We start from the raw sequence: 288,358 nt of genomic DNA on the forward strand, positions 1-288,358 counted from the left end.
GCTGGGTTTAGTTGACAGCTCCCTTGTGCATTCACTCAGACACACCCCAAGCACAGGATACTCAGCCTCACTTGCATACATCTGCATTTTGAATGGGTCTTCCTGGGCTGGGAGGGTGGAGGGCCTGACACTTGCATGTCAAATGACAGTAGCCTGCCCTCACACAAAGGACTGCCACACCCCCTACTTGGACCCTGGCAGATAGGATTGAACTGAAAGGGGACTGTGTTTACTTCTAAGCCACTCTTTGAAGTCTCCTCCACGTCAAGGCATATTTTGGTATTTAAACAGGGCCTCTGCCCCTACCAACTCAGACCCTTCCTGAGAAGAAACTTGAACCAGAACCTGCATCCTGCCAAGAAGAACTGCCTGGCTGCCCAAAAGACTCACTTGTCTGCTTTCTGTGAAGGACTGCTGCCTTGCTGTTGCCCTGCTGCCTTGCTGCTCTCTGGCTGAGGTGGAGAAGTGCTCTCCAAGGGCTTGGATAGAGCTTGCCCCCTGTTCCCTGAAGTCTCAGGACCAAAAAGACTTCCTCTCTACAAGAAGGACTCCTTGTGCGGCAAAATTCGGTGCACAGCCTGCCAGAAACGACGCACAGCCTGCACCCTGGTGAAAAATCCACTGCACGCCGAACCGGAACGACGCAGCCTGACTTCGCATCGAGAAGATCGACGCAGTGCCAGCGTAGCAACCGGAAATTTGACGCACGGCCCACCAGATCGACACACAGTTGAGCCGGAATGATGCAGCTCGACTTCCAGAGAGGAATCGACGCAGCGCCTGCTGTGCGGTAGAAAATTCAACACAACGCCCACCAAAATGACGTAGCACCTGTGACTTCATCCTGCCAGTGCAGGAAATCCATGCATCATCCCCCTGGTGCCCGAAAACCCCACAACCTGAAGAGGATCCATGACCGAGTGCTGAAAATTGACACACAGCCATCCCTGCGTGAAAACTAAACGACGCATCGCCATGTGTGGCCTGAGAAATTGACGCCCACCACTTTGTTTCAACGCATCTCCTCCTCTGCAGTTCTTTGCAGAGATTTTGCACGTGAACCAGGTACTTTGTGCTTGAAAGAGACTTTGATTGCTTTTAAAAGACTGAAGACACTATCACTTTCACAGTGATATCTCAACATCTACTTATTGCATTTTCATCGTTTTGACCTGCATCTTATCAGATAAATATTATATATTTTTCTAAACAGTGTGTGGTGTATTTCTGTGGTGCTATATGGTGTTATTGTATGATTTATTGCACAAATACTCTACACATTGCCTTCTAAGTTAAGCCTGAATGCTCAATGCCAAGCTACTAGAGGGTGGGCACAGGATAATTTGGATTGTGTGTGACTTACCCTGACTAGATTGAGGGTCCTTGCTTGGACAGGGGGTAACCTGACTGCCAACCAAAGACCCCATTTCTAACAGGAATTAACATCAAAATGTTTTACACTAGTTTGGAGCTTTGCAGAATTAGCGGTAAAAAATGTTGACGCTAATCCAAAGCTCACCGAGGCCCAATGTAAACAATGGTATGCCTCCTTTTAACAGCTGCTCTGAGCAGGCGTTAAAAGTACAGAAAAAATGACACAAAGAAATATAAGAAATTTCGCCCCCCTAACAGAGGAATCCCCCTTTGCATACATTATGCTTGGTGCAGGCATAATGTAGCGCCAAGGGTTACAAAGTGGCTCAATGAACGCATTGTGCAACTTTGTGAATATGGCGTTGAGATTTGGGCCTCGTTGGGCCACATCAGCATAAAAAAATAATGCTAATGTTGCACAAAGTTTCTTTAAGGAACACCTGATTGCATCAATTTGTTTTCTTTCCGTTGTGGCTGTTAATATTTTGTATCTTATTTTATTACCACATAACTTGCTGGCATATTTATGTCTTCAGACTGCACTGCTGTATGTTTTAAATTTGTTCCTGCTTTGCATATATGCTGGTTGGAATAATATTCCAAAATAAACCTTTAGGGTTGAATTTGCGGATTCTTGTTCTTCATTGTGGTGTCACATTGGCTTCACAGAAATGGAAATGTATTTCTAATGTTAACTCCCTTACAATGCTTCAAGTCGAAGGTCCATATGACCAATGGGGAAATCTGTTTGATGATTTCACTAAGAGGTTGAGGTTCAGATATCCTCTCTCCATTAGGATCTACTATTTAACAAACTGTTTGATCCTAGGCAAATCATAATCTTCCTGTGACTCGGCTCACTGCCTGTACAATATGTCAACATTTCATTTCGAAAGGGGCTTAATACAAGAAGTGAACATCATGGGCATATTACCAGGCAAGTCACTAGCAAGGAATTCATTAACTCATTCTAGACTGTCCGTGTGAAGGTTACTGGATGTGCATATCAATAGCTGAACTTGCTCCTAAAGCTGCACTGTGCAGGACCCCTCCTGTGGTGCAGCTTCTCCCTCCCATCCACCGACATGCACCTCTTTCCCTGCAAATGAAGGGCTGAAAGATTGAGAGTTCCCTATCCTTTGAGAGGGTTAAAAGTGCCAGGAACCAAAATACAGCACAATGGCTGCTCGACAATGCCTCTATGTGGGCAGTGGAACTGAAGCCATGACTGTTGAACAAAACCTGCAAAACGTGGGACAGTTGGCCACGTTTTCACAGTGTCAGACATTGTTCATTGTAGAACCATAGTTTTATGTATACTCCCAAACATCTGTCATTTGAGATTGATCTAGTCCTGACTACACACGTTAGTGTTTCACAGTAGACACTGACAGGATATGGATGGAGGGTATGAACAACAGGACACTGAGGCCTGTATTTATACTTTTTGACGCTAAACTGCGCTAACGCAGTTTAGCGTCAAAAAGTTTTGCGCCGGCTAACACCATTCTGAAGCGCCATGCGGGTGCCGTATTTATTGAATGGCGTTAGCCGGCGCTAGCAGACCGGCGCTGCCTGGTGTGCGTGGAAAAAAACCACGTACACCAGGCAGCGCCGGCGTAGGGAAAAATGCCGTTAGGGCGTCTTAAAAATGGTGCAAGTCAGGTTGACGCAAAAAAATCGCCTCCACCCGATTTGCGCCATTTTTAACGACGCCCAGACGCCATTTACATGACTCCTGTCTTAGTAAAGACAGGAGTCATGCCCCCTTGCCCAATGGCCATGCCCAGGGGACTTATGTCCCCTGGGCATGGTCATTGGGCATTGAGGCATGTAGGGGGGCACAAATCAGGCCCCCCTATGCCAAAAAAAATATATAATTTTTTTTTTTTATACTTACCTGAACTTACCTGAATGTCCCTGGGGTGGGTCCCTCCATCCTTGGGTGTCCTCCTGGGGTGGGCAAGGGTGGCAGGGGGGGTCCCTGGGGGCATGGGAGGGCAGCTGTGGGCTCATTTTGAGCCCACAGGTCCCTTAACGCCTGCCCTGACCCAGGCGTTAAAAAGAGGTGCAAATGCGGGGTTTTTTGGCCCGCCCACTCCCGGGCGTGATTTTTGCCCGGGAGTATAAATACGACGCATTTGCGTCGCAGTCATTTTTTTGGACGGGAACGCCTACCTTGCATCTCATTAACGCAAGGAAGGCGTTCACGCAAAAAAATGACGCTCTTTACTCATACTTTGGCGCTAGACGCGTCTAACGCCAAAGTATAAATATGGCGTTAGTTTTGCGTAAAAAAAAACGATGCAAATTTGGCGCAAACGGAGTATAAATATGCCCCTGAATAGGTTAAACTTCCTGTCCGTGGAATGTTCACAGTTCCTTGAATTGTCTGTGACGCACCTACGGTCTCCTTTGTTACAATTTAATATTTAAAAACACTGAAGAACACATAGCACAGAACATCTTCGAGTCTTATTGTTACACCCGTGCAAAGACACATTCTGGTTTTTATTTAAATTGCGAATTTATTCCGGTTAACCAAGTCCATCAAACGTTTGTACATACAATAAACATACTAAAAAAAGGAGACAATTGTGCAGGTTTATTTTATCATCCTTAAACCGCCCTAAAGAAAAAGGTCAACAAAATCTCAAGAAATAAATGGCAAACACAAACGTAGGGGTGAAGAGAAGAAGAGGGCAACACTTTGGAGCCCACACATGCCACAACCTTTGACCACCAGGCACCTCTTCCCCCTTGCACCTTTCTACACCTTTGCAACTGAATACAAGACCGAGTGGAGTCATAAAAGTGCACCAGTACACAAAGAAATGAAGTTAGGGTAAATATGTTTCTTAGGACGTAGACACATCAAGCATAAGTCACCATCACAAGCAAACAGTTGTCCCTGATTGTGGTGTCAGGAGGGTTCTCCAGGAGCATGCTCAGTTTCGTTGCTCATAAACTAATGCTGGAAGTTCAGTTTACACCCAGTGCTTAAAATGGAAATATATAAGTTCAGGTACTCCTTTTCCCAGAGTACCAGTTTGCTGCTGAGAAGTGCTGGTCCTCTAACATTAAAACCACTGGAGCGGTGATGAGAAGTGTCGGTACTGTCCCTTCAAAATTAAAGACTACAGATAGTGAGTGCCTGATACTCTCTGCCCAGTTAAAGCACTGTTTACGCCTTAGGTCAGATTAACTATTGACAAGAGTTTTTGGTAAGTGGTTTGCAACGTCTGATTGGTATACCACAAATGAAGTGGTATGTAATTGTGCAGAATACATTTGTGTAGGTAACCTTACTTTCCCCTTCATAGATCAGAGCAAATAATGTTGAGCAAAAGGCTCGAAGCAAACAAAAAATATACCACCATTGAGTTGTGATATAAAAGCACTGCCTGCCTTCATCTTATTTTGCATGTTTTTTATTTATTGATTGAGTCCTTTTGTATAGGGCGTAATCCACCAATTGGCACCTTGAGAGCACTACAGTGGTCAAGAAGTTCAAAGGGATGATGAAACAGAGGAGTCCTGAAACACCACAGGGGAAGCAAAAAACTACAGAAAATGCTGTGTTTTAGGGTCCTATGTAGAGCAGGGCAGATTTGTCTTCAGTGCGCTTCTGAATGTGAAATAGTCTGGTTCGAGATGAAGGTACAATGAGAGAATTCCCAAGGCAGAATTATAGTTGCACAGGTAACAACATCCAAAATAGGCAGCTAGTAGTATGAGAGCGCAAACATATTGTGTTGCCTAACCAGGTTAAGATTTTTGAGTTAGGCACATGATCTTTACTTCAAAGAATTGTTGACAGCCTAGGTTTAGGTAATACAGCCTAACTTCTTTAACCACAAAAGGAGGTATTGTACATAGTCTAGGGCCCGCTGCAAATAGTTGACCTTTTTGGCAGGCAGCCAAGTTTACGCACCAAACAGTTCTGGAGCAAGAATTTGAAAAAAACTGCTCCTACTGGTATAATTCTATGTTTTTATTAACTATTGATGGATAAAGTGCTGGAGTCTATGATGATAAAAGGCTATCTTGGTGTTAACATTTCCTTGTCACATGTAGGAGATTTCAACCTAAAAGGAGGCATCTATATTTTAGCCATGCTGTTTAGAAACTGGGGCCACACTCAAGGACGGCAGCTCTTTAAATAGTAATGGTTCTGGGCCCATCAGCCCCAGGAGCAAGATCCTTCTATTAGATTAATTTAAATAGTATTGATGTTCATCCATGAAACACTAAGGGCCATATTTATACTTTTTGACGCACAACTGCGCCAAAGCAGTTGTGCGCCAAAAATTTTAACGCCGGCTAACGCCATTCCAAAGCGCCATGCGGGCGCCTTATTTATTGAATGACGGTAGCCGGCGCAGCTGACTGGTGTGCGTAAAAAAAAATCGCCCACACCAGGCAGCGCCGGCGTAGGGGAAAATGGAGCTTGGGTGTGAAAAAATGGGGCAAGTCAGGTCTGAGGCAAAATATTGGCCTCAACCCGATTTGCGCTATTTTTTTTGACTCCCAACCCCCATTGAAATGACTCCTATCTTAGCACAGACAGGAGTCATTCCCCCTTGCCCAATGGCCATGCCCAGGGGACTTATGTCCCCTGGGCATGGTCATTGGGCATAGTGGCATGTAGGGGGGCACAAATCAGGCCCCCCTATGCCACTAAAATTTTTTAAAAAAAACACTTACCTGAACTTACCTTTATGTCCCTGGGATGGGTCCCTCCAGCCTTGTGTGTCCTCCTGGGGTGGGCAAGGGTGACAAGGGGTGTCCCTGGGGGCATGGGAGGGCACCTCTGGGCTCCTTCAGAGCCCACAGGTCCCTTAACGCCTGCCTTTTGCGTAATTTTTGCACGGGGGTTTAAATAAGGCGCACATGCCTTAGAGTCATTTTTTAGAAGGGAACGCCTACCTTGCATATCATTAACGCAAGGTAGGTGTCCACGCAAAAAAATGACGCAAACTCCAAGATCTTTGGCGCTAGACGGGTCTAACGCCAAAGTATAAATATGGAGTTAGCTTTGCGTTGGATTTGCGTAAAAAAAAAAAAACCAAATGCGGCGCTAACAGAGTATAAATATGCCCCTAAGTGGTCTATTCACCAAGGTAAATCTACACAACTAAATGCACTACTAGTACATTTACTCTTACACATTTGAGTAACTTTACTTCTTTGGGCTATTCACAAAATTTGAGTACAAAGTGTAGACTTTCATGTTTCCACCTCATGAAACAGTGGGAAGAGCCACATTTACAGGTGTAATATTCAATTCAATTCAAAGAAGCTTTATTGCGGCTACAAGAGCCAAAAAAGCGCGAGCAGTAATAAATACAAGTAAATGCACGTAATAAAATAAAATTGCAGGTAAATATGGTGATAAAAGGGAGTAAAACATAAATAAAAATTAAAATGGAATAAAAATGAGATAGAATAAAATGGAATAAAATTAGATGAAATGAAATGAAATGAAATGCACTGTGCAGGATGTTGGGACAGTCTTATTTGGAGTCTTTGTCCAGGAGAGTTTTCCCTCTAATAAGCCAACTAGCTCCGAGGAATTTGGCGATAGCGATCACTAGCGTTGGCCTGGTGTCTGATCTAAGGATTCGCAGAGCTAGCGCACAGCAGCGTGCTCCCAGTAGTCTGCATGCCGGGGCCAGCCATTTCCTACGCTGGGCAGTATACGCGGGGCATGCAAAAAGGAGGTGAGGGAGATTCTCGACGGGGGCTTTGCAAGCAGGGCATGCGGTGGATTCGTTGTGTGACCAGCTGCTGGTGAAAAGTCTTAATGGGAGTGTTCCAATGCGGAGCTGGAAGTACAGTTTCCTTTCCCTTGGGACCGTGATTAGGTCCCAAAAAGATTCGTACTTGCATGACTCTTTTAGGTTGGCAAAGTCACAAGATAATGTAGTGTGGAGTGCAGCCCGAGTGTCTTCGTTGTTGGCCATTTGCCAGTAAAGTTTCTTTAGTTCGCTTTTCGAGGGAAAGACTGACGTGGCTGGTGAGTTCCAGAGATCATCGAGCCCGATAGAGTGAAGTAAATCCTTGATGGATCGTAGCCAGGGGATTCTGTGCAGGTGGTCGGCTTTTAGGATGACCTGTAGAGCTTCGGTGAAGATGTCAAGTTCCGGAGTGGTCCAGAGACGCCGCCAGTACAGCAGAGGTCGCAGGCGGGCTTTGTGACCAATGCGTTTGATGCCGAGTTCCTTGAAAAGAGGGAACAGTGGGGTGCTTAGCGGAAGGGACACAAGGTTTCTTAAGAAGTTGTTTTCAGCGATGGTTAGGTCTTGGGTTTTGGTATAACCCCAAAGTTCAGCCCCGTAGAGCGCTGAGGAAACTGCCTGGGCTTCGTATAACTGTAATGCTGGGTGAATTGGTTTTGTGTGTGAGAGGTGGAAATTTTTTAGTAGAGCCCCAGTTGTTTGTCTTAATTTAAGGGCTTGTTTTCCTATGTGTGGCTTCCAGGACATGTTGTCAGTGAGTGTTATGCCCAGGTAGCTGAAAATGCCCACCTTCTCGATTGAGGAGCCCTCTAAAGTAAATTTCCCTTTGAAGGATCTGTGGGGATTAAGGGTCATTAGTTTGGTTTTCGTTGCGTTGATTTCGAGTCCCTGGGATGAACAGAAATGCTCGAAGCACGCAAGGAGTTTCCTTAGACCACTAGGGGTCTTAGATATCAAAAGAGTGTCATCGGCAAAGAGTAAGACTGGGATTTTTTGTGTGCCAAGTGAAGGTGCGTCAGCCTGCAGTCTGAGGAGGGAGGGGACAATTTCGTTGATGTACAGGGAAAAGAGGGTCGGGGCAAGTACGCAACCTTGCCGCACACCCCTAGAGACGTGGATTCTATCGGTAAGTTGGCCCTTGTTGCCCCACCTGACTTGTGCGTAGTTGTCCTCGTGGAGTCGTATCAAAATGGCAAGGATGTGTTCCGGGATTCCCATCCGAGAGAGAGTGACCCACAGTTTGTTGCGAGGTACTAGGTCAAAGGCAGATTTGAGGTCCACGAAAGCTACATAAAGGCTGCCTTTATCAATGAACACTGTTTTCCAATATAATAATAGGAATCTGAGGGCTTGATCAGTGGTGGAAATCTTCTTTCGGAAACCGGCTTGGAGGGGGCTAAGGATATCGTGGTCAATTATCCATTCTTCTATCTTCCCTAGGAGGCAGTGGCAGAAGACTTTTTGGACACAGTCAATTAGACTAATGGGTCTATAGTTACAGGGAAGAGATCTGTCGCCCTTTTTAAAGATTGGAATAACAATGGCCGCTTTCCAAGAGTCGGGACTTGGCGCCCCAGATGCTATTGCGTTAGCTAGAATGGTGAGATATCTTGACCAGGATGCTAGGTCTGTTGAGAATAGGTCTGCTGGGACGCAGTCTGAACCAGGGGCCCTGCCGCGTTTTAGAGTGCTTAGAGAATAAGTTATATCACTTTGGGAGAACAACAGGGGTGCTGCGGTGGTTGGTGCTAATGAGTGAAGTAGGAGGGGACCCGTACAAACAGAGGTGGGGCTATCATGATCAGGGGAGTACAGACTACTAAAGTGGGCTATCCAGTCTCTTGGGGCAATATTGGTTGTGATGTCCAAACCACTGGTTTCTGGGCCTCGCGCTGCCAGGGACCAGAACAGACTATAATTTCTCTCGCGCACAGCGTCGCTGAGTGCTGTCCACCATTTGCTATCTTGATCACGCTTGGCTATGCATATTGCAGATTTATAGGACTTCCTAGCTACGCGGATGGCGATGGGGTCCTTGGATTTAATGGCTTGAACTAGGCGCTTGTTTAGGGACCGGCACGTTTTGTTGAACCAGCGGTGCCTGGCTTTGGGTCGTTTGTCGTCGTGGGCTGGGGAAGCTGAGAAGTGGTCCGCGATATCCCTAAAGCAGGAGGTGTGGATTGAGCTAATTTCCTGATGGGGTGTTGCAGAAACCGCCTCTAGGTCCCTTAGTGTGGATTTTAGGGTGCTGTTGGCAGCATTGATGAGTGCGGGCCGGGCCACAATATTGACCCATTTTAGGTGTCTTTTGTTGTTGGCCAGGTTAATACCCTCGGGTGCTACTGCTGCAGGGTTAGACATGGCTGGAGGTTACCTAGGGCTAATGTGTGGACAGAGAGAGGGTTGTGATCACTTTCGGTCCTTTCGATGATTGTCATATCGATGACTAGAGGCCATAATCTTATATCGAATAGGCAATAATCGATTCTGCTGGTGTGGTTCGTTTTGTTGTATGTGTGACTACCGTTGGTGTCTGAATTAGTTCGCCCATTTAGCGCCCTGAGTCCAAACTCCATGGTCAATGATTTAACCTGAATGGCAACCGACGTCCACCTTTTGATGGGTGGAATTGACAGGGCGGGGATAGACCAGGCTTGATCTTCCTCGCGGGTGGACGTGAGATCGTCCCAGTCAAGGGGTTCGAATGTGACGTTGAAGTCCCCAGCCACAATGGTTTTATGATGGCGGGGATAATTTTGTAAGAGGGCTACGAGGGCGCTGAGGGTTTTGGAGACTTTACCCCCCCTGACCCCTCGAGCGTAGATATTAAAGATGTTCACCACAGAGTCAGGCCCAAAGGATAGACGAAGGCCTAACAGGTCAGGAGAGGCGGTAGGTAGCTGTGATGTATGGCAGCTAAGCGATGTTTTGATCCAGATGGTCAGACCCCCTGAGGGCCTGCCTCTCGTGCTGGCCACAGCGGGGATGTGGAAATTTGAGTAGCCTGTTCGGAAGAGTGGGTCGAGTGACCATGTTTCCTGCAGGAGACATATGTCATGTTCGTCAATAAATGAGGAGAAGGATGGAAGGGGAAGAATAGATTTCAGACCTGCCACGTTCCATGAGACAAGTTGTACCCCAGATTGTGACTGAGTTGTCCTGCCTAAATGCCCGGGGTTTGTGAAGTTGGCTGTCGGGGGTTGGTTTGGCAGATGTGGCTGAGGGAGCAGAGATGGGTTGATACCAATGTTTGCCCGTGAGGCTTGTGGTGGTTGGTGATGTTCCTCTGTTGGAACAGGCCTGGTCCTGATCAAGGAGATGCTTGCCGGCCTAGACAGCAGCTCTAAGTTTGGTGGGCAATGTGCCTGCAAGATGGGTGGAGCATTGTTGTCATGATTGCTCGGTGAGCCGGAAATGGTCGCCGTGTCATGGGTAGGGGGGTGAATACATGGACAGACAGTGGTGGGGTAAAAGGAGGATCTGGGGGTGATAGATGTTGGAAGGTTGCAAGGTTTGCCTGCATAGATTTTAGGTGGGGCTGTGAGTCAATCATGTTTGCCAAGAGGGGATAGGTTTTCTGCCGAGTGATAACTCGGGCATTCCTCGTGGAGCGTAGGTGACCTGGGCTGTTTAAACTGGATGCGTGAGTGTGCAGGTGGGCTTGTTCTTGCGTCTAGGGCCACCAGATTGTTCGCCATGGTCCTGTTCTTGAGTGTCAGTTTTAGGATATCAAAGTGAGTTCCCGGGTCTGGCCGTCGTACTACGGTAATTAGGTCCTCACGTATTATGGATCGGCAGCCTCTAACATGGCGAATCCAGTGGATTGCCTTGTTTTTGATAGAGTCTACCCCTTCCTTGCGCGCCAATGTGGTTAACTTGGGAACGTTAACCATTAGAACTATATTACCTAAATGGGACTGGTCAGTGGCTGGTTGCGTAGAGTATTTTGAGGCGGTGTTGCTCATGGGTTTGAGGGTATTATGATAGATGTCTAGTGAATTTCCTGTGCCTAAATTGTGGAAGAGGGGAGTCTGGTGGGAGTTCATGGTCTTTTCTTTGGTAGGGTGAGGGCCAGGTGTAATATTACAACCACCAAAAAGGAGCGGTAACAAGCCCAGCACCACATATTGCCAACCACTGATACTTCTACACCCTCCCATAGACAATAAAGGTGGCAGGGACTTTCAATAGAACTCCAGAGGAAATAAAGTTAAACTAAGTAAAATATTTTTGATTTTTTAAATACCTATTGCGAACTAATTTGTTGTTAAAGTATTTACATAGAATTACAAGATATTATTTTATTGTGCAATATTTTGATAATCCTTTTTAATTGAAAAATAAATGAAACTTTACTTTATGAACATAATTACATTGAGTTCAAATAATTCTTGCATACCTTTTTGTAATTTTTACTACATACTTAATACATATAAACATTTTACTTGAGATGGTATTTGTTTTCTCAAGTGTTCCACAAAAATACGTTAATTTCATTTAATATATTTAAATTAAACCATTACGTAATTTGTAATTAAATTAATAGTGACATAACATTTGTATTTTGTGCTATATTTAAATTAAATATATACAATTCATTTACAGTAATATTTACCTTAACATGTTTCATACTTTTTCAAATGTAATAAATGTTTTACATTTTTCCTGTACTATACCTTCGGGGTATCTCTGACCTGGTGGCGGGGATCTCTGTATGGTAAAGTATTGGAGAAAGGTAGGTGTTTAGGAAACTTTAAAAAAGTACTAAAATACTTTATGTTAAATAATAATTTAAATGACTTTTATTAAATATAAAACGAAATGCAAGAAATGCTACAGCATTAAAAGATAATTAAAGCTTCTAATTTAATTGTTTTGAATGCATTACATTTTTTGCATTCAAAATGAAAAATCCACCTAAAGTAAAACAATTATATTTTTGGTTATGTATGAATAATTATTGAAAGTGATATATACAAATAATTAAAGTAAATTAATGAAAAGTAATGTTACGTTAATTTTTCAAATCATAAAAGGTTATTAAAATATGCCAAAATATTAAAAAACTGTTTTTAGATAATTTGTTAATGCAAAAAAAAATTTAAAATATTTTTAACTGTTTGAATTTATTTTAACAGTATATCATATATGGGATTTTATTTTAAGTCCCTACCTCCATTATCTTCTGCCCTGACTCCCATTACTTTCAATAGGAGGGTACTGCAGTACCTGTGGCTGGCTATTTGAGGTCCTGGTCTTACTCTGGTTAATAGCTGGAGTACATTTGCTACTATTCTGTGTCCTTTTTGGTTGTAGTAACTTTAGAAGTGCAGTTTGTGAATTGTAATGGGCTTACTTTTTTGTGGATAGGGTAAACATCCATCGCTAAACATCTCCCTAACCTTCACTAACCTCTTGTTACTCCTCCCTAAACCCCTACAATAAAGTAGTCTGTGCCCCTTTTTCCAGCCACCTCCAGTCCCTCATAGATTTACTACTAAGTAGCAAATTTAGATGTATGAGGATCTCCTCAGTGAAAAGACTGGAGTGGAGGAGGTGGAGATAAACACTTGTAAGATTGTGAACAGCATTTCGTAGTACCTTAGTAGGATTATTGTTGGCACCACTAAACATACTACAAAATACAGTTTGTGTATAGACTGCTTATGTTTAAGAGGCACTTTACAGCTCTTTGACAACTGCCCCCTCCATCATTCAATTTCAAGTGCAACTAGGTATTGTCAGCGTTTACATGGCAGTCGATTATGAAGCTGCAGAAGGTTTGTGCAAGTGGGTTCATGTAGGCATCTGACAATCTGCTCCCAAGGCTTCCCAACCTACAAAAGATAAGGTATGTTACTATGGGAACATTTTATCAAAAGCAATGGTGAACCATGTGAACTGCTCTTTAACATATTTCTTTCCACTTATAATGGGTGATGACCCCATGACATGATGCCCTTCACAATACTAAACTGAACACTTCAGCATATCTCATTGTACTTTGGATAGAGGGTCCGCTCCATGGAGTCACAACCACATGTTTGATATGAGCCCCAAGAATTCCTTGTTCTTGAATCCCATCCATTGATTTTCTGGGCAGTAGAGTGGAAAATAACTCTGTCTGCAAAGTAGGACAGCAGTCTGCATACAGAGGACATTTGTGAAGATTTCAGATTAAAGGGTACTCTTTGGAGGCTGCGCTCCTGGCTGACTACTAGGTGACATTCAATATACCCATCACAAATGGTTTATGGAAGATAAGAGGCACTGTATGTTCATGTAAATCATAAGTGACAATCGACATAGTGGTAAAACGACTTAATTTGTGAACTCAGAGCAGCTGACTTTCTGACTTCAAATTCACAATTCACAATTGGACTTGGGTGAAGTACCTTGTGATTTGTAGTTGCCATTACAAATCCTGGTGCAATCGTTGCAAACTATTGGGATCCACAGTCAAAACGGTACAGCAAAAGGGGTGGTCTGCACCTCTTGCGATTTGCAATGGAATGCACAAATGCCTTGAGAGATCATATAGTGTCCAAAAGCATGACACTGACTGCGAAAGAATAGGTGTGACCATTTGTAAAAGGTGAGCTGTCAATATCTGACAGCTTACACTGCGTATGTGCAGCCTGTGTGCATCAGGCAGAGCAGACAGCAGTACTATAAAGACTGCAATGTTGAAGTTAGGCTGTGCAATTTTTAGAGCAGGTCCAACTACAGAACAGTGGTCGTTATGCTAACACATTGAAAATACTGAGACGCAGGTCTGTTGTCCCAAGTAAGCCTTCATCCCAGATCGGGCTACTGTTTACTGTGAGGTATAAAGTCCAGCCCCATTAATATTAATGAAGTGGGCAGGTAGCATCTCAATGGGAACAATCCTATTACAGTGTAAAGGTTTAAAGAATCCTTCATAATGCAACGGGTGAGAGTGCTCATATCACAAATTGCTCGTACACTTTTGTGCATGTTTACCTTTTTTTGGTATTCACAAACAATGAGTTAATAGTAAGTTTATGATTGTGGAGACTACGCAGTTGGGGTGGAGAAGCTTGCACATAAAAATATAGGCCTGTGCTATCTTTTCAAAGTTGTGTTGATTTACTAGTAACCAGTGTAACATTTTAAATGTGTACTCGGGAAAAATGTCCACCCGTTGATGGGCAGGTATTTCATGTGTTTTTTCATGCAAATCCAGAAAAAATAATGTTGTTGATCTGGCATTAAACCAGGCTCACTTTAGGTTTGAAAATCAATTTAAAAATCAGTGGAGAATTAGCCATATTAACATGTGCCTGAAAACCAAAGTGCTGTTTCTAGGTGATCTCAGATGGTAGTGCATTTTGTTTACTTAATTTTTATCTTACAATCATCAGATAGGTGCCTGTAGAATATTGTGCCCAGAGGATGCCTTGTACCTGTCATGCTGGCAGAAGCTCTGGTGTGGATGTCAACAAGACGTCAGTAGTCTATGATCGTATAGACAGTAATTATAAGCATATGGCATTGTATACAGGCGTGTAAACATGCTATTAACAGACAAACAATCGTTGATTCAGTACTGTGGCTATAGAGATTTTATTTCTGATTATCTTAACATTTCCAACAAATGTCCATGTATATTTGCTCTTCTGAACGCTCCTGCCATCACATAACTGGTGGGGACCCATTTACAGGGTGCAAGGATTTTTCACTTGCTGTCCAAGTTTCTAATTGCTTCCAGATGTCTATCCATGACTGCCCACCAGACTCTTTAGAAAGCGCTGCTTCAATTTTCTCTGTCACTGCTGCCCTTCAAGTGCAACTTGGATCTTTCATTTTTGACATTAGGTTAATTAACAAGCTATCTTGACATGTAGGCACTATTCTGTATGGTTATTGTACTCAATGTTACAGGTCACATTACATTTCTATATTGTGCCTTTTCTGACCTTGATCAACAGTGCATTTTGTTTTGATTGCATGTTAATATCCATACAATGGATCACTCCAAGAAGGGACTCTAGGGGTAGAAAAGTTAATGAATACATTTGAATGAATAAACCACCTTCTTATCTTCCACATGGTCATCCCCATGATCATGGACTATGTTTGGTCTACTTTGAATACATAATCTTTAATACATCTGGTTTATCCTTCAAACAATTACACGTTTAGCTACTGTCACTCTTCTAAATATTTTATTCATGATGGTGGAATTTTTTACTTATATAGTGCTGGTACATTTTAACATATTTTTCTTGAGAGACCTCTGCGACAAGTGGTATGAGAATGGGTTGATTCAGACCTGAAGGGATAGAATGAGCATTAATTCTGTAGTGTATCATTTTCTGAATTGCCCTTTTGAAGGCTGGATATACCTGTATCTGATCACCAGGGTAGTTGAATAAATGTACGTATTTGGTACTGCCAATTACTTGGGGACAGATGTTGGCAAGGACACATTACAGGTATTTTGAGGCTTTGGGCCTCATTAGGAACCTGGCTGTCTCATGACCACCAGGTTCGCAGTCGGACCGATGCCAATGCAGCAGTCCAAGCACCACATTACGACTACGGCAGTTGAGCCACGGTCAGACCGCTAGCAGCACCAGGATAAGTCATCCCAGTGGTCTAATGATCCTGGCGGTCCTAATCTGCCAGGTCAGGGCTGCATGTAGCGCTGCCCTGGGGATTACAACCTCTTTCTCCGCCAACGATTTCATGGTGGTAACACAGCCATGAAAAGGTGGGTGGAGACAGAGTGCACTTGGCATAGGCAGTGGAGGCCCCACCATCCAGCACTGTTGCAATGTTCACTGTCCCATGGGCAGTGCCGGGCCCTCGCCTGGCCAGCACTGTCACAATGTTCACTGTCTGCTTTGCTTTGCAGACAGTGAACATTGCGAAGGGTGCTGGTGCACCCTACGCACTACAGCATTGCCGCTGGCTCTATTATGAGCCAGAGACAATGCTGTAGACAGTTTCCCACTGGGCCAGAGGGCAGAAACTGAGGTTCCACCAGCTGGCCCAGCTGGAAGCTTGTATTGGGCCCAGCGGGGAGGCAGCCACAACGACGTCAACCTCCCCGTCGGAATTTCGGCAGATGGGTTTTTTCATCTGCCAAAATCATAATGAGGCCCTTTGTGTTGTATTTCTGTGTACAGCGAACTGCCCTTTGGAACTTTAACCAGACTGGTTCCCGAAAATGTTATATGGTGGTAAAATAATAGCCTTTGGAACAAGAAGTACTACATTACAATCTCGGGTTTCTAACTTTACAAAACTGTTTGATTTTGGGCAAATCATACTCTCCCTGTTCCTCTGTCCTCTTCTCTGACAACATGTGTGTCCCTTAAAGGAGGCTCAATGAAAGAAATGAACACCAAGGGCATATTCTCAACATATGTTCCCAGCACGGTTTTCATTCATTGTTTAACTGCAAGTCTTCAATTAGCATTTCCAAAGGTGACCATGTCACTGAATCTGAATTGTGCAGGATCCTGCCTGTTTCCTACTAAATTGTGGACACCATGCCAGGTGAGTCAAGGTGACAAGTTAGGCAGATAGCTGAAAAAGTGGAATATTTGGCATTCTAGACTAGCTAAGTGTGGGCAATGGGACAGATCACCCAAATGCAGAACAAACCTGCAAGTCAGGGCAGTTGGCCACCCACCCTGAGACTTTAAGTAATGATCAGAGTTATGAACAAAATTAACGGCATGTCAATTTCTGTTATTTGTATAGTAGGACACAGTAAATTCTTAATTTTTAGAAATTAAATTTGCTGATTTCGACAGACTACAAAATGGCCTTAATGGCTCTTGGAAGACGCCAACACCTACGTCGGATCTAAACATAAAGAATCACAAGAAGGTAGATGTTATAGGACTACTATTCCGGCAGGTGTCACATTAGAGCATCCAACAACCTACTCCCTTCCTGTCTGCTTGTATTCCAATTTCTTGCATCCACACCCCTCTAGTCGATAAACCAAGCAACAACTATACTAACGCCAAGAAATACTCAGTTATAGTTCCTCTGTACTCTTTGCCCATGTACTTTCAAGCTTGAGACTTGTGGTTGCCAATGTACAACATTACATGGCCATTATCCATTATTTTTGGTTCTACATATCATTTTTCTTTGAATGAGCAATGATCAAACTTTGCTTAAAGTGTAAATTATTTTTTGGTGATGACGTCCTAATAACTCTCTTCACAGCACAGAGAACATTTTGACTTTTGTCAGTGAATTCGAGTACACTAGGTAGTAAGATCAATGGTGTATATCAGAGCCCACAATAGTTTGTGCCATCTGCACAAAATGTGGCATAGTAAGCCTGTCATTGGTCCTAGTGAAAGGAAGGAAAATGGTTTCCCTTCCTTTGGCTTGCTAGGAAAAAAAGACAGCTACAGTTAGAGCGCAGTGGGCCTCTACCACTTCTGGTCCCCGGAGTCACTGCACATGTTACCCTATAGGTAGGTAGGCCTCTATTCTCAGATACTACAATTAGAATTGGGTATTTTTCAGATCTACGGCCTAGCACTGTGTCAAGCCAATGCTTTGCCTTCTCTTGTAGAATACTTAAATCCTGTGTCGCAAACAATGTAATGTCCCTTTCTGACATTCATAGCTTGAGACAGTGTGGTTAACATTACGGATGTCTCATATATGGTTGTATTGAGAACAGCTGCACACCAGTTAGCTAAGACAGTGTCAGCCATCGTTTTCAAAGGTAAGGGCCTTCTCTGCTATTGAGGATAGTACCAAGGTCAGTGGAGTGCCTTCATAGCTGGTGTGAGCCATACAGTTCTATCTGACCTAGAAACTTATGTTCTTGCCAAATTACATTTTCTTCTATCATTCGGAACTGCAAAGAGGACAATGTTAAAGCATCAGCTGCAAACACTGGCCGTTGTTATCTCGCTTTGGCACATGCTCAGCAAGATACTTTAGATATTCCGTGATTCATCCTGATAGAAAAGGGCTGAAGTTTTATAAAGCAACTAGATTTTCATCAAAGTTTGAATGGTACAATCACAGATTCTTGTGCTCTGTGACCAGTGATTTACTTGGTCAATGCCCTTTCTTCCATTGACATTGAAATGTCGTGTTCTTATTTTATGTTGGGTGTGAGGATTACTACAACATCCCTGCATGCAATGCAAACATTTTGTAATAATAAAAACTGGATAGCAATTAAAAACTGTCATATTTATGTCGCTTTAATGGCAACATGCACATTTTGTATTTCAGATGGTGTCAAGCTATTAACAGATCAATCTTGTCCTTGCTTTCCCTTTGCTTGAACTATTTCACTATCTCCTCTCACATGTAGTATACAAACAGGCTCAACGGCTGCTTAGTAACCTTTCAAGATGAAGAGGAACTTTTTCCCCACAACCATTTCTCTGGGAGATGCTAAACCAAGGGCATACGAAGACATTTGTTGTGGATCTAAAATTACTGCTTGTATCTCAAAGTATTGAAAAGCTTTCAAGATATTATGACAGAAACCACTCACGTTCTCACTATTAGGAAAATTTGATAAACCTGAAGTTTAATTTGCAAGTCTATTTCTGATGCTGTGTACCATTATTGTGTTGCTAAGCTTAATTCGCCCTCTGCCTTGCTATGAATAACAGCTAAACAGGCATATGGTTAGTGTTGTAGTGTATTTTCATTTAAGAACTTGGGGAATATAGGACAACAAAGATCAGGGACTACTGTATTGTTTAACTGATATGCTCATTTACCTGAATCTTTGGTAGAATAAATATATGTAGGTCCTTCTGTAATAAGGTTTTGCATCACCCTTATGCCACACAAGGGAGCACAATGGCAACGCAAAATCTAAATGAGATTTGTCAAGCTACGCTACAAGGTGTCCCTGCGTGGCTTGATACATCTAGAGAAATGCAAGGCAGCGCAAATTGCAGACTTGCAATCCTCTGCTACAAGGAGGCATGCCATTGGTGAGCAAGGGTGTTCCCATGCATCCACCCATGTATTTCAACACATTCCCAGATTTATCAACACTGGCAGACCTGGGGAATGCATTAGAATTGTGTGTCTCCCGACCAGAGGTGCAAGGAGGGGAAATGTCTTTATTTATACCTCCTAGTTTCTTCTTCAAGTTTGCTACATCCCGCAGCACCCTTAGAGGAAAATTCTTCTAAGGATTGTTTTTGTGCAGGAAGGGGAATCTTCCTACACAAAAACAATCCTGCCTACAACAAAGGCACCCTTGCAACATGACTCAAGTGTGGCTACGTTGGCACTAGGCAGTCAAAAGTGCATCAACGCTAGGAAAGGACAGGAATGTGCTGTATAATAGCAAGGTACTTTCCTGTCCTTTCCCTTTCACACAGCACATCGCAGTGGAGCAAGGTGGTTTGCTGTGTTGCGTGACTTTTTTTATAAATATGGGAGTCAATGTCGTAAGTGCTACTCTATTGCCTGCTGCAATGGCCCTGACCTCTGATAGGAACATCCTTTTACATATCAGTTATTGATGATCTGTCTGCACACATATGTGATCACCAGCACTGTCTTATTCCAGCAGCTTGACCTCTCTCATGACTTGATCCACATTTAGGGGCATGCTTAAAGTGGCTTTTGCCACTGGTGTATCACTTTTCATGATGTAGCGGCCGCGCAGGCTGCAGACCTGTTTCTACAAGGTCACGGAAAGCCACTTTGCTCGGCTTTTCATGGCCTTGTAGATATGAAGTAAGGCAAGGCAGCGCAAATTGCTTTGTTGTCTTACTCTGCATCAGAAGTGTACCATGGGTGCTGAGGTGGGTTTTTCCACACAACACCCATGGGTTTTGGCGCATTCCCAGATTTACAAGGATCAGTAAACCTGGGACTGCATCAAAACCGAACACCTCCCTAGGGGAGGCGCAACAAGGAGAAATATCTTTATTTCTCCTTGTGTTTACTCTTTCTAAAAACCTCCATGGCTTGTTTTTGTGCAGGCAGGAGTTCCTTCCTGCACAAAAACAACCCTATCTGTGACACAAGCATCCTTGCATCACGGTGCAAGGATGCTTGCATTGGTGTTAGGCAGTCCATTGTGTGTCAGCGCAGTGGGAGAGGGCAAGATTGCACTGTGTCTTGTAGATACAGCTCAATCCTGCCCTTTTCATGTGCTCAGGACAGCTCAGCAAGGTGACCTGCTGCGCTGCACTGTGCCATTTCCCTTGTGAATAGGCCCCTTATTGTATACCTGTATGTCTTCAGCAAGTAAGTATAGAAAGAGAAGCCTTTTGAGAAGTTTTCACAAGAGCCAGGCTCTAAAGAATTCTGATTGAGGTGCTTCCAAGCCTCTCTCGTGCCTGTTGATCCTGTTGGCCTACAGCAATTGGCAAAGTGGTTCCATTTGTGATAATAAGAGCATTGTGACTTTCTTCAAGAGCCAGGTTCACCCACGGTAAAAAAAATATAAATCACAAATAATAAATACCATCCCTGCTCTGCTTAAGAAAGCTACTCCGTTCCTGTTGTGTCCTGGTTCATGTCGACCTTTGTGTACTGATAAGTAGCCTGGAATACCTAATCTTCCTAATTGGCATATTGTTGTTGATTGTGCGATTGGCTGTTTGTCCTCCACAAGAAATGTAGTTTTAATGAATTGTTGTGCGTAAACAAGGCTCATGAATGTGCCCACGTCTTGTTCTGGAATGAGATTATCTCAAATAGAGATGTGTGAGGGTGGAAGGAAACGTAATTCCCAGTAATTTTCTGAGATCAGATACTTATTTCATCCCAGAAAGTCATGAAACGTCGAAAACCTATCATTTACTAGTGACATTGTCAAATGTGTAATCTGTGTAGGGAGGTCTGGGGACACCTTGTCCCGAGCTATCAAAAAATGAAGCAAAATTGTGCAATTCCTGTGCTTTGCTTTTGCATTCTTTGCAGATGAAACATGAAAAGTATTTAAAGAATCCAACCATCAACTCCATGGTATCAGCACCCTCTAGTGATCCAAAAAACATAAGTGAAGGGGTTAAACGAGGTGATGCTTCATTTCAGAAAACCTATTAATTCCCATCTGTTGAGTATGTACAATTGCCTAAAGCTGTTCTTACCCAACAGCTAAAATAGCTGCCTTAAAAGTGCAATGCCCACATTCCTTTAAAAAAAATGGCGTACGCACTGTACAACAGAGAGCACTACAACTTTGGTAGATTCAACAGATGAACAGTGAATAATGATTGCACCCTTTAATAACTGACACGAAGGAGGGATGACAAGTGTGAACTCTTTACGTTGTCAGATGAAACTGCCTACGGAGGTAGGTTTCATACTTAAATTTACTCATACGGTACAATTCAAAAGGTATATTTTCTTCTGGAAAGTGGCAAACTGTCTTGGTGGAGTATCTGTAATTTTCAAAAGGTGTTTAAAGGAATCAATATTTGATACGAAATCAGGCGAGTAGAAAACGTTAGATTTCTCAGTCAAGCAAGTGATGTACGTTTTGATGAATGGATTTGCTTTCCAAATAAATAGGCGTCTTGCACATTAGGAGGTCTTCGTCGACCAGTGAAGAGGCCTGGTCTGTATTTACAGTATTTGGGATGTTAAATTTCACAAGACAGTGCTGCTCCTCTTCCAGTTTACCGTTTCTAGCAGCTTCCTGTCTTTGCAGGCCGCTTTCCATCACCTTGGATCTGTTGCTTTGCTTTCCTTTGTCCAGCTGCTCAACCTCATTTATGTAGCAATGGAAAAGAGACCGCGATTCCTCAGTTACTTGATGGGAAAAGATTTTATCCGGCTCCAGGGATCTTCCAAAGTCAGCGGCAAAGCTGTTCATACGAAAGAGCTTTTCAGAGGGTTCCACATTTCTGGAATAGAAGAATAAGAACATTTATTTACAATTAACATGTTATGGTTTGTTGGGAAAGGGAAAGCATACCACAAAACTGAAGTATAGAGCCAGCGTATAACCAGGAATACTGCAAGAGCGTTAATTTTGTACTCATATTTTCCACTTATGTAATCATACTTATATTTCGATATATTAATCATTATATATTAATTTTATATTAACTCGAAAATTGTGACCGACTTAATGGCCACCATCAAACGTAAGGCCTGCATTTTGTTTTCTGAAAACTGAAGCTAAGCTAACATCATAATGAAATGCAAGGTCAATGTGCAATATTATCTGTATAAAATGTTTATAGTGTGTTGTGTTTTCTAGCTGCATTTCCACAGCCTAACAGACGTCATTCATTGTATTTGTTTATTTTGCTTGTAGTTATGTTTCTAACCTATGTTCTTTTCCTTGAGGAGAGAAATGGCGTGAATAGAATTGTTTCCATAATTTGTAATTACTATCCGGTGACAACATAGTCGAAGAGGTTGAACAATGAGTTCACGGATGCAACGGAAGAAAAGAATGTACTAGTTACAAATGTATTTGTTTGAAATTCGTCAATGGAATAACAGCTAACATTTTATATAATTTTGATATTTGTTAGTGTTCTGATTGGACATCAATTTCTCATCTTATATTCTAAATCAATCAGTGTGTTTAACCCCTTCGCTGCTAGGCCTTTTCCCCCTCAGGTGGCAGGCCTTTTTTGGCTATTTGGGGCAGATTTTTTATGCTTAGGCCCTCATAACTTTTTGTCCATTTAAGCTACCCACGCCACATTTACGTCCTTTTTTCCAAAATCCCAGGGATTCTAGATGTACCCATCAATAATGAGTTTGTGGTGCTAAAATCACCATCTACCCAGTTTCCATTAACAGGCAGACTTGAATCAGAAAACCACATTTTTCAACACAATTTTGGCGTTTTACTGGGATATGCCCCATTTTACTATTTTTTTGTGCTTTTAGCCTTCTTCCAGTTAGTAGCAGAAATAGGTATGAAACCAATGCTGGATCTTGGAAAGCTAAACATTTCTGAAAAGTAGACAACATTTTGAATTCACCAAGGGATCATTTCTGTAGATACTACAAGGTTTCCCTACAGAAAACTACAGATGAAATAAAAACATATTGAAATTGAGGCAAAAAAACCAGCCATTTTTCTCCACGTTTTACTCTGTAACTGTTTCCTGCGATGTCAGATTTTTGAAAAAAATATACCGTTACGTCTGCTGGACCCTTATGATTGCAGGGTTATATAGGGTTTGTAGGTTCATCAAGAACCATAGGTACCCAGAGCCAATCCATGAGCTGCATCTTGCAATGGGTTTTCATTCTATACCAGGTATACAGCAATTAATTTGCTGAAATATAAAAAGTGAAAAATAGGTATCAAGAAAACCTTTGTATTTTCAAAATAGGCACAAGATAAGGTATTGAGAAACAGTGGTTATTTGCACATCTCTGAATTCTGGGGTCCCCATATTAGCACGTGAATTACAGTGCATTTCTCAAATAGATGTCTTTTTTACACATTGTCTTACATTTGGAAGGACAAAATGTTGAGAAAGACAAGGGGCAATAACACTTGTTCTTCTATTCTGTTTTTCCCCAAGTCTCCCGATAAAAATGGTACCTCACCTGTGTGGGTAGGCCCAGTGCCTGCAACAGGAAACGCAACATTGACACATCACATTTTTACACTGAAATCTGAAGTGTTTTTTGCAAAGTGCCTCGCTATAGATTTTGGCCTCTAGCTCAGCCGGCATCTAGGGAAACCTACCAAGCCTGTGCATTTTTTTAAAACTAGACACCTAGGGAAATCCAGGATGGGGTGACTTGCGGGGCTTTCCCCAAGTTCTGTTACCCAGAATCCTTTGAAAACCTCAACATTTGGCAAAAAAACACTTTTTCCTCACATTTCGGTGACAGAAAGTTCTGGAATCTGAGAGGAGCCGCAAATGTCCTTCCACCCAGCATTCCCCCAAGTCTCCTGATAAAAATGGTACCTCACTTGTATGGGCAGGCATAGTGCCCGTGACAGGAAATGCCCCAAAACACAACGTGGACACATCACATTTTCCCAAAGAAAACAGAGCTGTCTTTTGCGAAGTGCCTAGCTGTGGATTTTGGCCTCTAGCTCAGCCGACTCCTATAGAAACGTACCAAACCTTTGCATTGTTTTAAACTAGATACCTAGCGAAATCCAACATGGGGTGACTTGTGCGGCTCTCACTAAGTTCTATCACCCAGAAACCTTTGCAAACCTCAAAATTTGGCAAAAAAAACACTTTTTCCTCACATTTCGGTGACAGAAAGTTCTGGAACCTGAGAAGAGCCACAAATTTCCTTCCAGCCAGCGTTCCCCCAAGTCTCCCGATAAAAATGTTACCTCACTTGTGTGGCTAGACCTAGCGCCCGCAACAGGAAATGCCCCAAAACACAACATAGACACATCACATTTTCCCAAAGAAAACAGAGCTGTTTTTAACAAAGTGCCTAGCTGTGGATTTTGACCTTTAGCTCAGCCGGCACCTAGGGAAACCTACCAACCTGTGCATTTTTTAAAACTAGACACCTAGGGAAATCCAAGATGAGGTGACTTGTGGGGCTCTCACCAGGTTATGTAACCTCAAAACTTGCCAAAAAAACACTTTTCCCTCATATTTCGGTGACAGAAAGTTCTGGAATCTGAGAGGAGCCACAAATTTCCTTCCACCATCATTCTCCCAAGTCTCCCGATAAAAATGGTACCTCACTTGTGTGGGTAGGCCTAGTGCCCGTGACAGGAAACGCCCAAAACACAACGTGGACATATCATTATTTCCCAAAGAAAACAGACCTGTTTTTTGCAAAGTGCCTATGTTAATATACAGATGCAGGTAAGATGGGTAAAATAAGCTTTATTCTTTGCCACCGACCCAGGGCAGATACACTCAACGCTAGCCCAGACCAACTGCCACAGAACCTCTCCTCACGTTCTTGACCAACATATGGAACCTCAATGGCGTGGAGGTTCTCAATTGCAAGCTAAACATATTAAAGGTAAACACAACACATCCCCCTTACTTACAATAAAGTGCAGTAAAAGGGTAATTAATAAAACAATAAAATAAAAGTAGCATACAATGCATTATTGTGCAAATTACACTATAATACAATAATATAAAATGCACTGAATTGTGTTAAGTAAGACGTCTCAAGGTATTAGGAGCGCAGCCTGGAGGAAATCTTGGTATAAAGCATTGTCTCAGATTCAGGTAATTTTTTCCTTCCTGGTTCTCTGGGGTAGTGGGATCTTTCACAATTCGAGACATGCTCCACACATCTCCGTTGTCCAAAACCACCACATTCATTTTTACTTCTTTGATGCGGAATGGGCCCTTGAAGCTTGATCTTCCCTTTGTTACAAAGCTAGGATTTTTTACCAGTACCATGTCACCTACCCTCCATTTAACACCGGAGACACCACACTTAGAATCATATTGCAATTTATATCTACGCTGATAGTTCCCCCTACGATCATGTGCCTTGTTGAATTTTCCATAGTCAAGATCTTCCAGCCCCAGTCTGTTTTTTATCCATGCTGGAAACATTTTGGTGCATCCTGACCTGCCTCTCATATGCTCAAAAGGAGTGATGTTAGTGATACTATTGGGAGTATTTCGATGTGCCCACCACATATCCCTGAGTAGTTCAGTCAACAGAACCCGGTTCTCAACAGCCTCCTGAACACAGGATTCAAATTTACCAAGGCCAAGGATTCCAAGAAAAAATTAATCTCCTGAGACGTCAACTGCACACCATTGTCTGTGACTAAGTGACTAGGTACACCTTCCAGAGAGAACTCCTCTTTCAGAAACTCTATTACAGTCCTTGTGTCTATAGAACTCACATACTTCGTTACCACCCATTTCGACGCATAATCCACTATAAGCATAGCACTCATTGGCAGGCAAAAGGTGGAAAGGACCCATAAAATCAAGGCCTAATTTCATCCAAGGCTTCTCAGGAGTTTCTACTGGGGAAAGTGGAGCTCTCATCATAACCTCACTCTTGTCAATGCGTGACAGGATACACAATCCTTCACAACAGCCTCTGCATCGCGGTCCAAACCTGGCCACCAGTATACAGCTCTCAGCCTAGATTTGGTCAAATTCCTGCCCAGGTGCCTTTCATGAGGCAAGTTAATTATTTTACTCCTCACAGCAATAGGAGGTATGGACTTGGTACCTCTGAATAGTTCACCCTCACTTAAGTACAGCTCATCTTCAAAGAATTGGAAATGTCTTTATACTCAACCTCTCACAATAAATTCCTGTCAGAATCCCGTTCGACTGCCAGCTTCCACTCATCCTCAGTTGTAGCCATTTCTCTCACCCAATTGATCACACAATCATCATCAGAGGGGGGCAGAAATGGCCTAAAAATATTTTTCCCCTAAGGTAGCAACCCTTGCCTGAGGGGTCACTCCCCATGGCTGAAAGAAAAAAAGATCCCTGGTGCCTAGAGGTTTTTGCCCCCACTGGAGGCAGATCGGCCTAATTATAATAGGCCGATCTGCCCCCAAGGGGGGCAGAAATGGTCTAAATCAAATTTGCCTACCCCCCCAGGGTAGTGGCCCTTGCCTAAAGGGTCGCTCCCCTTGCGTGAAATTGACAAAAAAAGAATCCCTGGTGTCTAGTGGTTTCTGCCCCCAAGGCCTAAAGACATTTTGCCCCCCCCCAGGGGAGCGACCCTTGCCTAAGGGGTCGCTCCCCACATCTAAAAAATAAAACATCAAAATAAAATAATAATCCCCGGTGTCTAGCAGTTTCTGCCCCCCCCCCCCCCGGGGGCAGAAATGGCCTCAAAAAAGAAATGGAGAGAGCAACATCAAAGGAAAGGAAAGGCCTTTCCTTTCCTTTGATGCCTCTCTTGACACCTTCATGTGATCGGAAGAGAAATACTTTCATTTCTGCTGCCCGATCGCTTCACGCTTGGGCAGCAGAAATGCTGAGAGAAACATCAAAGGAAAGGAAAGGCATTTCTTTTCCTTTGATGCCTCTCTTGCCCCTCCACGTGATCGGGGAAGAAATGCTAAAGCATTTCTCTTCTGATCCGCCCTGGAAGGTTGGGGCTGCCTCTGATGAGGTCAGCGTGCGATTGCGTGCTGACGTCGTCAGATGCCACAGGGGATCCGGGGGGGAGAGGCGGGGTGAAAGGGGAAGTGATTTGCCAGTTAGTCTACTGACATGCTGGTGTTTATTATTTTTTGAGTTTATTATTTCAGTTCGTTATTGAACAATTACTTTGATGGTTTAGTCATCTTATAGTCTAAATTATAAACCATACCCCTCACTTTGTTCCTGTTTCGATCCTGATGTCTGATGTTGCTGTCCCCCTGATGAAGTTGACGTTGTTGCTGAATACCTTAGTGATTGGGTAAATGTATGAAATGTGTATTGTTATTTGTCTTTGTTTTTCAGGTACCAACTGATAATATCATAATACTGCTGCTGTTTATGATAGTGCCTTAGCTAGATGTTTTCTAAATTCATGTTACTAAATTCTTTTACATGAAGTCCAACATGTTAATGCAAATTTGTGGTTAGTGAGGTGTTACTTTCAAATTCTTGAATGGTCTTTGATTCCTTTCTTTGTTATTTCAATGTATTCAATTTCTCTTGCTCAGATTCTGTTGCCGTGGTTCTGTGTAATAACCATTGAGCTATTGTGTTTATTTGCATTGATTAAGCTTAGATTCATGTGTCGACTAAGTCAGCCTTTGTTGTTTCTATACATGTATCATTTGAGTTTGAGAATTATTTTCCTGACACTAGCATTGTTAATATAGGTAAATAAACCTTTAACTTCTTAATAAAGTGGTGTGGTTATTGAAGTACTAATTGATTATTATATGCTTGAATTTAATTGTTTATGGCGTATTTCCTGTGACCTTTTTTTAAAGCATATTTGGTTCGGTTCATCAGCCGAGAGTATGGAATCTGCTATCTAGTCTGTTATTACTAAAATATAGCCAAGATTTCTGCTTTAGCACTACATGAAGACCTTTGTAGGCAGTTTACCAACACCACCGTGAAAAATGCTGACAACAGGCTGTGGGATTGCAAACAAATGAACAAGCATTGCCAAGGTCAATAGTTCTGGCTTTTATGTGTTAATACATGCAACACAGCCATCCGAAGGCAGGCATGCAGAAATGCTGTTTGTCTGCATCAAGGCATTAAAGCCATGCCTACTGTGTTTGTAAATGCTTGTTGGGGTTTACCATGAAAGCTAAGGGAGACATAAAAGATTAATAGGCAATTAAGATTAAAAGTAGGGTCTGTATATAACACAGAGAGGCACCTACACTAATGTACTGTCTCTTTTCTCTGCTATCAGTGAGAACTCATGCTGTGGAAAGTGCTTGATGCCCATAGTGACCCTTTGGACCGAGCCACAAGGATGGTGAGGGAGGGGAATAAGAGCTCTGAACCCTGTGAAGGAAGTGGAATGTGCCATCACATGTGCTCCTGCTACAGATGTACGGGCTGAGGATGTGAGCATCAGTAAGGCCGAAGGAGGAGGTTGGGTAGCGGTGTGAAAGTTGGCATCCTCCAAAAGGCAAGATATGAACTAACAAGAGGAAAGCTCCTCTACTAATGTCTCTCAAATTTGGAGGCTCTGGGCCGGCGGTCAGCTGCAGTCAGTCATTCATTATCATCTAATTAGGTGCAGAACCTTGCGTAGTTTTCCCTCAGCTTTAGAGATGAGCTTTGTGTTCAGAGTGGCATTTTAACCATATTTAGCCTCCGATTACAAACACCGATGATTTTGTCATTCCATCCTAAAGAAAAATTGCTCTAAATGTGCCTAGCTCTGGAAATTTTGAGCAACATTAGAGCCTGCGCCCACAGCAGCGAACGAATTACAGCCCTTAGATTAAGGGGTTACTTAGATTTTTTGTCTACTAATATGTAGTCAGACTTGAGTTTGAAAATGAAGGGCATGTCTTACTAAAAACTAAGCTATTTTCTGAATAATAATTCTTCTTGCATCGTGAAGCGCATGTACTTAACAATAAACATTCATTGTCTTTATTGAAATTATGTTTTTCATGTGACACCCCTTCAGCTCGAACAGAGGATGAAATGGTAACACATGAGAGGTGGCAGGACAGGTTGGGGGAAGAAGAGCAATGTCAATGACCTTGGTCATGGAAACATGCTTCATGATTAAACTAAACAAAAGCTTTGATGAAGACAGACACAGAGGAGACAAGTGTGTACGATTATAATATAAACCAATCTGTACTTAACAGTAAACATTTCATTTTAGCACTGTGCTCTAAACATTTTCCTACCAGAGCATTAAGACAGATTTTGAGCTGACTTGTGACCACCTCAGTTCAGCCATGCCTGGATTATTTACCCAGTCCATGGAGTTAGTGGTGATTTTGTCCAGGGCTGAATGCTATTATATGGACTTTGATCAACTCTGAGCCAGATGAAAGCTGAACAAACCCAACAAAGCACCTTGAACCTATTATAAGTTAACTGCAGGAATTAGGTGATGCAGCAGTGAAGACCTGATGCACCCAGAATGACTTCTAACCCTATTGAGACTGAGGCAACCTCAACAGTGGCCTTAACATAGCATGGGCTCTCAAGTAACATACAAAACCATTAATGGATTACATAAACTGCCTGGGTGGTGTTAATGTGCAGAAATCTACTACTAAGAAGTACTTTTTCGAAGTTGGTTTGCTTTTAGTGGATTCTCCTGACCAGGATTTTATGGGAGTGTAAGAGACAAAGCCCAGTAATTTTCTGAACCCCAATATCTTGTGCGCCCCAAGTTTTTCCTTGGGCAATTCAGCTCCGGGGGTCTCTTGTTGATATAGAGGCAAGAGACTAATCTCTTCACCAGTAACTCAATACTCTAGCAGAGTATGAGTTAAAATAGAAACTGGGACCACTCAAAAACTAAGTTCAAGATCAGAAATAAGTTTCAATTTTTTTATATAGAATTGTCAAGTAAACGATTCAGAATAAATTCATTGCTTGATGTGAAGACTCAGATACGGAATACAGAACCATAAAAATATTCATAAAATCCCTATTTTTTTTAAGTCTAAGAATGCTTTATTGTAAAGATTTAACAAGAAGGTACAATATTGTAACAAGGCTAATCCTTGGAACAGAATTAAAATACAGAGGTACACAATATAATACACATTAGTAACAGATTAATCTTTCTTACTAGTCTATGTAGCAATAAAGAAAAGCAAATAGAAAGGTACCTTAACAATATCATTTTTCATATATATATTTAAATTTTGTTGATGTAAGAAAGAAGAAATATAAAGGTAGAAAAGAATCAGAAGAAGATGAAGAGAAGACTGTGAAAGGAAAAAGAAAAAATTAAAAAGGAGAATAAACATATCGAAAAAACATGAATAAAAACAAAAATAGTTAAGTGAAAACGACCTTACGTGTGTCTATTATTTTCAAGTATCAAACATCAAAAGTATCAAACGTAATACAATAGATCATAATACAACCAGTTGACCATTCAGTGAGTCTTAAAGAACTGATTCATGGTGGGTGAAATACAAAATTGTTGTCTTCAATATGAAAAGATTGACTACACAGACACGTAGTGAGAGGTAACCAGAAAAGGTCTTTTTGAAGAAGTTGTTGTGTAGATTTGGCGCAAGCTCTATACAGTCTATGGTGATAACAAAGTGAATTCTACCATCCATTAATGGTAACTTTGGTAGCATCTTTCCAGTTAGATGTTATGATTTGAAATGCTATAGCTATAAACAAATCAACAAACTTGCCAAGTTTTTGAGTACCAATCCAGGTAGGCTAGGAGCTTCCCAAACAAATATTAGTAATCTCAAAAGGAAACTTCTTATTGCATTTAAGTGTAATGGTGTTGCATATCTTGCGCCAAAAGGAAGCAATATTTGGACAGTGAAAAAGGAATGTAAATAGGTCCCTGGAATATTAGAATATGTCCAGCAGAGGTTTGCTAAATCTGGATTATATTTAGAGAGGGAGGGAGGAGGTAAAAACAGTCTATTATAAAAAATAGTAAAGGATTTGTGTGGTGCTAGCATTGCATGTGGTGTGATGTATTTTTGACCATATAGCGCTCCATGTTTGAACAGAAAAAGACATTTGTAATTCAGATTTCCAGAAGAGTTCTATTTTATGCTTCAAACGATTGGGAGATTGGTAATGGAAATATCTATATATGTAGGAGGCTTTAATAGGTATAAAAGGAGATAGTTGCAAAGGGGGAACAGTTGAATTGGGGGACACATTCTGTGATAGAGAGGCTAATTGTTGTGTTAGAGAAGTACCTAGAGAATTTAGACAGGAATTCGGAAGGAGAGAGGGGCTGCATGTCTTGAAATAGTTGCTTAACTTGAATAATTCCTTTAGCAACCCAATCTTTCCAACAAATAAAACTTTTAGATACCTTGATATTTTTATTTTGCCCAATAGGAGAGTTAATAAAGGCATACAAAGGTGATAATGGTTTAATAATAACTGGATAAACAGTTGATATAGAATGTGCAATGGTGGGAGATGAAAAGGATTTTGGAGAATGGGGGAAATAGGCTAGAGACTTAAAATAAGAATGGAAAATCAGAGATTCTTCCAATTTGCGCCAGGTTGGTGAGGGAATAGATATGGGGTAGAACTTGTTTTTAATAAGAAAGAGGAGTGATATTGTCTGAAATTAGGGAAATTGACTCCCCCCATTTCTTTAGGTTTACACAGGGAGGATAAAGATATGCGTGTTTTCCATCCATTCCATAAAAATTTGCCCAAGGTGCTATTAAGGGAGTTAAAGAATCACAATGGGATTTTGACAGGTAACATAGACAAATAAAAAGTAATAACAGGGAGCATCATCATTTTAATTGTTTCTAACCTACCCCACCAGGATAGGTACAAGAGTGACCTTCTATCTGACATGCGAACAATCTTTTGAAGAAGATCTTCTAGATTGATTTGAATAGAAGTTGTAATTGAAATAGTGTATTTGATCCCTAAGCATTTAATATAGTTAGAGTTCCATTTAAAGCCGGTTCCCACAAACCTTTCCTTTTTACAAAATGCATTCATGGGAAGTACTTCAGATTTATTAACATTTAATTTGTGACCAGATAGATTGGAGAAGATATTTAGGAGGTCTGTAAAGACAGGTAGAGACGACTGTGAGTTTGAAACATATAAGATTATGTCATCCGCATAGGCTGTAAATTTAATTTGGATATTTTTGTTTGTAAAAACTTTAAATGAAGTGGAATGTCGCAAGGAAAGTAAGAAAGGTTCCAAAGATAGATTGAAAAATAGGGGTATAAAATCCCTATTTAAGTAGTTAAATATCTTAACATTGTAAATGTCAAACTCATAAAGAGTACTGACAGCATCCTAAATTAGGAAAAGAAAGTCTCAAAATAATTGGACAGAGTATCAGTAGGGAAATGAAAGGTCTGCCCCAATCCTTCAGAACCGGGATTTTTTATACACCATTTTTGCATAAGACTTAGCAACAACTGCAAACTCAGCATGGTATGATCATGGTTAGATTGCATTGGCAAATCAAAAACAACTTTATATTAAATAAAACATCTTAACACTAACCCATTTCTTAAGCTAAGCAGAATCTTCTGCTTGCTTCCTTTGCAATTGCACTTCAGAGATGTACAACATAATATAAAACATTTCTCAAACAATAGCTCATAGAATTATTTTCTTCTGCACGCATGCATCAGAACTTCCAGCAGAAATCCACGAAAAACAATACATCAAGTACACAATGGAAAGTTTCATTCACAATACATGCTTTCTAATACATTTGCTCTTTTGGGTCATAGTGTTCTGTACTCTGCAGAAACTCTGTGGAAAAAAAACATGCAGCGAACCACTGGTTGGAAGGGGGAATGAGCAGGAGCAAGATAAGCAGAACATCAGAAATTGCATCCATTTTAAATAAATGGTGTCTCACGCCAAAACGTGCATAACTATACTATATTATTAACCTGTTCTGTGCCTTGGACGGGTCACCTCGTCCAAGGCACAGTTCCCGTGTGCCTTGGACGAGGTCACCTCGTCCAAGGCACGGGAACTTGGGGAAACGCTAGCGCGCCCCCGTGTGCACCCTCCCTCCCCCCCCAAGGCGGGGATGGAAGGGGAAGACCTTCCCCTTCCACCCCCGACCCCCCCCCGGCAATCTGATGACGTCAGCGCGCGCACAGCGCGCCGACGTCATCAAGTGTTGCCGGGATGCCGTGGAAGCCATTTGCTTCCAGCACGTCGAGGGGAAAGGAACTCAACAGGTGAGTCCTTTCCTTTTTTGGGGTTTTTTTTGGGGGGAAAACAGACACAGGGGAAAGGAAAGGGTTTTTCCTTTCCCCCTGTGCCTGTTTTCACTAGATTCCTGCTCCACGATCGCGGGAGCAGGAATCACCACTAGCCACCAGGGATTTGTCAAGGTCTGTTTCTTTTGGGGGCGAACCCTTGGCCAAGGGTCGCCCCCCTGGGGGGCAATTTTTTTAGTGTTTTGCCCCCCCCCCCCCGGGGGCATATCGCCGATTTTTCGGTGGATCTGCCCCCAGGGGGGTCGAAATCCACTAGACACCAGGGATTTAGTTTTAGAGAATAGTTTCTTTTGGGGGCGACCCCTTGGGCAAGGGTCGCCCCCCTGGGGGGCTATTTTTTTTAGTATATCGCCCCCCCCCTATGGGCAGATCGCCGATTTTTCAGTGGATCTGCCCCCTGGGGGGGGGGGGGTGGGGGGCGAAATCTACTAGACACCAGGGATTTTGTTTTTATTGTATTTTTTGTTTCCCCCCCCGGGGGCAGATCGCCAATTTTTCTGCCGATCTGCCCCGGGGGGGGGGGGGCGAAATCCACTAGACACCAGGGATTTCTTTATAACTAAATGTTTCTTTTAGGGGCGACCCCTTGGGCAAGGGTCGCCCCCCCCAGGGCTCCATTTTATTTAGTGTTTCGCCCACCCCCCCGGGGGCAGATCGCCGATTTTTTGGGCCGATCTGCCCCCAAGGGGTGGGCGAAATCCACTAGACACCAGGGATTTTGTTTTTATTGTTTATTTTGGGGGCAACCCCTTGGGCAATGGTCGCTCCCTTGGGGGGCTATTTTTTTTTTCTGTTTCGGCCCCCCCCGATGGCAGACCAGGCATTTTTTGGACGATCTGGCCCCCGGGGGGTGGAAGCACACTAGGCGCCAGGGATTGTGTGGTGTGTGTGGTGTGTGTTTGGGGGCACCCCTTGGGCAACGGTCCCCCCCCCAAAGTGGGGAAAGTTCGTATTGGCCATCTCTGCCCCCTTTGGGGGCAGATGGGCCTATTTTTGTAAGCCCATCTGCCCCCAAGGAGGACAGAAACCACCAATACGGCAGGGATTTTTTTTTTGTTCCCTTTTTTTGTTTTGTGCTGGGGGTGCCCCCTTTGGGAAGGGTCGCCCCCTAAAGGGGGCACAGAGGTGTTGTCGAGGTGTGGCAGATTGGCCAATTATTTTACGCCCATCTGCCCCCGAGGGGGGCAGGATCCACTTAGGTACCAGGAACAACTTCTAAGTTCTTGGTGGTGGGGTGTTTATCAACTGGCGAAGTATTTGTATTTGTGATTATAACAATTTATTTCTTCTTTTTCTTCTAGTTCAACGCTTTTGCTTCCTTTGCTGTGGATCCTTGTGGTTTTGGCAGTAGTCGTCCTGCGGTTTGCATAGTTGCATGTTTTAGGTAAGTGAAAGCAATTTACTCCAAAGGAGTATTGTTGACATGCATGAATGACATGTTTGTAGGTGGTGTACTAAATGCAGTATTGTGTGTTTGAAACTGTCCCTAGATTTGAGCACAATGATATTTGTGTTGTTATATGTCTAATTTGCTTTTTTCTTTTTTCTTTTTAGTGGGATATCATTGGTGATTGCTGTGTCTGTGCAGAGTAGTTGCTTGGTGAGTAGCTTTTTCAGGCAAGTGAGTGGTATAGTTTTTTTAGTACATAACTCTTTGTGATAAAGCTACCCTTTGTTTATTACTTATTTTAGTGCTAGTTGTTGTTGGCAATCCATTTGTTGTTAGTGAGGATCATGGCTAGCCGCAGAGTGACCGCTCAGCAGGTTGTTCGCATGCTCTTTGAGTCGTCTTCAGACCATGATTACGACACTGACTCTGCATCTGAGGCAGAGGAGGAAGCAGGAGATTCTGGGAGTGAGTTTTCTGTCCGAGAGTATTCTTCTGACGAGGAAGCTACTCTCAGTGCAGATGAAGGGCCTGTGTTAGAGGAGGACATTGATGTGCCAAGAGTGCAGCAGTCTGGGGCTGAAGGGTTTCCCATTAGAAGACCTGACACCTGGATTGCCCCAAACATGGAGCAGCCACAGTTACCTGCATTTACTGGTCTCCCAGGATGTAGAGTTAATACGGAAAACTTTTTGCCTGTCCATTTCTTTCACTTGTTTATGGACGATGTATTTTTGGAAGAGATTGTGGAGCAGACAAATGTGTATGCAGAGCAATATTTGCGGGACAACGCTGCCAGACTTAAGCCTCAGTCTAGAGCTACTCAGTGGGTTCCCACATATCTGGAAGAGATTAAAAAGTTTTTAGGTTTGTCTTTTTTGATGGGGTTGATCAGGAAGCCGTCTCTGGCTTCTTATTGGTCTACTAGTCCCTTGATGGCAACGGCTATATTTCCTGCAACTATGACACGTAATCGGTATTTGCTTCTTCTTCGTATGCTGCATTTTGTAGACAATGCTTTAGCCTTGCCACGAGATCACCCTGATTGTGACCGTCTTTTTAAGATTAGGCCTGTCCTTGATCATTTTGTGGATCGGTTTTCAGAGGTCTATGTTCCAGGCAAAGAGATAAGTGTGGACGAGTCTTTGGTCCTTTTCAATGGGCGTTTAGTTTTTAAGCAGTACATTCCTAGTAAGAGGGCACGGTATGGGATTAAAATGTATCTTCTGTCAGAAAGCAGTACAGGATATGTGTATAATTTCCGGGTCTACACTGGTAGGGATTCCAGTATTGACCCTCCTGGTTGTCCGGCCACTTTTGGAGTTACCAAAAAAATTGTGTGGGGACTTGCTAGACGGCTGTTTAACAAAGGTTGTACGTAGATAATTTCTACACCGAAGTGCAGTTGTTCAAGGAGTTGTTTAGAGTGGACACTGTTGCTTGTGGCACAATCCGTTCTAACCGGAAAGGCTATCCAAGGGAGCTTGTCTGTAAAAAACTTGAGAGGGGACAGTGCAGTGCCTTGCGGAATAATGAGCTGCTAGCTATGAAATTATCAGACAGGAGGGATGTGTACATGCTATCTACCATCCATGATGAGAGTACTTCCCCTGTGACTGTTTGGGGTCAGGTTGCGGAAGTGCGCAAACCTGCGTGCATTTAGGACTACAATAGGCACATGGGTGGTATTGATAGAGTAGATCAGAGGTTGGAACCTTACACTGCTCTTCGTAAGTCTTACGTGTGGTATAAAAAGTTGACCCTACATTTATTTCATTTGGCAACTTTTAATGCCTTTATTGTACACAAGGATTGTTCACCTGAGTCAAGGATGACATTTGTTAAATATCAGGAGTCGGTGATAGAAAGCCTTAGTGTGGTGGAACCGGCAAGAGTTCCTAGAGTAGAAGTGGTGAAGCATGTGGCTAGATTGAAAGATTGGCACTTTCGAGATCACATTCCTCCCACTCCCAAAAGAGACTTGCCCACAAAGAAATGTAGAGTATGTGCCCGGAGATTAATCCGGAGGGAGAGCCGGATGTACTGCCCCGAATGCCCTTCAAAGCCTGGGCTGTGTGTGCCCAGCTGTTATAGAAGTTACCACACAAAGAAAAACTTCTGGGAAATACCATGAGCGTACATATTTAGTTAGAGCTTTTGTGTCTGTAGTTTTGTGTTTATTTTATAATTAGTTAGTGGTTTCTTTGTTGTTTATAAACAAAAAAAAAGTGATGGCGGTGTGCGTGGGGTGGCGCTTGGCTGGCGGTGTGCTTGGGGTGGCGCTTGGCTGGCAGTGTGCGTGGGGTGGGGCTTGGAAGGCGGTGTGCTTGGGGTGGGGCTTGGCTGGCGGTGTGCTTGGGGTGGCTCTTGGCTGGCGGTGTGCTTGGGGTGGTGCTTGGCTGGCGGTGTGCTTGGGGTGGCACTTGGCTGGCGGTGTGCTTGGGGTGGCGCTTGGTTGGTGGTGTGCTTGGGGTGGCACTTGGCTGGCAGTGTGCGTGGTGTGGCGCTTGGCTGGTGGTGTGCGTGGGGTGGGGCTTGGAAGGCGGTGTGCTTGGGGTGGGGCTTGGCTGGTGGTGTGCTTCGGGTGACGCTTGGCTGGCAGTGCCAGCCAAACTCCAGTCCACACTCCCATCAGCTGGTGTGATTCTTGTAGCAGGCATGTGGGCGTATGTAAGTGAAGGGCCCTTGAGTGGCACGGTCTGTCGATGTGAGTGTTGTAATGTGCTGGGCCTGTGGCTGGCGGTGTGAGTGGTCTTGTGCGTGTCATGTATGAAAGGTGTGTGAATGGACTGTAAAGCAGTTGGTGCCTTGTCGCGGCTTTACAGCTCACGAGCTGTGAGTCATTGGTTCAGTTTTTTGCCTTTCAGTTATTAACAGTACATTTCATTTTTGTGAAATCTCTTGTTAAAAAAATGTGATCCACTGAACCATCACTCACCCTCGTGCCAAATCCAACCAGTATGTGTGGTAAAAATGACAAAACCTGCTCTGCTGTAATGAGGCGTCGCAGCACACCTGTGACACGCTAGGTGCCTCGGGTGGGACCCCGATGATGAAGCATGCCACCAACTTGGTTGGTGGGTGAGGGGTCTTTTTCACATAACCTAAGTGCATTTTTTTTCACAATTTTAGTGTTTGCCACATGACGGACATATGTGGACACATCAAAATGATATATTACAAAACTACCTGTGTTTGGGGGGCAGGAGGCACCTATGTTTTTGGTCCTGGGTGCGGCCTTCATCTAGGGAAACCTACCAAACCCAGACATTTTTTAAAACTAGACACCCCAAGGAGTCCAGGGAGGTGTGGCTTGCGTGGCTCCCCCAACATTTTCTTACCCAGACTCCTCTGTAAACCTCAAAATTTGCTTAAAAAAGCATATTTTCCTGACTTTTCTTAGTAGGATCACCGCTCCAGCACAAATTTCCTACTCCCCAGTTTTCCCCTCTGTCTCCCAAGTAAAATTACACCTCACTTATGTGGGTCCCCAAAGCAGAGTCAGTCTAAATATGTATAAAAGAATATGTCCTTATAAACTCGCTGTGCTATCCCCTCTATCTCTACAAGTTTTGGGCCTTATTCTGCTGCAGGCACATGGCCCACCCACACAAGTGAGGTATCATTTTTATCAGGAGACTTGGGGGAACGCTGGGTGGAAGGAAATTTGTGCCTCCTCTCAGATTCCAGAACTTTCTGCCACAGAAATGTGAAGAACATGTGTTTTTTTAGCCAAATTTTGAGGTTTGCAAAGGATTCTGGGTAACAGAACCTGGTCAGAGCCCCATAAGTCAACCCATCTTGGATTCCCCTAGGTCTCTAGTTTTTAAAAATGCACAGGTTTGGTAAGTTTCCCTAGGTTTCGGCTGAGCTAGAGGCCAAAATCTACAGGTAGGCACTTTGCAAAAAACAGCTCTGTTTTCTTTAAAAAAATGGGATGTGTCCACGTTGCGCTTTGGGGTGTTTCCTGTCGCTGGCGCTAGGCCTACCCACACAAGTGAGGTATAATTTTTATCGGGAGACTTGGGGGAACGCTTGGTGGAAGGAAATTTGTGGCTCCTCTCAGATTCCAGAACTTTCTGTCACCATAATGTGAGGAAAATATGTTTTTTTAGCCAAATTTTGAGGTTTGCAAAGGATTCTGGGTAACAGAACCTGGTCAGAGACCCACAAGTCACCCCATCTTGGATTCCCCTAGGTCTCTAGTTTTCAGAAATGTACAGGTTTGGTAGGTTTCCCTAGGTTTCGGCTGAGCTAGAGGCCAAAATCTACAGGTAGGCACTTTGCAAAAAACACCTCTGTTTTCTTTCAAAAAAATGGGATGTGTCCACGTTGCGTTTTGGGGCATTTTCCTGTCGCGGGCGCTAGGCCTACCTACACAAGTGAGGTATCATTTTTATCGGGAGACTTGGGGGAACATAAATTAGCAAAACAAGTGTTATTGCCCCTTGCCTTTCTCTACATTTTTTCCTTCCAAATATGGGAGAGTGTGTAAAAAAGACATCTATTTGAGAAATGCCCTGTAATTCACATGCTAGTATGGTCACCCTGGAATTCAGAGATGTGCAAATAACCACTGCTCCTCAACACCTTATCTTGTGCCCTTTTTGGGAATACAAGGTATTTCTTGATAGCTATTTTTTACTCTTTATATTTCAGCAAATGAATTGCTGTATACCCGGTATAGAATGAAAACGCACTGCATGGTGCAGCTCATTTATTGGCTCTGGGTACCTAGGGTTCTAGATGAACCTACAAGCCCTATATATCCCCGCAACCAGAGGAGTCCAGCAGACGTAAGGGTATATTGCTTTCGAAAACGTAGAGAAAAATTTATGTTTTTTTCACCTCAATTTCAATATTTTTCTTTTTCAGTTGTTATTTTCTGTAGGAAACCCTTGTAGGATCTACACAAATGACCCCTTGCTGAATTCAGAATTTTGTCTACTTTTCAGAAATGTTTAGGTTTCTGGGATCCAGCATTGGTTTCATGCCCATTTCTGTCACTGACTGGAAGGAGGCTGAAAGCACAAAAAACTGTAAAAATGGGGTATGTCCCAGTAAAATGCCAAAATTGTGTTGAAAAATTGGGTTTTCTGATTCAAGTCTGCCTGTTCCTGAAAGCTGGGAAGCTGGTGAGTTTAGCACCGCAAACCCTCTGTTGATGCCATTTTCAGGGAAAAACCACAAGACTTCTTCTGCAGCCACTTTTTCAATTTTTTAAAAAAAAAAACGAAATCTTCACTGTATTTTGGCTAATTTCTTGGCCTCTTTCAGGGGAACCCACAAAGTCTGGGTACCTCTAGAATCCCTAGGATGTTGGAAAAAAAGGACGCAAATTTGGCTTGGTTAGCTTATGTGGACAAAAAGTTATGAGGGCCTAAGCGCGAACTGCCCCAAATAGGCAAAAAAAGGCCAGGCACAGGAGGGGGAAAAGGCCTGGCAGCGAAGGGGTTAATCACACTTCTAAACAAAGTATAAACATTTTTAAGTGCAATATCATGAGATCATCATTACAACCATATGCATCATTAAAATCACAAAGTCATACAATTCATTTGTCACCCAAACTTGCACATTTAAAAAACTTCTACAGGAACTTAGCTGTAGTGTATAAATATACTCTCCCCTACTTAGCACCAGGGAGATTTCTAACTGCAATGTTGCATATTTGTTGGTGTTCTAAAATCAATGTAAGTCCAGAGACCATAGTCCTTTAGAGTAACTGCCTTTTCCCTTTTCAGAATCTGAAAAAATGCAGAGTATAATTCTGATAAGCACCTGTAGGATAGAAGCATCACAAAAGAGAGCAATTTGGAAGATTTTCTAAGAAGAGGGGCTTTTTGAAGGACTTCCTGGGAATGAGGGCCATGCCCAGAACTGCTCAATTGCTCACAAGAGAGCCTAGCATCACAGAAGATGCTGCCTTCTGTGCAGATCGATAGAAAACAGCTATACTTTGCCAATAAACATGTGAGTAGTGGGCGTTGAAGTCACACTGACCTTTGTTCGAAACAGAAGTATCATTGTTTTTGCATCTGCTTGTGGTTCAAAGAAAGTCAATCTCAGTTAAGGGTCCTGTTAAGGGTTTGCTTTGCATTACAAAATTGTTTATTTACTGTTAAGACATGTCCTGTGGCTCATTCTGGGGTTATATTGGAGGTGGACCTTGCTTTGCTCATGATGGACCTTTAACTTAGAATGCCTCTAAGCTTGACCTTTGGAAATCCAGATTCGGAAAGCCAATTAGGTTACACCAACACTCAAAATCTTCTGTTTCCTTTGTTAATGGTAATGTTAATCTTTGGAAAGTGCACGAATGCCATAAGGCATCTTGGCACTGAGGAGTCATAGAGCTTACAGTGCTGTAATGGAAAAATAAATTAATAGAATTGGTGCTGATATTAAGTTGGAAAAAGCTAAGGCCCAGATTTATGGGCTTTGTGGTGTAGGGCAGCACAACAAATCACCTTGCTGTGCTGAGCCGCGTCACAAGGAAAGGACAGGAATGCACCATAATTATCTGATACAGCGCTTTCCTGTCCTTTCTTCCTATGCTGCTGCCCTTTTGGCTACCTAACGCCAACACATGGAACCCTTGCACCATAGTGCAAGGGTGCCTGTGTTGCATGAAGGATTGTTTGTGTGCAGGAAGGGGCACCTTCCTGCACTAAAACAATCCTGAGAGCTTTTTCCTCTTTCTATGTGTGCTGCAGCAACACACACAGAAAGAGGAAATAACAAGGAGACATAAAGATATTTCTCCCCTCAAGCCTCACTTGGGGAGGCATAAGATTTTGGTGCATTTCCAGGTTTACCAGGGTTGCTTAATCTGGGGATGCATAAAAAACCCTGGGAGTTGCGAGGAAACACATACGCAAAGAACATGGAATGCCTCCCTTGCGCAGAATAAGACAATGCAGCAATTTGCACTGCATTGCCCTACTCCATATTTTTTAAGCCATTGAAAGCCACGCAAAGCGGCTTGGAGTGGCTTCAAAAATATGACTTAGTGGGTTGCACCATGCATGTACCATGTTGCATGGTGCAAGCATGGCACAAACCCCTCATAAATATGCCCCCCAATTTTTAGGTCTTTCCTAAACCTGAACAGGGTGGTCTGAAATTTTCAACATAAGTCTGTTCAATAGCCTAGTGGTACCACCAATGAAACTCCTGTCTCCACAGTTGACCAGTTTAAACCAGGGAATCCAGACATTCTTAGCTGAAGCAGAACAAAGAGTTCTGGCTGGGTTATACCATTGGAGGCTCTTTATCTAATATCCAGGACCTGAAACATGTAGGGCCTTATGGGGAAGGTGTTTATTGAAGTCTTTTTAAAGGGTATGGGTTAGCGCCTGCCATTTACAGAAATGTTGCATTGAAGCAAAAAAGAACCATTTACACGATCAATTTTTTGGGGAGAAAACAGATTGTGAAACAATATGCAATACAATTGCTTTTGCCTATTTATTTTTAAAGAAATGTATATGGCACTGGTCTCACCACTGGAATAACGGAGCACTTCACACAAAACTGCAACATAAGAAGCCAGAAGAGGGCGAGACACGAGACATGGAAAAGCACTTATGCATAAAAGTACATTCTGAACAGCTTTGCCTTTAAATCCTCTGTAAGGAAGTAGGTTGGTGTTGAGCTTCAGATATCCAGATCAGAAACGCAACACGAGTCTCTGCTGTCCTAAAGGCACAGGGGTACCCCTAATTCTGGCCAAGATCAATGGACATAATAGGCTTGGGAGACCCTCATTTTATTATGGAGTGGGGGCCTCATCATTTTGTGTTTCACCACTGAGGCAGATGGTGGATAAATAGGGTGATAATTTAGGTACATTTTGACCAGTTGGATCTTGAAAGCTTTCTGGAGGGACAGCAAGTTGGTGTTGAATATTTGCTTATTTAGAAGATGGTTCCATAGTCACAGTTCTTGGAATGAAAGGGAGTGATCCATTGTCTTGGAATTTGTATTTCTTTAAACAGAAATCTTAACAAAGAGATCAAACTACATAAATAACCCTTTAAAAAAATATAGAACTGCCTCATCAATGTTATACAAGCAATAAATGTGGTGAAAATAGTGTCACTGTTTTTTTCCTTTGCAACAGTATGAAGGTTCAGTGATGTGGCTCAGTGTTTGCTCATAACAGGTTCTGCATTTACAACATGAATTGTAATGAATTTTTCTTACTTTGCAGTCAATGCTTTTCTGCCTCACGAACTGCTAAAAATGTAGGGTCAGATTTGGGGTTTTGTTGCTCTTGCCTATCTGCAATTTCCCAAGCATCTCAGCAGTGGAAAAGGCTTCTCTATCCCAGTGTGTTATGAACAATGCATTTCTGACATTTTGACTATGTAATTCCTATCAAGCCATAGCAAACATGTTCGAACTGGGGTGCTGGTTGTCAGAGTATGCACCCTTTTCTAACAGAAACCACCATTCTAATTAGGGTAAGCCAGATACACATTTAGAGATAACCTGTGCTCACCCTCTGGTAGCTTGGCACAGAGCAGGCAGGCTTATCTAAAGAGGCAGGGGCATATTTATACTCCGTCTGCGCCGAATGTGCGTCAAATATTTTGATGCACATTCAGCGCAAACCTTCCCCATATTTAAACTTTGACGCCTGAGCCCGCGGACGTCAAAATTCTGCTGTGTGCGGAATTTTTTGGATGCGGCAACCCGCCTTGCGTTAATCATATGCAAGGTAGGCGTTCCCGTCCAAAAAATGACTTAAACGCCCATGCGTCATATTTATGCTTTCGGTCAAAAATGGCGCATGACCGGGAGGCGGAGCCGGAAAATGACACACAGCCCGATTTGCATCAAAATTTAACACCTGGGTCAGGGCAGGCGTTAAAATGGGGCAAACACACCTATATTTAATCAGAACACACAGAAGCAACAGCAGAGCAGCAGAGCAGCAAAAGGGAGACATGGAGGTGCTTCTCATCCAGCGTGCACGCAGACGCAGAGCCCAGCAACAACAACAGCAGCTACCACAACACCAGCAGGGACCCCAAAGGCAGCTCAGAAGGCAGGAGAGAATATTCCGCACCAGAACAACCCTTCATGGCCTCAGGGAACATGACATCATCCAGAGGCACAGGTTGAACTGGCAGGCCATTCAGCAGCTGCTGCGAAACATTGAGCCATAGTTGGCGCCCACCTTGCTGACACCCTGCACCATCCCAACAGAAACCAAGCTGCTTGCCGTACTTCACGTGCTGGCAAGTGGCTCTTTTCAAACAACTGGTGCCCTGGTTGCCGGAATATCACAGCCATCATTCTCTGCCGTCTTCCCCAAAGTACTGGATGCCATCATTGGACTCACACCCCGCCACATCTGCATCCCTAACACACTGCAGAAGCAGCAGGAAACAAAACAGGGGTTCTACCTCATTAGTGGCTTCCCACACGTCCTTGGTGCAATCGACTGCACACATGTACGCCTTGTGCCACCTGCTGCAACTAACCAACCTCTACCGCAACAGGAAGCACACACATTCCATCAATGTGCAGGCCTTTGTCGATCACCAAGGATTGATCACCAACATTGTGGCAAAATATCCTGGGAGTGTACATGTCTCATTCATCTTCCGTCACAGCACCATCAATCAACACTTCCAGGATGGACGGAATGGCAATGGACTACTTGTTGGTAAGTACAGAAACCTACTTATATACACACTGCACAGCAACCCTCTAGGACACACAACACATACACCACAACAGCAACATGTCGACAGGAACACACTGAGGTTGTGACATCGCTAGCCATGTTTCATAGGTCACCATTGAACCTGTCACACATTTGAAATTACTGTACAGCCTAATAATAAGACATCAATGATCACAACGTTTGGAGTGTGTTGCCTAAATGTCACCTTGCAAATTGTAAGCGTCTCAATTATGTTTACATGAATCCATTGTATAAGTCTAAAGTTATGGGATGTCCAGGGTACATTGATATGAACGTGTTAACAACACTGTCAAATTGAACCTGTGTATGGAACTATCATCTCACACCCATGAAGACACAGGGACACCAATATCACAAGTCACAATGCTAGGGATGGCGCACTGTACTGCAAATCCCAAAACATACTGCTGACAACCGGTCAGCAGCCAAACACTCATTCAGCCAAGGAAACAACACAATGCAGATGGTACATCCTACAAGCCTAGGATGCAACACAATAACTCAAAAGAGTCACAGACAACACAAGACAACTACTGCCATGCAAGCTGATATAAATGGGGCAAGCTACATCAACATGATCCCATTCATTTTCTCTTTCAGCTGATCAGGGGTATGGGATCCAGCCATGGATTATGACACCTATTGGCAACCCAAGTACTGCAGCAGAGCGTGCCTACAATGACGCACATAGGAGGACATACAGCATAGTCGAGAGGACCTTCGGCATCCTCAAGTCAAGGTTCCGGTGCCTCGACATCACTGGTGGTACCCTCCTATATTCTCCTGAAATGGTCTGTAAGATCATTTTAACATGTGCCATCCTGCACAACATTTGCATAAGAAGGAACATTCCCCTCCTGGAACCAGAGCCACACATGACTGAAGAGGAGGAAGAGGAGGATGGTGGCCTGCAACATGAGGGGGAACAGCAAAACACGGCCGCTGGATTGCATAGGCGCCAACATATCATGAACAATTTCTTTTAAATATAATCACCATCACCACTTTATGAACTAATGTAAATAAACACAGATAATAATCACCATATCATGGTCTGGCTAATCATTTTTGCTCACCTTTATCTCTAACTATCAGAATAAGAGTGTTGCCTCATGGAGCATTGCTGATATACCGATCCTGACATGAAAATCCCAGAGCAATTTTTATGCGTATCATACAACGGTCACATACACACACACTGTAAATGACATAGATCCTGTACATTTCTCCTTTGAAGGGCAATAGCAGAGGACAACACCTATTTCACACAAACATGTTGGAAACATGGTTCATCGCAGCATATGGCACACAACTAAGACACCATCACTCAATAAGGGGAAAACAAGCCTCATACATGAGGCAGTTGATGTGCTTTTGCATCAGTAACAGGGATGTGTGACCAGACCCTTGACAGAAGTAAGTCCAACTGCATCCAATCTTTGCAAGGACTATCTGTGACTAGAGTTCCATATTAGCAGAACATAGACAGCACAAGTGCCACACATATGACAAGCATTGCACATGACATTCCATGTATATGTCAGCCCATTTCCTAACTCCTGATACACCCATGCATCTGGTCACAACCCACCTGTCTGAAGATGTCCCTGGAATAGTAATATGTATACCCCGATATTCCCTCCTCTACACACACAGACTAACAATAGTAATCCAGTGTGCTACACCCTTTCCTATGGTATACCATTGTCATAGTACATCTGACTGCATGGACGTCAGGTCAATTAATACACTAGCTTGTAGTTTCTAAGCCCTGTTATCACCTGTAGAATGCTTCCCGTGTGAAAGGTACTGTTGGCCAATGCAAATCTCACCTACAGGACTTGTGAGAAACTGATGCAGCCCACACCTGTGATCACCTCAATGGACACCACCCATTTCAACATGCACTGCCCCTGCTGATGCCTGGAACAGCATAGAAGTTGCCATTTTGTCAAATACACCGTTATGCATTGCTAGTAATGAAGCCGTGTAACACAGCCCTTGGGTTCATGTGTCACCTTCAAAAACACAGGACATACACAGTTGTACATGTCAACTGTATAGTTCTTCCTCCGACCAGTCTTCGTCAGGCCACTGATTATGTAACTTGTGAAATTGCCGGATCCTGATTGACCCTGCATCCTGTCAGCCTGACTGGCACCTGTCTGTGCTTCACCCTAAATATTCCCTGTGGCTACATATGTACCACACTTGCTTTACCAAACCTCTCATTCCTCAGAGGGTATTTTGTCATGTGCTTCATCAATGCATACCCAAATACATTGTATAGCATCATCTGCCTTTTAATTGTACCATATTTGTTAAATTGTCTTTGAATACCAAAATCATGGCTCATCCCTTGTCTGGGTCTCATTTATGCATGAACGACAAAGTGTGACAGTGTCCCAGGGCCATATGCAGGGATTGGGTACGGTGCCTCCAGCAGAACCAGCAACCTCTGATAATGTCCATGAAAAGTCCACAGATGTTAGGACCCTGACAGTTCACACGCTGAATTACATTGCTCACAACATATTGGTGGACCGTGTGTGGTGAATAGCTGCAAAAATAATCAGCACAGAGAGTATGATGTTCCTAGATGCACTGGGAACTTCAGAGGCCAACCTGTGTACAAATGTTGTAATGATACCTGCCGGAACATGACACCTGACACATAATCTCACTCAGCACACCAAGGTTGCCCTGTTGACAGTCTCATTACACGTCTTCAGTGACAGGGTGGGACCATCCCCATGTAGGTTCTCATGTCCTCATTGACTTTACTCACATTGATCTCCGAAGGATACTCAGTAGATACAGGAATAGCTGCCACTGAGTCATGATGAGACCTGGACGTAACTGTGACAACATACACCCCTAAAAATATACAGGATCAACATTGGACCACACACATGAACAAGACACCTCTGTGCAATTGATCACTGGAAATATGTGGACACGTGCTGCCTCGTATGCTGGTCCACCACAGCCACTGGAGAGTTGTGGCTCAGTTATATGACCTCAACTGTGGCGTCATAATACATTTGTGGTTCACCTTTGGCTGTCTGGGCCAATTACATGGTACCCACTTTGTCAATGCATGTGCCTGACTCACTGTGGGATTCACCAACAAGTGCCTAAGAAGCAGTTACCAAAAATCTAGGACATGGGATGGTGAAATTGTGGACCATTGACATGAACAAGCATCTGCCATCTTTCTGGTGCATGCATTGTCATTTGTGTTGTCTACGTTACCCAAAATCTTGGAAGTGCACACAACGGATGTTGCTACATGTATGACTAACACATGTCCTCTCTTGTTTCCACAATGACTTGCATCTAAGGTTTGGACACATTGACTTCACATTCATACAAGCATATTTTCAATAATGCATCTTGTGATGCACACACACTGGGTCAACAACTACATTAGTTGCCACTGCACACACATTGAGCCATAGGCATTGAGGTATTGTACTTATGTACTTAACCTTGCTATCCTCTCCTGATGCCAAACATGCCCAAATTATGCAATACATACATGTAGGCCACACATATGGCCATCTAGTGCATCAGCCAAGCGTCAAAATCCTGTTAAGGAAGTAGCGGGTCATGGTCCCTTGCAGTATGATGTCTCACATGTGAACATACACCATCAACACCAAAGTGGGTGTAATCAGCCTATTTCAGTTGTGTCCCAAATGTAACATAACATAAAAATTGAAAAAATCCCCCAAACCAGTTCATGCACTGAAATTTTGACGTTTTTAGCGTTATGCATAATTTGTTTCCCACCAATACAGAATATGCGATATATTTTTCGACACACAGGAGTGAAAATGATGCTGCATCCAAATAATTGTAAAGACAATTTACTATTATTTGGATGTGGCCTAATTTTCACTCCTGTGCGTCGAAAAATATGACGCACATTCTGTATGCGTGAAAAAATATGACGCATAACGATAAAAACGGCGGCCATTTTATGCAGCATGTGATGTAATAGGATATCCTGTTTACAGATTATGTACAGTTGGTGTACTTTCACTTTCACTTTGCAGTCTCTGAATCTTCTAGACTTTGTGGCTGTGTTCAGAGTGTTGTCCAGTGATTTTGTGCTTTGGTGTCCTTTGTGCTATCTTACTTGTTACTTTGTGAAATAAATATTGTTGTTGTATACTGTCTGAGTGTGTTTTGTTTACAATTGTCCAGTATTGTAGTGTATTTGTTGTTTGTGTTAGTCTGTTGTGGGTAGTGCTAGTTTGGGGATAGTTGGGCTCCTTTAGTTGTTAAGTTTACTTCTTTTTTCGTACTCCTACTTTCCTCCTTTTCTCCTTTCTTCTTCTTTCTCCCCTATTCCCCTTTTCAGTGTTGAGATGTTGGGTATGCCACGTCTTGGCAGGACGGGTGAGGAGGAGTTGAGGGGGTTTATATGGCTGGTGTGCCATTTCCTCCCACTCATAATCGAGGCAGGGTGAAAAAGGGGTATCACACTGAGGCGCGAAGAATCCGGTGGGGGAAGCAGCACGTGTATGGGAGCCAGAGGAATGACCACCAGCTGAAGCACCGCTGGGCTGACCTCATCACCAGGGAGCAAGATCTGCTGGACCACCTGGAATAGTGATTGGTGGCCCTATTGGTGAGTACAACCCATGTAAATGTGCGCATTTAAAAGCTCTGTAGTGACATCAGATGATTTGTACAATATCTGCCAGCTAAGTTGCTGACTGTGTGTAATGCTGCAGAAACATACAGGGTCATTGATGCACTATGTGAAGGATCACAATTGCTAGCTGTCAGGAAGCACGTGCTCTGCAAACTTACAGGATACTTTTGCTTAATGTAATTTGGTGCCACCTTTGTGTCAGTCAACAAAACAAAATAGGAGCCAATCATGTCTATATAGGTCACATTTGCCAGTGAAGTATAGATGTACTAAAATATTGGCAAACTTTGTTGACGCAATAGCTAGACTGACTTTAGAAACACTACATGATGCAGAAAATGAGTGCTGGCTTCACGTCAATGGATGATAGCAATGTGGCCCAGACATATGTCTCATGTGTGTCTGGTGAGTGTGTAAGGAAAGCGTTCACGGAAGTTCTATGAATGTTAGGGATTATTGTGGTCCTTCATCTTTTTGGATGCATGTCATATCTGGATTTGAAAACATCGGGAAAAGGTGTAAGGTGCCCTCAGCTAACATCTTAGACTGGTATTTGGAGTTTGTTGCGCCACATTCCAATTAGGGATGGCACTCCAAAGGTATGAACATGGGTTCATATCTCTATGTTTGGTGCAAATCACCATTGCTGGACCACATCAAATGAAGAAACTGTAACAACATGAGGGCTCACAAAAGTCCCTGTCCCTCTGTACATTGTACCTATGTGTCATAAATGTGTCATGGCCACATAGGCTGTTTGACTGGTAATGCAGTCCTCAAGTAACCAGGCTTTGGATGTCTCTCTTGGATGCACATGATGAGACAATTACACACCATTATTATTTCTGCTCACTAATGAAGGAGCATGTTTGCCACCACATGATAGTTAGGGCCACTGCATGTATGTAGATATGTGTGTAACTGTCACAGGAGACCCATGCTATGTACATGTTGGCTGTGATATATCAGATGCAGTATCATCATGTCTGAATGGCTTTCATTACTTATGTCAGCTTACACATTGTTTTTGTCTTTGAAATTGTTGGTCAGTGCACAGATTCTGAGCACATTTCTTCCTTCCATGCCTTATAGGTGGACCAGCACCCTACACTGTGGGAGAGGTGGCTACATATGAGGACCCTGACCACTCCAGTAAGTGTTGCTATGTCTGTTATGTGTTGTGTTTGATGGTGATGTGTGATGGACTCCTGTGTGTTTAATACATAGCAAGGTGTGATGCGCTGGCCAATCATTTGTCTTGTTCCATGAGTGGGATTTCAGTTTCTCAAAATGTTTGAGTTGGCCAATGCTTATCCTATTGTATTATCTAGGGATTATAGGTCATTCCTGTAGGCCCTGCAATGAGAACTGGGGGGAGTCATGTGGATAACACTTGTATCAACAAGAGTCGCACTGGAACTCATCTCAGGTTTAGTCTGCCTGTCAGACCCACATTCTCCCAGATTGGTACTGCAAATCGCTTTCTAACAGACTTCTGCTTCCCTATTCACCAAAGTACTTATTAAACTGTAGGTTGAACTTCCTAGCAGCATGTAGTTCCGCATGTAGTGCTACAAGTATGTGGAACTTGAGTGCAATGGCCTAGGTGTGCATGCAAATTATGATCATGGGTGTTCTTGCAACTCTGTGTCTGTTGTAAGTCATGCCTTACTGGAAGTATATGATGTGGACCAAGGTCTGCATTTCCTGACATGTGTGGCGCTAGGATTGGTCAAGGGTTTGCTGACTCCTAATTGTTGATAGACCTTACCTGTGGTGTGTGTGTGTAGAGCCAAACACATGTTGAGCTTTCTATACACTCCTGGGTGTCCATGTTGTTTGGAATTGTTCGTTGTTTCTCCACCCACCCCCCCTCAAACACAGGCATGGGTTTGTGAATAGGGTACATAGGACTGATGCTACCAGTATGTTACACATACATGTGAATAAGTGAATGTTTGGTCGGAACCTAGTATACACACTCAGGTATGGCACATGAGTACTATACTAGCAAGTCCAATTACAACTTGCAGACCATGTGGCTTTAGATTTCCATCCCGTACACTGACATCTGTAGCCCAGGCATTGGCAGAGGATGTGCAGCATGATTGTTAGCTGACAACTGGCAGAACTCAGATGGCAAGTTAATGCCAGTTGTTACCCATCTTGTAGGTTTTGGATGTGCTATGTGTGATATGACCTTTGTAGGCTGGCCTGCCATGTACTTCCTCAGGGACATTCAATGATCTGTATGGTGATATGAGCTGTTACAAGTACAGTAGATGTATTGTCTGATTTACTTCTTGTGCCATTTCACACAATGCAGTTCCTAATGTAAATTGTTTGCCTTTGTCTTTACAGCTGCAAACATGACACACATCCAGGTCTGTGAGTTCCAGAGGCAGGCCATGAGATACCAACATATCCTGCTGGTAGAGTCGGGGTTCAGGAGGATGGCCCGTAGATACCAGAAAGAACGGACCTCTGGAGCATGGAGGGCTTCCCCACAGGGTGGCCCTACTTTGCCCACCACCAGCACGACCACCAGTTCCACCCAGGTGGCACCACCCACAGCTGGGACTGTTGTCCCAACGTCTGCAGTTGTTTCTAGCCCCAGCAGTGCAACACCTTCAGGGCAGCCCACAGGCATTGGCTCTACACGTCCACAAACCTCCTCCGCCGGTACACAGACTGCCCCAGCTGCTACAGTTGACCCTGCAGCTTTCCAGGCAATGGAACGTGAAATGGACCGTGTGCTACGGAAAATTAGTCATCTGAGCCGGGACGTTCGCCATATGAACAGGCGTGTGCGGTCCATAAAGCGGCCCCTCCGGAGGGCCAACCTCTAGACTTTTGTATATGGACATGATTCCCTCCCCACCCTCCTCTTTCCTTGTTCTCATACTTAGTGGGCTTATTGGGCTTAGTGTTAGGTTAGTATAGGCTGTTAGTTTAGTTAGTGTTAGTGGGTGGGGGATGGGGGTCCTGAATCTTTCTATTTTTACTTATTGAGTGTGTGGGTGGGTGGGTGGAGGGCTATGTTGGGGTTCTTGTGTGTATAAAAAATAAAATACAAAAAAATACAAAAAAATATATATTTGTTTAGGATAGTATAGTATGTGTTTAGGTTAGTATCTGTTGTCCTCCATGTGTCCCGTCTCATAACGGGGGTGGGGTGGTGATGTTTAGAACGTTTCGTTACATGTGATAAGTAAGTTTAGGTTAGGTTAGTTAGGACAGTTGTGGGTAATGTGTAGTCAGGGTAAATTAGGGTAGGTAAGACTTTTCCCACAGTTTCCTCTTCTGTGATTACCATTTAATAAATATATAGTGAACCCTTTACAGTATGTGTTAAATGCTTATTGATCATGGCCTTGGCATTAGTGTACATGAATTTTGTACTATTACATTTGTGTCCTATGCTACAAACAAATCCCAACTGAGCTGTAAGATTGGCAGCTACCCCAGAGCTACCTTGCAAAGATTCCACCATTCGTTGCAACCACCAATCACAGTTAATATGGATCCCAATGTGTTTTTGTCAATAAGTATGTTTTCTAAGTCACAAACAGTGCTTTCAGATTTGGAATTGGGGGAACAGTTTTATGTCTGTATGCAGTGTGATGTTCAAGGACACCCTTATAAGATGAGTTGTCGTAAGCACTCTTGTAGTATCGTCTTCATGACTCACATAGATCATTTGTGACACTGTTCAGCATGATTAACTATTTGGATGTAAACTCAGACACCTTCATTCATCTAGTTTTTGGAGTGTTTGCTTAGATTTGTGTGCACTGTTATATGTGTTAGTATTGCATGGTGACAACATTTTGTGGACACTCTTTGATGACTTAGATATCCCTTGAGGAAGCATTATTCTGTCCAACACAGCCTGATGGTGTATGGTTTCTCACTTCATCAGATATTACCCTCAGGAAGGGCAGAGTATTATGCAATCCTGGCCACTGTGCAGATTTATATGACTACATAACTTCAGGACAGTTGTATTGACAAGCTACGTTATTTCACAGGAGGCACATTTCAGTTATCTACTGCACAGTTGATGTGTCACATTACCCAGAGACAGATTTTTGGTGTAAGTGCTATTTATTGAAAAGTGCTGTAGTGGTATATGTACATTGTCCATGATTGTGAGTCCATAATAGTGACATCTTCCATTGTGATCCTACACAAGGGGTAAAGGAAAATGCTTTTGACATGCTGGTGTGATGTTTCAGACAGTGCAGAGGGACAGGATTTGCCAATGAGTAAGAGAGAGACAAGCACTGGGCAGGCTGACAAGATATACAGTGGTTAGCAGAACAGTCATTGAGTACAGTTGTTGTAAGACTGGCATGTTACAAAACACAGGATCTTGGTAATAGTTGGCCATGTGGCAGGGAGTGGTGCTTCCGGGTACTTTTCCGTGTGAATGTGATCTGTTCCATGTCTTCTTCTGATGTGTGTGTTGCCTCCTCTGTCCTTGGTGGTGGTGGTTGTGAAGGGGCAACACACACCTTAGTGTTAGAAGACGTGGAGTCAGACATCCTCGTCACTGCTACCTGTGAAGGTCTTAAGGGCAGTACTGCAGCAAGGAGGATCTGCTGATTCTTAAGAATAGCAGCCACATCATGATGGTAGGCAGCCAGGTCGGCCCTGAGGGGGTGATGATTGCATTCGTGCATGCAGTGGAAGGTTTGGGGTGCGGGGTGTTGTGGCAACTCCCTTACTGCAGTGGTGAATTCCTTGACAGTTTCTTGTAGTCCTTGCAGGATGGATGTTAGGGCTTGCATGGCTGCTGCCTGATCTGCAGATGACATCATGCACAAACGCACCCCCTCCAGGCTGGCTGCCATAGTTTGCATCCCCACCCGCACCTCATTGACCAGCTCCCGCTGTACCCCAACTACAGTTCTCTCAAAGCTGGTGCCTGTGTCGTCTGAGTCCTCAGCTGTATTGGAGCTGTCAGGTCTTACAATTGGGGTGGTGGGTGGATCCTCCGCGATGGTTTCTTGTTCTGTGCTCCTCCTTGTGACTGAAGGTGGGGTCTGGAGGGTTCCAAGGACATCTTGGATGGTCTGCTGGGGAATGTTTGTCAGCTCGTCATCCATGTCATCAGGGTATTCTTGGACAGGCATATCCGCAGGAGATCCATTGTCCTCTGAAATGAAATGGGGTACAATTAGTGTGTGGGTGTTGTGGCTTTTGTCATGTGACATGCCTGCCGTGTGATGATTTCACATTGTGATCTTGTTTCCTGTTCATTGCTCCAGTCTCTCAGATGGCCATTCTCCCAGGCCTATGCCCCACCTGCATGTCACATGTATTGTGGTAAGTTATTAGACTTGTCGGCATCATCTCCTCTAGGTGTTGGTTTTGGCCAAATAGTGATTTGCCACCTTCTTGTCCTATTCAACCCTCCGTCTACATCCATTCTCATGGTGAGGCCTTTCACTGGCTGTGGGTGATCTGATGGCACTAGCAGCACACTTGACAATCTGGACCTGCCCCAGTCTCTGATCTTTCACATCCACTTATATGTAGTTGACATGTAGCATATCCTATGCATAGCACTTTTATGGCACGATATGGATGTTGGAATTGTTAATGTGTACAGCTGATGTTGGGGAATGTGTGGTACATTGGATTGCCCTGATAGCTGAAGCAGTGTCCTATTTCCTCCTCTGAATGTGCATGTGTATTTCAGTGACCAGTTATATGTGTCCTCCCCCTCAATGCTGTTGTCTGAGCAGTATGCCATTAGGGATGTTACATTGTGACCCACGCACACGATGGACCCTGACATATGCAGCATGGGTGTGACCTTAGTGCTGTGTAGCTCCTAATGTTGATGACATTGACTGATGTTTGCGACAACTATGGGCATTGACATTTGACAGGACTGGAGCCTTTGTCTTGTTTCAGGGGATTATTGGAGTTGTCATCCTCAACCCTCTAATTTAGGTGTGTATGATCCATGGGGAAGTTACTGCCATTGGCTACTTGAGCTGCACACAAAGCGTAGGTGGTAGTTGCAAGTGTTGTCACTGTTACATTCCAGTTGTCGGTATGACTAGAGGTTGTTAATTGGGTCCCAGTTAATGTAGGGGGTATAGTTGTTGACGTGTGCCAGGATGTCAGTTTGACGTTGTGCCCTTCCCTCCTGGCGTGGCTTTACCTTTGCTCCATCACTGGCATGGCAGCATGCCCCCATGGGACTGTTGTTGGTGTAGTGTTATGGTGTGCCCCAGCTTTTCTCTGTGCAGGCCATGCCCCCATGCCATTACCTTTACTGATGCCACTCCATGTATATGATGACTTCCATGCATTTTGTGGTCGGTATCCCCCCCTGCTTACAGTTGACATTAGTGCATTATAATGCCCCATGCAACTTACCCTGCATGTGCTTTGTATCCTGGTAGTCTGTGCTGTCCTGTCCTTGAATCCCTGTGACGATCTCCTCAGGGATGACGGCTGCGACCATCTCCTCCATGTGGTCCAGGGTCTCCTGGTGTGCTGGACTCCCACCTCCAGTCTGCAGTGCTGCCTTCCTGTTCCTGGCCATCTTTTCCTTGGTCCTGTGCTTGCAGTCATGCCAGCGTTTCTTGCACTGAATGACTGATCTGCATACTTCTGCCACACTGTTGATCTTGTCAACAATTTGTTGCCATATTGCCTCTCTCCTACTGATTGGCAACTTTAAGGTAACAAACAGTTGGTGCTGGTGTTCCGTCACCTCTTTAACCAGGACTTCCTGTTCCTCTGCACTGAAGAAACATTTTCTTTTCTTCTTTAAAGTGTCCTGGTTCTTGTGTGGGTCACCCTGGCTGGTTCCTGGTCTGTTGTCATCTTCCTGGGGTCTGTCCAGGCATCTGGGATCCATTTTGGCTCTCCTCTGCTGAAATGGCTGTGTTTGCGGGGAATTTTGACGCTATTTCATCAAAAAACACTGCATATCCGGTGTGTCGTGTCGTAAATCGACCCAAGGTAATTTCCGCCGCGTTAACGTCATTTTGCTTTACGACTTGACGCTGCGGTGTGCGCCGCCGGGCATCAAAGTATAAATTTGACACCCGCACGGCGCACCAAAATGGCGTTAGCCGGCAGTAATATTTTTGGTGCAAAACTGCACTGCCGCTGTTTTGCGCCAAAAAGAATAAATATGGGCCGCAATGTGTAAAGTATTTGTGCAACACACGCACACATACAGTAACACAATGAAAGCACCACAGAAAGTACTCCACATAGGGTTAGAAAAATACAAGTCCAAAATGACAAAAATCCAGTCAGTAGAAGTCGAGATATGAATTTGCAAAGAATAAACAAAAAACAGTGCTTAGAAGTTGATAGCGCTAAAAGGTTACTTGAGGTTATGCTAGACCAGGGTAGATCCAAAGTTCAGGCCGACTCGATGGAGGTCAGGCCTACTACATATCTCTTGCAGGGTCCATTGAAAAAGTACCTTGTATGGAAGAAGTGTTGAGGAATTTGTGGGTGGAGAAGAGGAGGACATGTGTCACTGTCATTCGAGGAGATGCAGCTGATGCTTAATTTCTGAGCTGCACAACGTTGAGGCCGCATCAAAGATCAGGCAGTGTTAGATGTTGCAGTGAAGCGTTGATGTCTAACCGATGATATGGAGTGGTGTGTTGGCACCGAGCTGTGCAGGGTCGAAGATGCATTGGAATTTTGGGACAATGCGTCAATCAGTCGTCAATGCGGTGTCCATGATTCAGGCGGCAGCGGCAATGCATTTGCATCGAGAGGAAATGCACTAGTTCCAATTGACACACTGTCATTGGGTCTATATAGGGCCTACCTTAGGGGTAACTTATATGCAATAAAATGGTAGTTTAATGCTTGGCTAGGAGTTTTAAATGCCTAGTCGAAGTGGCAGTGAAACTGCACCCACAGACACAGTGCAAGGCCTGAGTCATGTTTAAAGGGCTGCTTCAGTGGGTAGCACAGTCAGTGCTGCAGTCCACTAGTAGCATTTATTTTACAGACCCTGGGTATATTGTACACCACTTTACAAGGGACTTACAAGTAAATCATATATGCCAGTTGTGTATACAGCAATGTTACCATGTTTTAGGGGCAAAGCACATGCACTTTAGCACTGGTCAGCAGTGGTAATGTGCCCAGAGCCCTAAGACCAACAAAAATATACATCAAAAAAGGGAGGCAAACTGGCAAAACGTTTGTAGGAAAACCACCCTAACTCTAACAAGTCTAACAAAACCCAACATAAATAGGAGTTGCATGGATAACAACCAGCCAGTCGCCTTTGTTATGGCTGAAAATATGACTGTTTGTAATCTGATAGATACATTACACATTCATGTGAAAGGCTTCATTAAGCACTCATGCTTCTGTTGTAGGTAGACAGGGAGGAGAATAAAGCAAGCAATAGTAACTCTGTACAGATTATGGGGTAGAGCATTACTACCCTTGGTTGAGAGCCATTGTATTTTGTTGCTGAGCATGTAACAATTTATCAGTACTTCTACTCTATATTTGCTACTTCTTAGGACAAGTCCCAATTTTCATGCTTGTGAAAATCTTTAAATAAGTTCTACATTCATAAACTTTAACACGGGTGCTGCTGCTTGTGTTTCACCTATAATAACTCCCATGGATTCTGTTCTAGGTGACTTTGCAGAATGTATTTGAGCACAGTAAGTACAGAAGGCCACGGTGGTGTCGAGAGGTGTGTCAGAGTATAGAGCTCTATGGGGCATATTTACACTCCGTTTGCGCCGAATGTGCGTCAAAAATGTTGACGCACAATCAGCGCAAACGTTGCCCCATATTTAAACACTGACGCCCGAGCCGGTGCAAGGGCAAATTCCGCTATGTGCGTCAGTTTCTGGATGCGGCAACCCGCCCTGCGTTAATGACATGCAGGGTAGGCGTTCCCGTCCAAAAAACGACGCACACAGCCGGGCGTCGTATTTATGCTTCCGGGCAAAAATGACTCCCGACCGGGAGGCGGCGCAACAAAATGACGCAAAGCACGAATAGCATCATAATTTAACGCCTGGGTCAGGGCAGGCGTTAAAATGGGGCAAACACACCTGTATGTAATCAGAACACACAGAACAAACAACAGAGCAGCAGAGCAGCAGAGCAGCAACAGAGAGACATGGAGGTGATTTTCATTCAGCGTGCACGTAGACGCAGAGCCCTGCAGCAACAACAGCAGCTACAACAACAACAGCAGGGACCCCAAAGGCAGCGCAGAAGGCAGGAGAGGATATTCCGCCCCAGAACAACCCTGCATGGCCTCAGGGAACAGGACGTCATCCAGAGGTACCGGTTGAACTGGCAGGCCATCCAGCAGCTGCTGAGAAATATTGAACAGCAGTTGGCCCCCACTTTAGTGACACCCCGCACTATCCCAACAGAAACAAAGCTGCTTGCCGTACTTCACCTGCTGGCAAGTGGCTCGTTTCAGACAACTGGTGCCCTGGTTGGTGGAATATCCCAACCATCATTCTCTGCATTCCTGCCAAAAGTACTGGATGCCATCATTCGCCTGACACCCCGCCACATCTGCTTCCCTAACACACTGCAGAAGCAGCAGGAAACTAAACAGGGGTTCTACGCCATCATGGGCTTCCCGCACGTCCTTGGTGCAATCGACTGCACACACATACGCCTTGTGCCACCTGCTGCGAGTGAACACCTCTACCGCAACAGGAAGCACACACATTCAATCAACGTGCAGGCCATAGTCGATCACCAAGGATTGATCAGCAACATTGTGGCTAAATATCCTGGGAGTGTACATGACGCATTCATCTTCCGTCACTCTACCAACACTTCCAGGATGGACTGTATGGCAATGGACTACTTGTTGGTAAGTACAAAAATCCTACTTATATACACACTGCACAGCAACCCTCTAGGACAAACAACACATACACCACAATAGCAACACCTAGCCAGGAACACACTGAGGTACTCACATCACTAGCCATGTTTCAGAAGTCACCATTGAACCTGTCACACATTGGAATTTACTCTTCAGCTTAATGTGAAGACCTTAATGAGTGTGGTAGCCTAAATGTCACCTTGCAAATTGGAAGTGTCACAATAACCTGTACACTAATACATTGCATAAGTTTTAAGGTATGGGATGTCCTGGGTACTTTCACATGAACGTGTTAACTACACTTTCATGTTTCAACTCTGCATGGAACTATCATCTCACCCCCAGTGAAGACACACGGACACCTGTATGACAAGTCACAATGCTAGGGAGGGCACACTGTACTCAAAAAACAAATACATACTGCTGACAAACGGTTAGCCAACAAACACTTGCTCAGCCAAGGAAAAAAACTCCATGCAAAAGTTTACACCAACAACTATAGGTTGTCACATTAGTACACAAAAGAGTCACAGACAACACAAGACAACTACTGCCATCAAAGATCTGTACAACAGTGCCTCCTACATCTAATTGATCCCATTCTGTGTTTTTCTTTCAGCTGATCAGGGGTATGGCATCCAGCCTTGGATGATGACACCATTTGGGAACCCAAATACTGCTGCAGAGTGGGCATACAATGACGCCCACAAGAGGACACGCTGCATTGTTGAGCGGACCTTTGGGATCCTAAAGTCAAGGTTCCGCTGCCTTGACATAACTGGCGGTAGCCTACTCTATTCCCCAGAGATGGTCTGTAAGATCATACTCACTTGTGCCATATTGCACAATATTTGTGTAAAAAGGAACATTCCCCTCCTTGAACCGGACCCAGACATGCCTGAGGATGACGAAGAGGAGGATGCTGGCCTGCAACAGGAGGGGGAACAACCTAACACGGCAGCAGGAGTGCGTAGGTGCCAACAGCTTGTCAATAATTTGTTTTCATAATTTCTTATTACAACACTGATTGCACAATTGTAAATAAACACAGATAAAAAACACCACATCATACTTTGGCCTATGCATTTCTGACCACCTTTAGTTTGAAATTGCTGAAGAAGAATGTCGTCTCATTGAGCAAGAATACTATAACAATCATCACACCAAAAAAAACCATCACAAATGTATGCACAGAGGGTAGGATGTTACATGATACATTACCATCCACAGAGGCCAACACGAGTACAAATGTGGCAATGACACATGCCTGATCCAGACACCTGAGACAGTCTCTCACCCAGCCCAAAAATGTAGATCATTTGAAAGTCTCATCACACGTGTTCAGAGACAGGGTGGGACCATCCATGTGTACGTGACCATGCCCTCAATGGCTTCTCTCAAGTGTTTGATATGAGCAATACCCAATTGGAACAACATTAGCTGCCACTAACTCATGAGGAGACCTAGAAGTTACAGTGACAACATACACCCAGACAGGTGATAGTGGATCCACATTCCCACACACATATACACATATGTCATCCAATCAACCAAATATTTGAAAGCAGCCCATCACAGTAGTGTCCCAGTTTGAACCTAGCAGGAATAATGTAACATGCCACTAAACCAGGTAATGCAGAAAAGGCCACAGACATCAACAAAATATTTGTCATCAGCACATGAGGAACGCTGAGATTTTGCAAACATAGTCATTGGAAAATGGTATGCCAGATTGCTCCAAATCATCAATAGTGCAAACGTCAAATGGGCCAATGAGATAAATGAATGGTTAACAGTGATTCATACCATATGGCCTTACATTAGCCTGCTGCTGCAGGTTTTGCATAACAGAATAAATAAAAGCCATGGGTAAATTAGCAAATCTGGATGGGCAAACCCTAGGGTGCTGGGGGCCGAAGTCCACCTCTACCGCCCCCCAAATATACAAGAATCTTGTACTTGTGAACTAAACACATGCATAAGGCACATGTGTGGGCTACATGTCAAAAGTAAAACAAAAATCAGAAACTCCAATTCATAATAGGACATGGTTAGCCCCATAAAAACTGTAAGTGACTATTGCACTCCCTGTTCGGACTATAGATAAAAGCATCACCATCATAATTGTGGACACATTTTTGAGAATGAATACATCATGGTATCCCATCCATCATTTCAAAATAGCCATCAGCAATTACCCAAAATATGTGTACAAATATGGTTAATACATTATTTAGCGTATCATAAATATTACAGTGTGAATGCCTTCTATACATACAATAATGGACATGTGTCATAGCTAACCACAAATGTGTATCACATAGCACCGTTTGGCCATGACAAATCGCCTTCCCCAAGTTTAATAAATGAAGACATAATTTAAAAATTGCTCAAATTTCCACGCATACAGCATGGGCGTCCTAATTTTTTCACGTACAGAAGTGCACAGAATGCAGAGTCAAATATAAATTTTCATAAATGTTTCTCATATTTAGCCATGAAATTATAATTTACATTTCAAATTTTTGGACTCTGCATTCTGTGCACTCCTGTACGTGGCAAAAATATGACGCCCATGCTGTATGCGTGGTAATTTTGACGCAACATGGACAATATGTTGGACATGTCATGTACCTTATTAATTTATTAATATTCATATCATATTTTTGGACTCTGCATTCTGTGCACTCCTGTACGTGGAAAAAATATGACGCCCATGCTGTATGCGTGGTAATTTTGACGCAACATGGACAATATGTTGGACATGTCATGTACCTTAATAATTTATTAATATTCATATCATATTTTTGGACTCTGCATTCTGTGCACTCCTGTACGTGGAAAAAATATGACGCCCATGCTGTATGCGTGGTAATTCTGACGCAACATGGACAATATGTTGGACATGTCATGTACCTTAATAATTTATTAATATTCATATCATATTTTTTGACTCTGCATTCTGTGCACTCCTGTACGTGGAACAAATATGACGCCCATGCTGTATGCATGGTAATTTTGACGCAACATGGACAATATGTTGGACATGTCATGTACCTTATTAATTTATTAATATTCATATCATATTTTTTGACTCTGCATTCTGTGCACTCCTGTACGTGGAAAAAATATGACGCCCATGCTGTATGCGTGGTAATTTTGACGCAACATGGACAATATGTTGGACATGTCATGTACCTTATTCATTTATTAATATTCATATCATATTTTTTGACTCTGCATTCTGTGCACTCCTGTACGTCGGAAAAATATGACGCCCATGCTGTATGCGTGGTAATTTTGACGCAACATGGACAATATGTTGGACATGTCATGTACCTTATTGTTATTAATATTCATAACATATTTTTTGACTCTGCATTCTGTGCAATGTTATGCGTCAAAAAAAATGACGCACATTGTGTATGCATGAAAATATGACGCATAACGGGAAAATAAAAACGGCGGCCATTTTATGCAGGAAGTGATGTAATAGGATATCCTGTTTACTAAATCTGTACTGGGAGTTAACTTTCACTTTCACTTTGCAGTCTCAGATTTATCTAGACTGTGTGGTTGTGTGAAAGGTGTTATCCTGTGTTTAACTGCTTTTGTGTCCTGTGTACCTTGTATTTTGTCTTTTTGTGATCCTAGTCTTGTTGCCTAATATTGTCTCAGTCTGTTTAGTCTAGTTTTGTCCAATCTTGTTTTTGTTTGTATTGTCTGTGGGAGTCTGTTCTGGGTAGTATAACTTTGGGGTTAGTTGGGCTATTTTTCTTATTTTTATTTTTCCTTCACTACTCTACCTTTCCCCATTTCCCACTTTTACTTGTTTATTTAATTTTGCTCAGTTTATTCTATTAATATGTCAGGTAGGCCTCGCCTTTCCAGGATGGGTGAGGATGAATTGGGGGGATTCATTTGGCTAGTTTGCCATTTCCTCCCACTCATGCTGGAGGCTGGGGGCCGTGTGATACAGGGGTATCACACGGTGGCACGGAAAGTCCGGTGGGGGAAGGTGCGCCATCACCTGGTCCGGGTGTATGGGAGCATGCGGAATGACCATCAATTAAAGCACCGCTGGGCAGATCTGATATCCAGGGAACAGGACCTGCTGGACCACCTGGGAATCAGGATTGGTGGCCATGTTGGTGAGTACAAATCAATTACATGTGAATAATTGAAAGCTGTGTGGGGACATGTGATGATTGTTACCCAATCTGCTAGATAAGTAGCTGACTGTGTGTAATGCTAGGGAAACCTAGGCCCATATTTATACATTTCTATCCCCGATTTTGCACCACATTTTCACGCAAAAACGGCGCCTACTTACAAAATAGAATTGTATTTTGCTAGTTTGCGCCATCTCTGCGTCCAAAAATGATGCAAATGGGGCGCTACAAAAGTATGAATTTGTGCCCTAATTTGTATTTGTTGCACAATGTGTAGGAAGACCAATGCTAGTAGTCAGATGGCTCATGTTTTCAACACATACCAGATACCTGTAGCTGTATGTAATATAGTGTTGCATTTGTGTCAGACAAGCGACACGTTAATGCCTCTATTTGAACTCTACAGGTCATATTGGCCAGTGAGTAAGTCATGTAGAAACAACATACCTACATATGTTGACGCCATAGCTAGACAGAAAATTTGAAAGCCATGATGATGCTACAAATGTGTGTTGCCTTCACGTCACATGAAGTTAGATATGTTGTCCACACATATGTCACATGTGTGTCTGGTTGCTGTGTGTTGAACATGTCCACCTAGCCTGTTTGATTGTGAGGGGTCATGCAGTCCTCAAGTAACCAGCTTTTGGATGTATCTCTGGGATGCACATGCTGAGATGTATGGAAGACATTATTGTTTGGGCATACTAATGGAGGGGTATCTTTGACAACACCTGACTGTCCTGGCCACTGCATGTGTGTAGTAGGGTGTGTAACTGTAGCAGGAGACTCATCCAATGTTAATGTTGGATAAAAATTCATCCATGCAGTATGAGCATGTGGGAAAGTGTATCATTACCATGTCATATTCACACAGTGTCATAGTAACTGCAATTATTTGTCAGTGAACCAAGTCTGAGTATGTTCTTCCTTTCATGCTTTACAGGTGGACCAGCACCGTACACCGTGGGAGAGGTGGCACATTTTGAGGACCCCGATACCTACAGTGAGTGTGGCCTGAGTGCTATTTTAATTGCTTGCTAGTGATGCATGATGGACTACTGTGTGTTCAACAGAATTCATGATTTGATGCGCTGGCCGTTCATTGGCATTGTTGCTTTAGTGGGATATCAAATAGCACTTTTGTTTCTGTAAACCAATACTTAGCCATCTCTAGATTTAGGGGCTGTAGGTGATTCCAGTTGGGCCGCACTGGGGAATGGGATGAGTCATTTGGAATACACTGGTTAATGTAAGACTTGCTCGGGGACTTGGCATGAACTGAGTCTGCATATCAGACTGACATTCTCCCATATAGCTTTGGCAAATGGCTTTGATGAAATGTGCATCTTCCTAGTTGAGGATGGACTGTGTACACTGTAGGTTGGATCTTCCAGGGGCATGTACTTCCACAAGGTGAACTAGAAGTGTGTGTGACTTGAGTGCAATGGCCTAGGTGTTCTGTCGACCCATGATGATGGGTGTTCTTGCTCCTCTGTGTGTGTTGTAAAACATGCCTCACTGATAGTATGTGATGTTGGCCAAAGTCATAGCATTTTGATATGTGTGGACCTTGGATGTGACAATGTTTGGCTGACTCCAACGTGTTGCTAGCCCTTCATAGGTGTTTTGTGTGAAGGCACATACTTGTTGAACTTTCGATACACTCCTGGGTGTGCAATGAACATGGGATTGTTGGTTGTTCTTCCCACACCACCCTCAAAGACTGCCATGTTAATGTGAAACAGGGTACCTAGGACTGTAGCAACCAGTATGTTACACGTACTTGTGACCTTTTGCGACTTGATTTATAACCTAGGGCCAGATGTAGAAAACTGTTTACAAGTTGCAAATGGCATAAATTGCTCTTTGTGAGTTGCAAACGTCTGTTTGCTATGCAGAAATGTATTTTGTGATTCTGAACATACTTGCAAAATGCATTTCCAACTCGCAAATAGGAAGGGGTTTTCCCGTCCTATTTGCGACTCGCAGTGGTATGCAATTCCATTTGCAACCGAGTATGTGGTCGCAAAGGGAGTCGCAGTTACCATCCACTTGAAGTGGATGGTAACCCACTTGCTAACTGGAAGGGGTCCCCATAGGAACCCTTCCCCTTTGTGAGTGGACCTAAATTTTTTTAACAAAACAGCCAGTGGTCCAAGGGACCACTACCTGCCCTGAAATAATCCAAGATTGAAGACTTTTTTTTTTTTTTTCTAAGTGCAGCTCGTTTTCCTTTCAGGTAAACGGCCTACACTTGAGAAAACATAACCAGCTTTATTTATAAGCAGTCACGGCCATGGAGGTCTGCTGTTCCCAGCAGGCCTCCATCCCCGTGAGCGCCCATAGTCGCTAAGGGGGCGCAACTTGGGACCCACCTCATTGATGTTAATGAGGTCGGTCTTAGCGACCCCATAGCGACTCGCAGACAGTGTCGGAGACACCGTTCTGCATAGCAAATTGCAAGTCGCAATTTTCCATCTTCCTACATCTGGCCCCTAGTGTACACATTCGGTTATGGCCCATGGGTTCAATATTAGCACACAACAAATTACAAATGGCATTGAGTAAGGATTGTGATAGTTATCACATAGAGTGACATATGTAGTGAAATCAGTATGCGGAAGAGGTGCAGCCATAATGTCAGATGCCTTAGGTATAATTTAGATGAGTAGTTTAGGGTGATGTCATCCATCATGTAGAGACATGGATTTGCTAGGTGTGATATGCCCTTATGTATGCAGGCTTCACATGTACTTCCTCTGAGCCTTTCAGTGAACTATGTTGTGACAATTGCTGCAACCAATACATTTCTAGTAATGTACAAATAACCCATTGTGCTATTCCACCCAATGCAATTCCAAAGGTAAATATTTGCCTTTTCTCTTCACAGCTGCAAACATGAGTGCCGCAGATCGACACCATTTTGAGAGGCGTGCCATGAGATACAGGCACATCCTGCAGGTGCAGTGTGGGTACCGGAGGATGGCCCGCAAATATCATTCGGATCGGGCCTCCGAGGCGTGGTGGGCCACACCACAGGCTCCGCCTACATTGCCAACAACAGCCACCAACACCACATCCACCAGGTCTCACCAAGTGGCCCCAGCAACGTCAGGAACAATAGACCCTGGCTCTTCCTCCAGACCTGGACCCAGCCGTGTTGTCATACCAGGACAGTCCAGTGGGCAACCAACTCCTGGCACAACCTCAACCTCGGCCGGCCCACAAACAACTTCAGCCCCTCCTGTGGACCCAGCCGCCTTCCTGGCATTAAGTAGGAAATTGGGCAAGCTTGTCAATAAGGTGGACAACCTGAGCCAGGATGTGGCCTACATTAAAAAAAGGGTCAGCTCCATCAGGCGGACCCTACGGAGGGCGAACCTGTAGGACTTTTGCCCAGTTGCACTTTTACCCCTCCCCTCTCTCCTCTTTCCTATTTTCAACTGTTAGTTTGGTTTTGGCGATTAGTATTAGGTAAGTATAGGTAATTAGCTTAGTTAGTGTTAGGGAAGAGGGTGGGGGGTCCTTATTCTTTCTATCTTTTTTTTTGTGTGGGTGGGTGGGTGGGGGGCAATGTTGTGATTCCTGTTAAAAAAAAAAATATATATATATATATATATATATGTTTGTTTAGGATAGTATAGTATGTGTGTAGGTTAGTAAGTGTTGTCCTGCATGTGCCCTGTCTCATAATGGTGGGTGGGGGGTTGATGTTTAGATCGTTTCGTTACATGTGTAGAGTAAGTTTAGCTTAGGTTAGTTAGGGACAGTTGTGGGTTAGTAGTAGTCAGGTTAGATTAGTGTAGGTTTACCTTTCCCTTAGTTGCCTCTTGTGTTACTCAATAGAAATAAATATATAGTTAACCCTTTACATGATGCGTTAGGTGCTACTTTATCATGTCCTTGACATCAGTGTAGCTGAATGTTTTAGTATGACATTTGTGTCCTATGCTCGCCATCCCCAGGAAATTGAGGTTTCACATGCCAGCTACCCGTGTGCTAACTTGGTAAGTATCCACCATTTGAGAGAACCACCATTGGTAGTTTGCATTGATCCCCAAGGTTCTGTGTTGGTATGTATCCTACTTCACAAAGAGTGCTTCCAGACTTGTTATTGTGGGTAAATTGATAGGTCGGACTGCAGTGTGAAGTTCAGGGAGATCTTTGTAGATGAGGAGTTGTTCACACTCTTGTCTTGTTGCTTTCATTGCTGACCTACATCATGTGTGTACTAATTCTGCATGACTTTTCTTCATGGAAGTATACTCCGAAAGGGTGATTGATGCAGTGTAATTTGTTAATGTTTCATTACATTTTGCAGCATAATTTCTTATTTTAGTATTGCATGGTGCCTACATTTCTCAGCCACCATTAGTTGTTTAGAATAGCTATAGATGGTGCAACATTCTGTCCAACACAGCATGATTGTGTGTGCTTAGTCCCTTCATCAGTTATTTTCCTCAGTATGGTACGGCTATGATGCAATCCTGGCCACTGCACAGATGTTTCAGTATACATGAAATCAGGACAGTACTATAGAGACACAGCCACTTTGGAGTTAGGTACTGCACAGTTGAAGTGTGAAATAACACAGAGACATAATAGGTGTGCAAGTGCTATTTATTTATAGGTGCTGTAGTGCAAAATGTCCATTCACCATGTTTGCTGGGTCCGTTCTGGTGCATTCTTACATGGTGATCCTACAGAAGGGGTGTGGATGATGCTCCTGACATGCTGGGGTGATGTCACAGACAGTGCAGAGGGACAGGAACTGGCAAATAGTAGGAGAGAGACATTCACTGGCAATGGGGACAAGTCATACAGTGGATTGCAGAACAGTCATTGAGTGTAGTTGTAGTGAGACTGGCATTTGACAAAACGTAGGACCTTGGTCAAAGTAGGCCATGGTGCACGGACTAGTGCTTCCGGGTACTCTTCCGTGAGAATGTTATCTGTTCCATGTCTTCTTCTTCTGATGTGTGTGTTGCCTGGTTTGTCCTTGTTGTTGTTGGCTGTGAAGGGGCAACACACACCTCAGTGTTAGAAGACATGGAGGCAGACATCCCGGGGGCTGCTCCCTGTGGAGTTATGAAGGGCAGTACTGCAGCAAGGAGGGCCTGCTGGTTTTTGAGAATGGTAGCCACATCACAATGGTAGGCAGCCAGGTCGGCCCTGAGGGGTTCTATGTTGCATTCGTGCACACGTTGACTGGATTGCAGTTGTAGGTGTTGTGTCAACTGGATGACAGCTGTGCAGATTTCCTTCTGTGTTTTGGCAAGTTCCTGCAAGATAGATGTTCGGGCTTGCATAGCAGCTGCCTGATCAGCAGAAGACATCATGCACGAACGCACCCCCTCAAGGCTGGTTGCCATAGTTTGCATCCCCACCCGCACCTCCTTGGCCAGCTCCCGCTGTACCCCAACGACGGTTCTTTCTAAGCTGGTGCCAGTGTCGTCAGAGTCCTCAGCTGTGTTGGAGCTGGCAGGTCTTACAATTGGGGTGGCGGGTGGTTCTACTGTGGTGGCTGCTTCTTCTGTGCTCCTCCTTGTGACTGAAGGTGGGGTTTGGAGGCTTTCAAGGACCATTTGGATGGTCTCCTGTGGAATGTTAATGGGCTCATCATCCATGTCATCAGGGAAATCAGGTACAGGCATATCGGCAGGAGATCCATGTTCCTCTGCAATGAAACAGGGTACAATTAGTGTGTCTGTGTTGTGACAATTTTGCACTAAGATACAAGCCTTTGGATGCCTTAACTTTGTGCTCTGTTTTTGTCTTGGTATCTGCTGTCCTTCATATGGGCATTGTTGTAGGCCTATGGCCCACCTGCGTGTCACATGTATGATATAGAGCTATCAGACTTGTCTGCCTATTCGCCTCTAGGTGTTGCTTTGTCAAAAATTAGGCATAGGCATGTTTTTGTCCTACTCCTCCCTCCGTGTTTAACTATTCTTATGGAGGGACATTTTGTTGGGTGGGCTCTCATTATCCTACATGAGATTACTGGCTTTCTAGGCAGCAGGATAGCTAATGGTGTGGGGGACTAAGTCTGACACACTTGTAATTAACTCTGTCACCCTGATTCTTTCTTTTTGCTATGGCTAACTAGCAGTTCCTCTGGTCTCCCACAGCAAAGGAATGATTAGACATCCGAGCGCATGACATCTTTGGAACTTCTCAGGGATGTCGTGGTCACTCAGATCCTACACAATTCTCTCTTTTCCAGTATGTTCTCGTACACAAATGACAAAGACAGTATTTGTTTTATATGTTGATTTCATTGTACAACTGACTTGTAGATATTTAGGTGTGAGCAACAATAACCCAAACAATACAAACTGTTAGAATTGAAATAGTCAGCAGGAGAGTGAAACATTAGTACAAAGCTATCATGGTGCCTAACTGCTTCTACTATCCCTCTGCTGGTTCTATTTATAGCACAGCATGTTAAGCTTCGAGCTTGCCTGTCTGAATCACTGGGGAGACATCATCCCTCATATAAGAGCAATGGCCTGTGATCTGGTTCTGCATCTGCAGCAAGGCAGGCAGCGTCTAGTTGTGGTTCTCTGTTTGGAAACTCCCTCTTGCGTGTCTTGGGACAAGGAAGTGATTTTATAAGTAATATGTCATCGTGATGACAAAGTGTCCCTACGCAGGAATGCCAAATCTTAACCCCTACCACGTCTATCAGCAATGTACCAGACTGTATCCTTGACTGGGGCACAGAGTGAATATGTTCTGGCAAACTCCAGTGCTGAAGTAGGCAAAACAGTGTGATTTGACGAATAAACAACACCGTAGGACTGGCTATTTGCTAAATTAACTGATAGGAAGGCTAATAAAAAGAATTTAGTGCAAAGTGCTCTGAGGCTCTTAGATGTGAGCAGATGCATTTAAGTACATTCAGGGCAAGGTGCACAAAGGCCTAAAGCCTGAAGCTAATGCGCAAAGTATACGTTACACTTACGACACTACACTTTGACTGACTGTGGGTGTTGTGAATGCCCTGGCAGCACACTTGCCTCTCAGGACCTGCCCCAAACACTAGATTTTGCAAGACAAGTGCCTGGATGTGAGTTTGACGTAGTGGCCTTCCCACCTGTCGCTGCTTTCCCTTGGCTCTATTGTTGTACTTACAGGATGGCCCCATGGGACTGTTGTTGGTGCTGTATTTTGTCGTGCCCCAGATTCAGTCTGTGCTGGGCATGCCCCCTTACCCATGCCACTTCATATATGTGCTGACTTACATGCATTGTGTAGTAGGTATCCCCCCCGCTTACAGTCCCCATTATTGCAATTTAATTCCCCATGCGACTTACCCTGCATGTGCGTTGTGTCGTGGTAGTCTGCGCTGTCCTGTCCTTGAATCCCTGTGACGATCTCCTCAGGGATGACGGCTGCGACCATCTCCTCCATGTGGTCCAGGGCCTCCTGGTGTGCTGGACTCCCCCCTCCAGTCTGCAGTGCTGCCTTCCTGTTCCTGGCCATTTTTTCTTTTGTCCTATGTTTGCAGTCATGCCAGCGTTTCTTACACTCAGTGACTGTCCGGCGTTCTTCAGCCACACTGTTGATCTTGTCCACAATTTGTTTCCATATGGCCTCTCTCCTACTGAGTGGCAATTTAGAGGTAATGAACAATTGGTGCTGGTGTTCCGTCACCTCTTTCACCAGGATTTCCTGCTCCTCTGCACTGAAGCGACACTTTCTTTTTTTTCTGAAAATGTCCTGGTTCCGGTATGGGTCCCCCTGGCTGGTTCCTGGTCTGCTGTCATCCTCCTGGGGTCTGTAGTGGCATCTGGGATCCATTTTGGCTCTGTTGGTTGCACCGCCGTGCGTCAAAGTATAAATTTGACGGCCGCACGGCGCTTCGAAATGGCGTTAGCAGGCGCAAATTTTTTGGACGCAAAACTGCGTTAGCGCAGTTTTGCGTCAAAAAGTATAAATATGGCCCGATATGTGCATGAACCAAACTACCTGTTATAAAGTGGGTCACTTGAGATGTTATTGCATGCTCGGATCATTTAGGAAAATTCAATTTTTGAAGAGGTCTCAGATGATACCATAAAATCCTAATTTTTGATCACTTTTCATTAAACGAACTGACGATTGTTCAGCAAAGGTGAACTCCTTCCAGCGGGAGCTGCAATGTTGGTAGATCTAGCGCTTTATTAGAATCAGAGAACTGGATGCTCAAAAGAGAAATCTCGGTGCACTAGGAACAAATATCAGGGAAGTACACTTCAATAACATTAGTTCATCCGTGTATGAGGATTTTTTTCTGGTAATGGAAAAGAATAAAATAGAAAAGGAAGATATTGCACAATATGTGGAGGATCCTGATATTTTGTTAAAAAAAGAAAGAAAAAAATAGAACGCAGGTAAAAAAGAACATTCACCAATGAAAATCTGGATACAGGCTTCTAAGGCAATTGAGAAATGTCTGTTTTGACTACATATACAGCTCACCTTTTTCCTTTATTTCTGTTCAAGTCATTTACTTTATATCATCTTCCAAGCGCATTTTGGCATTCACATTTTAACACTCCTGTACATGAGAAATTAATATATATCATGTAAGAAAAAGTTATGGAAAATTGGAAAGAAGCTTGCACAGGGAAAGCTCATTGTGAAAATGTGAAGGATGGTGAAAAAGGAGGTTCATCCATAATTGGGTGATAAAAACACTATTGATATAGACACACTATTTTTAAGATCTCAGATGGGTGAAGAAGCTGCAGGCACTCTATACTCTATAGTACAAAGTTCAGATTTCAATATACCCGACCGGCGTACTGGGATACATTCACATTTTATGAGTGTGCTTCTCCTCTTGCAGGCTGCATGTGCATCGTTTTGTGCAGTTCTTAATTTGTGAATAAAAACGTGCCGGTGCCCAAAGCTCTCCTTTGAAACACGCGGCTGCTGCATTTAAATGTGCAACCACTGAATGCTGAGGTAGTGTAATCCTAAAGCCATCGCTGGCCTCTGTAATCCATTTACAGCCACTCCCTGCCCCTCCAACTCACTCTAGCAGCCTTCTTCCTTTGTGATGCTTTTCCATTTTTCTCTTCTTCCGCCTTTCCCATATGTGTCATTTGCTTGCAGTAAATGCCTGAAGCAGAAAACTAAGGCCCAGATTTTTTCAAAAGTGGCGCAGCGCTGCGTGAAAAATAGCAGCTCTGTGACACTTTTCAAACACAGGGATGTGCTGTCATAGGGGAACACAGCGCATCCCTGCGTTTCCCCTGCGCCGGCGCTGAATTAAACTGCCTGCACCAATGCAGGCACCCTTGCACAACAGTGCAAGGGTGTCTTCGTTGAGGGGATACATTGTTTATGTGGAGGAAGGTGTCCCTTCCTGCATATAAACACCATATAATGGCGATTTGGCACTTCTATGTGTGCTGCAAAATGCAGCACACTTAGAAGTACTAAAGCACCATTTTGAAAGGATTGTTTTGGTGCAGGAAGGGACACCTTCTTGCACATAAACAATCACCCATGGCATGTTGCTTTTTCTATGTGTGCTGCAGAAGGAAAAAGCAAATAGCAATAAATAAAGAATTCCTCCTTGTTTTGCCATACAAACACCACCTCTGGAGTGGCATTATTTTTGGGCGTTGCCACAGATTTACGATTTCTCGTACATCTTGGGCAGCGTCAAAAGCAATGGGTGTTGTGGGGAATGCCCACAGCAACACCCATTGCACGCCCCTCTGACGCAGAAAACTGTGTTGGAGGGGCCCATATTTATAAGGAGGCATAACGCCACAAAAAGTGGTGTTACACTTCCTTGTAAATATGGAGCAGTGGTTAGCGCCACCAGAGTGTCGTGAAAAGTGATGCACAGGTGGCGGTAGGGGCTCTTAAATATGCCCCCAAGTGCCAGCACTCAAAAACAAGTGCCTGTGTCCAGCACCGGAAACCACTGACTCAAATTAAACACTGATTTGTGGCCCACCTCTCAACTTCTTGTGCAATAGAAGTCTCAATTCTCACATGATTTTGAGGCCGTTCCATCAGATACTTTACTGATCAGCCACATTTAATCCTTCCTCATGGTTTCCAGGTGAACTTTAGAGACACTGAGGGTGTTTATGTGTGAACTGTTCCAACTTTAGTCCTCAATGGGGCTGTAAATGTTTGAGGACGGGTGTCATCCCATACCTTTACATCTTTACTTTAACCTCACTTCAGCCCTCTCTATTCTTGTTCTCTAACTTAAATGTATTCCTTCCTTACTGATTAAGCCATCTTTCTTTTGTTTCCTCAATGCCATACACTCAGGCAGAGATATCACCATTCCTGGGGGACCTCACCGTTCGTAAAGCATGGACAAACACATACTGCCAGTTCCTACAGATTTCCTCACTGTAGTACAATGCCCAGTCCTATGGTTGCTCCCTTTCCCCTCTGGGAGCAACCCCCAGGGCATGTAGAGGACTCCTTAAATATTGCCCTTTCCCATGTAATATTTCTTTTCATACTTGGGTCAATTTCTCAGGCATATATGTGGTAGGATTACTCCGCTATCAGAGCATATAATATTGCTAATTATCTGATGTAAGATTCTATGAGTGGCCTCTAGCTGCTGAAAAGTGGAGTCTACATATCTTTTATCATGTGGTATGATGCCCAATCCCATCGGCTACAAGCCTGCTGTTCCTGGTTGGATTACAGAGCACTTAACACAGTAGATGCTATAGTGTACCATCTTCGGGTAGCACCTTTCACCCCTGTGCACTCTATGACCAAATTTGATAAAGTTTAATCTTTATATACAGACCACAAATGGTAGGTTATGCATTGCAGTTGCATCTATCATCACTCTTTCTCCAGTGCACACACGTAGGCACCGATGCATGCTTCATTACAACAGTTTCAGCAGCTTCCGGCATAAATGCAAAAAACCAAAACACTTCCCGCTTAGGCACACAAAGTACTCACACATCTTAATCCATCTGTACACTGGCATTTAATGCTAAAGCATTATTTCTCACTCCTTTTTGCTTTAAATTCAATCTTACGCACAGTGACAATGTACAGTAAGAGCACAGCTCTGGTCCACATACACTGCATCTTAACACTACCCATGCAGGCCACATGACACACACTCTTCAACCTACAGTGCTCCCACAGAGTAGCGTGCTATCAGTCCACAAATGTCCTCTGGCATCCCTTAAAGGATGCATCGTAAACAGTTGACGTGGCTCAGAGTACAGAGAAGCGCCTGTTTTTATACATTTGGAATGTCTAAAATGCATACATATGCCTCAAATGTCGATGCATTATTTTCAGGCAACTCGGCTTGGGAGAAGAAAGATGCATTCCCTGTTCATTGCTTCTGAGCTGTGCTGTCTGAAAATCATGCTACAACTTGGAGAAATTGTCATTTTAATGAGTTCAATTTAGTCGGAAATTGCCATGCAATGGGTCTCGCGTTTGCTCGAGATACTATTAGAATTGTAAACTCCTAACCAGACTTTTCTTGCTACACAAACTAAAAATGAAAAGTAATACAATTTCACATAAGGGAGCCGATTTAAAGAGCCACGCCATAAGCATGAAGGTGACTAATCAGAACAAAAAGACCGGTCCAGTTTCGTCTTTGCATAGTGATTTAAAAAAGAAAGAGCTCGATCGCGCTGGGTAAAACCTTAAATTTGCGAAGGAGCACTAGGATAAACAATAAAATTAAACTGGTAGTCATGAAAAATCCCAGGATTATTGCCCAGAGAGATCACGCTGCATACGAAATAAAGAGAAAAAGTAGTCCAGAAACCATGTGAAAAACACAAAGTCTCTTATGTTTTCAGTAGTTGGCTGGTGCGCTCGATAAGGGCTAAACACTGGAAAAGGCATGACGTATGCATGTCTTTCACTAATGAAATCAAGTGAATTTTAAAAGGCAATCCCACGAACCAACGAAAGTGATGGGCATGACATGGACGTGGTTAAAAGCCCACAAACAGATTACAACAGGGACGGAGTGCTTGCGCGCTCGACCCTAAAAAACAGACGCTCGTCTCTGCACTGAGTTGGTGCAGCTGTTCAGGATACGGCCCATGGGGTATGAAGTGGTATACATATGCAGCTACAGTTTATTACAATATAATTTCCTTACAGGATCTACAACTCGTATGACATTGCAAGGGTGGAGAAGCATTTATAAAACAGAAGCATTCTCATTTTGACGCATCTAATACAGCAATATGTGATTTTTTAGAAGTGGGTGAGCCACTGAAATCTCGAGCAATGGCTCAAGCCAGTCGCCTGGCACTGGCTCAGCTGAGGTACTCTTAGACCCACAAGCCCAAAAAAAGCTGAGCTTTCACCTTGGCTTCTGCCTGCCACGCATGCTCAAAACTCATCGCCCAAGGAACCCAAAACGCTAAGCTTTGATGCAAAAACGGTCACGAGAAAGCGGTACCGTTTAGCGGCTGAACTACACAAATTAGACCCAGAAAGCTGGAATGGATCCCGACTTCCCTGATTCACCAAATTGTGTGGTCTTTGATAAAAAATTTATTTCACCGAGCCTCTTTTTTCTGAAGTATACATGTGAGAACAACTTCAAGTAAGCCAGTTCAGGATGTGCAGTGAACAAAATTCTATTGTGTCTGATTGAATATATTATAGTGTTACATCATAATAAGTAGCTAGGCACTTTATAGAGCGCCCATGTTTTTGGACCTTCCTTTTAGGGCATTTGTTGCATTGTCATGGCGGGGGCATGATTGTTTCTACCTTCAGGTGTAAAAACAAGCACTTTTAAAAATGACTCACAATGCCGTGATATAATTGGATGTACTAAGTTGAAACTCTCCCATGTCAGAGAAATGTAGTTTAAGAGTTCATCATCATTTTTTGACATAATGTTTGCCGCATGTTTTACAAGCCAGATATTTTCAGGACTCGGGTCGTGCATGTTTTTTTTTTTTTAAGACGAGTCAGACCATTGGCTCGGCTGTATCTCGGCTTGCCCTGCTCATTTCTTGGCTCGCCCACGTTTCGTTTTTTTGTAAAGAAATGAAAAGATCTGTGAATTACATGAAATGACTTTTTCACAAAAGATAACTATGCAGAAATTAAAAAGACATTATTTCTGAAGAATTACTCTTAGCTATTTTAGATGTATTAGTTATGTGACGACATTATCTTAAAATAGCTTCCAATCCTAGGCTAGTTGGGACTGAATAGTTATTTTGCAAATGTTCTGGAATACTAGTCAGAGAAAACTAAGCCGGTTTATGTATCAGTCTTCAGCACAGCTAATAAAGGAAAAAACGACGCTTCACACCAAGGATTCGATTTGTTTCCACAGTTATTTTTTGTATTTGCAGTCAATTGCTTCTGCATGCCATTTACGTCCCCTGTTGACATTTAATAACCTTTTTAAAAATACATATCGTGTATTTAAATTAAATGTTATATATTTACCAGTTTAAAAATACGATTTTCGAGGCACAAGCATATTTTCTCAATGTTAACATTTCCTGAAATAATGCTTCATCCAGAGACGCAAAAAGGAAGTGAACACTTTGGCCCTGATTTATACTTTTCGACGTAAAACTGTTCTAATGCAGGGCCATATTTATTCTTTTCGACGCACAACTGCGCCAACGCAGTTGTGCGTCAAAAAATCTAACGCCGGCTAACGCCATTCTGAAGCACCATGCGGGCGCCGTATTTATTCAATGACATTAGCCGGCGTTAGCCGGCGGCGCTGCCTGGTGTGCGTCAAAAAAAATGACGTACACCAGGCAGCGCCGGCGTAGGGGAATATGGAGCTTGGGCGCCAAAAAATGGGGCAAGTCAGGCTGAGGCAAAATTATCGCCTCAACCCGATTTGCGCCATTTTTTTCGACTCCCAACCCCCATTGAAATGACTCCTGTCTTAGCAAAGACAGGAGTCATGCCCCCTTGCCCAATGGCCATGCCCAGGGGACTTCTGTCCCCTGGGCATGGTCATTGGGCATAGTGGCATGTAGGGGGGCACAAATCAGGCCCCCCTATGCCACAAAAAAATAAAAATAATTACTTACCTGAACTTACCTTATGTTCCCTGGGATGGGTCCCTCCATCCTTAGGCGTCCTCCTGGGGTGGGCAAGGGTGACAGGGGGGGTCCCTGGGGGCATGGGAGGGCACCTCTGGGCTCCTTCTGAGCCCACAGGTCCCTTAACGCCTGCCCTGACCAGGCGCTAAAAAACCACGCAAAAGCAGCTGGATGTCATTTTTTTTTACCCGCCCACTCCCGGGCGTGATTTTTGCCCGGGAGTGTAAATACGGCGCACATGCCTCGGAGTCACTTTTTTAGATGGGAACGCCTACCTTGCATATCATTAGCGCAAAGTAGGTGTCCACGCAAAAAAATGACGCAAACTCCATGGACTTTGGCGCTAGACGCGTCTAATGCCAAAGTATAAATATGGAGTTAGTTTTGCGTCGGAATTGCGTAAAAAAAAAACGACGCAATTCCGGCGCAAACAGAGTATAAATATGCCCCGCAGTTTTTCCTCAAAAAATTTAGCACCGGCTTCCGCCATTCCAGGATACCAGCTGGGTGCCATATTAATGGAATGGTGCAATCCAGCGAAAGGGGTGGGCTAGCGTAAAGAAAATTGGCATTAGCCGGGTGGGGGTGGTGGTCTAGGAGAAGGGGGTTTTGCACCAACAAATGACATTAGGCTGGTCAGAGTCAAAGAAGATGACTCTAACCTGCCTAGCGTTATTTATTGACGCAAAACCTACCATACCACATTAATCCTGTCTCATAAAAGACAGGAGTCATGCCCACCACCCCAATGGCCAGCACAGGGGACAAGGGTCCCCTGGGCATGGCCATTCCACCCACTGCCATGTAGGGGGGCCAATGGCACTTTAAAAAATAAAACAAAATACTTACCTCTACTTACCTGGGATGGGGTCCCCCATCCTCTGCTGTCCATCTAGTGTGGGTGGGGATATCTGCGGGGCTTGGGGAGGGCACCTGTTGGCTCTTTTCATGGTGTTCCACCATGGAAATGGGCCCACAGTTCCCCTAACGCTTGCCCTAACACAGGCGTTAAATAATGGCGCTAAGCATGCTTAGCACCAAGCCGGCCTGCCTCCCGTGCACCATTTTTTCACGGGAAGATAAATAAGGCGCTAGGGCCTTAAAGTCATTTTATGGGCAGAAACGCCCACCTTGCATCTCATTGACGCAAGGTAGGTTCACACATTCAAAAAATGACCTTAACTCTAATATTTTGGTGCTAGACATGTCTAGCTCCAAAATATAAATAGGGAGCTAGGTTTGGCTGAACTAGCTTACAAAAACTGACGCTAATTCAGCGCAAACATAGTATAGATATGCCCCTTTATTTTAGAAGAAAAAGTAGGAGGTCAATTGAAGTTGCGTTTTCTAAATATCCTGAAAAAGTACAGCTCATTTAACAATGAGCAGAAGCAATATTCATATATGAAAAATAATTTGTTGTGCAAATGAATGTATATAATAGAAAACAAATGTTTCTATTAGTTATTGATTGGCTAGTATGCACAACTTTAAACTCCCAAAAATAATTGTATGTATTGACACAAATGCATATTTGTTTAACTTCATCAGTGTTGAGTGCATTATTCTTATGTTCGCTACAATATGCTTCACCCTTGAGAGAAATCCTGGTGCAAGCACAAGGCTAATTTCCCTTCAATTCATTGATATTCATGGGTGTACACTTGCAAAATTACAGTTTCTGTGCAGATCCTTACTCTGAGGGGCAAATTTATGAGCAGCTTGTGCTGGCATTGCACCACAAACTCTGATGCCAAGGCATCGCAAGCCTAAAGCAAGGTTCATAAAACAGCACACTTGTAAAAATGTGTAATTTTCCAAGTGTTGTGTGGAGCACAAGCTTCACTGAAAGCAGCTGTCTCATGCAACAATTTATATATGCAATGTAGGTGTTCCTTCGCAAATTCCGATGCATTATAAGGTAATTGTGGGTTTTCCACTGGGTCAAGCATCTCTGGAAAGTGCAACACAAAGCCTAAAATGCACTAGGATTGCTGCAAATCAGCAGACCAGGCGTAAGAAAATATTGCAGTGGTGTTAAAGCCGTACATCACAAAACACTTTGGCAAGCTCAACTACGCCATGGAGGTCGTCATTCTGAAACTACGAGTATTGAGTAGACAATGCCCCCTCTGTAGGCAGTAAAGGAGGAGGGAGCCAGTGTTCTGACCTCAGGAAGGAGGAGGTCATAAAATTCTACAGATTCAGGAAGGAATCTTTCATCGAACTGCTGAGGAATATTGGGACAATCTCCAGCCACCAACTGCAAGGCCCAATAACATTCCCCTACATGTGAAATGTATGGCTGTGCTCCACATGCTGGCATCCGGTTCCTTCCAGATCACAAGAGCCAGATTGGTAAGAATCTCACAAGGAGCATTTTCTGCATTCCTCCCCTCTGTCCTGGGATGCCATTATTCAGCTTACACCCCAGTACCTTCTCTTCCCCAAACGTCAACAACAAATGGACAACAAGCAAGGAATTTATGCCATAGCTCGATTCCCACATGTCCGTGGTGCAATGGATTACACACGTGCTATTGGTGCCCTCTGCTGTAATATCTCACCTCTTCAGAAACTGGAAGCACACATATGCCATTAATGTCCAGGCATAGTGGATCATCGCAGATGTTTATCAATGTGCTGGCTAAGTATTCAGGAACTGCACATGCTATCTTCATCTTCCGCACAGCATTATAAATGAGTGGTTCCAGAATGGGAGATTTAGGAATGACCTACTCATTGTTGAATAAAGCAGAAATAAACAATATGCCAACTAAGAAGTTGAAGTTGTAATGTATGGCATAATAGCCACCTCTGTGTTTTCTATGGACCTTGTATCGTCTGCACATAGTGGGAATAACTTACTCACACATTTAGACAATAAAGTTCCATTGTGTCCTTCCCTCATCAATTCGGGAATGGTAGTTTCAAAATAACAAGTATGTGAAGTAATGTGTCATGTCACAATGTCTGAGTGGACAGAACCACATATTTTACACTGGTTAACAAATCAATACACAAATCATGTGGTACACAAGTAAGGTCAATACAAGTGCAAAGGATTACACATTAGCAAAGAGTGAGATGAGTGTATGTTCAGTGGTGTACCTAGTCTTGATATTAGTTAAAGTTCTACCACAAATAATGCGCTCTGAACAAATCTTGTGTTCTTGCGCAAATATGTCACACATGCAGTAAATTAGTATATTGACCAAGGTATCAGGAACACTAATGGAAGAAGTAGTTGTAAATTCCCTTTGTGCCATACACATTTGTTTCAGGCCCAATTCTTTTGTAAATGTTGATTCCAGGTATATATTTGATACCAACAGTACAAAGTACACATATGCCTCAGCCATTCATACAGTCTAAGGCCAAATATATGCATAGTCATCAACCCACTTTGACATACTACATCAGTGTGACAGATAAGCTCTTTTGTTGCACAAGTTGGCTACATTTCCTGCATCTGAGTCCATCAATGTTAAGCTCACAAACTAAAACAATATGCTGCCAAATATGTCATACCGCAGTGACTAACACAGAATAAAATGCTACCAGGGTAAGGTACCACATGGTGGTCAGGAGCTCAATCTCAACATCTCTTTTGCCACATCAATGATGTCACAATAAAAGCATTACAGTACTGATTCACCTACAAGTCAAAATCACATATAAACATATGAATTACTAAAGTGTTGTGTACAGGTCTGTGGTAGAAAGTTACTAGTATCCACATCAGTTTGTTCCAAATAAAAACGGCTCACATTGCCATTCCTATGTGTCAATCTAAGTCCACCATGACACCTTGCCCTACAGAAAGCATTAGCTGTTGGTAGACCACAAATTATATAACCATCCATGTCACGTGTTGGACATTTACTATATTTACTAAGCAAAAAGCCATGATAAATTAAGTTAACCAATCCAAGGCTGTGCTAATGTCATGTATGCAAGCAATGATATTAGATGTATCCAAGGGACAAATGTATACGTGAGTGTCAAACATGTCAGTACTGTCACAACCTACCTAGGGATGAATGTATGGCAGATAATCTGATTATAAATTTGTTTCCTTGCACATGTGGTAAGAGTAAATAACACAGAGTTGTCAAAAACATTCCCAAATACCTATCACAGTAATCTACTGCCTAAACATGAAAGTCAGTACTTAGAAGTGTCTAAAGTGTCAAAACATGGTAAACATTTGCAATGAAATATAAAACTTGAAGATACATGTGTAAACCAAAGGTCAACAGTGTAGGAAGCTAGACTTGTGTGTGGTGAGCACCTATTGTGTTATCACCTTATACCAGGTCCTGGTATCTCCTATTAGTGAAGTGTAGACAGTGTCTAGGAAGCCAGGGCTCTCTAGAGGTAGCTGTGGATGAGCAGCCAAGACTTATCTAGGAGACCGGCAAAGCTTATGCAAAACCACTATAGTCACAAAGCACTTCCAAACATGAAAGAACCATACAGTGTTACAAAAATAAAGGTACTTTATTATGGAAACACAATTAATAAAATATGGTGTAGGAAATACCCTAACTAGAGGTAAGTAAACACACTATTATATGCACATTAGCAATCACTGACTAGCATAGAAAGCAATAGGCATTGGTGAAAGCAATAGCAAACAGTAAGGGGCGGGCCAAACCATATACTAAAAAAGTGGAATGTGAAAGGAAGTCTCCCACCCAAGGAAGTGCAATCAGTAGAGGGGAGCTAGAGGAACTAGGAACCCCAAATGGTGAGCACCATGGTGCCCCCGTAGAGACCAGGAGAGGACTTGCAAAGGAAAGGGACCAAGTCCAGTTCATGATGGAATGTTCGGCTGTGGTAGGAGCCACTACCCACCCTTTTGTGGATGCAGGACCATGTCGACAGTGGATGAAGAAAGTCAGCAGTGCCACACAGGAGCAGAAGAGGAGTTCCAGAAGTGATGTAAGTAATGTCCCATGTCGGTGGTTGTAACGCAGTCATTCAGTGGTGCTGGAAAACCACCAACAAGCCTTGGCAAATGCAAGAGTCGGAGAAAAAGGTATTGCAAGGCTGAAGAGGACCAGCAAGATCCAGGGGACTCGACCCAAAGAGAGAAGTCCGAGCTGACCCTCAGCAGCTGGAAGAGTCACAAGAAGAGGAGGCAGCCCCCACGGGTGACCCACGGGCAGCAGGCACAGGAGTCGCAGTGAGGCCCACTCAGCACACATGAAAAGGAGTCCCCCGTCGCTGGAGCAACAGGCAGGAGACTGCGCTTTGCAGGAAGGAGTGCTGGGGGCTAGGGCTACATGGAGCCTGAAAATCCCTTGGAGAAGGAACAAACAACTCTTGGTAGCTGCAAGAGATATGGTGCACAGGGGTACTATCCTGCAAAGAGAGGCAAGGGCTTACCATCTCCCAAGTTGGACATCTAGTAGCGAGGACCAAGTGGACCACTCCAGACCATGACCTGTGATGCAGGATCCATGCAGGACCAGAGAAGAAAGGATCCACACAGCCAGCCATCGTTGCAGTTGGTGCCTGAGGATGCAGGGGAGTGACTCCTTCACTCCAAGGGAGATTCCTTCTTACTTCTTGTGCAGGCAGAAGACTTGTCACCCTCAGAGGATGTACAGCCAGGGAAATGTTGCAGTTGCTGGAAGGAGCTGAGGAAATAATGTTGCAAAGCGGAGTGGTCACTGGAGTTGCAGATTGTCGGTTCCTGGAGGGTCCAGTTGCAGTCCCTGTGGCCAGAAGATGAAGTAAATGATGAAGAGGAGTCCTGCTGAAATCTTGCACATCGAATCAGAGGACCCACCTGAGAGGGAGACCCTAAATAGTCCAGGAAGGAGGATTGGTCACCTAGCAGGGTGACCACCTATCGGGAGGGGGCTGTGACATCACCTACCTGACCTGGCCACTCAGATGCTCCCAGGGACCTCTGTCTACCTTGGATTTAAGATGGTAGAATCAAGTGACCACCCGGAGGAGCTCGGGCAACACCCCTGGGTTAGTGATGGACAGGGGAGTGGCTACTCCCTTTTCCATTGTCCAGTTTCACTCCAGAGCAGGGACCAGGGGTCCCTGGACTGGTGCAAACTGGTTTATGCAAGGAGGGCACCAAATGTGCCCTTCAAAGCATACCACTGGCAAGAAGAAGCTACCCCTCCTAAGCCCTGGAACACCAATTTCCAAAAGGAGAGGGTGTTCCCTCCTTCTCCCAAAGGAAATCTTTTGTTCTGCCGTCCTCTGCTTGAGCTGGTCAAGCAGCAGGAGGGCAGAAACCTGTCTGAGGGGTGGCAGCAGTGGGGGCTGCCTGGAAAGCCCCAGAAGACTGGTAAGAGCAATGCTTGGTGTCCTCTAAAGGAGCCCCTAGCGTGCATGGAATCATACAACCAATACTGGCAACAGTATCGGGGTATGACTCCAACATGTTTGATACCAAACATGCCTGGTTCGGAGTTACATCATGTAGCAGGACACAGGTAGTGTCCTGTGTCCAGTATACAGGTAAAATGGATTCCCCGCACTTCCAGGGTAATGGAGCTGGAGTTCGTAGGGGCACCTCTGTTCCTGCAGGGGTGCCCTCACACACAAGTACTTGAAACCTGCCCTCTGGGCTATGAGGGCCTACTGTAGGGGTGACCTGGTGCAGTGACCTGTAGTGAAAGGGTGCATGCATCCTTCCACACAGGCTGCAGTGGCAGGCCTGCAGACACATTTTGCATGGGCTCCCATGGTGGCACAATAAGTGCTGCAGCCCATGGGAACGTAATTACCATATATTCAAGGGACTTATATGGGGGCACCAGTATGACAATTGTGGGGTGAGTAAAGTCCTGAGCAACCAAATTTAGAGGGAGAGAGCACAGAAACTGTGGTCCTAGTTAGCAGGATCCCAGTGAACACAGTCAAAACACACACTGACAGCAGGTAAAAAGTGGGGATAACCATGCCAAAAAGAGGGTACTTTACTACAGCATGGAATTGCAGTACTCTTCTTGTGTTTTTCCCTCCCCTGGAACATAGCGTTTTTAACTGTGTCCTTCCACTGTTTACTTTTTGGACACACCTTTTTCATTTTTGGTTAAATACTTAATTAGAGTGCATGTGTTTTCTAGTTTTTCCCTCGTCTACTTATCTTCCCTCATCTGTTGCACTCTGTTGCTCTCTCACACCCATGTACTCTTCCCCACGCCCTTCTGTGTTGTGCTTGCTCTTTTGTGCTTTTCCCCGATGTTGCTTTCTCACTTGTTCACCCTGCTCCCCGAACAGCTCCCCGTTGCTATCCACTACAACCCCTGCACTCTCCCTTCCTGCTCTTTGTTACTTCTGTGGTCTTTTACCTAATTTATTTATATTTGTTAATTTCAAAGGACCAGGAAACAAACTGCTACCGGCCCATCTGCCTAATAAGCATTTTTTGAATACTTCTAGTTCTCTCTATTTTTTGATTGTTATTTACCAATCTGATTCGGATTCGTAAATAAAAAATGGCACCCAAATGGCACCCCATGTTATTTTGTAAGTACACATATGTAATAGAGCATGCGCATGCCTACAAAATGACATGGCCACATTATCAAGCCATTTTTTAAAATTATGTTTAGCCTTTTGCCATGCTGCACTGCATCTAGCTTATGCTTACAGCATGGCTAAAAGGAATACAGCATGGCAATAGATTGCAGAGAGGAGAGCTACTGGCCATGCCACTTTTTGTATTTTATTTGTGTATGGTTCAGCATGGTTCGGCATGAGTTACCTCTGAAGGGACATTTTTTCTGTGGATCTCCTGCTACACTGCTTTGCAAAAGTAAAGCTTACTTTATGGTGGACAGTTAGGGCTTATTTAGAATTCAATGGATGTGGTACTCCGCCACCAACTTGAAGGAGGACCCTGTCAACCAAACTTCCAGATTGTCTGCTGTAGCTAGCTGCTGTAGCAAGCACTCATGTTTCTGGCAGCGAAACCTCCACATGTTCCTTCAGTAGAATCTTCTAACTTATGGCCCAACTGACACTATGCCAACAGTCAAAGGGGCAGATTTAAGAAAAGCAGCGCTGTATTCAATGCAGCACCACTTTTCATGCACCCCTTAGCGCCCCCTAATGCCACCATGTGTGCGCCATATTTGAGATATGGCGCACCATAGCGGTAATTAGGGAACTAGCATCAACATTTTTGATGCTAGTTTGGCTCTTTGCAGGATTAGCGTCAACAATTTGGACGCTAATCCTGCAAAGCACATTGAGGCCAATTTTAATTAAGGCATGCCTCCTTTTAATACCTGCTCTGTGGAGGCTTTAAAATTGCTGCAAAAAATAGCGCAAAGAAATTGTTTAGCTTTCTTTGCGCCATTTCTTCAGACCCACTAACGCGGAACGCCCCCTTGCATACATTATGCCTGGCACAGGCATAATGTGGTGCAAGGGGTTGCCAAGTGGCACAATGCATGCATTGTGTGCCATTTAGTAAACGTGGTGCAGTGATTTTGGCCTCGTTGGGCCACATTAGCGCAAAATAAAATGATGCAAGAGGAGCTAGGCCCTCTTAAATCTTGGTCAAAGTACCTCAGACCGTCCTCACTGTTCTAGACTGATAATCCGATGTAATGTTTTTCCTCTTTTGAATTGCCAGGGAAAGCCTGGCAATCCGGAACAGGGAAAGAAGTAAAACACTCACACTCTGGGGGACATCTCCCAGCATGTGAGGGAAATATATAATTTTGTTTTTCAAAAACAACCAAGTACTTTGGAGGTTTGTGTTTAAAATCTAAAAACAAAAACTTTGCAGTGTGAGTGCCCTGACAATGACACCAGCCCTCAAAGCTTTTGAGCCTTCAGATGAACCACTGTGGTGGCAGTTCCTCTAAAGGCAAAGATATCTCCACTAGGCTGGTAGAGAGCTCTAAAGATAGCACTATCTAGTCTGCCAGGGCAGCAGAGTACATCTCTTCATGGCCTGACAGAACAGAGTAGAGTCCACCAGGAGCTAAATAAGCCCCTTAGTCTTGTAGTAATATAGAATATTTTTTGAGAATCAATGAGGAATGATATTTCATGGTGGTTAGTGGGTCTGAGGGCTGGTCTGTAATATATAGTGAAGTGTTGGATGGTCATAGTTATGACTGGTGGTTCTGATTATTTCATCTTTGATTTGAAAGCTGGACTAATTTATGAAAACTCTTGGCAACCAGAATCACTATAACTGGAACGCAGAGTATTGCCTCTACTTGTTGAGTTTGATACCAAAGCATTTTTGTTGATTAATATGAATTTTTTTGTAGAAGCCGTTTAACACTGTCTTTTTTAAAGTAGCTGGCATTTTCCGTAAGGAATTCCATCTACTTTAACACAGAGTTCATCTGTACCCTACTATATTCAGTCTTACTCAGTTTGATATATGTAATGGATGTAATGACGGTAAGAGTAGTGTTAGAAATGGGTTCTTTAGTTGGCAGTCAGATTACCCCCTGTCCAAGCAAGGATCCTCACTCTAGTCAGGGTAAAGGAGATTCACCCTCAGCTAACCCCCGCTCACCCCCAGGTAGCTTGGCACAAGCAGGCAGGCTTAACTTCAGAAGCAAGGTGTAAAGTATTTGTATCAACACACAGTAATTCAGTGAAAACACTACAAAATGACACAACACAGGTTTAGCAAAATTAGATAACATGAATCTAAACAAAACAATACCAAAATGACAAAAATCTGACATACACAAGTCAAGTTATGAATTCTAAAGAGAATAAGAGCCAGATGTTGGTAGATTCCAATTTGTGACTTGCAAATTGCGAGTCAGAGCGACTCGCAATTTGTGAGTCGCAAATTGGAATGTAGGATGGTGTCCCTGACACCATCTGCGACTCGCAAGTGGGTCACAAAGGCCACCTCATTAATATTCATGAGGTGGGTCACAATTTGCGACCCCCTTGCGAGTGGCGACATTCACAGGGATGGTGGCCTGCTGCGGACAGCAGACCACCATGTCTGTGACTGCTTTTTAATAAAGCAGTTTTTTTTTTTTGTAATGCAGGTAAAGGAAAACGAGATGCATTACAAAAACGAAAAATGAAACGTCTATAGGACCACTGCCTGCTCTGAAAACATGTTTGCAGTTCCATTCATAAAGGGGAAGGGGTACCATGGGGGCCCCTTCCCTTTTGCGAATGGGTTATCACCCATTTCAAATGAGTACAAACTGTGACTGGATTGCGACCGCGTTCGCGGTCACAAAGCAATCTGGCATTGCACTACGACTCGCAATTAGGAAGGGGACTCCCCTTCCTAATTGCGACTCGCAAACCCGTTTTGCGATTCGGTAACCAGATTACCGAATCGCGAAACGGGTTTTGTGCATTGCAAAGTGCAGTTTGCACATCGCAAACAGCAAAATTAGCTGTTTGCGATGTGCAAACTGTTTCCTACATCTGGCCCTAAGAGTCTTAGGGGGTCATTCCGACCCTGGCGGTCATGGACCGCCAGGGCCGGGGACGGAGGAAGCACCGCCAACAGGCTGGCGGTGCTTCAGGGGCAATTCTGACCGCGGCGGTAAAGCCGCGGTCAGAAAAGGGAAACCGGCCTTTTGGCGGTCGCCCGCCTGCCCAGCGGGAAAGTCAAAATGACCGCGGCTTTTGGCGGTCTTTTGGCGGTCTCCGCCCGGCGGGCGGCACCCGCCGCCCGCCGGGGTCGGAATGACCCCCTTAATCCTTAGAAAACAGTGAGAATGCTGTTATTGCACAAAAGTACCTGGGTAGTGTCAAAATAAAGCTGTACAGGTGAGCGTGCATTGAAAAAGGCCAGTAATGCATCAATTTCTCACTCGCAAGCGAGACCGTGTGTCGTTCCTCCTCCGGTCGGGTCATGTGCATCGTTTCTTCTCTCCCGCAAGAGAGAGATACGTCAATCCGGACGGGCACCTCGTGTCCGGGCAGGCTTTCTGTTGATTTTCCACGCCCAGCGATGTTGCATTGAAATCCGGTCGCACGATGTTAAGAAACTGCGCTGCGTGAGGGGCTTTCGGCATTAACAGCAACCACTGCCAGTATGGCGCGTCATTTCTCCAGCTGCGTTGCATTTATCTCTCAGAAACGATGCAGGTGGAGTGTCGATTTTAGCCGGTTAGGCTGGTGGTGTGTTGTTTAGCAGCCACAAAGCAGATGGTGTGTCAAAAGTTTCCCCGCACCGCGGTCTTTGAGTGGATTTCTATACCTTTCCACCAGCTGCACCTTTCTAGGGCCCAGAGACACGTTAGGGCACCATTTAGCAGGCAGGACTCTCAACAGAAAGCCCAAGTGCTGGCAGAGAGAAGTCTTTGTTGTCCCTGAAACTTCAACAACAGGAGGCAGGCTCAGTTCAAGCCCTTGGAGATTCTTCACAAGTGGGAAGTCACACAAAAGTCAGAGGTTCCTCTTGGTTCCAGAAGTAAACTAATCTCCAGGGCTTTTGAGTCCACTACTTATACTCTTTCTGCCTTTGAAGTAGGCAAACTTCAAAGGGAAGTCTCTCTTGTTTGTAAGATCCTGACTTGCCAAGGTCAGGCCCCAGACACACACCAGGGGTTTGGAAACTGCATTGTGTGAGGGCAGGCACAACCCTTTCAGGTGTAAGTGACAACTCCTCCCCTCCCCTCAGCCCCAATGGCCCATAAGGATATGCCAGCTACACCCGTGCTCCCTTTGTGTCACTGTCTAGAGGAGCGGTGCAAGCAGCGCAACTGTCAAACTGACCTAGACAGGGAATCCACAAACAAGCAGAGTCACAAAATAGTTCAAGCAAGAAAATGCCTACTTTCTAAAATTGACGTGGCAAGCAAAATAACTATGAAATAAAACCAGATTAAACCCAGATCTGTGACTGGGGGTGAGTGTTTGAAAAGTTTCAACACTCTGTCCATCATTTTATTTTTGTGATATTGCCTTGTGCACCCTAAGTGGTTAGGGGATGCCCAGACGTAGGTCCCTTGCTTGCTGCGCCACTGGATCCAAGCTAGCCTGACTGATGAAGGGTGATACCATGAAACCGGTCCTAAGAAGCTTGAATCCTGTCCAGGGAGGACCTGGCTATGCAGTTGGGCTGGACTGCTCCCACAGGGAGCGAGGTCAAGACTGATTTGCATATGGCAGGGTCTGAACTGGATTGACATGGCAAGCATAATAACAATGGATTAGGTCCAGATCTGTGACTGGGGGTGAGTGTTTGAAAAGTTTCAAAACTACATCCATCATTTTATCTTGTGCTATTGCCTTGTGTATCCTAAGTCGGTAGGGTATGCCCAGACATGGGTCCCTTGCTTGCTGCACCACTGGATTCAAGCCAGCCTGGCTGAGGAAGGGTGGTACACTGAAACCGGTCCTAGAATGCTTGAATCCTGTCCAGGGAGGACCTGGCTTGACAGTTCGGGCTGGACTGCTCCCATAGGGAGCAGGGTCAACACTGATTTGCATATGGCAGGGTCTGAACTGGGGTCACGTGGCAAGCAAAATAATGATGGATTAGACCCAGATCTGTGACTGGGGTGAGTGTTTGAAAAGTGTCAACACTACATCCATCATTTTATCTTGTGATATTGCCTTGTGTACCTAAGTAGGTAGGGTATGCCCAGACGTGGGTCCCTTGCTTGCTGCGCCACTGGATTCAATTTAGCCTGGCTGAGGAAGGGTGATACCCTGAAACCGGTCCTACAATGCTTGAATCCTGTCCATGGAGGACATGGCTTGGCAGTTTGGGCTGGACTGCTCCCACAGGTAGTAGGGTCAAGACTGATTTGCATATGGCTAGGTCTGAACTGGGGTGATTTGGCAAGCAAAATAACAGTGGATTAAACCCAGATCTATGACAGAGGGTGAGTGTTTCAAAAGTTTCAACACTCCGTCCATCATTTTATTTCATTTTATTTCATTTTTTTTGTGATATTACTTTCTAAAAGTGGCTTTTTCAAACACACAACCTAAAAACCAACTTCACTAAAAGATGTATTTTTAAATTGTGAGTTCACAGACTCCAAACTCCACATGTATATCTGCTCCCAAAAGGAATCTGTGCTTTAATAATATTTAAAAGAAGCCCCCATGTTAACCTATGAGAGAGATAGGCCTTGCAAAAGTGAAAACTGAATTTGGCAGTATTTCACTGCAGTGGCAGGTCAGGGCCATGTTTACAGGGCTACTAATGTGGGCGGCACAACCAGTGCTACAAGCCCACTAGTAGCATTTGATTTACAGGCCCTGGGCACCTCTAGTGCACCTTACTAGGGACTTACTAGTAAATCAAATATGCCAATCATGGAGAAGCCAACGTACACATACAATTTATACAGGGAACACTTAAACTTTAGCACTGGTCAGCAGTGGTAAAGTGTCCAGAGCAAACCAGAACAGTACAAACTGAGTCCAGCACACAGAAACAACCTGTGAAGTAGAGGCAAAAAGTTAAGGGAGACCATGCCAATGATGCCAAGTCTAACACATAGCAGCCAAATTTACTAGGATATACTGTCATGTAGATTAAGCACCAGACTATCATCAGACACTATAACAGCAGGTCCAATCTTATCTTACAATACACAGCATCAATAGTAACTTTGGGTCAGACATTAAATTAGCACCAAAAATACGATTTTCTTTTTGAATTGTCTGCAAATTGGAGATAAGTATATTTCCTATCAAATTACCAACAAGGATGTGCCCAATTCTGATCTATTATTGGCAACACCTGCACACTAAAATAATTGTAGTAATCTCCTGTACCTTGCTTGGAATCACCAGCTGTTTTTCGGGATCAGAAACATGGTTATCCCTTCATCATGTCTTCAGTAAATTAGTGATAGGGGCTCAGGTTCTGCACATCTGTCATCATTGCATAAAGATTTTCCAACTCTTAAGCGGGCTGTTAAAAAAATGATGTTGGTTGCTACCAGTGCTCTCTAAAGTATTATTTTCTTGTGGAATCTAAAATACCTTAGACTTTAATAGAAAAATATTTGCTGTGCTGTCGGGAAAAAACACATTTCTCTGCAGAATCGGTAATGGTAGGGTTAGTCGTTATTCGAGGCACCAAAGTAGACACAGTTGACAACTCTTTCACCTTGTTATTGTTTGTTATGTGCACGGTGTGCTCTGTAATTGTTTCTCTTGATTCGCAATATGTTCTTTTTGGAGGATTTTCCATTCCTCTTGTGATTACTGTTACCTATAAATGCCAGTCTTGTTTTTGGGCCTCGGTTCAGCTCGGTACATGATTATGTTTTTCTGTATTATACGGGCATATCTGTTCACTGACGCGAGAGAAAGAGCGTTGCTTGCCACGAGCGTTTATCAGAATAACGACATTGGCTCTTGAAGTGCAAAGCATTGTTTTTCTGACAGGTTCTTAAAAAATAGCCAAACAAAACAAGGATAAATATACAATTATAAATACACAATGTTGATTTTAATCTCCGATTTCTCCTCACTATCAAAGTGTTCAAAATAATCAGACAAGATGTTTGCAACAAAACTGTTAAAAAATGTCACCATAGCATGGAACCCAGAGGCACGGAAGTCACTAAGCTCAGTAGAAGGCTTTACGTTTAAACCTTTGAAAAGTGGATGGAGAATCTTTTGAGTGCGCCACCGAACAGGAAGAGGACTATTCTTAGACAGACGTTTATTTCGATATCAATAATCTATACAGAAACAAAATATGTTTGTTCATTGAAATTACATCCACTTCCAACAATATTCAAAAGATAAAAAATTTAATTCAAACTGCAATTTTAAAATGCAGTTTTAGAACTGCAACATTAAATCCTCCAAGCAAGCAAAGAGCAAATATTACTAAATAGAGGAAATAATCTGGGTCGATTTATGTCTTTTGCAATATATGAACATGTTATTGTGATCATCACCATGTTCAACTCTCATAAATGGTGAAGGTAATTTTTTCCTTGGTGAATCATATATTGGGAAACAAAACAACCATGCATTGAGAAAGCCAATAAGTCTCACCATATTGCCTTTGCCAATGTTTTCTTAGCCATGCTACACAACATATCTGATGTTACGTAGCATGGATAAAGAAAAAACAGTTTTTGACGCAGCCAAAAAAGAAAAAAAAGCAGCACTGGCATTTTGTAGATGCTGATGCATCTGATTGTTTAAAGCTGGTGGAGAAAAGCTGCACAGGGGTGGAAGAAGGGTGGGGGCCACAGTTACAGGGTGGTATGGAGCAGAGTCAACACAGGGGATGGGTGGGTGGAAGCAACACACAAGAGGGTGAGGTTGAAGCAACCAGGGGGCAGGATTACAGGGAAGCAACATGGGAGGTGCGTATGAGGGGGAAGAACACAGAGTGACAAAAGTGGAGCACTGGGCTGGAGTAAACAGGGAAAAGAGAACAACATGGAGCTGGTAGGGAGAAGCAGACGGGCAAGAAAGCAATGTCTGGTGATTGGGGAAAAAGGACGTGTGTGAGAGAGAGGACCTACAAATTAGGACGGGGAAGTAGACACAAAAAACATCAGGGAGACACATGCACTCTCTTGGAGTGCTTCAACAAAAAGAAAAAAGTAGTACATGAAAAGTGAATAATGGAAGGATATAACTAATGTATCCATGCACCAGGGGAGGGACACACCCAACTTCGAGAAAGATAAGTCCACACAAGCTGGCAAATAAGGAGAAAGTAAATCAGAGTGACAATAAAGCTAACCAATGGTAATTTATGGGCTGGCTCTAAGCCCATTTTAGCTAATTATATATCTTGCAAAAGACAGGGCATGCTCTGTCTAGTAGGTGAGACCTAAAATGAATCTCACTCAACACAATCAGGAGTAAAAACAGCTTCCAGTCTGATTTAGGGTATGCCCCAAGTTACGGTTAATAATACTAAAGGAAGTACTTAGAAGAAGTTTGATGTACGATATTTTTTCAGGTGAGTTCTATGGTATTGATACAGCACAGGCTCACTTTTAAAAGAGAGAACATATTCTGTGAACTTTCCCCAAATTGGTTCACTCCTCTGAGTTCATTAAACTACATAAAAAACAATGACTTTATAACCTGATTTGTTTCGACCATGATTGTTCCTATGGACAACCACAGGTTATGAAAGCACATGGCTTCCAAAAGAACTTGTATGTGCTTGCACCAGCCTAGGCTGCTCTCACAGTGATGTTGCAGAACATCACTCATGGCTTCCCTAAAGTACTTCAGTTCGATGATGCTCCAGTTATAGCCAATATAGCAAAGCTCTAAATTGCGCTAATGTAGCTATGTTTTACATCCCAGCATGTAAGTTATGTTAATGGAACGTTTTGAGCGCACAAATACCTGGAGGTGTCTGGTGCTAGCTCAGCAAGAGTAGGCTAGTATTTGGCAACTAATTTAAATAAAAAGTCATGTTTTAATTGCCCTTCTGAATGCTAATAAGCTAGGGATAGGCCTGCTATTGGGGGGCAGTTCATTCCAGAGTCTGGCAGTGCAAATCACAAATCTTCTACCTCCCCAGTTGGTCCTTCTGATCCTGGAAATAGTAAGGTTAAGTGCAGTGTAATATTAGGAGCACTTATTGGTAGCCCTATCAAGTTTTTAAAGAAGAGATTTTCACTGAGTGCAGAAGCATTTTTATGTCCCACGTTTCTGTCCAATATAGAGATACATTTTGGCATTGTGCTTCATAGATTTCAATAACTGGTGATAATGCTCATCAGTTCAGTTTCTTTATCAAGCACATTGTGGCGCACGCACGCTTGGCTCAGATAGTATTATTCCAATGCTTTTGGTGTAAAGAATTCCCATCACAGCTCATTCTGATCCCCAAGTAATCAACATCCGTGAACATTTGAAGGGGATAATCGCCTCGTCTTTTATTGCTCCTGAACCATTTATTAGCCTTGAATACCATGTGTTTAGTCTTGAAAGTATTAACAGACATCCCATTTAATCTAAAAAAAAGTCCAAGAACATATTTAGCAAACCTTGCAGCCTGGTTGATGTGCGAGAAACCAATAATGTGTCCCCCACAAACAACAGGGTAGGAATATCAAGGCCGCTAATCATTGGTGTACATTTCAAGGTTTCTATATAAAAAAGGGATTTACATATACAGAAAAGAATGTTGGAGCCACCCCATTGTTTACTGGAAAAATATTGGCTAACTCGGCTAACCTTGCAGTACCCATCTAACCTTGGAATAGTTCCTTTCATGCAAAGACATTAACATTCTTAGTATGTGTAGGAGAATATTTGGGGGAAGATTTAAGGAGTGCAGCACCACTTTACTTGTGCCCTTTAGCGCCTCCCTACAGCCACCATGTGTACGCCGTAGTTAAAATATGGCACAGCAGGGCGCAGGGTAGGGGGCAATAGCGTCATTTTATTTTACACTATTGATGTACTCTGCAGGAGTAGCACTACAATATTGCCACTACTCCTGCAGAGTACATACGGGCCCATTGTAATCAATGGCATGCCCCGTTTACAAACCTGCTCTGAGCTGGCGTTAAAAGTGCAGAAAAAACTAACGCAAGGAAATCTCTTAGATTTCCTTGCACCATTTTTTAGGCCCCCCTAATGGGGGAACAGGCATAATGTAGTGCAAAGGGGTGCAAAGTGGTGCATTGCATGCATTGTGCCACTTTGTAAATATGTTGCTGCGTTTTTGGCCTTTTCACGCCACATTAGCATTAAAAAATGACACTAATGTGGCATTAGAACGGTGCTATGGGCTTTTAAATATGCCCCTTAATTTTGCCAGTGTCCCCTAAAACTTGGCAAGGGATATTATAGAAAGTGGACCTACGATCGAAAAATGTTACGCATATGGACTCCTTCAGGAGTGTGGCAAACTTCTCCTTCAAAATATAAAACCTAAAAACCTGATCAATTGTTCTCACCTTTTCCTAAACCCAGTCTGATAATGAGAGAAAATGTCTTGGTTTAGTGCCCAATTTTCAAATCTTGAGAGGATCAACATCCCTAAGAACGTCTGGGTACTATCTATTAAGCTAAACATTTGAAAGTTTTTCTTAGGCAAAAAGGGAGCAAGCATTGCTCCCCCTGCCAAAACTATTTTTCCCTTTCCCTTTACCCTCCCTCTCAGCCCCCCTCCCTTGGCCCCAGACCCACAGGGAACAAACTGCTCTTATTTACCACCTGTTCGGAGCAGATGGTAAATGGGAGCGTTAAGTCCCTTGAAATAGAGAATATAATATGAAATTTCTCAAGTAATTCTGTTGCCACAATTATTCCCCATGCTGAGGGGTCTAACCCATAATAGGCCGAATTCCAAGTGGTACCAGCCAGTAACAGTGTTGCTCGAATGAGAATTTACCTTAAAGATCAAAATACAAGAGGTGCCTGGGAAAACAGGAAACATTTTGTTTAATTAAACATTACAGGCGGGAGAGCAGTTACAGCACTGGGGTCTGAGGACTGTCTCTCGGAGTACATTGAATTAATGCAGGTTTTATACTTTTCTCTGGGTGTAGTAAAGTCATGAAAACCTTCCTTCCTTGGTAAAAAATGCAAACAGAGGACAAATTCAATTCCAGATGGGGAATGCAGGTGGGCCTCATAATGGTGTGGACACTATGTGGGCCAGCGAGTACGTATCCAGATGTCCAGCCTAAGGGGCACTTGGTCACTGCGTGTGCTGTGTGTACTGTGTCCTGTTTTGGCTAGGTCTACCTAACTACATGTGGCATCTATCTTTATGGTGTTTTGCATCCCTTTGTCCATGTATGCTTTATTGGGGCCAACCTACAGGGACCATTGCAGTGTTACTGCCTATCTGTGGGATCTGATCTAAGTTCTCCTGTTTGTGTGTTTGGCTGTCAACCTACGTGCTGAGGTTGACGAAGAGTTCATGACAGGGGAATCTACAGTAATAGTGGGTATGCGACTTTGTTCTTGAATGAAAATGTATTTGTGTACGAAAATGTCTTGTCGTGCGCATCATCATTAGCTAATCCATTATCAACAACAGTAATTCTGTCCCCTGGAAATCTATGCATGGAATTCTGCATAACTGATAACTAGGGCCAAAGTAGTTATTTCTTTACCCTCATCAGTACTTTGACCAGTGTTTGTAGTATGTTTACAGGTTGACATTTATTATTTTCAAACATAATTTGTACAATGCTTAGTCACCTATCAGTTAAGCCAAGTTAACTCATTTAGTGTGTGTGACTGCCAATGTCCGTCACACACACACACTTCCTGGTGCATTTCATTACCACTGGCTGTCACCAGGGAGGGATTTGAAAAATAATCTGGTGCAAAGCACTGGAGGATTTTTCTTAAACCCGGGGAGACACAAAATAGCTACTGCGTCTCCCCCAGCACTCCTCCTTCCCATGAGTGATGTGACATCACAAACCCCCACCGGAGCAGCCATTGAAAAGCAGATAAGATTTGGCTCTCGTGCCTGGTGGGGTTTTGGGGAGTTTTATATGCCCCCATGTTTGTGGGTGGTATCGCTGGAAAGGAGAGAGTCTACCCTTTACAGAGTTTGCTCTAAAAAATAGATTCCTGATCATGGATCACGGCACACCGTGATCCATGATCAGGAATCCCAATGGGCCAACAGGGATGATGCGGGGGGAGGGGGTGAGCCCATGTGGTAATGGGCTCCCACCACGGGCGTATTAATTTATTTAAAACATTTTTTTTCATCCCAAGGGGTGTTATCGCGCCCCCTCCCATCCCCCCCGGGATAATAAAATATTTTTTTTAAATTTAAGTTATCAGAGGGTCAGCCCTTCGATACATGGGCTAAACCCCTACGGGGGCTATTATTTTCATAGATCTTTGCTTTCCCTAGGGACCGCAATCAGCCCTCAGGGAAACCACACATCTAGAGAAAAAAATTTCAATACACATATACATGGAAAATAGACTTTATCTCTTGCTCTCTCTCTCTCTCTCTCTCTCTCTCTCTATATATATATATATATATATATATATATATATATATATATATCTTTTTTATACATGTGTGAATTCTCTGGGGGCCTATCACAGCCCCCAGGGAAACCACGCATAGATAAAAAAGTGATCTATATCACTTCATATATATGCGTGTAGAAAGACAAAGACTCTATTTTACACACACACACACATATATATATATATATACAGAGAGAGCGAGAGACTGAGAAAGAGATAGCTCTCTATATATGTGTGTATATATATACATAGGTATATATATATATATATATATATATATATATACATACATATATATACACATATGTATATATATATATATATATATATATATATATAGTGTAGGAAGTTGGCTCTGTATGTACTATTTCAAAGTAAAAAATAGCATACTTAACGCTACCCTCTGAGGGGAGTGCCATGTCGACTTAGTCACTTTCTCCCCACCAGCACACACAAGCTGGCAAGCAGTATGTCTGTGCTGAGTGAGGGGTCTCTAGGGTGGCATAAGACATGCTGCAGCCCTTAGAGACCTTCCCTGGCATCAGGGCCCTTGGTACCAGGGGTACCAGTTACAAGGGACTTACCTGGATGCCAGGGTGTGCCAACTGTGGAGACAAAGGTACAGTTTGAGGAAAGAACACTGGTGCTGGGGCCTGGTTAGCAGGCCTCTGCACACTTTCAAATCATAACTTGGTATCAGCAAAGGCAAAAAGTCAGGGGGTAACCATGCCAAGGAGGCATTTCCTTACATATAGTATATCTCTATATACATATATATACATGTCGTCTTGAAAGTTGTGAAGCAGGGGCCAAAATAAAGGGGGGTCCCAAAACACTTTGGCCCTCATTTAGAACATAGCGATCCGGACCGCTATGCTGGCAGTGCCGGTAATTGCTGCCAACGGCATGGAGGTCCAGACTGCAATATAATGAACGTGGCTGAACTGCCACGTTTGAAACGCCGCCATCGCCAGGCTCCCGCCACCAGACAGCTTGGCTGTGGCGGCTTTTCTGATCTGATTGGGCAGCGCTCCAAGCAGTGCTGCCTGCCAGATAATGAGTCGGATTCCACCAGCCTTTCCCTGGTGATTTACACAGCCAGGGAAAGGCTGGCGGAATGAGTGACTCGGGCCCCCATGCACAGCTCCGTCATGCATTTCACTGCCCGGTTTACGGGCAGTGAAATGCGCGATGGGTGCTGCTGCACCCTCAGCACTGCTACATTGTCGCCGGCTCCGTTTGGAGCCGGTGTCAATGTTCAGGCCCCGCTTTCAGCTGGGCCAGCGGGCGGAAACACTGTTTCCGCCCGCTGGGCCAGCTGGATGTATATTATGTGGCCGGCGGGGGGTTCTGTGCGCTGGCGGTCTTCTGTTGACCGTCAGCGCCGATCTCGGCTGGTTTCCCTGCCGAGACCGTAATGACCTCCTTTATCTCCATTTTGAGTCTATGGGGATTTTCAAATCTTTAGACATGCATACATGCTTCTGTTCTGCAGATAACACTTTTTTTGGTTTGTTGTAGATCCGTTCAGTAGTTTTGGAGTAATTTGTGGCCAAAAAATACAGACATCTAGTGCCACAGATTCTCTGCGGATTTTCACGGATTGATCCGCAGATTCACGCGCCACAGGGAGGATTTCATTGGCTGGCAACCTCACAGGAATGTTGCAGCTGCCATTTTATTTCATTGGGAAATGGTTCCTGGGACTGAAATCTTGGCTGAATGTAGTTGATGGTGTTAGTGTAGAGGTTCCTTGACCCCATGGGTTCTATATACTTGTGGTAAATAATAAAAATGGTCTTCTAGTGCCGTAAAACAGATTTTTTTTTACAGTTTATGAAATACGTGGATCCATCCATGGGGCTCAGCGTGGCCCCGTGTAAATCTGTGGGTGGATCCATGGATTTCGTGGAATGTAAAAAAAAAAGATATCAATTCATACAGCTATTTAAACACCCAGACAAACACCCTAAACCACTCTCACATCCAGATAGACACTGTCACACCCACTCTCACACCCACACAGACACTCTCACACCCACTCTCACACTCATGCTGACACTCTCACACTCAGAGACAGATACTCTCACACCCACTCTCAGATTGAGGCACACACTGTCACACTCCCTCTCACACCAAGACTAAGACGCTCACACTTACTCCCACACCCAGTCAAACATTTTCACACATAGTCTAGTCTCACAACTAGAGACACACTCTGACACTCACTCCCAAATCCAGACTCAAACAGTTACACTTACTCTCTCACTCGGGCTCCCTCACACTCACACCGATAGAGATGTTCTAACATGTTGTCTCAGCTCCACAGACACATCTGACATTCAGTCTGTCACACATACAAAGACTCTCAGACACACTCTCACAGCAAGATAGCCACTGTCATATTCACTCTTACCTCTAGACACTCACACACTCACTCTCACACCTATCCAGACACACTCACACTCACTGTCACTCAGAGATAGATACTCTTACACCCACTCCCACATTGAGGTAGAGACTGTCACACTCACTCTCACACCAAGACTAAAACTCTCACACTTACCCTCACACCCAGAGAGACACTCTCATACCCACTCTCACACCCATGCAGACACTCTGATACTCACTCTGACACTCAGAGAGAGATATCCCTAGACCTACTCTCAGATTGAGGCAGAGACTGTCACACTCCCTCTCACACCGAGACCGAAACTGTCACACTTACTCTCACACCTAGGCAGAGACTCTCCCATGTATTATCACACCCAGAGACACACTCTAACACTCACTGTCACACCCACACAGACACTTTCATGCTCACTCTCACACTTAGAGAGACACTCTTGCGCCTACTCTCACATCTAGGGAGACACTGTCACACTCCCTCTCACAACCAGACAGAGAGTCTCATATTCAGTCTCACAGTAGTATAGAGATTGTGACACATAATCTCACACCCAGAGAGACACTCTGATACTCACTCTCACATGGAAACATACACTATCACATTCACTCTCACAGCAGGAGAGACACTGTCACAGCCATCTCACAGCTAGGGAAAAGCTGTAAAATCCTGTGTCCAGACAGACAGTCAGTACAAAAGGTTCCTGGGGTCAATATGTGGGTACTGATGCATATAAATGAGCTAGGGTAGGAGTTCTAATACTAAATGAATTGAAATTAATATGGCAAAATGAAACAATGTGTCAGGAAATTGTTTTATTTTATTTTTCGGATTCACAGGTGGATCTGTGGATCAGTATGACATTTACAAAAAAAGTATTAAAAAAAATATTTATTGATGTATGGTTAATGTATTGGCTTTCAGAACAACTTTTGTGTTGATGATGTGTAGGTGACTGCTACTTATGACAGAGGATGCAGTCTCTCAAGTTATGCAGTAGCACCTTGTTGCCTTTGTCTGTGTTTGAAACTCCAGCATTTCTGTATATACCCTCCATGTCAAATCGTAAGTTGTTGTGATATATAGATCCCATGTTATGGTCCCTGAGGAATGCAGATACAGTTTTATTAACATGTTCCTGGATTTGTCTGTATGTGGGCTAAATTGAGTTGACCAGTTCCACTTCTGTCTCTGGCAAATGTTTGAAAATACAAAGACACTATGTGGGAAAAGTGTCATTCATTTTCCAAAGGTATCATTCACTAGGAATTCCAAACCAATCCCTGTAACTGTGCCTAAGTCATTGCCACCAAAGTGCACAGTCATAAAATCTGGATGTTGGCAATCCTTAATTTCAATCAAAAGGAGTAATTGATGCCACCTTATACCTTTCTGGCCAATCCAATGTCCAATATCCACATTAGATAAACCCAGGTCATTGTCATTGCCACTTCTTTTTGCACTCTCTCTGAACCAAAACACAAAGCTATGTGACACAATCTACACTCTGAGCATCTTTGAGGTAATCTGGAGAAGCACACAGGAGACGGCTGCAGGTGAATAAGGCTGATATGAAATGAAATTCTGTTAAAATGGAGGGTAGAAGGTTGGTTCTGAAAGAACAGATTCCATTGGCTCTTGAAGATGCTGAAGCAGGTGTTCTAATAAAAATATTAATGAATATTAATTTCTTCTGAGTAATGGATTTGCGTAGAAAATGCAATAATATAGAGAAGAATAATATAATATAGAGAAAAATAATGCACGTATTTGAAATTGTGTTCATGTGAGTGGCCGCCAATGTTCACGAAGTATACTTATTGATGGTTTATTTATATGAAACATGGAGCTTTTGTTTGATTAGTGTAGTAATATGTCATATTGTGGATTATGCATTATGTATTAAGCTTTATTAATTGTAGGCCTTAACTTAGAGGAGGTCTTGGTCTAATTGCATGGCCTCATGTCAAGCTGTATTTCTAAACTGATTAATAAAGCGTTTGATTAGAGAATTAAATTGTGATTTTCCACTGTGCTGACCAAATGTGCTAGTAGCTAAATGTCTTTTTCATGAGAACTGATTGCTAGAAGACGCTGTTCTTGCTAAATGTAACAATATAAGTGTAATTTGTGTAAGACTGACTTTCTCAGGAGGAGAACAATGGAGATACTGACTGGAGTATAAGATGCAACAATATTGTTTCCTGACGAGCTGGATGATGAGGACATTACAAGAGGAGCCAATCAGCGATACGTCAACCGAGTACTGGTAGAAATGATAGATTTGATATTTTAGTTTTATTGGACAAAGTGTGAACATGTGATCCCTTGACCAATAGGGACTTGGGAAGTAGTTTTAGGAAATCTAACTTAGCCGGAGTGCACCAAGAGGAGATGCACCATTCTCCCTATTCTTCTCGAGGGTTTACCTCCATTCTTTTGAATTGATTAAAGACTTTGCGTTTTCTGAACTTTGATGCTGAATCCTGATGCCTTGCTAACTGAACTGATGTCCTGATGACGAAGACTATCTTAGTTTGCCGATCCATTTGAGGAGAGGTATATCATTATTGATGCGTTTCTTAAGACTATTTGCTTTTCCTTTCTATGTACCAACTGCACTATTTTGATAGAGCCATAGTTAGATGTTTTCCAAATTTGTGTTTACTAATTATTTTGCATGAAGCTCAACATGCTGATACTAACCTGGTGTTAGATAGGATTCCTCACTAATGAAGTTCTCTATATGGAGTAACGTTTGATGTCTTTTCTTTGCTGAATCCAAATGTATGTGATATCGTTTGCACAATAGTTCTTGTTATCAAATTGCACTGTAACTTTAGAAAGTGAAGTGGCTCAAGCTTTGATTAGATTACGCTTCTTTTGCTGCTTTGGACAGCCAGTGATGTTTCTGTATGTTTATCATTTGATTTTGAGATTATTTTCATGACATTAGCATTGTTAATATGGGGAAATAAATATTCGAACCTTTATTAAAGGTGTGGTTATTCATGACTGAAAAGTCATGATGAGGGAAAATTACTGACTCCATTTGATTACTAGTGCTATTGATTATCATTGATTATTGATGTTATTGATTAATTATTGATCTACATGTACTGGAGTTATGGTGGGAACATCTTCAATGCGAGTCAAAAGGTTCACCGACCTATTTGTGTCCCCTTGTAGGTTTACTTATTAAGGTCAGACGCGCTAACAGAGATATGTTTGGTGGTAGATTTGGGAGTGAGGTTATGTATACTGTAAGTAAATGTTGGATTGAGTTTACAAAAATTGGAAAACAGTATTACTGCCTGTGATGTTTATTGTCAAAGCTTCAACCACACCTGCTAAAGATGGTTCAAAGGTAAGTATGCTCTAGTCAGATGCTGTTATGAACGTATGACCTGCTGCAGCAGAATGTTGCAGACTGTGTAACCATGATAGTACAGCTACAGGAGCATGAGGTGGAAGGGTATACAAAAAAAGACTAGACTGTGACTTCATTGTTCCAAATGTAGAAGAAAGAATGTTTTACAGTAATTATTTGGTGTTCAGATCTGCTTTTGTGTAAAATAAAAATTTGATATGTATGTGCATTTTTTAATGGATTAAAAAATCGTTTTCGGATTTCTTCGCAGATCTATCTGTAGGTGTACACGCTGGCTGCGCTGAGCTCCTTGGTTCAAAATTTATGGAAGAAGGTGTAGAAGTATAAGAGAAGAACTGCTGTTCGCAAGCAAACGCATAATATTGCAAATGTAATTGAGAAAGCATTTGTTGTGAAGAGGAAACTTTTTATCTTAATATTAAACAGAATGAAGGCACTAGACAAAACAGTCATGTGCATGAGAAAAAGAACATTGAGAAAAATACTTATTAGCAAGAGTTATTTATGAAAGAGTACATTAGTGTATGCAGTTGACACAACTGGTCATTGTTATGAAGTAAAACAATGTACTCCGATAGAGAAAGAAGAGATAGTTCCTAGGAAGTTAGCAGAATTGACTGCAGAAGTAGTAGAAGGAAGGTGTAAACAGGATCCTGTGTACAAGTGTAAGTGTAGTAGCATTTGTAGTATTCAACAGGAATCTATTGATAAATTGAAAATGTTTTAAAATAATTTTCATGGAGAAGTCTGAAACAGACAAGTAGAATGCTTCAAGAATTAGATCCATGCGAAGTCAGAAAATACACAAATTTTCAAGGACATTCATTGGCATGTCTTTCAAAAAATGTGTGTAGCAGCACTTTTCATCACTTTAGAAGGTTAGCTGTGCATCATTCAAAAAATGCAACATTTAGGAAGGATACTTTATTTTGTGAAAAGTCCAGCTTTATGTTTGGGAGATTTGAATAGAGCTCTCTTACATGGTACTGTGGCAGAGGTTCAGAAGGTTTGTGATGACATTCAGTTCTGTTTCTTTGGCCCTGAAGAAGACAGTAGGGTGAATGAGGAGGTAGTGATTGGAGGTGTAGATGAACTGGACACAGAAATTAATGTTGAAAAATGTGCAAAAGAGACAGACAATTTTAATGTTCTATGTTCTCAGAAAACAGAGTATGTGTGTATTAGTTGCTGCCACACTCACTATAAAAATCAAACTTGTAACATAGTTGTATTTTCTAAAACCGAAGAAGATAACAATGATAAGTACAGGAATTTGATGCATATCTATTTGTAGAAGAACGCTTTGATTTAGGCACAAAGCAAACTATATGTAAGTATTGTTATGATAAATTAGAAAATAATAAACTGCCAGCGTAATTCATAATAGATTAGAATTGGTACCAATTGCAGAATAACTTGAACAATTCAATGTGTATGAATCAATTCTAGTGCAAACTGTTCATCCAGTTTAAGAGATTATTCGAATGGAGCCAAAGACAGGTAAGATCCCACCAACAGAACTTCAGAGAGGACTTAAAGGAAGAGTGGTATATCTACCATTAGATGTTTAATAAATGTTGAGACTGTGGGTGTTAAAAAAGATGTAGCTGAATCACTGATGATTATAATTAATGGAGTTCCTACCAAAAGTAAGAAAATCTGGCAAGAGTTAGTTGATGTGGATAAAATAAAAAAAACAATATTATAACTGAAAGAAAAAAATATTTTTACAGGAATGTTGACATGATTTGAAATGTGACTTGTAGTGATGATGAACTACTACGTTCAAGTGGACAAATTGAAAAAGTAGATTAGGAGCAGTCAGAAGAATATATGAACACTATGGTATTCATCCACTCCATTCTAAAGTTGTTGAGGATGCTATTGATCTCTTCCAAATGAAACAAGCAAAAGGAGCTCCAAAGAGTGTGTGGGAAAAACGTTTAGAGGAACGTTGTTTTCCGCAGCTATTTTCCACAGGTGTAGGGGGCCGCTATGATGACGGAACTGTGCAAATACCAGCAGCTGAATACAGGTCAACAAGACTATAGTCTGAAGGCCCTAAGTTTCAGCAATGTATTCTGTACATATTTCATCAGTTATATGAGAGTTACTTGTCAGTACTCTCTTATGCTTGAACCATATGCTTAAGACAGGAGTCAATCTTCAAAATCTATCTGCACGGGAGTTTGTTGATAAGATACAACTTAAAGATGAAAATCTGGAGTACAACTTAATTAATTTGATGGCATGTCAACATGGGACTAATGAATACAGGTACTGTCAACATGGACAACTTAAATGTATGCTTCACAACATAGGTCCTCCTACTTGGTTTGTACCGCTTAGTTGTGAAGAGTGTACTTGGGATGATCTACTAGAACTTCTATGAGAAGCAAACTGTAATCTAAAAGATATCCATTTAAAGACAGCAGGGGAACTTTGCTCTTTGGACCCTGCTAACGTATGTCGCTATTTCAATCACAAATTTCAAGCAACTCTTAGTGTTATATGGAACAAAACAAATCCTCCTCTTGGTGAAGGCACAGATTTATTTTAGAGGAAAGAATAACAGGCAAGAGGTGCTCTGCATATTCACATGCTATAATGGATAAAGGAGGCACTAAAATTTGGAACTGATACAGATGAGTCTGTACTCTTTGATAGAACACTATGCTACATTTCAGATGACAGTCAGAACAAATCCCTACGACAACAAGTTCTAGTCTTTCAATCACAAAGACATGGCGCATATTGCAGCCAAAGAAATTGATGCAAAGAAAATGTTATACAAGATGATGTTTTGGATTTCCAAGGCCTATCGTTTCTAAGGGTAGCTTGAACAGCTTTTTATCTGCAGTGAGGCATACACTTACAAGAAAATCTCCAAAGAATACACATAATCTGAAAAGGTCAGAGGCTTCTAAATATATTAACAATTATAATCCTGTTCTTCTGAAGTTATGAAATGCAAATGTGGACATACAGGCCCTCATTTCAACCTTGGCAGGCGGCAATCGCCGCCCGTCAAGTTGAAACTGCCATGGGCCGCCAATGTGGCCGCACTCCCGCGGGTCTATTTGGAGATTCCCGCTGGGCCGGCGGGCGGAAACCTGGTTTCCGCACGCCGGCCCAGCGGGGATCTCGGCCACAACACGGGAGCGGGCTTCAAATGGAGCCCGTGGTGTTGCGGCTGTGCGACGAGTGCTGTTGCACCCGTCGCGCTTTTCACTGTCTGCTATGCAGACAGTGAAAAGCTGCATGGGGCCATGGCAGGGGGCCCCTGCACTGCCCATGCCAGTGGCCCCGTGACTCCCCTTTACGCCAGCCTTTTCATGGTGGTTCAAACTGCCATGAAAAGGCTGGCGGGAGGGGGACTCGTAATCCCCTGGGCAGCGCTGCAAGCAGCACTGCCCTGGGGTCAAAGACCTCCAGGGTTGTAATGAGGGCCACAGTTTGTTGCAGATAATTTGATTGCTGTTGCTCACTATGTCCCTTCAAACATCACAAAATCATAGAAAACAGAGATGAAGGAAACCTGGGAGGAGATTTCTGTAGAAACGTTCCTCTCAAAAAAGTTATACAGCTTCATTTTGAAAATGCTCTCACATAGGGAGATAAGCTCATTTGAGTGTTGTGATAGGTTGAGTTCAGCAAGCTCGTACTCAAAGTCTAGAGGAATTGTTTGGGCTATTCAAGGACTTGCAAACACAAGAAATAGAGTTTTTAAATCTTTCCCAAACATTCAGTGTCTGGCAGAGTTTGATCCAGAGAGTACAGCTATTGTGAAAATGAGCATGTTGGACACCTACTATTCAAGAAGAAGTAAACATCATAAACATTTTTGTCTTTATGAAATTCTACAACACTAAACATACAGAAATAATGTGTCAGAAAGTATTGATGAACACATGTATGCAGTTGCTGGTTGTGACGGTTCCTTGGTATGGCATGCAAAAGGTTACTTAATTAACCGTAGAAAGCTTGCTTGTCAAACTAATGAGCAAAAATAATTTTTCTACATAGAGCTCATTCAACTCTTCAAACCTTGGCATTCTGAGACACAGTTACTTGTAGTTTATGACTGCTATGAAGACTCTTTCAATGCTATAAAAGACAGCATTGAGTCTCTGATATTTCTGAACTATCGAAAAATATTGAATGAAGAAATTGAACAAAAGGAGACAATTGTTGCTGAGATGGCAAAAGACAGCTCACAAAAGCAGTCAGAGTTCCACACCTCTCAGTCAAGATCCTCTTGGTCAGCCAATTATTAAGAATGAAGCGACTATAGCAATGAATGAGTTAGAGACAACTATGCAACAAGCAACAGAACAAAATGTTAACTTCGAACTGCTAGTAGCACAACTGAATGATGAACAGAAAGAAATATATGTAGATGTCAAATAGAACATGGATTCCTGCATGAAAACAATTAATGCAAGTGTTCAAGTTTTAAGCCAATTCTTTTATATATTAATGGACAAGCTGGCACTGGAAAAGGCCTTTTAATTCAAAGTCTAAGCAGATATCTACAGAAGACTACAGACTCTATTTTGTCATGTGTTGTAACCACCCCTACTGGATTAGCTGCTCACAATATCAAAGGAGTAACCTTGCATCATCTACTTATGATACCTGTTGCACACAATAAAACAATGGAGTATCTAAAGTTATCTGGTGAGGCTTGTCACAAAGTTTCCCAAGTGTTGAAGGAATTAAAGCTTTTAGTCATTGAGGAGGTGAGCATGTTGTCAAACTTAATGCTTGCCTTTGTGCATTTGAGAATGCAACAGATATTGAAATCAGAGTATGACATACTTTTTGAAGGAAAGCACGTAATTGTTTTTGGTGATTTATCACAGCCTTCTCCCGTGAAAGTACAGCCTGTATTTAAGACACACTTACATAAAGAAGCTCGTAATTCCTCAGGGAGCATTGGAAATGCAAACATTTGCATTGATTTTCCAATACAAAGAACGAATTAGAAATGTGCATCAGGCCTCTGATATATAATATGGAAATATTCTGAAGGATATCAGAGTAGAAATACTGTCAGTAGAACAGAAACGTTGTTTGGAAACACGACTTATAATGAATATATTTACTTGTAAGAAATCATCAGCATAGCTAATGTTTGAATTTATTGAACAAGGAAGATGTATTGTGTCTCTAATGCCCACTCTTCAAGAATGTATCTCTTTTAATGAAGAACTGCTTCTGCTGGAGAATGACAAATACTAAGGCCCTCATTATGAGATTGGCAGCAAATGCCGCCTACTGCCAGGACCGCCAACATACCGTTGCCATGGCTACCGACCGTCCATGCCATTATGACCATAGACGGAATACCACCAGAAGGCTGGCGGAATTCCGTCAATGGCCATGGCGGCGGACAGCAGTAAGGCGGCACTGCTGCCAGGAGCAGCGCCATGCCAGCAAAACACCGCCGACCGTATCATGTTCCATGATACGGCCTGGCCCTGTTTTGCTGGCTGACGCTGCTACTGGCAGCAGCGCCGCGTCCCGTCTGCTGCAGGAGGACCCCCCAGGTAAGTTGGGTTCTCCGACAGGAGAGGGAGGTAGGGGGTGTTGTGTGCGTGACTGGGGGTGTGTGTGACTGTGTGTGAATGCATGCATGTGTGTGTAATGCGTGTGTGCATGAGTGGGTGTGAGTGTACGTGCATGTTGTGTCGTGAGATTGCGTGTGTGCCCGAATGTACATTCGTGAGTGTTGCTGTGAGTGTGTATGAATGTTTGAATGCGTGGGTGAATGTGTGTATGCGTGTGTGTATGGGTGTGTATGTATGTGCATGTATTTGTATAAATGTGTGGGGGGTCGAGAGAGGGAGGGGGAGGGTTAGGAAGGATTGAGGAGAGGGGGGCGGGAGAGACCCCTATCAGTGCCAGGGAAGGAATTCCCTGGCACTGATAGTTTCTAGCACCATGGTTTCAATGGCGGTACCGAAACCACTGAAACCATGGCGGTGGGCGGGGTCATAATGCCATGGGCGACCTAGTGACAGACGCTGGACTGGAGATTGAAGTCTCCAGCGCAGCGGTTGTTACTGCCGTGGCGGTCGGTGTGGTACATTGGCGGTTTGGCTTTGGGGATGGACAAAGTGCAATGATTCTAAACTTACATTTAAACAGGGATTACCCTATAAACTACCAAATTTTTACATTCTGTTTCATCAACCATAGTTCTAAAAAGGATTACTACTAGAGAAATGCAATAGTACACGTGTGGCACTTTTTATATGACAAAATAGGGCATCATGCGGCCTAACAAGGGCAATGTTTTTCTAAAGAATTGCAAATGTTCAAACGTTCTTACTCTTGGATGGAAACCCACTTATTATAGTAAGCTGGAAATGGAGATCAGAAACGTTCAACTAGAACAAACATCTACAAAAGATACAAAGCAAGGCTGCTAAACTTCTGATTCAAGAACAGCTGCAAAATAATTAAAATTCAAACACGAGAGATGTACTGTTCTGCTGTTGAATGAATTACTGTACTTTATGACATCATACAGCCTACCAAGGGTGATGTCTTTAGGCACTTTTTTAAAGACTAGTATGATTCATACACACAAATTATATTATAAAGGTAAAATATACTTTTCAAAATTTGACAAGTAGACCAAATAGAATTTTGTTAACATTTGTAGTGAGGTATCATACATAATAATGTTAATATTAGAAAACATGTTTTGATAACTAAAACATGAATTAACAGCAGTGGCTGTTCACTTTTTCAAGCATATTGATTACATTTGCTTTTGTTTTAAGAACAAGTTGTTGGCACTTGCTAGAATAAATCATCCTCTGCTTGAGCTCATTGTAAACTGCTGAAATGTATATATTTGTATAGCAGCAGCACCCAAAGAAAATGATGGACCTTTTACAGAATAATCAGAAACTTTCTTTGTCATGTAACAGACACATGTTCACTCATTGTACATTTTAAAATGTTTCTACATAGTGCAAGTGCCATAACTGTACTTTTTCTCTGTGTCTCTAGAAAGGTATTTTTGATACAGAGTGCACTCCACATATCTGGCACAAGGCTTTGTTTTGACAAAATGTCAAATGTACAGCATGTAAAAATGGGGAGATGGTTCCAAGGTTTTGCATAGGATACGGGGGCAACATAACTGCAAACATGATTTTGTAGTATATATTTTGAAATGTAGCTGCCCCACACTGTATGTAGGGAGTACAACTTTACAAGTACATAAGAGGATTTTACAACACCTACGTGCAGTAAAAAACAAGGATACAACTTATTCAGTGGCAAGACATATTAATGAGACTCATGCAGGGCATATTGAAGATTTAAAGTACTCAGTGATTAAAGGAGTTAAATATAACTTAAGAGGAGGCAAAGGGGAGAAATAAACAGAGAATTTTAGAATCAAAATATTTCATAGCTTTTGAATGTAAGGAACCACAGGGGATGAACTGTGGGGAAGATCTTCATGTGCACAGTTTTCATATCAATAATTTTACTGCAAATGTCGCAGTGATAATATCAAAAATGTCATATAAGATCTCAAGGATATAATATGTGGAGTAATTAGCTGTGAATGGCGAAGGCACAAGATATAGTTACCTTAGGGTGAGAGTTATAGTTACTTAAAAGAACTCTAACTATAACTGCTGAATTTCTATGGTTTGTATGAGTAAATTCAGAACTTAACTGTAACATCCTTGTAACCTTCGCTTGCTTCAGTGAATTTTTTATGGATATTTAACATAAAGCAATTTTAATTACTATACATTATTCCAACCCCCACCGTGCACGGCCTTTGGCCGTGCGCGGCAGGGGTTGGTCACAAGGCTTGGCCTGCAGCCATGCCTTGCAGCAAAGCCCTTATAACCACCCAACCCCAAGCCACGCACGTCCTTTGGCTGTGGGCAGTGCAGGTTGGCTACAGGGCCTGTCTCTGTCAGTGGATCTGTGAGTGGATGCATGAGTGGGTCTGAAAGTGGGGTGTGAGTCTGAGTGGGTGTGAGGAGTTGCATGAGTGTCTGAGTGGGTGTGTGAGTGGACACATTAGTCTCTGAGTCCATGTATGAGTGAATGAATTAGTATGTGAATGGGCCTGTGGTTTTTCTTTTACCTTTTTTCATATTCACAAATAACTTGCACAAAATTGTGAATTTACGTAAATGTCACCTCTGGGGACCGTGTCCTGTGAAATACAATGTTGGATGCAACTTTGTAGTCAGTTTGCGGTCAGCCAATTGCAACACTTCTTTTTGCACGTGTATTCGTGAAAAATGTGTGAATTTCGCAAATTATTCGGGCCAGAGATATACAAATTTATTTTCCCTTCAATATCTCAAAAACTATAGAGCAGATTCACACCAAATAAGCGAAAGCCTAATCTACGTACCAACAGCCAGCTTTCTGCCAAATTTGGTGTAATTCCGTCCAGTGGTTCGGCCTGTAGTCATGTCTAAAAAATCCTATAGAAATTAACATGAGAAACACAACCTTTTTTGAGCCCCCTTTCACTCAGCCCCCACTTGACGGATCACCCTGAAACTTTCCATGCGCAACAAGAATCACTGCAACACCTTTTTAAAAAAAAATTCATGAAGATTCGTCGAACAGTGCCAAAGATAAAGGCAAGTTAAAAAAATGCTTTTCCTATGGAAGCACGGTCCTAACTATAACTACCTAGTGGCGATCGCCACTAGGTAGTATATATATATATATACTCACACAAAGTTTGTGCAGCAAGGAAAACATCAAGATAACTCTTGTGATTACGTTGATGCTAGACAGAGAGATCAGCGTTTTGTGGTAGTTTTGCCATAAAACTGCACAGAGGGTTAACATGCCTGCTGCAAAGAACAGATCTGTGTTTTATGTAGATAGCTGAGTTGGATGGTAAAGCTGGCCGTTACCAGTGTTTTAAAACAAATCAAACTTATGTAAGAGAAGGGTGATGGAGAGATGAGGAGCCCTTTTGCTGGGTGGTAGTGAGGGAATATAAGGAGGAGGTCATGGGACATGAGTGCCAAAAATGATTGTCGCACTGGGCACCACCAGTGCTAAAGTCTGTGATGATGGGCATGTGGCAAAGTGAAGTAATAGTGTGTAATTTTTGCCTTTTTTTCAATGTCTTTGGAGAACCTGGTGATTGAGGGAAGAGGCAAAGGTAAGATGACTGACATTTACTGTTGCACACATTACAGAGTGCTCTCTTGGCAGCCCCCCAATTTAGCTCAGACTCAAATTCCACCTTTTACTGGTAACACTGGATGTAAAGTGGCTAGAGACAACTTTTTGCCAATTGACTACATCTATCTCTTTTTGGAAGTTGACGTCCTTGAGCAAATTGTGCAACAAATAAATTTGCGGGCCGAACAATTTCTGAGGGAGCATGGAGGCACTCTAGGGCCCTGTTCAAGGGCACACCAGTGGATTCCCACTTCGCTGGAGGAGTTGAAGATATTTTGGGGCCTTACTCTCAAAATGGGGTTAGTGCAGAAACCAACCTTGTAGTCCTACACATGGTTTGGGTAACCCCATCTTCACGTTGTACATGAGCAGAGATCGTTTTTCGCTATGGGTGGTTAGAAGTTTGTGTATTCTTGCATATTCCTTTCAATTACGCCACAGAAATTCAAGGAAAAATAGTGTTGTTATTCAACATTTCACCTTTGCAGGGTATTATGTGTAAAAACAACTTTGGGAAATCCACACAAGTGATACCTCCCTGAACTCCCCTTGATGTCTCCTTTTCAGAAATGTTTGGGTTTGATAGGTTTCGCTAAATGGTTCCTTATCCCAGGACTAATTAGTACACCTACTTTAGTTATCATTATCGCACAGTATATTTTGGGTCCATCCCTGTCGTGGGAACTTGGCCTACCCACATAAGTGAGGTACCATTTTTATTGGGAGACATGAGGAAATGCTGGGTGGAAGGAAGTTTGTGGCTTTCCACAGGTTTCAGAACTTTCCATCAATGAAATGTGAGGAAAATGTGTTTTTAGTCAGAATTTAAGGTTTGAAAGGGATTATGGGTAAAGAAATTGTTGTGTGGGCCATGCAAGTCAGTCCACCTTGTATACCCCTTGGTGTCTAATTTAAAAACATTTACAGGTTGGCTAGGTTCCCTTAGGTGCTGGCTGAGCTAGGGTCCAAAATCTCACTTTGGGAAAAAAGGTTCAGTTTTTCGTGGAAAAATGTGCTGCGTCCATGTTGTGTTTTGGGCCGTTTCCTGTTGCAGGTACTAGGCCTATCCATACAAGTGAGGTACCATTTTTATTGTGAGAAATGTGGGAGTATAAAATAGAACATTTGTTATTACGTATTGGATTTCACTGCATTTGTGCCTTTTCAAATGTAAGCCAGTGTATAAGAAAGATTACATTTTGAAAAATACCCTTGAAATCATACGCTAGTACGGGTATCCGTAAATTCAGAGATGTAGAAATAACCACCGGTCCTAAACTCTATATCTTGTGCCCATTTCAGAAATACATAGGTTTCCTTGCTACCCATTTTTCACTCTTCCTATTTCTCTGTAAGAATTGGTCTATACTCTGTGCTCAATGAAAAACCACTTTACGGTGCAGCTCAGTTGTTGGCTCTTGGTACCTTCGGTTCTTGGAGAACCTGCAAACCCTATATTTCCCCACAACCAGAAGGGTCTAGCAGACATAATGGTATACTGCTTCTGTCAATCGGCCATTGTGACAAATTGTTACAGTTGAAAATGTGGGGGAAGGGGCAGCAGCGAAGGGAGTTAAGTGAAAATCATTTCCTTGTGTGTTGATATTTGTTGTCCTTCGGGTTGGTTTAGCAAATTGTCTTGGAGAGTAGACTAGGGTGGGCTACAAGAGATTTTAGCTCCTGTTAAAGCTTTATTTTTTGCATGAATGATCTTAATGATCTTTAGACCTCAGATATTTTGGGCACGCATAAATGCATTCATAAATTAAATATAGACACTTAAAACAAACTCTGACTTCTATAGGAACCACTAGAGAATTCTTCGGATCCCGCTGGTGTGATCATAGTTGCTAACATCTTTGGCCAAGCAAACGGAAACATTTCAAACTGTCTGCAGTTAGGCAAGTTTATGCTTGATAATAGTAAAGTAAATACTGTTGAACAGCACTAATAAACCAGGTCTTGGGGGACTAGATTGATTACCCATTGTCATTGATCTTGTTCTGGGGTCTTCGCTTAAGAAATATTAATGGCACAATATAACCAAATGTGATTCAAATATAAAGAAGGTGAGGGGTGGAAGTGTACTGTGCAAAAAGCACTTACAATTGTTCCCAGAACAGGACACCAACATATGACTCACACTATGCTCAAACTGCACATAGCACAAAAATGCAACATTTAATGAGCCATACTAAAAATAGCATTTTAGCCCACAGGCCGAGCAGGCCCTGAGAACTGGCAGGTGAAAAACATTCACCTTAACCTGTCATTTGTGAAAAGAACATTTGTACTCTGAAAGAACTGTTTCTCTGTTACTATTAATAAAGCAAAGTAATTTATTTCCTTTTGAGTCAGCTAAGCACGTAGGAGGTCCAGCAAATATCTTTGTGCCATTTTCTAATTTGCAGAAGGGAGGTAATTTCCTTTTCCGTGGTCACTTCAATCTATACACGCACATTTTGGGACTTTACAATCCCAATAACTGTGTTATCCCACTTTAATGTATAAGCTTGTGGTTAATCGTTTGTGTAAATTACACATTTGTATTGTAAGATAAACACGTGTATGAAGTCACGCACACCTATTGTATGTTAATTATAAGAATGCGAGTAGTATCTAGTGAAAGGTTTCATCGTGGGGGGGCGAATGGGAAGAATACATCATAACTTTTTATTTGAACACAGCGAACACGTATTTAGATGCCACAAAAATCTATAACAGATAGCAATTTATTAATTATGTAAGCTTTACTTTAAAGCAGGGTTATACAAAGTAGGTCCGGGAGGTACTGAATCAAACCAGATTTACATGGATCCGGCTTAAGACTTATTTATAAAAAATTAATCTTAAAGGATTTCACCCATATGAATAGAGGATATTGTGAAAATCTTTCATGGGAAAGCCCTCCTCAAGTAAAATTGCACACCCCTATTTTAAAGGGTATTTTCATGTGGAGGCTTATTATAAACTTTGTACAATTTGGGCATCCTTGGGGGCAGGTTTATGGAAAGTGGTGCTGCACTGAGTGTAGCACCACTTTCCATGCGCCCCTTAGCAACCCCCTACGGCCACCATGTGTGCGCAGTATTTAAAATACGGTGCACCATGGCGCAGGGTAAGGGGCAATAGTGTCTTTTTTTATGACGCTATTGATGTACTCTGCAGGAGTAGTGCCAAAATATTGGTGCTACTTCTACAGAGTATATAGGGGCCCAATCGAAAGAATGGAAGCCCCCTTTTAACGCCTACTCTTGAGCAGGCGTTAAAAGTGCCGTAATAAATGGCATAAGAAAATCTCATAGATTTCCTTATGCCATTTTTCCAGCTCCCCTAACAAGGGAACGCCCCCATTGCATACATTATGCTGGCCGCAGGCATAATGTAGCACAAAGGGTTACAGAGGGACGCAGTGCATGCATTGCGCCACTCTGTAAATATGGCGTGGGGATTTTGGCCTCGTTGGGTCATATTAACATAAAAATAAATGACGTTAATGTGGCGCAAGGTGTGCTAGGGGCCTATATATATGCCCCTTGGTGTTTTGCAAGAGAAATGAAATCACGCTTTTCTTGGTCCCTTCTTCAAGCCACTAGAATGACCGCAGCATCTCTTAGCATGGCGGGAAGAGAGATTCCTCGCTACGTTAATTACCTTTATGCTAGCCATGATCATGTGCCACTAAAATGAGTATCATTTAATTGGTGAAATATAATAAAACTTTAATTAAAATGCAAAACAAGTCGGTTTATTTGTTGAGCTAAATACAACGCGCAATATAATTTAAAAGTTGTGAAATTGACAGTCCTACCTAGGGTCAACTTGGAGTTTGGCATTTCATATCCTCTGTAGCTTTCTATTCATGATAAACTATGAGGCATACTTATGAGGCTAATCATGCAGTGAAATGCAGCAAGTCACCTAGCTACACTGCACTGCATGACAGGGAAAGAGCAGGAATGTGCTTATTTAAAAGAATGCAGTGCATTCCTGCCTTTTTCCCCTGAACTGGCGCCTTCCTGCATAAACCATCCCGAAAGGCTTTTTCCACTTTCTGCATTCTGTAGCACACATAGTAAGAGAAACAAAAGATGAGAAATAAAGATAATTTTCCTTGTTACTCCTCACCTACGGAGGCATAGGCTTTTGGTACATTCTCAGATCTACCACTTCTGGTAATCCTGAAAAGCATCATAATCCATGGACACCCAGTAAAAAACCCATGCAACACCCATAGAAACGCCTACCTCATGCAGAGTAATACAATGCAACGATTTGCGAAGCATGGGCTTACTCGAGATTTATGAAGCCACTCAGGGCCGGCAAGGTGGTCCAGCGTGGCTTCATAAATCTCACTTCAGATTTCCATTGCGCATGTACCACGTCACATAGTGCAAAAGCAATGCAAACCATGTCATAAATATGGCCCTATTTAAGGATCTTGTTCACAGTCTTTAGTTTAGCGGTGTTTTACCTTGTTGCTAATCATGTCAAGATTTTTTTTTTTGTCCAACCATGAGATTTATGTTGGTCCGAAATGATGCTATCTTTTCGAAGGCTGAGATTGTTTAGTATGCAGTAGCCCTGGCTATGATTAGCCTTTTTGTGCTTTTCACAAAATAACTAAAATTCCGCATAAAGGGAATGTCCAGTGTTTTCAAAGGTCCCCACCACCATTCATGGTGACTGATATATCACTCTATGCTGGAGTGCTGACTGAGGTCAACAGCCACAGAGGGTCTGTTAAGCATTCTAAGAGTGTTATAGGCAATACAGTCTTAAATGTTTTAGGTTAGGTAGGGTGGTAAACATTCGGATTATTGGTTTATGCTGATATTTTGCAAAGCACACGACATAGATTGGAATTGATTTTGAACATGGAAAATAAAGAAGTGGCTCTTGGGACAAACTCACTAAGAAAAAGCACTCCGATGTAGTATTTTGGAAATATACATCGTGGAACGGAGGTAAAAGTCACAACCTTTTTGATGTGACAATGATCGAAGCCATAGTACGTGGTGCAATTAGAGGATTATTCCCAGTTGCTCTGTATTCCAGATTTGTCCTGTAAAATGAGTTAATGGTTGAACGGAGATTCATACATCTGCGGTAACACAATATTTTTCAGAGCAAGTGAGATTTTGTAAAGACCAGCTATATAATCGTTGCGCTGTGAGCACAGTGCAACTGTAATTGCAGGTTTGCATTTTTTTTTAAATTCAGTTTGGCATAATTACAAAACAGGTTATAGAGAATGATAACTGCAGAGCATGTTCATTTTGTGGATTTAGCAATCCTTTTATGACATGACTACACCAAAGTAGAATAAGTACGACCATGTTTAGTCAGAAGACGTAAATTGACATGCAACATAAAGTTGGCATATCTTGATGTTTTATAGTCATCGTAGTTAGCCTCCATTGATAATTGCTATGAAAAATAAATGGAAAGGAGGATACAAAACAAATGGTTGTTGAGAACTCCGTCACAGGGCCATTGGCAATAAGTTTGCTCTGCATAACCTGTGAGGTGTCCAGTGCCAGTCTTGCCCAATTTTAGAATAACTTCATTTGTCTAGCATACTTAGGGCCAGATGTATCAAAGGGTTTTACCCATTCTGTGTCTATGGGAAAATGTGTTCGTACATATGGCCCTACGTCCCTTAGCATGTGTAGATAAAAGTGTCATCCAGACCTAATTGACATATTTCTTATTCAGCCTGACCTAGAATTTCAATTTAAAAGTATGTTTTGTAGGTGTTGTGGACCCCTCCTTGCTCTGACAAACAGATAGACTAATGTGTTGCAATAAGGGACATGTACACTGGCTGGATTTTGTCTCTGGAGTATCTCAAGATGTCACCCCAGACGTTATTTATGCCCTCGGGATGCACCCGGGCTTGGGGTGTAATGGTGCTACAAATTATAGTAGAGGCCTGGTGGCACTCTACATCCCATCCAACGTTTATTTGAAACAAAATCAAAATGCACTTATACCATGCACACATAGGGGCATATTTATGAAAAGTGGTGCATCATGTCATAATGCACCACTTTTCTTGTGCCCCATTGAGCCCCCTTAATGCCACCATGTGAGTGCCGTATTTATGATCTGGAGCACCATAGTGCACGTTAGGGAACTAGTGTCAAAAATGTTGACACTAGTTTGGCGCTTTGCATGATTAGTGGCAAGAATTTCAACGCTAATCCTGTAAAGTGAAAGGAGGCCCATTGTAAACAATGGGAGCGTCACTGTAATGCCTGCCTTAGGTAGGCATTAAAATGATGCTAAAAATGGAGCAGTGGAATCTCATAAATTCCACTGCGCCATTTTTCAGAGCCTTCTAACGCTGGAATGCCTCCCTTGTATACGTCATGCCTGGCGCAGGCATAATGTGGAGTGAGGGTTTACAAAGTGGCACAATGCATGCATTGTGCCACTTTGTAAATATGGTGCTGTTTTTTTGCCAACCTAACGACCACATTAGCGTAAAAAAATTACGCTAACGTGGCGCAAGGTGGCGCTAGGGGTTTCTTAAATCTGGCCCATAGTCTTGGATCAACTGGCTCGGTGCTGGGAGTCCATACCACTAGCTCTGGCCTCCTTTGTCTCTATCACCACCCTGGGGTGTAGCCAAAGTGGATGGCACAACCACGGTGCCTGGGTGCTGATGACCATTGGTGAAACCAGGCCGGCCACTTGCTGTTGTGCCCTTTTGGTTGCAAGGGCTCTATCTGCTTCCAGCAGTCCTGGGGTCTGCGACCCCCTACTCTTCAGCCAACCCCTTGTCCTGTTCCATTAGATTGTCACTCTGTTCCTCAAGCAAGGTTAACATTTGCTTGAACCAGGATATGTTCCTGGACACAATAATTTACTCTCGCTGTTTGGTGACCATAATTCCCTGGATGGAGATGACTTTTCAGACCTCCTTCTCAAATGGTGTACGGAACTTCAACCATGGATGGTGATCCTGCATGACTACAGTTAGGGCAAGGGCAGTGGCATGCTGGGCCTCACTGGCTTGGTTGTTGGTGTTCCTATTTTCTTTTGAGATGCTTTCACATCCAAAACCGCTGGCTGCCAGCTGATGTAGCAGACATAGGCGGTCATTCTGACCCTGGCGGTCAAAGATCGCCAGGGCGGAGGACCGCGGGAGCACCGCCGACAGGCCGGCGGTGCTCCAATGGGGATTCCGACCGCGGCGGTAAAGCCGCGGTCGGACCGGCACCACTGGCGGGCTCCCGCCAGTGTACCGCCGCCCCATTGAATCCTCCACGGCGGCGCAGCTTGCTGCACCGCCGCGGGGATTCCGACCCCCCCTACCGCCATCCAGATCCCGGCGGCCCGACCGCTGGGATCCGGATGGCGGTAGGGGGGGTCGCGGGGCCCCTGGGGGCCCCTGCAGTGCCCATGCCACTGGCATGGACATTGCAGGGGCCCCCGTAAGAGGGCCCCTACATGTATTTCACTGTCTGCTGCGCAGACAGTGAAATACGCGACGGGTGCAACTGCACCCGTCGCACAGCTTCCACTCCGCCGGCTCGATTCCGAGCCGGCTTCATCGTGGAAGCCTCTTTCCCGCTGGGCTGGCGGGCGGTCTGAAGGCGACCGCCCGCCAGCCCAGCGGGAAAGTCAGAATTACCGCCGCGGTCTTTCGACCGCGGAACGGTAATCTGACGGCGGGACTTTGGCGGGCGGCCTCCGCCGCCCGCCAAGGTCAGAATGAGGGCCATAATGTCCCAGGTAGATCGCAGAACCAACAGGCCCATGGGTGCACATTTTGTGGTGCTATGGTGAATCTGCCAATATGCTTGCAGGGACCGATGGAAGCAGCACTACGTGTCCTCACCCTGCTCAACTACTATGTGGCGTGCTCGACTGAACATGCAAATAAAGAGCTCCACCTTCCCATTCACCTGGGACATTTGCGGGGTCACCTTTCAATGCTTAATGTAGAGTGATTGCAAGTATTGTTGAAAGTCTTGCCCCTGGAAGACAGGCATGTTGATGGTTTTGATTTCATCAGGAAGCCCAAGCATGGCGAAGATTTTCCCAAAGATGGGCTTTACCCTTGAAAATGCAATGGGGTGTACCAGCTCCACCACCGGATACTTGGGCCCATATTTATACTTTTTGACGCAAATCTGCATTTTGACGGCAGAGGATAAATAAGGCACACGTGGCTTAGAGTAATTTTTTGCACGGGAACGCCTACCTTGCATGTCATTAGCGCAAGGTAGGTTTTTATGTACAAAAAATGGCGCTCACTCCATAACTTTGGCGCTAGATGGTTCTTGCGCCAAAGTATAAATATGGAGTTAAGTTTGCGCTGAATTTGTGTCAAAATAAATGACGCAAATCTGGCACAGAGTATAAATATGTTCATTTGTGTGAGTGTCCGTTAGCACTGCTGTGAGTCATTCATCAGGGAAACCTCCGAAGTCCATGCTGATTCGGGACGAGGGTCTCAGACAGGATTCCTCGGTTATTATTGGTGGAGGCCGTGGCTCCCCACTGATCGTGCAGGAATGACCCCCTGAACCTTCTCATCTACCATAGTGTTCATTCCTGGGAACAAAAATTAGTTGTGCAATCGCGCCTTCATTTCCACCATGCCTTGGTGACCTTAGTGTGCTAAATCAACTACCCTGGCCCTCAGGCATAGGGGCATCACAATGCAACTCCTACACAATAGCAGTTCTTCTTTGCTGGTGCCCAGCTAATTTCTGACCCTCCAGAATTGAGCCATCGTCTTCTATTCCATGGGAGTCAACAACCTTATGCCATCCAGAAAAGTTCTCCCACTGTTTCTGAGAAAGTGCTTCCTTGGCTTTTGATAGACTTGTGTCTGACATGGTCGCCTCAGTGATTTCTTTAATTGACAGTGCTCAAGAGCATACACCATGCACAACCATTAACATGAATCCTTCTGACCCTCATCCTCTTTGCTTCGGGTGTCACCAGGCTGCTATTGGGGGTGACAAGACAAGTAGTCAGCTGTGTTTTTCACTCCAGGGTGGCACACGAGGTTGAACGAATATGCCTGCAACTGTCCTGCACACTGTTCAATATGGGGGGTGCATATCAAGATGGCCCCACGAAAAGTGGGACCAGTGACTTGTGGTCCATGATGACTTCAAACTGCTGTCTCCACAAGTACAGGTGGATTTGTGAACATGCCCATCAGATTGCCAGTGCATCTTGCTTGATATGACCATATCAAGCCTCCGTGCTGACAGCACTCTGCTGGCATATGCAATGTTGATCCAGGACCCTGCAGTCTTCTCCTGCAACAGGACAGCTCCTAGCCAGATGGGGCTAGCATCCACAATGAGCTGTCTTGAGACGTGAGTCGAAGTACACCATGGTGGTGTCAGCCAGCAGTGTGTCTTACACCTGCTGAAATGCTTTTGCCATGTGTTCTGTCCATTTCCAGGTGGCATCCAACTGTGTCAGGGCTCTCAAGGGTTTGGACAAGGTGGCCAGGTTTAGAAGGAACCAGCCACAGTAGGTCACCATTCCAAGGAAGCTCCTCACCTCTGTGGCATTCCAGGGAATTGATGCTTCTCTTATCGCCTCCACCTTCCTGGGATCCACTCTTCCTCGAGAACACATATCCAAAGAAGTCGATGGAATTCTCGTAGAGAAAGACATCTTCTTGTGGAACATGAGGCTGCAACTGGCCAACCTCTCCAATGCCACTCTGAGATGTATGTGGTGTTCCTCCAGGGTCTCAGAAAAAAAACAGGATATCATCACTAATGTTTAGGAGACCTACAAGGCCATCTTCAGCAGCAGATCTGTTCCAGCACACCATCCATGATGTTCTGGAACACCTCTGCTGCCAAAGGTATGCCAAAGTTAAGCCTCCGATATCTCCTCAGGACCATGTGAGTCAAGAATGTTGTTATGTGACAACTGGCTGGATCGAGCTCCAGCTGCTGGTAACCAGCATTGAGGTAAAGGTTGGAGAACCATTGTGTGTTGTTGAGGTCTGCCACAATGTCGTCCTTGGTCAGAGTAATATGCTGTTTTTGCTGAATGGTCTTATTGGGGAGACACATGTTTAATCATCCCAGTTTGTTTGGGTTTGAGATCTAATATAAGGGCAAGATGCATGGCGTGGGCCAGGTGATCTTCTCGATAACACCTTGCTACTCCAAATTCTGCAGTTTCTCCCCATCAATTACCTCAGATGGAAGGCACTCTCTGGTATCAGAGCTCTGAGGGTCTTACAGTCTCATCAATGTGTAGCTGCACCTTGGTGTTCTTGAGGCATCCTAGTCCTTCAAACAGCTGGGGAAACTCCTGCATGATCACCACAGTGTGCGAGTTATGGATTTGTCTGGCAAAGAATACCAGCCTCAGGTCTTCTGCTGTGTGGCAACCCAGGAGGGTTCCAATGTTCGGTCACATGGAAACAAGCCTTTGTTGATCTACCTTCCACCACCACCACTTCCACCACTGCCACCAGTGACAATGGCTCCGTGCCCCCTTATGTGTAGATCCTCGCTCTGGTTTGACCTAGCGCGGGTCAAGGCACTTTCTTGCTGAGCTGGGTGGTGTCCATGATATCGACTTATGCTCCTGTGATGACTAGAGCCCTTATGAACATATATCCAATCTCCACAGGGTACACAGGTGCTTTTGATTAACTTCCCTGCCTACCTAGAAGATAGTGAGCACATTATTGTTGTCATCCTCATCAATCACAGGGTGGTCTCTCAGACTGCTCCGCAGGGGCTGATCTTCGGGCTCCTCCTCATCAATGGACAATTGCAGGTAGGCCATTCTCAGTTTGCCATTGTTCCCACTTCTCAAGCCTCTCCCTTCACTCTGCACACTTTTGCAAAGTGGTTCAGCCATCCACAGCGAGGGCACACCTGCCCCCGAGCAGGGCAGATGTTTGGTGTGTGGTTTTCAAAGCCACAGTTTCTGCACCTGCCCTCCAGTTGTTACAAAGTGTTGGGGGTTCTTAGAGGAGCAGACTGCCTCTGAATAGTGTCCATGTGCTCCTCTTTCACCCTCACAGTGTGAGACATGCTATGGGGGCTGTTCTCTTCGACAGAGCCACCCCCATGTCATCCACGCAGCTGTTTGCCAGCTCATGCCATCATGCCAACAAGAGGATAACGTCCAAAGTGATACCCAGCTAGGGCAACATGAGTGTGGCAGGACTTCAGACTTGTAGTCTTGTGTCAGCTGTGCTCTGATCTCCTCGGGTTGGTCAATGTTGATGCAGATGCTCAACAATTTCCAGAGGCATGCGTAGAAGTTGTCAGTGGTTTCATCCTCAGCTTGTCTAGCCTAATGCAACTTAAACCACTTGTAGTCTGGGTTTAGCTGGGGTCAAAGTGGATGTCTAAAGCCACCACAGTGAAATCATAGTTTTCATCATCACCTAGCTTGGACAGGTTGTTGAACAGTTTATACAGCCCTGTCCCTCCAGAATGAAGCATTAGTGATCTCCTCACCACCCGCCCATTTCACATGTGGTCACTGAGAAGTCCTGACCTATGAGTGCCATTATGTTGCGGCTGTCGCTGGGTCCACTAGCTCACTGAACCGTGGCAATGCCATACCAAATGAGTGTGTTTGTGGAGTGGAAGGTTGAGGGGGTTGAGGCTTATGTTGCTGTGACATGATGTGAGTCACTCTGTAGCCAGAGGGCCTCTAATCACTGCCTGGACTTGTGCAGGTGCGTATGCAGCCACTGTGTGGGCCAAACTAGTGCTGAACTGATTGCCCTCACCTTATAGGCACTTTGGTACTGAGGCCTGACATGTGCACCGCTGGCCACAGTCTGGACCCCATGTGCTGTGTTTAGGCTTCCAAGCAGGCAGGGTGAAGGCAAAACTAGCCTTCTGGGATGCACAAGATAGATGAAGACCCCACTGCCCAGCATGTGTCTTTTTCTAGTTCTTTTTTTCCAACAGCATTTCAATACACCTCCTTGTGGCAGTGTGATCCCTTATTCCAGGAAGGCAGCCCACCTGTCTCTTCTCTGGAACCTGTATTCATTTTTTGTTCCTTTTCATTTTGTGCTGAAAATCTCCTCTGTCAAGAGGAAACCAGCCTCTGTGATTAGTGCGCACAACTTCATATCAGCACACAGCCTCAGGCCAGGACATCGGCCACTCGGGGGCTTTGTGCAGTGCACTGTGCGTGTCAGCAGGTGACACTGCTCACACTGAGGACCAGTGGGACCTTTAAATCCCCCACTTGCCTCATCCTGCAGGTGCCAGAAGGCCCTGGGGATGTTGCAGGCAGCAGGGATGGTGCATGTCGGCACCCAGGAAGAGGCTGCTGGTTCTGGGGTCTCACTGCAATCCAAACAGAACAGCCAGCTCTCATTTGGCTGCTGTTGGGGCCCTACAGGCAGCACCAGTGCAGGGAAGACTACCCTCATCACCAAATGTGGAGCCTTCATGTCTGCGACAAGCAGGTAGTCTGCAGCTACCAAAGCATTGTAATAAGGGGCACATACACTGGCTAGATATTGTCTCTGGAGTGCTTGGAATGGTCACGCCAGCCTTTATTACCAAGATATTTCATCTTGCATGGAATCTACTTGAAAGGTATGCCACTGGGCGTTTCAAATGTGTCACTGGAGGTCATATGTAGCACTTCTCACTTTGGCCAAAGAATTCTGTATCTTAAGAATGTTGCAAAAATGGATATCTGTTGCACCATGGTTCGAAGAAAAGAAGCTGGTTTGCTGATGGTTTGCAATAAATCATCAGCTTAGAACTTCAGTTTTTCATTCCCACCACAGATGTTTTTATGCCTTGAATATATTTGGATGATCTAATGATAATCACCAGGAGCTCTAGGCTTTCAGAGTTGCAGCTTTTTTCTATCACTATTATGCCAGGATTGTGCCCATTGCAGCTACTATTCGCCATCAGTTATTAGTGCAGGATCAGTAGCATAGATATACATTTGCCATCCAGACTAAATTATCTCAGTGTGTGAAAAAAATAGCCCCACTCCACTCCGATCACAAGTCTTTTTGGCATTGAGGTAGAAGGCCTTCCTAATACTTGCTCTGTTTAGTATGCCATCAGAGTTGGAGCAGAATCTTCACATGATTCAGTGAAGAAGATTTGGGTCAAAGCCAATCTGTTTTTTGTGAATGAGCAGTGAAATTACTTTTTGCTAGAATTCTTGCTAAGATTTTTGTGTCAATGTCAATTAGAGAGATTAGGGACAGATGTAGGTAGCTGTTTGCATGTCACAAACTGCAAAAAACCCAGTTTGCGGCATGGAAACAGCCTAACCCGATGCACATCCCCAAATTGCGAGTGTTCCCTTCCTATATGTGACCGCATCGCCATGCTGATTTGCTTTGTGACCGCGAATGCGGTCGCAAACCAACTTGCAGTTACCACCCACTTGAAGTGGGTGGTAACTCATTCGCAAAAGGGAAGGGGTCCCCATGGGACCCCTTCCCCTTTGTGAATGCCGACAAAAATGTTTTTTCAGAGCAGGCAGTAACCGAAACCAAATGGTTTCGGAAGTTTTTCTTTTTTGCATCTCGTTTTCCTTTAAGGAAAACGGGCTGCAAAAAAAAAAAAAACTGCTTTATTAAAAAAGCATTCACAGACATGGAGGTCTGCTGTCTCCAGCAGGCCACCATCCCTGTGAGTGCATGGACTCGCTATAGGGTCGCAAAATGCGACCCACCTCATTAATATTCATGAGGTGGGTCGAGTTACAAATTGAGGGTCGGTATGACTCGCAATTTGCAACTCGCAAAATTTTATTTTGCTACATCTGGCCCTCAGTCTACAATTAGCACAATTTAGGGCATCTTTGCCTGGCTTTGGAAGTAGGTAAGTAAGAGCCTTGTTGAATTTAGGGCATACACATTTTTAAGTTACATCTTGTTAGAAATTGGGTTTCTGGTTGGCAGAGATATGCACCCTGTCCAAGCAGGAGACACAATCCTACTCATGGTAAGTCACCATACATTTTAAATTAACCTTGTACTCACCCACTGGTAACTTGGCACAGAGAAAGCAGGCATAACTTATGAGGCAATGTCTTAGGTATTTGTGCAAACAGTGAAAATACCACTCAAAAAGATACCACACCTGGTTGGAAAAATAGAGCTTAATTTAATCTCAAAACAAGACCAAAATGACAGAAATTCTATTAGTAGACCTGAAGATATGAATTTTAAAGAATAATCTGAAATGTAACACTTCAAAGCATAAAGCACCAACTGGAGCTATCTTGTTGCACTGGACCGGGTCAAATCAGAAAAGTCAGGCTGACCGCAATGGAACACAGGTCAGATATATGGACCAGCCTTGGCCTGCTGAAACAGTACCTTGGTTCAGAGTTGCGTTGTCATCGACAACAAGTTGGTGTTAATCCCGAGGATAAAGGCGATGCATCAACTCCGAGTCATGTAATGTCGCGGATGCGTCTGGAGTGGAGGTGATGCACGGTGCAGCCGGCGATGCGATGTTCCCAATCCACACAGCAGCAGCAATGCTCCTGCATTCATGGCGATATGGGCCCCTCAATCCTTGTAGCTGCGATGATGTGTCGGCGTTGATGGAGATGCACTGATTCAGAGCTGCGCAAGGACCTTGATGCATGAATTCTGGACTGGAGCAGCATTTTATACCCACTTCCAAGGACCCAGGACTGCCTTGGCACCACTTGGTAGGGCAAGACTCTCAGAAGGCAGAGTCTAGGTGCTGTAGTTGATGTGTTAAAAGTCTTTTGTGTCTCTTAGACTTCAAATGAATAGGAGGAAAGCCAGAAAGCCCTTGGAGTCACTCTGGTTATGGGCCCAAGTGTTGTGGGTTCAGTCCTTTTTACCCAGGCAAAGAGGGCAGCAGGTCAGTACAGCAACAAAGCAGTTCTTCTAGAGCAGCAGTCTAGCAGAGTAGCATTCCTTATAGCAGCACAGCAGTCCTTCTTCCTGTCAGGGTAACCACAGGTTCAGAAGTGTACTGAGTTGGTAGGGTCAGAGGTCCAGTTCTTATACCCAGTAGTGCCTTTGAAGTGGGGAGACTTCAAAGAAGGGATGTGAAGTGCACAGAAGTCCTCCCTTCCTGCACAGGCTCCAGACTCACTACAGAGGGTTAAGCAGTCCTCTGTGTGGGGACAGGACACCGTCTATTCAAGTATAAGTGTGAGGCTCTAGCCAGCACCTCCCTCCCATCCTGCCCAGGATGGCCCATCAGGATTTAGATGGCCAATTAGTCACACTTAAGCTCCCATTGTGTGTGACTGTCTAGAAGCTGTCACCCTACCCCCGGAGTTTATTGGAGACAGGCTGCAGGCCCACAGGGCTAAGAGCAGGAAAATGTCAACTTTCTAAACATGGCAATTTCCAAAATTGTAACAATAAATCCGACTTTACCATCAAATATGGTTTATTATTAGAATTCCATAGTGCTAAACATCACAAATCTACCGCTTCTCAATTAGGAATTACAGCTTATTCAATGTAATAAGGAATCTACAACATTATCCTATGAGAGAGGTAGACCTTACAGTAGAGAAAACAATTTTGAAAGTTTTTCACTGCCGGGACATGTAAAACTTAAGCATATGTCCTGCCTTTAAAATATATAGCACCCTGCTCTTTTGGCTGCCTAGGGCCTACATTATATGTAATAAAAGGGGAGTTTAAGGCTTGGCAAGAGGTTTTAAAATGGGACATGTTTTAAAGTGCTTAAGTGGGTGGCAGAAGCAGTGTTTCAGGCCCACTAGTAGAATTTAATTTACAGGCCATGGGCACATGTAGTGCACTCCACTACGGACTTATAAGTAAATTAATTATGCCAATTAGGTATATATCAATTAAATCATATTTTAGGGAGAGATCACAAGCACTTTAGCACTGGTTAACAGTGGTAAACTGCACAGAGTCCTAAGGCCAACAAAACAAATTCATCAAAAAGTAGAAAGAAAAAGGCAAAAGGTTTTGGGGTGACCCTGCAGAGGGTGCCATTTCCAGTACAGCTTCCCTAAATTATATCCCTAAGGGAAGTGGGGCCAAATTGGAAGCAAACAAATGGAACGCTAATTGAACTCCATACTTTTTAGGTACTTTTCAATTAGCCAATGGGAACACGTCATTCTCTGGGTCAGGACCACAAGCCCCAGCGTCATTCACCACCAGGAGGTGGTCCAGCTGCGGTCAGCAAATTTAAGGCACCATACACTACCACGGTGTGGGACATGCCATTCTCGGACCAGGACCACAAGCCCAAGGCTCCTTCACCACCAGGAGACAGTCCAGTTGCACAGGGCTCATATAAGGTGCTATAGACTACTGAGGCGTAGGACACGTTGTTCTCTGGGCCAGGACTACAAGCCCCATGCTCTTACACTGCCAGGAGGCAGTCCAGGTGCACAAGCCGCATTTAAGGTGCCATAGACTACTGTGTCACAGGTCACCTGATTCTCTGGGCCAGGACCACAAGCCCCAGGCTCCACCACCAGGAGGAGATCCAGTGGCACTGGGCGCATTTAAGGCACCATAGGCTACTGAGGTATGGAACACACCATTCACTGGGCCAGGATCCCTGGCTCCTTCACTGCCAGGATGTGGTCCAGAGGCACTGGGTGCATTTAAGGTGCCATAGACTACTGCAGCACAGGACCCCCCATTCTCTAGGCCAGGGCCACATGCCCCAGGCTCTTTCACTGCCAGGCAGAAGTCTGGCTGAACAAGGTGTATTTAGCGCACCATAGACTACCGTGGCATGGGATGCGCCATTTTTTGGGCCAGGACCACAAACCCCAGGCTCCTTCACCGCCATGAGGTGGTCGAATTCCACTGGGTGCATTTAGGGTACCATAGACTGTGGTGGTGCGGTACGCACCCGGGCACGTGCCCAGGCAAAGACCGCGCCAGGAGCATGCCTGCCTGTGCCCATCCACGGATGGTCTAGGCTGGGCCACCCCTTTTGGCCCCTATATTCTTTTGGTCTCTCCAACAGAGCATCTGTGACTGAAAGTCATGCGGAAGAGAAAAGCTATGGCTTCGTCTAAGCCTGGTAAGGAGCGCTCTTCCACATCTATAATTGCAAGTTTTCTGAGTAATACAATTGGTGCAATACATTCAGAAACAGAATATGTGGAAGAAAGACTGGAGGCCGTTCAAAAAGTACTGATACACCCTCTGGGTACAGACTTAATTACGGAACCTTTAGTTTGTCACTTGAAAGGTGATGCCCCAAACTCATGTGTTGTTATAGGTGACTTATTCATTACAGCTGAAAGCACCCCGCCTAGTGTCCTTGTACAGTAGGCTTGATCCTGTGGATTCTCCACCCTCCAAAATAAAGAGGCACATCTCACTCAGTGAATAGCTGCAAAAAAATTACATTAAATTCATGAGCCAAGCATCTGTCACCGGTTGCGGAAAAACCTGTGGGCCACACTTTGAACAAAGTGCCTGATATTGACTAAATAGTAAATAACTTTGTCAAGCTTCTTGAGGGGGTGCTCACATCTTCTTTGGTGCCTATATTTTCTTCACTCAGGGCTACTGAAGCTTCTGTTAAAGAGCTAGTAATATAAGACTCTTACAAGTCATCTCCCAGTGGTCCTCAAAAGATCGGAATTGACTACAGACCAGTGAATCCAGGATGGGTGTTAGACATGGGATCTCTAGCTGGCACTGGTTTGTACCCTGTCCAAGTAGGGAACCTCACTCTAGTCAGCGTAAGGGACTCATACAGCTAATATAATCCCAGCTCATCCCCTTGGTAGTTTAGCACTAGCAGTCAGGCTTATCTCATAGGTAATGTGTAAAGTATTTTTACACACACAAAGCAACACAGTGGAAACACTACAAAAGTACTCCACACAGGTTTAGAAAAAGAGCCAATAATTATCTGAATAAAAAAGACCAAAATGACAAAAACCCAACATACACAAGCAAAGATTAGAATTTTCACAGATTAAATTTTAGTATAGCACTTAGAAACACAGTACCTCCAACTGGGGCTATCACAATGTTGAGAAGGATTCGTTCCCAACAGTCTGACACCACTTGCAAATGTGGAGTTGCACGGACCCCAGGTACAGTATACTGGAAAACGAAGAAACAAAGACGTGGCACAGAGTCGGATAGGTGAGGCGTCACTGGAACCAGTGCAGCATCGATTCCTTACTGCTACTGGAGAAGTGCGGCATTGGTTCCTTAGTGCTAAGCAGGAGAGGCAAGTTGTCAGTTCCTTAGGGTTGCAGGGGAGGAGATGCGGCTTCAGTGGTGAGGTGTCAGTTTCTTATGACAAGACGGGGTTGATGAATCCAGCAGGCATCGACTTCACGTTGTCACAATCACACCACGGGGTCACAGGTGCTCCAGGGGAGTCGGAGTCAGGTGTCACGGATGTCGGGCAGGACTTCGGAGGTGCCGCGGCGGCGGTGGACCTGCCGGATCCATCACAGTCATTGCACTCAGCTGGACCACAGCACCTGTGCAGGCAGCGGCATGAAGTTGGACAGTGGCACCAATTCCGAAGTCGCTGTGGAGTCAATGTGCTTCTTTCCTCTTGGTTATGCCAGAACTCACTCCCCAGGGCCCACTTGGCACCACTTGGCAAGTTGGGACTCTCAGCAAGAGAACCCAGGTGCTAGCAGTTGAAGTCTTTGATGTCCCTGAGACTTCTTAACAGGAGGTAAGCTCAGTTCAAGCCATTGGAGAACCTTTGGAAGAAGGATGTAGAAAGCAAAGTCCAGTTAGTCCAACAGGAAGAGCTGCAGTCCCTTCTCAAGCATCCAGCTATTCTCCCTGGCAGAATGTCCTCAGTCCAGAAGGATTCTAACTTTATGGGGTCAAAGGTCCAGTACTTATACCCATTTCTGACTTTGAAGTAGGCAAAGTTCAAAGAAAAGACTTTGTAGTGCACAAGACCCTGCAATTCCTGCCCTGGCCCCATACACACTCCAGGGGGTTGAGGACTGCTTTGTCTAAGAACAGGCACAGCCCTATTACGGTGTAAGTGTCAGCTCCTCCCACCACTCTAGCTCAGGAAGATCCTTCAGGAAATGCAGGGCACACCTCAGCTCCTTATGTGTGACTGTGTAGAGTGAATTCACAAACAACCCAACTGCCATCCCGACCCAGACGTGTTTTCCACAGACCGGCAGAGGCACAGAATGGTTCAGCAAGAACATGCCCACTTTCTAAAACTGGCATTTTCAAACTCACAATTCAAAAACCAACTGAACCAAAAGTTCTGTTTTTAAATTGTGAGTTCAGAGACCCCAAACTTCACATTTCTATCTGCTTCCAATGGGGAATTACACTTAAAAGGTAGTTCAAGGCAATCCCCCATGTTACCCGATGGGAGAGATAGGCCTTGTAATAGTGAAAAACGAATTTAGCAGTATTTGACAATCAGTACATGTCCTACATTTTAAATACACAGCACTATGCCAATGAGGCAGCCTCGAGCCTACTTTATGGGTGACTTACATGAACTAAAAGGGAAGGTTTGGGTCTGGCGAGTGGGTGCACTTCCAGATCAACATGGCAGTGTAAACCTGCACATGCAGGTACTGAAATGGCAGGCCTGAGACATATTTACAGGGCTACTCATGTGGGTGGCACAATCAGTGCTGTAGGCCCATTAGTAGCATTTGATTTAGATGCCCTGGGCACACATGGTGCACTATACTAGAGATTTACCAGTAAATCAAATATGCCAATCATGGATAAACCAATCACCAATATCATTTAGACAAAGAGCACTTGCACTTTAGCATTGGTCAGCAGTGGTAAAGTTCTCAGAGTCCTAAAGCCAGCAAAAATGAAATTCAACACAGGACCAAAAACAGAAGGTCAGAAGCAAACCGTTTGGGGATAACCCTGCAAAAATGACAATTTCCAAAACTGGGGATGGGACACTTAAGTAAAACAACTGCTGTTTGCTCCACAATAGATACTATGAAGGCTCCTTGTACAAATGTCAAGCACCTATCTAGAGGTAGTCAAGTGAGGCCACATTTGAAGCATACTCAATCCCACGTACATGGTACTATACCTCTGAACTGTTTCTTTCACCCTATGCATTCAGATAATTCAGTCAATTTATATTATTCAAAGATATTGCAATTACCTCCAGAAGCCACATCACTGGTGATTGTTACAAAAAGTGTTCCTCCTCTACATCCAAATCAAATTGAAGATAATATTCAACTTAAAAACAAAGTTACTCACTAGATGGGAAAAGCACTTGGAAACACCTGTAACAGAAAATTGTACAATGATATTACTGTTGTACCAAGAATCTCTTTATGTGGGGAATAGTCCTAAAAGGGAGCTGGGGGATTGTATCATTATTAATTTTAAGGACCCACCACTGATTGTTTTTTTGTTATACAGGCTGAATTGCACTGGCATTGTGGACAGTAATACAAAAGCAACTCCTCTTGGCTATTTTTACATACTAATTAACTGCGCAATTCATGTTAATGTGTCTGCAAAGGGACCCCTTTGATTGAGACCCACAATAGGTTTACTCCACTTGAATCTGTTGAGCATATAGACTGAACCTCAGCCTTAGAGAAATTAGAAGGCACTGGGCCTGCCACCTTTGATTTGTCTCCTCTTATGACTTATCCAGCCCATGAGGTATTGTCTCTGTAAATGATTGATCCATTACTCAGTGCACTGAGGATACTTCTATTTTTCTTTACCTCGAGCTCTTGCTCATCAAAGTCTAATTCATTAGGGCATGCTGTTACAATAGATTGCACTTCTCAAATAGCTAGCAAACTCTCTATTTTATATTCCCCTGGCGTTACTGCCCAAAATCGTGAGCTAATGTCCTGGCTGGTTTTGCTAATAAGATGAGTGATCCCTCTTGATCTGTCATGAAAAATTAATGTAAAGTTGTATGTTTGCAGGAGGCCTGGGTGCTTGAAACTATACGTGTAAATGAGTTTGTTTCTTTTGCCACCCCGGCTATTCCCTCTATTAGTGGTTGGCATAAAGGCGACTTGCTAACTTTGATTTCTGTCACTTTAGCAGGAACAAACGCTAAAATCAACTGCAACTCCCCTTATTTCCAGATTTTACGAATTAACATTTCTTCCAGGCAGTCAATTGCTGTTCACTTGTGTCACAGTAACTTCAATCATCACAATACTGACATTTCAAAGCGATTAGACTATGCACTCAGTTATGCATTTTGTAATTTAGAGAGGGTTCAGTAGTAATTTGAGCCGGTGATTTCAATAGTAGATTATGCACCATTTCACATGATGCAGTGGGTGGCGTCCCGTGGCATGCTGTTATTGTGGATTATTTGCATTTTAGTCATACCTCAGGTGGTGAAATCTTTAATCAGATTATGACTAGGTTTGAAGTGGTACTCACGATAGACTTCGTCCCAGTCAGGGAAGAAAATCAAGCTACTTTTACCAGGAAGGGCAGGAGAACTATGATTGATTATATTGTTATTTCAAAATCTATGGCATACTTGGTTATGGAATTCACCATTTTGTACAATTGTTTAAGTGATCATAATCCTCTGATACTTACACTATCACTGGGTGGTGCACTTTCACAAAATGCGCTGACTATAACACTATGGACGCATACTAAATTGTTGAGAAAATGGGCCAGCATTAACTAACAACCTTTGCTGCACAAGCTGGTGAATTAAAATAGGGATGAACTGCTAGTTTCTTTAGTGGATGGGGTTGACCCTGCTGATCTTTTAAGATCCTACAATGCTATCTGTGGTGCAGTTACAGGATTGATAACTGCCACGGGTAATGGTGGCAATGTATATATTTTATAAATGGTTTGACAGAGGTTGCTTATTTGAATTTAATGTGGGCACTGAAGAAAGTGCCTTGGGTGGCAGAAGAAGTAAAGTTATGTAGAGCTAGATACAAGGAGGCGATTAAGAAGAGAAAGGAAATGATCACTCAGGCAGCCTGGACACAATTACGTGAGGCCAGAAGCAGGAATGATATGTTTCTTTTATGGAAAACTGTAAATGACCCTTTTTGGCGACGGCCATGACACTGTTGTGGACACTGTTACACCTTCCCATCAGTGGGTGAAATATTTGTGTAAGCTTGATAAAAAATCTCAAAACAGATTTGAGGAGAAAAGGTGCTTTGCGTGGTGTAGGTTCGGAATGCATTGATTACTCTGAAATAATTAATTACTGCAACTGAATAACGCTCAAGGCAAAGAGAAGCAGGCCTGGATGGAGTCCCCTTTGACCTGTTTAAAGATAACATCGAGCTCTAGGCTCCCCTCCTAGTAAGGGGACTTAGGAGTGCCATGCTGATAGAGCCACAAAGGTCATGGTCGTATTTACCAATTGTCCCCATTTTTAAAAAGGGGGAGAGAGCTGAACCCAAATGTTACCACCCCATTTACCTGACTAATTTCCCAGCCACGATACTGGCAGAGTTTTGTTAGATTGGCTTGTGGCATAGACAACTAAAAAGGGCATATTATGCAATGTTCCGTATGGGTTTAGACAAGCTCTGGGGACCGTGGAACAATGCTTGAATCTCCATCACAAAATTAATAAGTATACGAAGATGAAGAACAGTTGTTTACATTTTGCTTTCATGCACATTAGCTCTGTGTTTGATTGTGTAAATCAGACAAAGCTGTGGAACAGAATGATAGAAATAGGGGGTGGAGCGTTTGCTGGTGCATTTTTTAATTCAACTACACTTCGATCTGTCAGGGTGTATTAGGGTTGCGCCAAACAGAGAATGTACACCCTTTTGTTAAAATGGGCAGAGCGTTAGGCAAGAGTGTGTGCTTGCTCCCTTTCTTTTCTGCTTCGATATCAACAAGCTCGAATCTTCCATGCAGTATGATAAGGTTGACACACATAAGGTGGAGACTAGACACCTCCCTGTACTGGTGTATGCAGATGACTATGTTTTAATGTCTAGAATGGTGGTAGGTTTACAGAGGCTATTAGATAATTTTGCTCAGGATATGGATGACTTGGACCTACCATCAATGCCTCTAAATCAAATACCATGGCATGCGGTCGACAGAGAAGTAAAATGAAATCATACTATGTTACAAATACTAGATTATTATGTATGCCCACGTTTACATACTTAGCTGCTTATTTGATGATAAAGGTACTTGGACACACTTAGTGAAAGTCAGGAATTCACAGCTGGAGCAGTCTACAGCTGCAATTTTCATATTTTCTGTCAAATTGGGCTTTAGTCCTTCAGACAAGATAATTAATATTTACAGGGCTAAGTGTGTCTCTGTGGCATATTTTGGTGCTGAAATTTGGGGAACTCAAGAGGTTTTAAACCTCCAGGTGAGCGGAAATGAATTTGTGAAAAAACTGCTACCTGTCCCTTCTGGCATGCATATAAGGTACTACACCAGGATAGCAACTCAGATAGAGATGAATTAGCAGAGCACACCCATGTGAGAAGTGAGATCGTAATGCCGGCGACAGAGGGCCACTGTATTTCGGTTGCCTCTGAACACGGGGTAAGTGACTGCTAATTTTTCTTCAATCCGTGCTATCTGGTGGGACAAGGTGTATGGGGAGAGTCTTGTTGATGCTATAGTCAGGCATCACAACATAGTGAGAGTTATTACGCTTCAATACTAAGAAGGGGATCGACTGAAATGGCAGTAAGTAGAGAAACTAAAAGGAGTGAAGCAGCAGAAAAATTGTTTGTTCACCCATCCAAAAGATATATCTTATGGAACTTGAAACACAGCAGACGGGATATCAGTCACATTTGGGATGGAGTTATCCCCTCCGCCAAGGTCGTAATCAAGCCCTTAATGAGGGAGATGACGAAAGAGGACAAAGTAAGGAATCTACAAAAACATTTATGGGATCATTAGGAAAGTCTCTAAGCATGACAGGCAAAATGGTGGGAAGCCACTACATTACAAAAGTATGTAGACGGTAACAGAATACCAAGAGGATTGAGAATCTGTATAATGCCAACATTTAACAATCCTGATCTAGACATGATTGAAGAGTGGGCAACGAATAATCACAATTATTCTGTCATAATGTTGAAATTATTCATTAAATATGCAGTGAAAGACACTGAGAAGTTGTCAAAGGAAACTGATAAACATACCAACATGCTCAAAGAGAAATGTACTAGTGAAGAGTTTGAAAGAGAAACAGGTAAATTAAGCACCCGACTGGAAAAGGCAGAAGAGGAGATTAAGGCAAAAAATAAACAACAGAAATTCTACAGAGATGAAGTAGATTACAAAAAAGGACAAATTCTGACTTTTGGCCGGACGTTTGATCATTGAAGAAACAACATTAAGGAAAAACTATAGTAGGAACAGCCCTCAACTTCGAAAAATCCTTTGGTGGAGTCCTCAAACAAACTATGATGTTAAATCGTACTCAGGAAGAGCATGGAGAAAGTGATAATAGTGAAAGTGGTGTGTCAGTTCAATCTGAACCTGCAGGAGTAAAATCAAAAGATTTAAAGGAATTCAACCTGATGGCACAAGGAAGGTTAAACGCACAAGGAGGCAAAAGTGCACAGGGCTACAGAGGTTGAAGAAGAGGCGGCAGAGGAGGCAACAAAGGAGACGGAAAGAGACAAGGAAATATAGAAAGCTCCATGGGAATCCACACAAGAGGGCAAACAGCGACAATGTAATGGATAGAAAAACTGTGGTAAATCTATATGATGTTGTTCTTACAAAATTACAAAATTAGGTTTTATCTTTAGGCCCTTCTTTCTGTTCAACAGTGTTTTTGATTATACTGCTAGTCGAATTTACCTATTTCATTTAATTAGAAAATTGAAATTGACATATTGGTATGCTACGAAACACCCTGGCAAGAATGTTGAAAAAAGGATAAACCCTTCTAATTCAGAAATAGGAGACTCCAGCTGCCCCCACTCACCTGCCAGAAAGCGCTATAAAGCGCCAGGGGATCATCTCAGAGTGGGACGTGTTGAACACTGAAAGGGGGACTACGAGTCTCCGACTGCTTTTGGCCCCAGAAGGGAGACATTTTCTTGCTCCAGCTGCCCCCACTCACCTGCCAGCAAGCGCTATGAAGCCCCAGGGGGACATTGCAGCAGGGGACGTGCGCAGGCCACGCCCGGGCAAAGCCCGGGCCAAGGGAGGGCCCGTCCATGCCCATCGGAGCCAGAAGGAGGCTGGGCCACCCCTTTAACATCTATCATCAAGCCGGCCTCGTTGGTACTCTATATTACTTTACATTGTATTGCTGTATTCTTCCTCTGGGTTCTATTGCACTTAAGTCAAAATAGCCAAAAGAAAGGTGAGCGCTATAACTTCCTCTAAAGATACTAACCACACAGCTTCCATAGTTTTATACCTTACCACGGCCATGTCTGCACTAAACAACAAAATTGAATCGGTCGAAGAAAGACTGGGGGTATCAAGGAGAACACCTGTTTCCTCGCCCCCTCCCATGTCCAGGACAAGTAACACTGTAACTATGGTAGGGGAGGAGGGAGGAGAGCGGGACCCCCGTGGAGGCTAGTAAGGCAAAAAAGGGGCACAAGATATCAAGCATACAAAAGGGGTGTGTCCTGCAGGACGAACTAAACATCTCCTCTGGTAGAGAATATGAGCTGTCCATTAAAGATAAAGACACCATTGTGTGTGTGGAAGATACTGCTTCTCCCCCATCATACGGAAGGAGTCCACCTCTGAGAAGTCCAGCATGTCCAAGCCGAAAGCCTCCAAATCTAACAGGTCTCAGTTGGGCAATTCTCTGGCCTGTAAGCCATTTATAGCTGGGGAAAAACAGAGGGTGGAGCCTGTGGGTCCCCAAAATCCTGAGGCCAATTGTGGGGACAAAGCCTACATGGAATCCTTGTAAACCTCTAGTAAACTTGTTGCAGAGTATATACTCCACACTAAAACACTTACTAGAATCCACAAAGTGTAGCCTAACCCTTACCCCGAACACAGAGCTGGACACGGAGGTCTGTCCCTCAGGCCCAGCACCAAAATATTGTGCTGCGGTACGTCATAAGGGCCAACATCCTAGATTAGGAGGACGGAATAAGCTGATAAACACTCCTATGGAGCAGCCCACCAATTGCAGTAGAATTCCAACTAAATCCTTATCTCCACCCCTAGGGAATAGTGGGAGAGGACAGGCCTCTGGGAGTACAGGGCTGATGGAGTTTAAAGCACACAATTCACCTATGGGAAAGAACCAACAAATTCTCCAACTTCCACGTCAATGTACCCCTTACGGAACCGTGTTGAAAATTGTCCCACCCCTGTCACTCAATACTAACAAGCAGGATGACCAACTCAAAAATAAAGTAGTCCATTGGCTAAATAAAACACTGGGGGGGGGGCAGTGAGTGCCTTGGGAGTGGTGTTATTGGAGTAAGTAGGGTACTTTGGCTGGGTAACAGTAAGAAAAGCCTTCCAGGTTATTGTGTGGTAGTAAATTTTAAAAACCCACAGCAGGTAGAATGGATACTCAAGCAGTGTGAAACCGCGTAGGAAAGTAATGTCAACATCCAGGCTGTACCGCTGGGCTATTTTTATCAGCCACCCAAGGGCATCAGCAGCAACCGTGGTAATGCCTCTAAATTTTCTGTCCCCACTCAGAACCGATATAGTTCTCTGGGCCATTATCTAGATGAAGTTGATTGACTTAGAGAGAGTGACAGGCCTTTGACTTTGACTCATTCACTCACTCAGACACAAACGATGAAGCACACATAGACAATCATAACTGCAGTCATCCTCAAACTAGTCCTGCCAGTGGGGGCATGGGTGAAAACAAATTCAGAAAGGAAAACCCTCTCAACCAGAATTTGGAAGTTGAGAGTTTTGAAATACAGGGGTAAAATTCAATTTCGCAGCATGTGAGGGCTGAAAGATTTTCCACACATCACTGGCAGACACTTTTTTGGAATGTAGCAGGTATTGGGGAGAAATACCACAGTAATGATTGGCTCGCCTTGTTAGAAAACAAGCAGGTGGTTTGCCTCCACGAAACATGGGCCAATAGAGCGATTTATATCAATGGGTTTCAGTCACTCACAACCATGGCTACTCGAAAATCTGTCGGGCGCAGCAGTGGGGGACTGATGACGCTGATCAACATCACCTCAGGCACTAAGGTAACTAAGGGGGTCATTCTGACCCCGGCGGGCGGCGGGAGCCGCCCGCCTGGAGGGAGCCGCCATATGGCCGCGGAGGCCATTCTGGCTTTCCCGCTGGGCTGGCGGGCGACCGCCAGAAGGCCGCCCGCCAGCCCAGCGGGAAACCCTCCCCACGAGGAAGCCGGCTCCGAATGGAGCCGGCGGAGTGGAGGATGTGCGACGGGTGCAGTGGCACCCGTCGCCAATTCCAGTGTCTGCAAAGCAGACACTGGAATTCAAAGTGGGGCCCTCTTACGGGGGCCCCTGCAGTGCCCATACCATTGGCATGGGCACTGCAGGGGCCCCCAGGGGCCCCACGACACCCCTCACCGCCATCCTGTTTGTGGCGGTCGGAACCGCCAGGAACAGGATGGCGGTGAGGGGGTCGGAATCCCCAATGGCGGCGCAGCAAGCTGCGCCGCCATGGGGGACTCCCAGGGCAGCGGAAAACCGGCGGGACACCGCCGGTTTTCCTGGTCTGACCGCATCCAAACTGCCGCAGTCAGAATGCCCTGCGGGGCACCGCCAGCCTGTTGGCGGTGCTCCCGCATCCCCGGCCCCGGCGGTCCTTGACCGCCGGGGTCGGAATGACCCCCTAAATGTAGAACTGACTCCCCTTACTATCAACTAGTGTTGCTGTCCAATAAGGGCAGCCTGATAATGCTCCTGGTTAATTTTTCCCATAAGACTTTTGTGAGATCTAACGTTGAGATTATACACGCCCTAGAGAAGGCCATTGAGGAAATGGTTTGTTGTTTGGATAAGGATTTCATAATTATATGCGGTGGGGATTTCAATGTCTCCCTTTGTTCAGCAAGGGACGATAGGATCTGTGGAATAAATAATGAAAATGATTGCAACTATTTCCACTTTACCCACAACCCCTGTGGGAACAAGCTAAATAATCATATGAGGACTCATGATTTAGTGTTGGCAAGTGGCATCTCACTGACCTTTTCTCTCCCCGATATTACTTTAATTGGGAGGGAAGGTGGGTCTGTAATTGGTCATGTAATGATATCAAGGTCCTGGTGGGACAAACTGGGTGTTTTTAAGGTTGTGCCAAGTGGCCTCAGCGATCATTATCCACTGGTCCTATCGTTCCAATATGGTTCCAAAAAGAGAAGTCTGCAGAAAATGGGAAGCCCTGTGGAATACCATAGGAATAAAGGTATGCTATGTAAATGGCAAAAAGTGGACAAAGAAACTCTCTTAAGTAGGGTTGTGGGCAAAAACTTGGAAACCTTTGAAACCTGCCTAAACACTGAGCTACTCCCGTCCCAGGTCCTGGGAGCTTTCGCAGACATCTGCATGGCAGTTAGGGCACATTTAACTCTACCTACCCAATCTCCCAAAATCAAACTTGTAAAATGGTTCAATAAATCAACCACTCACGCCCATTCAAATCTTATACAGGCTTTAAAATCCACTCCAAGAAACAAATCAGATGTCACAAAATGCAGGGCTCGGTACAAGAAGGCAGTTTCAGCTAGGAAGAAAGTGATAAGAGAAGAAGCATGGGATAAATTGACCATTGCCTCAGCTATTAATGACAAGGCACAATTCTGGAAAGTTGTCAATACCCCTTTTTTTAGCTCTGGTATCAACAAAGGTACACATTTTAAGAAGGGAGACCATAGTGATCCTGCTTGTTATCATCCAATTTCTCTGATTGACGCCACCCCAAAGATTTTTGGGAGAATCCTCCTGGATCATTTGGAAGCCTGGGCTCTTGACAATAACATCATTTCCAAGTTTCAGTTTGGTTTCAGGAAGGCGATGGGGATGGTCGACCAATGTTTGAACCTCCACCTGATCAGAGAAAAGTATGTGGCCGCAAAGCAAGGGTGTCTTTGTTTTGCATTTATGGATCTGACAGCAGCTTTTGATAACGTGGACAGAAGCAAATTATGGGTAATGCTAACCTATGAAGGTGCTAATCCAAAAATAGTGTCCCTGTTGGCCCAACTTCACAATGATGTGGAAGCTAAGGTCATATTTGGGCAAGAGGGGCAATGCACCAGCCCCTTTAAGGTTAGGAAAGGGGTAAGACAGGGTTGTGTTCTTGCACCCTTCCTCTTAACGTTCTATATAAATGGTCTAGAGGAAGTTCTGATTGATGAAAAGGCAGATCCCCCTAAGATTGCCAACAGACCACAAGCGGTATCAATGTATGCCAATGATTGTGTCTTGATGGCACGCACTGGAAGGGGCCTTCAAAAACTTTTAAACAGATTTGTGGATTTCATGACAGCCTTGGGATTGTCCACAAACAAAACACAATCATATACTATGATCTGTGGCTACCCAAGAACTAGAGCCCCGCAGTTTTATATTGAAGGTATCCAACTGAGCAGTGTGAATACCTTCACGTATTTGGGGATTCCCTCTGATAATGGGTCTACCTGGAAGCACCTTAGAGAAATTAGGGTCACACAATACAACCAAGTAGTGGCAGCTTTACGCAAATTCATTATCAAACTAGGCTGCACACCACTAAAGCCCATCACCACCATCTATAAAGCAAGGCCTACTTTGATTGTCAGATATGGAGCTGGGTTTTGGGGCGGTACGGGTGCATCATCTCTGCAAATAAGAGAAAACAAATTTCTGAGAAGTTTAGTCTCACTCTCATAGAGCGTTCTCGCTACAATTCCACATGCAGAATCTGGTCTCCTTTTTCTGGAGGATTTGATTAAGTTAGCCCCTTTAGCCCTCTGAATGTCTGTTAGGACTAGGCCGAAAGTAGCTCTTACTCAGATACTGCTTATGGACTGCATGAGGCTGGATGGAGTAAAGAGATGTCCCTAGGTTATGTACATTAAACAGTCCCTGAGCAGCCTTAACAGATCATACTTATTCTTTAACCCTGGGGCCATAGTCAAGCAGGACATCCCAGTGGTAAAAAATTAATTTCAAGAGAAATTGGCTACTGATAGAGAGAGGCACCATTTGGGGAAAGGCATGGTGATAGCTTATCTTCCCTTATGTACCACATACAAAATCGTACCCTATCTTTTAACTGTCCCGCGCACCATAGATTTTTCCTGACAATGTTTCGCCTGGGCCTGGCCCATTTTTTAGTGGCTTATCCCCCTAAGCGGTACCGCAATAGGGACCTAATACCATGTCCATGTGATATGAGTACAGGACAATCACAAATGCATATGTTTTTATTCTGTAAGCTGTACAAAGAGCAGAGGAAGGTCTTTTTAATGTCACTTCTTAAATCACTAAATATCAGGAGGTGTGAGGAAGCTATTTTTTATCTGCAGTTAGTCCAGTCTGACTTGATATGTATGGTTATTTATTGTTTTATTGCTGCAGCAATAAAAGAAAGGAAATATCTTGATTCTAACAGTTAATCAATTTGCTATAAATTTGCACAGCTCAGCAAATAATATTTTAGATGACCAAATGACTATCCGATCAGGTATGCACATTTTAAGAGGTTCTAATTATTTTACTGATCATCTTATGTACATAAATCCCATTTGCTATTTTTTGATGCACAGTTCAGCAAATAAAATTTTACATGACCAAATGACTATTTGATCAGGTATGCACATTTTTAGAGGTTCCAATGATTGTACTGATCATCTTATGTACATATATCTTATTGCTATTTATTGATGTTTCTTTTTATCTTTTTAACTTATTAATTAACTTTGTACATATGCTCTTTAATGGCTATCTATGAAAGATCTGAATAAAGATTTTTTTATTTGATTTTGAGGAATAGGAGACATTGATATTCTCCATACAATGGGGGAAATCGCTGGTGATGAAATTGGACAGATGATCCCATTTCAAAGCTAATAAATCAAGGTCTGGTATTGGATTTAGATTGGGGTGGTATAAGTGGTTTTAAACCTAAATCAATCTTTATGCCACAAATTGTAAATTAGTCAATTGATGTATTTGAGAAATGCCTTATAAAGGACTTTCAAAGAGTTGAAAAGAAAAGGAAATATGGTCAAGGAAATTTAAAAAAAGGAATATATTGAAGCTATCAGAGAGTTAAAAAAAATAAAAGCATTGCCATTAAAAAGTTAGCTAGAGGTGGCAATGTAGTGATCTGGCCGTTAGATCTGGCCGCTAGATGCATATTTATGTGAGGGCCATAAGCAGCTGAGAGATATTAGCCAGTATGAGTTATCTACTAGACAGACATTTTTGATGGCCAATAGTGAGTATTGAGATAAACTGAAAGGTTGGAAGAATACCATTTTCTTAATTGTGGTTTTCCAAAATTACCAGTACTATTTTTGTAACCAAAATTACATAAAGATCCAGTGAACCCACCAGGCAGACCAATTGTTTCCTCCAGAGGAAGTATGTTGGAAAAAACCTCAAAATATGCTGACTTTTTCTTGAGACCATTTGTACAATCTCTTCCATCTTACAGTAGAGGTACATGTGTTTTTATGAGGCAGATTGAAGGCATTGCATGGGAAGAACATTACTTGTTGCTATGCCTTGATTTAAATAGCCTATATGCCTGCATCCCTCATGACTTAGGTGTGAAAGCAAGCAAAACATTTTTAAGAGCTAGGTCATTATCATTTCTATATCATACAGAGATGCTCTTGGAGATGATGTATGCATGTTTGACAAGGATGTTTATGGGCAAACCCAGGGGACGGCGATGAGAACCTGCTTCGCCCCCAGCTATGCAGGTTTGTACCTCGGCTAGTGGAAGGAGCAGGTTGTCAATAACATCCGTCAGTTTGACGAACACGTTGTCCTCTGGGTGCACTCTATAGATGACATTTTTGTATCTGGAGAGGGGATATAGAGGAGGCCCTTGAATTTGTGAGGATAATAAATGACAAATCATTGAATTTGGCATTTACTTTCCATACATTCATCTAAAATAGAGTTTCTGGATTTACTATTGGAGGTCTGGAGTAATAAATGGTAAAGTTGTCTTTTCCATAAAGAAACAGCAGGGAACAGTCTGCTTCATGCAGGGAGCTGACACCCCAGAAATTTGATACAAAGCATTCCGTATGGGGAATTGCTTCCAGCAAAGAGAAACTGTAGTCCGGAGACATATTTTCAGGCTGAAATGGAAATAATGAAAACAAGATTTATTGAAAAAGAATACTCTCCAAAGACCATAGAGGAGCCATGTAAAAAGGTCAAGAGTGTCAGTAGAAAGAGACTGTTCATCTCTAAGGTGAAGCAAAGTGATGAGATCCAACCAATCAGATTTATTACTTCTTTTCATAATAAGGCAGGGGAAGTACAACGTAGCCTGAGAAAAGTTTGGGAGATACTTAAAACAGAGGAACATTTGGTTGAATATATTGGAGATGGACCACAGATTACCTTCAGCAGATGTACATCTTCAAAAGATTCGCTTTGTAAGAGTTTAGTGGAATTGAAGGAGAGTAACAAACAAACTAGAATTAAGGGCTTTTATACATGCAGTCATGTAAAGCATGTAAATACAGTATCAGTTGTAAGTCGGTGAAATTGTCAAAAGAAAGTCGACCATATATCTCACTTGCAATTCCAGCTGTTGTGTCTATGCACTAGGTTGTCCATGTGAGAAATACTATATTGGAAGCACAATTCACAGAGCCAAAAAAGAGTCCTTGAACATATGAGAGCTATAACCAATGATGATAAACAATACCCTATTGCCAGGCATTTTGGATTATATCATCAGAAAAAACATTAGTTTATTAGATAGAATTCCAGATCATATTAGAGGAGGCAACAGAGTGCAGGAATTAAGAAGATTGGAGCCTAAACTTATTATTAAGTACAGAGCTCTACAACCAGGAAGATTAAATATGGATGAGGAATTGTCAGTGCATTTAGGATGATGGGTGGAGAGGCAAATTGTATTTTGATTATTAAAATAGCAATTATGAGAGTATGTTAGCCAGGTCCTTTATGATTTTTAAGAGTGATGTGTCTTTTAAGACTAACTATATGGTGGTAGGTAAAGTACTATACTTGGGGATTTATGTTGTTTTATTGTTTTTTATAGAAAGGAAACAGGCTGAATAATGGAGCAAGGGATTCAAGAGAGTCTAATATATCTAGCCCAAGGGCTTCAGGAAATTAAAAATATTTAAGATCATTTTGTATAGCTTACCATCTTTCTAAGAAGATTTTGAATTTGATTGTAACATTAGCCCACTTGGGCAGAACTGTGGTGTTTATCATAAATGAGACAGAGTAATTGAAATGTATAACTGAGGGTTTTGAAGATGTCTAAATCATACATGATGTGATTCTTTTAAACAAATTGATTTGTGATGGGTTGTCATTTACCGAGGTGTTATAATTTCCATATTAATGGTATTAATTGGATTGTCTTTGGTTTTTTAATCATCACAATTGAGAGGGTAAAAAGAATGAAAGAGATAAGAATGACTTAAAAAAGGCTAAATATGATGATGAAATTAGTAAACAATGTATGTTTGAGTCATTTGCAATGTTACAAAACGGCAAACAAGTTTTCCGATATTTAGAACAATGTTAGAATGTCTGTTTTCTATGTTTATGTAGCACTTTAGTATCACATGTGTTATTTATTTTCAAAAGGAAAAGTGTACCCTAACCCGTGAACAAGGAGCGTGAGCTCGGAAACACGTTGGGATGTAATTTTTGCTGCAGGAAATCAATAAATATGGTGTATTGATTGGAGCCCCAGCCCGTTTCTTTGCATGTTGTAATGAACAATTTAGAGGAGATGACAGATGTATGTATATGTATATATATTTGACACTTGGAAGTGGGGCTATTGTACTTGGAGGATTATGTGATACTGTCTCCATTGATGTTTTTGCTGTATGTATGGTCAAAGCCAGAAATGAAACGTAATTGATCTGTGATGCTAGATTGCCTGAGGCATGAAAAATATTGTAATATTCGATGACTCATGTATATTGAAGAGCAACTTGCTCTGATGGGACGGCGTGAGATTCTTGAAAATGCAGAGCGTATTATCCCTGCTATTAAAGCGTCTGTCAACTGTAACTATCTTCCTATGCTAAAAAGGGTTAGAGAGGTGGCAGAGTGCACTAACCAGAATGTGGCTGCCTATAAACTTTAATCAACCACAATTCACATGGACAATACTTATATTTTGTTCCTAATCGTTGTCAATTTGGTGAAATTTTGTTTTAACATAGCTCACTTTTCAGTTTAATGTCCTAAAGTTGTATTTAGAGACTCGGAACCTTTCCTATGTGACTCTGTGGTCCAGATTTATACTTTTTACCACAAAACTGAGCAAACGCAGTTTTGCGGCAAAAAGTAGAGCGCCGGCCTGCGTCATTCCATAGCGCCAGCCGGGTGCCAAATTTATGGAATGCCGCAAGCTGGCGCTAAGCTTGGGCTGCTGTCAGTAGAAATGACGTTAGTCGGGTAGGGGTGTCGGTAGGGGTGGAGGGGAAATGTGCCTCAAAAAATGATGCTAGGCTGGATAGAGGCAATAAAAATGCTGTTAACCTGCCTAGGGTCATTTCCTGATGCACAACCATCCTAACACATGACTCCGGTCTTAGAAAAGACAGGAGTCATGCCCACCATCCCAATGGCAAGCACAGGGGAGCAGTGTCCCCTGGGCATGGCCATTGCACTCAGTGCCATGCAGGGGGTCCCAAGTTAGAGCCCCCGATGGTACTTAAAAAAAAATATTTACCAATACTTACCCTACTTACCTGGGATGGGGTTCCCCATCCTCTGGTGTCCCTCTGGTGTGGGTGGGGGTGTTCCTGGGGCTTGGGGAGGGCACCTGTGGACCCATTCCATGATGTTTAACCATGGAAATGGGTCCACAGGTTCCCTAACGCCTGATCTGACCCAGGCGTTAAATAACTGTACAAAGCAAGGTTTGCACCATTATTTAGCCCCTCCTCCCACCTGTGTGTCATTTTATCAAAGGGTGTTTAATATGGGCTATGGAAACAGCACCATGTTTTAGATGGGAATGACTACCGTGCATCTCATTGACGCAAGGTAGGTGCACGCATCTAAAAAATGGTGCAAACACCAATATTTTGACATTAGACGTACCTAGCATCAAAATATAAATATGGAGCTAAGTTTGCACCAAATTTGCGTCACAAATAATGATGCAAATTCGGCGCAAACACAGTATGAATATGCCCCTGTGTCTTCACAATCTAAGCTGCATTTCCTTTTTTTCTGCAACCTTTATAAAGCTGAAAAAATGTTTTAGTCACTTTTTGAAGTCACTTAACATGAAGAAATGGAGACCTGTGCTGTTGTACGCCACTGCTTTAAATATGCAGCACTTTAGGATCAGTTCTAGATTTGAATCAGTTTTTTTATCACATTCTATTTTAAACATTTTAGAATTTGAATATATCTTTATTGTTCAATTATATATTTATACATTGATGAATTATTAAAGTGAATATTGGAGCTTGTTTTTTTACATCTTGCATTGTACTATGAAACGTGCTGACATTTAATGATTTTCTAAGGTATTTCAATTACTGATGCACTTTCATGGCTTAATTTAACATTGGCATTTACATAACCAATGCTTTGATCGCCGCTGCAACTTTTTTGTCAGTAATGTTTTTTTTTGGTTCAAATCGTTTTGGAGTTCAAACGGTAGCTTTGGAATTCGTACCCCAAAAGTTGTTTGTAAGCGGATTCAGTGAAGTCCTCGATGAACAGAGGATGAAAAATTAATCTACAAATTATGTGACAGTTTCTTCTGGGTGTGTTAATAGTTTTCCCATTTCTGGTTCTCAGGACTGGGATAGCAGATTGTATCTCTCTCTGGCTCTGTGGCATAGACAGTCGATGACCAACTTTTTCTCCATGCTTGTACGTTCTGCTTTTGACATGAATGAGAGCTTTCTCAGATAAGATGGAGAATAAAACCTTCAATTTGTATGTTTTGTTCAGTAGCAGGTGGCTGCTGTCTACAACTTTTCTGTAAGTGGAGTACTTCTTTGTTATCTGTTTTTCTGCTCTCTGAAAAGTCTTTGCATAGTTTTGTATTTATTTTCATTAGTAGAACTCTCAAGTATCCTTTTCCAGCTGACCAGTGTAAAATGAGCAATGCATTTGTTTGATTTTTAAAGTTTAAATATTTTTGAGTGTGCTCACCGTGGCTTATTTTCCTCCGTTGATTTGTACTACAGACATTAAACCGCCGAGTTCGTGCTATAGGTATTTTCATTGGCAGAACTAGCAGGTGCCTGCCAGACATACTACAAGAGTTTATGCCAGTTTACTCATATTGAGAGATAAATGCCCATTGATCAGAAAGAAGTTTATTTTTGTTCCATGTGCTATAGAGAATAATCTATACTGCCTATCGACAGGGCGCCGGTGGCGCCACAGCTCTATTAGAGCGTAATCCGTCATTGAGTTGTTAAAGATGCCTCTGTCAGTGGCATTTCTGAAATCAGAGCTTCCTGATTTATCGATTGCAGGGGTGATCATCAAGTTACAGCCGCCTAGTCTCAATTTGGAGTTTGGTATGACCAAATGTCATAAGGAGTCTATTCATTGATGAAAAAGTACTGTTTAGCGCCATTAGGTGCATGTACCTAACAGAAGATGACAACAGATTCCTGTATACCAAGTTTTACAAACAAACACATATAGACCAGCAGGGTCAATCCATGTTTTCTGTATTTTGGTTGCGTATTTTTGGGGTAGCAGGATAGTGACTCCATTCTGTCTACTTTATACCAATTGCCATGGCCGGTCTGGCCAACCCAGCAAGCGGGCAATCCGCCAGGAGGCCAGAGCCCCAGGAGGCCGGTTTTAACCCTTGAAGGGCGGTTTCTGGAGTGGTGGTGCACGTTATCCGATCCCGGTTGCAACTTGAAAGAACTGCTCTGATTCTAGCGCGCATCAGCACCTCTGCACATGGGGTTTAAGGGCCAGATGTAGGAAAAAGCCAAATTGCGACTTGCAATTTGTGAGTCCGTGCGACTCGCAAATTGCAACTCGCAATTTGGTATGCAGAAAGGTGTCTCAGACACCTTCTGCAACTCGCAATGGGGTCGCAAAGACCCACCTCATTAATATTAATGAGGTGGGTCGCATTTTGCGACCCCATTGCGAGTATTGGCACTCACGGGGATGGTGGCCTGCTGGAGTCAGCAGACCACCATGTCCGTGACTGCTTTTTAATAAAGCAGTTTTTTTTTTTTTCTATCTGCAGCCCGTTTTCCTTAAAGGAAAACGAGCTGCACTCAGAAAAAAAAAAGGAAACCTTTTGTTTCGGTATTTTTCAGAGCAGGCAGTGGTCCATAGGACCACTACCTGCTCTGAAAAATTATTTATGTGTCCATTCACAAAGGGGAAGGGGTCCCCTGGGGACCCCTTCCCGTTTGCGACTGGGTTACCATCCACTTCAAGTGGATGGTAACTGCGATTCCAAATGGAATTGAATCGCATTGCGAGTCTCAAATAGGAAGGGAACACCCCTTCCTATTTGCGAGTCGGAAATGCATTTTGCGAGTCAGATCCGACTCGCAAAATGCATTTTTGCATAGCAAAGAGGCTTTTGCGCCTCGTAAAAGGCGTTTTTCGCTGTTTGCGAGGCGCAAACCCTTTGCTACATCTGGCCCTAAATATATAATTTTTGCCAGGCCTGTTTTAGGTTCCGAGTCCGGCCCTGACAATTGCTGTCAGGTGGTAATGCGCACTCTGTATCCGTTCCTGATGCAGAAATTACTTTCAACCCTATCTCTTTTTAGTTTTCCTGATTCCGCTATGGAAAGGTGCGTATTCTGTAACAGAGCCTCGTCTGTTTTTATCTTCACGAGGTACCAAACAAATTTCTTCCGTTTAACATAGTAAACACAATATTATTACACGACCACACAACCACGACGTGGACGGATACATATTTAGTGAGATTCCCGTAAGTAGGGTCAATAGCAATTATGATGAAAAAAGGTTCAACAGTTAAGTACTGTTCTCGGATATTATCCAAGGGAAATGCCATGTGTATATACATTCAGGCAGAGGTGTTCCAATCCGTAGATTTGAGAGATGGATCAATTTGTGTGTAATTAGTAGTGTGAAGGCTAAATGTTGTGTTGGGATGTACTGTATCGTGGGTTGGAATGCACAAGAGGGTGGAATGTACGGGAGTCATGGGAACACCACGTGAGGGAGGGGGAACGCAGGAGTAACGGGAGGTGAGACGGTTGAGGAGGGCAGAGAAGGAATGACTTGTTCTTGCTTACGGCTTGCTAATAAAAGGAAAATACCACTTACGAAGTTGCTGTCTATGTCTTGGATCGAAGGAACACAACAAAAAGTGGCGACGAGGATGGGATCGAATTCCAGCGTAATCCAGCGTTTCCAATTTGCTGACGAACGCCGAGGATCTTACTGAAATGGTATCCAGTCTTAAAGGCGCTACTTGGTTTTCTAGTATTGACTTATCAGCGGCGTACCATCAGATTCCTCTGTCACTACAATCGAGGAAATTAACAGCCTTTATCACTCATATAGGGTGTTTTCAATTTTAAAGAATGCCTTTCGGTTTGGCATCTGCTGCTGCTGTTTTCCAGTGTTTGATGCACAAACTATTTGGAAAGGAAAAAGGAGTAATGTTCTTTCAGGACGACATCCTTGTGTTTGGAAACAGAAGAGAATGTCACGATGATAGAGTGCAACGTGTGTTACGTATTTTGGAAAACAATGGATTGACTGTTGAAATGAGTAGGTGCAAGTTTGCAGAGAGAAGTGTGACATATTTGGGGCACGTTATTAGTGGCGAGGGAGTTAAACCTAAGCCATCTTTAGTAAGCACTATTAAGGAAATGTCACCGCCATCATGTAAGGATGACGTTAGGTCATTCTTGGGCATGGCAGAATTTTGTGCAAAGTTTATTCCAAATTTTGCAGAGAAAGTATTTAACATAAGACAACTTCTTAAAAAAAATGCAAGATTTGATTGGAACTCAGAGTGTGACGTGGAATTCAAAAACATCAAAGAATATTTGTGCAAGGTCCCTAATTTGAGTGGTTTTGATCCGCTACTCCAGTGCTACTTGACCACAGATGCGAGCGATAAAGGTCTGGGTGCAGGGTTGTCACAAAAGGATGATTGTGGTACGGAGAACATTATCCTGTTTGCATCTAGATCTTTGACATCGGCTGAGGAAAAATATCCCATTATTGAAAGAGAGGCGCTTGCTTGTGCGTGGGGTTTGGAGCATTTTCGTTCATTTGTGTGGGGTAGGAGTGTCATCATCCAATGTGATCATAAACCACTAATGAAACTTTTGTCTTCAGAGGGTAGCGTCGTAGCATCGCCAAGAATTGCGAGGATTTCTATGAGAATGAGTGAGTACATTTACAAGATGGTGTACGTACCAGGGAAGAAGAATGTGTTGGCTGACTGTTTCTCTCGGATGCCATGTCCTTTAGAAGAATGTGTGGAGGACCCTTGGGATCAGTTTAAAATTGCATTTATTTTTTATTCTGGCTTACCTGCTTTAAGTAAGGACCGGTGGGAAGTGGAACAAAAAAAGGATGAAGAATTGCAAAGTGTGCTAAAATTTTTGCGGGTAGGGTGGCCCAAAAAAGATTTATTGTCCGAAGGGAGTAGACATTTTTGGGAACTCAGAGCGGAACTATCTATAGAGAATGATTTAATTTTGAGGGGCAATAGGTTTGTTCCTCCTAAGAACTTACGTGCAAGCATCATAGAATTATGCCATGAGGGTCATTTTGGGATAGTACGTACTAAAACAATTGTTAAAGAATATTTTTAGTGGCCAGGAATTGATACCGCAGTGGAGAGATTTGTGCGTAATTGCCATGTGTGTGCATCTGCTGACAAAACTTTACACACTTTGAGACCACCTATGGATCAGAAATTAGTTCCAGTAGTACCTTGGGAATGTGTGGCCATAGACTTAATGGGGCCTATTGGAGAACAGCAGGAGTATTTGGTGGTCATCATGGACCTTTTTTCAAAATGGCCTGTGGTTAAAGTAGTTAAAAAGGCGGATACTGCATCTGCGTTGGAATGTTTGGACCAAACATTTTGTTCGGAAGGTATTCCGGCTTTACTCTTAAGTGACAATGGGGTACAATTTGTATCAAACATTGCTAAGGTTTATTTCGATAGAGTTGGAGTTTCACACAAAACCACTTCATTGTACAACCCTAGTGGTAATGGTTGTGTTGAGAGGTTTAACAGAGTGTTAAAGGGAGTCATTCAAAAAGCTATGAGAAAACAGTACGATTGGCATACGGCTGTTTGGAAAGCGGTTTGGGCATATAGGGTAACAGAAAACGAAGTTACTGGCATTAGTCCATTTGTTGCCATGAGGGGTAGAAAGCCTAGGTGCAAGTTTAATCCAGCATGGTTATACAAATGTGGTATGGATTTTTGGTCTGTGAATGATGTACGTAAGAGGATGGAAAAAACGCAGGATAGAAGCAAATCATATTTTGATAAGGCTCATGGTTCGAAAAAAACCCAGGTCAAGGTTGGAGATTGGGTAAGAATTAAAAAACCTTTCAAAGTAGTCAAAGGTGAGAGCCAATATTTTGGAACGGAACAAGTAAAGGAGGTATTACACAATGCTGTGAAGTTACAAAATGGAAAAGTGTGGAATTTGAAACGGATTGCATTATGTCCAGTAGTACATGAAGGTGAGGATGTTGAGAATCTAGAAAATAAGATGAATGACCCTTTTGGAGTGGATGATGGTGAGACTTATAACCCAGGCACACCAATTTTGAGAGACAGTAATTGTGGTACGTTTGGAAGTTCGTATAACGATTCAACCAGCGAAACGAATGGTGGCGATGATATGGAAGGAATTGGTGAAGCAAGGGATCAAATTCAGAGTAAACAAGAGTCACAATTGGTTTCACAAGAGTTGGAACACAACCAGATTTTGGACACTGATAAGAGAAGAAGAAATTTACCCCTGTGGCTAAAAGACTTTGTTTTAGATTAAGGATTTCACTATTCAGTAGTTCTTCTTTTGTATTTCCTTTTTGGGGTTCTTTTGTTCTATTTTTTTTTTTTTTTTTCTCTCTCTCTTTCATTGTATTAAGGAAGGGGGGTGTGTTGGAATGTAAGTCTTAGTCAAGTCTTATTGAACCAAGTCTTATTAAGGAAGGGGGATGTGTTGTGTTGGGATGTACTGTATCGTGGGTTGGAATGCACGAGAGGGTGGAATGTACGGGAGTCATGGGAACACCACGTGAGGGAGGGGGAACGCAGGAGTAACGGGAGGTGAGACGGTTGAGGAGGGCAGAGAAGGAATGACTTGTTCTTGCTTACGGCTTGCTACTAAAAGGAAAATACCACTTACGAAGTTGCTGTCTATGTCTTGGATCGAAGGAACACAACACTAAAGCCATATGATAAGACCAACAAAAACGAAAAAGGGATGGTGAAAAACAATAGGACCGTTGAAAGAACTTTGGCTAGGTTAATAAAGCTCTTTGTGACTTCAAAATGGTGAAACCACTTCGAGGGAAAAAAGAAAGGCTTGAATTCACGTATGCCTAATTGATTGTTGGTGGTATGTCAACTAAAGATGGAGTCTTTAAATAACATAATTTGGATTAGTGTAGTGCAATACTTGGTTAGGAAGCATGACATCCTTTTTATTGGGTATCTGGTACTTTCAAGATATATCAGGATTTGTCTCTGCCCTCAGGGATGGTACCACATTTTTGCAAGTGCCTGTCCTTCTCCCTTCTCCTATTGTGAAGCAGAAGTGGAATGCTATTTGGTATATCTGAAGATTCCTATACTGTTATTTCCATAGGGTCTTGTATTGGTTCCAGATTTTCGAGCATTCACTCAAAATAATTTAGATCATCATATTCGCCTGTGTTTCCACCTTAAGTTATGAACATTATTGCTGGGTTTAGGTGGCCATATCGGATATTTCACGTGTTGAAGGCAGGTCTCAGTGCAACGAATTTCTTTCTGGTAACACTTGTTTAATGTATGAAGTCAACTACTAAAGTAATTTTGCAAACATTGTAATGAAAAGGGCCATGTGTTTTAGCCTTTGGTAATATTAGTCTTGCATGCTGATGCCGCAGAAGACAGGCTGTGATAGGTCCAGGAACTGCATAGGTAAGTCGACATTTCAGCCTAAGCTTGTGCGCTCTTTGGCATTTGAGCTGTGGGGTAATTTCTGTTAAGGATTGCTGGAATAAAGACTCTTAGGCATTGTAACAGGTCCTGACCTTCTTCCTCTCACAGCAGCCCATAAATTCTCATATTATCTCTTCAACTTCAATCTTCAAGGTGTTTGATCCTCCTTTGCAAGTTCCATATCCGTGTCCTAGATCAGGCATGTCTATAATCTAGTCTCTTGTTGGATGTGACTGTTTGTGATGTGAGTGCAGTAAAGTCTCTTCCAATAGGTCCTCAAATTGATCTGAGTTTCACATTAGTTACCATCGTGGATGACTCACTATCTCAAGTTTCAGTTCTATCATTATCGACTCAAGAATGGCGCTAGCTACCATGTATTGATGCCTGGCGATATCATTTTCTTACTGCACAAGGCAAGGCAGCACAAATCGCTGCTTTGCCTTACTCTTCATTAGGGAGGTGTTCCATGGATGTTGCGGTAGGTGGTCCCATGCAACACGCATGGATTTTGATGCATCCCCATATTTACAAGACCTTTTAAATGTGGGGATGTGCCAGAACCGAGAAATATGCCTATTTCTCCTTGTTTTTCCTCTTTCTATGTGTGCTGCATTCTGCAACAAACATAGAAAGTGAAAAACGCCCCCTAGGACGTTTTTTTGTTTTGCAGGAAGGTGCCCCTTCCTGCATAGAAACAATCCTACATGCAACGCAGGCACCCTTGCACAATGGTGCAAGGGTGCCTCCATTGGCACTAGGCCATGGATACAGCACTTTCCTGCTCTTTCCTTTTGATGCAAGGCAGCCCACAAGGTGACTTGCTTTGCTGCCCTGCTCCAAAATCCCATGAATATGGGCATAGATGTTGGAGTGGCCACGAGCAGTCCACTTATATTTGTAAACGCCCTCTTGGCCAAGCCCGGAGCAGGGATGCATGTGACGTATGCCTCTGTGTGGCATATTGATCAAGTGGTACACTAATTTGCTCCTCAAGTTAGGTGATGAGTTCACCCCATTGCTTGGGGTGGATGTCGAAGATAGTTGTGCTTCCTCAGGTTTCACGACACATAAGTAATCCCTCAATAAGTGGCATGGAGCAGGATTGGGCCTAAGAAGGCACCACATACTCCTCTTTTGCTTTCTTCCCTACCCCCTATGTGCCTCACCAGTCCATCCTCAATTAACATATGTCTTACCATTGGTGACAGGGTTCTCTGTGACAGGGTCTCACATCTCAGTCAGAGATGATTTAAGGCATGGGCAAAGTGGGCAATTGCCCATGGCCCCTACCTGATAAGGTGCCCACTGGAAGAGTGAACTTCGCAGTTCACTTCTGTGTATTTTTGTATCTTAACCTCAAAAGTATAATTCAATATTGTTAGCCAACATAAGACTTGAATTAGCAAAAAATGGGTAATAAAATTCAATATTTTTCTAAACAGGGCCCCTCAAAGTATTTTTTGCTCGGGGTCCTCAAAATACTTAAGATGACACTGTTCCCAGCAAGACATTGCAAGGGGTGTCACGGATGTGTATCTCTTGGTCAGTTGCCACCCAATCATCTTTTGGGATCTCTTCCAGGGTGTTCAGAGTGTCCACAGATTGTGTTGTTTGGAACCAGAATGCATTTCCAACAACCTGCTCACTTCCTTGGGTGGCGATGATTATGGTTCCTTGTGAGTTGTCAGGGGTCTCTCTCGAATGTCATCCTGAATTTTCACCAAGGATGTCAATCTTTTATCAGCACCTACTCTCTCAAACTGATGGTTGGGGCAACAGCTCTCTGGTCTCTGCTAGCTCAATCGTTTGTCTCATTCCTTTTCCCATGAACCACTGTTGCATCCACAATAGTGGGCTACAATGCAGGTCTGAAAGAGGTACCGTCCTTGATAGATCTTCAAAACATGAGGCTCATTGGAGTACACCTGGTGTGACTGTGAGGGGTGGGACAATATGCCTGCAGGAACTGGTGCAGGAGGTACTCTGGATATTCTCGCTGGTCCACTCCCATCTGCTGCATTTTGTTGAGGGTGAGTGTGAAGTGCATAGCTTCCCCATCAGCTTGGGGCATTGTGGAGTGATCTTTCTGTGTCAGATCCCAAGGCCACTCATACATACTCCTTGAACTATTTTCCTTGGAACAGCAGGCCATTTTCCACTTTGATCTCTTCCTGAAGGCCAAACAGGGTGAAGACCTTTACCCTGATTGGTTTTACTTTTGAAAATGCCATGAAGGGTGTCAGTTCTACCACCAGATACTTGGAATGACTGTCTATGATTACCACTGTTGTCCGTGCAGTGGCAAAACATCTAAAATACATGCTAAGGTGGGTCCACTGATGAGGGTGAAAACTGTATGTCATGACCGGTGGAGGTTGTACACCTCCAGTTGTCAATTGACATGAATGGCACCACTTAACCTTTTCCTCAACTGTGCTATCCATCCCAATGAACAGACTTTACTCCTGAGCCTCGCTTTCGTCTAGGCCCTTTGTGACCCTGGTGTGCTAGGTCGATCCCTCAGCCCCACAGGTACCACATATTATGCGCTGTCCACAGAGCAAGAGCCCTTCACCCATGTAACTCAGCTTGTCACGGGCCTGCCACAGCTGGCTCATTACTTGCTTATGGATTGGGTCTCATATCTTTGAGTTCTCTAGAAAACGTGTCCATGTCTTGTTACTTACAACTTTCACTGTTCTCTGTAAACTTGAGTCTTCCCCAGTGGCTAATTGTACTTCTGATATCATTGCTATGGGACAGGCACCTACTGCCATCATTTTGACCCACTCATTCTGCTCTTTGCCATCATTACTGTCCTGCTGTGGATGTCTAGACAGTAAGTCATTGGAATGTTGTACCCTTGGTTGGTATTTGACATCAAAGATGTACATCTGCAATCAGACCACCCATGGTTCAAACTTTGGTGGTGGATTATGCTATGTGCCAGCAAACAGTGAGATGAAAGGTTTGTCGTCAACAATGACTCTGATTTGTCTCCCACATGGATCGAAGTGGAAATTAGGATCTCCCCGCAGATGGCCAATGCCTCCCATTCAATTTGGGCAATCACAGGTTTCTGTTGTGGTTGAGGCCTGCCAGGTGTAGGCAAAGGGAACCTATAGCCCCCATTTATTTTCTTCCAATGGTACCACTCCGAGACCAAGAGGGCTGGAATCTACCACTAGCTTAGTGTTGTGTTTAGGGTTGAAATAAGCTGTAGTGTCGTTCCATAGCAGGGCATCTTGCACATGGTAAAACTCTGAGTTGGTTCAGCCACCTGCATTCCACTTTGCACAGAGGTTCTGAATTCATGGCTAGGTTTGTTCTGATACATCCAGAGTAGGTGGCCATCCCCAGGATGCTTCTGACTTTTATGGCACTGCATGGCACGGGTGCATTCTGAATTTCATCTGCCTTTTTTGGGTCGACCTGCAAGCCATCTCTAGAAGATGTAGCCAAAAACCTGTATGGAAATCTCAAAGAAAGAGCATTTACCCTTTTGTAATGTCAGACCGTGACTCACTGGATACGTTAGCGTGGCCCTGACACTCTGGTGGTGTTCTTCTAGTATTGTGGAGTAGATCAAAATATCATTGCTTAAATTCTGCACCCCTGTCAGCCCTGAAAGGTCTCTCTTATTTTGAAAAAACCTCCACTACCACTGATACGCTGAAATTCAGATGCCTGCATCTTTTTAATCTGACATGGGTGGAGAAGATAGTGATTTAGTGGCACAATGCATCTAGCTCAAGCTGGTAGTAGCCAGCATTTAGGTCTAGATTATAAAACCAGTCAGCACCACTGAGGTCTGCCATATTGTCGTTCATGGTTGGTGTGAGGTGGCGTTCTTTGTGGATCGCTTTGTTTGGCAGTCACATGTCCGCACACAAGCAGATGGCCCCTGGCTGTTGAGAATTTGTAGTACTAGAGCTGGGACACCCACGGTGTGGGTTTGATCAGCTTTTCGATTACACCCAGTTATTCCAATTTGCAGAGCTCCTCATTCACTTGTGGGCACATGTAGAAAGATATTCTTCTGTAGCGCAGGTCAACGGGTTCTACAGAGGGGTCAATGTGCAGCTTGGCTTGTGTGCCCTTTATGCACCTGAGTCTTTCTAACAGCTGTGGGAAGTCTTGTAGCTCTTCTTCTGCTTGTGCTTTGTGGAAATATTTGGCAATCACCTCAGTCCTATGTACTAGGCTTTGTGTCACCCTTTTAGCATGCCAATCCCTTCTTTCATAATGTGGGATTTGGAGTGCTTGATATTGTCATAGTTAGCCATGCATCCTTCAAACACCCCTTCAAAAGGCTTCAGGGCACAGCTGTCATATCTGTAGATCTTCTCTGTGGTAGGAATCAGAAACAGTGTGAGGCTCAGCTCGTTGACCTGTTGTAAGACCATGACATTCACTGATGCCCCTGTGTCAATCAGAGCCAAGATTGTGACTTCAGTAATTGTTATAGAGCACATTGAGGGGGCCTACGCTTTGTGCTGACATGGCTTGTGAATGAAATCATGAAAACGTAGCCATTATCAATATTGATCTTGTCCTGCTGTGCTTCTTCCCTTCTGGCCCTGTTGTTTGATTCACTTTCATCAATTGGTAACCATGGAACGAAAGAGTTATTTCTTGTTTAAAGCCCTTTGTCTGTGCTTGGGCACGCCCACGTGAAGTTGTTGAGTTTCCCACACCAGGAACATATTTTAACCCTCGCTGGACATGTGTCAGGCACGCTTGTGTCTAGGTTACAATTTCAGCACTTGGTTTGGTTGTGGCTGGGGGTTTAGGTGTGGGTGTCTGGTGGACACTTGCAGGCAGCATCCACCCATTCATCCTTGATTATCACAGGCTTGGTCACTCCAGCCCACACCAGTCCGCTGCACCTTTCAACAGGACTAACTCCCTCCCTTTTCTGCCCTATTGTTTGAGAGCTCATTGAACCATGCTAGGATACGATTTTCTTCTAGCTTTATACCAGGCTGAAGGAAATAAGTCTTCTCAGGGTGAATGAATGGCACCCTTGAATGATCTAAGCACAATATGCTTTGGCTTTATCATCATGAACACATGTGCTGGCCAGCGCTTACAGTCTCGTGTAGAAGCCATCAATGGTTTTGATTTCTGTCTGTAATGCCTGGCACAGTTTAAAACGTACAAAGTCAGGGTTTAGCCGTGGGTCAAAATATGCATTTCAGACTGTCACTGCTGCCTCATAGTTGTGGCCTTCCCCTTTCACCAGGAGCTTTTCAGATAGCTGATAGATTTCTTCACACCCAAAGTAAAGTAGTAATGACACTTCAGCACAAAAATAATTATTCAAACTTCCAATCCATGTCTTTCACCATGGATGGGCCGTTGGTGCTTTGATGAAGATACTGAAGGGCATCAATGCAGCCAAAAAGGCATGCATATTTGGCACCAGCAGATGTGGCTGTGACAGGCCTACTGCTATGGGTGATCATCCACCGTCGTATTTCATGGAGGATCCTCGACCACTCACCACAGTCAGAATGCTGCCAGTTATGACCCACTCCCAGGGATTTCCGATTCTCCCCACTTTGACTCACTTCAGAACCTTGCACACATTTCTGTGATTTGTATGGGGCTCCCATGGCACTTCTTCTGGCCCGGGCCTACCAGTGACACCTGTGTTAGCCTCTGTGCAGCTGAGTACATGGCAGGATCAGCTGGAAGCACTGCCTTCTTCTCAGCCAGGAGGTGGCAATACCAGCACAATGTCCAAAGGAGGCACAGTAAATGCAAAAGCTGTCACATATGTAGGTGACGTCTGTGGGCACACGGGGACTGTTCGGGACACAAATGTTGCTTGTGGGGAGGGGGAGCACACTGGTCTTGTATTCGTCTCTTCACGAGGGGCATTCACACAGCAGGTACCATTGGAATGCAGCGAGATGGGCAAGGTCACTCATCTGCCACACCAAAGGTCCTGACCACAGACCTCGTCTTCAGTGTAAATGGTGTGTAAAGGCCCCTCTGTGTGCTGTTGGAGCTGACAAATAATTGCACCCACACTACTTGTACACTGGATGTGGGAGTGGCCACGGGTGATCCGCTTCCAGTTTATTTAACCCCTTTGGTGTAATGGCTGAGTGGTACACTACATATATGAGGAATTATGCCAGATATAAAATCATTGGATTTTTAGAATATAACTAAAAACTGCATAGTCACAATGACATACAATGGTAAATGCAATGTCTTGGAAATTGTAAAGTTACGCAACCCCTAGGCACAGTTCGGATGAACTGCTTAAGCACAAACATTTAGATGGAGAAGCTGACATAGAGTTCTGGCTAAGCATTGGTACTGCTCAAATAATCTCTGCATGTGGAGACTGCCTGGGTTAATCTTCCATGGGTGGCATTGATGAGAAAGCTCTGCCATATATTTACAGAGAGGCCGAGCAAGCTAGCATTGAGCAGTTTACATAAACAACCATCTAAGTAGATGGAATACTTGCTACGCACCCCACACCAAAACATGGATTTGAGAAAAGAGGCCCAGTGAGACTGAAAATGTTTAAATTGTGAGTTCAGAGAGCCCAAACTCCAAATCTCTACCTGCTCCCAAAGGGAAACTATACTTAAAAGATATTTAAGGGCAGCCCCCAAAACACACCAGTACATGTCCTACCTTTAAGATACACTGCACCCTGCCCATGGGGTTACGTCGGGCCTACCTTAGGGGTGCCTTACATCTATAAAAAGGAAAGTTTTGGGCCTGGCAAGTGGGTACACTTGCCAGGTCAAATTAGCAGTTTAAAACTGCACACACAGACACTGCAGTGGCAGGTCTGAGCCATGTTTACAGGAATTCTCATTTTGGTAGCACAATCAGTGCTGCAGGCCAACTAGTAGCATTTGATTTACAGGCCCTGGGCACCTCTATTGCACTTTACTAGTGACTTACCCGTAAATCAAATTTGCCAAAAAGCCAATTACACATACAACTTACACAGACAGCATATGCCCTTTAGCACTGGCTAGCAGTGGTAAAGTGCCCAGAGTCCTAAAGCCAACAAAAACTGGTCAGAAAAAATAGGAGGCAGGAGGAAAAAAGTTTGGTGATGACCCTGCAAAAAGGGCCAGGTCCAACAGTAGCCTTTCAAATGTGTGTGCAGTTTTAAACTGCCCTCTTGACATGGGAAGCGCACCCACTTGCAAGGCCCAAACATTCTTTTTTAATGCTTAAAAGACACCCCTAAGGTAGGCTTTAATTAGCCCCAAGGGCAGGGCATAGTGTATTTTAAAAGGTGGACGTGTACTTTCGAGTATAACATGTCCTGGTAGTGAAGAACTGCTAAATTAATGTTTCACTACTGCAAGGTCTATCTCTCCTATAGGTTAACAGTGGGGTTACCTTGAAACATCCTTTAAGTATAACTTTCATTTGGGAAAAGTTAGAAATGTGGTGTTTGGTGTCTCTGATTTTACAATTTCAAATCACAAATTATGGTAGAATTGGATTTTAAATTGAAATCTGAAAATGCCACTTTTAGAACATTGGCATTTTCTTACTTTGACCATGCTGTGCCTCTGCCTGTTTCTGGGTACTTGTCCAGGGTAGATAACAGCTGAGCTTTGTGCATTCCCTCTAGACAGTCACATACAAAGGGAGCTGGAGTTGACATTTGCATCCTGATGGCCCATCACCAGGCTTGATGGGAGGGGGGAGCTCAGCACCGCCTCACTTACACATGAATAGGGCTGTGTCCCTCCTCACACAAAGGGCTGCATAACCCACTGTTGACTGTCTGGAGCCAGGGAAGGAGGGATAGAGACCTTGTGAACTTCAAAGGCCTCTTTGAAGCCTCCCCCACTTCAAAGACACATTTGGGCATAAGTACTGGACCCCAAACCCCACCAAATCAGAACTCTACTGGGACCAAGGACACTCTGCCAGGAAGAAGAACTGCTGCGCTGCCACTCTGCAACTGCATTGCTGTTTTGGCCTACTGCTTGTTGTGTGCTGTGCTGTAGGAGGTACTTTCAATTTGCTACTTTCTTTACTGTGTTGGCCTGCTGCCTGCTGCTTCTTGCCTGCAGTTGGAAGGACTGGACTTGTTCTCTACATCCTTGCACCCAAGATCCTTCAAGGGCTTTTTGGCTTGCATCCTCTTCTCCTGCAGACTCAAGGACATCAAAGACTGTCTGCAACTCTCCTGGTGCTGTCGGACTCTGCCATCTTTGAGTCCTACCCTTGCCTTAGGTGCCCCTTCCAGTCCTGGGCCTCAGTAGTGGGTTCTGAAACTGATTTCTGCAAAAACTGATGCATTGTGCCCTCAAAGCTTTGCTCCATCAAAATTACTGTTTCAGCAGACCCTGCATGGGTTCTGTGGCTGGCCTACCCTCCATTGTAGTTAGACTGAACTTTGGATCTGCAAGGGTTTCTCACTAACTGAAGTAACCTTTTGACCGCTAGTGACTTCTAAGCACTGTTTTCACATTTAGGGGGTCATTACAACACTGGCGGACGGTGTTAAAGCTGCGGTAATACCGCAAACAGGCCGGCGAAAAAAAAAGGGAATTCTGATTGTGGCAGAAACCGCCAACATAGACAGCCACTTTAACACTCCGACCACCACGGCGGTACAGACAAGCAGCGCGGCGGTCACCGCCAACAGACAGGCGGAAGACAAAGTACCGCCCACAGTATTACAACACACCAATCTGCCACCTTTTCCGGGGCAGATTTACCGTGGATAAAAACATGGTGGAAACAGCTTTTGCAATGGGAAAACGCTCACCTGAACACACTCCATGAGGAAGGAGGCCACCATGGAGCCCGAACTCCAAATACTCCCTGCGATTGTGTTCCTGCTCCTCTACGAACACCAGTAACGGCGGCGCCAAAGACAACAGTGAGTACTGCACCTACGACATAGGGGAAGGGGGAGGCAAAAGTCAGGGACACACACGCAACACCTCCACCCCCACCCCCACCCTCACCCACTACAACACACACACCAATGCATATCCAAACATCTCAGTAACAACCCCAACCCCCCCGGAAGAATGCAAAGACAAAAGGAAATGAGTGCAACCATTGTAATATATCAAAATACAGTAAGCTCATATATACAGAAATATATACACATTAAAAATATATACATCACGATTAGTAGTGCAGGTATGCATATTTCAATGTCCATGGACCACTGGGCCCACAATGCATGGGTGAGGCCCACACTAGATACCTGTCCACAAACGGAGAGAACACTGCAGGGGCATCAGATAGAAATACAACAGGCACCTCAGGGGGAAGGGAAGGGGGTCACCTCAGCCGGATGACTGCACCACGCCAGATCCACAACGGGGCTCCATGCCCATTGATGTATCCTGGGGAGTGCAAAGCCACAGTCTCTCAAGTCTCTACAGTGGTTGGTTTGCCCACTGTACCATCCTGGGGAGTGCAAAGCCACAGTCTCTCAAGTCTCTACAGTGGTTGGTTTGCCCACTGTACCATCCTGGGGAATGCAAAGCCACTGTCTCTCAAGTCGATGCATGTCTCCACAGGTTCTGGAGGGGGACTGGTGCCCAGAGTGCTTCATCCTGTGAAGGATTCAGGTAGTGGATGCAGTTCTCCACTGGTTCTGGAGGGGGACTGGTGCCCAGAGTGCTTCATCCTGTGAAGGATTCAGGTAGTGGATGCAGTTCTCCACTGGTTCTGGAGGGGGACTGGTGCCCAGAGTGCATCACGCTCCCCGTGACGGTCCCAGTTCCGTCACTGTCCCAGCTACACATGGGCTAACAATGCTTGAGTTGGCGGTCTTTGCCCTGTTCAGCAGTGCTTGACTTTGCTGTCTCTGACCTGTTCAGCGGTGCTTGCCATGGCGGTCTGTGCCCTGTTCAGCAGTGCTTCACTTTGCTGTCTCTGACCTGTTCAGCGGTGCTTGCCATGGTGGTCTGTGCCCTGTTCAGCGGTGCTTGACTTTGCTGTCTCTGACCTGTTCAGCGGTGCTTTGCCATGGCGGTCTGTGCCCTGTTCAGCGGTGCTTGACTTTGCTGTCTCTGACCTGTTCAGCGGTGCTTGCCATGGCGGTCTGTGCCCTGTTCAGCAGTGCTTTGCCATGGCAGTCTTTGCCCTGTTCAGCGGTGCTTGGCTTTGCTGTCTCTGACCTGTCCAGCGGTGCTTGCCATGGCGGTCTGTGCCCTGTTCAGCTGTGCTTGACTTTGCTGTCTCTGACCTGTTCAGCGGTGCTTGCCATGGCGGTCTTTGCCCTGTTCAGCGTTTTTTTGCCATGGTGGTCTGTGCCCTGTTCAGCGGTGCTTGACTTTGCTGTCTCTGACCTGTGCAGCGGTGTGTGGCATGACGGTCCCTCAGTGCCCAGCGGGGCTGTGGCTGCCGGTGCCCTCCTGGGCACTGACTCTGGCGGTGGTCTCCTGACCAGTGACAATAGTGCTGCCCTCCTGGGCACTGACTCTGGCGGTGGTCTCCGGACCAGTGACGATGGGGCTGGCAGTGGCGTCCTGGCCAGCGGGGAGGATGGCGGCCTTCTCCGCCGTGCTGCTCTTCCCAGACTTTGGCGACTTCTTCTGTCCCTTCACCACCTTGTGAGGAGTCACAGCTGACTCGGCACTCCCCCCGGGACCCTTGTGACCCTTTGCCGGCAGGAGTCTTCACCCTCTCCCGTCGGGCACTTCTGGTGCTTTACAGGGGGTGGACTGCCAGTGCTTTGGCTCCGTGTCACACTGGCTGCCCTGGAGCCCGGTGCACTCCATATACCTCTAACACGCACCACTGGAACCGGACTTTTTTTGGCTGAGGTGCTAGTACAGGACCTATGAATTGGAGGGGTGGGGGTGGTGGGAAAGAGGTCAACATTGCTCAGGAAAGGTTTCTGACGAACACTGGGATGGGTAGCTGGAGGGAGTCTGGGAGTGGAGGAAGAGGAGGTGGTTGTAGGAGGTGTAACTTTAGATGATTTGGGTGCAGGTGCATGTTATGGAGGCTGTCGTGAGGTGGATGGATGTTGGGTGTGTGGGTGCCCACGTTTGTGTACTTTGGGAGGGGGCGTCACAGACACACTGGGAGAGGACACAGGGGACGTGTAAATGGTAGTGGGGGTGGTGAGTGCAGGTGAGCGGGGTGTGGTGCTGGGTGTGCTGGTGCGAGTCCTAGTGGCTGTAGATGTAGTGCATGCAGGTGAGAGTGTAGACGAGCCTGGGAGGGAGGAGGGAGACGACGTGGAGGGGGACACAGTGGAGGCAGTGGATGTTGCTGTGTCTGTATGTGGGTGATGCTTGTGTGAGTGCCTGTGGGATGTGTGGTGCCTATGTTTGCCTGAGCTGCCCTTGTGTGTTGAGGTGTGTCCATGCTGGTCTGATGGTGTGCTTGGGATAGGCTGGGGTACAGGGGACTGGGTCTGGGTGGAGGAAGTTGGAGGGGGGAGGGGGGAAGCTAGACACAGGGACAATGGCTGCCATCAGTGCTGAGGCCAGAGATTGCAGGGTTCGATGAAGGGCAGCCTGACCAGAATGAATGCCCTCCAGGAATGCATTACTGTGTTGCAACTCTCTTTCTACACCCTGGAAGGGCATTCACAATGGTAGACTGCCCACCAGTGAGTGACCTGAGGAGGTCAATGGCCTCCTCACTGAGGGCAGCAGGGGTGACTGGGGCAGGGGCTGAGGTGCCTGGGGAGAAGGTGATGCCCACCCTCCTGGGTGAGCGGGCACGGAGCGAAGACTGAGGGGCTGCTGGGAGGGTGGTGCTGGCAGGGGGGGTGGCGGCTGTACCTGTTAAACTGGTGGGCACATTTGGTGCCGCCACCACAAGGGAGCTCCCATCGGAGGACGAGTCCGTGTCGCTGTATGCTGATCCGGTGACCGACGTGAAGCTCCCCTCGCCCTTCATCCCACTGGTGTATTCGGAGTCTGTGGTGTGGCCCTCCATGGCCATGTGGGATGCAGCTCCCTCGTGTACCGGTGCCACTGTACCTCCGCCTGATGATGCTGATGCACAAAAGAACAGGGAGAGCACAAAAAGGGGGGGGGAAACAGAAGAAAGACAGGTTGAGTGCATGGCTTACTGCTACCATTGGCGGACAATACAGACACAGCAGCCCCCTGCACTACGCCGTGCTCTTGGCCTCTACAGATGCAGTTCCTGGGATATGGCCTACATGGCTATGAGTGTCATCTGTCCACATAGATGACACAGGGGCATGTATACCTGTACTTGACACTCTACAGAGGTGGGGTGGAGTGGCACATGGCCTGCATTCCGGAGGGGCCTAGCCTACGGAACTCGCCCTGGCCTAGGGAAACCCACAGCCCTCCTCCCCCACCCAGACCCCTCCACTGCGTGCAAAGTCATCAGAATGTGAATGTACTCACCCCCTTGTGTCTGCTGTGATGCCCTCAAGCGCCCATCCAACTCAGGGTAGGCCACCGCCAGGATCCGGAACATCAGGGGGGTCATGGTGCGACGGGCACCCCTCCCACGTTGGGAGGCCATCCCCAGCTGAGCCTCCACCGTCTTCTTGCTCCAGCGGCGAATGTCCTCCCATCTTTTACGGCAGTGGGTGCTCCATCTGTGGTGGACCCCCAGGGTCCGGACTTCCTTGGCGATGGCACGCCAAATATCCTTCTTCTGGTGGGCGCTGACCTACATGACATGTACAGGGGAAGAAGAGAAGTCATTAGCAACAGCACCGTCGAACTGAGTGGCCCACATCCCTGCCCTTGCCATGTGGCGCATGCATTCACACTCCTTCATGCTCGCATAACTCTGCCCCCTTCCTAGTTACATCCAGGCCTCTCCACCCAGGCATAGCCCATACAACTTGCACCCTATGTACTCACCGGTTGGTCTGGAGGTCCGTAGAGTAGCGTGTACTGAGGGAGGACCCTGTCCACAAGCTTCTCCAACTCCTGTGCAGTGAAGGCAGGGGCCCTTTCCCCAGACGCACGAGCCATTGTCTCTTCCAGACCGAGGTCACAGCAGCACTTGCAGTGTAGGTCCTCTCCTGTCGAAGATCAGGTATCGAGTGATTCAACAGATAGAAAATGGTGATCACGACCGCGGCGGTGACGTCCGCGGCGGTGCGTATCATCACCACCGGCGCACTTCGTCATTGGCTCCTGGGACCCATAGGGTCCAATGTTAACCAATGCAGCATTGCGCCGCGGTCTTCGACCGCCTACCGCAACGGTGTACAACGCCAGCGCAGTTACCTCACATCCAATTGTCCCAGTTTAGAGGTCAGGCAGCCGCCATTTCAGGGGCCCACATGGCTTCATTTACAACTGCGTCACACATACCTAGGCCTGGACTCAACACACTTACAGACAACTTTTTGGATTATGTTTCGTGTACTGTGTAGCTGTGGGTACATACCTCTGAGTTGCTTGACTCTGTGGTCGCTGTTGTCCTTCCTAGGCACCGTCAGCTGGGACATGTGAGGAGATGGCGGAATCCTCCGGTGTATCGACCGCTGGTGGACCTGTTGACAATGGAGGAGCGACATTTAATCATCACCTATAGGTTTGACTGTGCCATAATCCAGGAACTGTGTACCCAGTTGGAGCCAGATCTGATATCACCAATCCCCCATCCCACAGGAATCCCCCCTGAAATGCAGGTGCTGTCAGTACTCCATTTCCTTGCAAGTGGGTCATTTCAAACAACAGTGGCCATGGCATCAGGGATGTCCCAGCCTATGTTTTCCAACGTGTTGTCCAGAGTGTTGTCTGCCCTGCTGAAACACGTGAAGAGCTACATCGTTTTCCCTAAGGTGGAGGATTTGGCTACAGTTAAAGGTGACTTCTATGCCCTGGGACATATCCCCAACATCATTGGTGCCATTGATGGGACCCATGTGGCTTTGGTCCCCCCCATAGGAGTGAACAGGTGTAGAGGAACCAGAAGAGTTATCATTCATTGAATGTACAGATGGTATATTTGGCAGACCAGTACATCTCGCAGGTAAATGCTATGTTCCCTGGATCAGTGCATGACGCCTACATCCTGCGGAATAGCAGCATCCCGTATGTGATGGGTCAACTCCAGAGGCACCGTGTGTGGCTATTAGGGGACTCTGGTTACCCCAACCTGTCATGGCTATTGACCCCAGTGAGGAATCCCAGGACCAGGGCAGAGGAACGCTACAATGAAACCCATGGGTGGACTAGGAGGGTGATCGAACGCACCTTCGGCCTCCTGAAGGCCAGGTTCAGGTGCCTGCATATCACAGGTGGTTCCCTATTCTACTCACCAAGGAAGGTGTGCCAGATCATCATCGCCTGCTGTATGCTTCACAATCTTGCTTTGCGACACCAGGTGCCTTTTCTGCAGGAGGATGGTCCAGATGACGGTGTTGTGGCAGCTGTGGAGCCTGTGGACAGTGATGAGGCGGAAGCAGAGGAAGAAGACATTAATAACAGGGACTCTGTCATACAGCAATATTTCCAGTGGCACACAGGTTAGAACACATTTTTTTACTATTACATTTACTTTCACACTTCTACCTCTATCCTGTCAGTCAATTTGAAGCAATATATGCTAACTGAGTGGTACATTTCCATTACGGTTTCACAGGTGTGGTTACCAACGTGTGTCATCTGCTTGCATCCTTCATGGGCTTGTGATGTGTGACATAGGTATGTTGACATTACATTTTTTAACGGATTTTGTCATTGTCATAGCTAATACACATTTTTGAAATCACAGACTGACTCCAGATTGTTTTGTGGTTCAAGGGTGTTTATTGAATTGCTAATTATTGGAGCGGGTGGCAAAATGGTGATGGGTGATGGTGGAGGAATGTCCATGGCAGAGTCCAGTCTATTAGTCTCACAGGTGCACTGCCCATATGGGCATAGGAAGTGGAGCTGGAACAGTTCCAATCTGGACAGGGTGACAAAGTGGGACAGTGGGATGACAATCAGGGTGGTGTCATTTCCTGGCGGGGGTCGTGCCATCTTGCTCTGTCCTGTTCCTGGATCTCAGGGACCGCTTGCGGGGTGGTTCTCCATCTGCAGGGGGTGGGGTGCTGGTGTGGTGGTCCTGTGGCGGGGCGTCCTGTCCAGTAGCGCCGGCAGAGGTGGTGGGCAGTTCATTGTCTAGGCTAGTGTCAAGGGCCCCTTGGAGTGCCACGGTGTCCCTTATGGTCTTCTGTATATCCTTCAGCACCCCTACTATGGTGCCCAGGGCGGAGCTGATGGTTCTGAGCTCCTCCCTGAACCCCAAATACAGTTCGTCCTGCATGCGCTGGGTCTCCTGAAACTTTGCCAGGACCGTCACCATTGTCTTCTGGGAGTGGTGGTATGCTCCCATGATGAAGGAGAGGGCCTCGTGGAGAGTGGGTTTCCTTGGCCTGTCCGCCCCCTGTCGCACGGCAGCCCTCCCAGTTCCCCTGTGTTCCTGTGCCTCTGTCCTCTGGACCGTGTGCCCACTACCACTGCCCCCAAGTCCCTGTTGTTGTTGGGGTGGTGGGTTATCATGGGTTCCCTCTAGTGGTGGACACAAAGCTTATTGACGTGTCCTGGGAACGGAGGCATGGGCCCGCTGGGTGGGTGCTGTGCTGATGTTACCAGAGGGTGGAAGGTCAGTGTTTGGCTGTGCCTGTGCGAGGGGAACCGACTGTCCCGAGGCCCACGATGGTCCGGGCTGGTCATCTTGATCCAGTTGGCCAGAGCTGCTGTCATCACTGTGTGCCTCTTCTGGGGGTGAGGTAGAGATATCTGGACCCTCCTGTCTGGTGACGTTAGGTAGTGGTCCTGCAGGGGTATAAAAGCATGGTTATTGCATGTGTGTGTGTCATGGTGTGCAATGGGTGTGTGAGCGTGTACCCCAGTGCCAGCTTTCCTGTGTGGGCGCTTGTGTGATGATGGTTAGGGGTTGTTATGGGTATGTACAGTGGGCATGCTTTAGTGCTGGATGTCCATGCTTTGTTGTGTCATGCAGGGCTTGGTGTTGGGATGTGTGGTTTGTGTTATTAGTACATTAGTGAGGAGTTGGAGTGATAGGGGAGGGGGTGAGCATGGGTGTGTGTGATAGCATGCAGGTAGGGTGGGGGATATGATAGTTAAGATTTGACTTACCAGTGTCCATTCCTCCACCGACTCCTCCGAGGCCCTCTGGATGCATGATGGTCAAGACCTGCTCCTCCCATGTTGTTAGTTGTGGGGGAGGAGGTGGGGGTCCGCCGCCAGTGCGCTGAATTGCGATGTTGTGCCTGGAGACCACAGAATGCACCTTCCCCCGTAGGTCGTTCCACCTCTTCCTGATGTCCTCCCGATTTCTTGGGTGCTGTCCCACTGCATTGACCCTGTCGACGATTCTTCGCCATAGCTCCATCTTCCTAGCTATGGAGGTGTGCTGCACCTGTGATCCAAATAGCTGTGGCTCTACCCATACGATTTCCTCCACCATAACCCTGAGCTCCTCCTCAGAAAACCTTGGGTGTCTTTGGCGTGCCATGGGGTGGTGTAGGTGATGTGTGGGGTGGTGTATGTGGTGATGAGTGTGGTGATGTGTAGTGGTGTGTGGTGTTTTCTGCGTGGATGTTGTGTGGGTAATACTGTTGTGTGCCTCTGTGTGGTGGGTTGTCTATTGCTTTGCTCTCTCTCTGTTGCCTTCGTCTCGGATTTTTGGTCGTAGGGGTTTGTGGGTGTGTGTTTTATATTGTGTTGGGTGTGTGGGAGTGGTGTTTGTATGTGTATCAGGTGTGTGTATTTGGAATTGTCCAATGTGGCGGTGTTTTGGAGATGTGTGTGTATTTTGAGGGCGGTGGTGTGTACCGCCAATGGAATACCGCGGTTGAAAGACCGCCGCATGGATTTGTGTGTCGTAATAGCATGGGTGTGTTTCTGTTGGCGTGACAGTGGAGGATTTGTTTTCGCCAGTTTGTCACTGACCTTTGGTGTGGCGGACTTGTGTGGGTGTCTGAATTTCGGCGGATTCCGAGATGTGGGTCATAATAGCTGTGGCGGATTTCCACGGCCGCAGCGGTGTATTGGCGGTCTTCTGCACGGCCGTAAGCCGCTTTTACCGTCAATGTTGTAATGACCCCCTTAATCTTTAAAACTCTGTATCTGAATTTCTACTTATTGGATGTTTGTTGCTCGGTCTTGCTTAACTCAGATAAATATTCTCTATTATCTAAACTATTGTGAAGTCTTTTTGTGGTGCTTTTCACTGTTACTGTAGTTAAGTGTTGCACAAATTATTTAAATAATGCCTCTTAAATTAAGCCTGCCTGCTCTGTGCTAAGCTACCAGAGGGTGAACACAAGTTAATTTAAAGTGTGTATCTGACTAATCCTGACTAGGATTGTGGTGCCTACTTGGACTGGGTGCATATTTGCCAACTGGAGACTCAACTTCTAACAGAGAGGTTCAAGAAACTCAGTAGAGTCTCAGAGCAGCATAGATTGGGCAGGGAAAGTGCAATGAAGAGCAATAAGCCAGACCCTTTTGCAACATCTTTCTGCTTTCTCCAGTCAGCTAATCAGCTTTTGATGTCTTCAAGGGAACAGGAACACTTGGTTATCTTTTCACCAGGAAAATAAATAATCCTCAGACATTAATGCTTAAGTGAATAATGTTATGGACTAATTTGTATAAATCCACAAGGATTTTCAACATTTACTTTCTTTAAGAAACTGCAATTTCATGTTTAAGCTGCTGCAGTTTTCAAAATTATAAAAAGCTCCAGCACAATGATAAGTGCAAACAATGTCTGGGGAGTTGTTTTCATCTGATTTTACATACTTATAGAACCAAATCTACATAACATGTGAATGGAAAAAAAAACGAAGACTCTGTTGACATGATGAACAACCATTCCTCTATCTATATTAGGACACGTTGTTTTTTTGTTTACAGCCGTTCCATGTATGCTCACGGTGATTTTTTTTTCGAAAATAGAAAGTATGCTCTCTTGGGAAATGAGCCCCCCAGGTTACAGTTACCTATATTAAATCTATTCAAAGCTAAAGGTGAGCTGGCCCTACCTGATATGAAATTAAACGTATTCACTGCATTTGCATCTCATAGTTTTAGTTTTAGTATGTACAAGTGTCACAGAATCGTGCTGTAAACGATTTGCTCTTTCTTGTTTTAGAGATATACCAGTGGATAATATTTTACAAATGTCCACATCTCCGAACAAATGTAAATATAAGACAATGATGCGCTTTTTTTTAAAAGTAAGAACAGTAGCAGTTCTTTAGACATGTCTCTGTCCCGTGTTTAATGAGGAAGGTAGACTTCAGGATTCCGTTTTGTTAAGGGGTGAGAGCAGTGCTTAATATGTGCTTGTTGTTTCCGGTGCTGAGCACCGGCACTTATTTGTGAGTGCTGGGGCTTATTCTTCTTCCTCAAGCAATTGCTGCGAGAAAAAGACACATATGGGAAAGACAGAAGAAGGAAAAACTAAAAAGCGTCATAAAGGGAGAAAGTAAAAAGTTGCAGGATGAACTGAAGGGGTGATGAAGCTGAAATGAAGGTTTTACATTTATTAGTGCATAAACGTAGTGCTGCAATAATCAAGTGTGACTTTAATCGAACTAAATAAGATTGTACGGGGACAAAATGTGCCCTCAGAGTAGTTTGCCAACATTTATAAGCGTGCTTCATATAACGTGATGTATTAGAATTGTATTAGTTTGACATAATCGTAAACGTGTACCATGATTTGCTTGTTAGAAATGCTTTAGCTTAGCATAACTTTACTGGAGGCTTTGGCCTAGTTGCCATGTCTCACGATTTAGATGCTCGTATTTTTCCAATGTGCTAATGAAACGTGTATTCTTGCTTGAAGCTGTACTTTTCCAGTGAGATCGTTCACATGCTTATCTTAAGGTTTCGTGCCAGCCTGGCATTTTTCTTCTTCGCTCCAAGGTCAATCTGCAGGTGCAGACAATGGACGCTCTGAAAGTGAGTTAATTGGTAAAATATGTTGCAACTTACGTTCCCGACTCCAAGGATAATGTATGCTTAAGTAAAAGCTTGAGAACTGTTGTTTTTGATTGGACAATTTGAAGCTAACCTATGAACCCTCCAATGGAAGACCCTACTGGATTTGAACTGTTGTCTATTTAAACCAGGTGCACGAGAGGAAATCGGACATTCAGCTCATATACCCGCCATTTTTGCAGGACATTGCAGATATTATGGCCCATCTTGCTGCGACGCCATTTTGAGAGACTTTGATGCTTTCTCTAATCGAGAGAAAGAGACTTTAAGTAATTCTCGCCCTAGAGACTTTAACTTTGATTTGCCCCTTTGCATGAAGTAATAGTTGTCCTTTTATCTTGCCGCCGTGAGGCAATTGCCCGTCCACTCTGCCCCTTTGCCCCGTCTCATGCTGATCGAATCCGGTACCTGTGAGACGAAGACTTCATTGAATGCTGATTGAATTTGGTAAATATGAAAGGAAAATTGTACAATTGAATTGTGTTTTCTTTTTAGGTAACCAACTGCTGATTTTTGATAAGGGCCCTAGTTAGGAGTTTTCTAAATTAATGTTGCTAAATTGTTTTGCATGAAGACCCACATGCTGATGCTAATTTGAGGTTAGATGAGGATTCATTTGATGCACAATGCAATTTGAGACCTTGTTATGCTGACTAAATGTATGCAATTAGCCCATTACAGATTGTAGTTTTAGTGGTTTGCGTTGCCATCATAGAAGGCATTGTTATTCAAATGCTGCATAGATTGCATCTGTTTCGCCGTTATGGACAGCTATTAATGTTCATCTACATATATCATTTGGTGTTGAGACACATCTACATTGTGCTAGCTTTGTTAATATAGGGAAATAAATTCATTAACTTTGCATAAACTGGTGTGGTTATTCATGACCGAAAGGTCATGGTTTCGCCGAAATGTATTCTGGATTAATTGTGAAGTGTTATGTTGATCAGGGTATTGCTTATGTTCGTTATTGATTATCGATTATTGGTTTTGATTGATTACTTCCGAGTAAGGAGAGTCCCACTTAGTCAAAAGATTCATCGACCCAAGAGCGTCCAACTACAGGTAAATTATTAGTACGGAACGCTCTATCAGTAGATGGTAGCAGAGGACGGTTTCGCCTTTTGGGACCCCGTACTCTTAAAGTACATGGTGTTGAATTAACGGTTACGCTCTTTGAGACCCCCTCGAGAAGTTGAATTAGATTTTTCTTGGGTAAAACAGATTGAGAGAATGATGATGGGCTAAGTCCCCCGCGACTTTCCCGGGATCTTGGAGCTTGCGAATGGAAAGAATGGAGGTGTGGAATCGGCGTTGGTGGTACTAGTGACGGTATGAGTGAAGTTAGGAATTTGCGCTTGCACAGCTTATTGCCGCAGATTGTGTGAAAAGGTTGCGAGGATTTTAGAGAATAGCGGAGGTGCGACTCCGAGTGTAGAAGTAGGGAAGTCGTCGAACTTCATAGAAATAGCGGAGGTGCGACTCCGAGTGTGAGAGTAGGGAAGTCGTCGAACTTCACGTGTATGTGGCGCTTTGTGCAGAAAAAGGTCCACGTGGTTGTTGTTGTTGAGACGGGCCCTGCGAGGTCAAGAGACTCCGGAGTATGTTGAAAAGTGTATGAGACACTTGTTTATGTTGTGGTCTGGTCGGTTTAATAGGTTGATCGGGCGTGGTCAACAAGTCGGTACGTGTGTTAAGGGAGTGAAAGAAACTTCGACTTCGGGCTTTGACAAATTCTAAGTGCACTAGAATAGATCACTGACAAGTTGAGAGCAGAGTCTGCGGGTCAGATTTGCTTGCGAAAGTGGGGACCGAGAAAGATGGAATAACTGCTGAGGCTAGTGAAAAATCCCTAAGGTCCTGAAGCGATTGTGTTACCCCTCCTGTAGTAAACCGACAGATCTGTTTTATTATTATTTGGTTGCTCGCGATACATGCTAGAAGTTGTTACGAGAGGAGCGGAGTGAAGGAGGACAAGCCGCGAGGCTTTGTCAGCCGCATTGTGTGTGAGTGTGACGTCACTAGGAGCCGCGCTGGGATAGGTTGGTTGCAGAGAAGGGTCGCGCACAGATTGGACGCAGTCCGTGGGGCTCGATTGGAAGGGGAAAGGCAAGCGAAGAGTATTCCGGGAATTAAAGTCACCTATTGATTACAAATTTTGTGAAATAAAAGACGAGAAAATGAAATTTTTTAAAGCGTTAAAGAGTGCGATGAAGGGAGAGTCTTACATTAAAGCGAGCGTAGGAGAAGAGACGCCACCCGAAGGTACACCAGCTTACATTGTAATGGAGGAAAAAGGGGTAGCTCCGTGCCTTTGGCTAAAGCAATGGCACAAACTGACAGAGAAACATGGGAGTGTAGCGTTCCCGATCCATGGGACATTCAATATAAGGATCCTAGAGAATTTGAGATTTGCGATGTACGACATGAAGGTACCTCCAAGACCAGCACAGTTTGAGGCTCTAGCAATTTGGGAACTAATGGCTAGACAGCAACAGCAAAAGAAGTTCGAGACCAGGATGAGAAAGGTAGAAAAGACACTAGCGGACGCTAGGTGGGACAATGCACAGAAGGTGTGGAGGGCAGATGTATTGCAGGGGATAAAATTGTTTCCCGCAATTGCTAAGGAAGAAGAGGAGACAGGCAAGAAAGCTACCTGTAAGACAAACAGGAGGTGTTCCAAAGATAGGGAAGAAGAGTCAGATGATTAGGAGTTCATCATGCAATTGCTGAACGACCGTCCACCACCTTATGCAGCGAGTGGACAAGGTCCAAGTACCAGCTCTGCCCCTCCGGCACCGGTACAGAATAATGAATCTCCGACTTCAGAAACGCCATCGGGATCTAAGGACCCGAGTTTACTGTTCACCCCGCAGATACCGCAGGTTAGGAGAATATATCCAGATGTACCCATATTGAAACCAGCAGAAAATTATCAGCCGCAGGTCCCAAGGTACTACAGCAGTGACAACAGTGCAGGGATGATTCTAGATCCAACCGTAATGGGAGTACAGAATGGTTGCAACCCAACATTGGCACAAGCTGAATCAACTCAGTTTTTGATGCCTCAAAAGCAGATGCAGGGGGGAACCGCACATGCTCAGATGACGGGGAGTCAGATGGGCATGCCGGCAATGATGACCCATGGTGTGGGAATGAACATGCCTCAGAACCTGGGGAATGGACAGAACCCAGATGCGATAACCCTACCCATTACTGTAGGTCCACCGGTACCTTTGTACACCCAGCCTAACTTAGGTATGAGCGGTCAGGGATCAATGCTGCAGAATGGGACGGAGAGGAGGTGCATAGAAAACACTCCAGAGGTAACTCCGATAACGGCTCAGCCAACTGGATCTGGGTCCTTGATGGAGTTTAGTCCCATATGTGCCCAGTCAACAGTGGTGAGGTTGAGTCCCCCACTGATAATACCTCTAACATCGAACACTGAGAAGTTGCCGCAACCATCAATGGCAGTCGATGTGAATGCTACACTGATGGGGTTGAATGCGCAACAGCTAACACAGTGGTTCAACAGTCTGAATTCCACACAAAGCTCAACAAGTGGGAAGGGGGAAGACTACCTGAATAGGGTAAGGTTGGGCATGGAAGCAGAAGAGTTGGTGGAAGGGACTATGGGTGTGAATAGGCTAGAGTCCTACTCGGAAGAAGAGCTGAGGTATCTATGTCCCAGGATTACGAGAGAAGTGAACAAGGTACACAGAAGGTTGCAAGAAATAGCTGACAAAAACGGGATTGAGATAGACAAGACAAAACACTTGAGCAGGAGCTATAGATTGGATTTCGGGACCACAGACTTTGAGCACATGAGGTCAGCAGGCATGAAGACGCACCTTAGAGAATTGCTGCAGAGTGCACAAGTGTGGAGGTGCTTAGACAAATGGGAAAGCAGGTGGGCAAAGAAAAAGGAAAAGAAGAAAGACAGTGTCCCAGAGCACAAGGAGAAAAGACCTCAGAGTAGTGATGCAGTAACCATGTTACCAATGAGGGAGACAACAGGGGGAAAATGGATACATGTACCGTGGCACAGAAGTGACATTCAGTCTTTTACGGATGATTTTCCCAAACTGAGAGAGAAACCGATTGAATGGTATCAACATACTGATAGGTTTGTGAAGCTTGCAAAATGTCTTTGGGAAGACCTGAACACCCTCTTTGAGATTGTGGTTCCGGCAGATTTGTGGGAAGAATGCAAAAGAGCTGTAGGTTGGCCGACAAGTGAACCAGAGAGAGACAGGGATACGGGTGCACCATCACCTATGGTGATGAGCTTGTACCACAAGGTGATTGAGCATTTGAAGACGAAGGTTGCCGCGAAAAATGTGGATTGGCAGAAGATTGATCGAACTGCCCAAGAGGCTAAAGAGTCGATTCATGCTTACTATGAGAGGTTGTTGAAGGCGTTCAAGAACTACAGTGGCACGGAAACAATAGAGGCGAAGGACATGCTTCATTTTGTGTTTAGATTCGTGGAAGGGCTGAGACCTGAGATAAGTCAGATGATAAAGACGCATTTGATTTGTTGGCAGTCGAAACCAATTGATGAGGTGTTGACTTATGCGAAATACTGTAGCGACGAAATTGAAGTGAAACAGAAAAGGTTGAAAGAGAAGGTGATGATGATGCAGCTTAAAGCAGCTCAGACAGGTTTGCAAGGGTTGCAAGGGTTCCAACAGCAGGTACCGCAACTGCAGCCGCAGCCGCAGCCGCAGCCGCAGGGAAATATGGTGTTTCAGCCACAGGTGAGAGGCAGAGGCAGAGGAGGTTTTGTGAATAATGGGCCGGATTTGAATACTGTTGTGACTTCGAATGGTATGCAGGCAATGAAAAGGGTCATGCCGTGTCACGCGTGCGGAATTGTCGGACATTGGAAACGCGAGTGCCCAATGATGGTGCAGGAAGGTGCAGGTGCAGGTGTTGGTCAGCAAAACAATGATGTCAATGCATTCCAGACAATGAGGGGACCGAAAATGAGAGGTCCAAACCCAAATTTTCAGACCATTAATCAGCTGCAGGGATTACAGCCTATGCAGCCGCAGCAGATGCAGATGCCTCGTATGCAGATGACGCAAATGCAGCCGATGCAACAGCAGTTACCCATGGTACCTAATCAGCAAATGCAAATACCTTTGGCACCAATGAATCAGCAGCAAGTGATGGTTGCTCCACAGGTCTCGGGTCAGGTGATGAATACAAATGGCACAGTGCAACAGTTTCCATTACACAGTGAGAGTGGAATAAACAATGTATGGGAGAGTGAAAGTTCAGATGAGGAGGGAAATTGTGTGCTTGCAGCATCCTTGGAAGTTGATCAAAAGGGTCCATATGTAGAGGGAAAAGTTATGGGTCATCGTGTTTCATTCTTGGTGGACACAGGAGCCACACGTTCAACTGTTAAGAGCATTGAAGTCCCAAATTTTCCCCTTTCAGGGAGAACAGTTCAAGTGGTGGGAGTAGCAAACAGGTACCTGACGAACCCAATCACAGATCCAGTACCAGTCAGCATTGGTAACTATCAAGGGTTACATAATTTTGTGGTATGTGACTCAAGCCCGATAGCACTGTTAGGGAGAGACCTATTGTGCAAATTGGGATGTTCGATTATGTGTTCGTACGATGGAATAAGAATTCAGACGAGCAGTGATGGGGAAGAGGAGGACAGTGTAGAAGGGGACGAGATGGAAGTTGTCGATGAAAATTACCCTCTGATTACCCTTCTTCCGATGTTAACCGAAGAAGATATTCCAGCTGAATTACGGGAAACAGTCGGAAAAGAAGTATGGGATATGACAGGAAAGGAGGTGGGATTGGTGAAAGGAGTGGAACCAGTGAAAGTGACAGTAAAACCCAATGCAACCTTTCCCCAGACCCCACAATACCACATGGCACAAGACACCCTCATGAAAGTTGCCCAACTCATTGACGAGTTTGTAAAACAGGGAGTACTGAAAGAAGTGCTAAGCAGTCCATGTAATTCACCAATCATGGGACTGATAAAGCCGAGTGGAAAGGTTCGAATTGTGCAGGACTTGAGGAAAATAAATGACATCATAGTCAAATGCTGCCCTGTAGTACCGAATCCAGCTGTGATAATGTTTCAAATCCCTTGCGATGCCGAGTGGTTCTCAGTCATCGACTTGTCACAAGCTTTCTTTTCGGTGCCTCTTCATGAGGACAGCCAATTTCTCTTTTGTTTCAAATTCCTAGACAGAGTCTACAGTTGGTGTCGAATTCCTCAAGGGTTTTCTGAGTCACCGTCAATTTTCAATCAGATTCTAAAGAAAGACTTGGAAGCGTTAGAATTGCCATTCGAGTCAGTCCTGGTACAGTACATTGATGACTTACTGATTGCAGCTAAGACAGAAAGTGGCTGCACAGCTGATACCATTGCCCTACTGAACCATTTGGGAGGGAATGGACACAAGGTGTCTCCTTCAAAGTTGCAGTTCTGTCAGAAGAAGGTGAAATACTTGGGTCACCAAATAGAGAAAGGGTCACGGAGAATAATGAAGGAAAGAATAACAAGTGTACTTCAAATGAGTCCACCAAAGACAAGGAGGGAGGTGAGGAAGTTTTTGGGGATGGTGAGCTACTGTCGCCAGTGGATTCCCAACTTCTCGACTCTAGCAAAGCCTTTACTGAAACTGACTCAGAAGGATGCATTGGATGAAATTGAGCTGAAAGGAGATGAGATGGATGCTTTTATTGAATTGAAAGAATGCATGTGCAGGGCTCCAGCTTTAGGTATGCCTGATTACACAAAGCCTTTCACATTGTTTTGTCATGAACGTGATGCATGTTCTCTTTCTGTCTTGACCCAAGCCCATGGTGGCGTAAACAGACCAGTAGCATATTTTTCAGCTACTTTGGATCCGGTCGCAGCAGCACTTCCAGGGTGTTTGCGCGCCGTAGCAGCAGTTGGTATCAGCCTCACTCAGAGTGAAGGAATAGTGATGGGACATCCATTAACCGTCATGGTCCCTCACTCAGTTGAGATACTTTTGACCCGCTCCCGAACTCAACACATGACTGGAGCAAGACTCACAAGGTATGAAACAATAATTCTGGGCTCACCGAATGTGCAGCTGAAAAGGTGCACTACGTTGAATCCAGCAACCTTGCTTCCTGGTGAAAATGCTGAAATTGAGAACGCTGAAGACGTCGAGCACGACTGTCTTCAGGTGACTGAATTTTGCAAAAAACCCCGACCTGACATTAAGGATACCAAACTTGATGAAAATGACCAAATTATTTTTGTTGATGGGTCATGTTTAAGAGATGCAATGGGAATTTTGAAAGCAGGATATGCAGTATGTACTGTGACAGGTGTCTTGGAAGCGTCCTGGCATCAAGGAGTCTATTCTGCACAAGTAGTAGAGCTTGTAGCCCTTACCAGAGCATGTCAACTGTCCACATTGATGAAGGTTACCATTTACACTGATAGTCAGTAGGGGTTTGGAATTGTGCACGACTTTGGGCAATTATGGTCACAGAGAGGTTTCCTGACTTCTTCAGGGTCCCCAGTGAAAAACGGGGAGAGAATAAGGGAATTGTTACACGCCATTCAAATGCCAGCCGAAATTGCAGTGGTAAAGTGTAGTGCTCATACAAAAGGACAGGACTATGTTTCTCTGGGAAACGCATATGCGGATCAGGTCGCAAGATTTTGTGCCTTGAACTGTATACTGCTCAGGGATGAATGGAATTCAATAAGTGAGCCAGAGCTTGAACCAGCTGAAGCATTTGCCTTAAAGGTCGTGGATACAATGGATGAACTAAAAGCATTACAGAATAGTGTCAGGGAGGATGAAAAGGCTTCCTGGATTAAATCACAATGTACACAGAGACCAGATGAGTTATGGGTTTCAAATGAGGGAAAATATGTTTTACCAAATTGTCTTTTATCGCAGCTAGCGCGGTTCTATCATGGGCAGGCTCACCTAGGGAGAGATGCCATGATAAGATTGTTCAAAACTGATTGGTTTAACCCCAGATTTCGTCAAGCTGCAGAAGCAGTTTGCCATTGTTGTGTCATTTGCCAGCAGATGAACCCAGGAAAGGGAACAGTTGTGAACGTGAGCCACATTGGCAGGGCCAGTGGCCCGTTCAGCAGAATGCAGATGGACTTCATTGAGATGCCTGTGCATGGAGGTCTGAAGTATGTGTTGGTGATTGTGTGCATTTTTAGTCACTGGATTGAAGCATACCCCACACGTAGAAATGACAGCCTTACAGTTGCAAAACTATTGTTGAGGGAGTTGATACCACGTTTCGGATTCCCGATCTCTTTAGAATCAGATAGGGGAAGTCACTTCAATAACGAGGTGATAAAGTTACTTTGCGCAGCACTGAACATTGAGCAAAAACTGCATTGTAGCTATCGCCCAGAGGCCTCAGGACTGGTGGAGCAAATGAATGGTACACTGAAATCAAGAATGGCGAAAATATGTGCATCGACAAATTTGAAATGGCCTGACGCATTGCCCTTGGTGTTAATGTCAATGAGAAACACCCCTGACAGAAAGACTGGATTGTCCCCGCACGAAATCCTCATGGGCAGGGCCATGAGACTTCCTGCAGTTCCCGCAAACGCGCTTTTGAATATTACAGATGATATGGTGTTAGACTACTGCAAAGGTCTGGCTGACGTGGTTCGCTCTTTCTCTCACCAGGTGGAAGCAACCACCTTGCCACCGATCCAAGGTCCAGGACACACACTGAAAGCAGGTGACTGGGTCGTGGTAAAGAAGCACGTGAGGAAGTCGTGTCTGGAACCCCGTTGGAAAGGCCCTTTCCAAGTGACCCTGACGACAACTACCGCTGTGAAGTGTGCGGGGGTTCCCAACTGGATTCACGCCAGTCACACAAAGAAAGTGTTGTGTCCCACAGATGAGGAAGTTGAAGCGCTGAAACTGCCAGTAGCTGATAATAAAGCGTCGAGCGCTGAGACCGAGAAAAACAGAACTGGAAGCGAACAGGCAGACATAGAGGAGAGAGAAATATTCTCTGAGGACGAATCAACTGACTCACTTGGGGAAGACCAAGGAGAAACCTCAGACAGCGACAAAGAAGCTGAGGGTAACAAAGAGCCTGAAGCAGCTGAAGGTGACAAAGAGCCTGAAGCAGCTGAAAGTGACACAGAGCCTGAAGAAAGTAACGGTGACAAAGGGCTCGAAAGAGGTGAAAAAGCAGGAGAGCCTGATCAGAGGAGGGCTTTCCAAGAAGCAGACGGTACCGAAGAAGAAAAGGAAAAAGTGATTGTCTCCCCAGAACAAGGGGACAAGGCAGAACAGAACGAAACTGCTCAAACTTCTTCAGAAGAGATCGCAGGTCCATCAAGTGGACACGGTGCAAAGAAAAGACAAAGTAGATCGCCAGTAAAACTAGGAACTAGAGAAAATTTGAATGACGAAGGGCCAAAAGTGAAAGAGAAAAGAAAAGAAGTGTCTGTCGTGGTACCAACCTCAAGTGAAGGAAAAGACTTGACCAAAGAGGAAAGTACCAGTGAGGCAGAGTCAAAGAGAGATGCAAAATTGAAAAGGAAAAGGATACCGAACAGAAGATATTCTGGTCCTGAATAGGCATATGTAGTCCATGACGATTGGACTGACGAGTTTGTATCTCTTAGCCTCGAGAACGAAGAAGAAGAAATACCAATAGAAAAGAAAAGTTTTATGGACACTGTTGATTGAAAAGCTGATAAATGACATTGCTTGCTATAATATAACGTGATACAACCAGCTGAGACATTGCTAAACCGGATGAGACATTTGCTAACTTGATAAGACTTTGAAAACTTGATTGACTTTTAAACACGATTTGAGACAACGTTGCCAACTGAAAAAAAAAAAAAAAAAACTGAGTTATTGCCGAATTGAGACTGAGTTATTGCCGAATTGAGACTGAGTTATTGCCGAATTGAGACAAATGCTGCTAACCGATAAGTGACTTGGCTTCTGAAGAAAACTGTGTGAACATTGCGCTCGTTCAGCTTTGTAACTGAATTGCTAAATCGTTTCTTTTACAGGTGCTTCTAGCTCTCTGATTCTATACAGATCATGACGCACAACAGTAGAAAGAAATATTGTAAAAATGTGTGTATAGGCTTGGTAATTGCATGCGTACTAATAATAGTGATAATGGTGCTTGCAATGCATGGTAAGAGTGAGAATGAGAAAATTGATGCTTCTACTTATGCTCCTGTTACTGTCACTGAACTAACCGCACTGAAAAGACTAGAATTAGATGAGAGACACTTGCATGATAAAAAGGAGCTTTCGTATAATGTTTTCTATTGCTTGCTAACAGAATATGTTGAGACTATGGATGCGAAAGATTGTTATGTGTGTACACAGATACCGACATCTGTAACGGAAGGGGTGACTTATCATCACATGCCTCTTACATATGGGATTACATGTAGTATAGTAACTTCTAGATTTTATGGTCAAACCAACATACAGTATTTTTACTCAAATTATGATGTTACCTTTGCATATGTCCCTATAATCACGCAGCTAAGCCAGATTGCTAAAGATTGGGATGCTAAAATAATGAGAGAATTTTTCGAGCCAATGCTACCTTTTGAAACAGCTCACGCACACAGGGAAAATCTTACCTGCTCGCTATCTGCAGTAGAAATAAGCTTTTTAGATCGCACAGATGGGCACAGAAGGGCACAAATGAATGCGAAATTAGAAAAGGAACTACATAAGAGGACTTCAGTAGATAATTATGCTTTTGCTGCAATAAAGACACAAGGAAGAATAGCTTTAGATGCTTGGCATGTAGGGAAATTTTGTATATATCGAGGTGAATCTTATTATGATAACATTTTCGTAGGAGCGAGTGAATGTAAACATACGTTTATCTTTAAGGCCAAATGGACATTCATGCTGAACGGACTTGATCCTGTCATACCAGGTGTATATTACATTTGTGGGCATAATGCCTATTATCGTCTTCCAAAAGGATGGTGGGGGAGATGTTATTTGGGTATAGTGTTCCCAAAGGTTTATCAACTGGATGACCTATCGATGATTCCAAAGACATCTGGATCCCATCGTATCCAGAAAAGAGAGACCGCAGCTGCTGTGGTAGGAGATATATTTGGAGCCATGATTCCTTCATTGGGAGTTGTGTTGAATTCCATCAAAATAAGAAAGTTGTCTACTATAGTGGATAACATGTTGACAAAGTTTTCAGGTGCTATAATCCTGATAGATGCTGAACTTGCAGCGGAAAGAGCTATGACTCTTCAAAACAGGCTTGCTTTAGACATTCTTTTAGCAAAGGATGGCGGCGTTTGCAAAATGCTTGGTGCACGACACTGTTGCACATATATACCAGATAATAGTGTGAAGATTAAACAATGCTTGCTAATCTAACAAAAGAGAGTGCAGATTTGAAGGAACTGAAAGAACCAGGAGTGTGGGAGAAGGTTGGAAAGGGACTTGCTTCAGTGGGAAATTGGCTTGGTGGCATTTGGAATGGAATTTTGCTAAAAATAATACAGGGAATTTTAATAGTTCTAATTTGCATATTTGGAATTTGGGGAATAAAAAGGGGAATAATAATGATCATGGAAAGAATTAAAAGAAGGAAGGAAGAGAAAATGATGAAAAGAATGGCAGAAGAATACAAAGCAAGGACAAGGGGAACTAAAAGGCAGAGAGAACTGACAGAATTTTAATGGAATAAAATTTGTGGGAATAGTTTTGTGTGATGACAAGTAGTCATCAGAGGAGGGATTGATGAAGCTGAAATGAAGGTTTTACATTTATTAGTGCATAAACGTAGTGCTGCAATAATCAAGTGTGACTTTAATCGAACTAAATAAGATTGTACGGGGACAAAATGTGCCCTCAGAGTAGTTTGCCAACATTTATAAGCGTGCTTCATATAACGTGATGTATTAGAATTGTATTAGTTTGACATAATCGTAAACGTGTACCATGATTTGCTTGTTAGAAATGCTTTAGCTTAGCATAACTTTACTGGAGGCTTTGGCCTAGTTGCCATGTCTCACGATTTAGATGCTCGTATTTTTCCAATGTGCTAATGAAACGTGTATTCTTGCTTGAAGCTGTACTTTTCCAGTGAGATCGTTCACATGCTTATCTTAAGGTTTCGTGCCAGCCTGGCATTTTTCTTCTTCGCTCCAAGGTCAATCTGCAGGTGCAGACAATGGACGCTCTGAAAGTGAGTTAATTGGTAAAATATGTTGCAACTTACGTTCCCGACTCCAAGGATAATGTATGCTTAAGTAAAAGCTTGAGAACTGTTGTTTTTGATTGGACAATTTGAAGCCAACCTATGAACCCTCCAATGGAAGACCCTACTGGATTTGAACTGTTGTCTATTTAAACCAGGTGCACGAGAGGAAATCGGACATTCAGCTCATATACCCGCCATTTTTGCAGGACATTGCAGATATTATGGCCCATCTTGCTGCAACGCCATTTTGAGAGACTTTGATGCTTTCTCTAATCGAGAGAAAGAGACTTTAAGTAATTCTCGCCCTAGAGACTTTAACTTTGATTTGCCCCTTTGCATGAAGTAATAGTTGTCCTTTTATCTTGCCGCCGTGAGGCAATTGCCCCGTCCACCCTGCCCCTTTGCCCCGTCTCATGCTGATCGAATCCGGTACCTGTGAGACGAAGACTTCATTGAATGCTGATTGAATTTGGTAAATATGAAAGGAAAATTGTACAATTGCATTGTGTTTTCTTTTTAGGTAACCAACTGCTGATTTTTGATAAGGGCCCTAGTTAGGAGTTTTCTAAATTAATGTTGCTAAATTGTTTTGCATGAAGACCCACATGCTGATGCTAATTTGAGGTTAGATGAGGATTCATTTGATGCACGATGCAATTTGAGACCTTGTTATGCTGACTAAATGTATGCAATTAGCCCATTACAGATTGTAGTTTTAGTGGTTTGCGTTGCCATCATAGAAGGCATTGTTATTCAAATGCTGCATAGATTGCATCTGTTTCGCCGTTATGGACAGCTATTAATGTTCATCTACATATATCATTTGGTGTTGAGACACATCTACATTGTGCTAGCTTTGTTAATATAGGGAAATAAATTCATTAACTTTCCATAAACTGGTGTGGTTATTCATGACCGAAAGGTCATGGTTTCGCCGAAATGTATTCTGGATTAATTGTGAAGTGTTATGTTGATCAGGGTATTGCTTATGTTCGTTATTGATTATCGATTATTGGTTTTGATTGATTACTTCCGAGTAAGGAGAGTCCCACTTAGTCAAAAGATTCATCGACCCAAGAGCGTCCAACTACAGGTAAATTATTAGTACGGAACGCTCTATCAGGGGCAGGGGTGGCCATAAATGTATTGAAGAGACCCGAGGTGGCTTCAGGATTACGCTGCCTCAATATTCAACGCTGGCAGATTTAATTACAGCAGCCTCCTGTCTAAAAGAAGGGCTTTGAGCACCAGCACCTCTTTATTTACAAATTAAGCACTGGGTCAGAGGATGAGTTCTGAAAGAAAACTAATAAGCTGGAGCACCCATGCACTGTCGAAATAATCGATCTTGCCACCTGTACTAGATGGGATCATTGGTCCGTCATGGAAGAGATATTCCCGAGTCAGGGAAGGTGGTTTGGCAGTAATTCACTGACATTGTATCCTATATCCAACATATCGATCATAATTCAATCCATGCACCGAGTGAGCAGCTACATTCTCTGTTAGAAAACGATCAAGAGCTGGGGGTGGAGACATGGTACTAAATCTTACTAGAAAATAAGTTTAAAGATCAGATTTTTAAGATAGCTCACAGGTGGGAGAAAGAAGCGCAAATCGCGCATGATAAAGGATTAATCAATCACATTTTGATGCTATTTGGGCTACTAATTTTAGACACATGCAATTTTACACCAAATTGCCGATTTATGAAACGTCTGTATTTTTTCACAAGATCGCAAATGAATCAAGCCAGGTTGTTTGATGTCCCGCCGAGGATGAAGGGAATTGGTTGCATTTACTCCGGCTTTATCCAAACATTACATTTTGGGAAGAAATGTTTTGCATACGTATATTCCAAATTGCAAGTTACAGTTACGCACTGTACAATGTTAACACTCACCAGCTATTCATATCGAATAGATGAATACCACCAACATATCAAGTGATTAGTCTTTGTTTCCATGCTTGTGGCAAGATTCTTAATTACATCTCATTCGAAAACAAAGCACATCCCTCATTTTTCAAAATGGATCAGTAAACTAGCTAATATTTACAATAGAGAAAACAATTCATGCGGCAAGAAAATGTTCAAGCCACAGCTTCGCCTTACTAATGGACAAATTTATAGATGAATTAAAGTGATTTTTTTTCATTGTGTTCGTTGTATCGTATAAACTACATGTATTTAATACAAGAAGAGTTTATATGTACATTGATAACTGCTGTTTGAAAAAGGTTGAAGATGAATTGTGTGTTTTTACTGACTATTTGTAATCCCCAATAAAAATGGTAAATGGAACTGTATTCTTTATTACAATTTTCCTTGCAGGACTTTCATGCAAGATTAAGGTTATGTCAAGTAGTCAAAAAATAATTTAAAAAAGCCATTTTTTGTGTGCTGTAAAGTAAAAGTGAAACATCTGCATGGTCGTTCATTTCTCAAACACTCAGGGCCTCATTTACGAGGCACTAACAGCACACTGCGCCAATGGAGCGTATTTTTTTTTACGCTCTGGTGGCGCAGTGTACCAGCCAGCAATTACAAGGCCACGCAAAGCCACCTTGCATGACTTTTCATAGCCTTGCAAATATGGTCCCCTGTCATGCATAACTCTGAGAGAAAGGGTCGATCCCTGGGTGTTGCTGTGGGTGTTCCCACGCAACACCCATGGAACCTAATGGAATCCGATTAATTCCCAGATTTACAAAGCTGGGAATGTGTCAGATTCCCACGCTACCTTAGGGGTGCCAGTGAAGTGGTGCAAAGGGGAGAAATAACTTTACTTTGCCATGTTTTTTCCCCTTTCTGTGTGTGTTGCATTCTGCAGCACACATAGAAAGAGGAAAACACAATTAATGATTGTTTAAGTGTAGAAAGTTGTCCCTTACTGCACATAAACAATCATCCCTGCATTGGCGCTAGGCAGCAGATTGTGCACCAGTACAAAGGAACGTACAGGGATAGTTCATATTTCTGTAAATACAACACATCCCTGCACTTTCAAAATGACGCAGCGTGGGGCAGCAAGTTGGCTTGCAGCGCCATGCTGCTTCATTTCCTACTAAATGACGCCCTCACTTTTTTGACTTGTAGCCAAGTTTGGGGAAGTTGGGAACATTTGACCCAATTTTTCATAGTTATTTTGGGGAGAGTGAAATCCCAACACCCCTGGGCAGGATAAGGTTGCGCTGGCTGGGAGGGAGGAAACAGAGCAGCAGTACTATCCTTGGCCTTTAGATAATTCTGCATAATTAAATTGAAATTGAACATCCGGACTGCACTGACTTTTGAGTTAAGTCACGGTTGTAGAGTCACCCACCACGACCAGGGTTGTGCAGTCGAAAAACTGGGTGTTTTTTTAAGGTTGTGGAGAGTGGTGACCAGAAAATGAACATCCTGGTAAAAAAAATCAGACTGCATATCCAGAGTTCTAAATATGTCTCTGTGAGTCACAGAAAATCAGACCATGTTGCAGAACCTTGGCCACATTCTGGATCCACGTATCCACTAGATGATTCAGATAAAAAAATTAATAAATGAATAAAGTAAGTCGCATTTTCACTCTTACAGCCACTGCTCAGCTGCTTCTCTGGCTATGTGATCTGGGTACAGGGCAAGGACAAGGGTAAGGCCCTGCGCCTTTAGTCTACTGTGCTCTTGTGAAGTCTAATCCCTGTAACCAGTAGCCAGTGTGCATGATTGAAAGTTGCACAAGTCGATTTGTTGATAAAGAGAGCAGGTGGAAGGTGTGGCTGAAGGAAAGGCTCTGAACTCTGTGCATTGCATTACGCCAGACGCAGTGGGAACAGTGGCCAACGAGGTTCAGTTGAGGACATGGCTGTATCCTATTATTTTGCAACGTGACTTCCCCAAAAAGTGGCGCAAACACCATGCACAATGGGGCATATTTAAAAGCCCTAAGCACCACCTTAGCGCTGCCATAGCATCATTTTTCTGACACTAAGATGGCGCTAAAGTGGCATATTCCCTGCACCATATTTACACAGTGGTGCAGTGCATGCATTGCACCACTTTGTAAACCCTTGCGCCACACTAGGCCTGCGCCAGACATACTGTATTCAAGGGGGGTATTCACCCATTAGGGGAGCCAAAAAAATGGTCCAAGAAAATCTAAGAGATTTCCATGCACCATTTTTTAGGCAGTTTTGATGCCTGCTCAGAGCAGGAGTTAAAAGAGTGCATACCATTATTTATAAAGGGCCCCTATGTACTCTGCAGGAGTAGTGCCAAAATGTTGGTTCTACTCCTGCAGAGTACATCAATAGCGTAAAAGAAAATGGCACTATTTCCCCCTACACTATGCCATATTGTGATGTATTTTAAATACGGTGCACACGTGGTGGTGATGGGGGGGTCTAAGGGGAGCAAGGAAAGTGGCGCTGCACTAGGTGCAGCACTTTTTTCTTAAATCTGCCCCAATGTTTATAATCCGGGCCAAAATAAATTTTCAAATGTGGATAGTTGCTGTAACAGTGGTGCAGAAGAACTGCCCAATCACACAGCTCAATATTAACCTTCTGATCTCTTCAAAGTAATTTAGAAAGAGAGTTAAATCACGCAATACACGACTAGATGTCACGATCGATCATCAATTGCATTCCGTTACATTTACACCTTTGCAGTCTGTTTTCTGCTCCAGTGAAAGCCAAATTAATCATTTTATAATGCTGGCCATGCATCATTGGGTGCAAGTTAATTGGATCTTTATTTGTGTGCTGTTTCACTCGATTGAATCAACCGAACCTAATTGAAACAGGCTCTGACAAGGCCAGTGGTTTCAATGAGAGAGCTTCCTAAGAATCAGTAAGACAACAAAAACTGCTACGTTATGGGAGGTAGTTGTGCAAGGTTCCCCCCCACAAAGAACAACAGAGCAAGGGCAACAGCTACGGATTATACGGTCTATGTTGTAAATTTCAATGTATACCCATGGAACTGTTTATTACCCCACCCAAAACAGGAGATTTACGCAGATCATGGCGGTTCGACTGTGGTCTGCAGCTTTTACTGGGAATATGTGGATTATCTTTTACTGGGACGATATGGATTAAGGCAATACCTTTAACTATGTCACTGCGAGGCTGGCCATTCTGTCACTGTAGCAGGTGGAAGATGGCAATACCTGTATTGGAATGTATGGAGCATTCCCCATAGTGTTTCTAGTGCCATGTGGAGTCTTTCAATATCAGTTACTGGGGGGTGGAGGGCGGTCAAATGTAAGGGGCGGTAATATTTCTTACTGGGAGCAAATGAAAGCTGCCAATGTGGTTGTTTCGAGGCTAGCAATGCTGTAACAGTGAGCATGTGGAGGCTAGAAATACCTAGAAGCGGGGGCACGTAGATGCTGGCAATTTACATAAAAATTAAAATGTGCATGTTGACTATTCCAGTAAATTGGGCATGTGAAACTAGTAAACTCTTTATTACACGGAGCATGTGGAGGTTGGCAACACCTGCCAAATGCATTGTTAGTTTCTGAGGACATGTGGAGATTAGCTGTATCTGGTACAAGGGGAAAAGGGGAGTTGGAAATCCCTGTTTCAGGTGGCATTTAGATGTTGTCTACGTTGCCTACGTGCTAGGTGTTTCTGAGGGACATAAAATGTGTTATTGAAGACACGTGGAGGCCGGCAATATGTGTAACTTGGAGTACATAGAAGCTGTCAAAATACATTACTGGGGAGAAGTGGAAATTGTGCGGACCTGTTAGTGAGGCCACTAGGGGCATTTGGAGGGATGACTTTAAATCACTGATAGCATGTGTTGAAGATGGTAACATTTGCTATTGAAGACTGCTAGAACTTGTTACTATGGGCATGTGAATGCTAGAAATTCCTGACACTTGGTGTGTTTGGAAGCGGTAAATACCCGTCACAGTTGACAAGTAGGGGGCTTCACCTTTTACTGGTTGCATATAAAGACGCACAATAACTGTTACTGCTCTCACTGATAAGAGAGGCAGGCGAAAGCTGTCAATACATTTTACTGGAGATAAAAGAACTGATTCTCGCACACTTGGATGTCATGCAAGTGTAGGCATGTAAAGGCCAAGAGAGTCTGCTAGTGGGTTGAGCTGGAGTATAGAAATACTGTTAGAAATGGAGTCTCTAGTTGGCAGAGGTATTCACACTTGTCCAAGCAGGGATCACAATCCTAGTCAGGGTAAGTCACAACACAAACCAAATTATCCTGTGTCCACCCTCCGGTAGCTTGGCACTGAGCAGTCAGGCTTAACTCAGAAGGCAATGTATAAAGTACTTGTGCTAAACTTATACGATAACACAGTGAAAACATCACAAAAAGACACCACACAGGTTTAGAAAAATTAGAGAATATGTATCTGAAAAAAATACGGTTAAAACGAGGAAAATTCAATGTACACAAGCAAAGTTCTGAATTTTTAGAGATTAAATCCAACTAAAGCACCTAGAAATACAATAGCTCCGACTGGGGCTATCACGGTGTTGTTGACGGAGTCATTCCCATCAATCCGACACCACGGGTGCTGGTCACGGAATCACGCGGACCCTGAAAACGGAGAACAAGGACGTCACACAGAGTTGGAAAGAGGCGTTGCTGGAATCGGTGCAGCATCAGTCCCTTCCAGCTTCTGACGAAAGAGGCATTGGTTCCGCACTGCGAAGCAGGTGGAGGTGAGCCATCAGTTCCACTTGGATGCAGGGGGAGATGATGCATCATCATCCGTGATGTGCCGATTCCTTGTGACCTGGCAGGGTCGCTGGTTCCAGTCCATCAGGATGTGATGTGTCAACTTTGAAGTGGCCCGATGACCCTGAGTGACATCAGCGGAGTCGCTGCAATGTCTGACTTGCATTGCAGGCTGCAGTTGTTGCATGCAGCAAGGTCCACGGAGCAGAAGCAGGCTGTGGAGTCGCTGGCAAGTCGTTCCAGAGTCTCTTGAATAGGCTACTAGCAAAAAGCTAGTAGTTTAAGTCTTTGCTGTCCCTGAGACTTCAGAACAGGAGGCAAGCTCAATCCAAGCCCTCGGAGAGCACTTTTGGGGGAAGGCAGAGTCCTTCCAGCACAGGCAGCAACCAGCAGGGCAGCAGGCAGGGACAGCTCCTCCATAAGTGCGGAGGAGCGTCACCCACTGCCAACAGAGACAGCTGCAAAACATTTTCACAAAAACAATCATAAACTTTGTTTTTTATTGTTTTGGGGGAAAGGGGTGGGCCACGAGGGTGACGAGCAATGAGGGGGAGTGCTCAGCACTCCTCCTCAGAGTGCATGTATGTTTGGCCGACCGTCTCGAGCCTGCCAAACACACATGCGCACAGGGCTCTCTCCAGCCCAGCAACACAGTTGCCGGGCGAGAGAGAGGCTGCATAGCCTCCCAGTCAGTCTGCCTGTGTGCAGCCTAGCACCAAAGCAGGCACCCTTGTTCCATGGTGCAAGGGTGCCTGCATGACAGGCAGGATTGTTTTTATGCAGGAAGGGACAATTTCAAGCAGAAAAAACTAATTCTCAGATGCGTTTTCCACTTTCTATGAGTCACTGCAGAAATGAGCATGTGCACAGGAAGAAATAATGAATAAAATAAACATATTTTTCCTTCTGTTGGGATAGCGTACCATTTTGACGCATTCCCAGGTTTACCACCCTTAGTAAATCTGAAAACACACCAAAATCCATGGGTGGCTGTGTGGGAAAGTCCACACTTCACCCACGGAACGCCTTCAAATGCAGAGTAATGAAAGGCAGTAATTTGCATTGCCTTGCGTTACTCTGGATTTACTAAGTCAATCAGAGCCACCCAAGATGGCTCTGCCTGGCATAGTAAATCTGACTTAAGTGATTGTATTACCTTGCATCACCTTGTGTGATGCAAGGGCAATGTAATCCCTTGATAAATCTGGCCTCTAGAACAGTTAGGGAGAGCTAGGTGTTTTTGGGAAAACTACATGTTGCTTGTCCAGCTCACTTGGGTATTGACAAACCTCACCTATATTCCTAGGGGCATAAATATGGATTTGTGGCTTAGGGCAATGCAGCAAGTTATCTTCTGTGCTGCCGTGTGTCACAGGAGAAGGGCTGGAAGGCACACTTTCTATGGCTCGCAGCACATTCCTGTCCTTTCCCCCTGTGCTGGCACTGCTTCAGCAGCCTAGCACCAACGCAGGCACCCTTGCACAATGGTGCAAGGGTGCCTGTGTTGCCTGTAGGATTGCTTTTGTGCAGGAAGTAGCACTTCCTGCTCAAAAGCAATCCTGGGAGGTGTTTTCCTCTTTCTATGTGTGCTGCAGAATGCATCAAAATCCAAGGGTGTTAAGTGGGAACACCACCGCAAAGCCCATGGAATGCCTCCCTAGCGCAGAGTAAGGCAATGCAGCGATTTGGGCTGCCTTGCCTTACTCCATATTTATTAGGCCATTCAAAGCCATACAAAGTGGCTTTGCATGGTCTCATAAGTATGAATTAGTAGTCTGACAGCCATTGCATCATAAAGGTGATGCAACGGTGGCACAAGGGCCTCATAAATAAGGGCCCTTGTACTTGGAAATAACAGTGACAAATGTTAACGCACATCAATGCAGGTAGAGAAAAGTCCACTCACAGCTACTTTACTCTGATTTCCTTATTGAAGTCTAGGTCAACTTTCAGCTTGCCACACGTCCCCCTTACACCTCATGTACATTTTTAATGAATGATGCAAATTGCCATTAACTTCAAATCTAAAGAAACATTGGCAAAGCTGATAGGTCTTTGTTAGAAATTGCGTCTCTAGCTGGCAGTGGTTTGCGCCTTGTCCAAGCAGGAACCCTCACTCTAGTCAGGGTGAGGGAGTCACACAGGTGAGATAACCCCTGCTCACCCCCTTAGTAGCTTGGCACGAGCAGTCAGGCCTATCTCAGAGGCAATGTGTAAAGTTCATGCACACAGTAACATAGTGAAGATAATACAAAAAGGACTCCACAGCAGTTGAGAAAAGTAGCCAATACTTATCTGAATAAAATAAGACCAAAACTTCAACCCTCCAACATACACAAGTAAAGATACACATTTTCAAATATTACATTTAAGTATAGTGCTTAGAAACACAATAGCTCCAACTGGGGTTATCACATCGTCTTGATGGAGTTATTCCCTACAGTCCAACGACACTGGTGAGGGAGTGCGGGCAGGTCACAGAGTTGCATGGACCCAAGTACAGTACCTTGGAAGACAACGAGGAAGCAAAGACATTGCATTGAGTCGGGGGGGGGTGAGGCGTCACTGGAGCCACTGTGGCGTTGGTTCCTTACTGCCTCCGGGGAGGTGAGGCATCAGTGCCTTACTGCTAGGCAGGGAAAGTGAGGAATCGGCTCGTACGGTTGTAGGGAAGGTGATGCACCCTTGGTGGTGAGGCAGTGGTTCCTTTTGACACAGCAGGGTCAATTAATTCAGCGGGTCAATACAACAGGCATTGACTTTGCGGTGCCGCAATCACACCACGAGGCCACAGGTGCTGCATCGGAGTCGGAACCAGGTGCCTCGGACATCAGTGACATGGTGCTCTGGACTCCTTGGTGTGGCAGGAGTTCAGAGGTGCTGCAGCGGAGTTGGGCCTGAGGCGGTGGTCACAGCTGATGCATTCAGCAGGGACCACAGCTCTGGTGCAGGCAGCAGCAGGAAACTGGACAGCGGCGTCAGTTCCGAAGTCGCTTTGGAGTCAATGTGCTTGGTTTCTTCTTGGTTACACCAGAACCCACTCCCAAGGACCTCGGGACTGGATTTGGCACCACTTGGCAAGTCAGCACTCTCACCAGGGGAGCCCAGGTGCTGGCAGATGAAGTCTTTGATGCCTCTGAGACTTCTTTACAGCAGGCAAGTTCAGTCCAAGCCCTTGGAAAACCTTGGAAAGTGGGATGTGGAAGGCCAAGTCCAGTCCTTTCATGCTCAGAACAGAAGCAGCAGGCCAGCACAGCAAAGCAACAGGCAGAGTTGCAGTCCCTCCTACAGCATCCAGCTCTTCTTCCTGGCAGAATGGCCTCAGTCCAGAAGGATTCTAACTTTGTGGGGTCAGAGGTCCAGTACTTATACCCATTTCGATCTATGAAGTAGGCAAACTTCAAAGAAAAGTCTTTGTAGTGCACAAGACTCTGAGTTTCCTTCCCTAGCCCCAGACAAACTCCAGGGGGTTGGAGACTGCCTTATGTAAGGACAGCACTTTAGCTCAGAAAGACCCATCAGGATATGCATATCCATAAACTTTTGATACGATTCCTCAGTAACCTGAAATATCTTCAAAACATATACATGTGATAAAGAGCCTACTCTACATGTTTTGAAGATACTTCAGGTTACTAAGGAATCAAATCAAAAGTTTATGGAACTAAGCAGTGACTTTCGATATGCTCTTATTTTGTCTCTTCTAAGACATAGCAACATGAACACATAAACATCCACTCCCAGACCTCCATAAAAGTTTGCCACTTTTTGAATAAACAGACTGTGGGTGCAGATATGTAGGTTAAATCCACAATCTGTACCATGAAAATAATCATCACGTTTATATATATCCAAATAAATGCTTATATATATATATATATATATATATATACATATATATATATATATGTCTATCTATATATATATCTATATATATATATATATATATATATATATATATATATATATTCAAATAAACACTTTTTCAGGTAAAGAAACAGCAGCACTCTCAGCACATGCACGACTTCATTTATTCACACTGATACAACCAATGCATTTCGGTCCATCCACACAGGACCTTGATCACGGACCAAACACGTTGGTTGTATCAGTGCACACAGTAACTTGCTCTCTCTCTCTCTCCCTATATATATATATATGTATATATATATATATATATATATATATATATATATATACATATATATATATATATATATGAATATATATACCATAGAAAGTCATCAGTTATAGTTAGAGTTACCTCAAGTAACGATAACTCGTGCCCTAAGGTATCTATAACTGACTCCCTTGCCTTGCACAGTTTTTTCATCAAACATTTTACTGCAAATATTACATTGATATTCTCAATGATATTATGAAAGGTGGCATGATTGCTGTAATTTGTGGGGTAATTAGCAGTGCATGGTGAGGGCATGAGTTCAGGTTATCTTAGGGCATGAGTTACAGTTACTTGAGGTAACTCTAAGTGGTGAATTTCTATGGTTTGGTACATTTAAAATGAAGCCTAACTATAACGTCCCTGTAACCTTTGTTTTTTTCAGTGAATCGTTACGTTTTTTTTAACGTATAGGAATTTTAATTACTATATGTTAATTGAACCACCTCCGCGCACAGCACAATAAGCACCCAAACTTACACTATGCATAGCCTTCACCGATGCGCAGGAGAGGCTGCCCGCAAGACCTGACCGACATCCAGACCCTGCGGCCAACATCCCCTAACTACCTAAAACCATGATGTGCACAGACGATTTGGCCAGCGCGGCGGGTGTTGGCAGTGTTCTCTGGGTGAGAGTAGGTGTGACCGGGTTATCTGGGGTGAGAGTGGCTGTCAGATTGTCTGTCGGGGTGTGAGACTGCTTACATCAGTGTTTTACTGGGTGCGTTAGTGTTTGTGATGGTCTGTGAGTGGATGCATCATGGTGGCAGTGGGTCTGAGTGGGTGCGTGAGTGTCTGAGTGAGTCTGTGAGTGGGTGTGGGAGTATCTGAGTGGGTCTGTGAGTGGTTGCATAAGTGTCTGAGTGGGAGAAATTGATTGAAAGAGAGAAAGAGAGAAAGAAAGGGAGAGGGAAAGAGAGAGGTTTTTTTAGGCTTTAATATCTCATATACTTAGAATGAGATATTTGTGTTCAATTTAAAATAAAAAAATGTATTTAATATTTTAAGTAAAATACTTTTTTTATTAAAAAAAAAAGTCAAAGGAGTCCAGCTGGACCTTCACACTCAGCAATGTGGGTTGTGATTTAAAAAAAAAATACATCTGTAAGCCATTCATGAGCTTTCCCGCAGCCCCTATTTATTTATATATATAACTTTTTTACCTGGCACCGTGAAGCGTTAAGGCTTCCCTCGTTGTGCCATTACTTCAGCAAGCAGGAAGTTGCCTTGACCGCAGCTAACTGCTTGCTGAAGCATCTAGGGGCCCCTAGCACCACCTTGCACCATATTTGTGGTATTTCTTTCGACACAAATGTGGCGTTAAGGTGGCATTTCCTACACGCCATATTTACAAAGTGACGCAATGCTTTCATTGCACCACTTTGCAGCCCCTTGTGTTACATTATGCCTCTGCCAGGCATAATGTATGCAAGGGGGGCATTCCGGCACAGGGGGGCAACAGAAGTGGCGCAAAGGAATCTACAAGATTCCTTTTCACCATTTTTATCGGCATTTTTTCATGCCTGATAAGTGCAAGCGTCAAAAAGAGGCTCCTATTGATTACAATGGGCCTCTGGGTGCTGTGCAGAATTAGCGCAATAATTTGTGATGCTAGTTCTGCAAAGCGCCGGACTAGTGTCACAAATTATGACGCTAGTCACCCTAACTACTGATATGGTGCTCCATATTATAAATACAGTGCTACCATGGTGGCATTAGAGGGGCGCTAAGGAGCGCAGGAAAAGTGGTGCTGCACTCAGTGCAACACAACTCTTCATAAATATGTCCCCTAATCTCTGATATAGATGAAATCTTTGGATTTTGACAGCGGGACCTGCTTTCAAGGTCCCACTGTCAAAACCCGAAGTGTTTGCTGTGGCTTGGCTGTAAAGCTGCAGCCAAGCCACAGTAAACAGCTATGTCACGGGGTGGGCACTTGGCCCCCCTCCAATGGGGACATATCCCCATGGTCCCCGGGGCTTCGGGGTCTCATAGGGATCCCCCCTTTTTTTTAAACATTTGCCCCCGGGGGTAGTAGTTGCCCAAGTACAGTGTTGCCACGGAGGGTGGTGGTCCCCGGGACAGGGGTGGGGGCACGTGGGCCCCTTTAATAAATTACATTTTGCCCTGGGGGTGGTGGTCCCTGTGGTGCAGGGAGGCCACAGGCCCCCCCACATTATACTATGTGAATGTGTGAATGCCCCAGGGAGGTGGTGCTCTCCGGGGCTGTGGGCGGAGGCAAGTACCCATTTTGCATATGAGAACAAAACCCTGGGGAGGTGGCTGTCCCTAGGGCAGCAGGGGGCCACAGCCCCCCCAAATACAAATCATAAGCCCCGGGGAGGTTGCAGTCCCCAGGGCAGTAGGAGTGGGACTTGGCCCACCCGGGGGCATTAGAGTAATGAAGTCGGTAGACTATACTTCATTTTTAAAAAAATTTACAGCAGACTCACGGTTGTCTCCACTCATCAAATAAAAAAAAAAGGTATTTTAGCCCTGGAGGGTGCCCTTTAGGACCACACTAACAGAGCTAAGGGGTCAGGGTGTTCGCACTCTGGCTCCTTGGCTGACAACACTTCAACGGTTTCTGTTGTTGATGTATTATCAGACAATTACATCTCTGCACGAGATCAGCAGGGGTCATGAATCCTTCGCATCCCTAGATAAATCAATCTGTTTCCACCTTATTTTCTGAAAAACTACTGAATGGAATTACACCAAAACAAAAAAAGCACTCTTTTGGATCTGGACCTATCTTCCTGCCAAATTTGGTGCAATTCCGTCCAGTAGTTTTTGCGCTACTGCTGTTCAAAATCCCTATAGAAAAATGAATGAGGAAATTGTGTTTTGGGACCCCCCCCATTTTCTTGGCCTTCCCATGGATGGATCACCCCAGAACTTTTCAGACAGCAGCTGACATGACTGGCAAATGTTTTTGGAAAGTTTCATGAAGATTCGTGAAGCAGCGCCAAAGATATAGGCAAGTAAAAATACTAGGTCCTAACTATAACTACCTAGTCGCAACCGTCACTAGAAATGCAAAACACCTCTATAATGGCATTTTGTTCTGCAATCAAAGAGATGTTTTGCATTCAATGACCCCTCGGCACGGGGCCATCTCCTGTCGCGGGCGCTAGGCCTACCCACACAAGTGAGGTATCATTTGTATCGGAAGACTTGGGGGAACGCTGGGTGGAAGGAAATTTGTGGCTCCTCTCTGATTCCGGAACTTTCTGTCACCAAAATGTGAGGAAAATGTCTTTTTTTAGCCAAATTTTGAGGTTTGCAAAGTATTCTGGATAACAGAACCTAGTCAGAGCCCCACAAGTCACCCCATCTTGGATTGCCCTAGGTCTCTAGTTTTAAAGAATGCACAGGTTTGGTAGGTTTCCCTAGGTGCCGGCTGAGCTAGAGGCCAAAATCTACAGGTAGGCACTTTGCAAAAAACACCTCTGTTTTCTTTCAAAAAATGTGATGTGTCCACGTTGTGTTTTGGGGCATTTCCTGTCACGGGTGCTAGGCCTACCCACACAAGTGAGGTATCATTTTTATCGGGAGACTTGGGGGAACACTGGGTGGAAGGAAATTTGTGGCTCCTCTCTGATTCCGGAACTTTCTGTCACCAAAATGTGAGGAAAACGTGTTTTTTTAGCCAAATTTTGAGGTTTGCAAAGGATTCTGGGTAACAGAACCTGGCCGGAGCCTCACAAGTCACCCCATCTTGGATTCCCCTAGGTCTCTAGTTTAAAAAAATGCACAGGTTTGGTAGGTTTCTCTAGGTGCCGGCTGAGCTAGAGGCCAAAATCTACATGTAGGCACTTTGCAAAAAACACCTCTGTTTTCTTTCAAAAAATGTGATGTGTCCACGTTGTGTTTTGGGGCATTTCCTGTCACGGGCGCTAGGCCTACCCACACAAGTGAGGTATCATTTTTATCGGGAGACTTGGGGGAACGGTGGGTGGAAGGAAATTTGTGGCTCCTCTCAGATTCCAGAACTTTCTGTCACCGAAATGTGAGGAAAACGTGTTTTTTTTGCCAAATTTTGAGGTTTGCAAAGGATTCTGGGTAACAGAACCTGGTCAGAGCCCCACAAGTCACCCCATATTGGATTCCCCTAGGTCTCTAGTTTTCAAAAATGCACAGGTTTGGTAGGTTTCTCTAGGTGCCGGCTGAGCTAGAGGCCAAAATCTACAGGTAGGCACTTTGCAAAAAACACCTCTGTTTTCTTTAAAAAAATGTGATGTGTCCACGTTGCGTTTTGGGGCATTCCCATGTCGCGGGCGCTAGGCCTACCCACACAAGTGAGGTATCATTTTTATCGGGAGACTTGGGGGAACGGTGGGTGGAAGGAAATTTGTGGCTCCTCTCAGATTCCAGAACTTTCTGTCACCGAAATGTGAGGAAAACGTGTTTTTTTGGCCAAATTTTGAGGTTTGCAAAGGATTCTGGGTAACAGAACCTGGTCAGAGCCCCACAAGTCACCCCATCTTGGATTCCTCTAGGTCTCTAGTTTTAAAAAATGCACAGGTTTGGTAGGTTTCTCTAGGTGCCGGCTGAGCTAGAGGCCAAAATCTACAGGTAGGCACTTTTCAAAAAACACCTCTGTTTTCTTTAAAAAAATGTGATGTGTCCACGTTGTGTTTTGGGGCGTTTCCTGTCGCGGGCGCTAGGCCTACCCACACAAGTGAGGTATCATTTTTATCGGGAGACTTGGGGGAACGCTGGGTGGAAGGAAATTTGTGGCTCCTCTCAGATTCCAGAACTTTCTGTCACCGAAATGTGAGGAAAACATATTTTTTAGCCAAATTTTGAGGTTTGCAAAGGATTCTGGGTAACAGAACCTGGTCAGAGCCCCACAAGTCACCACATCTTGGATTCCCCTAGGTCTCTAGTTTTAAAAAATGCACAGGTTTGGTAGGTTTCCCTAGGTGCCGGCTGAGCTAGCGGCCAAAATCTACAGGTAGGCACTTTGCAAAAAACACCTCTGTTTTCTTTCAAAAAATGTGATGTGTCCACGTTGCGTTTTGGGGCATTTCCATGTCGTGGGCGCTAGGCCTACCCACACAAGTGAGGTATCATTTTTATCGGGAGACTTGGGGGAACGCGGGGTAGAAGGAAATTTGTGGCTCCTCTCTGAATCCGGAACTTTCTGTCACCAAAATGTGAGGAAAACATGTTTTTTTAGCCAAATTTTGAGGTTTGCAAAGGATTCTGGGTAACAGAACCTGGTCAGAGCCCCACAAGTCACCCCATCTTGGATTCCCCTAGGTCTCTAGTTTAAAAAAATGCACAGGTCTGGTAGGTTTCCCTAGATGCCGGCTGAGCTAGAGGCCAAAATCTACAGGTAGGCACTTTGCAAAAAACACCTCTGTTTTCTTTCAAAAAATGTGATGTGTCCACGTTGTGTTTTGGGGCGTTTCCTGTCACGGGCGCTAGGCCTACCCACACAAGTGAGGTATCATTTTTATCGGGAGACTTGGGGGAACGGTGGGTGGAAGGAAATTTGTGGCTCCTCTCAGATTCCGGAACTTTCTGTCACCGAAATGTGAGGAAAACGTGTTTTTTTCGCCATATTTTGAGGTTTGCAAAGGATTCTGGGTAACAGAACCTGGTCAGAGCCCCACAAGTCACCCCATCTTGGATTCCCCTAGGTCTCTAGTTTTCAAAAATGCACAGGTTTGGTAGGTTTCTCTAGGTGCCGGCTGAGCTAGAGGCCAAAATCTACAGGCAGGCACTTTGCAAAAAACACCTCTGTTTTCTTTCAAAAAATGTGATGTGTCCACGTTGTGTTTTGGGGCGTTTCCTGTCGTGGGCGCTAGGCCTACCCACACAAGTGAGGTATCATTTTTATCGGGAGACTTGGGGGAACGCTGGGTGGAAGGAAATGTGTGGCTCCTCTCAGATTCCAGAACTTTCTGTCACCGAAATGTGAGGAAAACATGTTTTTTTAGCCAAATTTTGAGGTTTGCAAAGGATTCTGGGTAACAGAACCTGGTCAGAGCCCCACAAGTCACCACATCTTGGATTCCCCTAGGTCTCTAGTTTTCAAAAATGCACAGGTTTACTAGGTTTCCCTAGGTGCCGGCTGAGCTAGCGGCCAAAATCTACAGGTAGGCACTTTGCAAAAAACACCTCTGTTTTCTTTAAAAAAATGTGATGTGTCCACGTTGCGTTTTGGGGCATTCCCATGTCGCGGGCGCTAGGCCTACCCACACAAGTGAGGTATCATTTTTATCGGGAGACTTGGGGGAACACTGGGTGGAAGGAAATTTGTGGCTCCTCTCTGATTCCGGAACTTTCTGTCACCAAAATGTGAGGAAAACGTGTTTTTTTAGCCAAATTTTGAGGTTTGCAAAGGATTCTGGGTAACAGAACCTGGTCAGAGCCCCACAAGTCACCCCATCTTGGATTCCCCTAGGTCTGTAGTTTTGAAGAATGCACAGGTTTGGTAGGTTTCCCTAGGTGGCGGCTGAGCTAGAGGCCAAAATCTACAGGTAGGCACTTTGCAAAAAACACCTCTGTTTTCTTTCAAAAAATGTGATGTGTCCACGTTGTGTTTTGGGGCGTTTCCTGTCGCGGGCGCTAGGCCTACCCACACAAGTGAGGTATCACTTTTATCGGGAGACTTGGGGGAACGCTGGGTGGAAGGAAATTTGTGGCTCCTCTCAGATTCCAGAACTTTCTGTCACCGAAGTGTGAGGAAAACATGTTTTTTTAGCCAAATTTTGAGGTTTGCAAAGGATTCTGGGTAACAGAACCTGGTCAGAGCCCCACAAGTCACCACATCTTGGATTCCCCTAGGTCTCTAGTTTTAAAAAATGCACAGGTTTGGTAGGTTTCCCTAGGTGCCGGCTGAGCTAGCGGCCAAAATCTACAGGTAGGCACTTTGCAAAAAACACCTCTGTTTTCTTTCAAAAAATGTGATGTGTCCACGTTGCGTTTTGGGGCATTTCCATGTCGTGGGCGCTAGGCCTACCCACACAAGTGAGGTATCATTTTTATCGGGAGACTTGGGGGAACGCTGGGTGGAAGGAAATTTGTGGCTCCTCTCTGATTCCGGAACTTTCTGTCACCAAAATGTGAGGAAAACTTGTTTTTTTAGCCAAATTTTGAGGTTTGCAAAGGATTCTGGGTAACAGAACCTAGTCAGAGCCCCACATGTCACCCCATCCTGGATTCCCCTAGGTCTCTAGTTTTAAAGAATGCACAGGTTTGGTAGGTTTCCCTAGGTGCCGGCTGAGCTAGAGGCCAAAATCTACAGGTAGGCACTTTGCAAAAAACACCTCTGTTTTCTTTCAAAAAATTTGATGTTTCCACGTTGCGTTTTGGGGCGTTTCCTGTCGCGGGCGCTAGGCCTACCCACACAAGTGAGGTATCATTTTTATTCGGAGACTTGGGGGAACATAGATTAGCAAAACAAGCGTTATTGCCCCTTGTCTTTCTCTACATTTTTTCCTTCCAAATATAAGAGAGTGTGTAAAAAAGACATCTATTTGAGAAATGCCCTGTAATTCACATGCTAGTATGGTCACCCCGGAATTCAGAGATGTGCAAATAACCACTGCTCCTCAACACCTTATCTTGTGCCCTTTTTGGAAAAACAAAGGTTTTCATGATAGCTATTTTTCACTCTTTATATTTCAGCAAATGAATTGCTGTATACCCAGTATAGAATGAAAACGCACTGCAGGGTGCAGCTCATTTATTGGCTCTGGGTACCTAGGGTTCTTGATGAACCTACAAGCCCTATATATCCCCGCAACCAGAGGAGTCCAGCAGACCTAACAGTATATTGCTTTCGAAAATCTGATATTGCAGGACAAAGTTACAGAGTAAAACGTAGAGAATAATTTATGTTTTTTTCAGTTTAATTTCAATATTTTTCTTTTTCAGTTGTTATTTTTTGTAGGAAACCCTTGTAGGATCTACACAAATTACCCCTTGCTGAATTCAGAATTTTGTCTACTTTTCAGAAATATTGCGGTTTCTGGGATCCAGCATTGGTTTCATGCCCATTTCTGTCACTGACTGGAAGGAGGCTGAAAGCAAAAAAAATCGTAAAAATGGGGTATGTCCCAGTAAAATGCCAAAATTGTGTTGAAAAATTGGGTGTTCTGATTCAAGTCTGCCTGTTCCTGAAAGCTGGGAATCTGGTGATTTTAGCACCACAAACCGTTTGTTGATGCCATTTTCAGGGAATAAACCACAAGCCTTCTTCTGCAGCCCCTTTTTCCCATTTTTTTGAAAAAAACTAAATTTTCACTGTATTTTGGCTAATTTCTTGGCCTCCTTCTGGGGAACCCACAAAGTCTAGGTACCTCTAGAATCCCTAGGATATTGGAAAAAAAGGACGCAAATTTGGCTTGGCTAGCTTATGTGGACAAAAAGTTATGAGGGCCTAAGCGTGAACTGCCCCAAATAGCCCAAAAAATGCTCAGCACAGGAGGGGGAAAAGGTCTGGCAGCGAAGGGGTTAAACAAAGGGGCATATTTAAAAAAAGTGGAGCTAAATCCACTGCAGCGCCACTTTTCTAGCACCCCTCAGGACCTCCCTACCGCTACCATGTGTGTGCTATATTTAATATACGGCGCACCATGGTGCTGTGTCGTGGCCACAGCATCGAACCTTTGGACTCTATTGATGTATTTTGCAGGACTAGCAAGAAATATTTTTGCACTAGTCCTGCAAAATACATTAAATGGTGTGCCTCCTTTTAATGCCTGCTCAGAGCAGGCGTTAAAAAATGCTGCTAAAAATGGTGGAGCGGAATCTCAGAGATTCCACTGCACCATTTTTGTGGTACCCCCTACGGGGGAACGCCCCCTTTGCATACATTATGCATGGCGGATGTATAATATGGTGCAAAGGTTTGCAAAGTAGTCTGTGCGTGCCTTGCGCCACTGTTAATATGGCGGGGGATTTTTGAAGCTTAACACCACATTAGCATTAACAAAATGACGCTAATGTGGCACTAGAACTTCTTAAATCTGGTCTAAAGTTTTTAACAGTCCAGTATAAATGTGCAGTAGCCGATCAGTTCAAAATGATATTTACATCATCCAAACGAGGCGAAAATTGCATCTCACTTGTCAGTTTGCATGGTTCCAAAATTAAGCAATTGGACAGTACTTATTTTCTCAGGCGCTCATGAGCATAAAGAATGGGGTTAAAGGATAGGTGAAATGGTGAAGATGAGTTAAAATGCGCAAAACGTGCTTTAAATTGACTTACTCTTGGTGTGGTGCTCCTGTCTTAGTCAGCAAGGTCAGCACAAAAAACATGAAAATGACGAAGACTGCAAGGCCAACCCAGAATCCGATAACAATGGAATCTGCAAGAAATTTAAGAAACATGTAGTTATTTCACATTGGTGAAACGATTTGCACGCAAAGTGATGTAAGCATCAGCTAGATGAAGACTGCATTTGACTTCATTTCCATAAAATGGTCACTGTTTTGTATGTTTTGTATGTTTTGCTAAGTTTCGAATAGGTCGCAAAAGGGTGAGCTAATCAGTTGAAAATGAGGCATAACATGAAGGATTGGTGTTTAACAGAATTCTACATGCTTTGCCTTTTCTGTAAGCATTCCTTCCAGTGTGTTTCTGCAAGGTCGATCTTCTGAAATCTTTCAGGGGAAAACAGAGAGGTGCGGTAATTATGGCACAAGTCGGGAATTCAGGTCCATGTTTAAACTCCTGTTTTTAGAGGAATCAAAATTGATTCCCCAGCGTAAAATCAGGAAGTAAATAAAAGTCTGGTTTAAAAAGAAAAAAGGAAAACACAGTTTTAGCAAACAGTTAAAGTAAAGCGATTTGAGCTGTCTGAGGTCACTCAGGATCCCGGCGTAAACATGGGATAATGCCTATTGGTATTGGATAGAATGCTATGCTGGTTCAATAGGCCTTACATTCTAGTTTTAAACACCTTACTAATGATAACAAGTGGTTACGTCTTGGTAGTAGGAAACACAATTGGGGCCATGCAGTGCCACAGGCCTTGGGAGACTTTCTGAATTTAGTGGGGCGAACAGCATAATGAGGGCGAACATCCAAATAGTCTGTTTCGATTGAGCTGCCTTAAAGAATGACAGGTCTCTAAAGTAGGCAAAGACTAATTTATACTCGTTTTGCGCCGAATATGCGTAATTTTTTTTACAGAAATTCAGTGCAAAACAAACTCCATATTTATATTTTGGCGCTAGACCCGTCTTGTGCCAAATTTATGGAGTTAAAGTCATTTTTTGGACATGAAAACCTACTTTGCGTCAACGAGATGCAAAGAAGACATTCCTGTGAAAAAAATGACTCTATGGCCTTAGCGCCATACTTATTGCCCCGTGCTTAAATCACACACGGGGGAGGATGGGTCAAATAATGGTGCAAAGTTTGCTTTGCACCATTATTTTGATGCCTGGGTCAGGGCAGGCGTTTGGGTACCTGTGGGCCTATTGGCATGGTGGAACACCATGTAATAAGCCCACAGGTGCCCTCCCTAGGCCCCAGGGACACCCCCACCCACACCAGAGGGGCAGCGGAGGATGGGGGACCCCATCACAGGTAAGTACAGGTAAGTATTTTATTTTTAAAGTGCCATTGTGTGCCCTGAAATGGCCCCCCTACATGGCACTGGGTGCAATGGCCATGCCCATGGGACCCTGGTCCCCTGCGCTGGCCATTGGGGTGGTAGGCATGACTCCTGTCCTTTCTAAGACAGGAGTTATGTGGTATGGATGGTTTTGCATCTGAAAATGAGGCTAGCTAGTTAGAGTCATTTTTTTTTACTCTAACCTGGCTAACGTCATTTTTTGGTGCAAACCCCCCTTCTTTCATACCGCCAGCCCCACCCGGCTAACGTCATTTTTTTTTTTACGCTAGCATACCCTTTGCACCGGCTTGCACCATTCCATAAATAAGGTGTCCAGCTGGTGCTCAGAAATGGTGCAAGCCGGTGCTAAACTTTTTGGTGCAAAACTGCATTGGTGCAGTTTTGCACCAAAAAGTATGGTCTTTAGATCCTTGCGTAATTTTAATACAGCACCGCCCAGCAGATTTTAGTTATAGCATCTGTGTCAGTGATGGTAGATGGCCAGCAAATTCTGGATGTCAAGTCAGGTTACCTGTTGCAAAGTACATTAGGAAATCTTTGGGCAGGTACACAGGAGTTATTAAAGGTATGCCTTGTGGACAACGAACAAAGCCAATCAAGAACTTTCAGGGAGAGTGTGATGTGGGCTTGATGTTTAGGCTAAAAGTAAGCAAGGGAGTGGCATTCTGGGTTGTTGGGAGTTGGAAATGTATTTTTTGTACAGCCTGAGAAGACGGCATTTCAGTAGTCTAAACAAGAGAGGACGAGTATTGTGCTTACTCAGGCAATTTTGAGGTGGAGGCGAGGGCTAATAACCAGGAGGTTGCTGTGCAGCACACAGTTTCTGAACTGGTGTGTGGTAGACTCATTGAGCAGTAGCAGAATGTAGAAATGATGGGACCCCCCTGCATAATATGAAGAGGGGCCCATGAGGCTCCCGTATCTCATAGATATTCATTGGCCTTGGGCAGATGGGGGCCCCCTGCGCAGCAGAGCCTGCAGGTAATTGCCCCTGTCATTGACTCAGAGAAAGGTGATAGATCTACAGATCCCAAGAGCAGGATTGCAGGTTTCTCACTGTTATTTACTTTTCATGTTTGTAATTTTTTTCCACGTGTTAAATTTAACATTCATGAGAAGTAAAAGAGAAACACCGTTACAAACTCTTCCAAAACACAAAGGGGCATATTTATACTCTGTTTGCATTGAATTAGCGTCATTTGTTTTTTCTCTAATTCGATGCAAAACTAACTCCATATTTATACTTTGGTGCTAGACCCAACTAGCACCAAATTTATGAAGTTAAAGTAATTTTTTGATAGTGGAAACCTACCTTGCCTTAATGAGATCCAAGGTAGGCATTCCCGTGCAAAAAAAAGACTCTATGGCCTTAACGTCATATTTATACTCCCAGGGAAAAATGGTACACGGGAAGGAGGAAGGGTCAAAAAATGGTGCAAAGCTTGCTTTGTCCTGTTTTTTAACTCCTGGGTCAGGGCAGGTGTTAGGGGACCTGTGAGCCTATTTCCATGGTGAAACACCATGGTATAAGCCCACAGGTGTCTTCCCCAGGCCCCAGGGGCACCCCCACCCACACCAGAGGAATTGCAGAGGATGGGGGGCCCCATCACAGGTAAGTACAGATAAGTACAGGTAAGTATTGCATTTTATTTTTTAAAGTGCCATGGGGGTCCCTGTAATGGGCCCCTACACATGGCACAGGGTGCAATGGCCATGTGGTGGTGGGCATGACCGTCATGTGGCATGGTAGGTTTAGCACCATAAAATGACGCTAATCTGGTTAGAGTCACTTTTTAGGATCGAGCCTGCGTCTCATGCGCTTGTGCATATGTTTCGCTTGCGAGACGCTTTAGTAGTTAGAAAAGGGCTCGGAGCCCAGTCAATGTCTCATCAGTGTTTTTCATTGGTTCGTGGGCTTGCCTGTTAAAATCTGCTTGCTTTCATTTGTGGAAGGCATGCATATGTCATGCCTATTTCAGTGGTTAGCCCTCCTCGAGCGCAGCGACCAAGTACTGAAAACATGCGAGGCTCGCTGTTTTCCATCCGGTTTGTGGACTACTTTTTATCTTTTTTTCGCAGCGCAATCTCGCTTGGCAGAAGTAGAGCACTTTCCATGACATCAACCCTGTTACATAGTTAATTGCACTTTTGCTGGTTACGTAGATAATTGCATTTTTGCCGATAGGTTTCACTATGAGTGAACTGTAGCAGCGTGATCGCGCTCTTTTTTTCCATTTAATGTGGCAAGAAAAGTCTGGTTGGGAGTTTATAACGGCTAATAGCTCTAACTCGGAGAAATGTGAGACCCGTTGCATTGCAAATGCTTGTTTTTTACTCTAACGTGCCTAAAGTCATTTTTTGGTGCTAAACCCCCTTCTTCTATACCACCAGCCCCACCGACGATTTTTTTTTTTTTCACTCTAGCCTACCCTTTGCACCAGCTAGCACCATTCCATAAATATGGTGCCCGGCTGGTGCACAAAAATGGTGCAAGCCGGTGCTAAACGTTTTGGTGCAAAACTGCTTTAGTGCAGTTTTGCACCAAAAAGTATAAATAAGGGCCAAAATGTGCAAACATTTACACTTGAGCAATGTACTAATGTTTGAATGGTTCAATTTTTGTATAACCTTGGCATTCAAGTGCCTATTTATCCCTCAACAACAAACAAACAACAATACAAGTGCCCATTTCCAGTATAATCTTTGCAGTAAATATAACAAACAGTGCGGTAGGTAACACTGAAACATCATAATATGCAATTAAAAAAAATCCCTCAGGTTTGTGCTCGATTCAGATACCAGGGCTTCAGTTAGTTGTTTCTCAGCCCCTGACATTGAAGGTTAGGTACAATTAATTATTTCTAGCAGCATATATCCAAGCAAATACATTAAGTCGTATTAACTATTATTTCACACAATGTGGCCCAACAAAGGAACTTGCTCTGCTGCATTACGTAAAAAAAGGGAGCATGCATGGGGAGAGGAAGTAACGAGGAGAAATAAAGATATTCTTCATTCTTACATCTCTGTCAGATAGGGGCGTCATTTTGAGGATCACTGACAAAATACTGGAAACAGAAATGTTGTGCGGACATAATATTGCATAAAAAATATCGAGGACTGATTTATCAAAAAGGTAAGTGCAAATTGGGAAGTATAGATTTATTATTCTTAACTCCACATCTATGTACCTTGATGATATCTATCTATCTATCTATCTATCTATCTATCTATCTATCTATCTATCTATCTATCTATCTCTCCATATATATATATACATATATATATCTATATGTATACATATATATAGATATATCTCTTCAAGGTACATAGATGTGGAGTTATATATAGTAAAATGTTGCTTACCTATAGGAACTTACCTTCACATGATACTTGACACAATAGTTTGGCCACAATATTTCTTTTTCCGATATTCAGCCCAAATAGCCATTTTGGTGCAATCCCAGGGAGCTAGGTATGCGTCAAAATGCCCATGCTCCACCCATGTAATACCTACCTTACGGAAAGTAATGCACCACAATGCAAAGCACTGTCTCTAAAATATACCAAGAGTGAGAAATGGTTTCTGGTCTAGTAGACAGGCATGTGTAGCTGTCCTTCACTGGAACAGTTCACTGAATTTTGTTTTTCAAACTAACTGTGGATATCCAATACATTTCTGAGCCCTACTGCATTCCGTGGTTGTTGTTTGCCTATATGCCTCCCACCTTCCCTACGTTCCGTTGTTTCTTGTTCCATTCCTCCCACCCCTCCAGCATTCTGTTGTTTCTTGCACATTCCCTGCCTACCCTATCACATTCCATCATTGCTTGCCCTCTCCTTCAATTCCTCAAATGTTCAGTTGCTGCTTGCCCCATCCCACTGACTCCGCCCACATTCACTTCTTGTTGTTTGCCCCTTTCTCACTCACCCTCTCCTGGCTTCCATTGTGGCTTGCTCCCACACCATCCCACATTGTGTTGTTTGCTTGCCCCTGCCACTAGAAAAAAAAAATGATATCATGCTGCCAGGTCTGGCTGTGTCACAATGTATTTTTCCCTAACTTTCAGCAATGCTGCATAGTTTTGCTTTACATTATTTTGCATTATTAAACCATACTAATTCCAAAAAGGATTTTGCATTGGGATTGCACCACAAAAGTGACACTGTACAGGTTCAAATACTCTGGTATAGCCATATGGAGCCATTTTAACTATGTTGACTTTGTTCCTGGTATTTCCTTTTCACCTCAGAAACAAAGGATAAAAGGGCAGTGCCAGTGGTCCTAAAGGGCAAGTAAATGGTGACAACTTTCTGAAAAATGGAGAACAGACATGGAAACGTGTTAAGGAAGGTGCTGACTGCGTGCAAACCGTGCAAAGCTGAAGTAAGCACAACACCCCTTATTGCTTACATTGCCAACATCATAACCATTTACTAATTCATTTACAAATTCACATAATCATGCATGCACAAACCTGCAGATTCCATTAAAGAACAGCTGTTAACATGGTCAGTGTTCACACAAGCACTCTTTCAAATGAAAACGCCATAGACCAAGCCAATAAAAAGAACTACTGAGAAGTGTTATTCCACCATGAAATGCTACTCCATTGGGTACAAATACTCATCTGAGACATCAGAACAAGGTGAGAAAACTACTGGAAAAGAAAATTATGCCATGTAAAGCAATCTATTATTACACCAAATAGCAGTCTTTATGGAGATTAGGACTCAACTTAGGCACCATCAAAAATTAGCTGCATATGTTTGCTTCTCACATCATCCCCTAAAAATATGCAACATGCCATGCTAATGGAGATGCTTTGCGTTTGATGATTGTCTGCACTGGTTCCTTCTACTCACAAGAGACACCAACGGCGTATTTCAATCATCCATATACAAGTCACTATGGTAAATAATGGATGCATTGCAACTCATGCTACCCTCTCGACCACGGACACCACTGCATATATTACAAGGAGATAAAAACTTTTACAGCATCACAATACAACACTTACACCCTCACACCAACACCCGCTGCTCCAACAACTCATTGCTGCCTTTTCCCCGACTTGTGATAGCAGCTACTGCTAAAGTCATGGTTGATGAGAGCCTACCACTACAGAACAGAATCATGGTAGGGCACGTGCCTGGACCATATGCAGCATTGAGTAAACAATTGAAGTCCTCAAACAAAGACTCCTGTGCCTCCATCATTGCACAGCGGGACTCGGGTCCACCTAGTGATTACTGGGCACCTACTGATGGTCTCCTGCAGACTCTACAACATGGCCATCAACAGATGACTACCAGCCTTAAAACCTCAGGGGGAACCACTGAAAAGATCAACAGCACGACTACAACAACATGGGATGGTCAAGGAAAGGGAACTTTCCATTGTCCTGGGAGTGTGGATCAGCATAGGAAGAGGCATCTGGCATAAAGGCTGCATAGCTGACACTTCAAAGGGCCTTGAGATGTTTAAAGTGAGAGCAGAAATTCTACAAAGGCTATGAAAGTATATTTTCTACTGCCACAAGATGTATGCTCTTGTCCTTGATTCCTCCCAAAGATCCTAGAGCCCATGTCTCCCTCACTTGAAGAACTCAAACTCACTGTGGCCTACAAAAAGATGACATACAGGCCAACAACTGATATTCAGATATAGGAGATGCAACTCTGCTGAGTCCAACAGGGGCAAAAACTCCTAAAGATGTTAGGATGGTTCAAGGGCCTTGTTCTAGGGAGGTCATTAATAAGGCTTCAGAACCGTTGTAGGCTTGCGGTTAGAAATGGTGGTTTATTGCATAGATCTTTGAATAACAGAAATTAGACACTTATGCCCAGAATTATGGGCTTTGTGACAAAGGGAGGTGCAGCAAGTTGCCTTCCTGCACTGCCCTGAGTCACAGGGAAAGGGCAAGAGTGCACGGTATCTATCCAATACAGTTAATTCCTGTCCTTTCTCCCTGCACTGGTGCCCTTTTGTCAACATAGCGCCAACACAGGCATCCTTGCACCTTGGTGCAAGGGTGCATGCGTTGAATGAAGGATTGTTTTTGTGCAGGTGGGGCACCTTCCTCCACAAAAACAATACTGAGACTTTTTCATCTTTGGATGTAGCACACCTAGAAAGAAGAATAAACAAGGAGGAATAAACATATTTCTCCTTGTTGACCTTTGCTGGGGAGGTGGATATTTTTGGCACATTCTCAGGTTTGCAAGTTTTTGTAAATCTGGGAATGTGTCAAAATCCATGGATGTTTTGTGAGAACACGCATGCAACACCCATGGAAACGTTCTCTGGTGTAGAGTAATGTAACACAGCAATTTGTGTTGCGTTACATTACTAGACATCTATGAAGCCATGCAGGGCCATGCAAGGTGATTTTGTATAGCGTCATAAATCTCACTTAAGTTTGCACCATGTTGCGTTGCATAAACGGAACACAGTCCCTTTCCTTAAGTCACTTTCTGGTCCAACCACCATGGACAATGATCGTCTTCTTTTTCTCACCCAGAACTCTCTGTCTGATACCTACACTTTCCTCTAAGCCCCTAGCAGTGATTTAGTCCACCCCGGAGTGCTTAACCTTTGTGATAACGTACTGTTCTCCCTTCATCTGAGAGGCGGGAAAAGAAAGATTTTCCCAACAATGTGGTAAATGTTTTCATATATTGGGTAGATTAGACTGCAGCTCCACTTAAATAAATGGTACAGGGTCATGGCAGTCCTGTTTTCACGCCCTCTGGGTTTATGAGTTCATGGGGAAAAGTGAGAGACGAAAGAAAACAAGAACGAATATAAAGGAAAAAACTGACTCCTCTAAAAGAATTAAAGAGGAAAGAAAATGTTCTCACAAGCTTTCTTCACTCACCTGGGATGCTATTGAGCCTCTGCCGACGATGCCCACCAGTCTTCCATTCACACGCCCTCAGAGTTCTCCTCACTCTCCTCCACGCCGATACAAGTGCTAGCCTCTGGGTTCGTGATCTCAGGCATTTGCTCCTGCCACCACATCCATTCAATCTCTGCTGATCTTCTCATGCTCTCTCTGTTTCCTCTACATCCCTAACCTGGAAAACCCAGTCCCTTTTTAATGTTGCTGCTCGCCTTTCCGTGTTTGCTTGTCCAACCACCCATTTCCCCATTCTGGTGTTTTTCCCTTTTCTTCTCCTTTTTCCTTTTCAGATATTCTCCCTCTCTGACATTGTCTTTCCTCTCTTCTCAGGTTTCCAGATAATGCGCTGGCTGATCGCCCTGGAGTTCCAGATGCTTCTCTCCTTCTGCACTGGGTCACTTCACAGGCCTGTTGTGGCCTGCATACAAAGTAAGAGATCACTTGTAATAAGGAGTTTAATACATTTTATTTATTCTCTGTCTACACGTTCTCAACATATACCCTATTGAGAACATCAATTTACTTTATTTAGTTGACTCTGCATTTGGGATCTCTTTAGAGCTGCTCGAAGAATGTATTGCCTAGGCTTATATACGGTGTAGGGCTCCTTTAGTTCTACTTCCTCTGGCTGAGGATTGGGCTAGAGTATGATTGTGCTTGTTCTTGGAGGGGTGTGGAATGGCTGCAGTTTCATTCCCTGTTTGTGAATTGTGTCCTTTTGATGAGGTCATAACTTTTTGACTCGGAGTGTCTTATAGAATAGCATTACGTGAAGGAAAAATGCTGATGATTTCAGGAGTTTGTTCAGATGTGCCGTCATAGGTATGAAATGTGATATGATGTAGGTCCAGGGGATCCCACAATTATGGCACCTCAAAATTTACCTCAATCAAAATGTGCACAATTCAATGAATTGGAGATGGTGTTAAAACTCAATTTCATGAAGTAATATGTCCCTGCGTTGAAGCACATTCCCACACATTAAAAATCAGAAACTACATTCAATTAACTAAAAGGGCCCACTCTATAACTGAGTTCCAGATGAGTAGAATAGTTAAAGGGTTTTATTACAAATTTCAAATGAGTCATTTCCATAAAGGCTCTCAGTGAGTAGGGCAATACTGAGAGGTCCCAAATCTGAAAATTAGTCAGAATCCATAGCAGCATCTAAGTCTTCAGGAAAGTCTTCTGGCTCACCCTCAAAATCAAGGATTTTTATAAATTATTTTAACATATTAAATTAACAGAACTGCAGAATCACTGTGGTGTGAGTAAAAGTATCTTTGTTTAGGAAATCGGAGTACAACCTAATTAAACGTCAAATTGTCTTGGCACCTAAGTACTCTCCTTTTAAATAATATAATTATTCTGCCCACTCTAGGCTAATGTCACCCGAAGATGGTAGAACAAACTATTTACAAGAACAACCACTGATTATTATGAAAGAATATCGTACAGAGAACTTGCGGAAGGTCCTTGAGACTGTTACAGTTTTGTATTGCACTGGGGACGATTCATCAAGAACAGCATGAGCAATTACAATGAAAATAAACAATAACAGATCTGTTTGAATGTGTGCTGCAGAAATAAACAAGGATGACATCCATCTTGAATAAGATGGCTCCCAGGTTTTAATGGAGGCCTAGTTAACATTGGTCAATAGCATTATATCAGTGTTTACATGTATATATTCATGAGTATAATCACATTGTGCATCTGCATGTTGCAACTATTGCAGAAAACATAAATGCACAAAAATTCTTAACAGTGACTCATACCCATTTTTGGCTCAGGTGGCTTACTGTTTTTTATAAGCACCTAACAATAGAAACACAATTAGCCCTGCGGGCTATAGCAGAGCAGAATAAAAAAAAACGTGCTGAAATGATTTGTGCCTATTTCCTAACTGATAGTGATTTACAGAATTGTACAGTTATATCGATCTCGCTCTTTATTCTCAAACACGTTTTAAAGAATGTGACAAATTCAATAAAACCTTCCAACACTGAACGTCCTTCTTATGAAACGGTAAAGATCATCGATTTTTGTCTCTTGTATTCCGGCATTACCAAAAGCAAATTATTAATTCTCTTAAACAGTTAAGTTATAGTGGTTTAGTTTTATGGAAAAAGACTGCATTAATTTAAATCAAGAAATTGCTGCCCACTTGCAAGTTTTTTTATATTATGTTTCTAAATTAAAGGAAGTGTAGTTTATTGTCTCAACATTCTTTAACATTATTTTAAAGGAATGTCTAAACTATAGACAGAGCCAATGGAATTATGTGATTGCGCGGCCACTGCGATTTTCGCATAGTTGTAGATGTGCCGCATTTGCCACATAAACCATCCTCTGCTGCATAATCTGCAGACTTTAACAAATAATTGTTTCTAACTCAAACTGTTCAAAAGTTACAAAAAATGCAGCGACACGTATTGCTGCACAGTGGAAGGCCCTGTGCAAAGGATGACTGATCACCTTTCTGTAGCTTATTGCTATATTTAAGTGTTACACGGGTACTAATGAAGTGCAATAAATACCCAGACTGTGTTAACATGTTTTAAAATGACAAAATAATGAGGTAGTACTAACAAAATGTGCCTCATAATGCTTCATAATAAGCCTTTTATTGCCGTATAGTTTATTTAACCCTGCTGCATAATTTGGCCTACCCCTGTAGCATAATTCCAGTGGCCCTGACTATAGATAACTAGGGGCCAGATGTATCAACTGATTTTGCACTCGCAAACAGCGAAATTGGCCGTTTGCGAGTGCAAAATCGGGGTCTGCAATGCATCAACTGCATTCGCAGACCAAAAAATGAAAATCGCAAAAATTGTGATTCGCAAAATCCAGGTCGCAAAGCAATTCTGCAAAAAATCGCAAATTGCGATTTTTCGCAGAATGGTACTTTGCACTTGCAAAATACCATGACCTGCAACCAGGTGGTAACCTGGTGCAGAATTTAAAAATGCAGTATAACTGCATTTTTAAATTAAATATGTAAAGCACACATACCCTTTTGGCACGTGTGTACTTTACATGTGCAAAAATAAAAAATTGGGGTGCAGGAGAGGGGGCCTTAGGCCCCCAGCACCCTGGCCCTTTGCATTTCCCAAATTGCGATTTCTGTTTCAGAAATCGCAATTTAGGAAATGCAAAAAATTTGCAGCTATGGGCCTGTTGGCCCATAGCTGCGAATGGGGCCAGTATAGCAATTTACGATTCGGTAATTGCATTTGCGATTTTTAAGAAATCGCAATTACTGAATCGCAAATGTGATACATGGCCCTTTGCGAGTCGGTAATTGCGATTTCTTAAAAATCGCAATTACCGAATCGCAATGGGCCAGATTCATACATCTGGCCCTAAATGTATTGTTAGTTGAAATGTGCATGGATAAATGTTGTTGGTCGTTTTGTCCCCTTTTTCAGGATTATATTTTATTTGTCCATGCCCCGCAACCATTGAACTGGTGCATCCATCTTTGTACCCTTTGCTGTATGGTGAAGTGAGAGCGGCATTCCAACTACGTTATGCTTCACGGTCAGAGTGGGCATGCATGCACACATACTTAAGGACTATTAAGATCTTCTAATTGATCTGTGCATGATGATCCTTATGTGATTATGGACAGTGGAGGAATGCGGCACATTGCCCAGGAGAAAAGGAATGTCTTGCCTCCTTAATGCATGCATTAGTCCACATTGTGATGGCAGCAATGCTAACGTGCTGTTGATTCAAGCTCAGGTAGGGTGGATTGGAATCTCATGATAACAGGATCCAGTGGCCATTCTGAAGCGGGCTTTAGAATAATAATAAAGTGGTAAGTTTGTGTGGCTACCTTGGACTCCGTCACTGTTGATTTTGATGACATATTGTGCTCATTTTTATTTATCATCAGTCTAGCAGAATTATGCAGTTGAGTCACTTGTAAGCCAGATGCTGAATTAACTATAGAAGACATAATTGTAACCAGCTTTGTACTGAGAAGGGTTATAAGACCCTCTTATAAGTATGTTGTGTTTATGATAGGGAGATAAGTTTTGGAACAGTAATGCTCCAATCCAGTAATTATGAGTATTTGTCCCCTGAATGAATAAATAACCATGAAACCTGTGAATATCCGGTCCCTTTCCAGTCATTATTCCAGAGTCCAGAGATGCATTGGCTGGAATTCACCACCTGCTCTGAACAGATGGCACAAATTAGCAGGTGGGCCACAATGGGTAGAGAGGGACAGAGGGGATAGATCATGGTATGGCATTGCTAGGGGGTGCACTGCATGCTGCCTGTGCTTTGGCAGTGAGTCAGTGGAGTCCGGGCTTAGGCTGTGCTTACTGTCGCAGCCTCCTGATCCTAGTGGCATTACTGGGTGTGGATTTTAGTCCAGTGTTCCTACACCCAGTAATTATAGGTACGTGAACACTGACCAGTTCATAGTCTGGTAGAGTGGCATTACCTTGAGGGCGCCACATAACTTGTCATGAGGCACACAGAGGTTAAAATGCTTCAGACATTAGGTTATGTGCAGCTTTCAAGTTCATTTTTAAGGATTATTGATGTTTATTTACTATGAAGATTTGCTTGGAAATGAAGTAATTTGCATATTTCAAGGGAAGCTAGCATGTAACAGAATGCATGAGAGGAAAGTAGAAATATGATATCTGCTGATATGACAAAGGTAGCAGTAAATACAGTGTTAGACCTGGTATCCATAGGGTGTTTTTACCCCAAAGGTTTCGCCTTTCACCTCATGTTCTGTTGCTGTATCTCTTTGTTGGCCTTAGGATTCTGAGAACTTTACCATTATTAACCAGTGCTGAAGTGCATGTGCTTTCCCTCTAAACATGGTAACATTGGTGTATCCACAACTGTCATATTTAACTTACTTGTAAGTCTCCTGTAAAGTGATGTTCCTTATACCCAGGGCCTGTTAATTAAATACTACTAGTGGGCCTGCAGCACTGGTTGTGCCACCCACTTAAGTAGCCCTGTAAACATGTATCAGGCCTTCCAGTGCAGAGTCTGTGTGTGTGCAGTTTCACTGCCACTTCAACATAGCATTAGAATCCCCTTGCCAAGCCTTAAACTCTCCTTTTGTTACATATTAGCCACCTCTAAGGTAGGCCTTAGGTAGTCTATAGGACAGGGTGCCATGTAGATAAAAGGCTGGACATGTACTTTTAAGTTTTACATGCCATGGTAATGAAAAACTCCCAAAGTAATTTTTCATTACTGTGAGGCTTGCTCCTCTCGCAGGCCAGCATTGGGAATTCCTTAGTATACTTTCAAGCTGTAATTCCTGCGTAGAAAAGAGTATCTGCTTGATTTTCATACCAATGGAATGGTAATGACTAATCCTCTTAACTGGTAAATTCAGGTTTATTATTACTGTTCTAGAAATGCCACTTTTAGAAAGTGGGCATTTCTCTGCTCTTACTGCTCTTTGTGCCTGACAGCCTGTCTCCAATATACGTCCGGTCTGGGCCAGGTGACAGCTACATTTGTGCATTCCCTTCAGACACCCACAACACAGGAGACTCAACTGTATCTGCATTCACCTGCATACTAATCAGCATTTCCTAAGCAGAAAGGATGGGAAGGGCTCACATAAACTTCAAAGGGTAGTGGTCTGAGCCCCACACAAAGGGCTGATTACCCCCCACTGATAGTCTGGAGCTATGGCTGGGCTGAAGCCGGGGCCTGTACACTTCAGAGTGATCCTTTGAAGTCCTCCCCCACATCAAAGGTGTTTTTGGGTATAAGTACTGGAGCTCTGATCCCCTGAAATCAGCACACTACTGGAGCTGGACAGAACTCTGCTGAAGTAAAGTCTGCTGTACTGTAAGGATTGCCACTCTGCCAGGACTGATTGTTCCCAGGAACTGCTTCTCTGCATTTCTTTGCTGCCCTGCTGTCTTATGATCTCTGCCCAGGTAAGGGCAAATGAGTAAACCCACAACATGTCCAAGGGCTTGCTGGCTTGCCCCCTGTTAAAAAAACTCAGGGCCATCAAAAATGTCACCTTGAAGTCACTGACATAAGACTCTGCCCTTTGTGAGTCCAACAGATGGCTGTGGACAAGGATCAGAGCGTGTCTGAATGGTAGCCTGATCTGCTACAAAAACAGTGATTCACTTGAAGAGATTCAGCGCCCCGTGAGCTGTCTTGGCCCGACCACCAGTTATTTCCCGCAAGAATCCCAGAGACATGTATTGCTGGATATTGGCACATCTCCCTTGTGAGCGTCTTCCAGCACCGCCCTCTCTCTCTGCGATGCATTACCCCGGTAACCAAGGGAGGACCAAAGACGCAAGAATCATCAACTGTTTTTGCCCCTTCCAGGAAGACAAAAGTGTACAATAGCATCGGCCCCTCCAACACCCCGCAGTGTCCAACTCCGACCATAGTACTAGCATTTGGAGTCGGTGGACCTGCCAGCATGGTACTGTGGAGTACCGGGACCCAGGGAGGGAACATGTATAGTTGACCTGTGCTTCCCCACAGCCAGTGCAAATCAACCAAGCAACTTGTACCAAAGAATATTGTGAGAACTATTTGTTTCGGTATCAGGTAAATGCTTATATATTGACAAGCACTGCTTTGGCATTTATTCCTAAAAAGTAATATGTAATGAACTACTCAAACGATTTTTGTCGCTTTTGTCTCATTTTAGTCAGGTAAATATACTCTATTTTTCGAAACTGGTGTAGAGTTTTTGTGGTGTTTTCATTCTGTTACTGTGTGCGTGTGTTTCACAAATACTTTACACATTGCTTCGTATGTTAAGCCTGACTGCTCTGTGCCAGGCTACCAGAGGGTGACCAGAGGTTCATTTAGGGAGTGTAACCCTGACTATGATTGTGGTCCCTACATGGACAGGGTTCAAATCTCTGCTAACTAGAGGCTAAGGGCCTCCTTTACATTTGTTACGATGCTCCGATGGACCAGGTGTAGGAAGTTGGCTCTGTATGTACTATTTCAAAGTAAGAAATGGCATGCACAGAGTCCAAGGGTTCCCCTTAGAGGTAAGATAGTGGCAAAAAGAGATAATTCTAATGCTCTATTTTGTGGTAGTGTGGTCGAGCAGTAGGCTTATCAGAGGGTTGTGTTAAGCATTTGTTGTACACACACAGGCAATAAATGAGGAACACACACTCAAAGACAATTCCAAGCCAATAGGTTTTTGTATAGAAAAATATATTTTCTTAGTTTATTTTAAGAACCACAGGTTCAAGATTTACAAGTAATACTTCAAATGAGAGGTATTTCACTTAAGTAACTTAGGAACATTGAATCAGCCAAATAGCATGTACAGTTTTCACAAAAATGGCAATAAGCTATTTTAAAACTAGACAGTGCAATTTTCAACAGTTCCTGGGGGAGGTAAGTGTTTGTTAATTTTGCAGGTAAGTAAACCACCTACAGGGTTCAAAGTTGGGTCCAAGGTGGCCCACCGTTGGGGGTTCAGGACAACCCCAAAGTTACCACACCAGCAGCTCAGGGCCGGTCAGGTGCAGAGGTCAAAGTGGTGCCCAAACACATAGGCTTCAATGGAGAAGGGGGTGCCCCGGTTCCAGTCTGCCAGCAGGTAAGTACCCACGTCTTCGGAGGGCAGACCAGGGGGGTTTTGTAGGGCACTGGGGGGGACACAAGTTAGCACAAAAGGTACACCCTCAGCGGCAATGGAGTTCAATGGGAGACCCAGGGGTCTCTTCAGCGAAGCAGGCAGACAAGGGGGGGGGCTCCTCGGGGTAGCCACCACCTGGGCAAGGGAGAGGGCCACCTGGGGGTGCTTCTGCACTGGAGGCCGGATCCTTCAGGTCCTGGGGGCTGCGGGTGCAGTGTCTTTACCAGGCGTCGGGTTCTTAGCAGCAGGCAGTCGTGGTCAGGGTGAGCCTCTGGATACCCTCTGCAGGCGTCGCTGGGGGGACTGAGAGGGGTCAACTCTGGCTAGTCACAGGGTCGCAGTTGCCGGGGAGTCCTCCCTGTAGTGTTGTTTCTCCGCAGGTCAAACCGGGGGCATCGGGTGCAGAGTGCAAAGTCTCACGCTTCCGGTGGGAAACGTGTTGTCTTTAAAAGTTGCTTCTTTGTTGCAAAGATATTTCTTCTTTGGAGCAGAGCCGCTGTCCTCGGAAGTTCTTGGTCCTTTTACATGCAGGGTAGTCCTCTGAGGCTTCAGAGGTCGCTGGACCCTGTGGAACGCGTCGCTGTTGCAGTTTGTCTTGAAGTGGGGAGACAGGCCGGTAGTGCTGGGGCCAAAGCAGTTGGCTTTGAGGTCAGCAGACCTTCTTCGTCTTCAGGTTGCAGGAATCTATCTTGCTAGGTTCTGGGAGCCCCTAAATACTCAATTTAGGGGTGTGTTTAGGTCTGGGGGGTTAGTAGCCAATGGCTACTAGCCCTGACGGGTGGCTACACCCTCTTTGTGCCTCCTCCCTGAGGGGAGTGGGGCACATCCCTAATCCTATTGGGGGAATCCTCCATCTGCAAGATGGAGGATTTCTCTAAAGTCAGAGTCACCTCAGCTCAGGACACCTTAGGGGCTGTCCTGACTGGCCAGTGACTCCTCCTTGTTTTTCTCATTATCTCCTCCGGCCTTGCTGCCAAAAGTGGGGCCGTGGCCGGAGGGGGCGGGCATCTCCACTAGCTGGAGTGCCTTTGGGTGCTGTAACAAAGGGGGTGGGCCTTTGAGGCTCACCGCCAGGTGGTACAGTTCCTGCAGGGGGAGGTGAGAAGCACCTCCACCCAGTACAGGCTGTTACTAGCCACAGAGTGACAAAGGCACTCTCCCCATGTGGACAGCAACATGTCTGGTGTGTGGCAGGCTGGTAAAACTAGTCAGCCCACACTGGAAGTCGGGTATGTTTTCAGGGGGCATCTCTAAGATGCCCTCTGGGGTGTATTTCACAATAAAATGTACACTGGCAACAGTGTGCATTTATTGTGCTGAGAAGTTTGATACCAAACTTCCCAGTTTTTAGTGTAGCCATTATGGTGCTGTGGAGTTCGTGTATGACAGACTCCCAGACCATATACTCTTATTTCTACCCTGCACTTACAATGTCTAAGGTTTTACTTAGGCACTGTAGAGGCATAGTGCTCATGCACCTATGCCCTCACCTGTGGTATAGTGCACCCTGCCTTAGGGCTGTAAGGCCTGCTAGAGGGGTGACTGATCTATGCCATAGGCAGTGTGAGGTTGGCATGGCACCCTGAGGGGAGTGCCATGTCGACTTAGTCATTTTCTCCCCACCAGCGCACACAAGCTGGCAAGCAGTGTGTCTGTGCTGAGGGAGTGGTCACCGGGGTGGCATAAGACATGCTGCAGCCCTTACAGACCTTCCCTGGCATCAGGGCCCTTGGTACCAGGGGTACCAGTTACAAGGGACTTACCTGGATGCCAGGGTGTGCCAATTGTGGAAACAAAGGTACAGGTTAGAGAAAGAACACTGGTGCTGGGGCCTGGTTAGCAGGCCTCAGCACACTTTCAAATCATAACTTGGCATCAGCAAAGACAAAAAGTCAGGGGGTAACCATGCCAAGGAGGCATTTCCTTACACCAGGCCTCTCAATCATATCTATTACATGACGCAAAGCCAACCTGTGTGGCTTTGCATGGCCTCACAGATTTAGAGTAAGGCAAAGCATTGCCTTCCTCTACGTCAAGGAGGCCTTCCATGGGCATTGTGGTGGGTTTTCCCACACAACACTAATGGGTTTTGACACATTCCCAGACTTACAAGGATCTGTAAACTTGGGAATGCATCAAAACTGTGCGCCTTCCCAGAGGAGGTGTAACGAGGAAAAATAACTTTATTTCTCATTCTGCAGCACACATGGAAAGAGTAAAATGTGTCCATTGATTGCTTTTGTGCAGGAAGGTATCTCTTCCCACACATAAGGAATCGTGCCAACAACGCAGACACCCTTGAACCATGGTGCAAGGCTGCCTGCATTGGCACTAGGCACCAAATTTGTGCATTGGCTCATGCAGAAGGGACAGGATCGTGCCATATATCATTAATACAGTGCATTTCTGCCCTTTCCTTTTGACGCAAGGCAGCGCAGCAAAGTGACTTGTTGTGCTGCCCTCTGGCTAAAACCCATAAACAAGGCCCCCAATTTCTAACAGATAAGCATGGCTATTATGATGGTCATGTGTAGCGGACTCCTGACTCTTTTAAATGGATTATCTCATGTTTATTATAGTCATGGTCCAAGCGTGGTTCTTCCCTTCCAGCCAGCAATAAACTGTCCTGGAATGGAATCCCCACGCTTGAACCCAAACAAAACAAGAGTGTCAACAAAAGAACATTCTATGTCCTAAAGACATAACACTCACTGTCAATAAAGGAACAAGCATTGGTAAAGCCAATAGATCCCACCCATGCAAGACTTACTGGCTTTGACAATTGTTTTTTGCCATATTGTACAGCAGTGTGGCTGCTGTGCAGCATGACTGAAAGTTAGGAAAGAAATCACTATTATGTGGCCAGCACTGCCCACATCATAATGCTTTTTTCAGGTGCCAGGAGCAGGACAAGCAACACAATGCAGGAACTGGTGGGGGCATGCCACATAATAATGCAGGATGATGTTGGAGGGACAGGGGCAAGCCACAACAATGTAATGTTGGAGCGGGATGGGGTCAAGCAACAATGGAAAGCAGGAGGAGGAAGGAGTGACAGGGCAAACAACAACAACAGAATGTGGGAGGGTAGGAAGGGATGTGGGCAAGCAACAATGGAATGTGTTGGGGTGAGGGATGGGGCAGGCAACAACACTATGTAGGAGGGGGCAGAAGACATGGGGCAAACAATGACAACTAAATGTGGGAAGGCAGAGAAATAAACTGGAAATCCACAATTAGTTTAGAAAACAAAATGTAGGAAACCACTTCAATGATGGACCACTACTCCTGTCTAGTAAACCAGAAACCATTTCCCACCTTGGTATATTTTATAGGCATTGAAGAGTTTGGTTGTTAAGGAAACATAATTAAATATTACTTAGGGCCTCAGTCAGGTCTGCCGCTGCTGTGGCGGTCCGACTGCCACATAAAGACACTGGCAGTCAGACCTCCAGGGTTCTGCTGTCTACACCGAGATCAGTGATCCCGACAGGTTGATGGTGGGAAGAGGTTGCAATCCGCCAGGACAGTGCTGCATTACCACCTCTTTCTCTGCCAGGCTGGTGGAGAACAGGTTCAGGGAGCCACAGAGGGGCCCCTGCACTGCCCATGCACTTGGCATGGGCAGTGCAGGGTTCCCCCTGCCCAGTACCATTGCAACCTTCAGTGTCTGCTGGTGCACCCTGCAGATGACAGCATTGCTGCCAGCTCGATTACGAGCTGGAGAAAATGCTGCTACCTGTTTCCAAGTTGGCTGACAGGTGGAAACCGAGGGTTCTGCCCATCAGCTTAGTGGGAAACACCTAATAGGTCTGTTGGGGTGGTTTCCACTAGAACAGCGGCCACCCTGTCAGGAGTTTGGCAGACAGGCTTTCCCATCTGCCGAACACAAAATGAGACCTTTAATGTTTGTTCAACCCAGAACCCAATTGCCAATGCCCCATTGTCAATGTTTTGTATTTCTGTCAATGTTTTGTCAATGTTTTGTAGTGGCCTAAAGTTTGGTGAGATTGGGGTATTGTCAGCCATTTAACAAAGATACCAGGTGATAATTGGTCCATTAAGATGCTTTTTCTAAACTTGTATTTGAATTTTGAATTATAGACAAAAGTGTCTACCAACAATCAGAGCCACATGCATGAGGCCAATGAATACTCTGGTGCCTGCGTTACAACATATACCAAAACATGCTCAACTGTGCTATCTCTTGGAGCTGTATTTGTCCTTCTTTCTTAGGGGCAACCATTAATTTTCCGTTTAACCTTGAGGCATTACATAACCTGGAAAGCCTAGACTACTGGCAGATAATGGCACCTGTAGGCTGACTGGACTTCCACCATGGTTTCTGTAAATGTGTGATACCCTGTATGTTGTGAAAGTGCCCCATGCACAAGGATGGTTTTGTGATTCTGGACTATTCGCAGAATTCCTAATTATGAGCCCCTAGGATTACATGAACAGAGTACATGCTGAAACATAAATTTGGACCAATGGCTTGAGAGAGGGGATGAAAGGCATTGGGGCAAGCAACAACAACAGAATATGGGAGGGGGAGGAGGAAGAGGGCCAAGCAACAATGGAATAGGGATGGGGTGGGAGAAATGAAAGAGAGCAACAACAGAATGCAAGAAGGGGTCGAATGGACGGAGCGGGTGCAAGCAATCATGCAAGATGGGGGTGGGAGTGGGAGAGAGACACCTGCAAACACATGCACTCTTACGGAATGCTGCCACTAAAAGAATAAAAGTAGCTCAGAAAGCTCAAGCAGTGGAAGGGCTCTGGACAAGTAAGAGTTACTTAGGCCATGCTCGATGGGAAGGACAAATACACAAAGAGGAAGTGAAACTAGCACTTGCTGACCAAGGAAATAAGAATGATGTTACGGTGAAGCAAACAAATGGTAAGCAATAAGTAGGCTTTAAGTCTTCTGTATGTAAACAAAATGCCTCGCAAGTGACAGTGCATTCACTGTCTAAGGTAAGACCTAAAAAGAAAATTATGCAAAAAACATAAATATTCTGCTTCAGGTGTTGACGGGTGCTGGTCGTTGTCTTGCTTTACCCAAAGCTTTATCCAGAGCTTTAAAATATACAGCTCTATGATTTTTCAGGGATTCCAATAACACAGCTTTACAAAGGATTTCAAAGCCATCGATCCTTCTGCTTGACCAAGATCTACTAGTTTCCTTAAATAATAACTGGTTATTTGGAAAAACACACAGGGACATGAGACTAGGGTGACACAAGTAATTACAAACCTCACTGTTCTCTGATAATTTCTAATGACACCAAAGCATTGCAGATAAGCCGCTGTCTTCACTGTTCACACAGAAGCTTATAAAAACGCAAAAGGAAGGCAAAGGAAGGGAAAGCTTGATAAAATGGGCGAGCTAAAAAAGTGACTGCAAACCTCATTTTGTATTGAAAATTAAATACTAGCAAGAAAGCCTTGGACCAAATGCGACAGTGAAGCTGGAAAATAATTTATGGAAAATAGAATTAATCACTTCTTTGAGCTTGAATAATAGGTGTTACTGTTTCTGCTAATGTCATTAGTACAGTGTAACCTGCCACCCCTGCTGATTAAGATGTTTGATGCAATAGTAAGGTTTTAAAGGTTTTCCCTAACTTAAGGAGGTCAGTCTCTTTCCTCGTCTGAACTGGTAGCTTACTCCATCTTTGTGCCTCAGGTTTGGAAAACGCTTGACCCCTAAGAGTAGAGTGGTGAAACCGTGGGACCATTAGCAAAGATTGATCTCTAGATCTCAAAGAACATGAAGGATGGTACCACTTGAATCAATATATCTAAAAAAGCCTCAACTGTAGAGTAAACTTCTTAGTGTCAGATTTACTAGAGTGTCCTGCAAGGCAGCACAGCAACCAAAGTTGGTGCACTGTGCTACACGAGACAAACAGGGCAGGAAAGTGCCATAGCTACTAAGACATAGCGCTATCCTGCTCTCTGCCTAGCACCACACACAGACCTTTGCACCATACTGCAAAAGGTGTCTGCGTAATGTCCAGCATAGGTTTTGTATTGGTAGGGTTCCATTCTAGTGCAAAATACTATGCTTAGTCTAACTTTAAATCGTTTCCCACTTTGGACGTGTGCTGAACAGTGCAGCATACACGCAAAGTGGAAAAGCACTACGAGAAATAAAAGCTTCAAAGAGGCATTATTTTTTCCACAAAGCCCTATCTACTATTGTTAGCAGATAGGGTTATGCATAAAAACCCAAGGATGGTTACATGAGAAATTCCATGTACCACTCATGAAATGTCCCCTTCTTGCAAAGTAAATAAAGCAGCCCTGAGTGCTGATTTGCATTACTTTCAGGCACCTTTTCAGCACAATCAAAAACAAACCTTTTATGCAGATTTGGTTACTTATGTGATGCAACTCCCAGTGCAGAATGCCAGTAAATGTGCCTCTTTATGCACAAGCCATAGAAATTGAAAGACAATGCTCTGTTTAACAGGCACCCAATGGAGGGAAGTCAAAGCAAGTGAAATGAGATTTTGCACATTGGGTCCGATGCCAACTTTGTAGCCTAATTTGAACTGATTGTAATCTAGCAAAGGTAATATAATCATGTTTAAAAGCAATACTATGCAGGAGAAAGAGAGTTTTAAAGGTTTGAAGCTGGAGGAAAGAATAGTTGACCACAGATTTACCCTGCTCACTTATGGCCATATTTACAAGAAAGTGGCGCATCACTAGTGATGATCCACTTTTCTTGCGGCCCCCTTGCATTCCCTAACGCCACCATGGTAGTGCCGTATCTACAATATGGTGCACCATGACGCATGTCAGGGGCAACAGTGTATTTTTTTTACGCTATTGTAACTCTATACTGGATTAGCGTAAAAAAAAGTATGCTAATCCAGCATAGTTTAAAGAGGCCCATTGAAATCAATGGGAGACTCATTTTAACACCTGCTTCCAGCAGGCATTAAAAATGACAGTAGAAATGGCGCAATGGAATCTTGTAGATTCCATTGCACCATGTTTAGCGACCCTCTAACGAGGGAACACCCTCTTTGCATACATTGTGCAGATATTATGCATGATGTGGCGCAAAGGGTTTACAAGGTGGGGCAAACCTAGTTTGCCCCACCTTGTCAATATGGAGCTTTATTAGTGGCCCGTTAGCGTCACATTTGCGGCTAATATTTTGTCAAGAACAGAAGGTGCAATATCACTGGTTGTGGCTAGATGTCCATGTAGAGTCAGCAGCAGAAGGTGCAGTACCACTGACCGTGGCTAGATGTCCCTGTGGAGCCAAAAGCATTCAAAGTACAGTGTCAGAGAACGTTGCCAGAACTACTTCTGACGTCAAAAGCTTTGAATGTCCCCCAAACCCGGAAAGATCTAGAGAAGTACCAGGTCCTCAGTGAAATGGCTGAAATATTTAGCCATGCCACACATTAAACCATTATCAGAAATGAACTGTGTTTGTGTATTCCTTCATGAACTTTGCATTAGACTGTAATGGTCCAAATAGCCCCTACAGAGGTCCACATCAAAAATAGAATTTGGAAGAAACATGGTCATTTAACTATATATTCAGCCCCTAGAGGTCATAGTTATATTTAAAAGGCCTGCTAGGTCTGAATTGTGTAAAATACTATGCCGTCAAGGGGCTGATTTTATGCTTACACTGCAATGTTCTTTGTCATTCTTTTTTCATGTGATTTTATTGTGGAGTAAGCGTCACAAGGGTGCAGTGTCGCAAGTCATTACTAGATGTCCCTGTAGAGTCAAGAGTCAATAGTAGAAGGTGCAGTGCCACTGGTCATTGCTAGATGTCCCGGTGGAATCCTCAGCTGAAGGTGCACTACCACTGGTCATGGCTAGATGTCCCTGTGGAGCAGACTGATTTAGCTGTGTCTTGGGGCAATTATCATCCTTCAGTCAATAGTGATCATAGGGGCATATTTAAGAGCCCCTAATGCCACAAGAGCGTCACTTTTCATGATGCTCCAGTGCGCTAACCACTGCTCCATAGTTACAAGGAGGTGTAATGCCACTTTTTGTGGCATTATACCTCCTTGTAAATATGGGTCCCTCTGACACAGTTTTCTGCGTCAGAGGGGTGTGCAATGGGTGTTGCAGTGGGCACTCCACTTGCACCAGACTGCAAGGATACCTGCATTGGCACAAGCATCTTAGGGAGGGGAAGGGGAAGGGGAAGGGGAAGGGGAAGGGGAAGGGGAAGGGGAAGGGGAAGGGGAAGGGGAAGGGGAAGGGGAGACTATATTCCTTTAAACACAAAAGCTCTAACATTAAGAGAGTTCAAATATACATTTAATGGTGGAAGAGTTTATATTTTTGCCCCCCCCTCTAACCTAGTGTGACCCTGAAGATGACATGGACAGAAAGAGCACATTGTTCTGAATGTTTTGGTGGTGGTCCCATTGTTCTAGGACCACCACAGTCTGAGTTATGGGCAAACAATGTGTTGTAAAAGGAATGCCTGCAAAGCATTATAGGGTGAGTGCAGTGACTATTGTAGTATTGGCTCTCCCCCTGTGCAGAGAGAGCCTCTGTTGAGGATTCAATACCTGGGTCTATTTCAGGCTATATAAAGCCACAAAAAACATACAAAACACACACACAAGACACAACTAAATGTATTTATTGATTATGTAAAGTAATGACCAAGTGAAGAGCAAACGTGGAACATGAACTGCATGGGTGAACAGGATTGCTTACTGTCACACACGAGAGGGGAAACAAAAAAATAGACCATCCAAACAACAGAAACACAGTCCAGGCATAATTAAACTGTACTTAGCCGGTGCTCCTAAGCCAAGAACAGGAAGTGACCTATCAGCTGCCAACCCTGCTAGGAGGCAGCAAAACATAAACAACACTGCCTTCAACCTATGGTAAGCAGCATGCAGGAGCAAAGTCCTTTACTCATTCTAACAGGCCTTGCAGAGAGTGCATGTACGCTCTCTCGGCTCCACCTAAAAAATAATTGTGATTTTACCTGCTCACAAATTGATCCCTTCTTATGTCTTACCCACGATTCATGAATGCATTTGTGTGAGATGTTAAACTCAAATGAACTTGTGCAGATCAAATCAGTCAAATAATAAATCCTTGTAATTGATCTGACCCGCTCCTCACTCCTTCCTCGACTCATACAATGGTGCAGTACATGTATGAGCGGGTCACCTCTCATCTGTCCCCAATTGAAAAAGAGGGCACCGGGATGGGTGACAGGTGTCACTCACCTGCTCCTCTCTGAGCCAGACATTCTACTGCAGAACATGGAAAAGTGAGTGATGGGGCACCTGTCACCAGCCTCTATTTCTTGCTCCCAGTTGCCTTCCTTGCTCCTCTGTGGCCCACATTATGATTCAGGGCACATAGGGGTGGGGACCTCAACTCAAAACAGGTTGCAGGGTTAGGTGATAAATTTCCTTGGCCCATGACTGATGGCACACAGAATGCTTTGGAACATTGAGGAGTCTGTCACTTCTTCTTATTCCCCAGTTTGGAATAGCGAACAGGGCTGAGGGACATGTCTCCAGCTCTTCCCTTTTTAAGACTCCCTCACCCTAAGGAAAGGGGCTGCCAGACACTACCCCCATCCTTGTGAAGGGCAAAGGAAGAAATTAATTAATATCGCTCAGCTGGTGACAATCTGGGCGAAGAGAGCTGAAAGCACTGATCCCCCACCCCCTTGGAAATTAAACTCTCTCATTTGAACCTTTTTTTTATCCCCCTTGATTTTCATGTACATTGGGAGAGACATAAAAGACACTTGAGCCTTGAGATTGGACGGTGTTCGACTAGTTGGTGTGAAGAAATATGGTCCAGTATAACCTCACCCTAGAAAATAGGTGACACCTCCCCTCCCCCCCGAAACCTTCAGGGGTGCTGAGGCTCACAGGGGGGCAGAGTTAAGAAACGTGGCACTGCAGCTAGTGCAGTGCCACTTTCCTTGTGCCCCATAGTGCCCCACTACTGCCACTATGGTGCTATCCCCAAAGCACCATATTTATCACCCCATGTTAAAATGATGCACAGGCTAAATAATGGTGCAAAGTTTGCTTTGCACCATTATTCAACACCGGGGTCAGACCAGGCGTTAGGGGACCTGTGGATCCATTTCTATGGTTAAACAGCATGGAATGGGTCCACAGGTGCCCTCCCCAATCTCCAGGAACACCTCCACCCACACCAGAGAGACACCAGATGATGGGGGACCCCATCCCAGGTAAGTAGGGTAAGTATGGGTACGTTTTTGTTAACTTTTATTTAAAGTGCCATCCGGGGCCCCTACTTGGAGCCCCAAGAATGGCACAGGGTGCAGTGGCCATGCCCAGGGCAACCTTGTCCCCTGTGCTGGCCACTGGGGTGGTGGACATGACTCCTGTCTTTACTAAGGCAGGAGTCATATTTTTGGTGGTTGTGCCCCAGGAAATGGCGCTAGTCTGGTTAGAGGCATTTTTTTGTCTCTAACCAGGCTAGCGTAATTTTTTGATGCACAACCCCCTCCTTCCCTACCGCTACCCCCACCCGGCTTGCGTCTTTTTTTAAGACACTAGCCCAAGTTTAGCGTCTGCTTGCGCCATTCTTTTAATATGCCGCCTGGCTGGTACTGTGGAATGGCACAAGCCGGCGCTATACTTTTTGCCGCAAAACTTTATTAGCGCAGTTTTGTGGCAAAAAGTAGACATCAGGCCCTTGCTCTCTTAATCCTCTCCTTGTGTTACATATGAGTGAATGATTCGGTAGTCCTCTTCACGTCATTAAAATGTTTGAAATCAAGATGACATAAAACATCTTCCTTCAAACATTCAAGAGACATATCTATGGCAGGAGTAAAGCTAGAGAAATAAGCAGGAAGGGCAGTAGTTTGCAGAACAACCTCACAATTCTTTCGGGTCAAATAATATTCCTAGCTCTTTTACATGGGATCACTCTAATTCTAACATTGTCTTTTTAATGTACATATTTCCAATACCTTCTGGTCTTTGTGCTTAAAATCACCTTCCCAAAAACTCTTTTGCTCTTTCTGGATGATTTCTCTTTGGTCCTCTGCATCCCTCAAATTTTAGATATCTAGCTTCATAAAATCTATTCTTATGGATTCAGTCAAACTGGTCCCAACTAGTAGAAATCCCACATGTAAACGAACATTCGTATAGTTAGAGCTCAATTATAATTGGACTATCCACCTGACAGTTTACTTTATTTTACTTTTTAGACCCAAAATAAAACATCTACGAAACCAAGCCTGCTAGGCATTGCAGGTGTGTCATAGGCAATGTTTTGAAAATAACATATACAAAGTCTGACCTCATGTAATGATGTTCAAGTTGATGGGGAATATAAATGTACTAACCATCACTCTTTCTTTTTTTTCAACTAAAGTGGCACCCTTTCCCTTTTTCTTCATTTGTTCAGGTTTTTTTGACTTCATGAAAGGCTGGAAGGTTTTTCCAAATTCCTTCATTACCTTATACTCTCTTTTCTTTAAAATATTAATATTGACCAACACAAGGACCTTATTTGTTTAATGATTATTTCTTTGTGGTTTAATGGAGAGAGAAGCGGGCCACAAAAGGTGTCAGAATGCAGTACAGACTTTTAAGAGCGAAGTAGATAAAACAAGTCATAGGTAGGGAAGTGGATACCAGCAAAAAAGCACAGGAAAGAAAGAACCTGGATAATACAGAGAAGTACATACAAGTTAGCTATGAGGCAACCGAAGGTTCTCCATATGTTCGTATTCAGAAAATACAGGAAAACATCACTCAGCTAACCTCAGTTCCCTTCTTACTTTTGTGTAGAGGGGGTGTGAAAGTTCACAAATTACAAATGTGCTGATTTCACTGCCATCAGAGCAGACAGTTCCTCTAAAGAGTGTGGACAAGCATATCTATTCAGTTGAAAAAGGTTTGATGCAATTTTCTAGTCCTATTTTATGATTTGGAGTTTCAATATTCATTTGACAACAACGTTTTTCGCGACATTGAGTTCTACCATGTTGCAATATAATGATTTATTTTTAAAGTGTGAGCACTAAGATCTAGATAAAGATCTTTCTTCCAATTTAGCAGTCATGATGCTAGAGGGCTGGCCACCAACTTAACTGAATTTCTTGTTTTTGATTTTCTATTTTTTTCTCTGGTGCCTGTTAGAAATGGGTCTCCAGTTGGCAGAGGTATGCACCCTGTCCAAGTCTAACTTACCCTGACCACAATCCAAGTCAGGGTAACTTAGATACACAACCTAAATTAACCTGTGCTCTTTCTCTGGTAGCTTGGCACAGAGCAGTCAGGCTTAATATATGAGGCAAAGTGTAAAGTATTTGTGCAACACTTAAAATTACAGCAACCCAGTGAAAACATCACAAAAAGTCTCCACCTCAATTCAGAAAGATAGAGGCTATTTATCTGAGTAAAGCAAGACAAAAATGACAAGCATCCAATAAGTAGAACTCAAGATATGAATTTTTAAAGATTAAACTGCAATGTAGTGCTTAGAAGCATAAAGTACCAACCGGGGATATCTAGCCGTGCTAGACCAGGTTAAAATTCAAAAGTTCAGGCTGACGGTGATGAAGCGCAGGTCAGATGCAATCCCAGGTAAGTCCCGCTAAAGTTTTACCTTCTCAAGAACTGTGTCAAAAGTCCCAATTGGAGGGAAGAAGTTCACCACGAGCAAGGAGAGTGTCACTGGGAGTGGTCCACTGGGTGTGAAGAACTGGCAGGCATTTCGGATGGACTAGCTGGAGCCTCGCAGTCACGAGTGGTGATCTTGTGCATGAAGAGACAAATTTGTACCAGTTCACTCTGAACCTTTGTGCAAGCGGTGCGGTTTCGGTGTTAATGGGCCCGTTCGCTATTGGAAAGAGCCCAAATGCTTGATTTCAGGAGCCAAAAGCACATCAGAGGCCCCAGGAATGGAGGGGAGCCTCTTGGAGGTAAGGAGCTGGTTGAAGATGGGCCCAGGAGCTGTAGTTTAGTTGAAGAGGAGTGTCTTTGAGACTTCAGAAAACAGAAGTCAAGCCCTTGGAGTCATTCTGGGTTCAAATGAGATGGGCCCAGTCCTTGTCCTTGGTGGGGCAGAGATCAACAGGCAGCAGGGGCAGCTCAGCAAAGTGGTGAAGCAGTTCCTCAGAACAGTCAGTCAAGCAGAGTGGCAATCCTTGTAGCACAGCAGTCCTTACTCCGGCAGAGTTCTTCCCAGGTTCAGTAGTGTCCTGTCTAGATAGGATCAGAGCCCCAGTAGTAATACTCAAATGTGCCTTTGAAGTGGAGGTGACAACAAGGCAGCTCCTTGAAGTGCACAGGCCCTCCTTTCATCTCAGCCCTGGCTCCAGACTATCAGAAGGGGCGAATCAGCTCTTTGTGTGGGGAGAGGCACTGGCCTATTCATGTGTGCCAGCTCCCCTCCACCCCTCCTGTCCAGGAAGGCCCACCACAATGCAGATGAATGCAGATAAATGCTCAGACATACATAATCTTCCTGTGTTTGCAGCTGTCTAGAAGGAATGCACAAAGTGTAGCTGTTACCTACCCCAGACGTGTATCGGAGACAGGCTGCAAGGCACACAAACCAGTAAGAGCAGAGAAATGCCTGCTTTTTAAAAGTGGCATTTCTAAAATAGTAATGGTAAATCTGACTTTACCAGTAAAGCAGATTCATCATTACCCTTCCAAAGATATGAAAAATGACAAAGCTACTCCTTTCTGATCAGGAATTACAACTTAAAAGTGTATCAAGAAATTCCCAGTGTTGACCTATGAGAAGAGTGGGCCTCACAGTAGTGAAAAACGATTTTGGGAGTTTTTCCCTTCTAGGACATTCAAAACTTAAAAGTACATGCTCTGCCTTTTACTTAAGTAGCAGACTGCCCTAAGGGTTACCTATGGCCTGCCTTAGGGGAGATTTATATGTACTAAAAGGGAAGTTTAAAGCTTGGCAAGAGGTTGTAAATGCCAAATGGAAGTGGCAGTGAAACTGCACACACAGACTCTGCAATGGCAGGCCTGAGACATGTTTAAGGGCCACTGAAATGGGTGGCAAAATGAGTGCTGCAGGCCCACTAGCAGCATTTAATTAACAACCCCGGGATGAAATGTACCAATTGTGTGTATGACAATGTCACCATGTTTATGGGAGAAGCACATGCCCTTCAGCACTGGTAAGCAGTGGTAAAGTGCTCAGGGTCAGAGGGACAACAAAAGATGCAGGACAAATATGAGGCAAGCAGACAAAAAGATTTGGGGAAGACCACCCTAAGGCTGTCAGGTCTAACAGTGCCCATCTTTCACCATTGATAACCTTGATAGGTTCCAAGAGGATGTACATTTGCAACAATTGCATCATGTACAAGACCGTTTTAGTGGAAATATTTTTAGTTGGATTGTTTACTAATTACTCTTCTTTTTAAATGTACCTTTGTCTTGGGCACACAGACCGGCCTTTTTGTCCTCACTTCTGCACCAATCTTATTTTGACTACATCTGCTCTCTTAAAATTAAAAGTAGTCTGGTCATTCAACACTGTTAGTGCTTATTGCCAGTGTTGTCCTAAGGATTTTTGAGGCCCCGGGTAAGACATTTTTGGGCCCCCCTGTTTGTAATTTTATTGCTATTTTCTGTGAATTTAAGCCCACATTATACCAGTCTCTCAGAAAATGGGTTCGGTCCACACATAGACAGTTGAAATATATATTTCCAGTGCCCCAATAAATCCCTAAGATTCTACTAAGCAAAGCAAAAGAGACTCAGAGGCAGAGGTAGGCAGAGAGGAAAGAGGCTAAGATATGGAAATAGAAGTGAGTTAGATAAAAGGGTGGCTTGGAAGTTAGAGGACTTGGGCAATTGCCCACTTTGCCCACTTCTTATAACATCTCTACTTACTGCAGAAATCTGCTATGACTTTTAGTTAAGATGTTTAAATGCTGCAAGTTCTAGTGAACATTTCATCCTGTTTAATGAATAAACTGCACTTGCTATTTACAGTTCTTAGAAACAGCTACAATATTCTGAACATTGTAAATGAGTTACAATGACCCTCAGATGGTGTTTGTGTAGTTGCCGATATTTGCACCATATACATTAGCCTGTTGTGATCCATTACAAATGGATATTATACCATTGTACCTTCAAATATGTTTCATATATAGTGTTGTCAGAAGTGGTCTGTATCAGCACTTTTGTGTTCTCAGAGTTACAGGGGTTCATAGCATTATCAACCAGCCCCACAAGCCCTCCAACTACTAGGGTGTGAAAGAATAATATTTAATTTACTTACATGGTTGTGAGACAGTGAGCAAGAGTTAGTGGTGGTTGAACTCTGTCCATCTCCACCTCTAACAAACCCATTAACTCCAAGGCATATGTTACTGGCTCTCGTTGGTTTCCTTCTTTCATTAGCAAAACTGAACAATAATATTTTATTTTATTTGCAGACCACATTTCAATTAGCAGAGGGATACAGACCAAATTACTAATTTAATTACCATGACATAGTTCCCATTGTACTGCTCTGGTGTCTTTCTAAATGTGGAGTATTCCCTCTTGTTTCTGAAGAAACTTTCACGTGCCCATTTAATTTAAGGAAACCTATAACTTTCACAAATTATCACATTTTTGCTTTTCTCCTCAAGTCTGTCTGCTATGCTTTCTCTTTTGATTTGGTTCCCCCTAATTCACTCATTATTACCTGGCCCCTTTCATTTTCTTTTCTAAATCTTGCCAGTTTTTCTCTTATTAGATAGTCATTTTTGTACCCGGGAGGCCATAGAAACTATTATCCCATAACTAACTTGGCTTGCCCTGGTAAATACCTCTTCACCTTACTTGTCTCAATCAATCAATCAATCAAACATTTATAGAGCACAGCCAATCACCAGTGAAGGACTCAAAGTGCTGGAGCTGTATGCTGCTTCATGGAGGTATGATCATACAAACATCCCGGTCTTTAGTTCTCTTCTGAATCTCTGGAGTGAGGATGTGGTCATGAGGTGCAGAGGAGGCAGGTTGTTCCAGCCTTGGATTCCAGGTGCCAGAAGCAGAGTTCTCCGCTGTCGGCTCAACAGATCTGTGAAGTGTCTGCCAGGTAGAGGGAAGCTGATTGGAAGTATCTGGTTGGTTGGTGGAAGGTCAGGCATTTGTTGCTATATGCTGGTCCTTCATTGTGCAAGGCCTTGTAGGTGTGGGCCAGCATCTTGAACTGGCATATCGTCTGAATCGGGAGCCAGTGTTGTTTTTTGAGATGGGTGTGATGTGGGTCTTTCAGGGGAGGTTGAGTAAGAGTCTTGCCGCTGAGTTCAGTATTGTCTGGAGTCTCTTCAGGAGGCCCGCTGTGATTCCTACTTAGAGTTTGCTTCCATAGTCCAGTCTGCTGGTGATGAGGCTTGCGTGACAGTCCTTCTAATATGTGTCAGCTGTGAGTCACCTGAAGATCTTGAGGAGCATGCAAAGGGTTTGGAAGCAGGCGGATGAGAGTGCATCAATTTGTTTCTTCATGGATAATTTGCCAAGGTTGTGGGTGTGGTCTACTGGGGTGATGCCGAGCTCTGCTGGGCCCCCATGTGTCAGTCCATGGCGAGGTGTTGTTCCCAAAGATGAGGACTTCCTTCTTTTCGGTGCTGAGTTTGAGACAGTTTGCCTTCATCCAGTCTGCTACACTCATCATGTGTGGATGTTAGCTGTGGAAGTTAGTTTTTGTGGTGACGGGATCTTCGGACTACAAGAGGCTGACCTGTGTGTCATCGGCGTAGGAGATGATGTTGAGTCCATGTGATCTGACGGTTATGGCCAGGGGGGTCATGTAAGTGTTGAAGAGGGTCGGGCTGAAAGACGATCTTTGGGGGACTCCACAGACTATGTCAGACCTTTTCTTTCTTCATCCATAACAATTTAATTTCTGTTCCATATGTGGCACCAATATATTGACCATTCGGGTGGTGGACATGGTATGAGGGTGCTGATTGTGGTGTCTGTCTGCTAGTGCTTTGTGGCCTCTCAGCACCTTTTAACACTGTAAGTCAAAAGAATCATCTTTTATTCTTAGCAGTGGACAATGAGAGCCCTTAGGTCCATCTTACGGCAATTGTATTTGTTCCTTTCTATTGGAAGAGATGAAAGCCACTCCAACTGACCTTTTGAACCATGCTCTTCTAATCTCTACTTGGTGGCTTCAGACTCAATTTCATCTTCATCTTTATTTTAAATCTTTATATAGCCAGTGATGGCTGCTGAAGACAACTCTCAGAACCAGTATATTGATGACAAGATATTTTATCTGATAGTGTTGCCGTTGGCAGAATCCCTCCAGCGAAGGCTTTCAGCTGGCACCATTGACTCCTCAGTGTCACCTCTTTAAAGCTTAATTGTTCAAAAATTAAATGTCTGCTAATTTTTCAGTTTTATTGCTTTCTGCCCATTCATGGCTTTCTTCTCTTTCCTCATAATGTGATAAAGTCCTGCAGAATTCCGGGGTTTTATTCTGGATTGTACACCTATATTTACATCATGCAGGTGGGAATAGATGGTAGAAACACATTTTGTCACAACAGTGCACTTTCTGAGGGATTAATGATAGCAATAATTGCCCCTTAAAGGTAATTTTACAACGTGGCTGCTTGGTTGTTGACAAAAGCTAACAAAATTGACTATATCGTTCCCATTCTCTTCATTAGCTTCCCCTCCACTTTCGTTCTCACCTTCAAACTGGCTTGTATTGTCTTAAAGGCACTCACTCTGTGGAAACCTATGAATTTGACCAGTAAGCTGTGTCTCTCTATAGGTAATAGAGTAACCTATATCAAAGTCCAACTCAGGCTGGAGATTATGAAGTTTATATATTTCAAAGTCTCATACAGAGTATTTTCTTGAGCTGCTCCTAGGCTATGAATGCTACTTTCCAATGTCATTCGATCCAGAAAACATACATTTCAGGTCTCGCCTTCCGACCGCTTCTGTTGTCAACAATCTATGTTCTACAATACAATATGGAGGCCCTCTTAACTAGTGGCTGGAAGAAAGGACTAGATTTTCCCCACTCGCGCAAATAAAGATACTGAGGTAATCAGTGACTCTGGGAGGGGAAAAATCGAGGCCAATTCAGTTGAGGAACCTGTAATTTCGGGTCCGATTTCCCAGAATTTCCTAATTTGCACAAGCAGATTTCGGCAGCTATCAGCAGATGAAATCTCAATATGAAAATAAAAAGTTCTGCTGATGTCATAATTCGGGTGGGTTGTTACAGGCTCTGTCAGAATTAAGAGGCCACTTTGCTCATTGCCATGACTGGACAGCTTGCTTGTTTATCCTACTTTCATGATGCTGAATCCTATTCTTGCTTTTGTCTCACCCCTGGAATATGGGAGTTTCCGCATACTTCTGAATGGTTGAGTTGTATCCTTCCCCTGAAACATCAGTTTTTTTCTCAAATGTGTTTCAGCAGTCCATGGGAGTGAAAATCCTTAGTTGCTCTCTCCACTTGATTGCCCTTTTACCTTTAGACCCCATATTCCTGCACGGTGTGTTTCTTTCCAGGTAATCCACTGCTTAGCCATTGCTCTCCTGAAAACAAATGGTTCGCTGACGGTCTTGCAGCAACACAGTATTATTGGCCCACTTGCTTCATTTGGTTTCTTAGCATGCCATGCTAACTACTGTTTCAAATTGTCTGTCAGGCATTTTGAAATGCAGACTAAAGTCGAAAAAAATCCTAAAATGTCTACTTATGTGTTAGTGTGTGCATGCACCGATGGCCATTTTGGAATTCTTTTTCTTTATGAAAAACAACATTCCGAGATGGCTGACCAAACGTGCACATGTGTACTTCGACACGTGCGGTTATCATGGAGTGTTTTTTCGCTACTTAAAAAAAAAACATTAAAAAAATGACTGTCCCTGCATGCACGTGTGAACGTGCTCCAGCAGCCGTTTTGCAATTTTTTTAAATTTTATTTAGTTTCCCAATGCAAACAGGCACTGACAAAACCAATAGCTCAGCACATTACTATAAATGGGGATACCTAATGGCTGCGTCAATACTTGTTTAAATTAGTTGCGCTCTTGTACATTCTTCCATATTTAAAATGCCTCTTCTTATCAACTTTCGTGCTGATTCCACTTTTTTGTTTATTTTATGTGGAGATTTCAATTTTATTGTTTTTCACTTTACTTTTGTATTGTTTTAGATTGCAATTGTTATAAAGTTTTTTTTTCTGCACGACTACCCACTACCAATTTGGATGAAGGATACACTTTATACATTCTAATAAAAAGAATACATATACTTAGCCAATACTAGTGGTGAGATACGTTTAAGGTCTTCTTTGGATTTTGAATTACTGGGCACTAACCCAGTTCCATTTCTATTTTATGTGGGCAAATGACAGATCTATTCCAAAAATGTGCTCCAGGTACACTATAAAGTGTTGCATTTAATCTACAAGCTCGAAATGCAAAAGACACATGGAACATTCCTGGTTGAAATATAGCCCTCACCATATTCCCTAGAAATCACGAGACTTCTCTTCTATTGTTCTAGTACATCTGTCATCATAAGTATTATCTGCAGTGTTCTTCCTTTATCCAATTAACTGCTCCCTCTAAATTTCTTCTTCGGTCAATTATAATTATGATGGAGAACAGGCAAATGTGCCTTTGAAGGATGGAATTCCTCTCTGGCTGTTAAATCACTTTAGCCAGCTTCAGAGTTTACCATTTATAAAAGGGTAGATTTCAGTAGGATTTTGTCAGAGTATAACCTGTTACCCCTCATGCTTTGTTGCTGAGCAATATAAACAAGTGGATTCCCACCAATTTAGCTGTCTTGGTATTTCGCTTTTTGGACTACCAGGATTCATAGACCTCTGCTGTGAGTCTCACTACGTGAGTCTCACTCCCCGTAAGCTCTGTCAAAATGGATTGGGATTTCTAGCAGTCCATGCCTGCCTTTTAAACCAAGATCCACTGCAGATGGAGTAAGGGGCTCCAGGTTGGATGAACGTCAACATGTGCCCACATGCTTGGGCCCACATGTGTAGTCTGAGCGAGTGAGAGTACTCACCTGCACGGGTAGCCTGTCACAGAGGAGACCCTTCATGAGTTGGTGATGATGTGTGCAGGCCTTATAATAAGAGTATGCATTCATAGTATACTTTTCTGGAAAATGTGTGTACGTCACTGCATTGCACATTATGGGCGAAAGCACACCAAACTACACTAGCTTGAAGCACCAGTTTCCGGGTAAACAGGGATCCTCTGTGCAAATGTCACATCTCTTTATCACATCTGCACTCCTTCTTACACTTCATGTTTTTCATAATTCTCTCATCTAGCTCTTTAATTAGATTCTGGCTTTGAATCACCCTGCAAGGCCAAGGTGATAGCTTTGCGGACTAGCTGGGAGGATCAAAGCCTTCCCCTTACGATAGGGCTTTTTAGGTTTCTTTGCAGTAGAGGAATAGGTATGGACAGAATCTGAATGTGCTAATGAGATTTTCACATTTCTTAGTGTGGGACGGCTCAACACAAGGCAAAATAAGGGAGAAAGGCACACCTCTGGCACTAATCACAGGAGGGCCCACCCTTTGATGTTTTGGAACGTAAGTGCTCAGGCAGCTGTAGGAGTTACTGACTAGGCCTCAAGATCTAAGCGAGATCTTTCAAAACATCTCTTGAAGTCGTCATGCAGGAAAATCCTAGAATTATGCTCAGGAGGGTTGGGACAGTAGTAGTGTCATCCTAGGGTTGGGTAAAAGTACCTAACTTCTGGATCTTTCCATCCCCACTTAAAAGTATATATAAGGGAGATACAAAAGAGAGAGAATGGATTTTGCAGGAAATGGAAGAAGAACTGAACCCTTTCTGGAGTCCCGGGGTGCCCAAGACTTGGACTTAACGGGACTTTGCAGATCTACCTCATTAGCGCTGGGGATACTAGGAGACGTAGACCTGCTGTGGGGCCCTGGAAGGGAAAGGTTCCCCTGGAACTTCTGAGGTTTGAGCCTGTAGGTGGGTGACCCTCATTGGAGGGCACTCCCTCGCTCCCACTGATACACTGGTGCCCTGCAAGTGGCTAAAGGAGATCAGGAGGCCTGGGGATTGCAGACAGGGAGATAGGGCAGTGGTGTGCTGCTGGAGAAGACTCTAGGCTTAGGAGAGTGTCAGGATCAAGACAGAGGAGAAGAGTGTGTGCCAGCACAGAGACAGTGCTGGCCGGCCAGGAACCCAGTCAGATGTGCAGCCTTCAGCTCTTGTGCAGCCCTTGTGAGAGTTATCTGAGGCGCCTATAGAATAGGTTGGGACACAACTTTAGGAAAGAAAAAAAGTGCAGAGGGAATGATTGAAAAAAAAGAATCAGATAGAAAAAGCCCTTTAATTCAGTTGCACAATGGTAAAAAAATAAGCCCTCATGGCAAAAAAGCGTCACAGAATCCACTGAGGCACACTTAAAACTTTGTATATTTATTTCATTTTGGGATGCCTCAGAAAGGTCAAGGGCACCACACATCAATTACCACATGCTCATGGTTCTGTCACAAGTACAGCAAACCCTAAGGGATTATATTGTGATTTTTTGGAAAAGTTGCCATCCTAAGTCAACTCTGAGAGAGGTTATACTCATTTCAACTCCTTCTCTGACTTTTGCGCCATGGGCCTTCTTGGTTGTGCAGGGATCTTTGTTGTTGCTCCATGAGATTACTGGAAGCCAGTTAAAAGCTAAAAATGACTCACATAGATTTCAGTTTTTTAGTGCTATATTGACAATGACAATGGTAACAATAATGTGGCCTCAAAAAGGCGCGCATCAGAGTCCCCTATGCACCGGACCTGCCGCTGCGCTACCTTGAGGAGCTTCCTCATGGGTTATTGGTAAGGGCAGGTAGGTACCTACACCTAGCAACAAGCCACCAACCTCCACTTAGGTACAGTTAGGTCTCAGTAAATTAATCCCAGCTCAACCCTGGGTAGCTTGGCAACGAGCGTCAAGGCTTAACTTAGGAGACAGTGTATAAAGCATTCAAATATCACAAAACAGTAATTAAATAAAACACAGGAAACAGTTTAAAAATCCAAAACCAATTTATAAAAATAGTTTATATTTTTATCTTTAAAATGACACAAAAACGAATAAAATCGGATAAGGGGAACCGGAGATATGAATTTTTAAAGAATTAATTTTTTTCTAGCGCTTAGAAACAAAAAGCGCCAATGGGGTCATCTGGTTGCACCTCGACCGGGGCAAAGTCAAAGTTTCAGGCCGACCGCGATGGAGCCCTGCTCGGCTACAAGTCGCGGGAGGCCTCGGTTAAAAAGTTACCTTCTGACTTAGTCTTTATTTTGAAGATTTTCTTCAGCGGGACGAACCTGCCAGTCGAATCCGACCTCCTGGAGCCCTTGTCCGGATACGCGATGCTGGATTCCTCGGTGGAGATTTTTACCTTCGGACTTAGTCGTTTTTTCGAGATGAAAATCCTTCGACCGGGGTAAACCTGGATCTTGATCCGACGTCCATGGAGCCCTTCTCGGATACGATGGCTGGGAGGTCCCGGTCAACTTTTTACCTTCAGACTTAGTCTCTTTTTCAGAGATTTTTCTTTACCGGGACAAACCACCAAGTCAGGCCGGGTCGCGGTTGAGGCAAGCCGGCTAGAATTTCCGCGGCGGGTCGGTCCCTCTCTGGAGCTTTTTTACAAAAATTCTCAAATCTTCTCCAAACTTCTGGGGCTTCACCCAGATGTTCTTTTAAGGTTCTTTTGGGGTCCACAGCTCACCCCAAGGGTCCAGAAGTTCTGAGATGGTCCTTGGGGGGTGCGGACTTCAACTCCCAGAATGCACCTGGCGCAAACTCCTTTTTGGCCACTGGACAGTGGTCAGCTGGTCACTTTTCAGGAGTTGGTGCAGGGGGACTCTGGATAGCAATTTTTCACCTGTAGCAAACAGTGAGTCCCTCCTTGAACCAGTTGAAGCCAGGCAAAGTCCTTCTTGTGGTGAAGCCCAAGTGTGCAGCTGGTGCAGTCCTTCTGAGTGCAGGTTCCAGGTGCAGGCCAAGGGTCCAGCAGGGCAGTCCTTCTTCTCCTTTAGTTCTTTTCTTCTTGAAATCTGGTGGGGATCTGAGGTGTGGGGGCAGGTCTGCCAGTTTTATCCTTGCTCCTGGGTGAAAAGCAGGGGGGTCCTGGTTCTCCAATCAGGTACAGGGTCGTCCCCCTGTGATGACTACTTCCTGGGAAGTGTGGCAAAAATCCATCCCAAAAGGCAACATTCTCTAAAAATCCAACATGGCTGAATCTGATTTTTGGAGGTTACATCTGGCTGAGCCCACCCACTGGTGTGGCTAAAAATCATAAACACCCCCCTCTCCCGCCCTCTCCTAATCTAATCAAGGGGGCACCTAGTTGTCTGGGGTTGCAGGATGTGGGGGTGTTGCTGGTTGCTCCAAATGTCCTTCTCTGCCTTTGAAGACCAGTTTGGAAGCCCTCCCCCTTCCTGCCTCACCTTCTGCTGAGGGGAGATTCTCTCCCACAAGCACATTCCTTTGTGTGAAGCCAGGCCACTTCACACCTCATCAAGGCAGCTTGACTAAGCTGCTGCAGGCTGGCCAATCAGAGCACAGCAGCAAAAACAATGCAGGGCTGAAATTGGCAACTTTTTAGGTAAAGTCTAAAACTTTTTACCTGAACAAGTTATATTAAATCCCACAACTGGAAGTTGTGGGATTTATTACAACAATTATTTTGATACCAAATTCTTGGTATGCAACATTTAAGGAGACTTTAAAATTAAAAATAAAGTCTCCCCATTCGAGCCTATGAAGGCCATTCACTTCAATGAGGGGAAAACGAATTTGGCTGTTTTTACCTCACCAGGGTTTATAAATCTATTTTTATAAAGTCCCTGCTTATAGTTACATGGCACCCAGCCCTAGGGGCACATGGGGCACACCTTAGGGGTGACTTATATGTAAAAATAAGGTAGTTTAAGACTTTGGAACTACTTTTAATTCCAAAGTCGAATTTGCATATAACTTTAATTTAAAAGCAGCCAGCAAGGCAGGCCTGCCTTTAAAATGACACTGGGCACCTCAGCAGTGCACCTATGGGTGCACTACCTATGCTGTGGTCCCTAAACCTACATGCCCTACCATATACTAGGGACTTATAGGTAGGTTAACTTAGCCAATTATAATTAGCCTAATTTGCATATCCATTTTACACAAAGCACAGGCCCTGGGACTGGTTAGCAGTACCCAGGGCACCATCAGAGTCAGGAAAACACCAGCATAAAGTGGAAAATGGGGGCAAAAAGTTAGGGGGCCTCTGCAATCAGCCCTGTTTTCTCACAGCGGGGAATTGCAACATGACAGGAAGCGTGAATAACCACCATGGGATACCTCATTGAGGAGGGGGTATTTTTAACCTTTGATCAATTACAACTCCGAAATGACCTACCCCGGGGACATTTTCTTCTGCATAGAGGCATTACAAGGACTATTTGCAAGCACTGGGGATCAGGATTGACAGAACCCCTGCAGACTGCCTACTTTCAATACATCCTCACAACCTTGCGAACATGCAAAGCAGTCACCTGCTTCTATCAGTGCTATCAGGGAGCCATCCAGACCCGGCTGCTGCCCCTGTAGTGTAGGTGGGAGGAGAACCTGGGGTGGGACATAAGCGAGAATGATTGGGAGACCATACTGTAAAACATAGCCAAAGCCACTAAGAATGCAAGATTCAAATGAATAAACATCTATGTGATACATTGAGCATACCTCACCCAGGAAGGGTAAACAGATATTTTGAGCAAACAAATAATGCATGCCCAAGATGCTAGGTGGTGGGAGCAGAATTCTACCACATGTTCTGATGTTCCCTGAAATAGTTGCTTATTGGGGGGAGTTGGTGGAGACGTTATCCATTAGCATAGGACGCGCTGTCCCGCAGGAGGCACACCATTGCTTGTTGGGATGATTCCCCCATGCAGTGAAGACAAAAGTTACTAGTCGCTTTCAGGACTTAACGTTCACCTTAGCAAAGCAGGAGATCTCAATGCACTGGAAGGACCTGCGAGGCCCTAGCCCACATACATGAAAGTGGGAACTTCAGAAATGGGCAGACTATGAAGCAAATGGGAGGTTCCGAGATGCAAAATGAAGAAAGCGCACCTGGGGAACATTAGTAGACTCACTGAGGAACACAGAGGAAGGCCTGCCCGAAGAAGGCTGAAGGCTCACATTATGCCACACCTGCTCACCCCTGGGTCAACATCACAAACACCTGGCCGGGGGTTGAGATAGGACATACCTCAACTTAGCGATTATCCCCTAGAAAGGGATGGAATCTTAGAGCAGATCTTGTGCACAATGCCAATAGATGCACCACAGGGAGGGAGGGCGGGGGGAATGTTAACTGTGATTTCCTGATGGACTGTTTCTGCTATGTACAGAGATCTGCTAAATATGGCCTAACCAGTGTTGCTATGTTAATAGATATTACTCCTCTCAAGCAATGTGGACATCGTAATAGTACCAGATTTGAATGATGCTACATAACCATCATGAAAGTGCAATAAAGCTTGTTAAAAAAAGATAATGGTAACAATGAATGAATACACATTAAATTGAATATTTTTATTGTGGTACCAATGTGCATAATTTTAATATTGTTGCATTGAGTTGTTGATTGCATGCTTTTATTTCCATTGTTGTGGTAACACTCTAACATAGCCAGTAGATCTTTTACAACTGTCCCCTCTTATACTGTATAAAGTATGTGGGGGGTATTGTCATTTTAGAGTGCAATGCTTGCTGTGGTGCAACCAGCTAGAGCGTGTCACCATAGGAATTTCTATTAATGCTTAATTTTGAGTTGTGTGTGCATATTGAAGTACTTTTCCTTTTTTCTTGTCCAATCCACTTGTCCAATCCATGGGCAATTACTTCCTAGGAGTTGTTCGTTGCATACCTGGTGGGCTGCGTCACTAGCCACACCACCTCTCTTGAGTAAATGTTGTATTGCCCTGCCTTGCTACCCAGACAGAGCATCAAGTACTTGGTTCTCAGTAAAGTGAATTGTTGCCTTATTGCTTGAAAAACACTCACATCCTTTCCAGCTAATAATCAGCTTCCTCACACACAAATTATTATTATATTTAACTTGGTTCTCGATTATTATTCAAATGCAAAGGCATGTTATCCTCAGTGTGATGGAAAGCTTTTCAAATTAATAACTAAAACCTGAGCCTTTTCACATGGAGGGATACAATTTTAGAGGCCAGTAGGTATTTGATACTGAGAAAGGAGGGCATCTGTTTTGAGTGACATTGATACCCTGATGTGATGCAGGCCATACTACTAGATCCCTTAGTGGTCCCTTCTGCAACAAGACTCAGTTTACTTACCTTATTAGAGGAGGGTGAATTCAATTGTCTCTGTAAGTCCTTCCTAGCTTCCACTAACTGTTAATCACATTTCACCCAATAATCTTTGTATTTTCTCGGCTGTTGCTCTGATATGGCTTTTAGTAGCTTCGTACTAAAGGTGAGTGAGCTACTGAAGGCTCAAGTCTGGCTCAACGTGGATGCCTAGCTCTGGCTTGGCTTGAGATCATTTTAGATGCTCATGCTAAAATCGATCTGAGCATTAATGTGGATCTAGAAAAGGGGGAACTTTCCAGTCTTGAAAACAGAGTATTGCACCTGGGTGAATTTTCTTAAAGGTCGCCCTTTAAAATCTTAAAGCCTTCACATATATTTATTTCCAAGCAGTGGTGTAGCATTAGCCCCCAAAGCCCGGTGAGATTTAGCGGGCCTCTTCAGCAGAATACACTGACTGGGTCTGCTAGTACACTGACTGGGTCTGGCCCAAGGCCTGAGAGTTCCTGACTGTATCTGTGTGTGTGTGTGTGTGTGTGTGTGTGTGAGTGTGTGTGTGCAGGGGCTGGGGGGACATTCATGTACTTTGCAGGGGGGCCTCAAGTTTCGTTAGATCACTGGTTTCAAACTTTTAATAAGATCAGGCGTTAAAGCTCCTGGGAAGCCATGATATAAGCATAAAAACAGAGGCCCATATTTACCAAACATTCATACAAAGCACAAACCACCTTGCCGTGCTGCGTGTAAGGACAGGAATGTGCTGTATTTTTCAGTGTACAGTACATTCCTACACTTTCCCAGTGCTGGAGCATTTTTGGCCCTAGCACTAACGCAGGCATCCTTGCACCATGGTACAAGGGTGCCTGTGTCCGTGCTATAGGCAGGACTGTTTTTGTAAAGGAAGGGGCACCTTCCTGCACAAAAACAATCCTCAGAGGCCAGTCAATTAAAATAAACTTCATTTGAATGAATAATGCCATAAAAATACATCGTTAAAAATATTTTCCTATAAACACTTTAGCAACAATAAATTATAACACATTTAAAAGCACATAAAAACAAACAATTCATGACAAATTGTAAGATAAAAACGATATATCTGAATTGCCCCAAAAGCTGTTCACTGAAATGGCAAAAATACAGAAAAATGTGTATACTTATAAAACGCAAACAAGGCTAATCAAGACTATGGGGGTCATTACAACATTGGCGGTAAAAGGCGCTTACCACCGTGCAGAAGACCGCCAAAACACAGCCGCAGAATTCCGCCACAGCTATTATGACCCACATCTCTGAATCCGCCGAAATTCAGACACCCACACAAGACCGCCACACCAAAGATCAGTGATAAACTGGCGAAAACAAAACCGACACCGTCACGCCAACAGAAACACGCCCATGCTATCACGACCCACGAATCCACGCGGCTGTCTTTCAACCGCGGTATTCCATTGGCGGTATACACCGCTGCGCTTAAAATACACACACATCTCCAAAACACCGCCACATTGGACAATTCAAAATACACACACCTCATACACATACACACACCACTCCCACACACCCATTGCAATATAAAACACACACCCACATCACCCACAAACCCTTACGACCAAAAATTAGAGACGAAGGCGACAGAGAGAGCACAGCAATAGACAACCCCACCACACAGAGGCACACCACACCATCACCCACACAACATTACACGCACAATACACCACACACCACTACACATCACCACACACATCAACACTTACATCACCCCACACATCACCCACACCACCTCATGTCACACCAAAGACACCCCAGGTTTTCCGAGGAGGAGCTCAGGGTCATGGTGGAGGAAATCCAACGGGTAGAGCCACAGCTATTTGGCTCACAGGTGCAGCACACATCCATAGCCAGGAAGATGGAGCTATGGCAAAGAATCGTGGACAGGGTCAACGCTGTGGGACAGCATCCAAGAAATCGGGAGGACATCAGGAAGAGGTGGAACGACCTACCGGGGAAGGTGCGTTCAGTGGTCTCCAGGCACAACATCGCGGTACAGCGGACTGGCGGCAGACCCCCACCTCCTCCCCCACAACTAACAACATGGGAGGAGCAAGTCTTGACCATTATGCATCCTGAGGGCCTGGGAGGAGTCGGTGGAGGAATGGACACTGGTAAGTTAAATCTCAACTATTATACCCCCCAACCTACCTGCATGCCATCACACACCCCCGCCCTCACCCCCTCCCCTATCACTCCAACTCCTCACTAATGTACTCATAATACAAACCACACATCCCAACACCAAGCCCTGCATGACACAACTAAGCATGGTCACCCATCACTAAAGCATGCTCACTGCACATACCCATAACAACCCTCTAACCATCATGACACAAGCCCCCACACGTGAAGGCTTGCACTGGGGTACACGGTCACCCACCCATTGCACACCATGACACACACACATGCAATAATCGTGCTTTTACACCCCTGCAGGACCACTACGGAACGTCACCACACCGGAGGGTCCAGACAACTCCACTCCACCCACAGAAGAGGCCCACAGTGACGACAGCAGCTCTGCCCTACTGGATCCTGATGACCAGCCCGGACCATCGGGGGCCTCGGGACAGTCGGTTCCCATCACACAGGCACAGCCCAACAATGACCTTCCACCCTCTGGTAACACCAGCACAGCACCCACCCAGCGGGCCCATACCTCCGTCCCCAGTACACGTCAATCAGCTGTGTGTCCACCACTACAGGGAAGCCAGGATAACCCACCACCCCAACAACAACAGGGACCTGGGGGCAGTGGTAGTGGGCACACGGTCCAGGGGACGGAGGCACAGGAACACAGGGGAACTGGGAGGGCTGCTGTGCGACAGGGGGCGGACAGGCCAAGGGAACCCACTCTCCACGAGGCCCTCTCCTCCATCATGGGAGCATACCACCACTCCCAGGAGACGATGGCGACGGTCCTGGCCAAGTTTCAGGAGACCCAGCGCCTGCAGGACAAACTGTATATAGGGTTCAGGGTGGAGCTCAGAACCATCAGCTCCGCCCTGGGCACCATCGTAGGGGTGCTGAAGGACATACAGAACACCATGAGGGACACCGTGGCACTCCAAGGGGCCCCTGACACTAGCATGGACGATGAACTGCCCACCACCTACGCCGGCGCTAGTGGACAGGACTCCCCGCCACAGGACCACCACACCAGCACCCCACCCCCTGCAGACGGACAACCACCCCGCAAGCAGTCCCTGAGATCCGTGAACAGGACAGAGCAAAATGGCAAGACCCCCGCCAGGAAATGAGACCACCCTGATTGTCCTCCCCCTGTCCCATTTTGTTACTCTGTCCCGATTGGAACTGCCTCAGCTCCACTTCCTATGCCCATATGGGCAATGCACCTGTGAGACTAATACACTGGACTCTGCCATGGACATTCCTCCACCGTCCCCCATCACCATATCACTACCCCCCTCCATTTTTGAGCACTGCAATAAACACCCTTGAACCAAAAAACAATCTGGAGTCAGTCTGTGATTTGGTAAATATGTATAATCAATGACAGTGTCAACATGCTTTCCATTTTTATAGCCAACATACCTATGTCACACATCACAAGTCCTTGAAGGATGCAAGAAGATGACACACGTTGCTAACCACACCTGTGAAACCGTAATGGAAAGGTACAACTCAGTGACCAAATACTGCTATGAAATGACAGACAGGATAGAGGTAGAAGTGTGAAAGTGAATGTAATGGTAAAAAGATAACTGTTCTCACCTGTGTGTCACTGGAAATATTGCCGTATGACTGACTCCCTGTTGTCTATGTCTTCTTCCTCAACGTCCTCCTCATCACTGTCCACAGGCTCCACAGCTGCCACAACACCGCCATCTGGACCATCCTCCTGCAGGAAAGGCACCTGTCGTCGCAAAGCAAGATTGTGAAGCATCGAGCAGGCGATGATGATCTGGCACACCTTCCTTGGTGAGTAGAATAGGGAACCACCTGTCATATGGAGGCACCTGAACCTGGCCTTCAGGAGGCCGAAGGTGCGTTCGATCACCCTCCTAGTCCGCCCATGGGCCTCATTGTAGCGTTCCTCTGCCCTGGGATTCCTCACTGGGGTCAATAGCCAGGACAGGTTGGCGTAACCAGAGTCCCCCAATAGCCACACACGGTGCCTCTGGAGTTGATCCATCATATTAGGGATGCTGCTATTGCGCAGAATGTAGGCGTCATGCACTGAGCCAGGGAACATAGCATTTACCTGCGAGATGTACTGGTCTGCCAAACATACCATCTGTACATTCATCGAATGATAACTCTTCCGGTTCCTGTACACCTGTTCACCCCTGTGGGGGGGACCAGAGCTACATGGGTTCCATCAATAGCACCTATGATGTTGGGGATATGTCCAAGGGCATAGAAGTCACCTTTCACTGTTGGCAAATCCTGCACCTGAGGAAAAACGATGTACCCCCTTACGTGTTTCAGCAGGGCAGACAACACTCTGGACAACACGTTGGAAAACATAGGCTGGGACATCCCTGATGCCATGGCCATTGTTGTCTGAAACGATCCACTTGCAAGGAAATGGAGCACTGACAGCACCTGCACTTGAGGGGGAATTCCTGTGGGATGGCGGATTGCTGACATCATAACTGGCTCCAACTGGGTACACAGTTCCTGGATTGTGGCACGGTCAAACCTGTATTTGATGAGTAAATGTCACTCCTCCATTGTCAACAGGTCCACCAGCGGTCGGTACACCAGAGGATTCCGCCATCTTCTCAAATGTCCAAGCTGACGGTGCCTATGAAGGACAACAGCGACAACAGAGTCAACAAAATCCCAGGGATGTACTCACAGATACACAGAACACGACACCAAAGACAAAAATCTTCCTGTACGTGTGTTGCCTGTAGGCCTAGGTATGTGTGACGCAGTTGCAAATTAAGCCATGTGGGCCCCTGAAATGGCGACTGCCTGACCTCTAAACTGGGACAGTAGGATTTGAGGTAACAGTGCTGGCGTTGTACACCGTCGCAGTAGGCGGGCGAAGACCCCGGCGCAAAGCTGCATTGGTTAACATTGGACCCTATGGGTCCCAGGAGCCAATGATGAAGTGCGCCGGCGGTGATGAGACGCACCGCCGCGGACGTGACCGCCGCGGACGTGACCGCCATTTTATATCTGTTCAATCACTTGATACCTGATCTTCGACAGGAGAGGACCTACACTGCAAGTGCTGCTGTGACCTCGGTCTGGAGGAGACAATGGCTGCTGCGTCTGGGGAAAGGGCCCCTGCCTTCACTGCTCAGGAGGTGGAGAAGCTCGTGGACGGGGTCCTCCCCCAGTACACGCTACTCTACGGTCCTCCAGACCAACAGGTAAGTAAACAGGGAGCACGTTGTATGGGCTATGCCTGGGTGGAGAGTGCTGGTTGTAAGAGGGAAGGGGGCAGAGTGCAGTGAACATGAAGGACTGTGAATGCATGTGCCACATGGCAAGGGCAGGGATGGGGGCCACTCTCTTCGACAGTGCTCTTGCTAATGACTTCTCTTCTTCCCCTGTGCATGTCATGTAGGTCAGCGCCCACCAGAAGAAGGACATTTGGCGTGCCATCGCCAAGGACATATGGACCCTGGGGGTCCACCAGAGACGGGGCACCCACTGCCGGAAAAGATGGGAGGACATTCGCCGCTGGAGCAAGAAGACGGTGGAGGCTCAGCTGGGGATGGCCTCCCAACGTGGGAGGGGTGCCTGTCGCACCAAGACCCCCCTGATGTTCCGGATCCTGGTGGTGGCCTACCCTGAGTTGGATGGGCGCTTGGGGACATCACAGCAGACATGAGGGGGTGAGTACACAATCATTATGGGGACTTTGCGCGCAGTTGAGGGGTCTAGGTGTGGGAGGAGGGCTGTGGGATTCCCTAGGCCAGGGCGACTTCCATAGGCTAGGCCCCTCCGTAATGCAGGCCATGTGGCACACCACCCCACCGCAGTAGAGTGCCAAGTACAGGTATACATGCCCCTGTGGCATCCATGTGTGCAGATGTCCACCATAGCCATGTAGGCCCGATCCCAGGAATTGCATCTGTAGAGGCCAGGAGCACGGCGTAGTGCAGGGGGCTGCTGTGTCTGTATTGTCCGCCAACGGTAGCAGTATGCCATGAACTCAACCTGTCTTTCTTCTGTCGCCCTCCCCCCCCCTTTTCTGCTCTCCATGTTCTTTTGTGCATCAGCATCATCAGGCGGAGGTACAGTGGCACCGGAGCACGAGGGAGCTGCATCCCACATGGCCATGGAGGGCAACACCACGGACACAGAATGCACCAGTGGGACGGAGGGCGAGGGGAGCTTCACGTCGGGCACCGGATCCCCAAACAGCGTCACGGACTCGTCCGCCAATGGGAGCTCCCTTGTGGTGGCGGCACCATCTGTGCCCCACACTTCTACAGGTACAGCCGCCACCTCACCTACCAGCACCACCCTCCCAGCAGCCCCTCAGCGTTCGCCCCGTGCCCGCTCACCCAGTTGGGTGGGCATCACCTTCGCCCCAGGCACCTCAGGCCCTGCCCCTGTCACCCCTGCTGCCCTCAGTGAGGAGGCCATTTACCTCCTCAGGTCACTCACTGTTGGGCAGTCTACCATTGTGAATGCCATCCAGGGTGTAGAAAGGGAGTTGCAACACGGTAATGCATTCCTGGAGGGCATTCATTCTGGTCAGGCTGCATTTCATCGAACCCTGCAATCTCTGGCCTCAGCACTGACAGCCATTGTCCCTGTGTCTAGCCTCCCCCTCCAACTTCCTCCACCCAGACCCAATCCCCTGTACCCCAGCCTATCCCAAGCACACCAACAGACAAGCATGCACACACCTCAACACACAAAAGTAGCTCAAGCAAACATAGGCACCACACATCCCACAGGCACTCACACAAGCATCACCCACATACAGACACAGCAACATCCACTGCCTCCACTGTGTCCCCCTCCTCATCGTCTCCCTCCTCCCTCTCAGTGTCGTCTACACCCTCACCTGCATGCACTACATCTACAGGCACTAGGACCCGCACCAGAACACCCAGCACCACACCCCGCTCACCTGCACTTACCACCCCCACTCCCATTTGCACGTCCCCTGTGTCTTCTCCCAGTGTGTCTGTGACGCCCCCTCCCAAAGTACACAAACGCGGGCACCCACACACCCAACATCCATCCACCTCACGACAGCCTCCAGTACCTGCACCTGCACCCAAAACACCTAAAGTGACACCTCCTACAACCACCTCCTCTTCCTCCACTCCCAGACCCCCTCCAGCTACCCATGCCAGTGTTCGTCAGAAACTCTCCCTCAGCAACATTGACGTCTTTGCCCCCATCCCCACCCCTCCAATTCATAAGTCCCGTAGTAGCACCTCAGCCAAAAAGACTCCTGTACCAGTGGTGCGTGTTCAAGGTGTGTGGAGTGCACCGGCCACCAGGGCTGGCAGTGTGACACGGTGACACGGAGCCAAAGCACTGCCAGTCCACCCCCTGTAAAGCACCCAAAGTTGGTAAGTGGCCGACGTACAGGTTGAAGACTCCGGCAAAACTCGTCACAAGGGTCCCCGGGGGATTGCAGAGTCAGCTGTGACTCCTCCAAAGGTGGTGAAGGGCCGAAATAAGTCTGCACAGTCTGGTGAGAGCATCACGGCGGAGAAGGGCGCCATCCTCCCCGGCGGCCGGGACGCCACCACCAGCACCGTCGTCACTGGTCAGGAGACCACCGCCAGAGTTATTGCCCAGGAGGGCACGAGTATCGTCACTGGTCAGGAGACCACCGCCAGAGTCAGTGCCCAGGAGGGCACGAGTATCGTCACTGGTTAGGAGACCACCGCCAGAGTCAGTGCCCAGGAGGGCACGAGTATCGTCACTGGTCAGGAGACCACCGCCAGAGTCATTGCCCAGGAGGGCACGAGTATCGTCACTGGTCAGTAGACCACCGCCAGAGTTCCACACACCAATGCACAGATCAGAGACCGCCATGGCAAAGCCCCGCTGAACAAGGGAATCACCGCCATGGTGAAGACCGCTGAACAGGGCACAGCACCACTGAACAGGGCAGAGAACCGCTGAACAGATCAGAGACTGCCATGGCAAAGCCCCGCTGAACAAGGGAATCACTGCCATGGTGAAGACCGCTGATCAGGGCACAGCACCGCTGAACAGGGCAGAGAACCGCTGAACAGATCAGAGACCGCCATGGCATAGCACCGCTGAACAAGGAAACAGAGCCACATCAAGCATCGTTATCCCATGTACAGCTGGGACTGTGACGGTACAGGAACCGTCACGGGGAGCTAAATGCAGTGTGGGCACCAATCCCCCTCCAGAACCGTTGGAGACTGTTATCCACTTGAGAGACTGTGGCTTTGCACTCCCCAGGATGGAACAGTGGGCAAACCAACCACTGTAGAGACTTGAGAGACTGTGGCTTTGCACTCCCCAGGATGGTACAGTGGGCAAACCAACCACTGTAGAGACTTGAGAGACTGTGGCTTTGCACTCCCCAGGATGGTACAGTGGGCAAACTAACCACTGTATAGACTTGAGAGACTGTGGCTTTGCACTCCCCAGGATGGAACAGTGGGCAAACCAACCACTGTAGAGACTTGAGAGACTGTGGCTTTGCACTCCCCAGGATGGTACAGTGGGCAAACCAACCACTGTAGAGACTTGAGAGACTGTGGCTTTGCACTCCCCAGGATACATCAATGGGCATGGAGCCCCATCGTGGATCTGGCGTGGTGCTGTAATCCGGCTGAGGTGCCCCACCCTTCCCTTCCCCCTGAGGTGCCTGTTGTATTTCTATCTGATGCCCCTGCAGTGTTCTCTCCATTTGTGGACAGGTATCGTGTGTGGGCCTCGCCCATGCATTTTTGGCCCAGAGGTGCACGGACATTGATATGTGCATACCTGCACTGCTTCTCGTAATGTATATACTTTTGAATGTGTATATATTTATCTGTATATATTTGGTACCTGTATTTTTGAAACATTACAATTTTTTGACTGATTTCCTTTGGTCTTTGCATTCTTCCGGGGGGGTTGTAGGTTGTTACTGTGATGTTTTGACATGCATAGCTGTGTGTGTTATAATGTGCGAGGGTGGGGGTGGGGATGGGTGTTTTGCGTGTGTGTCCCCCTGACTTTTGCTTCCCCCTCCCCTATGTCGTAGGTGCAGTACTCACCGTTGTCTTCGGAGCTGCCGTTGCTGGTGTTCATAAATGAGCAGGAAGACAAGGGCAGGTAGGATTTGTAATTCTGGCTCCATGGTGTCCTCCTTCCTCGTGGGATATGTAGAAGGTGAGTGTTTTCCAATTGCAAAAGCTGTTTCCGCTGTGTTTTTATCCACGGTGAATCCGCCCTGGAAAAGGTGGCGGATTGGTAGCTTGTGATACTGTGGGCGGTACACTGTCTCCCGCCTGTCTGTTGGCGGTGACCACAGCGCTGCTTGTCTGTACCGCCGTGGCGGTCGGAGTGTTAAAGTGGCTGTCTATGTTGGCGGTTTCAGCCATGGTCATAATTCCCTTTTTTTGTCCGCCGGCCTGTTTGCGGTATTACCGCACCTTTAACACCGTCCGCCAGGGTTGTAATGACCCCCTATAATTTCCTAATACTAAGTTCATCTCCAATAAAATCAATGACTGCACAAAACATCTCTAAGGAATCTAACTGCTGTAGATACTGGAATCCCAATGTATATGATTCAAAATTCATAGGGTGTAAAACTGGGACTAAAAACCCGGAATTGTACTGCTTTTTAAAGGGAGCTAAAAAGCATGAGGTTTGATCTGAACTATTGTTGCAGGGGCAGTTAGGGAGGTGTTCAAACCAGGTGTCTTGTTGTGGGAAAGCAAGAAAACAATGTAAGGAGCCCAAACGTAACCTGGTTAAATGTAATCTGTGTTGAGAGTTGTCTGTTAACGTTAAGTAGAGCTCTAGCTCATATCGAGGAGCTAGAGCAAAATATCTTTCCAGAGAGGCCTTCCGAAAAGTGTTAGCTTGGCATAAACTCTAGCACTGGGTGTAAAGAATAGTCCTTACCCAAGCTTTCACAGCGGGCCTAATAATTTAGGATTAGTGTACAATTCTGGAGCCCCCAGATTTAAAGAGGTGCATTTAACATAGACTAGCCATGGGATGTCAGCCACTTTATCAAGGGCCATGCACTCTAAAATTATACTTTTAGTGAGACTCAGCTCACGTGATTGCCATATTTTTACCCAAACAAAAGGGAAGCCAGCCCTAGTAGATCTTCTAAATATGTCAGGCCAACCTCAGAATGTCAAAAAAGTAGTTGTGCCTGACGGAACTAATATTAATCTACGCAGACCATTTGCAGTCCTACCTATGAGGACTGCATCATCAGCATAATGGAGTGTAGGGACATGATAGTTGCCCACCCCCTTCGTATATCTAACCTCTTTGGAAGAAGGTGCCCCTCAAATCCATTTATATATACTAAAAATAAAAACCGAGCAAAAATGCAGCCTCATCAGCCTCCATGACTACATTTTAAAGTGGATGTGCAATCTCCAGTAGGTGAATAGCGGATCCTTACAGACGTATCCCATGGTAGTTGATGTAAGATTGTAACTAAAGGTTTTTCCACCTCCAAAGGCTCTAAAATATTCCATAATTGTGAATGGTTTACAGTATCAAACGTGCTTGATAACTCCATAAATGCCAAATGCAAGGCCCTGTTTTTGACTTGAACAGGTTTACCACTTGCTAGAGAAAGGTTTAAACATCGCTCTATGGTTCCGGTCTCCTGATTAAGTCCATACTGAAGTTCTGAATTATGTTATTTGTCTCCGCCCAGTCTTCCAATCTTTCCAAAAGAACCCTGTCTAGAGTCTTCACAGCTGAGTCCAACAGGGATATTGAAAATAGCAAACATTATTATTTCTGTCCCCTTTCTTAAGAATGGGAACAATGACTGCTTCTTTCCAAGTGGGTACAAGAGGTCCAGTTATTGCAGCACGAAAAACATTCATGAGCAGAGGTGCCCACAGATCTAAATTTTCTTTAAAAATACCCACAGGAACACCATCCAGGCCCGGAGCTTTTCCACTTTTGCTTTTTCTAATAAATAAAGCTTCATCCTAAACCCAGATGGTGAAGCTAAACTCAAGGGCCCTCTCCCTATCCCTCTGTGTTTTTCCCCAAAGACCTTGTTTTATATAGAATTAAATCCTGGATTTGAACACTTGAGAAAAATGACAGACCCACATTTTAGCTGAACTAGTAAACATGGTTCACTTAACTACCTCCCAAAAAATAAGGTTGTCCTTTGACTCCCCTGCCATGAGGAGGTCATCCCATGCTGATTCTCTAAGTTCAAGTCTCCTTTACCTAAGAGTAGTTTTATAAAACAATTGTGTTAACTTAATACCCTCCTGATTTCTTGGGTAAGATTTTAAGGCCAACTTCAACACCTTATGGGCATCAGAACAAGCTAAAAAAAAAAACATTGTGTGGGAGGAGTACAAGGCTTGCTTATTGAATTTAAGGCAGAGGAGACTGTATGACATATCTTAGCACAAATATCTAATATCGAACTGGAGAATGTATCAGTAGATAAACACTTGTGGATTTTATCTAAATTGTGGGACACTATAGAAATCAAAAACTGTGACAGACCTCTAATTGCAGAAAGCCAATAGGGGCTGGCATTAGGTTATTACCCACACTTGGCAGCTGGTGGTTGAAGGAAAGAATAAGGAGGTTATGATCACTGATACAATGCAGCACACATTGAAAGAGGTAAAAACAAGGAGAAATAAACACATTTCTCCTAGTTACGCCTCCCCTGGTGAAGTGTAGGATTTTACGCATTGCCAGGTCTACCACTAATAGTAAATCTGGTAATGCCCCTGTTAGAAATGGGGTTTCTGGTTGGCTAGGATATGCACCTCAGCCAGGCAGAACCTACCCACTCTAGTCAGGGCCCGGGAGTTACACGTCCAAGATAACCCCTGCTCACCCCCTTGGTAGCTTGGCGCGAGCAGTCAGGCTTAACCTGGAGGCAATGTGTAAAGCGTTTGCACAACACACAACACACGTGACGCTAAATGTACACCACAAAGTAAACATAACACTGAACTATGTAAAAATAATCTGTATTGCACAAAACATAATTAGACCAACATTACACGTAAGTAATACCCTGCTACCTTAGCAGTTGTCAGACTGTTACACAAGTTACTAATACTCTGCAGGAATATGCAGTTGTCACATTAGAACACGTAAGTACTCAGGATTCTGCAACATAAGCAGTAGTCAGGAATTATAGTAAAAGGTATATGCACTTGTCATGAACAATTCCTAAACACCCATGAAAGGAACATTAGAGAATATACCACAAGTCACATACATACATATCAGCTAGACATGCCTAGAAAAGGAATATTAGCACATATATGCATAACCAGAAAACAGGTAGGAAATAGTAAACAGTTGTAAGTCTGTATTAGGCTCCTAGAGCCTAGTTTTCTAAAAGGGTACCTGCTTGCTGGTGAAAAAGGCACTTCCAGTGCCTAGAAACGGGCAAGGGGGTCCCCGGCGCTCCTGTGCGCAAAACGGGGAGCCTTCCTCGTGGTGTGGGCCTGCGTCAGCCTCCTCACACCCTGTCCGTGGGCTGGGGGCCGGGCGTGGCCCAGCAACAATTGTGTAGGAAAAGGAAAAAGCGGGAAGGGACCTTCGCCGAGGTCTCCTCTCCCGATTTCCTTGGAAGAGAACAAATTGCCCAGAATCAGGAGCGTCCCGCTCCTAGTGCAGCGACTAGGGGAAAGGGAACTCCCTTTCTCCCCCGCGTCCTGCGGGTTAGAGCGGCAGCCGCCCTTGTCCGCGGTGCGGCTGCCTTATGGAGTGACGGGGGAAGCAAGGGCCTCCGATGAGGCTCTGCATCTGCTTTCCCCCCAGGCGGCCGCACCCGATCCGGTGCGCGAGCCGCGCGTCTGCTTTCCCTTTCCGAAGGGAAGCAGCATGAGGAACTGGGGCCGGAGTGTGCCCCGGGGGTGCTCTAAAAAGTGCGCGTAACCCGGGGACACGGTAGGAGCGTACGAGCTCCTTTCTTTACCTTCTTGAAGTGCCCCAGGGGCACTGGGGTCAGCGCGAGCCTCGCGCTGGAATCCCAAATGTGGCGCCCGGGCTGGGGCGGTGATTTTTACAAGGCAGAGGCACCGGGGGGGAGCGCTAGGGGCTCCAACGAAAGCGCTTCACACAGCACTAGCTTAACTCAGGAGCCTGGGCTGCGGCAGTGAATTTTCTCCTCAGCTATGAATAGAGAGCGCTTTTACCAAGCGCTTCAGGCAAGGCTGGGGAGATCGTGGCAGGGGTCATGGGCCACAACACCCTGCCCCTGGGAACAACCAGAAAAAGCACAGGGCTGGTGGATCCAGCTACAGGCCAGCACAAGGCGTGCAGATGGTGGCAGTTCCTTCTAGTGTCCAAGCAGGTCACAGGTCAGCACAGCAACAGCAGTCCAAGGTGGTTTCCTGGTGAGCCCATTCATCAGCGTTCTGTGTCCAATTTCAGTTCCAAGAGTGTTCCAATTGTGGGGAAAATTCCCCTGTACTTATAGTCAGTTTTTACAGTGTTTCACAATGGTAGGGAGAGGAGGTTCCAGCCAGTTACAACTGGTTCTGGGAGTGCCCCCTCTCTCCTTTCAGCACAGGCTCCAAACATCAGTGGGGGGTTAACGACCCTATTGTGTGAGGCCAGGGCACAGTCTTTACAAATGCAGGTGTGCCCCACCTCTCCCTTCTCTCAGCCCAGGAAGGCTTTACAATATATAGATGCACCTCTGTGTCACCTCCACCCTCCCTGTGTTCAGACTGTCTGAGAAGTATGCATAAAGCCCCAACTGTCAGTCTGCCCAGACGTTGATTGGAGACAAGCTGCAAAACACCAAAGTTATAAGCACAGATAAATGCGCACTTTCTAGAAGTGGCATTTCTGTGATAGTAATAAAAAATACACCTACACCAGTAAGCAGCATTTCTTACCACTGTCACAACCATACCAAACATGCCTACGCTACACCTCATAAATCAGACAATACCCCTTACACATAAGGCAGGGCATTTCCAATGCAATCCCATGAGGGGGCAGCACTCACAGTAGTGAGACACCAAGTTAGGCTGTTTGTCACTTTACAAGGGACTTATAGGTAAATTAAATATGCCAATCAGGTATAATCCAATCATACCAAATTTGTAAGAGAGAGCACATGGACTTTAGCACTGGTTAGCAGTGAAAAAGTGCTCAGAGTCAAAACGTCAGCCAACAAAGGTCAGAAAATAAGGAGGCAAAAGCAAAAAGTCTGGGGAATGACCCTAAAAAAGGGCCAGGTCCAAAAGCCCCAAAATACAAAGTTAAATGTGTGGGAACACCCATGCTCCACCCATGGATTGCCTTCCTGCTGTAGAGTAGCGCAAGACAGTGATATGCTCTGCCTTGCGTTACTATAGCTATATCAAGCCATAAAGGGCCATACAAGGTGGCCTGGCATAGCTTAATAAAGCTCACTTAGGTTTTGCATCGCCCTTGCGCCGCCTTGCATGGTGCAAAGGCGATTCATAATGTTGATAAATATGGGCCACAGTGCCTTGCCTTCTGTTGAACTTTGTACTTTTTTCTCAGAGTCATTTCAGTGTGATTTAAGGTGTGAACGCTGTATTATTTAAACAGAATACTAAAGTGTATGATTTAGTTGCTGAGAAATTAAATATCAAGCATTATTGTTTGCTGATAAAGTGGGAAAGGAAAAGCTATCCAACTAATTGCTTAATTGCGCAGTCTGTAAATGGGAAACCTGAAATCCATCAAAGCTTATCTGTTTGACCAATTTGTATGATCATTGACATTTACTTGCCTTCACTCAGCCTGCTTTCCCGTTATTCCTACATTTTTCAAGTTTAGAAACTATCATTAGTAATAAATCCACTCAATGGATTAATATAATGTGTAATATATTAAAGTGAAGCACATTATTTTGAAGGAAAACACTTTTTTGAATTTTGAAGGTCTTACAATATCTTTACTGGACATTTGTTACATTGCTTACGTGTCAAATCATTTGACACTCGGCTCAGTGCTTGCGAGCCAAGTCAGACCATTGACTCACCTGTGCCCGCCTCTTCCTCATACCACCTTATCCCACTCCTGCTTTTCATTGTTTGTATTTACAACTCTTGCTTCTTGTAGCTCACATCAGCTTCCCAAGGCTGCCAAGCTAATAAGAAGCAGTATCACAAATCAATTGGGCATATGAGTCAAATACATATTTTGACACCTTCTACTTCCCCTGCCTGATTACTAGATGCCGGGCCAGCCTCACTGTCTCATGCACCTAGTTATACAATAGCAACTGGCTTTCTCCTGCTTCTTGGTTCTGGAGTACAGAAGGGCACCTAGATCAAGGGGAAACATCTGTCCCTAATTTAATTTGTAGGAGAGCAGGAGCACAAAATGTCAATGAGGCAATCATAAGAGAGAGTGCTGGGGATTTTGTTTGGTCAAATGCTGCAGGCAACAGAGAGAAAACAAGAGATTTGTTAAACATTTTCAATCATAACATCAAATGCGAGGTAGCATTTGAAACAAGCAAGGATTAGGCCTCCAAGTGTTCATCATTATTTGTTGCATCACATCTCTTTCAGAAGTTGTTCAATGAATGTATTTAAGGGACATTCTGGGCCCTTCGATTGCTCCTTCAGTCAGAGCAAAGAAGCCATTTCATGAAAATGGAAACAGCAAAGATATACATATATACAAATACACAGGACCATCCGGTACTATCCGGTACTATACTACCACAGTGATTAATTAGGGGTGGTCCTGGGAGAGACCCCGTGTACGTAAACTCATTGGTTGCATCTGACTCATGCTTACGGGTCAAAATAAATGTGTGTGGGGCATGGCTGAAAGCCAGTCACGACCAGCACCAACTAGCAAATGGTGTCCACGTCTGTATTTATTGTCCCCCCACAAGCGCTAGACATCCACCCGTTCATGTGATTCTGGCAGCCCTGGATCCCTCAGCACACTGCCCAAGACGGGTGTGAACCTTACTCATCCCAAACCTGAATGCGGCCGCACTGCTCCGCCCTCGTAGATGCCGCACCACCACAGCTGAAGAGTAGCAAGACACCTGCGACTGCACGCCCAGCTTAGACCAGCCCCACCCACTGATAGTGAGGAAACAGGGGAGGGCGGCCTCACATGCCTTGTGGTGCACATCACAGTAAGTCAACTGCTCAGAAGTTCCCCAGACAAGCATTGCATGCCACTCAGAGTGCCACAAGGAGGAAACAAATGAAAATAGCCCAGCAGTAGGTGCAACAAGCCTGAGAAAAGATGATACAGACCCAACACCTAATAGCAGGCAGTGCAACAAGAGAGAGGAAGCTGAGTCCCGGCCCCTTATGGTATCAGCCCACAAGCTGCTCCCAATTACATGCTTAAAAAAAAAAAAATACCTGGGAGAAGATCCCTGAAGTCTAAGTCCTGCGTCCTCCCAAACAACAAAGACTGTGACAACACTACAATTCACCCATCACGCACATCAATATGGCCACCATCCCAGCAATTAGATTATTCACATTGACGGGGCCTGTCAGCGCTGGTGCCAAAATGGAAGGACTGGGTGGAGCGTTTATTCTTCCATTTTGAGGACACAGACATCCCATCAGAGCAGTGGAGATCCCTGCTCCTCCACCTAGGGGAACATCCACAAAATTTACAAAACACTAATAGAGGAAACACCAAAGTCATACAACACCCTCCTCTGTGCCCTGAATGGCCATTTTGAACCAATGGCAAACAGAGACGGCAAGAGATTTGTGTTTCGACAAGCCCGTCAAGAGCCAGAGGAAACCCTTAACAACTTCCACAGCAGACTTACAGAACTAGCCCGCACATGCACTTCACAGATGGCTGCTCCTCCACCAAACTATGAGAGAACATCCTCCAAGAACCAAAAAAGCCCCTACAAAGCATTCATATTTTAGGAAGATTGAAGGAACTTTCCAAAATTATAGCTTCACGTACAGAGGCCGCCCTGCACCGAACCATCAAAACCAAACCGGCCAACATAGCCCAAGTGCGCCAAAGCAATGCAGTCCACAAAGGACCCTCCCACAAGCGCAAGACTGTGGATACTGCAGCGGTCCTCCACACCGACCCAATGATTGCTCAGAAAAAGGACGCTATGTAGCATGTGGCATGTGGCAAGTACAACCTCTTCTTAAAGGTATGCAGATCGTCAAGTTCGAAAATACCCAAAGAAGGGGTCCATGCCATCTTCAAAAGCACAGAAGAACTGGGAGACATGGACAAGGACACAGAGAACTATGTGTTCCACACCGTATTCACCATAGGAAGCACATTTCAAACACGAGTCCCCCTACCAAAATGTCAACTCAGCTTAGGTACCCAGAAAATCACAGCGACCATTGAACTAATTTTGGAATATATTTACGTGTCCCTGGAAGAGCAACCGCCACTGACCAAAGTGACAATAAGAGTATTTCCATATGGCCAGACCACTCCAATACCACTTCTGTGCTATTTCCAATCATCAGTAGCCCACAGAGACTCCAGCACCACAATATTCTATGTAGCCAATGGTGGGACTGACATGCTGATCAGCGGACAATCCGCAAAGGTGCTGGGACTCATATCCTTGACTTTGGGAGTAGAAGAGGAAGAATTAACAGACCTCCTACACAAGTATGAGGACATCTTCAAAGGAATAGGCTGCCTCAAGAACAGTGAAGTCAAAATCCACATAGACAAATCCATGCAGTGTGTGGCCCTTTGACGTCGGCGCATAGCTTTCCGCCTTTGGCCCAAAGTGGAAACAGAGTTGACCAAGCTACAAAAACACCAGCATCATAAAAAAGGTGTCGGACCCACCCCCATGCATTTCTCCGATTGTCGTCAACAAGAAGTGGAAGCAGCCAGGGGAGGTCTGCATCTGCATGGACATAAGACTCCCGAATGCAGTCATCAAGCGGGAGTGCCACCTGACCCCAGCGGTGGACACCATCTGAGAAGTACTGTTCAGCCTTCTAGGTGTCCTAAATGTCAGCATTGACATCCTCATATATGCCAAAACACTACACGAACACCATGAGCATCTGAGGGAAGTCCTCCAGAGGATCCGCGGCGCTGGCCTGACACTACACTGTGACAAGTGGAAGTTCCTCAAATGGAAAATAAGCTTCTTTGGATACACCTTTTCGGCAGATGATATCCCCTGGATCTAAATAAGTCCAGGAAGCCCGGCCCCCACCAACACATCTGAAGTCCAAAGCTTACTCGGAATGATCAACTTCTGCAGCCGATTTATCCCAGACCTGACTGGCCTTACCCAACCATTAAGGGAACTCATGAAAGCCAACACTCCATGGAACTGGGGTCCGACTGAAGACCGAGCCTTCCACAAGGTCAAAGCCATGCTGTCAGTGGACACCACTCGGGCTTACTCTGACCCATGGCGGCAGACTACCATTGCAGTGGATGCTAGTCTGAAAGAACTAGGTACCGTGCTCATTCAGCTGCAACCTCATGGAGACTAGACCCCAGTCACCTATGCAAGTCGCTCCCTCACAGACATTAAGCAGAGGCATTTACAGATAGAGACAGAGGCAATTGCCATTTACTGGGCCTGCAGACATTTTCACCTGTACGTCTACAGACACCCTTTTGTTGTCACAACAGACCATAAACCACTGATCCTTCTGTTACGGTGTTCAGCATCCAAACCACCCCCTTGAATCGAGAAATGGATGCTTCAACTGCAAGAATATGCCTGCCAAGTACAGTACCATCCGGACTTTACCAGCCCAGCCAACTACTTATCACGGCACCCGCGAGTGGCCACCTCTGATGAAGTGGCTGAAGCTGAGGCCAAGGAGGACTACATGAACTTCATCACCAAGAGGTTGTGGCCTCTCCCTATATCCATGGCTGTGCTACAACAAGCCACTAGGGATGATGAATGTCTACAACTTGTGATAGATGCACTTCAGTCGAACCGGTGGCGTGCACTCAAAGCACAGTTGCCGAACAAGACTCCTGCAGGCAAGAAGACCCTGGAAGCCCTGCTAAATGTTCAACAAGAGCTGTCAAGGGACACCAGCGGATGTCTTCTGCGGGGGCTTTGCCTGGTCACTCCCACAAGTTTGACACAGCAAGCAGCTCAACTGGCCCACCATGGACACCAGGGCATTGCCAAGACAAAAACTGAGTACATAGCAAGGTCTAGTTCCCCAGTATGGATGCCATGGTGGAGCACGCTGTCAGATCCTGTCAAAGGTGTTAGGTAGCTGGCCCTCCTGATTGTCCTCCACCCGTCATCACTGAAGAAGGTCCTCATCGACCCGGGGAGTTGGTTAGCCTAGACTTCGGACATCTCCTGGATGGACGACGTGCCCTAGTCATCATCGATGACTACACAAAGTACCCTGAGGTAGAGATAGTAAACTCCCAATCTGTGGCTGAGGTAATCACCAAGCTTTAAAAAGTCATTCCAGCACATGGCATCATGGGCAGCGTGACAACAGACAATGGGTCCCCATTCCATGGGCAGGATTATGTGAAGTACCTACAGTCATGGGGCATCCATCATCAAAAGTTAACCCGTGCTGGCCACAAGGAAACGGGAGTAGAGAGGTTGGTGAGGACCCTCAACAAAGTGATTAGCATCGCCCATGCTGACAATCAGCCAGTTGAGCATGCCATATACTGCTTTCTCCGGGAGTATCATCAAACATCCTACTCGATGACAGGTCGAGCCCCCAGCCACGCCACCATGGGGCGAGTAGTTATGGACACCATTCCAAATCACTCCTTGTGAGTGGCGGATGAGACAGATGAGCCCGGTACAAGCAGGGGATCTGGTGTTGGTCAGAGACCGCTATCCCGATAGCAAATTCCCATTACCATATGAGCAGCAGCCGTAGAGAGTCACTAGAAGATCATGCACGTTAGTTACTGCGAGCCAAGGTGGGGAAACAGTCACCCAGAACATGGCTTTTTAAAAAAAACTAAGAATGCCCTCAACGGTGATGAAGACCCTGGGGAAAGTCAAGGGGTTGTACCTGAGGGACGGACTGAATTCAGTGAGCCTGAATTGCCCAGCAGCTAGAGATCAGAGCTAATACTACCCGATGCTCCCAGGACACAGAGTATCGAGAGGAGCGTGGGTCATGGCCCCCAACCAGCAGAGGGGAGCGTGCAGGAGCAGAGGACCCACCAAGAAGAGCATCTAAGATGTCACCTTAGGGGAAATACGACCCAGTCCTCGAGGCTAGCGGGTTCCTGATGTAAGCCAGAGAAGACGCATGTACTGGCATGAGTTTGTTTGTTTGTTTGTTATTAAAGTTGGGGAGGGATGCACTATACCACTGCAGTGGTTAAGCAGGGAGGTCCTGGGAGAGATCCCGTGTACGTAAACTCATTGGTTGCATCTGATTACGGGTCAAAATAAATATGCGTGGGTGGTGGCTGAAACTCAGTCATCACCAGCGCAAACTAGCAAATGGTGCCTGTATTTATTTTCCTCCCACCTGCGATAGGCCTCCACATGTTCACACTATTCCAGCAGCCTCGGGCCCCTAACCATTTTGAGTAATCATGTTTATGCCTTCATCCCCAAGCAGATAGGCTCGGGGAAAGAGGTACAGAAAAGAGCAGGTTTAGTCTTGATTTTGTTACACTTTTTTACACAACAGGAAATATTACAAAGATCATTTAGTAAGTGCTTTCAAACACATTGGGAGCATAAAAACAGATGTCTTTTTGAGGGAGTTTATAGGCAACAGTAGACATGATACTAGTTCATTTCTAATAATACAAGTGTGAGAAATGCAAGTCTGAGTGACCAACATCTGTCAGTTACAGTGAACCAGTTGTGACAAATGGGTTATTTCACTTTTGGGAGCGCATGTACTGTAGATCCCAAAAATTAGATCCATGTGCCCCTTTTAGTACTTGAATCTTAGGGCAATGAGAAAGAACAGTTCAAGGACAACTCAGGGAGGAGCTGTTGGCTAGAGATTGAGATCTCACTAACACAAAAAACACAACACTTAATGTTGTGTAATTCTCTAGGAAAGTTGGGGTAATAATCAAGGGATTCTATGCCAATTTAAACAAGGCTTAAATGTAAATTCAAAATGGGCCAACCTATTGGTGGATTATATCCCTTAAATCCACAGTACAATCAGGATCTGTAACTAGGTTTATAGATTAGCACTCTGTTTTTATGTGCTGTATGGTGCGAAACACGTGTTAGCTAGCAACTATTTGTGATACTGTTAAACCTGACAGCCTTAGGGTGGTCATCCCCCCAAGCTTTTGCCTGCCTCCCTCCACTTTTCTGACCCGGTTTTATGCTAATTTTAGGACTCGCCGCACGTTACCACTGCTGACCAGTGCTAAAGAGTATGTGCCTTCTCCACTAAACATGGTAGCAGTGGCGCTCCTACCCAATGGATATATTTAGTTACCTGTAAGTCCCTAGTAAAGCGCATAGAGGTATGCAGGGCCTATAAATTAAATGCTACCAGTGGGCCTGCAGCACCGATTGTGCCACCCACAAAAGTAGACCATTAACCATGTCTCACGCCAGCCATTGTAAGGTCGGTGTGTCCAGTTTCACTGCCACTTCAACTTGGCATTTAAAAGTACTTGCCAAGCCTTAAACTCTCTTTTTCCTACATATGTCACCTTTGAGGTAGGCCCTAGCTAACTCATAGGACAGGGTGCTATGTAAATAAAAGGCAGGACAAGTACGTCTGTGTTTTACATGTCCTAGTAGTGAAAAACTCACAAATTCGTTTTTCACTACTGTGAGTTCTGCTCTTTTCATAGGCCAGCATTAGAACTGCCCTTATATACGTTAAAGTGGTAGATTCTGATTTGAAAGGAGTAGCCCTGTCTTGTTTAGTATGGCCAGAATGGTAATAGAAAATCCTGCTTACTGGTGAAGTTGGATTTAATATTACTATTTTAGAAATAGCACTTTTAGAAAGTGGCCATTTCTCTGCACTTACTGCCCTCTGTGTCTTACAGCCTGTCTCCAATCTACGTCTGGGTTGTGCTGGTCAACAGTTTCCCTTGTGCAGTCCACTCAAACAAAGGACACTCAGCCTCATCTGCATTCATCTGCATACTGAATGGATCTCCCTGGGCAGGAAGGGTGGAGGGGCTCTCAAGTAGACTTCAAAGTCAAGTGGCCTGACCCCACACAAAGGTCTGATAACCCCCCCACAGGGATCCTGGCAGACAGGGCTGGGTGGAAAGGGGACCTGGTGCACTTCAAAACCACTCTTTGAAGTTTCTCCCACTTCAAAGGCATTATTGGGATGTATACAGGGTCTGTCACCCTCTAAAATCAGGCACTTCTGGACCTACAACTGGACTCTGTCAGAGGACCGCCTGGCTGCCCAAAGGACTCATCTGAATTGCTTTGCTGAAAGGACTGCCGGCCTGCTTGTTGCCCTGCTGCCTGATGAACCCTGACTCTGCTGGAAGGACTCTGCCTTCCCCCAGAAGTGCTCTCCAAGGGCCTGGATTGAGCTTGCCACCTGTTCCCAAGCCTCAGGGACAACAAAGACTTAAACCATCTGTACCTGGACACTATAAGCTGTGAGTCTGCCCTGCCTTGGAAGGGGGCCCAAGGCATGTTACCTTGAAAGCAACACCAAGCCTTGCCACGCAGCTGCCAGCCTCACCAGACTCAACACACGGTGGTGTGACGCCCTGAAAAGCCTTGCTGCGCACTTGCCTGCCCATTGGAACTGACGCACAGCAACCCCAAGCCCTGCAAAGCCTTGTCAAACATTTCTTCAGGATCGGCGCAAACTGATGCCTAGCCTGGCAAAGCCACCCTACACAGCTTCCCGGGATCAATGGAAAGCAACACCAAGCCCCGCAAAGCATCAGCACACAGCTTTTCCGAACCGACGACGGACTATGCAAAGCTTTACAAAGCCATGCCACGCAGACCGCACACCAGAACTTAAGGTACTATGTTCAGCTGGCCCAAGTGGGTCCCTGTAGCCAGCATACACTCCATTGCGGTCAACTTGATCTTGTGACTTTGTCCCGATCCAGTGCGACCAGATTACCACAGTTGGCACTTTGCGCTTCTATGTGCTATTTTCACCTTAATGTTGCATATCTCAGGATCTGCTTATTGGATGTTTGTCATTTTGGTCTTATTTTATTCAGATACATATCATATATTTCCCTAAACTTGTGTGGAGTACTGTTTGTGGTGTTTTTGCGGTGTTACTGTATGAGTTATTGCACAAATACTTTACACATTGCCTTCTAAATTAAGCCTGCCTGCTCTGTGCCACGCTACCGGAGGGTAAGCAGAGGATAATTTAGTTTGTGTTGTGACTTACTCTGACTAGGGTTACGGTCCCTACTTGGACAGAGTGCCTACCTCTGCTAATTAGAGACCCAATTTCTAACAGATACTTTGTCAAGCATTAAGGGTAGAGTTTTGAGATCATCAATGACTACAGCATTAATAAATCCTTAAGCAAGAATATGATCCATTATGGACTCTCATATTTGTTTTAAATTCAATTTGAAAATTAGATCTATTCAATATATGGAACTTGCCCATATACTTACTTACAGAACCTAATAAATCAATATTAAACCAGCATTTTTCTTTGAAAAAGAGAAAAGCACTTGAATATACACAAAGCTAAATACTAATATAAAATTACAAATATACAAGCTGACTGGTTGAAATACCAATGGGATCACCAGCTAAATGTCCTTGCATCATACAGGGGTGAACATGGGGGAGAGGTTACAGCCACCATATATCTCCATCAATATAAACTAGAACACTTATGGTGGAGAGGCCTTTAACCTATTAGTTTGTGCACCATAAGATACCTTCAAATACTAAATTAAGCAAACCAACTAACATAGAAGAAAATAACACAATAGAACATCTCATTACTGTTTTGGCATTCTATTGACATTTAGGGGAAAATGTGCCATGGGTATAGGTGTGAGGTGGAATATGCATAATACAAAGCTATATTATGAAAGCGGTCCAGAAGAAAAATTATTATAAAAATGTCATATTGTGTTTGATTTTTTAGTTCTATGACAGTTTCTGTTTATAAGGCACACTTTTAAAAAGAAATATTTACAGAGTACAAAAGCTGTTTCTGTACGGTCCACCAATGTCAAGTCAATATAACACAAACGTCTATTAAAAACATATAAAGTTCCCAAAGGGTATACTACTGTCTTTGGCACTAATGCCTGAACAATGTACTTCCTCTTTATTCATAACTTCAGAGAGGAGGAAGTGCTCAGAAACAAAATAATTACTAAGCTCTTAAAGGCACAGTTTTTAATATTTTGAGATCTTCTTCTTACTATTGGTCTCTTTTATTGGGGAAATGATTCATTTGATTTAACTATTGTTATTATGGGATACGCACCAATCAAAATAATCTAGAGAAAGTTGACAACAACAATTTAGACATAATTATAGTCCTCCCAACAAAGGCAAATACTTAAAATGGACAAAAAACAGTACACACATACCGACATCAAAATAATCCCCAGAACAAATAACTCATGCTTTGTATCCATTTGTGAATATACTATTATGAGCAATTATTTCTTAATCACAATACTTTCACTTCAACTTCATAACTGTTGGACCAGACCCATTTTGCAGGGCCAACCAGTGGTGTTTGCCTTCTGTGGCTGAACCTGTTTTTCTTAGCATTAGGACTCTGCACTTTTTCCCTGCTAACCAGTGGAAAAGTGCTTGTGCTCTCTCCCTAAAACAATTGACATCTACCTGATTGGTACATTTAGTTTACATGTAGGTCCCTACTAAATGGTACTACCTGTACCCAGGGCCTGTAAATGTAATGCTACTAGTGGGCAGCAGCACTCACTGCTACCAACTAAAGCAACAATGAAAAACATGCCTCAGGCCTGCCACTGCAGCCTGTGTGTGCTGTTGTAAACTGCCATTTCGATCTGGCAAAATAAACCTTTTGCTGGACTGCACCTTCCCTTTTAATGCTTATATGATACCCCTCTAAGGTAGGCCGTTCAAGTTCTAAGGCCAGGATGCACTGTATTTAGAGAGTAGGACATGTGTACTTAATTTTTATATGTCATGGCAGTGAAATACTTTTAAAAGTCTTTTTTCATTTTTGTAAGGTCTGATCTCTTCCATTGACTAACACTGGTTCACCTCATTACATTGAATAAGTGCTAGATTTAAATTTGGAGTCAATGGAGATATGCTGTGTATACTCAAATGAATTGTAATTTAAAATTCTCTAAAATGATATTATGAATTACAATTCTGAAAATGCCACTTTTAAAAAGTTGGCATTTTCTGGTTCCAGACAGCTCTGCCTTCTGCCCATGTCCTGGGTCTCAACATGTTAACAGCTCTGCTCAAACAGTGAGATAAAGGAGGATTAGGTGTGGACGGATGGGCTGTCCTGACAGGATGGCTGGGAAGGAACTGAGCCCAGCCTCACTTACAATTCGAAGGATTTTGCCTCCTGTGCACACGTAGGAACCTGACACCAGAACTGCCCTACCTTTTGGCACCCCCAGACATTTTGAAGCCAGAACCAGATGTAGTGGCAGGACAAGGGGTCCTCCCACACAAAGTCTGGCAGCAGGTAGAAATATTGGGCCTCCACCGCCACTCATCCTACCACTTCTGGACCTGTGGAAGTTACAGAAGGACTGCTCTGTTGATAGAAGACTGCTCTGCTGCTCTTAGGACTGCTTTGTTGTCTGAGATGGAAGACTGGATCTGCTTGTCTCTATCCCAGGCTAACTCAAGTGAATCCAGAGTCAGTTGGCTGACCCCTTGTGTGAGCTACAGGAACACAACAAGCTTCAGGGGCCTCCATGCATCCGCCCAGTTCATCTGGTGCAACCGGACCTGCCTGGAACTGGCGGAACCATGCTGCTGGCCTCTGCCAGAGTAATTCCTGATCTTCAAGAGGTGCCACCCAGGTCCCCAACCCTTGGCTAGCATCTGTTTGTACTCCTCCTAAATAAAAGGTACAACATCCTCAAGTTTGGGTTTCTTGCAACTTTTGGGACATGCATTACTCCTGTATCCCGCCTGCACTTTATTGTGGTCGGCCTGAACTTGTAACTTTTCACTGGTGTAGCGCGACTACAAAACCACAAGTGGTGCTTTTAAAAAAAAACAAATCTTCTAGGTTAAGCCTGATTTGCTCCAAGTTACCAAAAACGTTAAACACAGCTTAATTTGATGACTTTTGTTGTTCACCTTGAGAAGGAGTGTGCTGGTATCCTGAGTGGGGCTTCCATCCAACCCCCAACAAATTACCAAATGTCTTACAATAATCAACAGAACTTATTGATCATGATTAATCCTAGGTTCTAAAGCCATACAAATATATTTCTATATACCGAAATTAGACTCCTTATACTTATAACTCCAACGATTCGACTGCTCTTATCTTTACATTTTAAAATATTTGCATTTATATTCATTTTTATCAATCTCATTGCAGACCGTTTTTTTTAGAAAGACATCGGTACTAATATCTCTTCCTCAATGATGATCATTGCATTCAACAAGCGTATTGGGATATGGACATGTCTTACAATTATTACACTCTTAGGCCCATATTTATACTTTTGACGCAAAACTGCGGTAACGCAGTTTTGCGTCAAAAAAATTAGCGCCGGCTAACGGCATTCTGAAGCGCCATGCGGGCGCCGTATTTAATCAATGACGTTAGCCGGTGTTAGCCGCCGGCGCTGCCTGGTGTGCGTGGAAAAAAACGACATACACCAGGCAGCGCCGGCGTAGGGGGATATGGAGCTTGGGCGCCAAAAAATGGGGCAAGTCAGGCTGCGGCAAATTTTTCGCGTCAACCCGATTTGCGCCATTTTTTTCGACTCCCAACCCCCATAGACATGACTCCTGTCTTAGCAAAGACAGGAGTCATGCCCCCTTGCCCAATGGCCATGCCCAGGGGACTTCTGTCCCCTGGGCATGGTCATTGGGCATAGTGGCATGTAGGGGGGCACAAATCAGGCCCCCCTATGCCACAAAAAAAAAGAAATATATATACTTACCGGAACTTACCTTAATGTCCCTGGGATGGGTCCCTCCAGCCTTGGGGGTCCTCCTTGGGTGGGCAAGGGTGACAGGGGGTGTCCCTGGGGGCATGGGAGGGCACCTCTGGGCTCCTTCCGAGCCCACAGGTCCCTTAACGCCTGCCTTTTCCAGGCGCAAAAAAACAGCGCAAAAGCGGCCGTACGTCATTTTTTTGGACCCTCCCACTCCCGGGCGTGAATTTTGCCCAGGAGTGTAAATACGGCGCACATGCCTCGGAGTCACTTTTTTAGACGGGAACGCCTACCTTGCATATAATTAACGCAAAGTAGGTGTCCACGCTAAAAAATGACGCAAACTCCATGGACTTTGGCGCTAGACGCGTCTAACGCCAAAGTATAAATATGGAGTTAGTTTTGCGTCGGAATTGCGTAAAAAAAACGACACAATTCCGGCGCAAACAGAGTATAAATATGCCCCTTAGTGCTTTCTCCCAATTTTCATATATAGTCCGTTTTTTGAGAAGTACATTTATATATAATACCTCGAGAAAACAAACTTTATTTGTCTTCCTTATTATGATGAAAACAATATAACTTTGAAAGGTGATAGGATGAAGTAAAGTACTTCTTATTAAAAGGCAGTGGCTTTGAATTAATTAAGAACAAACAGGGATTTTGTGATTGAACTCTCCAAGGGAAGATGTATAGTGATGGCCAACAAGGATGATTATGTTCAAGCAATGCTCATATATTTACAGATTGACTAGCACTAAACCGAACGTAAAGATTCAACGCAGGAAATTCGATGGGGGGTTGCTGAAATTACAGCAAGGGGCTTGGAGAATGAATGCCTCTCAGGCAAATATATTTCTTATTTAACAAGCCATACCATTCACCAGACACCTTTCCATCTAAATGTCAGAGCGTTTTAATAAATTCTATAGCGTTTTGTGCCAAGAGATCCTGACCCTTAAAAGTTCAATACGCTATATATTTCTTGAACAAACCCGATATACAGTAATAAAAAGTCAGGCCTTCTGAATTTGTCATAGGCTGTCGTCATATAAACAACAATGGAATTTGTGCCATTCAATAGTAATAAACATTTCAGAATGTTATCACAAACCTTCACTTATTTTGCTTTTAAAAATAAATAAATCCGTTCACATGGGCTTTGAGAAATATTCCTTAATAAACAATAGAAAACTGTTAAACTTTCATCTTATTTCAGCTATTAAATAAGGTAACTTTACTAACCACAAAGAACCCAGGACTGAGTGGATCCATGCACTCCTAAGAACCACCAGTCAGCCTTAAGAGGGCATAGTACACACTTAATTCCTTGGACCACACGGGAGCCCCCAAATCCTATAAGGTTATGGTCATGGCTACCCATCACTTGCTCAGCGTATTCCTCTTTAGGTCCTGCGGCAAGCGAGCTTCTTCTTTGTTACCCTGTCTGCCTCCACCTCTGCCTTTCATGAGGCACAGAACTGTGATGCCCTTGTGGGTGGGGGAAGCAGGCTCTCGTGCACCCTAAGACATGGACACAGGGAGCAGAGAGATGAGCGTTTTGGCCTTTTATTCCTCACTGAGCCACTCAGGTGCAGAGGCTCCTTTGACTGTGGAATCGCTGGTGACACCACTGCCTAAAGGCCAATTTTTAAAGGGAGAGTGAGATGTCTCCAATAAGCTTTTGACATCCTTTGGAAACTTCCTTCTGCTCAGCAGCTCTGAGTTGTATGGTTCCAGACCTTCGCTCCTGTCTTAAACATTGATAATCACCTTATCAGAGATCTTTGTGCAACAGCACCCCATGGCTATCTGGTATAACACTCTTCCTGCCTGCACTCAACTCACTCCCAGGCCTTCCACTACTTGTCGGGTGACTGTGTAGCCAGTAGAATCTTGAAGTACTTTTTCCTAGAGCCCCCACAGTTAGGACCACAAAGGTCAAAGCTGACCTCCTTCTTTCATTCCCCTCAGCAGGTACGACCTGTATTGTTCCCAAGAGGGAGGTGGGAGCTAGTGACTGTAGCAATGGAGACAGAGTCTAACAAAAGCCAAAGGTTACAAGACTGGAGTGCCCTCCACTCCGGACAGTGGTTCATTAGCAAGCTTGTCCATCCCTTTCCTTGTCTGTGGTTCTTCTTTTCTCAAAAGCTCTTCCCTTGATTAAACGTGGAAGTGGAAAATTCCACAAAGTGGAAGTCCATACCCACCATAGAGATGTCACATCACCCTTCTACCCCTAACTGGCACTGCCAGGTGGCGACCCATTAATTGTCAGAACCCCATCACAATATTCTGGGTATTTTCAAAATGGCAGCTTGAAGCAATATTGGAAAACATCCCTCTGTCTGAGCCAAACTCCACCCATGCAGGTTTGGTGTTTCCCTTTAGGCTTCAATGGATCCTCTGTGGTGACTAGAGCTGGAATTCTGCATGTCCTACCTTTGTCTACGGTGGGAACATTGCTTCTGCACATTGGAGTAGTGTGCAACTGCACAAGCATGCCTTTGTGGAAGTGTTTTTGTTTTCACATATTCATTTTAGTGCAGTGTGCAGTGAATGTTTCTAAGCAAGTGTACAAAGGCCCGGATTTAGAAATGTGTCACTGAACACACTACAGCATCCAGTTGTTGAGCTGCATTTTGTGACCGGGAGAGAGCAGGAGAGCCCCATATGTACTATGATATGGCACTGTCCTGCTCTCTCCCCAGCACTGGTGCACAATAATGCTGTTGAGCAAAGGTTTTGTACTGGGTGGTTACCCTTTCAGTAAAAAGTAATATGCCTAGACAAAGTGGAAAGCTTTTTCAACTTCGGATGTGTGCTATATAGTGCAGCACACATGCAAGGTCAGAAAAATGAGGAGGAATAAAACCATTCTTTTTAACGCCTGCTTCAAGTGGCATTTTTTTTGGGTGCAAAACCATGACTACTGTTATTAGTAGATAGGGTTTTGCCTCAAAAACATCGGTGCTTGCAGGGGAGCACTCATGTACCATCTATGGAACACCTGTTTGACACAGAGAAAAGTTAAGCAGCGCAAAGTGCTGCTTTGCATTACTTTGAGACAACTTTCCGTTGCTGTACAAGCTTTGTGCTGGAAAGTAAATAAAGAAAAAACATGTTTTTAAATCTGCACCTAAGAGCAAAGGTGCCTCCTAATCCTCATGAGCTGCTGCTCACATATATTATGGCTCTTATCGACTAACTGCAAGTACTGTCACAGCTTCATCATTATTATGTCGATCATCATAAGTGCAAAGGACATGTTCACATGTGACTTGGAGATATGTGAAAAGCATACATTTTAAAATCTGAAGGACTGCATGCCAGGGTGACTATAACAAGTGACAGTAGTGCACGTGTTTGGGGTGAATCATTTATCTAAAATCAAACACAGTTTTGTAATATAAAGTTAGGATGTCATTGTTGACTATAATTAGAAGTGAAGGAAGAATGCTATATTCATGCTCAACTTAAATAGCCCCATGATGAACATGTGTATACTGTAGTAAACAAGGGTTTAACCAAACTTTTAGTGTCCTTCATTGTTATTTTGTTTGTACTGATAGTTTTTAGTACTTAGTACATCATGCAATTCGGCATGCCACCTCTTTTTCTTAAAGCTAAGTAAGAGCCTCCCATACCATGATGAATTGTGGTAGGAAGAGTTAATGACCTATATGTGAGCCATAGAAGGAAATAAAGTAAATAATGAATGCTGTAAGAATACACTGCTATTCTGACTCGGTTCTAAGAGCAAGTGGTTTTCTGGATGTTGCCCTGCTCTGTTCTCCCAGGAGGGCAAGTTGAACTGAATGAGTTAGATAAACAATTGTTGAGGCTTGAGGAGAGGTTCAGCACTAGCTTAGCCTTTGGAACAGGTCAACAGTATACACAGGTACCCAGAGGGAGGAAGAGATATTTGTTGAGTTTCTGAGGATGTTGTCTAATCACTGTCAATGTCAGGAGCAAAAAAAAAACTAGGAGCTACTATGGCTACTAGAACTCATATCTCAGTCTCTTAGACATTGTTGGTACCACCAATTTCATTGAACTGTCAGAGAAATTACTAAAAGCTATAACTGAATGGAATATAGAGAATTTGTGTGACTGCTGAAGTATGTAGTGTGAGCAATCATAGTTTAGGTGGTGAGAATAGTAGTCATATAAAGCAGAAAACTTTAGTGTGTCATAAATGTGGTGGTATGAACCATTCTTTCTCTTTTAAGTTAGGCGTTATAGTGGGGAAGATTGCAAGGGTTGTGGGAAGATGGGGCATTTTGCCATGGTTTGAATATTTGTCCCAGTCTGAATGTAGTTATTGGTTGGTTTTAGCTAGCCAAAATGTTGGTGAATAGGTAGAAGCAAGTGTGAACTCTCCCTCAGAGTGTTCTGTTGCAGTTTTAGAAAATAATCTTGTCATTATGCCTGACTCAGGTTTGCAGTGGACTATTATCACCAACAAGCATTTTTTATGACAATTTACAGGGTTGCTTTTATTGGAAGACGTTGAGCCTTTCAATATTGTGGAGGAGACGTTTGATGGCAGCAATGTATATGCCATTGGATTTTTTCACGTGGACCTACAGTTCAAAGAGGGGTCTGCTGAGCTTAAGATGTATGTTGCTGTTAAAGGTGTACAAATGTCAATCCCATGAGCAAGAAACAGGTTTTAGTTGGTAGGTGTTCATCAGATGAAGAAAAGATAAAGGACGATTTCCCAAAATTATTCTTTAATAGTTTAGGGACATTGAAGGGATTTGGTCATAGAACTGATTTAAGGAAGAATGCTAGACCTGTGAACCAAAAACTTAGAGGAGTGCTACTGATGTAAAGCATACGTTGAAAGGATTATTGGATGACCTCATCTGGGGGAATAGAAGAAATTGAGTTTTTTGGGTGGGTTTCACCCATTGTTTTGGCCAGAAAAGAGGACAATAAGTTATAGTTGTGAGGGGACATATGGACAATAAACTTCAAAATACTGGTAGATTGCCACCCTCTCCCATCAATGAATTAGTTGCCACTTTGGATGGGGTAAGAGTTTCTCCACCTTGTAACTATGACAAGCCTACAAGAAGGTTGTTCTTTCTCCAGAGTCGCATTCCCTGACTGCCTGTCTGATGCTGCAAGGCATTTTCCAATACCAAAGGATACCTTTTGGGTTGGCCTCTGAGGCATCAGGCGTTCAACAGGCAATACATATCACTTGTTTAACAATTTTGACCCCTTTGTGAAATGCCACAAAGATGACATATTATTTTTTTCTGACAATGAAATTGAACAGCAGTCATTTATTTGAAGTGTACAAAAAACTGAAAAAGAATCGTCTTATGTTAACAATGAAGAAGTGGGGGCATTTTGTGAAAAGGTTGATTGTCTGGAACACGCCATTTCATGTGAGGGCTTTCTTACAAAGCACTGGCTAGAGAATGCCATCAAGAATGCTCGAGCACCGGACAGTAAAGAGAAACATTCATCATTTGCTGGACTCTGTGAGCATTGCACTCAGGGCCTCATTTAGAATGTTTTGGTGTAGTGCAGCGATGCAAACCTTCTTGCTGTGCTGTCCTGCATCAAAAGAAAAAGGGAGGAGTGTGCTGTACCTATAAGATATGGTACATTCCTGTCCTCCTCCACTGCGCTGGCGCACAATTGGCTGCCATGCACCAATGCAGGCACCCTTGCACCTCGGTGCAAGGGTGTCTGCGTTGTAAGGGTGATTGTTTTTGTGTGGGAAGGGACACCTTCCTGCACAAAAACAATCAATGGAGATGATTTACAAGTCCCTAGTGCCACCTTGCACTGTCGTAGTGTCATTTTTTTTACTCTAAGGTGGCTTTAACGAGGCCTTTCTTCCACACCGTATTTACAAAAGAGTGAAATGCCTCTTTTTGGGGTAGTCACCCCCAAGTTTTTGTAATAATGTTGTTTTTTTATTCTGAGAGTTCACTGGGGCCTGCTACCCAGACCTCAGTGCCCTGACTCCAAAACATGTATGTCACATTGGCTATACCCAATTGGCATAGGCAAACTTAACTATAGGTCCCTAATATATGGTACCCAGGACTCCCAGGGCGTGTAAGTTAGAAGGCCACCCTAGCGATTGCAGCACTGGTTGTGCACCGGTGTGTGACACAAGTAGAATGAGCCTTCCAGCCCGCCATTGCAGACTGGAAGAGAAGTTTTAAACTGCTAGCTTGATTTTGCCATTTAAAGCAATGGCAAAGCCAAACCTCCCTTTGCAATATGGGTAAGCCAACCCTATAGCAGACCTACCAAGCTCTAAAACAGGGTGCAGCATATTCCACAGTCAGAACATGTACGTATACATGTTCTAGCAGTAAAAATGTGAAACTGTTGTTTTTACTGTGGAGACAATTGGTTGCTCCTTTGACGAGTACAGGGTCACACACTGTCCGCTCAGTTGTGCTAACTCCTGAATGGTGCGACCAATGTTGATACACCATTATATCTAACAACTCGATACATTAACCCCTATTTGATTTTCAAGTCAATATTTATGTAATATGTGGCAGTGTGCAATTTATACAAAGTTTACCACTTTGTGCCTTTAAATATGTGCCCTTAACAGTTGCACAAGGAGCCTGTCCCCAAGACAGCTTTCTGCTCTCCTGGGAAGATGTGCTAACGACTCCCAGGAAAGGAGACAATAGAAGCCTACGGTAGAGAGAGGTGTTATCTGCTCTGCAAGAAGCTACACAGGAGTTGGCACAGGCTTGAGCCTTAAAGTAGAAACCGCCTTTGAAGGGCAAATGGGTAACACTTGGGAGAGGGGCTGCTCCATTGTCTACATAGGCAGGCTTATACTAGAGATAGGGAAAATGAAACCAGTTGCTAAACCGTTTGTTCAGGGGTGGGGTGTGTAGCCTTCTTGGTAGCCACACCGCTGGGTTGAGCTAGGAAGCTCTGGATGGCAACAGAGCATCTCTGCCATGTTGGAAGTGGGCAGAATAGTGTACCTTGGGATAGCCAGATGCCACACTTCACAGGAAGTGGTCATCAGGAGGAAAGGACCATGGTAGTCCATTGGCTACCAACCACAGTTTACCCTGAGGGCATTTTCTGAGCATAATCAGGGCACTCAGATCTCATTTTGACTGCAAGAAGGAATGAAGGAGGACTGCCCTGCTACACCATGGGACCGGCAAAGAGAGGCTGCAGCGGCATGTACTTCACCTACTGTACCTGATGGCTAGCAAAGAAAAAGGACTGTGTCTGCTGTGTCCTGCTTATGGAGAAGTCATCTCCATAGCTCAACCAAAAAAAGGGAATCCAAGGGCCAGTTAGCTGACCTGTTCATAGCACCAACCCACAACAGCTGAAGAAGCCTGCTGGGGCAAGTTGGTAGCCCAAATTTCCAGGCTGCTGTTTCTCATTGCTGTGCACCAGCTGAGACCAGAACCCAATGCTGAAAGTTGCATGTGAGTCTCTTGGACCAGAGGAGCTGTCAGAATGCAGCTTGGTCACCCAGAAAGCAAGTCATCACCCAATGAAGGATTTAGCTGTGACCGCGATACAGGGTGATTGGTAGTCCAGTGGTAACTGGACTTTTGCCAGGACAAATAGGACTTCAGGGATATTGCACCTGTAGCTGGATCCACCTCACCCTCTTTGTGGACTGAGGAATAGCCACGTAGGCCCCATCGACTGCATTGCATCAATGGCATCCTTGACCATCTTCAGCATCCTGTATCCCTTGCATCAGGGCCACCTCCATTAGAACTGAATGCAGAGTGGACAAAAGTGCCTGGAACTTCTTGAGAATGTCTTTTACTTTTGAAGCAACTGCTTTGGAGAACCTTGCTGGCCCCACTTGACTGGCTCCCTGCTGGAGCTGTTTACCTAAAGTAACTCTAAGTAACTACATTGATACTTGACCAAGCTCCAAGTGTCAAATTTGTTGAATTTACCAAAGTTTGTTCGCAGTTAAGTCAAAAAGTGCATATTTACCGTACCTTGTAAAATCTATATCTCTGGAACCCACTGATGTCATAAAATGCATAAATATGCAGTCTATTGTTATAAATTGATGTTGGATTTCTTGAGTGGCTTGTGTATTTATTCTTCAATTATTTTGGTGCTGTTTAAATGATTTACACTTGCCTTTGTCTAAGACTTGCTGCTCAAATCCACAGGAACCCAGGATTGAGCTAGAGGGTTTAACAAACTATACCTGCTGGTCCTGAAGGGCTTGTAATTGTATTGCATGATGAGGTCACACAACCACACCATGTAATACACATTATTTACTCACATTTTGATGTTGTCAATGTATGTCAGCAACCTGGATTTGCTGGGTTCAGTAAACAGGAGCAATGGCATGCACACTGATAGGAAGCAGGGGAAGGAAGCCACCATGCCACCGTAGAGGAGCCACCTACACACATCTTCACCTTAATGCACACTGGCTGTGGAAATCACAATGACCATCATACAGTGGCAGGGTTGCACAATAAGCCCGCACAGCACAGAAAATTACAATATCCACAACACAGCAGTACAAGCGATAATGGAAAGGAAACCTTTTGCTGTACAAGCAGCTAGGTGGGGGGAGACTTGACTCTCATACCGTCATGGTTTGACAACTTACCTGAGAGATCCACATGTAATCAGGAGACACATGAAATAGGATGTGTGTACTTGCACATTAAGAACTTAAAACAACAAAGTGTAACATGTTGTAGAAAATTAAAATATGGTGAAAAATACTGAAGCTTTTTGCAACAAAACTGGCAACAATTAATTGATCGTTACAAGTGTTTCGTTCTAGTTTTAAAGACTATTAAAAAAGAATGAATTTCGCCTAATCGCACCTTGTCTTTCACTGGATGCAAAGACTACAGCTCCCATCAAGAGGGAGAAGTATCCGGATATGACACACCTTTACAGACGGTGTACAACTACTATTGTGGTCAAGTATCCTGTGATCAAGGCCACAACAGAGCAAAATGCGTCTGGGGAGATTAGGACATTCACGCTGTGTCACATAGTGAAATAAATAATGAATGACAGCGGGTTATGGAGTGTGGTTGTTTTTTGTCAAAGGACAATGGCATAAGAAAGTCTAACAAGCATTTGCAATGCAATGAGTCTTGCATTTGCTTGAGTTACAGCTATTAGCGTTGTAAACTCCTAACCGGACTTTTCTTGCCACATAATTTGAAAATCAAAAGTAAAACCGTTTCACATAAGCAAGCCGATTCACAGCACCACCGCCGCCATGAGCATCAGCGATAAGTAGAGACACAACAGGAAAAAGAAGTTTGCTCACAGTCAAACTTATCTTCAAAAGTGCAATTAGCCATGTAACAGGTGAGATAGCCAAGGATTTATCAAAACCTCCCCAAGGGTGGACAAATGTACACCATTTACCAATGTCATTGAAGGATTTTTGGAAGGGCAAGCTCACGAACGAGTGATAGTGATGGGGCGTGCGTTGTTAAAAGCCCAGATACCTACCAACACGTCGGAAAAGCAGGGTATGCGCGCTGCTATGCACGACCTAAATAGGGGCGTTTCTCCTGCTGCAACCTGCACTAAAGAGACTATAACTCACTCTTGCCATGCACTGCTCATGACCTCACAAATTACTTCACTTATGACGTGTTCTATGACATCATTGATAATATCAATGCTACATCTGAAATTACTTCATTGATGACAACACCGTGCATGGCAGGGACGTGAGTTGCAACTTCTTCACTTAACTATAACTGGTGAAGATCAGTGTGTTTTTTAGTTTAGATGTAACATTTAACTTACATTTTCGCCTAATAATAAGGTTTGGCATGAGCATGTGAATGGAAGTTATGGGATTCTCTTCAGACCACCAAGGAAAGGCCAACACATTCTCCAGTTAGCCTGGAACCTCTCTTTGTTACTTATTTTGCTCCTTGGGGACCCCTGCCATTTCAAGGTAATTAACCTATTTTGTCGAGAGAAACTTTGAGGGCCTTTAATACTGCACTCAGTTGTCAGGCTCAAACAATAAGGAAGGGTAGGCCACACATGCAATCTATCTCCCAATGTTTTTTAGAATTAGTCATTGGCGTGTATGACATACAGAAACAATGAAAATGCCATTCTTTCATACATTAAAATGCGCAACAATTAATCACTTACAGCGTTTTGCGCATCAAGTTCTGCTTTGGAACATTATCCGTTAGTACATACAGGATCTGTTTCCATAACAGTAGACGCGAACCAAACAAAGCAGACGATACTTGCTTGCATTGAATTTATGCGTTTTACACGGCCTACTTTCCATTCACATTTTGGTCTTTGTTATTTAATTATGGTGAAGAATGTACTGCTAAAGTACACATAGAATTAATTTTGTTACACAGTGCATATAATTCTGTAATAAATGCACATATTACAGATTGATTTTTCCATTAAGCTCAAGTCTTCTTTTGCGAACATAATGCAAAATATACTGTAATACATTACAAGGGTCTCACTATTTCTTTCTGTGATCATTGTCCTCGCAGTTCGTAAATTTTATGTTCCATGGACCGAAGGCTTTTTCAGACCGCCTTTCAGACCTGTAACAACCATTCAAAAACAATACTACTCAGTAGAAATAAGCAATCAAGCACTGAGGAATACCAAGGAACACATATTTAGTCCCCATTTCTGAAATAAATGTGTAGTAAAAAGTAGTAAAAAGAAGTCTGCAACATAGCCCTCTCCTTTGAAGTCTCCACACAATGAGCAGTTGCCCCTGGGCAAAGTGAGGCTCAGGGTCGAAATAGAAACCGAAAACAGCTCTGACAAATTTTGTCAGACAAGCCCCCACAGAGCATATAGTGGGCGAGCCTGACCACTACAAGGGGTTGGTGGGGGGTGGATTCTCCCCCACCCAATAAATTGTAAAAAGGTGCATTCTGAAGCACATTTTTAATAATATATTCAATTCAATTAGTTTGTAAAGCATAGTAAATGGTGAACATACAGAGCACCAGGATATGACAATCTTTATTGGGGCTCTTCAATGATTCCCTCACCATCACCCTCTAACAGTGCCTCTCATAGTCCTGTCTCATATTTATGTCATTTGTTTTATAGCGCCACTCTTACCACCGTAGGGTGTTGGAGAACTTTACATCACACACGCATACAGAGACAATAAATCATATGTGTGTGAATCAGTGTACAAAATATGTTACATAGGAAAAAAGGGGCTACAGAGTATGGGATTCACATGTCATCCATAGGGCATTTTTTAAGTGTGCTTAGTCTAGGGAGGCATAAACTCAGGATTAAGAATGTAACACAGTGGTTAAGGTTGACTTTACTAATAACAATTTATTTCTACCCAAACAAATCCTTTTTAACAAAACCTGTGTCATGCAGTTTGCATGAAGCTGTTTGATGGCAGTTCATAGCTCACTGTGCCAAATTATGATTGGGATTTATCAATCAATCAATCAATCATGGTATTTATAGAGCGCACTACTTACCCGTGAGGGTCTCAAGGCGCTAGGGGGGTGGGGGGTCACTGCTGCTCGAAGAGCCAGGTCTTGAGGCGCTTCCTGAAGGCGAGGTGGTCCTGGGTAGTCTTGAGGTGGGCAGGGAGGGAATTCCACGTCTTGGCTGCCAGGCAGGAGAAGGATTTCCCTCCAGCGTTGGTTCAGTGGATGCGAGGGACGGCGGCGAGAGCGAGAGCGAGGCTGGTAGAGCGAAGTTGATGGGTGGGCGTGTAGAAGGCGAGGCAGCTGTTGAGGTATTTGGGGCCTTTGTTGTGGAGGGCTTTGTGTGCGTGGGTGAGGAGCCTGAAGGTGATCCTTTTGTTGACGGGTAGCCAGTGCAGGTGTTTCAGGTGGGCGGAGATGTGGCTGTGGGGGGGTACGTCGAGGATGAGGCGTGCAGAGGCGTTTTGTATGCGCTGAAGACGTTTCTGAAGTTTTGCGGTGGTTCCTGTGTATAGTGTGTTTCCGTAGTCCAGGCGACTTGTGACGAGGGCGTGGGTCACAGTTTTTCTGGTGTCGGCGGGGATCCAGCAGAAGCTCTTTCGGAGCATGCGAAGTGTGTGGAAGCAAGAGGATGAGACGGCGTTGACTTGCTTGGTCATGGTGAGAAGGGGGTCCAGGATGAATCCGAGGTTGCGTGCGTGGTCTGAGGGGGTCGGTGCGGTGACCAGGGCCGTGGGCCATCAAGAGTCGTCCCAGGCGGACGGGGAGTTTCCGAGGATGAGGACTTCCGTCTTGTCCGAGTTCAGCTTCAGGCGGCTGAGCTTCATCCATTCTGCGACGTCTTTCATTCCATCCTGCAGGTTGGCTTTGGCGGTGGCTGGGTCTTTGGTGAGGGAGAGTATCAGCTGAGTGTCGTCGGCGTAGGAGATGATGTTGATGTTGTGTTTGCGAGCGATGTCGGCGAGGGGGCTCATGTAGACATTGAAGAGAGTAGGGCTGAGCGAGGAGCCTTGTGGGACGCCGCAGATGATCTCGGTGGGTTACGAGCGGAAGGGCAGGAGGTAGACTCTTTGGGATCGGTCCGAGAGGAAAGAGATGATCCAGTCCAGGGCCAGTCCTTGGATACCGGTGGAGCAGAGGAGGGTTATTAGGGTGCGGTGACAGACGGTGTCGAAGGCAGCAGAGAGGTCAAGGAGGATGAGGGTGGTTGTTTCTCCGTTGTCCAGCAGGGTTCGGATGTCATCGGTGACTGCGATGAGGGCGGTTTCCGTGCTGTGGTTGGCCCGAAAGCCGGACTGGGAGGGGTCGAGCAGGTTGTTGTCTTCGAGGAAGTTGGTCAGTTGCTTGTTGACGGCCTTCTTGATGACCTTGGCCGGGAAGGGGAGGCGCGTGATGGGGCGGAAGTTCTTCAGGTCGTTGGGGTCCGCCGTAGGTTTTTTCAGGAGATCGCTGACTTCCGCGTGTTTCCAGCTCTCGGGGAAGGTGGCAGATGCAAATGAGCTGTTGATGATGCTCTGGAGATAGGGGGCGATGATGGTGTCAGCTTTGTTGAAGATGTGATGTGGGCACGGGTCTGAGGGGGTGCCGGAGTGGATGGTGGTCATGGTGGTTCTAGTCTCTTCGGAGCTGATGGATGTCCAGGCGTTGAGGGTGATGGTTGGGGCTGTGAGTTCCGTGGTGGTCGGCGGGATCTGTGGTCTGAAGCTTTCGTGTAGG

The 288,358-nt window shown here is 44.3% G+C and overlaps 1 protein-coding gene across 1 annotated transcript; it reads right to left on the bottom strand.

The window, feature by feature from the left end:
- Nucleotides 1-21,570: 21,570 nt before the first annotated feature.
- On the bottom strand, nucleotides 21,571-214,138 carry MRAP2 (melanocortin 2 receptor accessory protein 2). The gene is made up of 3 exons (XM_069236615.1): nucleotides 214,042-214,138; nucleotides 205,713-205,812; nucleotides 21,571-21,961 (listed from the first exon to the last, which is right to left on the bottom strand). The coding sequence occupies exons 1-3, from the start codon at nucleotides 214,136-214,138 to the stop codon at nucleotides 21,571-21,573; spliced, it is 588 nt and encodes a 195-aa protein (XP_069092716.1).
- Nucleotides 214,139-288,358: the final 74,220 nt, after the last annotated feature.

This window comes from Pleurodeles waltl, chromosome 5, assembly GCF_031143425.1.
Source record: "Pleurodeles waltl isolate 20211129_DDA chromosome 5, aPleWal1.hap1.20221129, whole genome shotgun sequence".
Classification (NCBI taxonomy): domain Eukaryota; kingdom Metazoa; phylum Chordata; class Amphibia; order Caudata; family Salamandridae; genus Pleurodeles; species Pleurodeles waltl.

Coding starts and splice junctions, on each gene's coding strand:
- MRAP2 (XM_069236615.1), bottom strand. CDS start 214,138: ATGAGAAGATCAGCAGAGATTGAATGGATGTGGTGGCAGGAGCAAATG. Junction 205,813..214,041: donor TTGTATCGGCGTGGAGGAGA/GTGAGGAGAACT, acceptor AATTTCTTGCAG/ATTCCATTGTTATCGGATTC. Junction 21,962..205,712: donor ACAGGAGCACCACACCAAGA/GTAAGTCAATTT, acceptor CTTCTATTCCAG/AAATGTGGAACCCTCTGAAA.